This window comes from Taudactylus pleione, unplaced genomic scaffold (genome assembly GCF_031769625.1).
Source record: "Taudactylus pleione unplaced genomic scaffold, aTauple2 ptg000820l, whole genome shotgun sequence".
NCBI lineage: Eukaryota > Metazoa > Chordata > Amphibia > Anura > Myobatrachidae > Taudactylus > Taudactylus pleione.
The window spans coordinates 2,670,782-2,958,005 of record NW_028285222.1 but is presented as its reverse complement, the minus strand read 5'-3'; the positions used below and the strand labels follow the sequence as shown (position 1 = coordinate 2,958,005).

Sequence of the window (287,224 nt, the reverse complement as noted above, 5' to 3'; positions counted from 1 at the left end):
TAAATTGACAGAAGCTGATTGGTCCTTTATCTCTCTCCAAGCTTTGACAGATCTCCCCCATAGCCTGTAAAACATATTTGCCAACTCTCCCTGAATGTCAGGGAGACTCCCTGATATAGTAGAAATCTCCCTGACTCCCTGGAGAGTCTAGTAATCTCCCTGATTGCACCATACCCCCCATTATGTAGCTTTTATATACTTGGGGAAAAATAAATATGATATGTATTATATATACATTAAAATGGGATCATCAGTGCCATTTCCCTGTATTGGTTATAAGGCTGATGTATCAGTGTGTTGGTAGAGTAGATCTTACTGACCAACAACTGCTGCCTTGGGACTCATTTACAGTTGAATGTAAGTCGGGTTTATTATACGTCTCTCAGGCACAGTACATGTCCATTTTAATGCCGCGCTCATAGGTGCTACTTTCACAATCTCCCTGAATTGCTTTTTCAAAAGTAGGCAAGTATGCTGTAAACTAGGCGTTAGAAGCTGACTGTATCTCTCTCCACTGTTTGATACATCTCCCCCCAGTATATAGCACACTACCTCACTATACACAGGGGTGCCAAGAGGGAGGAGGAGAGGGTTCCCTTGGAACCCTCCCTGGCAATGACGGAATGCCCATGCGAAGTAGCCCCGTCAGCACTCCGGGCACATTGCAGGGACAGGCTCCTTTCAGAGTCCCTGTCTCTGCGGGTGCTGGATGATACATTCTGCATATGTCCCAACTTTTAGGTCCTGTCAAAAGGGGGCATGGCTTTGGTGAAAGGGGAGGAGCCTCGTGGAAAGGGGGCAGAGCCTCTCTGCTTCCCCTGTTTATGTCTCTATGGGGACTTGCCCAGCACTCTCTGAGATGCTGGGCAGCCCCCAGGCTCTCCGTATACCGGTGAACAGATGCCGTGCGCATGCGCATGGCATCTGTTCTCCACCTGCACACCCACTGCTCTGCATAGCAGAGCAATGGGTTGTGCTCCCCCCAACTTCCCCCCCAACTTTTAATCAGTTCCCTCTTTAAAGAGATTGGGGATTATTTTGACTGTGAGTGTGAAAATATGAGTCACCCATCAATAAACACCCATAAATTCCATATAGTTGATATCAGAAAATGAACATAATTAAAACATAGGCCCTCATTCAGAGCCACTCGCAAACAGCAGTACGCTCGTTGCGTTCCGATGTTGACTAACCACGCATGCGTCGGTGTTACACTGCGCATGTGCGTACGGCAGATTGCGAGCTTTTTATCTGTCGTTCCTAAAATAGCGTACAGGAAGTGACATGTCAAATGTGATTGACAGAACAGGGCGTTTTTGGGTGTTGACGGGGGTGGAGATGGAAAAACGCAGGCGTGGCGAGGCGTTTTTGGGGCGTACATACATTAGCAGATGCGAGCGTAAAATGTGTTCGGACCGTCACATACGTCACTGGAACATCCTCTTTCCCTTCAAAATGCTCGCACAGTTTAGGGTCTGGATTACGCGACCACATTGGCGATGGCCTTCTCCTCCGTCCCGGGACTCCACGATGTTGCAGCGATTAATCGTTGGTGGTCACAAAAGCAATTAGTGTTGTATTGAAAACCGGCTTGGTATGTGTTTGGAAAGCAGTTTATTGGGATAGCACAAAACCGTACGCAGGTGGAAATCATACCTGCTAATGTCAGGATTACACAATCAATTGGCGTACATTTTTGGGGGGTTTTTTTGGCCTCAATTTGTTGTTTATGGCCTATTGTGACAATAATGTCATCATGTTTTAATTAGCTCCCCCTTTTTTTTTTAATGTGCAATTTGCATCGTTATGTGTTTTTTTAAACGTTCCTTCAAGAGGCCTTTTTTTTAGACAAATGAAATGGTTTTTGGTGTCTTTTTTTGCCTTTAGGGCCAGGATTAAATGTAACCCATTTGTCCAATAATGTCACAATACAATGTCAGATTTTTTTCATAAATTTATTGTTTAAACACAAACCAATTGGCATAATATTTTTTTTTAGTTTTTCTGCCAAAGATACTTTTTATCAAAAAAAAAAAATCAATAACTGATAACATAAACGTCCAAAAATAACTTAAAAACATTTCACAAGAAAGGAGAGGGAAGTTTTGACCAGAAAGGAATATGAGCCAAGCACAGAAGGAGTGTGGGAAAAGTCGCCATTGCTGTCATCGTTTTTTCGCCCGTTTGGATGGGGGAGGGTGGGCGCCAGACCGGGTCCGGGATGCCATCGGGCTGGCCTGTCCAGAGGCAGATGTTGTGGCCTCTGGACTAGGCACAGGGCTAGGCACATTTGGAGGATTGGCTGATGTTGTGCCAGAGGTGGAGGATCCTGATGTTCCGGCAGGAAGGGAGGTCGGCTCCACCATGTGCTGGCGAACGAGCTGCTCCAGGGCATCGGCGATGCGGATGTTGGCCCTGGTATTTTCCGCCAGGGCCTGACCAATGGTCACGTTGGCCGCAGCATTTTGCTCCAGGGCCTCAGCCACCCGTAGCAGACTGGCGTCCATCCTCTGCAGAATCTCCGTATAGAAATCCGATTTGAAATTGAGTTCTGTGAGGAGGCCCACTGCCTGCGAGGGGGCACGCCCTGGACTGGCTTCTGCAGGGTCCTCAGCCGGATGTACTGGTTCCTCCCCTGCAGAGCCAGCAGAAATTCTGCGGCCAAGGCTTCCCTCTGGAGCAGACTCATCCGCCTGTGTCTCTGTTGGAAAAATGAGAAAAGAGTCACATTAGAATCTACATATGGGCACAATAGCATTTCAGAGTTGGTGACATCACAATACTTACCTGGGCCAACATGAGGAGCCGCAAAGTCTGGCATGTCCGTATCCATGTTGGACACGCCAAACACCTCCACAGGCTGCACACACCCCTGTGCCAGCTCTTCTAAATCCGTCAACTCCAATGACACAGGGGTGGGACCCCCACCTGTCCCCCTTGCATGCCTAGCCCTGTCCGCGAGTTTTTGCTTTAGGCGATATTTGAAGTCGCCCCATCTGTGGGGAAAAATGGAAGCCATTATCCTTTGGTTTAAAATGGGGTTTGTTTTTAGGGGGGGCAAGGGTTTACTTACCGCCGTTTGACATCCCGGGCTAGACGGACATAATCACCCACCGTATTGACAGCAATGGCTACCTCTTCCCACATTCTCCACTTCTGGCTTAGACTCATATTCCTGTCTGCCTGTGGCAGGATGTCCACACACTTCTGGATCAAAACCTCCATCTCCTTTCTTGTGAAATGTGGCTGCCTTTTTTTTTTGGCCGCTTTGGCCGGAATACTGGACCCAGCAGCCTCTTCCATGTCATCCTCCTCACCTATTTGTGTAAATTTACAGAATTCACAAAATCACAACTTGCCTCATCTTATGGTTCAAATTAATCGTTGATAGAAAATGCATGAAAGACTTACCGCCTGACTCTTGGGCATTTTTTCCCTGGTCTGTCGCCATGTCTGCGGTCCAAACAAGAAATACACCAGAATTTGAATGTGTTTTCGTGACGTATTTATACATGCGTCCTTATTTTGCGGCCGCATCATTGATTGTGCGGCCCTATGATCCCTCCTTAATTTGTGCGGGAAACGAAACACTATTTATGGCTTGGTGTGTCTCAAGTCGAGGTGGCGTTTTTGGATTGTTGGAGGTTATCTTGGCTGGAGTGTATTGATTGTGTAGAAAGGAGTTGGAGGTTGGAGAATCGTTTGTTGGTTAGATTTGCGTTTTTTTTTCCGTTATCTTTGTTGGTTTATATTTTTGGGACCTCGTTTGTTGATTTGGTAAGTTTTGTGAAGTCTAACTTTTGTTCAATTGTTGTTTCATTGTGTTTCGTATATTTTGTAATTTTTGGATACCTAATTTATTCTATTTTAGATTTTGTTTATTTTCGACCCCAAAGACCTTTTGATTTTGCATCTTAGATATTTGCTCTTGGTAAGTCCATTTTTTATCTTGTATTAGCGAACTAATTAGCGCATTTTTAGTAGTTACTCTTGTGACTTGTATTAGCGAACTAATTAGCGCATTTTTAGTAGTTACTCTTGTGACTTGTATTAGCGAACTAATTAGCGCATTTTTAGTAGTTACTCTTGTGACTTGTATTAGCGAACTAATTAGCGCATTTTTAGTAGTTACTCTTGTGACTTGTATTAGCGAACTAATTAGCGCATTTTTAGTAGTTACTCTTGTGACTTGTATTAGCGAACTAATTAGCACATTTTAAACAGCTTGATAATCATTCTAACTTTTTGATGGTTTAGCTTTCGCTTTTTGAGCCAACATTTCGACCCGTTTTGATGTACTGTGTTAAATGTCGCTTTGCGGTTTTGCTAAATGGGTGTTTGGCATATTTGAACTTTGGTCTAGCACAAAATGTATCCACAAAAATGCACAGAGTGAAATGTGTCAAGTAATTTTGTTGTTTATTTTCAGTTTGGACGTATCATGACAATACCCCGGCATGTAAGCAGCAATGGATGCTATCATCAAGCTAAGTTGTTTTAATATAGTTTTGGGGTGGGTCAAAAGCCTTACTTTAAAATTTTGGAATTTCAGGTTGATCTGGGGAGGATTGTTCTGGCCATGCTCCCGGAAGCCGACCAACCTCAATCTCATCCCAGGCGTAGGCATCGTAGGCATGCAAGGCCCCAGATATTTCGAACACGTGTCACCCTTTTTGGAATGCCCGATGATGAGGTTTTAAGACGCTACCGTCTACCTCCCAAAATCATCATAGACACTCTCTCATTAATAGAAAGTGATCTTGAGCGGCAAATTGACAGTCCAACAGCAATACCACCACTGACGCAATTTATGGCGGTGTTACATTTCTGTGCCTCAGGATCGTTTCAAACAACGGTGGGAATAGTGGCGGGCATCTCCCAATCCTCCTTTTCCCGGATCCTGAGGGCAGTGATGGAGGCACTTTTCAAGCACCTCCATCATTTTATTCAAATGCCTTTGGATATGGGTGCCCTTAGTGTGGCCAAGGCCAATTTTTACCAAATAGCTGGCTTCCCACACATCATCGGGGTTGTGGATGGTACTCACATACCACTTCAGCCTCCAGCACGGCTGGAGGCAATATTTAGAAACAGGAAACACTATCACTCCCTGAATGTAATGGTGGTATGTGATGCCTCCCTCCAGATCCTGTCCCTGAATGCTAAGTTACCAGGAAGTGCACATGACTCCTTCGTCATCCGGCAATCAGGGATATGGCAGAAATTAACCAACCTACAAGCTGGTGATGCGTGGCTTCTGGGTAAGTGGAGACCTTTAGTACATAACAATGTTAAACTTGATACACAGTGTTCCTGATGTTGTCTCTTATTTTTCACAGGAGACAGTGGATACCCTTGCATGTCCTGGCTGCTCACTCCTTATTTGGCTCCCACACCAGGCCCACAAAGTGAGTATAATTCCGCACTTACAGCCACCAGGCAAGTGGTGGAGCGCTGTATCAGCCTTTTAAAAGGCCGATTCAGATGCCTCCACCGCTCTGGTGGCGAGCTCATGTATTTGCCGGATATGGTGTCAAAAATTGTGGTCCTGTGTGGGATATTTCACAACATCGCCATAAGGAGTGGTGTCCCAATGCAGCCAGAGGATGCCTTACCTGAGGATGGCCCCCCCGAGGTTGGTCGGAGGTCAGTATGTGGGGGGGCCATACGCGATGATGTGGTGGCCAGATTTTTTAGGTAAGTTTGACCCAAACTACAGTGTTTATACCTAATGTGTTTGTGTTTGTTTGCGAACATCTAATTTATTTTTATTTTTTCACCATCTTCTGTTTGTTCACATAATCTTTGCCACTCCAACGCTCACTACTTCCTGCTACCCTTACCAAACTTGGATCTGGTGATTTTGTCCATATATTCTGGAACCCATATCGCAACGCCATGTTTGTGGAATCATGTTGGCATGGTCCTTCGTCAACCAGTTCTTGATTGTTTTTTTAAATTAAATATTTTATTTGTATGTGTTGTATTTGAGATTATCACTGTTTTTTGGTTTTGGGACTGACCACTTTGATTTCTCATTTAAGTTGTGAATAAATGTTTGGAGAGTGAAATGGTCTTCCTTTTTTTGGACGTTAACAGCAAGTGGAACCAGGTTAACACACCTTACAATTGACTAAGGGGTAATCCAGTACTGACACCAGTTGATGTAAACTGAAATATGTTTGCAGGTTCCCAACCCACACCAAAAGGAAGCCTGTCCAAACCTTTGGATTTTGAAGATTGGCCTAAGCAGCTTGCACACCAACTAGGAACCTGTAAAATGGCGAAATATCTAATTGACACTACACCCAAAAAGGGAAATGACATTGTTACTGTTATGTGTTTCTTGTGGCTGTTTAACATACAAATACAAAATACAATCTAACTTTTAAAAAATGGAAATCCGTGCAGGAACAGTCTACTTATGTCAGGGAAAACTATTTGTGTTTTAGAAAAAAAGAATGAGCCAGAACGTATATTAGAACTACAAAATTTATTTACAAAACGAATAAAAAAAAAAAAAACTACTGGCGAAGGATGCCAGACAGCCGGTCAAGGGCCACAAGAAGGCCAATTACATGTTGCCGCATCTGGCCAACACAATCCTCCACCTCTTGACGACGCCTCTGTTCCTCTGTGGGTGAGAAAAGTGTGTGGATTAATAAAACAATAGGGAATCCACATTAAAAAAACAAAAACACAACGAAATCACTCCTAAACCGAAAAAAAAAAAACCAAAACAAAAAGGGGGTGCTGGCAAAAATACAAGGCCTATGTACAAATTCACACAGGTGTGATATGTGTATGTTGAAATCAGCAGGAAGAGGTAAAGGCAAACTGCTAAATCAACAAAAGTAAACCAAACAAGCACGAATAAAGGCACGACACATGATTACATACAAACAGTTTGTGGTTAAAAAAAATGAGAAAGAAAAACATACCGGGAGCCAAAACGGGAGCTCCGGAAGTCCCTCCATGTTCCTCCTCGGAGGAGCCTTCATTCCCCAAAGAACGGGGAGGGGTAATGATGGACTCCGGGGAGGGGGTAATTGGAAGAGGGGTGGGTGGAGGAGAGGGGGAAGTGGGACGGAGGGGAAGGAGGCCCGACAGTTCCGGGAGAGGGTCTGGGAAGGCTGGGGAGGAGTGGGGTATAGGGGAAATATTTGGGGTGGAGTGTTGGCTGGGGGTTGGGGATAGTGGCCGGGAACGCCGTCTGGCCGGACGGTGATGGCGTAGTCTTGGCTGTCCTCCTAAAATATGTCAAACAAATTGAGGTTAGTTTCTGGGCAAATCCGGGGCCCAAATTAAAAAAAAAAAACCAGCAACAAAAAACATGCAAAAAGGAGTAGAATGAAAAAAACAGAAATAGAGGGAAAACAAGCACACGCTGATATGAGGACAAATAATTAATAGGACAGACAGGAAAACATGCACACGCAGATATGAGGACAAATAATTAATAGGACAGACAGGAAAACATGCACACGCAGATATGAGGACAAATAATTAATAGGACAGACAGGAAAACATGCACACGCAGATATGAGGACAAATAATTAATAGGACAGACAGGAAAACATGCACACGCAGATATGAGGACAAATAATTAATAGGACAGACAGGAAAACATGCACACGCAGATATGAGGACAAATAATTAATAGGACAGACAGGAAAACATGCACACGCAGATCTGAGGACAAATAATTAATAGGACAGACAGGAAAACATGCACACGCAGATATGAGGACAAATAATTAATAGGACAGACAGGAAAACATGCACACGCAGTTTGCCCCACAAACACAAACATGAAAACCACAATACATAACACTTACTTTCAACGATCTGCATGCGAAAGCATGCCAGCAAGCGGGGCGTTCGCTGTTGCAGGTCTGACCACCTGCGCTCAAGCTGCCCGATGTTGCGGCGTGAACCCATCGACCGCAGGCGGGACCGTGCCTCCGCATACGCGGAGCGCTTCTGCCGGTTGGTGATGGGTGGAGGCTGGCTGGTGATCCGCCTATCCATCACCTCCGTAAGCACCAGCAGCTCGCGCCTGGTGAATGCGGAGGCTCTCATGATGGCAATGGAGTTTTTCATACAAAACATTTTTGATAAAGTGTGGCCAAAATTTCTGATTGGCTAATGTATTTTGGAAATTAACAGGAGCAATTTTATTGGTTAGTGTATGAGTCATGTGTTCAACAGGGCCAGAAATCTCTGGAGAGTTATGATAGGCTTGATGCAGTGACATGCGTTTGCAAATTTAAATAAAGAAATGAACCCCGGAAAATATGCGGGGATCCACAGCAATAGAACAATTGTTTAATTGTGGTTCACATGTTTTTTGAACAATAAAAGCGAATGTTCCATCCGTACGTATTCTGCGGGTAAACACAAACACGGACAAGAGTAAAGTTTCTTGCATTGTGTTGAAAAAAAAAAAAAAATTGAGCTAATTGATACATTGATTGGCATGATACGATTGAGGGAGGTAGGCTGAATAAAGGAGCAGGTAATCGACATCTGACAAGGCCACTTCCGGTTTCACTTGTGCGTGCGTTCCCTTCAAGCCATTTCGGGGATGTACGCTCACTATTTCGCACGCTCGTTAGTTAGAGGAGGGGTCGCCTGAGTTTAGGGAGGAATTTTAGATGCGAACGAAAATACGAGCGAGCCATTGAATTTAAATATTTTTGTACGTACGCCTAACGTACGTGCGCCCGCTTGCGAGTGGGTCTGAATGAGGGCCATAATTTTTAATCAAATCCTTCTTTAAAAGAAATTGGGAATAATTATGACTCTGATTATGAAAATGTGATAGTCACCCATCAATAAGCACACAGAAATATCCTATCCATCAATAAGCACACATACATATCATATCCATCACTAAGCACACATACAGATCATATCCATCAATAAGCATACATACATATCACATCCATCAATAAGTACACGTACATATCATATCCATCAATAACCACACATATATATCATATCCATCAATAAGCACACATACATATCATATCCATCACTAAGCACACATACATATCATATCCATCACTAAGCACACATACAGATCACATCCATCAATAAGCACACATACATATCACATCCATCAATAAGTACACGTACATATCATATCCATCAACAACCACACATATATATCATATCCATCAATAAGCACACATACATATCATATCCATCAATAAGCACACATACATATCACATCCATCAATAAGTACACGTACATATCATATCCATCAATAACCACACATATATATCATATCCATCAATAAGCACACATACATATCATATCCATCAATAAGCACACATACATATCACATCCATCAATAAGTACACGTACATATCATATCCATCAATAACCACACATACATATCATATCCATCAATAAGCACACATATACATACATATCCATCAATAAGCACACATCAATATCATATCCATCAAAAAGCACACATACATATCATATCCATCACTAAGCACACATACATATCATATCCATCACTAAGCACACATACAGATCACATCCATCAATAAGCACACATACATATCATATCCATCACTAAGCACACATACATATCATATCCATCACTAAGCACACATACAGATCACATCCATCAATAAGCACACATACATATCACATCCATCAATAAGTACACGTACATATCATATCCATCAACAACCACACATATATATCATATCCATCAATAAGCACACATACATATCACATCCATCAATAAGTACACGTACATATCATATCCATCAATAACCACACATATATATCATATCCATCAATAAGCACACATACATATCATATCCATCAATAAGCACACATACATATCACATCCATCAATAAGTACACGTACATATCATATCCATCAATAACCACACATACATATCATATCCATCAATAAGCACACATATACATACATATCCATCAATAAGCACACATCAATATCATATCCATCAAAAAGCACACATACATATCATACCCATCACTAAGCGCACATACATATCATATCCATCAATAAGCAGACATCAATATTATTCATATCCATCAATAAGCACACATCAATATCATATCCATCACTAAGCACACATACATATCATACCCATCACTAAGCGCACATACATATCATATCCATCACTAAGCACACATACATATCATACCCATCACTAAGCACACATACATATCATATCCATCAATAAGCAGACATACATATCATATCCATTAATAAACACACATACATATCCATCAATAAGCACACATACATAGCCTATCCATCAATAAGCACACATACATATCATATCCATCACTAAGCACACATACATAGCCTATCCATCAATAAGCACACATAGTTATCACATCCATCAATAAGCACACATACATAGCCTATCCATCAATAAGCACACATAGTTATCACATCCATCAATAAGCACACATAGATATCACATCCATCAATAAGCACACATAGATATCACTTCCATCAATAAGCACACATAGATATCACATCCATCAATTAGCACAGATACATATCATATCCATCAATAAGCACACATAGATATCACACCCATCAATAAGCACACATAGATATCATACCCATCAATAAGCACACATAGATATCACATCCATCAATAAGCACACATACATATCATATCCATCAATAAGCACACATAAATATCATATCATCAATAAGCACATATACATATCATATCCATCAATAAGCACACATACATATCACATCCATCAATAAGTACACATAGATATCACATCCATCAATAACCACACATACATATCACATCCATCAGTAAGCACACATACATAGCCTATCCATCAATAAGCACACATAAATATCATATCATCAATAAGCACATATACATATCATATCCATCAATAAGCACACATAAATATCATATGCATCAATAAGCACACATAAATATCATATCATCAATAAGCACATATACATATATCATATCCATCAATAAGCACATATACATATCATATCCATCAATAAGCACACATAAATATCATATCCATCAATAAGCACATATAAATATATTAGACATTCTGCGGGCAGCACAGACGGTGTAATGGTTAGCATTACTGCCTCACAGCACTGAGGTCGTGGGTTCGATTCCCACTACAGCCCTACCTGTGTGGAGTTTGTATATTCTCCCTGTGCTTGCGTGGGTTTCCTCCCCCACTCCAAAAATATACTGGTAGGCTAATTGGCTCCAAACAAAAAAATGAACCCTAGTGTGTATGTGTGTGAGTATCAGTCCCAGATTAAGGTCCACATGGGCCTGGAGCTGAAATTTATGAAGGGCCTATTGTGTTCCACCACAGGGGGTGTAACCAGCCCTGCATAGGTGTTACTAGTTATGTGGATACATGACCAGTGCTGTGGATTTGTGGCCTGCACAGGGGATGTGGCTAGCACCATGGAGGGCATAGCTAGATAGCTAGCACCTACCTTTAACTACCTCAATCTCCCTCCCTTCTTCGCTTATATGACACAAGCACTGCTTGTTATTTTATTGACCATTGCATAAAAAAAAAAAGACAAACTATGGTTGTTCTCCTCCGCCTTATCTGCATGTTAATTCATGTGGGCTCATTCCGTTCTCATTCACTCATGTGCTTCATCCACTCGCCTGAATATCCATTTATGTTCCCCACCCGATCATATATATGTCCAATCATGTGTTCTCAGCCCTACTCATCTGTATGTAAATTCATGTACCAGTCTTCCTGCTGCTATCCCCAATGTATTAATGCTCTCCCTGTTGCAGAGAATGCACTGACACTTATGGGGGCATTGAGTTTTGGGGTTCCCCTACCTGAATATCATATAGTGGAGAAGGCAGTAGATCAGATGTGTGCTGCGTTAGCTGAGCTTTAAGCCAGTTACTTGTTCCCCTACTACCTTTCCCTCCTTCCAAGGGTCTTGCAAGAACAGCCCAAGCAGCACCTACTGATGAAACAGCTGCCGGTCATTGTCTGACCAGTGTGATTCTGTGGCAGGCAGCTTAGTGTGCAGACAGTGCAGCACAGGAATGCACACAATGAACACCGATACTGCCACTGGCCCCTGATACAGACCCTTAACTATACATTTTTATGCCCTGGACCAAAAAGAACACTAGAGACATATACACTGTCAGTGCAGGCTCAGGTGTAATTGTTGCTGCCTATACAACACTTCCTCACCCCTCACCAAATACACCAACCAAAATACCTCAAGCCCATCCATCAATGCTGTATACAGTACTCCCTTCCCATTACTACTCTCAGATACCATTACTCAAATACTGAAATAGCTATCACTATCACTTCCCAAAGCTACACCGCCTACAATTAAATAACCATCCCTCACTCACAAAGACCTATAGCGGTCCTCAACTCCAGTCCTCATGTACCACGAACAGGTCATGTTTTATGGATTTCATTAATCATGCACAGGTGAGGTAATCTATTTTTCTGTGTATTGATCCAGCGCCAGATTGTGTGTGTGTCCTTCAGTAACTATCCCACTTTCTTCTGCATACGGAAATCCTCAAAACATGACCTGTTGGGAAAACTTGAGGGTCGAGGTTGAGAATTGCTCTAAACCATTGAAATTATCCACACCAGTGCTCTCCACTGAAATAACCCTTACTCGCTATCATGCTGACCCCATAACTGACACATAAATACCATTTACAAAGTCTGACAGAAAAAACACCAAAAGGTAATTGTACAACATTTTTATTTCTTAAATTGCAGTTTCCTATCTCTAATGCTGGCCATACACGCTACAATTATCGGGACGATCCGCCCGATATCGGCGGATCGGCGCGATAATTGTAGCGTGTGGGGGGCCGACCGAGGGTTAAATATTGCTCGGTCGGGCATGCTGGATTGTCCAGCATGCCCGTCCGATGCGATATTTAGCGGGTAAACTGTCGGCCGCATCGGGCAGTGTATGCCCAGTGCAGCCGACAGACAGACATTTCCTGTGTTCCTTCCTACGGAAGGAACAGGGAAATGTCTCCGGCCCCGGGGGCGGAGCGCGGATGTCGGGCTATACACTGAGATTTCTCTCACAGTGTATGCCGGCGACTTCTGCGGCTGGCAGGCTGCCAGATAAAATGTCTGTCGGACTGACAGGCATTTTATCTGGTAGTGTATGCCCAGCATTATGACCCATTGATTGACTGTATTATTCAAAAGATTCTCCTCATCCTAAGGCTGTTGCTGTATTCCAACACTGGCTGGGGGGAATGAGGTAGACCATTCTATAAAGAGGTTCACAAACAAAAAATGGTGCAAATATATATACACTCACCCACACACAGACACATACATATAATATATATTGCAATAGTAATGTTAGTATAAGGGCTATCTATCCAATTATACTGTATTAACATTAAAACATTTTATAGAGAAGCTAAATATGGTCAAGTTATAATAATTGTCAATTATATCTATTCTGGCTACAACCCCAAATCCCCTTCTCTACAAGTTGTTTTTGATGTTAATATATTTAGATATTCTTTATACTAACATTACTACTGCAATTATAATAGATATTATATTTAGAGTATTCTTTCCATCTTACTGTTTTTTTCCCCTTTGTCGTCTTATGGCCCTAATTATATTTGTATGCACCCCTCTATTGTATGTTCTGTATTATTCTCACCACCCCAATACTGTATTTGTTGCACTAAGGGCCTGATTCAGAGCCACTCGTAAGCGGCCGCTCGTTCGTTCCGAGCGATGTTTGCCCAACTGCGGATGCGTACGGATCATAATACGCATGTGTGAACCAGTCAGTGCGGCCGAAAATCGTTTGTTCGCTAAATAGCGACTGCCTGCTAATTTGAGTGACAGAATGAGGCGTATGTGGGTGGTAACAGGGGAAGGTGCTTGAAAACGGGGAGTGGAGATCCGAATGCAGGTGTGCTTAAAGGTCAAAACGGGCGTTTTATGGGTGTGCATAATTAATACAGCAGCGTCATTGACCACGTCACTGGGTTATTTTATAGTCAGAACTACTCGCAAGATTGCGGTAGGAAAAACCAACCATAAGAATAGCGAGCAGTTCATACGCTGGTCGATGTACTCGATTAATCTAATAAATAGTGGACATGACGTAGGATGCGAGCGGCCAGGGGGCATAGTTTCCAAAAAAACGACCGCAAGTTTTGTTCGCTCGTTCAGACATAGAGGCGTGAACAGACCGCAAAGAGCGAACGGTTCATTTGAATAGCCACCCCTTTTTTCAGAACAAACGAGCGCAAATAGCGTCCGGCTCTGAATCAGGCCCTAAGTCCTCCACCCGCCTATATCCCATCTGTATGTTCTCTATTGTGCCCCTCCTCACTGCATAACCATTATTGTACTTCTCCCTCCTTCACTGTATATAGATTATTGTGCCAGAGCCATCTTCTCTATATACCCTACATTGTCCCCCTTCCTCTCCTAGTCTGTATATATATTATTGTGTTCCCCTCTCTACCTAGTCTGTATATATTATTGTGCCCCCCTCCCTTTCTAGCATGATATACATTATTGTGTCCCCCCTCTCCTCCTAGTATGTATATGCATTATTGTGTCCCCCCTCTCCTCCTAGTCTGTATATACATTATTGTGTCCCCCCTCTCCTCCTAGTATGTATATACATTATTGTGTCCCCCCTCTCCTCCTAGTATGTATATATATTATTGTGTCCCCCCTCTCCTCCTAGTCTGTACATACATTATTGTGTCCCCCCTCCTCCTAGTATGTATATACATTATTGTGTCCCCCCTCTCCTCCTAGTATGTATATACATTATTGTGTCCCCCCTCTCCTCCTAGTATGTATATACATTATTGTGTCCCCCCTCTCCTCCTAGTATGTATATACAATATTGTGTCCCCCCTCTCCTCCTAGCATGTATATACATTATTGTGTCCCCCCTCTCCTCCTAGTCTGTACATACATTATTGTGTCCCCCCTCCTCCTAGTATGTATATACATTATTGTGTCCCCCCTCTCCTCCTAGTATGTATATACATTATTGTGTCCCCCCTCTCCTCCTAGTATGTATATACATTATTGTGTCCCCCCTCTCCTCCTAGCATGTATATACATTAATGTGTCCCCCCTCTCCTTCTAGCATGTATATACATTATTGTGTCCCCCCTCTCCTCCTAGTCTGTATATACATTATTGTGACCCCCTCTCCTTCTAGCATGTATATACATTATTGTGTCCCCCCTCTAGTCCTAGTCTGTATATACATTATTGTGTCCCCCCTCTCCTGCTAGTATGTATATATTATTGTGCCCCCCTCCCTTTCTAGCATGTACATACATTATTGTGTCCCCCCTCTCCTCCTAGTATGTACATACATTATTGTGTCCCCCCTCCTCCTAGTCTGTATATACATTATTGTGTCCCCCCTCCTCCTAGTCTGTATATACATTATTGTGTCCCCCCCTCCTCCTAGTCTGTATATACATTATTGTGTCCCCCCTCTCCTTCTAGCATGTATATACATTATTGTGTCCCCCCTCTCCTCCTAGTCTATATATACATTATTGTGTCCCCCCTCTCCTCCTAGTATGTATATATTATTGTGCCCCCCTCCCTTTCTAGCATGTACATACATTATTGTGTCCCCCCTCTCCTCCTAGTCTGTATATACATTATTGTGTCCCCCCTCTCCTCCTAGTATGTATATACATTATTGTGTCCCCCCTCTCCTCCTTGTCTGTATATACATTATTGTGTCCCCCCTCTCCACCTAGTCTGTATATACATTATTGTGTCCCCCCTCTCCACCTAGTCTGTATATACATTATTGTGTCCCCCCTGTCCTCCTAGTCTGTATATACATTACTGTGTCCCCCCTCTCCTCCTAGTCTGTACATACATTATTGTGTCCCCCCTCTCCTCCTAGTATGTATATACATTATTGTGTCCCCCCCTTCTCCTAGTATGTATATACATTATTGTGTCCCCCACCTCCTCCTAGTATGTATATACATTATTGTGTCCCCCCTGTCCTCCTAGTCTGTATATACATTACTGTGTCCCCCCTCTCCTCCTAGTCTGTATATACATTATTGTGTCCCCCCCTCCTCCTAGTCTGTATATACATTATTGTGTCCCCCCTCTCCTCCTAGTATGTATATACATTATTGTGTCCCCCCCTCCTCCTAGTCTGTATATACATTATTGTGTCCCCCCCCTCCTCCTAGTCTGTATATACATTATTGTGTCCCCCCTCTCCTCCTAGTATGTATATACATTATTGTGTCCCCCCCCTCCTCCTAGTCTGTATATACATTATTGTGTCCCCCCCCTCCTCCTAGTCTGTATATACATTATTGTGCCCCCCTCCTAGTTACATAATTGTGCAATCCCTCCTATTCTATGTATGCATTATTATGTCCCCCTCCCCTCCTAGTCTATAAATACACATTATTGTGCGTCCCCCATACCCCCTGTAAATTTTGTAGTCTGCTCCCATCCCCAGTAGTAAACGTAACCGCTCTGCTCTTGCTCCTCTCGGCAGCTCAGCTCCTCCTCCAGCCTCACCCTCTGCAGCTGCTGGCGCCAGATCCCTCTCATGCCTCCAAACACTGACTGATAGGTAGCAGTGACTAGCCACTAGATCCCCCTGGCAGGCATACTTGCAAAGTCGCGATGTCATGACATCACATCCACGACTTTGCTGCTGTTAGGTGCCACGTTCGTGAATAATAATGAGCGGCAGTGCACTGCCTCAGAGGGGTTCTAAAGGTGCTGTCTTCCGGCAGACAGGATTCAGGAACAGCTGCCGCCGGGCCGCAGGGCTATAGTGTGTGGCGGGGTCTTAGGGCCTGATTCAGAGCCGAACGCTCTGACCAGAGCGCTCGCTCTGAATCAGTGCCCTCCTCCATGAAAATGGAGTGGCCTCCTGGCCACTCGCATAGCTGTGGGTGACCACCCACAGCATATGCGAGCGTCCATGATGATGGTCGCAATGGTCTTGACCATCGCGACCATCGGGCTTGCGACGGAGACCCTGCGGTAGTGTCTCGCTTGGGAATGCCTCCGTCTGGCAGGTACGCCCCCGGTACGCCCACCAAAGAGGGCGTGCTGTCAATCAACATCGACAGCATGCCCCCTTTGGTGCAAGACCCGAAGCGATGGAGAGCCCATCGCTTGCCGGGTCTCGCGCATGCGCACGACGGAGCTCCCTCCGTCGTGCGCATGCGCAGTGGGGGAACATCGACCCGCTTGTGAGCGTCCTGCGCTCGCGAGCGGGTCTGAATGACCCCCTTAGGTCCCAGGTGACTGTCTCGCGGCGGCACAGCCGTAATGTCCCTGGAAGTGTGTCCACAAGACAGGCAGCAGACACCTTCCCCCCTGGTCTCAAATGGCAAATGGTCATAGCACTGTTCGCTGGTTATGATGACAGGATTTTTATTTCCTGTTACTGTTCCCAGTGCTTCATGCTGTTGTGGGCCTATTTTCATGGGGGGCCTGGAGCTGCAGCTCCACCCGCCCCATTGTTAATCCGGCCCTGGTGAGCATGTGGTAGGGAATATAGATTGTAAGCTCCACTGGGTCAGGGACTGATGTGAATGGCCTAATATTCTCTGTAAAAGCGCTGCGGAATATGTGCGCGCTATATAAATAACTGGTAATAAATAATAATAAATAATTGTGTATGAAATAATTACCTTGTGGTGATCATATTTAATCATTTTCAATGTTTCCCCTAATGGGTAAAATAGGCAGGTTTAGCAGTTAGTACATTCACTACCTTTATTCATTAATTCATTTATTAAGTAGTAGCTCTATATGCAACCAACTTACACATAAATTAGAATTTAAACACCATAATGCTTCAAAAAATGATTTTGATAAATGTTGCAGATATAGTATATACATACAAGACAGATATATTCTCGATATACTTTTGTTATATGAGAGATAGTTTGTTTTATGTCTGTCTTTCTCTCAACCATAAATGCCAGCAATTCAGTATCATGTATTAGAAACAAATGATAGAAAATAATTAATAAATAAATGACACATCTAGTCATGTATACAATGTTGCAGCCCCTGTCTCCTGTGATTATTATTTATACTTTGTGGAAAAACAATTGGGGGAAAATACATGAACACTGCTATTCATAAATGAGCTGGCAGCAAGAGCCAAGATGTTCAAAAAGGACAGATAAATGGTTAGGGACGGTATGAAGGTCCGGTTCCCTCTGCTTTCCCAGGTATTCAAATTGAACGGGCCTGGGATGAGAGAGGAACACACAGCAGCACCGTTGGAAACAAAAGGCAGTCGTGGGGGACAGTGTGCCCGTGTAATACCTGACTTGAAGAGAATCCGTCTCAGAGGAGCCTGCTGCCTGCCGCAAACACTCTCCCCCTGCAGCGGGGAAGTGTCAGAGAGACAGTACGTACGTTTCACCACAGTCGGGCTTGCTCACCTGTCAGCCTGTTTTTTTCAGTGTACACTACAGTATATGCCTGCATGCAGCTTTGTAATTGCAATCCTTGCTGAATCAGGCCCTATATCACCACACTCCCTAGAGAAAGGACTTGACTGATCCTGAAGCATTCAGGGGCTGAAAATAAATAGACCCCTTAATCTCCACAGCAGAGATGTTACTGTCATGTGATTACCTTAATCCAATGGCTGCTGGCGCTTTTTCTCACTACTTATGCTGGGTCAGATCTCCATTTGACCCTGATTAAAAACACTTATAATTGGACATTGGGAGCACTATTATGTTGTAACTACAGTACTTTGAATAAAAAGCCTGTTCCTACAGTATATTATCTACATTATCAGTGAGTGCTGACCCCTCCTATTCCTGCCAGAGTGGGTGAGTGTGATATTCATTTGTTGCCTGGCTCTTGCACTACTGTATAAACATTTGGAACATCTTAACATGTAGGCCCGTATTCCATTTTAGGTGAAAAGCTGGAATCCGCGGGAAAAGTTTCGCCGATGATGTCATTTCACCAGGCGGAAAAGTATCGCCGTATTCAATTTGAAAGACTTTCTGCCTAGGCGGAGAGTCAATGCAATGTAATAGACGGACACGTTTCGCCTGTGAATAGCAGGCGGAAAAAAGTGCAGAATTGGGGTTTTGGGGTGCAATGTTGCAGGAACCCCCGTGCAGCCTTCAGGGAGTCCCCCAAAGGTAAACTGCGTCAAAATGTAAAAAAAACCACTTAAGAACACCCCAAAAAATCACTTTGAATTTCGGGGTGAAAAAAAAAAAGTTGGGGGACAAAGTTAAAAACTAGCGAACTAGACTCTGGGGGGGACCCCAAGTATGCCCCAGGTGTTTTTCTCATTGCAGGTGTTTGCGGCAGGTGGATTTTTCATGATTTTTTCAACTTAACTTTAGCAACTTTAAAATATGCTGACCCCCAATTTCAAGTACCCCAAATTGCTGGGATAAGTTATTTTCTGCAATAAATACTCCTGAATACTATTCTGCATCACTTATAGAAAAACGCTATTTAGCAGCTATTGAGCCCGTTTAAAAATAGCAAATTCCTTCAGCAAGTCAAATTGCGGGGTAACCATAGCTAACCCCCATGTCAGAGCATCTTTTGGGGGGTGCCAGGCTGATTTCCCCAAATCTGACATGACTTTCCACTTGTTTAAGTTTCGCCGGGTCCCCTTTTTCGCGCACTTTCAAGTTGAATACGGGGGATCCGCGGGCACGTGCGCGATACTTTTCCGCCTGCAAAACAGGCGAAAAGTCCGGGAGGTGGAAAAGTATTGCGGGTCTGCTCAAATTGAATATGGCTCTTAGCTGGAATTGTGAGTTGCCTTCTGCATGTCTCTCTCTCTCTCTCTCTATGTAAATATATATATATATATATATATATATATATACAGTATGCATCAGCTACAGAAAAAGTAAGAAAAACCTGTCGGACAGGATTCTCTCTTCTTTTTCAGGCTCTGAGATCAATGTGCCAAGTCAAGACAATCCAGCCAGTTCGCAGAGACAAATATGGTGCCGTCCGATATCTGCGGGGACAACTAGAAATAGCTCAGTGTGTACGGTGCGCTCACTGAACAGATAATCCCTCAGAGGATTGGAACATATATCTGATCTGCAGTGATGACTATCCATGCTTGTCTACTCTCCCACAAAGGCTGAGAGGATCCCAAAAGTTAGGTGGTACTCCCAGCCACCTGGAAAAGTGGGCAAGTTACCCAGAGACGGATGCCACCCGCCTCCATACAGGGTGAAGTAGGTGATCCGGGTAGCAGGTGGCATAGGCAAATGCAGGGGGGTTTCCGGTTGCCTGGAAACCCCCCTACTCCAGCCCACACCATGACCACAAGTGCTGCATGTTCTTCTTAGTATCGCAAATGAAATAAATTAGCACCACCCATGGATCTTTTAACATGAATCAGTCAGTAATAAATACACCTATGCACCAACTAGGAAATCTGGAAAACATGCACTGTTAGGGGTGCAATGCTATAGACCATCAATACGGCTGATTATTAATACCAATAATACACTATCCAGTGCATAAGGAGACCAATATGTACGTAAAAGTCCAGGGCGGTGCTAGGTTCTTCTGCTGCTCTCACAGACTCCCAGACTTGCTGCAATGCTCTGGAATGGTGCCCACATATAAAATAAAAACATTCTACCCTACTGCCGCATCCAATGGCTTACTGTGATTGCTGGTCCTGTATATGCTGGAATTATGGCACAAAATATACTTTGTATGATGCATATTAAAGCTGGTTAATTCCTGATTATGCCTTCTCCATGGATTGACCACACCAAATGCTAAAATCAAACATTTGGAAAACCCCGTCTAGAAATCCTGCATTTGCCAGTGCGTGGTGCAGTTCGTGCAGAATCGCATCATGTAGCAACGCCTCGCCCCCCCTCCCCGCGCTGTGTAATGGCAGTCATTTCTGCATTGTATAGCATGGGCATGGCCACAATGACAGGTGACGGCAATCATAAGAGGGAAGACCAGGAACGGAGCATTTTGTCCCTCCTGGATTGGGTCATGTTGGAAGGTATGGATCTGTCTTACAAGGGATCCTAATTGGCAACAACATAGATATAGTACTATGCTCCAAGCCGCATCCAGATCTGCCACCAGCAGGGCCCCGCGCATCTTTCCAAGCGCAAGACCTCCTTAAATACCTGGCAGGATGTCCAACAGCAATATTCCAGACCTTCGATAAGTTTTCATAAAACCTGAGCAGGATGAGGACAGCCCTGTAGAGAACCCTACATTTGATATCACAAATATTTCCTGCACAGCAGTAACACCAATCCTACAACTTTATCCCATATGTTCCCTCCTGTCAAGCTTAAGGAATTTAGCTACTGGCTGCCTACAGTATAAGGTTTCCCAGTGTTGTGTTAAACCCTAAAGCCACCAGAGGGAGCTAAAGGACTATCATAAACTCTCCAATGTAATAGTTTGTCCGTTCAATAGTACTCGCATTTCTTTAGAGTTACAAAAATTTGCCATTTTAAAATTTGCATCCAGATGTTTTCCCATTTAAAACAATCAACTCGCCCAATGTAATAGGGTGTGAGCTTCAAACTCGCAATAAAAAGTTTACTAAAACACACCAAATAATAGACCAGCTTCAGGATAGCGAGTATATCCCGAGCAGGTCACAGTAACACAGAAACATGCACATATCCATGAGATACTGTACATGTTTCTGTGTGTACTTATGAAAAAGTTTTTTTTGTTTTTTTTTAAATGACCAGCACCAGACTCTTTCTAGCGGAGGGGATAATGCCACAGCCAGGGAAAACCTTTCACCGGTTTCCCGGCCCGAAGCATTACCCCTGACCGCTAATCAGCCCAGTCAGCCCAGCCCAGTCATTGAAGTCTATGGTGAGAACCGCTACATTGTATCCAATGATGTAACCGCAAAGGTTCACCTCAAGTAACCTTGGGGTTACATCATTGGATACAATGTCACGGTTCCCACCATAGACTTCAATGGAGAAGTCTCACCATTGAAGTCTATGGAGGAGACAGGCTGACCGCACACAGCCAATCAGTGAGCAGCTCCAACGGGGACGCCCGCTGATTGGCTGGTGCCTCCTGCAATGACGGGGCACATGTGGGCCCCAGTCATTCGCGTGGAGGAAAGGTATGTGTACACACATACCTTTCCTCCTGTCCGGCATGGTTTCGGGAATTTTAGGTTTGTTTTTTTAACCCCCTGGATGCCTACATGGAACGAAAAGGAGAGGTGAGTATGGATTTTATAGGTACCCCTATGGATTCCTACTGGACAAGGGGACATGATGTCATCAAGGATACTAGGTGAGTATGTGTGACAGTGAGTGTGCGTGTTCATGTACAGTATGTTATAATAAACTTTTACTGACATGGTGTGTGTGTTGTGTTTTTTAAAGTATTTTATTTTGTGTGTGAAACTACAGGTACCAGCGGGACCGTAATGCCCCGCATGTTTGTACTTGTGGTTCTCCAAGTACCAGCATGTCGGGGAGGCTTGCTGGGATGTGTAGTACCACAGCTAAAGACACTACACTACACTACACTTTTACACTATCAACCCAGCACCCATCACCCAGGCTATCAGTCTAGTCCTCGGGTGCACTTGAGAGGGGGATTCCTTCATTGGGGGGGTCCACACCTCCCCAGGGATCCCCAGCCTGGGCTAACTAGCTGTCATGGGTAATGCTTTGGCCGGGGAAACCGGTGAAAGGAATAGCACAAAGCAGAGAAAAGCCCTGTTTATCGCAAAACAGGACTTTTTTCTGCTCCATGAATAGACCCCCTGATCTCTAAAATATCGGGACCTACAGGCTGGTGCAACATGACTGGGCTGAAGTGGCTCGACCCTAAGCTCCTATGATTTGGGCAACACGGGGGCTTACTGATTAGCACTGAGGTCCTGGTTTGGATTACAACCAAGTCCCTCTCTGTGTTTACTTGCTCTCACTGTGGGCCTGATTCAGACCCGCTCGCGGGTCGATGTTGGCCCAGTGCGCATGCGCATGACGGAGCCGGCTCCGTCGTGCGCATGCGTGAGACCCGGATAGCAACGGGCAAACTGTCGCTCCAGGTCTCGTACCAAAGGGGGCGTGCTGTCAATGTTGAGTGACAGCACGCCCACTTTGGTGGGCGTGCCGGGGGCGAGGCTGCCCAGATGGAGGCGTTCCCATGGGAAGGCCTACCGTCTGGGGCCGGCCCCACTGACATCACAACTGATGTCAGCGGGAGTGCTTTCGGCTCTGTTTAAGCCGAAAGCACTCTAGGGCTTGAGGCAATGAGACCCTACCACAAGGGTCTCGTCGCAAGCCTGATGGTCGCGGTGGTCTTGACCATCGCGACCATCTTCCTGGCCGCTCGCTATAGCTGTGAGTAGTCAAGTCTCCTCCCACAATCCAAGAACATACACATAGGCTAATTGTCTTCTGACAAAAAAATAACCCTAGTATATATGTGTGTAGAGTAGATATAGTAGGCAGGCCCATAGAGAGCTGGGCAGGGCCCCTGTACTTTTCTAGGCATGGCCTAATCGCGGGACTAATGTCTGTGCAGGGTCAGACTGGCACACAGTGGCACAGGGGAAATTCCTGGTGGGCCCCAGTCCCTGAATGCTACAGTTACACAGTAGAGCAGGAACACGAATGAACATGGAAACTGCACCAAGATTCTCCCTCCTGCCAATCAAAATTAATGGTGGATTTAACAGATCTAATGTTTCCTTATGTGAAAGTAGCAATTAAGAAATAGGGGACGATGTACTAAGCTCTGGAAAGTGGTAAATTAGAGAGTGATAAATGACCAGACACTCAGCTCCTGTCATGTCACAGGCTGAGTTTGAAAAATGACACTTAGGAGCTGATTGGTTGGTAGTTTATCACTGTTCAATTTATCACTTTCCAGAGCTTAGTACATCTGCCCCATAGCAGTTACAATGGCATGGTGCGTCGGTGGTGGAGTGTCACTGTTACAGCATGCATGGGTGTTGAAAACGGGCGTCCCAGGGTTTGCACATTCAGGCACACGCTAGTACACAAGGGCAACTACTGTAGCACCCGCGATTCTGGCAACAAGCACTAGAGCATCTTCCTCTGAATCAGGCCCCGAGAGTAGGGATGAGCAATCGGCGGCCCCATATTGATCTTTTAGATGTGTATATAAAACAGAACATAACCATGAAAATAACATTGATCCAAATAATATTGATCTTCTCAAGGAACAATATTTTTGCACATGCTCAGTTTGGGAACATGTAAGACGATAGGTAGCTTATTTGCTATTGATATATCCTATATCTCAAGGATCCAAAAATCACAATCTATCAGGCATGAAGATTGATCTTTCTCATGCCAATGAGTAATGTGCTGCTGCTGGTTGTGTTACCTAATGCCACCTCAGTTACATCCAGGATGACGGCCTGTTCCCTGCAACCTACCTGGCTGAGTGCGAGTGAGGAGATAACAGCATACTGGGTCCTGGTGTCTCCCCTCTGACCCAGACTGAACTCAGACTGAACTGTGGGACTGGGACCATCAGAATGTCTACAGTAAGGAAACAAGACAGATATTTCTGTATATTGGGATGTTTGGTTAAACTTAGTAGTGGTGGATTAAATAGAGAGGAAATGTGGTTGGAGTGCAGTATAGTACCAGACACTCAGGGGTGTATTAAGAGAGGAGTGGGCCCTTGTGCAGTTTCCATCCGGGGACCCCTCCTCTCTCTCTGGTGGCCGAGTGCACTGAGGATCTGATTCAGACCCGGTCGCTAGGATGCGTTCGCACGCAGCCGTCAGCAGCCAAAGTATGCAAATTCCGCGAACACTAGCAAGACGTTAGCACGCCCACTATGTCTTGTCGTGCGATCGCGGTATGTATTTAGACACCCACCAGCCTGACACAAGACGCCCACTTTCCCTTAGTAACATACGTCACCTCCAGGAAGTGTATGAAACAATCGGTAACATCGGCTGACATCGGACCCATACGCAGCACTTGTGGCTGACCATACCCTACCGCAAGCACTGCGAGTGCCGCTGTGTTTAATTCAGCCATGTGACGTGTACGCTGACGATGCGTCTTAATTATGGACGCCTCTGAAATGGCGTTCCAACACACAGACACGCCTGCGTTCACACCACCACACCCCCGTTACCATTGACCACCCACAAATGGCTCGTCCTGTCACTCATGCTTGTGGAGCGTCTGTGTACTGGCTGCAAACACTTCCCGATTGCAGTGACTGGTTCGCGCACGCGCTCTACGTCTTGTACGCATGCGCAGATTGCAAACATTGGCAGGCTCCGTGCAAATGCAGCCTTGCGACTGGATCTGAATCAGGCCCTGCGTGTGCGGTGCCACAGCAGTGGACTCTACAGGTCACGGGAAAATGGCGTGGCAGACATTTTCCTGGCGTTTTCCCTACTGTGCATGTGCAGTGGCCGCGGCGGTCATTTTCCAAAAGATTACAGCACTGATAACGCCGAGGGACTCTGGAGAGGTATTAAAATTATATAGGTGCAGGGTGTGTTGTGTGGACACCTCTGGACCCAGGCACCCTGCACCCATTATAAATAAGCCCCTGCAGACACTTGTCTGGGACTTGGACAGGCCTCTACTGCTGGCACACACGGGGGAACTTTAGTGGACTTATGCACAGACTAAAAGGAGCCAGACAGCACCTATATCTTTTTTATTTTCATGCATTCTCTGCGACGCATACCTGCGTAAATATCGGTAACATCGACACACATCGGTGGCCATCTTACCCTTGCGGCAGGTCTGACCTCCCGTAGCCTTGGGAGCTCATCTGACGCGCAGTGGCGAATTTATGCACGCCCATGTAACAGCGTTTAAACGGACAGGCACGCCTGCGCTTTTCTGACCACCCCCCGTTATCACCCCCAAACGCTGACCTGTCAGTCACTTTGTGATGGGATCCACTGTGCATCCATAATCATAATGCAATTACTGTTCACGCGCAGGGCGGCTTATATGTATGCGCGATGGCAAATAATCGCTTGATCTGTGTGAAAATTGCATTAGTGGCTATCTCTGATTATGGCCCTTGAGACAGCCACAATCAGCTTTGGAAAGCTGTATCTCCTGACACAGGTGATAAGTATCAAAGGGGGTCATTCAGACCCACTCGCGAGCGGCAGTACGCTCGCAAGTGGGTCTATGTTCCCCACTGCGCATGCGCACGACGGAGGGAGCTCCGTCGTGTGCATGCGCGAGACCCGGCGAGCGAAGGACTTTCCATCGCTCCGGGTCTCGCACCAAAGGGGGCATGCTGTCGATGTTGATCGACAGCACGCCCCCTTTGGTGGGCGTGCCGGTGGGCGTGCCTGCCAGACGGAGGCGTTCCCATGGGAACGCCTACCGTCTGAAGCCGGCCCCACTGACATCACTAGTGATGTCAGTGGGAGTGATTTTGGCTCTGATAGAGCCAAAATCACTCCTGGGCTTGTGGTTGAGAAACCCGACCACAGGGTTTCACTCGCAAGTCCGATGGTCGCGATGGTCAAGACCATCGCGACCATCTTGTTGGACGCTCGTATATGCTGTGGGTGGTGACCCACAGCTATACGAGCGTCCAGGAGGATGCTCCATTTTAATGGAGAAGGGCCCTGATTCAGAGCGAGTGCTCTGGTCAGAGCGTCCGGCTCTGAATCAGGGCCAAAGTTCATTTACCTCCTATGAGTGCACGATGGACACTATGATCAGCTAAAAAGGTACTCTATTAGTACTAGGGGTTTAAATATCCCAGAAAAATGCTCCATACTTTTTCACTGTCTGTACACTCCAAAGTACCATTGGTGGCTGCCATTCCCCTAGGACAGGGAAGGTGCATTTTTATATTTGTAAATCTTTATTCCCCAAACCAGGCTCACAATATGTGTTGCGCCATCTTAGCAGTCATTTAAAGTTTGTGCTACATATTTCAGCAAGCCTTAATTGGCAATATGGCTTTCAGGTGTTAGGTGTTGCCAGCTTCCAGTGTTCTTTGAAAATGTCTGTTATTTGAACTCTGGACCTGATTTAGAGCCGGACGCTATTTGCGAACGGTCGTTCAGAAAAAGGGGCCGGCTATTTAAATTGAGCGCTCGCTCTTTGCGGTCTGTTGACGCCTCTATGTCTGAGCGGGCGAACAAAACATGTGCTCGCTATTTTGTAAAGACGCTCCCTGGCTGTTCGCATCCTACGTCATCTCCGCTATTTATTAGATTAATCGGGAACATCGAAAGACGTCTGAACTGCTCGCAGTGCTTGTGGTAGGCTTTATTTCCCGCAATCATGCGAGCAGTTCAGGCTAAAAGACAACCAAGTGACGTGATCGATGACGCTCCCTTACTAATTATGCACTCCCATTAAACGCCCGTTTTGACCGTTTGGCACGCCTGCGTTCGGATCTCCGCTGCCCGTTTTCAAGCACCTTCCCCTGTTACCACCCATAAACGGTACATTCTGTCACTCAAATTAGCAGGCCCTCGCTGTTTTGCGAGCGCACGATTTCCGACCGCAATGACTGGTTGGCGCATGCGCATTACGACTCATACGCATGCGCAGATGTGCGAACATCGCTCAGAGCGAACGAGTGGCCACTTACGAGCGGCTCTGAATCAGGCCCTCTGCCCTTTAAGACCTCACCTAGCATCCAATGCTATGTGATTGTTCTGTGAACCGGCCCACTGTTGTGTACTGAACACTGGACCTGTCTCTGGCTCACGCTCTGTCTCATACCTGATTACTGCTATTGCCTTTCTGTGCATCAGACCATTTTGCCTGTCATTGTAACTTGTTTTACTTATTTCTTGTCTACTAATGTCTGCTAGTTGTGTAATGACCATGGACTGTTTCACAAGAAATAATTTATAATCTGATACTGGAAAACACATTAGCAATACTTCATGATATCTATACTGCTACGGCTGCACACAATATATTAACATATTAGCACTATTGTCATTACCATTGATGTCCGATGTGACACTAAACTAGTCCTCTAATATCATAAACTGGAAAAGTGAAACAGATCAAAAACATTATATGTATATATATATATATATATATATATTATATATATATATATATATATATACTAAGGATGAAGACAACGTACCAGCAATATGCCCCATCACCTCTGAGAGTCGACTCTGTATGTGTAAGTTTCTTAACTCCAGTCCCTGCCCCCATAAGGTAGAGTCTCATTGATTAAGCTTCCATAGCAGAGGCAAAACGTGTCACTTTTTTTATTATAGTTATGTTATTATTATTTACAATATTATTTGTTCTACTAGAATATTAAATAATGTTTTATATACTCATATAGCATGTCCTGATACAAGTTTCTGCCATACAGTATGTACATTTTTGCATGTTTATAGTAGCACAATTCTTTTATTAGTTATAATACAGGGATGGACCTTGCACTCAGTGCTAGGTAATTGTCTATTGTCTTTCTTAGGTATGGTAGCTGCCCATCACTGTTCTCTGGAAAGTCGCCTTATGTATTGATTTGGCTTTGGATTCTCAGTTACTCTATCTGGCTACTCTGTATACTGACTGCTTGCATTGTGTACCAGACAATTGCTATTTTCAGACCACGCTTCTTCATGACCTTTGGCTATGACTTGCCCACATTGTGTATAAGACCATTGGAACTGCCTTTGACTATGCTTTTGCCTGACCATCTATTACTGGCATTATTGCCTACACATGCACCAGGACTATTATCTGTTCTATATTATTCCCTGCTACTTACCTGGACAATCTGTATCCACATTAAAACATCCTTGCATCTCTGCATATAGGTTGTTTGTGTTGCTTCCTTACCTCTGCCATATCTGCTCTAAGATTCTGTGATTGGGGTCTTCTTCTGAATCATCTCTACCCTGTTAATGTGACAGAGATGTTGCTAAACTTTTCATATATAGTACACCTCCCTATATATATATATACATATATATATATCCAGTTACTTCCCTGTGACTGTGCAATACAATCGGAATCAGGCCCCCGTGTCCATATCACCCCGGACTGGCAACAGAAATGCAGGTCTTGTTCCTCAGTGATATTTCAGGAATGGCAATTATCCAGCCACTGGATAATTAGTTAGCCGTAAATGTAAATAGAATGAGTATCATATAACACTCACATTGTAGTCAAAAGGAATTAGTCCAAAGCAATAACGTATACCAACAGTGTAGAGTCCACAAATTCAATCCAATGTTAAATAATCCCCATTCGTAGAATACCTTTACAATAAGGAAAACATAGTAATCCTTACTGTTATAGTCTTCATTCTAGCACCCTGCACCTGTCACAACCCGTGCAGTTCCTCTATCCTGCCTGCGGTGTCGCTCTCTGCTCTGGTGCGTCTAGCACACTCAGCTGTTGCAACTAACTGCCGAGATTTAGAAATTTGTGTGCTAGAAGCACCAAGACAAAGAGTGACACCCCTGTCAGGAAAGAGGAACTGCACAAGTTTTAACAGGTGCAAGGTGCTAGAATGAACATTACTGTTAAGGTGTGTGCAATCCCTATTGCATGCCTTTCTTTTCTGTGTTCAGTCCCTCTGTGTGGTGATTACCTGTTCCAAGCTTTTGGGTGTGGTGGTCACTATCGGATCTGGGAGATGTCCAGTAGTCCCTCACCTGTACTGGTCCCGTTCTCAGTGTTATCCTCGTGTCCAATATGTCTCGCTGTGATTGCAACAGAATAAGGCTTGTGGGCTCCATATATGGTGCCATCACGGAGGCTAAAAGCACCAGGTGTAGTCTTTAGGACCCAACACTGCTGTTGTGTTCTGCATTTGACCCACGCGTTTCTCTAGCCAAGAGCAAGCTTCATCAGGGAAATGTATTGCAAGTAGTGGTAGACTTCTGGATGCTCCTATATTTATGCAGATGTGGTTAATAGTCAATTATTAAATTACCGGCTCCTGGGCCTGATTCAGAGGTGCACGCAATCGCCGCTGTGTCTTTTTGAGGAGCCGCGATGGGCGATAAACTGCAATTGCTACTTTCTACCCTCCCCTGGTGCAGTAGCATGCACCTGAATGTGCAAGCATTGAAACGGACACTTTCAGTATAGCTGCCCGGTGTAACACCACCGGTGACGCAGGACACCAACACGTGCTCCATCGACACTTGCACCTGTTATATGCAGTTTCTTCGTCCAGTGATTACCTTTGGGCACTAGTCTGTGCCCAGGGTCCACTGCAGCCATTTCCCCGGTGATTTCTCTACTGCGCATGTGCAAAACGCCTGGAAAATGGCCACCGCTGCTACCAAAAATACGCACCCATTATAGATACGCCCCTGCACACAGGGCCATGCATGCGCCGTGGGGGTTTCAGAATATTTCACGCATGTTCAGTGGCAAATAATCGTTCAACTGTGTGAACATTGGCGTTCCATTCACTGGCGTGTGTAAAACTCTTTCTGTCTTCTTAGTGTAAGCGGGAAAAGTTTCCTGATTGTAGGGACGTAATCTTTTGTTCTTTTGACTTTTCATTGACATTTAAAGTTTTTGATTTAAGCTTTCTTAATTCTCACTTGTGTACGGAGTAACCCTTTAGAGGCTAGAACAGTTAATTAGACTTACGCAAATACTGTGTTTAACTAAAATAAACGTTCTGTATGTATCTGTTACTCTATCGGTATGTGACCTACCTACTGTATGCCAATGTTTCTAAATAGTGCAAAGTGCAAACCCAGCAATAGTGTAGTCTGAGCAGGTTGATTCTAAACTAGAATGGTCAAAATCATGGGGGGAAATCCAATTAGCCACGAGTGGTGCGAATCGGGCACATGTTGCCTTTGAAATGGTGTTCAAACGCCGGCAACGACGCTACATCTCGCACCCCGATTTCAGGCTGAACTCGCTCAATGGGACTGTGCACAGTTTTCAGCGAGTTCAGGCTGCCGCCAAGTGCGGCCGTTGTCGCGATGACTTGCACCCACGAGTTCTTCGCTTATAATTGGATTGACCCCATAGTTGGCCTTGTAATCCCGATTTATGATGTGCACGATGATGATAGAGAAGGCGCTGTGAGTTATTGCATATTCTCTGTACCGTCTGCGTAATATGGGGGCACTACATAAATAAACGATAGTAACAACGATAATTTACTGATATTTTGAAGAATCTACTGACCAGTACGTGACCATCGGAATACGGGTGTGATAAACTAAGCATCGCATCCGCGATACGGTACATCCCGCCACTTACTGTACCGGCGTTAATTACAATCTCAAAGGACAGCTCTTCAGATACGCGTTAGCTAGATGTTAGAGGGACTTTCGGGTTTATTACCCAGAAGTCCCTCTGCACATGTGAAGAATGGCGGGCGCCACGGCGGCGGACACTGGGAGGGATCTTAGAAGAAACTCAATAAGAAGCCCACAGGCTTCTATTGAGTAATGCCATCTAAAGATGGCGTTCACCAGGTCCAAGCTCAGGAATATATCGCATTCTGGAGCCTGGTAGATATGGAAATGCGGCCAAAACTCCGCAAACGTCATTTTCCAAGTTTTGGTCGCATTTTCATGCTTAGTACATCCCGCCCTATGGACCTGATTCAGATCCGCTCGCAAGATGTGATCGCTCGCTGGCAAAAAAGGGCCGGATATTTAAATGAAGCGCTCGCACTGCGTTGCGTAAGGACGCCCACTATGTTTTAGCGAGCTACGGCAAAGTGCGCTCGCAAATGTTTGAAGATGCCCCCTTGCCACTCGCAACACACGTCATCTCCGGGAAATGAAGGATTAATCGAGACCATCGTGAGCCAGCCCTTGGGGTTGCCTTAGCCTACCTCAAGCACAGCGATCAGCGCTGGCTGAAATACATGCAGGTGACGTGTACAGTGACGCTACTTTGCTAATTATGCACGCCCTTTAAACGTGGTTTTGGCGTCCAGACACGCCTGCGTTCGCACATCCACTCCCGTTTACAAGCACCTTCCCCTGTTACTACCCACAAACAGCGCAATCTGTCACTCAAAATAGCGACCGGATAGTGGCTTACGAGCTACCAAAATCAGATCGCAACGAATGGCTTGCACACGCGTACTGTGAATTATAGGCATGTGCAGATGGAAGAAAATCACTCAGAGCGAGCGATCGTGCCTTAGTGAGCGGGTCTGAATCAGGTCCTATGTGTGATAATTTACAGCTCACATTTATATGTCGCAATGTGAGTCAGATCTGCAATGTGTTGCACTGTGCACTATGTTAGTGCCAAAAAACAACTAAGCTGTGTCAGTCCCAAAAGCTTGCAATTAAATCAGTAATCCGATAAGGGCATTGCAGGTTTTTGTTGTTTGTTTTTGTTTAAACATTTTTTCTATTGAAGCAGAGTTACAATAAATACATAAGTCGCACAGTTAGTGAGTTTATCATACATGAGGCATTCCGGTTATTATCTGACCCTGTGCAGCACTTTGCTGCTATCACGTCCACTGAGAACCTGGTCTGGGAACACGTAGCAGCTGGTTTCATGTTGTGACTCACGTCCCCCTCTTGTATGTACTATACTTGCAGCACTCAGCAGTTTGATCGTGTTGCCTGCTGGCACCGGGTGATGTGAGTGTGAACTGATCACTGATATTATCCGGCCGTTCAATGGATTTCCAGCCCCAGAGATGAGCTCACACTGCTGCTAGAAAGTTCAGATCTTTTTATAGCTTCATCTGGAGATGTATATCAGGTTTAACTTCTAGCTGAAGTACTTCTCTAATATATTATTTATCATGTGTCCCATTTACCATTAACTACGCTGCATAATTCCTGCAAGGTGCACAAACTACGGCATTGTGGGTAGATTACCTCAGGGAGCTCGTTCTTATTTTGCATCTTTGCAGTTCAATGGTCGATGATATAATATTCTGCCCGTGCCTGGCTGTGGTATGGGCAATGATGCATGTTGGTATTGCACCTCCTCTTGCCCATGTTACAGTAAATTAGCAAGGGGTCCATGTTCATTGAGCATCACGGGTTGGGACGACAATGGCAGAACCGGCCTTGGTGCCCTCCCTACAGCCCTGCTTCCCTCACAGATTGTGCTATTACTTCCCCAGCAGCTCGCACAGTCTACCTTGAGTGCCCCTATGCTCTTCACAAGTGGCATCACTCTTCCCAGCGGGTCGGGTCCCCTCACATCCACTTTTCTGCTAAACGGACAATATACAGATACCTCAAGTCATCCCCCCAGTTTGTCTCGCTGTACATCCAATCTTCTTCACATTGCGCTGTACAGACACCAGCTCGCACTTACACATACCTTACAGCCTCTCTTGGAACTTCTATAAGGCTTTTCTTCCAAATCAAAGTTCTTCTTACACCAGTAGTTCCCAAACCATGCGACACAGCATTCGGAGAGAAGCTGTCAGTTTTTTTTTTTCCAGGTCTGGCCAAAACATTGATCGCGATCTACCGGTAGCTCGCCGAGCTCCTGCCTGTAGATCTCGATCAACTTTCCTACAGAAACTGGAACGTTGGCTCTGAAGTGATCAGCGGATAAAGAAGCCTCTGATCGCTCCAGCGTTCCCAGTGATGAAGTGCGCTGGGGCGCGAGTGATGTTATGTGCAGAGCCGGCTCCAGTGGTCTGAGCACCCTGTGCCGGCCCGGTAGGCTGCGCCATGCTAACTCGCGCGGCTAAGCCGCACACGACCGAACTTGGGGGCGTGGCCTCATTACCATAGGCCACGCCCCCTACATGACGTTATTTTGCATGGCACGCCTCCAAGTAATGTCAGGCTGGGGGTAAATCCCAGCCCTCCATCGCTGGCTGGGCTTCCCCCAGCCCTCTCTCGTCTGTGAATGGATGCCGCACGCATGCGCGCGGCATCCATTCACACTCCGGGGTCCGGCACCGTGGTGGGGGTCCCCAACCTCCTGATCACTACCCGCGGGCCACTTCGGCCCACGGGTGGAACAGCGGGACAATACTGTCCCTCTGAAATCGGGATGTTGGGGAGGGATGCGCCTTCAATGGGTGGCGCCCCTGTTCGACCGCACTGGTTCGAACACCCCTAGAGCCGGCCCTGGTTATGTGCAATGCATCACTGGGAACTTGTGAGGATCCTGTGCGCCTGCTGGATTCAGCTTGATCCAGTCAGTGCAGCGGCAGCGGGAGTGACAGCAGGAGGAGCGGTCCGCAGCGCGAACTTCAGTCAGGTAAGTTCTGCACAGGGGTGTGGGGGCTACTAGTGGGGGCACTGCCTAAGAGGCACTGCATAATGGGCACAGCTACAGGGGACTTTACATAAGAGGCACTACTACAAGGGGTACTGCATAATGGGCACAACTATAGGGGACTTTACATAAGGGATACTACTATAGTGGGCATTGCATAACGGGCAGTACTACAGTGGGCACTACTACAGGGGACTTTACATAAGGAGCATTACTACAGGGGACATTGCATAATGGGCACTACATAAAGGGCAGTACTAAAGGTAATTCATTTGGCTGAAGGAGACCCTAAGGGTGCCTTGAACTGAAAAAGTTTGGGAACCACTGTCTACACATTTTCTGGCCACACTGCATAGGGGGAGATGTATTAAATATTGAAGAGAGATAAAGTAGCCACTATCAGCTTCTGTTATGATTCAGATTTGGGAATAGAGTAAGAAAGAGCAGGTAACTGTCCATCTTGGCATAATGAGCACTCTAAGGTATACGCATAATAAACATACAAAAAATAAAATATATCAACATAAGGATGATAATGTTTATAGTCTTTTAAGACTTTTTGGGGAGTGGGGTTGAAGTGTGCATCTTGGTAAAGCCATGCTGCACTGCAGGTGGGGCACATATTAAATGTGCAGAGAGATTTAGATATGGGAGGAGTGGGTCCAAACTGACATCTGAATTGCAGTGTAAAAATAAAGCTGTGCAGTATTTGTGGGTTACATGCAAAAGCCCAGGAACAGACAGATCACAGGTGCACAACTCCAAATTACTGATTATATATAAATACATTATGCAATAACATTTTGCAATGAATAGAGGTTTTTAGCATAATCATGGCCAAGGTTATGGGCCTACCCACCATACCCAGGTAACCTCTGTAGGGTAGGTCCCTAACATACTAGGGTTCAAATCCAGAGCACAGGGCCCCCTAAATCGGCACAGCCGAGCCGCCCCAGGGCATCGCCATAATGAGATAAGTGAAATGTGAAGAAAGGTAAGAGCAGCTATTGCTGCATGAAAAGGTGAAAATACAAATTTAATAAAAACAAACAGTAAAGTGTTAAAATAGTGTAAAAAAGAAAAAATGTGTTATAATGCGATGCACCGATTTAGGGGTGTCGTGCAAGCCATCATGCGCAGATCATTGCTTGCAGCCATCACTGAGTTCTATTATTCTATTCATTTATCATTTACAGCTAACTTAAGCGCCGGGATTTGCAGTTTTATACTGCTTATATTTTTCTTTTCTTGTGATACTGGTAGGTTAATTGGTCCTTGCCAAAAATAACCCTAGTCTGCATGTGCGCCCATGTGGTAGGGAATATAGATCGTAAGCTCCACTGAGCAGGGACTGATGTATATGATAAATATTCTCTGCGCAGCGTTGCATAACTTTTTGGCTCTATATATAAATGACAATAATAATCAGAGGGGACTCTGTAGCTACTGCCCGTCACTTAGCTGTTTAGTGCGGAACTATGGGGTCTATGTACTAAGCCTTGCAGAGAGATAAAGGGATGGAATGTAGCAACGGGAGGAATGCAGTCAGACCCCCAAAATGGGTTTGACCAGATTTCTCATATGCCCCAGAATGCATGGGCCTATGGGCTTCTATTTGGAGAGTGCCGTGAGAGGTATCCAATCGGATCCCTCCCAGCAACCCTTGTGGTGCATGTGTCATTATGGGCATGTGCAGAATGATACCAGAGGGGCTTCTGGTTCATAGACCTGCAAGTCCCTCATTCGCAAAGGACAGCTCTAACCGGGAGAGCTGTCCTTTGTGATTAAATTCATGCATAGAGAAGTAACTAATGCCGACGTGCATGCAAAGGGTGGCGGGATCCATCGCATCCTGAATGCAATGCGCCATGCATCCCTCCTCAAATGGACTGAGATAAAGGGGCAGATGTATTATTAAGCTCTGGAGAGTGATAAACCACCAGCCAATTAGCTCCTGTCATATTTCAAACACTGCCTGTGACATGGCAGCTGAGTGGCTGGTAATTTTCCAATTTATCACTTTCCAGAGCGTAATACTTCTGCCCTAAAGTACCTACCAATCAGCTCCTAACTGTCACTTTACAGACTGTGTTTGAAAAATGACAGGAGCTGATTGTTGGTAATTTATCTCCAACCACTTTATCTCTCTCCGAGGCTTAGTACATAGACCCCTATATCATTCTGTAGTCAGATTAGTTTGGTGACCCCAAAATTCATTATTCAGCACTTAACAGTCAGTTATTAGGATTTTATGTTACATGTAAAAATGAAACAATTCTAATAAACAATCCACGTGCCGGGCCTTTGGGTAGTTACATTCATAATGATGATCACATTCATACAAAGAGATCAGTGACAGGGGCGCCCTCCTTTCTTAAGACGATGGTGAGAATCATGTGATTAGATTGGAGTACGGTCACTACTCACCACACGTGGACTGCCACGGAGACTACACAGATGTGGGGAGAGCTTGTGGTGGGGGAATGGACTTGCACACCTGGCAGCAGAGTCCAGCCATTCCCAGTGGGACTGTGCTCTGAAAAACGTAACTTCTAGACTTCAGCATATGTGACAGAACGTTTAAGGGACTCAGGAACCGCACTGTATGCACTATGAATTCAGCAGCATCACCACGGCAACCCCATCCCAGAACATGTGCCAATGGGCATCTGCTCTCTGCAAATGATGAGTCAGACTGACCCAGTGTTGGGGGCACCCCCGATAGTCAAGCCCTGGGTAGGTTAGATACATGGTAAAGACTAGAAACATGAGTGGGTTAAGGCTGACCAGGCTGATAACTGCAGAGATTATGGCCGCATTCGAGCACCAATTATCGGTCTGACGGCCATGAAGAATTTTCCAGCATATCCGACAGATGTGACCATTTGTGCTCGGATATCAGCAGCATTGTAAAGTGAATGTGCTCTACAGACAGACCCACCGATAGTGCACATACAAATAAATCTGACAGAGGATAAACTGACAGTGTACAGCAAGGATACGGCATGGTCGGTCTGTCTGATGGTCAGTTTTATCTGACAATGTGTGGCCACTTTTATATACTAGTTACTTTAGATACACAAGAGATTTCAGAAACATTGGGCAGGTTAGGTACATGAGTAGGTTAGATACATTGGGCAGGTTAGATACATGGGGCAGGAGAGTCACATACGGCAGGACATATACATGGGTTTTATTCTAATTAGAACACATGTATACAACGAATGGGAGATGTTATCAGTTCAAAGATCTCTACCCTAGAAAAATTATATTTGATCACTGGACTACATATCCCAAATACAGTTATATTTTATAATACAATGGTCCAGGAAAACATTTAAATCCTCACTTTTGTGGGAGTGACACAACCTCACATCACAGCAGACTCCAAACTTACACCCTGTACGGCAGCAAAGAAATGCTAAGTCCACCAGTCATTAAAAGCAAGTGCCTGGTTTTACTACTGAGAGTGGTTGAGTACAGGATATGCCCCCCCATAAGGTGGATGAAACAGATACTATAAGTGCATTACTGGAAATTAAGAGGGCCTTTACGACAGGTCTAGATGGAGCCCCACGGGGTAGTAGGCAAGATACTTATTTGGGGATAGATAGATAGATATTATTCTGTAGACACAGATAAGGCTCCTGTGTGAGCTGGGAATCTCTCATTTCCATCACTTCAGACTCTTCATGCTCCAGAACATCGCTCGCTTGTTGTGTTATATCTCCTCTCTTGGAGATCCTGATACAGCTGAAAGCACAGGCAGCAATGTAACAAGAACACTTAAATTACACTCAAGTGCTTTTACTGTGTTATACTAATTATTTAAATTTAAAATTCCTCTCAGGCATTGTAGGAATACAGCCTTACAAATCAATGACCATAATAATAAGTGCAATATACAATGCTGTATGATAAAGGTTAAATGAAGGTAAAATGTGATTACCAGCGTTAAGTGAAGCAGCTGCACGGGAACGAATGACAGAACAGCAGCAATGAGGAGACACATGAATGAGCTCTGCTGCTCCAGAACCTACAGAGAATAAAAAGACACAACATCTAAAACCATCTTATCTGCCCTAAATCCTCTCTGCATCCCAAAAACCTGTCTAGGAGGGAAAATAAACCAACAAGCATTCAGCAAACGGACATGGGTTCCCCAAGGCCACGGTTTATTGTGTATAATTAGTTGCAGAATTATAGAACATGCCACGTCCTACACGGCTGTGCTATTTTGCAGGGGGCTTCCTAGCAAGAGATTCCCAAGACATCAGTCACATTTCTATATTTGTCTGGTCTGTGATCCTGTGAGGTCTCTGCAGAGTAATGAGGAGATGTGTAATAAACATTAAAAAAGAACAAAACGCAGTTGAATAATCTTTATACTGAAAAATCATCTAAATATATAAAAGATGATATGAGCAGCCTGTTCACCCATAGAAATAGCTGATCCTCTTCATCCCCTGAGAGAAGTGACCATTACTGCATAGAATATTCCACAGGAACCTCTAGGGTACATTAAACATGTCTGATTAGGATAATTTACTCCAGGGTCAGGTTGGTTCCTCTTCAAATAATGTGAACTTTGGCTTTACCCTAATCGATGCGTTTCGTTTTCGAATGGTGCTCTTGGGAGAAAAGGAAATTGTGCCCAGGTTACTCCTGTCCTCCTCCAGCTGCCTGGCTGTACACTTTGGAGTGGGCACACTGACTGTATTCCCAAACTTGGAGTAGTCCACTGAGTACCTACCATCTTCTTCTGCTATGACGGGGACAAACCTTTGCCCCCAGAGGATCTCATCTGCCAAGTATGAAGTCCTGGCTTGAGTGGTAATACCTGTGGTCTCCACTACACCTTCCAAGATGACAATGATCTCCAGATCTTCGTGGTGGGTGAGGTCAGCAGCAGAAATGTCATAGAGTGGACTGTCCTTATTGATGGTGTGACATATGATAAGTGGGGAGACCAGGAATATCCCATTAGTGCTTATAGGATTCTCCATTTGGATGTCTATTTGGTTGAGTGGTAGAACTTCTCCTTCCTGGCTGTTGGACTTCCTCACCACCTGCATGCGGATGGTGGCACTGATGATCATGCTCTTCCTCAAGTCTCCAACCCTGAACATGAAGCAGAGTTTGCCATTCCTGAGGGCGATCACAGCATATTTACTAAAGATCAGGGTCTCTGCCCTACGGTGGGCCTGTGCGGTCTTCATGAAGATACAGCCCAGCATGATGGCATTAATGACCAGCCCCACAATGTTCTGAATTATGAGAATCAGTATTGCAGAGGGACACTCCTCTGTGATCATTCTCCCACCAAACCCAATGGTCACTTGGACCTCAATGGAGAATAGAAAGGCTGCTGTGAAGGACTGGACACTGGTCACACATGGCACAAAGCCCTCTTCATTGTAGTCCAGGTCCCCATGGGCAAAGGCAATCAGCCACCAGATCATGCCAAAGAGGAGCCATGTGCAGAGGAAGGACATGGTGAAGATGAGGAGGGTATAATGCCACTTGAGGTCCACCACAGTGGTGAAGACGTCCAGCAGGAAGCGCCCCTGCTCTCTGATGTTCTTGTGAGCCACATTGCAGGTCCCATTCTTGGCAACGAACCTGGCTCTCCTCTCCTTGGCTTTGTACCTGGGCTCATTGAGGTCCTCTGCCAGGCGTGTGGTGAGCACATACTCCTCGGGAATGAGGCCCTTCCTGGACAGCATGGCCCTCCGCAGGGCAGATGGGGGAAACGCTGGAGTGAAGTTCTGGGGCTCGGGCTCTGTCCGTCCGGCTGCCTACTCCGGTCCTTGCAAGGAGCTCCATCTGTCCACGCCAATCAGCAGGCACAGGGAGGTGGGGTGAGGGGCTCACGCAGCCCGGTGTTCAGCAGCACTGAAGGGTGGGCCATAGAGTCCTCTCTGACACCGGGGTGCTGCAGCCCAGCCAGACACCCCCTGACTGTGCAGGAGATCACCTCCGGTCCGGTGCAGACAAAGCTCAGGAGGAACGCAGCGCAGCAGCAGCTACTGGGTATCTGTTTGCTGCCAATGTATTACCAGGTGCGGCCGCTAGATGGAGCAGCGCCTGCAGCAAGGACAAGTTATATGCAGCTGTTGTATTACCATGGGCGGCCGCCGCAGCAGCAACTACTCGGTATCTCCAGCCGGTTTATTACCAAGTGTGGCCGCAAGAGGGAGCCGGAACCATAGGAATCATACAGTAAGCATGAAATGCTTTCTGTGCAAGACAAAGAACCAGCAGCAGACGAGGACCCCTATATAACTGACATTTATTCATTATACTGTATTTATACAGATGTGTCCTCACTTGTCTTTGCTGCAGTTGTGCCAAACAGCCGTCTGGGCGCAGCTGGTCCTGTGAGACTTTGCTTGTGCCAGTCATTTTTTTTGCGTCTTTTTTCGCCAAAACTGCATCTGTGTCACAATGGGGCCCATTTATCAAAGTGTATTTGAGGTAAAATTCCTGAAAACACCCATTTTCTGGGGGTTTACCTTAAATACTAAGTATCCCCCGTATGTATTAAGAAGGGACCACAGCAGGTATCTCCGATACCGGCTGTGATCTCTCCATTGCCGCTGACAGCCGCCTCCCCCATAGGTTTCTATGGGGGATGCGATGCTGCCAAATTTACCACTATCCGGAATGCGATGCATTCCAGATATTGGCCCCCGCAGCTAACGCCATCTGAAGATGGCATTAGCCGATGTAGTCTATGGGCTACACCGCGCACTATTAGCTGGCGGAGGGATCTGCCAGAACCCTCCCTGGCTATGGCGGATGTGCATGTGCAGTCCGCGAGACATGCACCATCCCCTGTACTGGCCGGCAGCTTTTCGGAGACATCGCAGGGACGGGCGTTACTGACATGCCCTGATCGCATTGCAAAAGCGATCCTTGATAAATGGGCCCCAATGTAACGTGACTAGGACGCATCAGGAGACTGTGCTGATTCATTTCATATATGACACTTGTATATCTTTGTGCGACTGGGTCAATCAGCATGTGACGTGCTATGATGCAACGGCCGCAGATATATTCCACGCCAAGTTCCGATTACAGGGGTCTATGTACTAAGCCTTGGGCCGGGATGTACTAACCTTGTGGTGTACATCCCGCCAGTCACCACGAAAATACTAATCGCATATGCACTAATATCATATTTGTAGACATTGGAGGAGAAGGGTTTCCCCTTAGAGGTGCCTAACCCTAAAACTCCCGGGGTGGTGCCTAAGTCCCCCCACGGGGGTGCCTAAACCTAACCCTCCCGCCAGAACCCTAAACCTAATCCTCCCAGGGGGGTGTCTAACCCTAACCTCCCCCCAGTGGCGTCTAACCCTAATCCCCGCTTCCCCTAGCTTAACCCTCCCTGGTGGTTGCCGAACCCTAACCCTCCCCGGGGGAGTGCCTAACCCTAAGTCCCCCCGGGGGTGCCTAAACCTAACCCTACCCCCCCGTGGCTAACAACTAAGTGTCCACGCTTACCTTCGTTCGGGAAGCCGTCCAGTCGGGATTCCGTCAACGGGCTAAAGATAGGCGTCTGGATGTAGACGTCTGTCTTTAGTCCCGTGTCGGGATTTAGATGGCGGGATTCCGACGGGCGGCTTCTCTTCCGTCAGTATATTGACTGTACCCCGATTATACAGAGAATCATGACAGAACAGAGAATCCCAATGAACATCCTAAACCTGGGGGAGTACAAATCATCACCCCATAAATCCAGTATACAATGTATCAATGCATTAGGCCAGAGGTTCCCAAACTCCGCCATTGCAGTCCAGGTTTTAAGGATAGCCATGCTTGAGTCCAGATGGTGAAATTAAATTGGCTATGATACTAATTTAGTCACCTGTGCTCAAGAATGGAAATCCTTAAAATGAGGTCTGTAATAATGGCGGAGTTTGGGAACTCAGACACCTCTATCTGTATGAGATAACTGCTGCACCTGCACGGGGGTCACTAATTTAACCCCCGAGTACCAGGAACATTCTGCCGTAATGAGATTTCCCACTCACATGACACCAAGGGTTAATAACTGCTGCACCTGCCCAGGATTACAGCTATAGCCCCACAAGTGCCCGGAACATTCTCTGGTAATGAACACTTCTAAAGGGATTACTGATTCATGAATTATGTATTTTGTTATTTCCCAGTCACATGACACCATGTTAACTCCCCCCTCCCTCCCCCATGCTGATGGGATAAATTATTAAATGGGTTCTCTTATTGCATTATGCTGTAGATCTAAAACATCCGCTGCACAAATAATGGGGGGTGGAGTATTTGCAGACCAAGAGCATAATTATATAATTATATTCTAATTACATAATTATATTATATTATATTTATTTCTTCTTTTTTACTGAAAAAACAATCTTGTTTCTCTGATGTGTCATTATAACACAGACGCAGCGTTATAACATGAATTTGGAGTTACGATACAGATGTGACATTATAGGGTCCGTTTTCTGGGGATACCTGCAAATATTTAGTATCCCCTGAATGTATTATGGAGGGATCGCAGTAGATATCTCTAATATTTGCTGTCATCCTTCTGTTTCCACCATCAGCCGCAGCCCCCGTAGGTTTCTATGGGGGATGCGATGCTGTCGTTCTGGGATGCAAAGCCTATACATTGCAAAACTAGCCGGGAGAGGGTTCCAGATGGTGCCGTCCCCAGTAATAGCCGTAGCGCAATGTGTGGTCTGTGGACTTTGCATGGGCAGGATCCTGGCACAGGAGTGAAGATTCCGCATCTTTTGGAGCCCCTGTCCCAGCAAGTGATTTTTCATACATTCCGGCGCTATGATCACATCCTGCAATGTGATCATGTGAGCTAATATCGCGCCCCGATCGCATTGCAAATGTGATTATTAATAAATGGACCCCCAAATCACAAATGTGGCGCTATAACATTATAAAGCAAATGTGGCGTTATAACACGGATGTGGTGTTATAATCCAGGTATGGGGTTATAACACAGAAGTGGTCTTATAATACAGATGTCACATTATATCACTGATTTGACGTAATAATACAGATGTGACATAACAAGGATGTGGCGTTATAACACAAATGTGTGGGTTGGGTAATGGATCTCGACAGTCAAAATGCAGATGATCAGAATACCGACAGAAGCATACTGGCAGTCAAAATACAGATGGATTTTGGTAAGTATTACCCAAATCTTAACCCTAAACCACCACTCCTGCAGCCTAACCCTAATCGTCCCCCCCAGAGCCTAACCCTAACCCACCCCTACCGCTGCCTAACCCTAACCCACCGCTCCTGCAGCTTAACATCGTCCCGTCGTCTAAACCCTAACCCTCCCCTCCCGCAGCCTAACCCTAACCCTCCTGTCCTGCAGCCTAACCCTAACCCTCCTGTCCTGCAGCCTAAAGGTGCATATCCACTACATGAATGTAGAACAACAGTACGATTACAACATCGTAATCGTTCTATCGTTCATCATCCTGTGCAGTGGATATTTTACCCACACTGAACGATATGTCATTCAGTGCAGACACCCTCCCTCATCCCTGAACATGCTCAACCTGTCGATATTGGCAGGTTGGCCTGCATGTTCAGACGATGACAGATGCCGGCAAGGACTAGCGGGAGCGTGCATCACTGGTCGTTGCCGGCATATTCACTGCACGATTAATGAACGATAACGATGTCGTAATCGTTCATTCACTCATTTTTCTCGTGTAGTGGGTACGCGCCTTAAGAGCCTAACCCTAACTCTCCCCTCCTGCAGCCTAACCCTCCCCTCCCGCAGCCTAACCCTAACTCTCCCCTCCTACCGCCTAACCCTAACCCTCCCCTCCCGCAGCCGAACCCTAACTCTCCCCTCCTACAGCCTAACCCTAACTCTCCCCTCCCGCAGCCTAACCCTAACTCTCCCCTCCTGCTACCTAACCCTCCCCTCCCACAGCCTAATCCTAACTCTCCCCTCCTGCAGCCTAACCCTAACTCTCCCCTCCTGCAGCCTAACCCTAACCCTCCCCTCCCGCAGCCTAACCCTAACTCTCCACTCCAACAGCCTAACCCTCCCCTCCCGCAGCCTAACCCTAACTCTCCCCTCCTACAGCCTAACCCTAACCCTCCCCTCCCACAGCCTAATCCTAACTCTCCCCTCCCGCAGCCTAACCTTAACTCTCCCCTCCTGCAGCCTAACCCTAACCCTCCCCTCCCACAGCCTAATCCTAACTCTCCTCTCCTGCAGCCTAACCCTAACTCTCCCCTCCTGCAGCCTAACCCTAACTCTCCCCTCCCACAGCCTAACTCTCCCCTCCCACAGCCTAACCCTAACTATTCCCTCCCGCAGCCAAAGCCTAACCCTCCCCTCCCACAGCCTAACCCTAACCCTCCCCTCCCGCAGCATAACCCTAACTCTCCCCTCCTACAGCCTAACCCTAACCCACCCCTCCCACAGCCTAATCCTAACTCTCCCCTCCCGCAGCCTAACCTTAACTCTCCCCTCCTGCAGCCTAACCCTAACCCTCCCCTCCCTCAGCCTAATCCTAACTCTCCCCTCCTGCAGCCTAACCCTAACTCTCCCCTCCTGCAGCCTAACCCTAACTCTCCCCTCCCACAGCCTAACTCTCCACTCCCACAGCCTAACCCTAACTATTCCCTCCCGCAGCCTAAGCCTAACCCTCCCCTCCCACAGCCTAACCCTAACCCTCCCGCAGCCTAAGCCTAAACCTCCCCTCCGACAGCCTAACCCTAACTCTCCCCTCCTACAGCCTAACCCTCCCCTCCCACAACCTAACTCTCCCCTCCCACAGCCTAATCCTAACTCTCCCCTCCCACAGCCTCATCCTAACCCACCCCCCCACAGCCTAATCCTATACCTCCCCTCCCACAGCCTATCCCTAACCCTCCCCTCCCACAGCCTAATCCTAACTCTCCCCTCCCACAGCCTAATCCTAACTATCCCCTCCCACAGCCAATCCCTAACCCTCCCCTCCCACAGCCTAACCCTAACTCTCCCCTCCCACGGCCTAACCCTAACCCTCCCCTCCCACAGCCTAATCCTAACCCTCCCCTCCCAAAGCCTAACCCTAACTCTCCCCTCCCACAGCCTAACTCTAATTCTCCCTTCTTGCAGCCTAACCCTAATCGTCCCATCCCGCAGCCTAATCAAAACTCTCCCCTCCCACAGCCTGACCCTAACTCTCCCCTCCCACAGCCTTACCCTAACCCTCCCCTCCCACAGCCTAACTCTAACGCTCCCCTCCTGCAGCCTAACCCTAGCTCTCCCCTCCCTCATGCAGCCTAACCCTAACCCTCCCCTCCCGAAGCCTTACCCTAACCCTCCCATCCCACAGCCTAACCCTAAATCTCCCCTCCCATAGCCTAACCCTAACCCTCCCCTCCCACAGCCTAACCCTAACCCTCCCCTCCCACAACCTAACTCTAACCCTCCCTTCCTGTAGCCTAACTCTAATTCTCCCCTCTTGCAGCCTAACCCTACTCGTCCCATCCCACAGCCTAACCCTAACTCTCCCCTCCCACTGCCTAACCCTAACTCTCCCCACCTGCAGCCTAACCCTAACCCTCCCCTCCCGCAGCCTAACCCTAACTCTCCCCTCCTACAGCCTAACCTTAACCCTCCCCTCCCGCAGCCTAACCCTAACTCTCCACTCCTACAGCCTAACCCTAACCCTCCCCTCCCACAGCCTAACCATAATTCTCCCCTCCTGCTACCTTACCCTCCCCTCCCACAGCCTAATCCTAACTCTCCCCTCCTGCAGCCTAACCTTAACTCTCCACTCCTGCAGCCTAACCCTAACCCTCCCCTCCCACAGCCTAATCCTAACTCTCCCCTCCTGCAGCCTAACCCTAACTCTCCCCTCCTGCAGCCTAACCCTAACTCTCCCCTCCCACAGCCTAACTCTCCCCTCCCACAGCCTAACCCTAACCCTCCCCTCCCGCAGCCTAATCCTAACCCACCCCCCCACAGCCTAATCCTATATCTCCCCTCCCACAGCCTATCCCTAACCTTCCCCTCCCACAGCCTAATCCTAACTCTCCTCTCCCACAGCCTAACCCTAACCCTCCCCTCCCACAGCCTAATCCTTACCCTCCCCTCCCACAGCCTAACCCTAACTCTCCCCTCCCACAGCCTAACTCTAATTCTCCCTTCTTGCAGCCTAACCCTAATCGTCCCATCCCGCAGCCTAATCCTAACTCTCCCCTCCCACAGCCTGACCCTAACTCTCCCCTCCCACAGCCTAACCCTAACCCTCCCCTCCCACAGCCTAACTCTAACGCTCCCCTCCCGCAGCCTAACGCTAGCTCTCCCCTCCCTCCTGCAGCCTAACCCTCCCCTCCCGAAGCCTTACCCTAACCCTCCCCTCCCACAGCCTAACCCAAACTCTCCCCTCCCATAGCCTAACCCTAACCCTCCCCTCCCACAGCCTAACCCTAACCCTCCCCTCCCACAACCTAACTCTAACCCTCCCATCCTGTAGCCTAACTCTAATTCTCCCCTCTTGCAGCCTAACCCTACTCGTCCCATCCCACAGCCTAACCCAAACTCTCCCCTCCCACTGCCTAACCCTCTCCCCTCCTGCAGCCTAACCCTAACCCTCCCCTCCCGCAGCCTAACCCTAACTCTCCCCTCATACAGCCTAACCCTAACCCTCCCCTCCCGCAGCCTAACCCTAACTCTCCCCTCATACAGCCTAACCCTAACCCTCCCCTCCCACAGCCTAACCCTAACTCTCACCTCCTACAGCCTAACCCTAACCCTCCCCTCCCGCAGCCTAACTCTAACTCTCCCCTCCTACAGCCTAACCCTAACCCTCCCCTCCCACAGCCTAATCCTAACTCTCCCCTCCTGCAGCCTAACCCTAACTCTCCCCTCCTGCAGCCTAACCCTCCCCTCCCACAGCCCAACCCTAACCCTCCCCTCCCACAGCCTAATCCTAACCCTCCCCTCCCACAGCCTAACTCTAATTCTTCCTTCTTGCAGCCTAACCCTAATCGTCCCATCCCGCAGCCTAACCCTAGCTCTCCCCTCCCTCCTGCAGCCTAACCCTCACCCTCCCCTCCCGAAGCCTTACCCTAACCCTCCCCTCCCACAGCCTAACCCTAACTCTCCCCTCCCATAGCCTAACCCAAACCCTCCCCTCCCACAGCCTAACCCTCCCCTCCCACAACCTAACTCTAACCCTCCCATCCTGTAGCCTAACTCTAATTCTCCCCTCTTGCAGCCTAACCCTACTCGTCCCATCCCACAGCCTAACCCTAACTCTCCCCTCCCACTGCCTAACCCTAACTCTCCCCTCCCACAGCCTAATCCTAACTCTCCCCTCCCGCAGCCTAACCATAACTCGCCCCTCCCGCAGCATAACCCTCCCCTCCTGCAGCCTAACCATAACTCTCCCCTCCCACAGCCTAACCCTAACTCTCCCCTCCCACAGCCTAACCCTAACCCTCCCCTCCCACAGCCTAACTCTAACCATCCCATCCTGTAGCCTAACCCTAATTCTCCCCTCTTGCAGCCTAACCCTAATCGTCCCATCCCGCAGCCTAACCCTAAGCCTCCCCTCCCACAGCCTAACTCTAACCCTTCCATACTGCAGCCTAACCCTAACCTTCCCCTCCCACAGCCTAACCCTAACCTCCCCTCTCGCAGCCTAACCCTAACCATCCCCTCCCACAGCCTAACCCTAACCGTCCCCTCCCACAGCCTAACCCTAATCCTCCCCTCTCGCAGCCTAACCCTAACCATCCCCTCCCACAGCCTAACCCTAACCGTCCCCTCCCACAGCCTAACCCTAATCCTCCCCTCCCGCAGCCTAACCTAACCCTCCCTTCCAACAGCCTAACCCTAATCCTCCCATCCCGCAGCCTAACCCTAACTCTCCCCTTCCGCAGCCTAACCCTAACCCTCCCTTCCCACAGCCTAACCCTAACCCTCCCATCCCGCAGCCTAACCCTAACTCTCCCCTTCCGCAGCCTAACCCTAACCCTCCCTTCCCACAGCCTAACCCTAACCCTCCCCTCCCGCAGCCTAACTCTAATTCTCCCTTCTTGCAGCCTAACCCTAATCATCCCATCCCGCAGCCTAATCCTAACTCTCCCCTCCCACAGCCTGACCCTAACTCTCCCCTCCCACAGCCTAACCCTAACCCTCCCCTCCCACAGCCTAACTCTAACGCTCCCCTCCCGCAGCCTAACCCTAGCTCTCCCCTCCCTCCTGCAGCCTAACCCTAACCCTCCCCTCCCGAAGCCTTATCCTAACCCTCCCCTCCCACAGCCTAACCCTAACTCTCCCCTCCCACAGCCTAACCCTAACCCTCCCCTCCCACAGCCTAACCCTAACCCTCCCCTCCCACAACCTAACTCTAACCCTCCCATCCTGTAGCCTAACTCTAATTCTCCCCTCTTGCAGCCTAACCCTACTCGTCCCATCCCACAGCCTAACCCTAACTCTCCCCTCCCACTGCCTAACCCTCTCCCCTCCTGCAGCCTAACCCTAACCCTCCCCTCCCGCAGCCTAACCCTAACTCTCCCCTCATACAGCCTAACCCTAACCCTCCCCTCCCACAGCCTAACCCTAACTCTCCCCTCATACAGCCTAACCCTAACCCTCCCCTCCCGCAGCCTAACCCTAACTCTCCCCTTCCGCAGCCTAACCCTAACCCTCCCTTCCCACAGCCTAACCCTAACCCTCCCATCCCGCAGCCTAACCCTAACTCTCCCCTTCCGCAGCCTAACCCTAACCCTCCCTTCCCACAGCCTAACCCTCCCCTCCCGCAGCCTAACCCTAACCCTCCCCTCCCACAGCCTAATCCTAACTCTCCTCTCCCACAGCCTAACCCTAACCCTCCCCTCCCACAGCCTAACTCTAATTCTCCCTTCTTGCAGCCTAACCCTAATCGTCCCATCCCGCAGCCTAATCCTAACTCTCCCCTCCCACAGCCTGACCCTAACTCTCCCCTCCCACAGCCTAACCCTAACCCTCCCCTCCCACAGGCTAACTCTAACGCTCCCCTCCCGCAGCCTAACCCTAGCTCTCCCCTCCCTCCTGCAGCCTAACCCTAACCCTCCCCTCCCGAAGCCTTACCCTATCCCTCCCCTCCCACAGCCTAACCCTAACTCTCCCCTCCCATAGCCTAACCCTCCCCTCCCACAGCCTAACCCTAACCCTCCCCTCCCACAACCTAACTCTAACCCTCCCATCCTGTAGCCTAACTCTAATTCTCCCCTCTTGCAGCCTAACCCTACTCGTCCCATCCCACAGCCTAACCCTAACTCTCCCCTCCCACTGCCTAACCCTCTCCCCTCCTGCAGCCTAACCCTAACCCTCCCCTCCCGCAGCCTAACCCTAACTCTCCCCTCATACAGCCTATCCCTAACCCTCCCCTCCCACAGCCTAACCCTAACTCTCCCCTCATACAGCCTAACCCTAACCCTCCCCTCCCGCAGCCTAACCCTAACCCTCCCCTCCCACAGCCTAATCCTAACTCTCCCCTCCTGCAGCCTAACCCTAACTCTCCCCTCCTGCAGCCTAACCCTCCCCTCCCACAGCCTAACCCTAACCCTCCCCTCCCACAGCCTAATCCTAACCCTCCCTTCCCACAGCCTATCTCTAATTCTCCCTTCTTGCAGCCTAACCCTAATCGTCCCATCCCGCAGCCTAATCCTAACTCTCCCCTCCCACAGTCTAACTCTAACGCTCCCCTCCTGCAGCCTAACCCTAGCTCTCCCCTCCCTCCTGCAGCCTAACCCTAACCCTCCCCTCCCGAAGCCTTACCCTAACCCTCCCCTCCCACAGCCTAACCCTAACTCTCCCCTCCCATAGCCTAACCCTAACCCTCCCCTCCCACAGCCTAACCCTAACCCTCCCCTCCCACAACCTAACTCTAACCCTCCCATCCTGTAGCCTAACTCTAATTCTCCCCTCTTGCAGCCTAACCCTACTCGTCCCATCCCACAGCCTAACCCTAACTCTCCCCTCCCACTGCCTAACCCTCTCCCCTCCTGCAGCCTAACCCTAACCCTCCCCTCCCACAGCCTAACCCTAACTCTCCCCTCATACAGCCTAACCCTAACCCTCCCCTCCCACAGCCTAACCCTAACTCTCCCCTCATACAGCCTAACCCTAACCCTCCCCTCCCGCAGCCTAACCCTAACTCTCCCCTCCTACAGCCTAACCCTAACCCTCCCCTCCCGCAGCCTAATACTAACTCTCCCCTCCTGCAGCCTAACCCTAACTCTCCCCTCCTGCAGCCTAACCCTCCCCTCCCACAGCCTAACCCTAACCCTCCCCTCCCACAGCCTAATCCTAACCCTCCCCTCTCACAGCCTAACTCTAATTCTCCCTTCTTGCAGCCTAACCCTAATCGTCCCATCCCGCAGCCTAATCCTAACTCTCCCCTCCCACAGCCTAACTCTAACGCTCCCCTCCCGCAGCCTAACCCTAGCTCTCCCCTCCCTCCTGCAGCCTAACCCTAACCCTCCCCTCCCGAAGCCTTACCCTAACCCTCCCCTCCCACAGCCTAACCCTAACTCTCCCCTCCCATAGCCTAACCCTAACCCTCCCCTCCCACAGCCTAACCCTCCCCTCCCACAACCTAACTCTAACCCTCCCATCCTGTAGCCTAACTCTAATTCTCCCCTCTTGCAGCCTAACCCTACTCGTCCCATCCCACAGCCTAACCCTAACTCTCCCCTCCCACTGCCTAACCCTAACTCTCCCCTCCCACAGCCTAATCCTAACTCTCCCCTCCCGCAGCCTAACCCTCCCCTCCTGCAGCCTAACCCTAATTCTCCCCTCTTGCAGCCTAACCCTAATCGTCCCATCCCGCAGCCTAACCCTAAGCCTCCCCTCCCACAGCCTAACCCTAACCTCCCCTCTCGCAGCCTAACCCTAACCATCCCTCCCACAGCCTAACCCTAACCCTCCCTTCCCACAGCCTAACCCTAACCTCCCCTCCCGCAGCCTAACCCTAATCCTCCCCTCCCGCAGCCTAACCTAACCCTCCCTTCCAACAGCCTAACCCTAACTCTCCCCTTCCGCAGCCTAACCCTAATCGTCCCCTCCCGCAGCCTAACCCTCCCCTCCCACAGCCTAACCCTCCCATCCTGCAGACTAATCCACTGCTCCTGCAGCCTACACCTAATTGTTCCCTACTGCAGCAAAACCTTAACTCACCACTCCTGCAGCCTAACCCTAATCCTCCCTAAACCTAACCTTAACGCTACTTACCATCGGAATCTGGGCCTGATTCAGACCCGCTCAAAGTGGCCGCTCGTTCGCTCTGAGCGATGTTCGCTTAACTGCGCATGCGTATGGTTCGCAATGCACGTGCGCCAACCAGTCATTGCGGTCGGAAATCGCGCGCTCGTAAAACAACGAGGGGCTGCTAATATGAGTGACAGAATGTACCGTTTGTGGGTGGTAACGGGGGAAGGTGCTTGAAAACGGGGGAGTGGAGATCCGAACGCAGGCGTGCCTAACGGTCAAAATGGCGTTTAATGGGAGTGCATAATTAGTAAAGCAGTGTCATCGACCACGTCACTTGGTTGTCTTTTAGCCTGAACTGCTTACAGTGATTGCGGGAAGTAAATCCTACCACAAGCACTGCGAGCAGTTCTGACGCCTTTCGATGTTCCCGATTAATCTAATAAATAACGGAGATGACGTGTGATGCGAACGGCAAACGGGCGTCTTTACAAAATAGCAAACGCATTTATCGGACGCTCGCTCAGACATAGAGGCGTCCACACACCGCAAAGCGCTCAATTTAAATATCTGGCCCCTTTTTAAGAACGAGCGTCTGCAAATAGCGTCCGGGGTTGAATCAGGCCCTCTGTCGGGATTCTGACGGTTGGAATCCTAACTGCATCCCAAATGTGTTGGGTGCTACTGTGTTGGCAATTAATTGCTTTTGAAATAAACAAATTATTAATTTTCTACATTCCCTCTGTTATTTGTAAAATAATACAGATCACACAGTGTACAAACATTGCTGAATCTTCCCTTATACCTGTACACCATTGTTTGTGCACTATTGTGTCACTCTTGTTTTTGCCTTTTGAAATTGACATTAATAAGGAGAAATGTTCTAATTCTTGTTTGTTTAAGAAGAGATGTTTGTGACACCCACGGGCGAGGTCTTATGTATTATCATCAGAGTGCTGACACCGGTCTCCTGTGATTTGGGTTATTTGAGGTATTTCAGCCTATTCCCGTCTCCCCAGGGAAGTAATCGTTACATCTTTATATCGGTGAGATCAGGGGTCAGGTTTACGTGGTATTTAGAGATGCGCTGCGGTCAGCGCAGTTAGTGGACATCTCCCTGGATGAGGCTGATTGTAGGAGACACCAATTCCAATAGGTCAAACTGTCCATCTGCGTCATCTCTGTTACTGGACAATTATTCCAGGATCCCTGCATGGAGTATTGTAAGTAAAAGCTCACAGATTGTCTGTCTGTCTGTCTGTCTTGCTTGAGAAAGGGTTGGGTATGGAATGCCAGCGGTCAAAATCCCGCTACCGGCATCCCGACAGGGTTAGGATATCAACACCTGTCGATAGGTATCCTAATCCTCCCCCTCTCCTTACCCCTAACCGTCCCTTCCCAGTGCCTAAACCTAACCTCCCCCGCCTACTGCCTAAACCTAACCTCCCCCTCCCCGCACCCTAAACCTAACCCTTGCCCTTTTTACCTAACCCTAACCCACTACTTACTTTTAGGATGCCGTCGTTCGTGATTCGCACCAGTATTCTAAGCGCCGGCATCTCCTTTTCCAGGATCTTGACCGGATCCCCTTGAGAAAGTATTGCTGATATCTGAAACGTTGTTTGTACTTCACCAATAATCTTAGAGGACTGACGGCCTGTTCTCATGTTGGGCAGGATGCATCCCGACACTCATCGCATGCATAACAGCGTTTACCAACACCGTATGCTTAAAGAGAATCATACAGGACAGCTCTCCCAGTAAGATCTGTCCTTTGTGGTAGAAGGATTTCCGGGTTTAGGACAGGGGAGTCCTTCTGCGCATGTGTCAAATTATGCACGCGCCATAAGCTTCCATTGGGTAACGCCATCTAAAGATGGCATTTCATACCGCAAGAAAGCTTCGGAATGTATCGCATTTCGGAGCTTGGTGCTTATTCGGTAAGCAGCCAAACCATTGCTACATCGCCCATTGTCATTATTGATGGAAAGTATATAATGATGGTCATTTATATAATTTGTATCGTTCCCTTATACCTATTCTTGGAAACAGTAGGTGGATACAGAACTTATTGGGCCTGATTGTGCGATTGTTAGATTTCAGTTATAAATGATCACTGAATACGGATTATTAGACAGTCTCATTCATAACACTGCAGTTGACCAACATCTAAGGTATTTTCAGATTAAGAAACTGATTGCTTTAAAATTTGTCTAAAAATAACAAACCTAAAACTCACCATGTACAACACATTTCTTTTTATCAACTCCCTCCTTTGTATTTTCTCTAAGGATATAACATCCCTAACTCTCCCTGCATCTCCCCTCTCTGGGCACACTGCCGCCCTATTGGTCACTCACCTCCTCTAAAAACTAATGAGATTTCTTTTCATCAAAAATTGACTATTACAGCCTCATTGTGTCACTATAAAAAATTTTTACACACCTACAACTATATGTACTTCTCCATCCTTCTGCTTTTATTATCTGGTGACATATCACCAAATCCAGGCCCCACACACGGACAGCGGATATACCAAGGAATAAATATCCTGCAAACCTCACGTCTCCCATCACCCTCCAAATCAATAAATGTGCCTTATAGAATTCACACTTGATCACAACTTATTATTTTACATCTGAACATCTCTTTACAATAACTACTTTCACCAATTTCTACATTTACCTGAGACTGCTGGTTTATACGTTAACCAAACTCTCTAAATAGCCCTGGATGAAGTGGCTTCAGCCACCCGTCAGACTTCACGTAAACTGATATAACAGCCATGGCTTTCCATAGACACCTACAAATACTGTCACATACACTGATATAACAGCCATGGCTTTCCACAGACACCTACATATACTGTCACATACACTGATATAACAGCCATGGCTTTCCACAGACACCTACAAATACTGTCACATACACTGATATAACAGCCATGGCTTTCCACAGACACCTACAAATACTGTCACATACACTGATATAACAGCCATGGCTTTCCACAGACACCTACATATACTGTCACATACACTGATATAACAGCCATGGCTTTCCACAGACACCTACATATACTGCCTCTTAAAGTAGAATGTCAGTGGCATAAATCTTAATTCAAATGACTTCCACACATACTGTAAAATAGGAATCCACCCATCTGTCATCCTAACCCTCTGTCCCATGCTCACTTTCTACCCCATCCGTGTCACCCCTGTCTGTTTGCCCATCCCCTCTAGAATGTAAGCTCTCACGAGCAGGGCCCTCTTTCCTCTTGTGCTTATCCTTTCTTTACTTATATTATCTGCTCTATACTCAAAAGCACCTAACCCGTGACTTTTGCCATCCTTCTACTGTTGCAGCAATGTTTATATACCATGTACTTGTATTGCATTGTCTTAAACTGTATGACACTGTTTTCTTGTTCTGCTCAACTGTCTATGTACTATGTCTATGTACTATGTTTGTGCACTATGTTTATGTACTATGTAAGGTGCTGCGGAACCCTTGTGGCGCCATATAAATAAAGGATAATAATAATAATAATAATAATTATCAGCAGCCGCGGTTTTTATCCATGAGCCACGTGTCGGATGGTAATGGAGTCTCCTCTTCCAGGGAAGTAACAATATGTGAAGTAACATGAGGACGGGCACAGACCTGACAGGCCGAGACTTTGCCCCAACACGAGTCTTGTCTAGTAAGGTCTGTGACCCATAAACCCAAAATAAACCCAGAACGTGAAATGCTGTCATACAAAGAGACATCAGCTGTCACGGAACTCACCCCGGCTTCTAAAATATACAGGGAAAGACCTTGTTCTGTGTGTTGGGTTCTCAGTATCGGTCTCTATTCTGTATATATGGAGAATGACACAGTATCACGATATTTCAAGATAGATGGCCATCATCTACAATTACTATCAGTATGATGTCAAACATTAAAAGTAAACCAGGAAGGTAAACCAGGAGTACAAGGCAGAGATGGGTGTCATATATTCTTTACAGAAGTGGAGGCGTTGCCAATATGAACCAATCAGATTTAGGCTATCGTTTATTGTTATATGCTAGAAGGTGAAAGCTAGAATTTGATTGGCTGCTATGAGAAACACTTCCACTCTTCTAAACTTTAACCTATATAATTTACCCCTTAGTGGCCTCTTTATTAGCATAAACAGGCTCCTTACACACTAACACTAACTCCCATATGTTTTAAGTAACAGCCCTATTCATCATTAGTGCCGGACGTGGTCGCTGGATATTCGGAGATTGATCGGGGGAACTGACGCTATCTTCTGATGCTGTTAGTTCCTGGAACCCTGCTTCTTCCTCTTGCAGAGTTCCGGAGTGCAAAGAGGGATCCATCCAAATGCCTCCGGCCCTCCCTGTGCGCACGTGAACCCACTTCACGCATGCGGACTGACAGTGCCGGTCTGTATAAAATTTCATTGCTACTTATTAGCAGGGCCGGATTAAGGTCTGTGGGGGCCCCGGGGCAACAAACATGTGGGGGCCCTTATTAAATGTGGACAAACTGGGGGCATGCACAATGGGGACCTTATGCAGAGGCCACAGTAGTGGTGCCCCTTATGCAGTGCCCCCAGTAATGTCAGTGCTCACAGTAGTAGTGTCCCATATGCCGAGCCCAGAGAAGTAGTGCCCCCAGGAGTGGTGCCCCTTATGCAGTGCCTATTCAATACCCCCATTAGTAGTGCCACCTGTAGTCATGTCCCCAGTAGATATGCCCCTTATTGTAGTGCCCCGAATAGTAATGCCCCCTCTATAAATGCCCCCAGTAGTAGAGCCCCGAATAGTAATGTCCCCTTTATAAATACCCCCAGTAGTAGAGCCCCGAATAGTAATGCGCCCCCAGTAGTAATTCCCCCTGTGGTAGTGACACCAATAGTAATGCCCCTATAGTAGAGCCCCCTGTATTAGTGCCCCCAATAGTAATGCTCCTTCTGTAATAGTGCCCCCTGTAGTAGTGCCCCAGTAGTAATGCACCGCACCCAAGTAGAGCCCCCAATAGTAATGCCCCCCCTGAGTATTGCCCCCAGCAGTAATGTCCCCCTGAGTATTGCCCCCAGTAGTAATGCCCCCCAAGCATTTCCCCCAGTAGTAATGCCTCCCGAGCATTGCCCCCTGTATTAATTTCCCCAGAGCTTTGTCCCCAGTAATAATGTCCCCCGCATATTGCCCCCAGTAATAAAGCTGCCTGCACACACAAACCCCCCCCCCCCCCGCCCGCTGCTGCCGTCCGGTCCGCTCGGCTGCTCCTCTGCACTATGGGAGAGACGTCATGATGTCTCTCCCATGGTGCACACTGCGTGAGCCGGAAGTCGGGGCTCTCGAGTGAGCTCCGACTCCGGCTGCTGCTGAGGGGAGAGAGCTGGGTGCACGCTGGTTACCAGCGGGCGCCCGGTAAATTGACCGCCCCTGTCGCCCCCCCGTTAATCCGGCCCTGCTTATTAGTGGCGTAAGCGACAGTGTTAAGGCTCGTAGGACAGCGGCTTTTCAGAGCAGCTGTTCTACACCCGGGGCAATACTGAATTGTTTCGGTACTTTGATATCTGAAACCCCAAGGTCTTTATCATTAATAGGCCCCTAAGGTACATATCCACTACACGATTGAAGAATGATTGAATGATAACATCATCATTATCGTTTAATCGTTCATCATACTGTGCAGTGGAGATTGTGCCCACACTGAACGACATGTCGGTATGCTGTGTGTAATGGTCAATGTGTGTCCTGCTCTGTATGCTGGGTGTAATTCTCTGTGCGTGTCCTATTCTGTATGCTTGGTGTAATTCTCAATGTGTGTCCTGTTCTGTATGCTGGTGTATTTATCAGTGTGTTCCTGTTCTGTATGCTGTGTGTAATGCTCAGTGTGTGCCCTGTTCTGTATGCTGGGTGTAATTCTCAGTGTGTCCTGTTCTGTATGCTGGGTGTAATGCTCAGTGTGTGCCCTGTTCTGTATGCTGGGTGTAATTGTCAGTGTGTCCTGTTCTGTATGCTGGGTGTAATGCTCAGTGTGTGCCCTGTTCTGTATGCTGGGTGTAATGCTCAATGTGTGTCCTATTCTGTATGCTGGGTGTAATTCTCAGTGTGTGTCCTGTTCTGTATGCTGGGTGTAATTCTCAGTGTGTGTTCTGTATGCTTGGTGTAATTCTCAATGTGTGTCCTGTTCTGTATGCTGGGTGTAATTCTCAGTGTGTGTCCTGATCTGTGTGCTGGGTGTAATTCTCAGTATGTGTTCTGTACTATATGCTGGATGTAATTCTTAGTGTGTGTTCCTGTACTGTATGCTGGGTGTAATGCTCAATGTGTGTCCTGCTCTGTATGCTGGGTGTAATTCTCAGTGCATGTCCTGTTCTGTATGCTGGGTGTATTTATCGGTGTGTGTCCTGTATGCTGGGTGTAATTCTCAGTTTGTGTTCTGTATGCTTGCTGTAATTCTCAATGTGTGTCCTGTTCTGTATGCTGGGTGTATTTATCGGTGTGTGTCCTGTATGCTGGGTGTAATTCTCAGTTTGTGTTCTGTATGCTTGCTGTAATTCTCAATGTGTGTCCTGTTCTGTATGCTGGGTGTAATTATCAGTGTGTGTCCTGTTCTGTATGCTGGGTATAATTCTCAATGTGTGTTCCTGTTCTGTATGCTGGGTGTAATGCTCAGTGTGTGTCCTGTTCTGTATGCTGGGTGTAATTCTCAGTATGTGTTCTGTACTATATGCTGGGTGTAATTCTTAGTGTGTGTTCCTGTACTGTATGCTGGGTGTAATGCTCAATGTGTGTCCTGCTCTGTATGCTGGGTGTAATTCTCAGTGCGTGTCCTGTTCTGTATGCTTGGTGTAATTCTCAATGTGTGTCCTGTTCTGTATGCTGGGTGTATTTATCAGTGTGTGTCCTGTTCTGTATGCTGGGTGTAATTCTCAGTTTGTGTTCTGTATGCTTGGTGTAATGCTCAGTGTGTGTCCTGTTCTGTATGCTGGGTGTAATTATCACTGTGTGTCCTGTTCTGTATGCTGGGTGTAATTCTCAGTGTGTGTTCCTGTTCTGTATGCTGGGTGTAATGCTCAATGTGTGTCCTGTTCTGTATGCTGGGTGTAATTCTCAGTGAGTGTCCTGTTCTGTATGCTGGGTTTAATTCTCAGTGTGTGTTCTGTATGCTTGGTGTAATTCTCAATGTGTGTCCTGTTCTGTATGCTCGGTGTAATTCTCAGTGTGTCCTGTTCTGTATGCTGGGTGTAATTCTCAGTATGTTCCTGTACTGTATGCTGGGTGTAATTCTTAGTGTGTGTTCCTGTACTGTATGCTTGGTGTAATGCTCAATGTGTGTCCTGTTCTGTATGCTGGGTGTCATTCTCAGTGCGTGTCCTTTTCTGTATGCTTGGTGTAATTCTCAATGTGTGTCCTGTTCTGTATGCTCGGTGTAATTCTCAGTGTGTGTCCTGTTCTATGTGCTGGGTTAAATTCTCAGTATGTGTCATGTACAGTATGTTGGGTGTAATTCTCAGTGTGTGTCCTGTTCTGTATGCTGGGTGTAATTCTCAGTATGTGTTCTGTACTGTATGCTGGGTGTAATTCTTAGTGTGTGTTCCTGTACTGTATGCTGGGTGTAATGCTCAATGTGTGTCCTGTTCTGTATGCTGGGTGTCATTCTCAGTGCGTGTCCTTTTCTGTATGCTTGGTGTAATTCTCAATGTGTGTCCTGTTCTGTATGCTGGGTGTAATTATCAATGTGTGTCCTGTTCTGTATGCTGGATGTAATTCTCAGGTCCTTTTCTGTATGCTTGGTGTAATTCTCAATGTGTGTCCTGTTCTATATGCTGGGTGTAATTATCAATGTGTCCTGTTCTGTATGCTGGGTGTAATTCTCAGTGAGTGTCCTGTATGTTGGGTGTAATTCTCAGTGTGTGTTCTATTTTGAATGCTGGTGTAATTCTCAGTATGTGTCCTGTACTGTATACTGGGTGTAATTCTCAGTGTGTGTCCTGTTCCTGGGTGTAATTCTCAGTGTGTGTCCTGTCCTGTATCCTGGGTGTAATTCTCAGTGCGTATCCTGTTCTGTATCCTGGGTGTAATTCTCAGTGTGTGTCCTGTCCTGTATCCTGGGTGTAATTCTCAGTGTGTGTCCTGTTCTGTATCCTGGGTGTAATTCTCAGTGTGTGTCCTGTTCTGTATGCTGGATGTAATTCTCAGTGTGTGTTCTGTATGCTTGGTGTAATTCTCAATGTGTGTCCTGTTCTGTATGCTCGGTGTAATTCTCAGTGTGTGTCCTGTTCTGTATGCTGGATGTAATTCTCAGTGTGTGTTCTGTATGCTTGGTGTAATTCTCAATGTGTGTCCTGTTCTGTATGCTCGGTGTAATTCTCAATGTGTGTCCTGTTCTGTATGCTGGGTGTAATTATCAATGTGTGATGCTGGATGTAATTCTCAGTTTGTGTTCTGTATGCTTGGTGTAATTCTCAATGTGTGTCCTGTTCTGTATGCTGGGTGTAATTATCAGTGTGTCCTGTTCTGTATGCTGGGTGTAATTCTCAGTGTGTGTCCTGTATGTTGGGTGTAATTCTCAGTGTGTGTTCTATTTTGAATGCTGGTGTAATTCTCAGTATGTGTCCTGTACTGTATACTGGGTGTAATTCTCAGTATGTGTCCTGTTCTGTATCCTCGGTGTAATTCTCAGTGTGTGTCCTGTTCCTGGGTGTAATTCTCAGTGTGTGTCCTGTCCTGTATCCTGGGTGTAATTCTCAGTGTGTGTCCTGTTCTGTATCCTGGGTGTAATTCTCAGTGTGTGTCCTGTCCTGTATCCTGGGTGTAATTCTCAGTGTGTCCTGTTCTGAATCCTGGGTGTAATTCTCAGTGTGTGTCCTGTTCCTGGGTGTAATTATCAGTGTGTGTCCTGTATGTTGGGTGTAATTATCAGTGTGTGTTCTATTTTGTATGCTGGGTATAATTCTCAGTATGTGTCCTGTTCTGTATCCTGGGTGTAATTCTTAGTGTGTGTCCTGTCCTGTAACCTGGGTGTAATTCTCAGTGTGTGTCCTGTTTGTGGGTGTAATTCTAAGTGTGTGTCCTGTTCTGTATGCTGGGTGTAATTCTCAGTGTGTGTTATGTTCTGTATCCTGGGTGTAATTCTCAGTGTGTGTCCTGTTCTGTATCCTGGGTGTAATTCTTAGTGTGTGTCCTGTCCTGTAACTTGGGTGTAATTCTCAGTGTGTGTCCTGTTCTTGGGTGTAATTCTCAGTGTGTGTCCTGTCCTGTAACTTGGGTGTAATTCTCAGTGTGTGTCCTGTTCTTGGGTGTAATTCTCAGTGTGTGTCCTGTTCTGTATGCTGGGTGTAATTATCAGTGTGTGTTATGTTCTGTATCCTGGGTGTAATTCTCAGTGTGTGTCCTGTTCTGTATCCTGGGTGTAATTCTTAGTGTGTGTCCTGTCCTGTAACTTGGGTGTAATTCTCAGTGTGTGTCCTGTTCTTGGGTGTAATTCTCAGTGTGTGTCCTGTCCTGTAACTTGGGTGTAATTCTCAGTTTGTGTCCTGTTCTTGGGTGTAATTCTCAGTGTGTGTCCTGTTCTGTATGCTGGGTGTAATTATCAGTGTGTGTTATGTTCTGTATCCTGGGTGTAATTCTCAGTGTGTATCCTGTTCTGTATCCTGGGTGTAATTCTTAGTATTACACTCGTATTACATGACAGAATAACCCTAAATATTACATACATGTTCAGTACATATATAACGGTGCAGGTTTTCCCTAAATATTATATATTCAGTGTCATCTCATAGTCATTACATCCCCCCCAGATATAAACACTTGCAGCTGTTATATGACATTGAGGAGTCTGGCTTTGTACATACATGTACCATGTAACATGACTGTCCAGAATTGTTCCAAGCATGCATGATCCAGTTAATACTAGAAGTGTCTATGTCACGTGCAATGCATACACTGCTATACTGTTATATTTACCATCTGTTTAATCCAGAGGGACAGACCGGTGTTGTATCGCATATCAGTGGAGGAATGTAACGGGTCCTAGGATTGCACACAAGTATCCTGCACTCAGCTACAAATAGATTAGTCACTAATTATACTGAGAATCCCTTAAACTGCATAAGACACACAAATACACACTGCGCTTCCCATCACATAAAATGCCCCTACCGTTAATATAACATTAAAATATTCTGTAAATTCAATCTCATATCATGGTACAACATGGAACTACTTAGTTCTGGAGCCCCTTTTTGAGATTTCTTAGATTACCCTCTATATACTATTTATATTATTTATTGATATATTTTACAGGGATGTGTAGGCTCGGATTAGTTTAGATTTTCCCGCCAAATTCAGATTTTTCCTGCCAAAAATCGGGTCTCAGACAGAGGCAAATGTAATCTTTCATGGACAAACATCATCTTTCATGGTCTTTTGTCCAGGAATGATGTTTGTCCATGAAAGATGATGTTTTGCCTCTCTCTGGGACCATACATGCCTACCCTCACGGTTTTCGCGGGAGGCTCCCCGCACCCCCGGAAGGGTAGGCATTTCTCCCGCATTCTGCCCACTTCCTAGTGAAGTGGGCAGAATTAGGAGAATTTCCGCAGCGATCTCGGGTGTCAGTGCAGGGGGCGTGGCTTAATGACGTGATTCTACATGATTTGCCTCATTTGACTCCGCCCCCTATTTAAATTTAAGCCTTTCGTGGGCATTTTACCGTGGGGGCAGGGCTTAATGATGCCAATCAACAGGTCCCGCCTCCCGTCGCCATCCACCTGCTTCTCCTCCCATGGCTTGTCCCGGGGAAGAGACAACCAAGGTAGGCAACTATGTTTGAGACCCGATTTTTGACGGGAAAAATCAGAATTTAGCGGGAAAATACGAACTAATCCGAACCTGCACATCCCTAATATTTTATAATGTAATTCACTTATATTTGAATGTTTCACTTTCTACTGAGTGGATATTTGTATAACAACTTTTTTTTTTTATATTGTTGTTTTTTGATTGTCATGTTGATGTACTTCGATAAGTGTACTATGTACCGTGTGATAAATACCTGTCAACAAAAATGTTTTGAAAAAAAAATATATATATATTATGTAGAGCTAAGTAATGTAAGGAGGCTGCTGAGAATTATTCCACAGGAAAATTAGTTAAAATAATATTATGTTTTCTGCCCTGAGGCTTCTCCTCTTTACTATCTGCTGTTAGTGGGGGGTGACTGGTCAGTGACTCTATCATTTCATAGACAGTGGTAGCAGCAGTCTCCTGCAGATTGTAAATCACACTAACCAGAATGTACATTGTATCACAATAACTACAACATATGAGAACATGTTTCTAATAAAACATAATGTATATTCTCAAAATGGTGTCGCACAGCTTGCTATGTATGTACAGTACAAGCAGACTCCGCCTCCAAATATAGGTACAACAGCATAAAATGAGGTGTGTGCCATCAATAAATAGTGTTCGGCACATTGGTCCACACTTTTTGCTTTGGAGAGACTGTCCCAAAAAGACTTTGCAATAATGTGGGTGATGGGTGGGCAGATCTGTACATAATTTGGGCTCATTTGGCCATGGTTTGTGCTTACCATGGGAGAGGTTTATTTGTGTTCCGATTTTACTTTTTTAAATGATGGGCTATATGCCTTACCTGTTCTCATCTGTCTGGAGTCCGGACATTCAGTTGTCACCTTTTATGGAGTTGGGCCTATGAGATGTCACTATTGAGGAAATTCACCTATATGTTGTCATATTTTGTAAGGCATTAGAAGCCTGTCGATTATCAATTCCTGCCAACTGTGAAGAGTTGGGCCTATCTCTTGCCACCTGTGAAGAGCTGGGCCTATATCAGTTGCCATGTCAAAGAAGTTGGGTAAATCTGTGAAGAGTTGGGCGATTGTCACATATGAGAAGTTGGGTCTACAAGTTGTCATATGTGAAGCATTGGATCTATCAGTTTTCAACTCTCAGGTGCTGGGCCTATCAGTTGTCACTTATCATTTCTACCAGTTGTCATTTGTGAGTTGAGCCCATCAGTTGAGTCTGTGAGGAGTTTGTCCTGTGTGTTGTCATTTGTGAGGAGTTGGGTGTTCCAGATGTTACATCTAAGGAGTTAGGTCTATTTGTTACCACTTGTGAGGAGTAGGGTCTATCAGCTGTCTCTGTGAGTTAGGCATATACATTTTTACATTTAAGGAGTCCTATGATGTCTTCTCTTGGAAGTTGGGCCTATCAGTTGTCACTTTTGAAAAGTTGGGCCTATCAGTTGTCACATGTGAGAAGTTGGGCTTACCATTTGTCACATATTAGAAGTTGGGCCTATGATGTCTCTTCTCGGATGTTGGGCCTATCAGTAGTCACTTTTGAGGAATTGAGCCTATTACCTGTCACGTTTAAGGGATTGGACCTATCTGCTGTCGCCTGATAGGCGGGAAGCCTATCTCTTGCTGTGTCCCGGTATAGGGTCACTGCCATTCTCGATATTCTTAGAAGCTGCTCTAGTTGTGACCGGGAACTTCTCCCACCCTCTCTCTGGTGACAGGAGTCATATTTACACAGAAAATAATCAGGCCTTATATCAGTGATAGTCAAGGATGTTAGTTGGCCAATCCCACCACATGAATGGGATTGGATAAATAATGATATAGCAGTCACAGGCAGATATAGTAAGATACGTTCTGCACCTTCTCACTCACCAGTTATGTACTTTTGTTATGTCAGCTGTCCAGCAATGCGGGTCTTGAGGCATAGTGCAAATAAACAATTATACGGATGGTAAAACACCGCCCTAGGCATGTACAGGGGATACACATACTGCACTGTATGCCACGTCACGTGTTCTAGTTTGTATCATCTGAAATTATATTTTCTTTTATATTAATATTAGTGGAATCCTAAAGTTGCATTTGGTACATAGGAAAGAGAAATATATTTATAGACTGACTTATGGATATCCCATGAGCATCTTGGATTACTGTGTAAAGAGACTGAAACCCAGAATATGGTTTATATTAGGGTCATAAGATAGATGGGGGTTGGCATGCGCTGATTAAGGTGTCTGCCGCTGTGCAAGATAATAATTCAAAATATGTAACCATGAGAGATCTGTTCCAACAATCCCACCAAATCCCTGTATGTTAATGCAGAACCCCCGGCCCCTCGCTGGGAGACCAGGTTATTCATATTAAATGAACATTCCTTACCCACAATGCACTTTGACTATGTGTTAGTACTGTAGGTTTCTGAAGCCCCCACCCAACCCTCACAGTGTCTGAACTTGTCACAGCTCCAGAAATGTTAACGTGTTTGGTGGACGGTTCCTGGTGTGTGAAAAGGAGGCAGAAGTATATTAATGTAGGTTTTATACGTGTTTTGTGGCCCTTCTCAGTCCCAGTGCCTAGCCAAGAAGGGCCACGAGCAGGATTTACCCCTTTGTGAGATCTGACTCAGATACATTAATCGCACATAATCAGACACCATCTGTGTATAAATGAAAAATCAGGAAAAAACTCTTTATTATGAAACAATTAAGATTCTTTTTTTATTTACACGTTATTTACACAATTAAAAAACTAGATGATTGGTGAATTGCACTTCTGGCAGGTTTACGTGTCTCACTATTTATCGGCTTGCACGTAAGAGGCGAACATGCTGTCATCTCGCTCCAGGAGAACCTCTGGTTTGTCGTATTCCATAATGGCTCCTCTCTTCATCACAATGACCATGTCTGCGTTCAGGATGGTGTGTACCCGGTGCTAGGGGGCACAGAGAGAGAGGCATGACACTGCTAGCTACACATACCACAGGATGAGATCTACTAACCAATACTAAGGGGGTACAGAGGGAGCGGCATTATAGTGCCAGCCACATACAATATACCATACGGTGATATCTACCAACCAATACTAAGGGGGTACAGAAAGATAGAGGCATGAGATAATGACAGTCACATACAATGCGATGGTATGAGCTGGGGATGGGATGTACCCAGTGCTAGGGGAACAAAGACAGGAGATAGCGCCAGTCACACATACAATGGGATGATATGAGCTGGGGATGGGATGTACCCAGTGCTAGGGGAACAAAGACAGGAGATAGCGCCAGTCACACATACAATGGGATGGTATGAGCTGGGGATGGGATGTACCCAGTGCTAGGGGAACAAAGACAGGAGATAGCGCCAGTCACACATACAATGGGATGGTATGAGCTGGGGATGGGATGTACCCAGTGCTAGGGGAACAAACACAAAGGTACGAGATAGGGTGAGTCACATATACACAATGTGTGACTGGCAATACAAAGCGCTATTATAGTTGCTACAATATGTAATAATCACTACTAGTAATTGCATCAGAGTTCCCTGTCTCTCACATTTCAGAAGTAATAAAAACATGGTGCAGAGAGCAAGGTGTTGCTGTAACCATAGCAACCACTGATCAGGCTAACAAAGGCAAATCTCTGATTGGTTGCTATGGGTTACAGTGTAATAATTACTCCAGTGACTCCACCGCAGGCTGCATGAGCATGAAATGATAGCATGGAGATTGCTTTGCACCTCAGTACTAACACAGACGTGATACTAACCTCTGTGCGCTGTAGCAATCTCTGACGTGTTTCCACAAACACACAAGTTTTGCACAGTGATAACCAGCATATAGGTCCATGGTCAGAAAGGAACCCCGTGATCCTATTTTAAACTATGAGAGCTAATAAATCAGTCTGAATGCGTGTTACCACACATGACACTAGCGAGAGAAATCCAGCGATTCGGAAACGGAGGAGAGGATGGTATTACAGATATATTATATAGGTGGTATGTCGTTACTAGATGTATGTATCAGGCCCGACTTTCACTCAGTGAACGCCCTGGGGCCACAGGCAGGAGCATTGCAGTGCGGGGTCTGTACATGACTGCGGAGAGCCGAGAAACATCTCCCAGACTGAGCAACGTCGTCACGTGGGCGTCTGACCCACTTTTCCCGATCACAGGAAAAACACTGCTTATATTTGTTATGCAGAGAACAGACGGATATTTCACTAATCTTTGTGCAGGGAATTTACATAGAACACACAGAAGGAGTAAATTTAACCCTGCGCCACCATGGTACGTTTACTACACTGCATCCAATATGTCTTACCAGCTCCGCACTAGGGCACTGTAAGGAGCAAACATGAATTGTGCTATAAATACATATACCGATCGGCTTATTATGCAATAAAGGCACCTAGGTCTGGGGGACTGTAGGAGGGATAGTAGATTGGAACTGGGCACTAGGCTAACCCATCTAGGAGGGCCAGGAAGGTGAATCCTGGCCTTTAAGACCACTGGCCACGTCTCACACTCGATTCCCAGCTAAAAATACAATTCTTTTTCTTATAAATCCATTGTAAGCAATAGGATGTTAAAGGGATAGCTCCTTCTTAGGCCCAAATTAGATAACCTGGTTCATTAAACACTTAACTGACAAATATTTTATAGAAAAAATAAAAATGCAGTCAGAAATGGTTGATTTTTAAATTATTTAATTAAGTCAAGCACCCCTGGAGCACCCTTGTAGCTACTGATTCCCACCTTAGCAGTTTCCTGACACTGTGCATGCCAGGCCAAAATGCTGGATAATTAGATTAAAAGGGGGTTTCTGAATCCTCAATCTCAGAACAAAGAAAAAAAATGTGTGTGTATATAATATATATATATATTAGGGATGTGCAGGCTCGGATAGGTTCGAGTTTGCACGTGGAGTTCGGATTTTTCCCTCCAAAAAAACGGAACTCAGAACGAGGCAAAACGTCATCTTACATGGACGAACATCATCATTCCTGGACTTTTGTCCAGGAATGATGATGTTCGTCCATGTAAGATGACGTTTTGCCTCGTTCTGAGTTCCGTTTTTTTGGAGGGAAAAATCCGAACTCCACGTGCAAACTCGAACCTATCCGAGCCTGCACATCCCTATTATATATATATATATATATATATATATATATATATATATATATACATACACACACACAGTACCTTTATTTATATATACATACTGTAAATAGAGCGCTCTGGCAAGAAAAAATAACATTGAAAATATAAAATAAAAAGTTCCTTTATGTGTAATAATGCCAGGGCTAGTGATGTACTGGAAGGACACCCTTGTTCAAGAATTCACAATCACTCACTCTAGAAAACATCAAGGCTTTCAAAGAGTTAACTCACCATTGTGATTGTCAGCTCTGTGCAGCAGTGTGTAGAGGGGGAGGGCTCAGAAACCTGAGAGCAGAGAGAGGGTTCCTTCCCTGCCTCAGTGATAGCTAAGGTAACAGAGGGACTCGTTTTCCGACATCCAGTGCAGAGGAAGGTTCGGGCCGTCGGCGTGTGCGCAGGGGGGGGGGTTTCTAGGTACTCAGAAACCCCCCCCTGCATGCGCTCCAGTATGCCAAATGCACGATGGGGAGACTTCAAAAGGCGGCTGCTGTCTCCATTCCCCTCCTCCCATTATGCCACTGCCCCTGTCACATGCAGCCCTGTCCTCACTAACACATCACTCATCTCCTGATATACTCTGTGCTTCTGGGGACCCTGCTCCTTCCACTATATAACTATCAGTCTGTGACATCCTGCTGCCTCCATTCCCCTCCTCACATCATGTCACTGCCCCTGTCACATGCAGCCCTGTCCTCACTAACACATCACTCATCTCCTGATATACTCTGTGCTTCTGGGGACCCTGCTCCTTCCACTATATAACTATCAGTCTGTGACATCCTGCTGCCTCCATTCCCCTCCTCACATCATGTCACTGCCCCTGTCACATGCAGCCCTGTCCTCACTAACACATCACTCATCTCCTGATATACTCTGTGCTTCTGGGGACCCTGCTCCTTCCACTATATAACTATCAGTCTGTGACATCCTGCTGCCTCCATTCCCCTCCTCTCATTATGCCACTGCCCCTGTCACATGCAGCACTGTCCTCACTAACACATCACTCATCTCCTGATATACTCTGTGCTGCTGGGGACCCTGCTCCTCCCACTATATAACTCTCAGTCTGTGACTTCCTGCTACCTCCATTCCCCTCCTCCCATCATGCCACTGCCCCTGTCACATGCAGCCCTGTCCTCACTAACACATCACTCATCTCCTGATATACTCTGTGCTGCTGGGGACCCTGCTCCTTCCTCTATATAACTCTCAGTCTGTGGATTCCTGCTGCCTCCAGTCCCCTCCTCACATCATGTCACTGCCCCTGTCACACGCAGCCCTGTCCTCACTGACACATCACTCATCTCCTGATATACTCTGTGCCGCTGGGGACTCTGCTCCTTTCACTATATAACTCTCAGTCTGTGGCTTCCTGTTGCTTCCATTCCCCTCCTCCCATCATGTCACTGCCCCTGTCACATGGAGCCCTGTCCTCACTAACACATCACTCATCTCCTGATATACTCTGTGCTGCTGAGAGATCCTGCTCCTTCCACTATATAAGTCTGCACAAACTCAGCACATCCATGAAATACACAGTGAGTATACTGTTGATCTAATTAGCTAATAAACTGTGGACATCCCAGACAGGCATAATATAAAAACGGGATATAAGAGGGAACCCTTATCCTTGTCAAATGGACATTAACCATAGAAAGAGTTGCATCATGAATCTGCTGTATATTATTTACTATTGTGTGCTAGGAAACAGTGACCCATACATTTACTGCATTATGAGGGTTTCCTGCCAATCTCCCTGGCAGCAACAGCATGTTATGCGGTGACCGGGGTACACCCTACTGCTACATACCGCTATAGTGACCACGGTGCGCTCATCAAACGCCGTCATCACCACCTTCTGTAAGATGTTCTCCTGCAAGATGAGACAATGTGGATTAAAGCGGGGACACATCAGTCAGATCGGGGTGAGCCCCCGCGGCACCGTAATAAAAATAAGTGTGTCCAGGGTAGCTTCCGGTTGGGTGGTCGACATTAAAAAGGTCGACACTGCATAGGTCAAAGCCAATTGGTAGACAGGGACAAAATGTCAACAGATACAAAAGGCTGGGACACAAATAAAGTTTGACATAGGTATTAGTCGGCCGGTACCAAAAGTCGACAGTTACAAATGGTCGGCATGGGATTGGTCGACACCAGACACTTTTTTTTTTAGGGTTAGGCAATTACCGGAGGGTTAGGCACTAGGAGGGATGGTTAGGGTTAGGCACTCACCCTGATGGTTAAGGTTCGGCACTTACCCCGACGGTTAGGGTTAAGCACTTACTCCGACGGTTAGGGTTAGGCACTAGGAGGGTCGTTTAGGGTTAGGCACCAAGGGGTGGGTTAGGTTCAGGGTGAACATTAGGGTTAGATAACAAACAAAAAAAAGTTGTCATCCACTTTTGTATTGATCATTCCCATTTCGATCTTTTGTATCTGTCGACCTACATTCATGTTGACATTCTGTGGGTCGACCGTTTGTACCCGTCAACCTATTGGTGTCGACTTTTTTAGTGCCGATCTATTATTCCCATCCGCTCCAGGGTTCAATAGGATATGTAGCCACGATCCATTAGAGGGGCGCAGCCCACCCACCAGTCCAATCAGTTTTAGGTCATCTCAATGGCGCCATCACGGCATAAATAGAATAATAAAATGTCAAATCTTTCAGCTCAACAGTAATTTATTATAAAACGTGAAGCATAAAACACTAAAGACATGAAATTATTTCAGCTATTTTGGTGCATTTTATAAACAGTATTTTATCCACAGTTATTGCATCGATTATATTATTACGTATATTGCCGGGTTCCTCTGTGTCCTGCATCTATTATATTATTACGTATATTGCCGGGTTCCTCTGTGTCCTGCATCTATCATATTATTGCGTATATTGCCGGGTTCCTCTGTGTCCTGCACCTATTATATTATTACGTATATTGCCGGGTTCCTCTGTGTCCTGCATCTATTATCTTATTACGTATATTGCCGGGCTCCTCTGTGTCCTGCATCTATTATATTATTACGTATATTGCCGGATTCCTCTGTGTCCTGCATCTATTATATTATTACGTATATTGCTGGGTTCCTCTGTGTCCTGCATCTATTATATTATTACGTATATTGCCGGGTTCCTCTGTGTCCTGCATCTATCATATTATTACGTATATTGCCGGGTTCCTCTGTGTCCTGCACCTATTATATTATTACGTATATTGCTGGGTTCCTCTGTGTCCTGCATCTATTATCTTATTACGTATATTGCCGGGCTCCTCTGTGTCCTGCATCTATTATATTATTACGTATATTGCCGGATTCCTCTGTGTCCTGCATCTATTATATTATTACGTATATTGCCGGGTTCCTCTGTGTCCTGCATCTATTATATTATTACGTATATTGCCAGGTTCCTCTGTGTCCTGCATCTATTATATTATTACGTATATTGCCGGGTTCCTCTGTGTCCTGCATCTATTATATTATTACATATATTGCCGGGTTCCTCTGTGTCCTGCATCTATTATATTATTACGTATATTGCCGGGTTCCTCTGTGTCCTGCATCTATTATATTATTACGTATATTGCCGGATTCCTCTGTGTCCTGCATCTATTATATTATTACGTATATTGCCGGGTTCCTCTGTGTCCTGCATCTATTATATTATTACGTATATTGCCGGGTTCCTCTGTGTCCTGCATCTATTATATTATTACGTATATTGCCGGGTTCCACTGTGTCCTGCATCTATTATATTATTACGTATATTGCCGGATTCCTCTGTGTCCTGCATCTATTATATTATTACGTATATTGCCGGGTTCCTCTGTGCCCTGCATCTATTATCTTATTAAGTATATTGCCGGGTTCCTCTGTGTCCTGCATCTATTATCTTATTAAGTATATTGCCGGGTTCCTCTGTGTCCTGCATCTATTATTACGTATATTGCCGGGTTCCTCTGTGTCCTGCATCTATTATATTATTACGTATATTGCTGGGTTCCTCTGTGTCCTGCATCTATTATATTATTACGTATATTGCCGGGCTCCTCTGTGTCCTGCATCTATTATATTATTACGTATATTGCCGGGTTCCTCTGTGATCTGCATCTATTATATTATTACGTATATTGCCGGGTTCCTCTGTGTCCTGCATCTATTATAGTATTACGTATATTGCCGGGTTCCTCTGTGTCCTGCATCTATTATAGTATTACGTATATTGCCGGGTTCCTCTTTGTCCTGCATCTATTATAGTATTACGTATATTGCCGGGTTCCTCTGTGTCCTGCATCTATTATATTATTACGTATATTGCTGGGTTCCTCTGTGTCCTGCATCTATTATATTATTACGTATATTGCCGGGTTCCTCTGTGTCCTGCATATATTATATTATTACGTATATATTGACAACTTCCTCTGTGTCCTGCATCTATTATATTATTATGTATATTGCCGGGTTCCTCTGTGATCTGCATCTATTATATTATTACGTATATTGCCGGGTTCCTCTGTGCCCTGCATCTATTATAGTATTACGTATATTGCCGGGTTCCTCTGTGTCCTGCATCTATTATATTATTACGTATATTGCCGGGTTCCTCTGTGTCCTGCATCTATCATATTATTGCGTATATTGCCGGGTTCCTCTGTGTCCTGCACCTATTATATTATTACGTATATTGCCGGGTTCCTCTGTGTCCTGCATCTATTATCTTATTACGTATATTGCCGGGCTCCTCTGTGTCCTGCATCTATTATATTATTACGTATATTGCCGGATTCCTCTGTGTCCTGCATCTATTATATTATTACGTATATTGCTGGGTTCCTCTGTGTCCTGCATCTATTATATTATTACGTATATTGCCGGGTTCCTCTGTGTCCTGCATCTATCATATTATTACGTATATTGCCGGGTTCCTCTGTGTCCTGCACCTATTATATTATTACGTATATTGCTGGGTTCCTCTGTGTCCTGCATCTATTATCTTATTACGTATATTGCCGGGCTCCTCTGTGTCCTGCATCTATTATATTATTACGTATATTGCCGGATTCCTCTGTGTCCTGCATCTATTATATTATTACGTATATTGCCGAGTTCCTCTGTGTCCTGCATCTATTATATTATTACGTATATTGCCGGGTTCCTCTGTGTCCTGCATCTATTATATTATTACGTATATTGCCGGGTTCCTCTGTGTCCTGCATCTATTATATTATTACATATATTGCCGGGTTCCTCTGTGTCCTGCATCTATTATATTATTACGTATATTGCCGGGCTCCTCTGTGTCCTGCATCTATTATATTATTACGTATATTGCCGGATTCCTCTGTGTCCTGCATCTATTATATTATTACGTATATTGCCGGGTTCCTCTGTGTCCTGCATCTATTATATTATTACGTATATTGCCGGGTTCCTCTGTGTCCTGCATCTATTATATTATTACGTATATTGCCGGGTTCCACTGTGTCCTGCATCTATTATATTATTACGTATATTGCCGGATTCCTCTGTGTCCTGCATCTATTATATTATTACGTATATTGCCGGGTTCCTCTGTGCCCTGCATCTATTATCTTATTAAGTATATTGCCGGGTTCCTCTGTGTCCTGCATCTATTATCTTATTAAGTATATTGCCGGGTTCCTCTGTGTCCTGCATCTATTATTACGTATATTGCCGGGTTCCTCTGTGTCCTGCATCTATTATATTATTACGTATATTGCTGGGTTCCTCTGTGTCCTGCATCTATTATATTATTACGTATATTGCCGGGCTCCTCTGTGTCCTGCATCTATTATATTATTACGTATATTGCCGGGTTCCTCTGTGATCTGCATCTATTATATTATTACGTATATTGCCGGGTTTCTCTGTGTCCTGCATCTATTATAGTATTACGTATATTGCCGGGTTCCTCTGTGTCCTGCATCTATTATAGTATTACGTATATTGCCGGGTTCCTCTGTGTCCTGCATCTATTATATTATTACGTATATTGCTGGGTTCCTCTGTGTCCTGCATCTATTATATTATTACGTATATTGCCGGGTTCCTCTGTGTCCTGCATATATTATATTATTACGTATATATTGACAACTTCCTCTGTGTCCTGCATCTATTATATTATTATGTATATTGCCGGGTTCCTCTGTGATCTGCATCTATTATATTATTACGTATATTGCCGGGTTCCTCTGTGCCCTGCATCTATTATAGTATTACGTATATTGCCGGGTTCCTCTGTGTCCTGCATCTATTATATTATTACGTATATTGCCAGGTTCCTCTGTGTCCTGCATCTATTATATTGTTACGTATATTGCCGGGTTCCTCTGGGTCCTGCATCTATAATATTATTACGTATATTGCCGGGTTCCTCTGTGTCCTGCATCTATTATATTATTACGTATATTGCCGGGCTCCTCTGTGTCCTGCATCTATTATATTATTACGTATATTGCCGGGTTCCTCTGTGTCCTGCATCTATTATATTATTACGTATATTGCCAGGTTCCTCTGTGTCCTGCATCTATTATAGTATTACGTATATTGCCGGGTTCCTCTGTGTCCTGCATCTATTATATTATTACGTATATTGCCGGGTTCCTCTGTGTCCTGCATCTATTATATTGTTACGTATATTGCCGGGTTCCTCTGTGTCCTGCATCTATTATATTGTTACGTATATTGCCGGGTTCCTCTGGGTCCTGCATCTATTATCTTATTACGTGTATTGCCGGGCTCCTCTGTGATCTGCATCTATTATATTATTACGTATATTGCCGGGTTCGTCTGCGTCGTGCATCTATTATATTATTACGTATATTGCCGGGTTCGTCTGCGTTGTGCACCCAGTACAGCGGCTGGTTCTGTTTTATAACTAATGATTCCAATGTTACATGGTGCCTTTACAGATTAGTATTGGATACATGACTGGAACAAACTGGAATGATGTTGGCACTCTGATATGCTGTAGAGTAGGGGTCACTCTGCGTCTCCCCCCCGAATGATCAGACTTACCGTCGCCATATCTATAGACGCTGTGGCTTCATCCATGATTAAAATGCTGCTCTTCCGCACGAAGGCCCGCGCCAAGCAGAAGAGCTGTCTCTGGCCCACGCTGAAGTTCTCCCCACCTTCTGTGACCGCTGCATCTGCGGGAAGGAGGACAGACTCCAAGTGTCAACTCGCTGCCCCTTCATATAGTTCCCAACATTAACAGTCGTTCTAGTCATTGTACCCCTGAGTGTCTGTTGCCCTTATTCCTGTAGTTCCAACTTAAATTGGCGAATCAATGTAATACAAATCCTGACGCCTGTAATTAAACCGTAATCTTGTCGCCTCAGTATCATTGTGGCAGATGTCATCGTTTAATGCTGCTTCCACGTGACGCTGGTTTATATGTTCCAACGAACCGGGAAAGTGGTAAAAATGACTTTGCTAATCCAATTTTAGGAAAGATTATATGTAACTAGTAAAATTAGGTATTTCCTTCATATTGATCCTGAACTTATTTCTAAAATCACTTTGAATAATCCCCCGCCCCTGTGATAGACAGTTTGTGCAGAAAAAGGGGAGGGGAATTTGGGCTGATGGAATAATAGTCCCTGAAAGGAAGGACGGGTAAGAGGTATGATTGGGGTGATCAGTTCAGAAGGAAAAGGCATCATCACATAGATGTATATGTGTCATGTGACAGGTGGACCAGCGGGAGGACCCGTGTTACTGAATACACCATAATCCATGGCTCTCTCACCCAGGCCCCCCGGTAACGCCTTCACCACGTGTTTCAGCTGAGCAATTTCCAGCGCCTCCCACAGCACACAGTCCGTACACTTATCCTCAGGGTCCAAATTGAATCTGAGAACAAAAATCATATTATTTATTAAATGTCAGTGCAGAAAAGTCAGAGATATAGTGGTCTGGTCCAATCTGTAACTCTAATACCCCACTTTAAGCAGTGGGTCCATTGCCAATGTAACTAGCGATGTAATCATGAGAAAAATCCAGAAAGTATTGGAGAGTTCAGAGGATACAGGAAGGGAGAGGGAGAAACTGAGAGGGGCCTGTGAGCAGGAGCTGGCAGGGGACTGTGAGGGGGAGCTGGCAGGGGACTGTGAGGAGGAGCTGGGAGGGGCCTGTGAGGAGGAGCTGGGAGAGGCCTGTGAGGAGGAGCTGAGAGGGGCCTGTGAGGGGGAGCTGAGAGGGGCCTGTGAGGGGGAGCTGGGAGGGGACTCTGAGGAGGAGCTGGGAGGGGCCTGTGAGGGGGAGCTGGGAGGGGCCTGTGAGGAGGAGCTGGGAGGGGGCTGTGAGGAGGAGCTGGGAGGGGACTGTGAGGAGGAGCTGGGAGGGGACTGTGAGGAGGAGCTGGGAGGGGACTGTGAGGAGGAGCTGGGAGGGGCCTGTGAGGAGGAGCTGAGAGGGGCCTGTGAAGAGGAGCTGAGAGGGGCCTGTGAAGAGGAGCTGAGAGGGGCCTGTGAGAGGAGCTGAGAGGGGCCTGTGAGGGGGAGCTGGGAGGGGCCTGTGAGGGGGAGCTGGGAGGGGACTCTGAGGAGGAGCTGAGAGGGGCCCGTGAAGAGGAGCTGAGAGGGGCCCGTGAAGAGGAGCTGAGAGGGGCCCGTGAAGAGGAGCTGAGAGGGGCCCGTGAAGAGGAGCTGAGAGGGGCCCGTGAAAAGGAGCTGAGAGGGGACTGTGAGGAGGAGCTGAGAGGGGACTGTGAGGAGGAGCTGAGAGGGGCCTGTGAGGGGGAGCTGGGAGGGGACTCTGAGGAGGAGCTGGGAGGGGCCTGTGAGGGGGAGCTGGGAGGGGCCTGTGAGGGGGAGCTGGGAGGGGGCTGTGAGGAGGAGCTGGGAGGGGACTGTGAGGAGTAGCTGGGAGGGGACTGTGAGGAGGAGCTTGGGAGGGGCCTGTGAGGGGGAACTGGGAGGGGCCTGTGAAGAGGAGCTGAGAGGGGCCTGTGAAGAGGAGCTAGGAGGGGCCTGTGAGGGGGAGCTGGGAGGGGCCTGTGAGGGGGAGCTGGGAGGGGACTCTGAGGAGGAGCTGGGAGGGGACTGTGAGGAGGAGCTGAGAGGGGACTGTGAGGAGGAGCTGAGAGGGACCTGTGAGGAGGAGCTGGGAGGGGACTGTGAGGAGGAGCTGAGAGGGGACTGTGAGGGGGAGCTGAGAGGGGCCTGTGAGGGGGAGCTGGGAGGGGACTCTGAGGAGGAGCTGGGAGGGGCCTGTGAGGGGGAGCTGGGAGGGGCCTGTGAGGAGGAGCTGGGAGGGGGCTGTGAGGAGGAGCTGGGAGGGGGCTGTGAGGAGGAGCTGAGAGGGGACTGTGAGGAGGAGCTTGGGAGGGGCCTGTGAGGGGGAACTGGGAGGGGCCTGTGAAGAGGAGCTGAGAGGGGCCTGTGAAGAGGAGCTAGGAGGGGCCTGTGAGGGGGAGCTGGGCGGGGCCTGTGAGGGGGAGCTGGGAGGGGACTCTGAGGAGGAGCTGGGAGGGGACTGTGAGGAGGAGCTGAGAGGGGACTGTGAGGAGGAGCTGAGAGGGACCTGTGAGGAGGAGCTGGGAGGGGACTGTGAGGAGGAGCTGAGAGGGGACTGTGAGGAGGAGCTGGGAGGGACCTGTGAGGAGGAGCTGGGAGGGACCTGTGAGGAGGAGCTGGGAGGGACCTCTGAGGAGGAGCTGGGAGGGGCCTGTGAGGGGGAGCTGGGAGGGGACTCTGAGGAGGAGCTGGGAGGGGACTGTGAGGAGGAGCTGGGAGGGGCCTGTGAAGAGGAGCTGAGAGGGGCCTGTGAGGAGGAGCTGAGAGGGGCCTGTGAGGAAGAGCTGAGAGGGGCCTGTGAGGAAGAGCTGAGAGGGGCCTGTGAGGAGCTGAGAGGGGCCTGTGAGGAGGAGCTGAGAGGGGCCTGTGAGGAGGAGCTGAGAGGGGCCTGTGAGGAGGAGGTGAGCTGCAGACAATATGATGGAAAAGCAGGTGTGCTGCAGAGACAGATAGAGCAGCACACCTGGGGGCCTGATTCAGAAGTGCAGGCTGAGGCACCCACAACTGTATATATATTACCAATGCCAGGACCGCAACTATGGGGGAAGCTGGAGGTGCACGTGCACTGGGTGCGCCGCTGCACCCGCCGCCAGTGTCCTCCAGCTCAGCACCACAGGGGGGCTCCAAGCCGGACTCACGCTGAGATTTTATTACCAGTGGGTGCCCAGCTCCTTCCCTGCAGTGCCGTGGTAGTCGGAAGCTGGAGCTCTCTCCTGAACTCCAGCTTCCGGCTCTCCCCACGGGCAATATGGGAGAGACGTCATGACGTCTCCCCCATAGTTCCGAGGAGCAGCCGGGCGGAACAGACTGCGGCGGAGCGGGGTTTAAGGTAAGTCATGTTTTTGTTTTTTCTGTAAGCGGCACTACAGGGGTATTACTATGGGGACATTACCATATGGACACTACTACATGGGCATTAACATATGGGCAATACTACATGGGCATTACAAATTAATGTCTTGCCCCGGTTAAAAAAATCCTAGTTTCGGCCCTGCCAATGCAGCAGCCGATGAAATTCATACAGAGATGCCCACCGGCTGCAGAGCTAATCCGCCACTGTACACATTAAGACGCACCATCGGTCACACCATCAAAGATTGCACCAGCCATATGGAGGCGCAGAATCTCCATCAGAACATGGCCGCCGGTGTCAGTGCAACTGCGACAAAAGACGCGTCTGGCTGGCCACCCCTTGTTACCACCCAGGAAATCTCCCACTTAAACTACCTCTCCTGTGTTCAGATTTGTTCTGCAGCTCCCCAGTGGTAATCATCTGAACTGCACGCGCAGACTGAAAACATCAGCCGCTCGCGTGGGGCATCGACACTGCGAGCATCTCTGAATCAGGAGTGAGAGTGATAAAGCAGCGCAGCCAGACACAGAGTTACACCTAAGGAGTGAGGGGGAGTAACACATGTTACAGTGTATGGGACATTCCTGCCAAAGCAAGCTAATCAGAATCTGTGTAATTCATACAGTATACCGATTAATGAGATATTATAGCTATCCTACACTAATACCAATGTACACAGTGCACATTCACAGCAGTGATAGAAAGAGCTGGATGGACACGGCATAAAGATTGCTCAACAGTAATTGCAGCAGCAGAGAAACCAGTTAGAGGGCCCCATACATCTAACAACAGACTGCCCGATCCTCCGATAGAAAACGCCAATCCGCTGGTTGGAAATGTCGACCATCGATGTTAGTCGATCTGTCGGAGGATCGGTTACATTTTACATGTTAAAAGTTACAGATTTGCGAATCACGATCATGTTTTCATCGTATTCGGCAAATCAGTGAAATGCAACATGTTGGATTTCACCGATCACCCAACCCCAGTGTCTGGGGATCACAGAATTGTGACAAACAGTGGCTGGTGTATTTACAGGATTGTTTGTGTGGAGACTGCTCAGTATTTGTGATGTGATGTTACTGAGTGTGTAAGGTATGCTGCCCATATTGCTGACTACACATCCTGTGAGAACATGAACCTGTGCAATTCATATGTGCCCCTGATTATTAGTGTAACCCTAGTTCTTCTTCACAGTGCCATGATGTGCAGATGCTCCTGCCTAGATGAATCCCACCTATACAGGGTCAGAAGGTGCTTTGAATTTTGAGCCTCGTAATTGTTCCACTTTGGTATATAACCTTTGAGGGATATAGTGGTCTAGTCCAGTCTGTGGCTACTGCGAGTTATGGCAGTTTGGTCCAGTCGGTGACTACTGTCGGATATGGTGGTCTCGTCCAGTCTGTGACTACTGTGGTATATGGAGGTTTGGTATATAGAGTTCTGTTTCAGACTATAAATACTGCAAGATATGGCGGACTGGTTCAGTCTAACTATTGTGGGATATAGTGGTCTGATCAAGTATGTAACTACAGTGGGATATGATGGTCTGGCCCATAACTATAATTGTTACCGGGTGTGGTGGTCAAGACCAGTCGTCTCCAACCTGTAGCTTGCGGTCTTAAATTTTGTAGCTCACCTAGTTGCAGTACTGCCGAGTCAACAAGGAGGAAGTGAACTCTGACGTGTGCTCCCCCGTGGCATCGGCGCCATGGGTGAAGCCACAAGGAAGCACATCAGGTGATTGCCGCAGCCTCTACAGCAATCACATGACGTGATTCCCCGTGGATCCACCCACGGCGTCTACGATACGGCGGAGCGCGTGACTCCCACCCAGCCCTGCCGGAAAATCGCACAGCAGCCCTGCCTATATCTTTTGCTCCTCTACTGCACGCACCTCCTTGGGGCCGGTAATTAACAGTGAAATGTGCCTGTGCTTACATTTTATTTACAAACTACAGTACAACAATATCCCTGTAATAATTAAATGCATTTTTATTTTCTATGAAACATTTTTTAAATTTTTTTAATTTTCATTAAATGACCTTCAATTGTTCGGTTATTAGCCAGATTTTTTTCCTACATTTTTAGTAGCTCTTCAGGTTTCATTATTCTAAAGTAGCTCACACCTCAATTAACGTCGGAGACCACTGGTCTAGACTATTCTGTAACTATTATAGGATATGGCAGTCTGTACAGCCTAACTATTGCGGGATGTGACGGTTTGGTCCAGTCTGTAACTATTACAGGATATGGCAGTCTGACTCATTCTGTAGATATTACGCCTTATATATGGGTTATTTCACATATTGGCCGCTAGGAAACCTCTCTATACAAACACGCTGAGACAATGCGACACTGCAAGCAATCACACGGATGACATAATCACACGGATTTTATGGTTAATGATTATTGACCATTGTGGAGAGAAATTGATAATAATTTAAACTTTGACCTTTTTGGTGTTGGATAAATCTAACGACACGAAACTGCATGTATCTGAGGAGAATGATGAGTAAGCGTATACATTATATACTGAGCACTGAGAATAGGCACAGATACACGTGTAAAAGATTCAGGAGCCTATCGGGATGGAAAGCTGTGATTTTGGGGGGAATATTTTTCCTATGTGTAGTAGAGATGAGCGGTTCGGATTCTGTGGAATCCGAAAAGCTCCGAACATTGGGGATCCGAGTCCACCCGAACGCTGTTCGGGTGTTCCCTGCCTGACTCGGATCCCCGTTCGAGGCCGAACCGCAGCTCCCTGACGTCGGATTCTCGCGAGAGAATCCGACGTCAGGGCTCCTCTAGTGTAGGGCAGAGCGCTGTGATAGCGGTCTGCCCTACACAGATCAAACACACAGCCGCCAGCGGCAGCTGTGTGTTTGTAATAGCAGCCAATGAGAGTCACACAGACTCTCATTGGCTGGTGTACGGAGGGACCCGGTTGGAGCTCACTCATGAGCTCCGTTTTCCGGCTCCCTCCTCAGCGAGTGTCAGCAGAGCAGAGCGGACGGCGGCAGGAGCGGGGATTCAGGTAAGTTTTCTTTTTTTTTATGTGTGTGTGTTAGGGGGCATTACTGGGGGGCATACTACTACTGGTGGCCTGCTAAGTGGGGGGCATATTACTACTGGGGGCCTGCTAAGGGGGGGCATATTACTACTGGGGGCCTGCCAAGGAGGGGCCTATTACTACTGGGGGCCTATTACTACTGGGGGCCTGCTAAGGGGGGGCCTATTACTACTGGGGGCCTGCTAAGGGTGGGCCTATTACTACTGGGGGCCTGCTAGTGGGGGGCATATTACTACTGGGGGCCTGCTAAGGGGGGGGGCATATTACTACTGGGGGCCTGCTAATGGGGGCACTACTACTACTGGGGGCCTGCTAAGAAGGGACATACTACTACTGGGGGCCTGCTAATGGGGGCACTACTACTACTGGGGGCCTGCTAATGGGGGCACTACTACTGGGGGCCTGCTAATGGGGGCAGTACTACTGGGGGGCATACTACTGGGGGGCATACTGCTACTGGGGGCACTGCATAGGGGGCCCTACTACTAAGGGGACTGCATAGGTGGCACCACTACTGGGGGCATTGTGTAAGGGACACCACTGCTGCGGGCATTGTATAAGTGGCACTACTACTGTGGGCAGTGTATAAGGGGCATTACTACTGTGGGCTTTATGTATAAGGGTCACTACTGTGGGCATTGTGTAAAAGGGTCACTAATGTGGGCATTGTGTAAAAGGGTCATTACTGTGTGTCATAACATAAATAAGAGACACTACTGTATGGTGTAATGTGAATCAGGGGCACTATGGGCCTGATTCAGAGCCGTTCGCTATTTGCGGTCGTTCGTTCAAAAACAAGGGGTGGCTATTTAAATGATCCGTTCGCAAATTGCAGTCTGTTCCCACCTCTAAGTCTGAACGAGCGAGCAAAACATACGCTCGTTTATTTGATAAAAACGCCCCCTGGCCGCACGCACCATACGTCATGTCCGCTATTTATTAGATTAATCGAGTACATCGTACAGCGTATGAACTGCTCGCTATTCTTGTGGTTGGTGTTTTCAACCGCTATTTTGCGAGCAGTTCTGAGTTAAAAAAACCAAGTGACGTGGTCAATGACGCTGCTGTATTAATTATGCATTTCCTTAAAACGCCCGTTTTGACCTTTAAGCACGCCTGCGTTCGGATCTCCACTCCCCGTTTTCAAGCACCTTCCCCTGTTACCACCCACATACGCCTCATTCTGTCACTCAAAATAGCAGGCCCTCGCTATATTGCGTACCAACGATTTTCGGCCGCACTGACTGGTTCTCGCATGCGTACTAAAAACCGTACGCATGCGCAGATGTGTGAACATCGCTCGGAACGAGCGTACTGCCGCTAGCGAGTGGCTCTGAATGAGGGCCCATGTGCGGTGTAATGTGAATAAGATTGTGCACTGTGACTCCTTGGGCCGTAGCCCACTTTGTAAACAAGTACTGTGATTCTGCTGGTCGTACCCCACTGGGTGGGTGCACTACTTTTCATTTCTGCCACTGCTGTGTGGCAATATGTCATAGATGTGCTTTATACTGTGGTGCCTGTGTCGTTGTGCCGCTGCTTTGTCGCTTAGTAACCAGTCAGCTCACTGCAACCTTTGGCCAATAATGTTGAAAACAATATTATAAGCTGTGAGGTGGTCTAAATTGACTATAAATGACTGGAAATTAATGTTATTGAGGTTAATGATACTCTAAGAAGAAAAAACGGACCAATTTATGTGATTTTAGCTTTTTTTGTCGATTTTTATAAAAAAAAATCCAAATCCAAAGCCAGTCACCGCAGTTTGGCAAATCCAAATCCGGACGACGAATTAGAACCAAATCCAAATCCGGCAAAAATGGTCCGGTGCACATCCCTAATGTGTAGTGCACTTCCTGTCTGTACTGCCCCTGAAGTTATACTTGCTCGGAGTGGGAGCAGGGGACAATAGAGAGCACTCCCCTTGCCTCTAGTGCTGCCCCCTAGTGGGAACATTTACATATGAGTGTGACAGTAACTGTTAAGATTTTATTTATAATGGTCAGATCTGTAATTCCAAAGCAGTCATTTCATTTCTCTGGCAAATCAATCACTGTTACTGAGCTGTAAATTTAGCTGCATGTCGCAATTAGCATCTTGCCAAGTTTAAGTTCTATATTCTATATTATGTCTTTGTTTCTTCATTTACCTTATGCTGCCGCTGAACAATATGGGATCCTGCAGAATGATTGATAGTCGTGATCTCAGCGTCTGCAGCGGCAGTTTAGCGATATCTATTCCATCAATTATAATCCGACCTGGGATTAACAGACGTAAATGTTGTGAAGGTGGAAAGCGCCCGCACCTATGTGCCCCAATACATAGACACTGGATACACCTCTCTGGGGAGCAGGCGCATAATATATCTGGATCTTTGGGGATGGGGCGCAGAATACATCTGGATCTCAAGGGAGGGGACACAGAATAGATCATGCACTCTGGGTGCTGCAGAATAGTTCAACCTCCCCTTTCTGGGGAGGGGGAGCAAAATAGATCTGGATTTCTGGGGAGGGGCTGTAGAAAAGATCTGGCTCCCTGGGGAGGGGGTGCAGAATAGATCTGGTTTTCTGGGAAGGGGGATATTGGGCACAGAATAGATCTGGTTCTGGGGGAGGGTGCGCAGAATAGATCTTGCTCTCTGGGGAGGGGGTGCAGAATTGAACTGACTCTCTGGGGGGGAGGGGCACAGAATAGATCAGTCTGGGGAGGGGACGCAGAACAGATCTTGCTCACTGGGGGGGAGCAGAATAAATCTACGCCACCTCCCCCCTAGCGAGACAGATTTATTCTGCCCCCCCTTCCACACAGAGACAGAGGGGGTGCAGTATAGATCTGGCTTTCTGGGGGGGGCACAGAATAGATCTGGCTTTCTGTGGGGGGATGGGCACAGAATAGATCTGGCTCTCTGGGGTGGAGGGGCGCAGAATGGATCTGTCTCTCTAGGGAGGGAGGGGGGCAGAATGGATCTGGCTCTCTGGGGGGGGGGAGTGGGTGCAGAATAGATCTGGATTTCTGAGGAGGGGGTGTAGAAAAGATCTGGCTCCCTGGGGAGTGGGTGCAGAATAGATCTGGCTTTCTGGGGAAAGGGATATTGGGCACTGGTATAGATCTGGTTCTGGGGGAGGGTGCGCAGAATAGATCTGGCTCTCTGTGGGGGAGGGTGCGCAGAATGGATCTGGCTCTCTGGGGGGAGGGTGCGCAGAATGGATCTGGCTCTCTGGAGGGGAGGGGCACAGAATGGATCTGGCTCTCTGGAGGGGAGGGGCACAGAATGGATCTGGCTCTCTGGGGGGCAGGGGGTGCAAAATAGATCGCGCTCTCTGGGGGGGAGGGGCGCAGAATGGATCTGGCTCTCTGGGGGGGAGGGGCACAGAATGGATCTGGCTCTCTGGGGGTAGGGGCACAGAATGGATCTGGCTCTCTGGGAGGTGGGAGGGGCACAGAATGGATCTGGCTCTCTGGGGGGTGGTAGGGGCGCAGAATGGATCTGGCTCTCTGGGGGGGAGGGGTGCAGAATGGATCTGGCTCTCTGGGGGGTGGGAGGGGCGCAGAATGGATCTGGCTCTCTGGGGGGTGGGAGGGGCGCAGAATGGATCTGGCTCTCTGGGGGGCAGGGGGTGCAGAATGGATCTGGCTCTCTGGGGGAGGAGGGGCTCAGAATGGATCTGGCTCTCTGGGGGGTGGGAGGGGCGCAGAATAGATCTGGCTCTCTTGGGGGGAGGGGCGCAGAAAGGATCTGGCTCTCTAGGGGGGAGGGGGTGCAGAATGGATCTGGCTCTCTGGGGGGGAGGGGCGCAGAATGGATCTGGCTCTCTGGGGGGTGGGAGGGGCGCAGAATGGATCTGGCTCTCTGGGGGGCAGGGGGTGCAGAATGGATCTGGCTCTCTGGGGGAGGAGGGGCTCAGAATGCGCTAGCTCTCTGGGGTGTGGGAGGGGCGCAGAATAGATCTGGCTCTCTGCGGGGGAGGGGCGCAGAATGGATCTGGCTCTCTGGGGGGAGGGTGCGCAAAATGGATCTGGCTCTCTGGGGGGAGGGTGTGAAGAATGGATCTGGCTCTCTGGGGGGGAGGGGCACAGAATGGATCTGGCTCTCTGGGGGGAGGGGCACAGAATGGATCTGGCTCTCTGGGGGGGAGGGGCGCAGAATGGATCTGGCTCTCTGGGGGGGAGGGGCGCATAATGGATCTGGCTCTCTGGGGGGGAGGGGTGCAGAATAGATCTGGCTCTCTGTGGGGGAGGGTGCGCAGAATGGATCTGGCTCTCTGGGGGGAGGGTGCGCAGAATGGATCTGGCTCTCTGGAGGGGAGGGGCACAAAATGGATCTGGCTCTCTGGAGGGGAGGGGCACAGAATGGATCTGGCTCTCTGGGGGGCAGGGGGTGCAAAATAGCTCGGGCTCTCTGGGGGGGAGGGGCGCAGAATGGATCTGGCTCTCTGGGGGGGAGGGGCACAGAATGGATCTGGCTCTCTGGGGGTAGGGGCACAGAATGGATCTGGCTCTCTGGGGGGTGGGAGGGGCACAGAATGGATCTGGCTCTCTGGGGGGTGGGAGGGGCGCAGAATGGATCTGGCTCTCTGGGGGGGAGGGGTGCAGAATGGATCTGGCTCTCTGGGGGGTGGGAGGGGCGCAGAATGGATCTGGCTCTCTGGGGGGTGGGAGGGGCGCAGAATGGATCTGGCTCTCTGGGGGGCAGGGGGTGCAGAATGGATCTGGCTCTCTGGGGGAGGAGGGGCTCAGAATGGATCTGGCTCTCTGGGGGGTGGGAGGGGCGCAGAATAGATCTGGCTCTCTTGGGGGGAGGGGCGCAGAAAGGATCTGGCTCTCTAGGGGGGAGGGGGTGCAGAATGGATCTGGCTCTCTGGGGGGGAGGGGCGCAGAATGGATCTGGCTCTCTGGGGGGTGGGAGGGGCGCAGAATGGATCTGGCTCTCTGGGGTCAGGGGTTGCAGAATGGATCTGGCTCTCTGGGGGAGGAGGGGCTCAGAATGGATCTGGCTCTCTGGGGTGAGGGAGGGGCGCAGAATAGATCTGGCTCTCTGCGGGGGAGGGGCGCAGAATGGATCTGGCTCTCTGGGGGGAGGGTGCGCAAAATGGATCTGGCTCTCTGGGGGGAGGGTGTGAAGAATGGATCTGGCTCTCTGGGGGGGAGGGGCACAGAATGGATCTGGCTCTCTGGGGGGAGGGGCACAGAATGGATCTGGCTCTCTGGGGGGGAGGGGCGCAGAATGGATCTGGCTCTCTGGGGGGGAGGGGCGCAGAATGGATCGCGCTCTCTGGGGGGGAGGGGTGCAGAATGGATCTGGCTCTCTGGGGGGCAGGGGGTGCAGAATGGATCTGGCTCTCGGGGAGGAGGGGCTCAGAATGGATCTGGCTCTCTGGGGTGTGGGAGGGGCGCAGAATAGATCTGGCTCTCTGCGGGGGAGGGGCGTGAATAGATCTGGCTCTCTGCGGGGGAGGGGCGCAGAATGGATCTGGCTCTCTGGGGGGAGGGTGCGCAAAATGGATCTGGCTCTCTGGGGGGAGGGTGTGAAGAATGGATCTGGCTCTCTGGGGGGGAGGGGCACAGAATGGATCTGGCTCTCTGGGGGGAGGGGCACAGAATGGATCTGGCTCTCTGGGGGGGAGGGGCACAGAATGGATCTGGCTCTCTGGGGGGGAGGGGCGCAGAATGGATCTGGCTCTCTGGGGGGGAGGGGTGCAGAATAGATCTGGCTCTCTGGGGGGGAGGGTGCGCAAAATGGATCTGGCTCTCTGGGGGGAGGGGGGCTCAGGATAGATCTGGCTCTCTGGGGGGAGGGGCTCAGAATGGATCTGGCTCTCTGGGGGGGAGGGGCGCAGAATGGATCTGGCTCTCTGGGGGGGAGGGGGTGCAGAATGGATCTGGCTCTCTGAGTTGGGGCACTTGAATACGGAGCTGTGCTAGTGGAGTAATCTATAATTACCTGCTTTATAAATGCCGATCTCTTACCTTGGAAAGTGTCCACCATCCGGAAAAACGCCAGCGAGAAGGAGGATTTGCCGCTGCCAGTTCTCCCACAAATCCCGATCTGTTGTGAAAGAGCACAGGGACTGAGGACACTTTAGTGACTCTGGATATGTGCACTGCGCTGTATGGGTTATGTGGGTGCTATTCTGTGTGTGCAAGATGTGTGCAACGTGTTGCACGTGTGAGAGGCGCACCGTAGTCAGAGAGAGAACACATACATTATACGCCTGATTGCAGACCTGCACTCGTGTTGCAAGTAACAATCCTTACAGAGGGGAAAGGGGAGGAGAGTTTTCATGCAGGCAGCGCTCAGTAAGAGCGAGTTCAAGGCCGGCGCTTCCACTAGGGAAGCTTAGGCACTTACCTAGGGGCGCCGACCACTAGAGGGCGCTTCTCAGTCCGCCCGGTTGCAGTAGGGCCCACCGGCCCAGTGATCGGGCCCGCTGAGATTCTGCTCTCCCCCCCGGCGCCAGCCGGAAAACAGAACTCACTCCTGAGCTCTGGTTACCGGGTCCCGCAGTGCACTATGTGAGTGACGTCATGACGTCACTCCCATAGTTCCGAGGAGCGGATGCTGGGGACGGACAGCAGCAGGCACTGGAGCGGGGTTTAAGGTAAGTATGGGCTTTTTTTTGTGTGTATGTGTGTGCGCGGGGGAGGGGGGGCTCTACAACTGAGGGCACTACAGGGGCCCTTACTACTGGGGCACTGCAGGGAGCATTACTACTGGGGGCACTACTACAGGGGGCGATACTTTTAGGGGCATTACTACTGGGGGCACTGCATAAGGGGCACCATTACAGTAGGCATTTAGTGATTTAGGGGAACTACTACTGTGGGCATTGTGTAAGACCTAAGTTAGGGAGGGGGGGCCTTAAAAATGTTACTATGGGGTGAAAAAAGTTCTAGTTACAGCCCTGACACTGAGCGCATATATATATATATATATATATATATACACATATATGTGTCTATTTATATACAAACTTCTGCATGTGCTGCCCCCCTGTACTCATTTTACCCCTCAGGTGAAAATGACTTTGCATTATGTACAGTATATGCATCATGTATTCTACCATCCATTATGTACAGTATATGCACCATGTATACTACCATCCATTATGTACAGTATATGCATCATGTATTCCACCATCCATTATGTACAGTATATGCACCATGTATACTACCATCCATTATGTACAGTATATGCATCATGTATTCTACCATCCATTATGTACAGTATATGCATCATGTATTCCACCATCCATTATGTACAGTATATGCACCATGTATACTACCAACCATTATGTACAGTATATGCATCATGTATTCCACCATCCATTATGTACAGTATATGCACCATGTATACTACCAACCATTATGTACAGTATATGCATCATGTATTCCACCATCCATTATGTACAGTATATGCATCATGTATTCTACCATCCATTATGTACAGTATATGTATCATGTATTCCACCATCCATTATGTACAGTATATGCACCATGTATACTACCATCCATTATGTACAGTATATGCATCATGTATACTACCATCCATTATGTACAGTATATGCATCATGTATTCCACCATCCATTATGTACAGTATATACATCATGTATACTACCATCCATAATGTACAGTATATGCATCATGTATACTACCATCCATAATGTACAGTATATGCATCATGTATACTACCATCCATTATGTACAGTATATGCATCATGTATTCCACCATCCATTATGTACAGTATATGCATCATGTATTCTACCATCCATAATGTACAGTATATGCATCATGTATACTACCATCCATTATGTACAGTATATGCACCATGTATACTACCATCCATTATGTACAGTATATGCATCATGTATACTACCATCCATTATGTACAGTATATGCATCATGTATTCCACCATCCATTATGTACAGTATATGCATCATGTATACTACCATCCATAATGTACAGCATATGCATCATGTATACCACCATCCATAATGTACAGTATATGCATCATGTATACTACCATCCATTATGTACAGTATATGCATCATGTATTCCACCATCCATAATGTACAGTATATGCATCATGTATTCTACCATCCATAATGTACAGTATATGCATCATGTATTCCACCATCCATAATGTACAGTATATGCATCATGTATTCTACCATCCATAATGTACAGTATATGCATCATGTATACTACCATCCATTATGTACAGTATATGCACCATGTATACTACCATCCATTATGTACAGTATATGCATCATATATTCTACCATCCATTATGTACAGTATATGCACCATGTATACTACCATCCATTATGTACAGTATATGCATCATGTATACTACCATCCATAATGTACAGTATATGCATCATGTATACTACCATCCATTATGTACAGTATATGCATCATGTATTCCACCATCCATTATGTACAGTATATGCATCATGTATTCTACCATCCATAATGTACAGTATATGCATCATGTATACTACCATCCATTATGTACAGTATATGTACCATGTATACTACCATCCATTATGTACAGTATATGCACCATGTATTCTACAATCCATTATGTACAGTATATGCACCATGTATACTACCATCCGTTATGTACAGTATATGCACCATGTATACTACCATCCATTATGTACAGTATATGCATCATGTATACTACCACCCATTATGTACAGTATATGCATCATGTATACTACCACCCATTATGTACAGTATATGTATCATGTATTGCAGCATCCATTATATACATCATGTATTCTACCATCCATTATGTACAGTATATGCACCATGTATACTACCATCCATTATGTACAGTATATGCATCATGTATACTACCATCCATTATGTACAGTATATGCATCATGTATTCCACCATCCATTATGTACAGTATATGCATCATGTATTCCACCATCCATTATGTACAGTATATGCACCATGTATACTACCATCCATTATGTACAGTATATGCATCATGTATACTACCATCCATTATGTACAGTATATGCATCATGTATACTACCACCCATTATGTACAGTATATGTATCATGTATTGCAGCATCCATTATGTACAGTATATGCACCATGTATACTACCATCCATTATGTACAGTATATGCATCATGTATTCCACCATCCATTATGTACAGTATATGCATCATGTATTCCACCATCCATTATGTACAGTATATCCATCATGTATTCTACCATTCATTATGTACAGTATATGTATCATGTATACTACCATCCATTATGTACAGTATATGCATCATGTATACTACCATCCATTATGTCCAGTATATGCATCATGTATTCTACCATCCATTATGTACAGTATATTTATCATGTATACTACCATCCATTATGTACAGTATATGCACCATGTATACTACCATCCATTATGTACAGTATATGCATCATGTATACTACCATCCATTATGTACAGTATATGCATCATGTATTCTACCATCCATTATGTACAGTATATGCATCATGTATACTACCATCCATAATGTACAGTATATGCATCATGTATACTACCATCCATAATGTACAGTATATGCATCATGTATACTACCATCCATAATGTACAGTATATGCATCATGTATACTACCATCCATTATGTACAGTATATGCATCATGTATTCTACCATCCATTATGTACAGTATATGCATCATGTATTCTACCATCCATAATGTACAGTATATGCATCATGTATCTACCATCCATTATGTACAGTATATGCACCATGTATACTACCATCCATTATGTACAGTATATGCATCATGTATACTACCATCCATTATGTACAGTATATGCATCATGTATTCCACCATCCATTATGTACAGTATATGCACCATGTATACTACCATCCATTATGTACAGTATATGCATCATGTATACTACCATCCATTATGTACAGTATATGCATCATGTATACTACCACCCATTATGTACAGTATATGCATCATGTATTCTACCATCCATTATGTACAGTATATGCATCATGTATTGCAGCATCCATTATGTACAGTATATGTATCATGTATTCTACCATCCATTATGTACAGTATATGCACCATGTATACTACCACCCATTATGTACAGTATATGCATCATGTATTCTACCATCCATTATGGACAGTATATGCACCATGTATTGCAGCATCCATTATGTACAGTATATGCATCATGTATTGCACCATCCATTATGTACAGTATATGCATCATGTATTCCACCATCCATTATGTACAGTATATGCATCATGTATACTACCATCCATTATGTACAGTATATGCATCATGTATTCTACCATCCATTACAGTATATGCATCATGTATTCCACCATCCATTATGTACAGTATATGTATCATGTATTCTACCATCCATTATGTACAGTATATGCATCATGTATTCTACAATCCATTATGTACAGTATATGCATCATGTATTCTACCATCCATTATGTACAGTATATGCATCATGTATTCCACCATCCATTATGTACAGTATATGCATCATGTATACTACCATCCATTATGTACAGTATATGCATCATGTATTCTACCATCCATTATGTACAGTATATGCATCATGTATACTACCACCCATTATGTACAGTATATGTATCATGTATTCTACCATCCATTATGTACAGTAAATGTATCATGTATTCTACCATCCATTATGTACAGTATATGCATCATGTATACTACCACCCATTATGTACAGTATATGTATCATGTATTCTACCATCCATTATGTACAGTATATGTATCATGTATACTACCATCCATTATGTACAGTATATGCACCATGTATACTACCATCCATTATGTACAGTATATGCATCATGTATACTACCATCCATTATGTACAGTATATGCATCATGTATTCTACCATCCATTATGTACAGTATATGCATCATGTATACTACCATCCATAATGTACAGTATATGCATCATGTATACTACCATCCATAATGTACAGTATATGCATCATGTATACTACCATCCATAATGTACAGTATATGCATCATGTATACTACCATCCATTATGTACAGTATATGCATCATGTATTCCACCATCCATTATGTACAGTATATCCATCATGTATTCTACCATCCATAATGTACAGTATATGCATCATGTATCTACCATCCATTATGTACAGTATATGCACCATGTATACTACCATCCATTATGTACAGTATATGCATCATGTATACTACCATCCATTATGTACAGTATATGCATCATGTATTCCACCATCCATTATGTACAGTATATGCACCATGTATACTACCATCCATTATGTACAGTATATGCATCATGTATACTACCATCCATTATGTACAGTATATGCATCATGTATACTACCATCCATTATGTACAGTATATGCATCATGTATACTACCACCCATTATGTACAGTATATGCATCATGTATACTACCATCCATTATGTACAGTATATGTATCATGTATTGCAGCATCCATTATGTACAGTATATACATCATGTATTCTACCATCCATTATGTACAGTATATGCACCATGTATACTACCATCCATTATGTACAGTATATGCATCATGTATACTACCATCCATTATGTACAGTATATGCATCATGTATTCCACCATCCATTATGTACAGTATATGCATCATGTATTCCACCATCCATTATGTACAGTATATGCACTATGTATACTACCATCCATTATGTACAGTATATGCATCATGTATACTACCATCCATTATGTACAGTATATGCATCATGTATACTACCACCCATTATGTACAGTATATGCATCATGTATACTACCACCCATTATGTACAGTATATGTATCATGTATTGCAGCATCCATTATGTACAGTATATGCACCATGTATTCTACCATCCATTATGGACAGTATATGGATTATGTATACTACCACCCATTATGTACAGTATATGTATCATGTATTGCAGCATCCATTATGTACAGTATATGCATCATGTATTCTACCATCCATTATGTACAGTATATGCATCATGTATTCTACCATCCATTATGTACAGTATATGCACCATGTATACTACCATCCATTATGTACAGTATATGCATCATGTATTCTACCATCCATTATGTACAGTATATGCATCATGTATTCTACCATCCATTATGTACAGTATATGCATCATGTATTCCACCATCCATTATGTACAGTATATGCACCATGTATACTACCATCCATTATGTACAGTATATGTATCATGTATACTACCATCCATTATGTACAGTATATGCACCATGTATACTACCATCCATTATGTACAGTATATGCATCATGTATTGCACCATCCATTATGTACAGTATATGCATCATGTATACTACCATCCATAATGTACAGTATATGCATCATGTATACTACCATCCATTATGTACAGTATATGCATCATGTATTCCACCATCCATTATGTACAGTATATGCATCATTTATTCTACCATCCATTATGTACAGTATATGCATCATGTATTCTACCATCCATTATGTACAGTATATGCATCATGTATACTACCATCCATTATGTACAGTATATGCATCATGTATTGCACCATCCATTATGTACAGTATATGCATCATGTATTGCACCATCCATTATGTACAGTATATGCATCATGTATACTACCATCCATTATGTACAGTATATGCACCATGTATACTACCATCCATTATGTACAGTACATGCATCATGTATTGCACCATCCATTATGTACAGTATATGCATCATGTATTCCACCATCCATTATGTACAGTATATGCATCATGTATACTACCATCCATTATGTACAGTATATGCATCATGTATTCTACCATCCATTATGTACAGTATATGCACCATGTATACTACCATCCATTATGTACAGTATATACATCATGTATTCTACCATCCATTATGTATACAGTATATGCATCATGTATACTACCATCCATTATGTACAGTATATACATCATGTATTGCACCATCCATTATGTACAGTATATGCATCATGTATACTACCATCCATTATGTACAGTATATGCACCATGTATACTACCATCCATTATGTACAGTACATGCATCATGTATTGCACCATCCATTATGTACAGTATATGCATCATGTATTCCACCATCCATTATGTACAGTATATGCATCATGTATTCTACCATCCATTATGTACAGTATATGCACCATGTATACTACCATCCATTATGTACAGTATATGCACCATGTATACTACCATCCATTATGTACAGTATATACATCATGTATTCTACCATCCATTATGTACAGTATATGCATCATGTATACTACCATCCATTATGTACAGTATATGCACCATGTATTGCACCATCCATTATGTACAGTATATGCATCATGTATTCCACCATCCATTATGTACAGTATATGCATCATGTATTGCACCATCCATTATGTACAGTATATGCATCATGTATTCTACCATCCATTATGTACACTATATGCATCATGTATTCCACCATCCATTATGTACAGTATATGCATCATGTATTCCACCATCCATTATGTACAGTATATGCATCATGTATTGCACCATCCATTATGTACAGTATATGCATCATGTATTCCACCATCCATTATGTACAGTATATGCATCATGTATTCTACCATCCATTATGTACAGTATATGCATCATGTATACTACCATCCATTATGTACAGTATATGCATCATGTATACTACCACCCATTATGTACAGTATATGCATCATGTATTCCACCATCCATTATGTACAGTATATGCATCATGTATACTACCATCCATTATGTACAGTATATGCATCATGTATACTACCACCCATTATGTACAGTATATGCATCATGTATACTACCATCCATTATGTACAGTATATGCATCATGTATACTACCACCCATTATGTACAGTATATGCATCATGTATTCTACCATCCATTATGTACAGTACATGCACCATGTATACTACCATCCATTATGTACAGTATATGCATCATGTATTCTACCATCCATTATGTACAGTATATGCATCATGTATACTACCATCCATTATGTACAGTATATGCATCATGTATACTACCATCCATTATGTACAGTATATGCATCATGTATACTACCATCCATTATGTACAGTATATGCATCATGTATACTTCCATCCATTATGTACAGTATATGCATCATGTATTGCACCATCCATTATGTACAGTATATGCATCATGTATACTACCATCCATTATGTACAGTATATGCATCATGTATACTACCATCCATTATGTACAGTATATGCACCATGTATACTACCATCCATTATGTACAGTATATGCATCATGTATTCTACCATCCATTATGTACAGTATATGCATCATGTATACTACCATCCATTATGTACAGTATATGCATCATGTATACTACCATCCATTATGTACAGTATATGCATCATGTATACTACCACCCATTATGTACAGTATATGCATCATGTATACTACCATCCATTATGTACAGTATATGCATCATGTATACTACCATCCATTATGTCCAGTATATGCATCATGTATTGCAGCATCCATTATGTACAGTATATGCATCATGTATTCTACCATCCATTATGTACAGTATATGCACCATGTATTCCACCATCCATTATGTACAGTATATGCATCATGTATTCTACCATCCATTATGTACAGTATATGCATCATGTATACTACCATCCATTATGTACAGTATATGCATCATGTATTCTACCATCCATTATGTACAGTATATGCAGCATGTATTCCACCATCCATTATGTACAGTATATGTATCATGTATTCTACCATCCATTATGTACAGTATATGCATCATGTATACTACCATCCATTATGTTTAGTATATGTATCATGTATTCTACCATCCATTATGTACAGTATATGCACCATGTATTGCAGCATCCATTATGTACAGTATATGCATCATGTATTCTACCATCCATTATGTACAGTATATGCACCATGTATTCCACCATCCATTATGTACAGTATATGCATCATGTATTCCACCATCCATTATGTACAGTATATGCATCATGTATTCTACCATCCATTATGTACAGTATATGCATCATGTATACTACCATCCATTATGTACAGTATATGCACCATGTATTCCACCATCCATTATGTACAGTATATGCACCATGTATTCCACCATCCATTATGTACAGTATATGCATCATGTATTCTACCATCCATTATGTACAGTATATGCATCATGTATACTACCATCCATTATGTACAGTATATGCATCATGTATTGCACCATCCATTATGTACAGTATATGCATCATGTATTCTACCATCCATTATGTACAGTATATGCATCATGTATACTACCATCCATTATGTACAGTATATGCATCATGTATACTACCATCCATTATGTACAGTATATGCATCATGTATTGCACCATCCATTATGTACAGTATATGCACCATGTATACTACCATCCATTATGTACAGTATATGCACCATGTATTCCACCATCCATTATGTACAGTATATGCATCATGTATACTACCATCCATTATGTACAGTATATGCATCATGTATACTACCATCCATTATGTACAGTATATGCATCATGTATACTACCATCCATTATGTACAGTATATGCATCATGTATACTACCATCCATTATGTACAGTATATGCATCATGTATACTACCATCCATTATGTACAGTATATGTATCATGTATACTACCATCCATTATGTTCAGTATATGTATCATGTATTCTACCATCCATTATGTACAGTATATGCATCATGTATTCCACCATCCATTATGTACAGTATATGCATCATGTATACTACCATCCATTATGTACAGTATATGTATCATGTATACTACCATCCATTATGTACAGTATATGCATCATGTATTCTACCATCCATTATGTACAGTATATGCATCATGTATTCCACCATCCATTATGTACAGTATATGCATCATGTATTCCACCATCCATTATGTACAGTATATGTATCATGTATTCTACCATCCATTATGTACAGTATATGTATCATGTATTCTACCATCCATTATGTACAGTATATGCATCATGTATTCTACCATCCATTATGTACAGTATATGCATCATGTATTGCAGCATCCATTATGTACAGTATATGTATCATGTATTCTACCATCCATTATGTACAGTATATGCACCATGTATACTACCACCCATTATGTACAGTATATGCATCATGTATTCTACCATCCATTATGGACAGTATATGCACCATGTATTGCAGCATCCATTATGTACAGTATATGCATCATGTATTGCACCATCCATTATGTACAGTATATGCATCATGTATTCCACCATCCATTATGTACAGTATATGCATCATGTATACTACCATCCATTATGTACAGTATATGCATCATGTATTCTACCATCCATTACAGTATATGCATCATGTATTCCACCATCCATTATGTACAGTATATGTATCATGTATTCTACCATCCATTATGTACAGTATATGCATCATGTATTCTACCATCCATTATGTACAGTATATGCATCATGTATTCTACCATCCATTATGTACAGTATATGCATCATGTATTCCACCATCCATTATGTACAGTATATGCATCATGTATACTACCATCCATTATGTACAGTATATGCATCATGTATTCTACCATCCATTATGTACAGTATATGCATCATGTATACTACCACCCATTATGTACAGTATATGTATCATGTATTCTACCATCCATTATGTACAGTAAATGTATCATGTATTCTACCATCCATTATGTACAGTATATGCATCATGTATACTACCACCCATTATGTACAGTATATGTATCATGTATTCTACCATCCATTATGTACAGTATATGTATCATGTATTCTACCATCCATTATGTACAGTAAATGTATCATGTATTCCACCATCCATTATGTACAGTATATGCATCATGTATACTACCATCCATTATGTACAGTATATGTATCATGTATTCTACCATCCATTATGTACAGTATATGCATCATGTATACTACCATCCATTATGTACAGTATATGCATCATGTATACTACCATCCATTATGTACAGTATATGCATCATGTATTCTACCATCCATTATGTACAGTATATGCATCATGTATACTACCACCCATTATGTACAGTATATGTATCATGTATTCTACCATCCATTATGTACAGTAAATGTATCATGTATTCTACCATCCATTATGTACAGTATATGCATCATGTATACTACCATCCATTATGTACAGTATATTTATCATGTATTCTACCATCCATTATGTACAGTATATGCATCATGTATACTACCATCCATTATGTACAGTATATGCACCATGTATACTCCCATCCATTATGTACAGTATATGCATCATGTATTCTACCATCCATTATGTACAGTATATGTATCATGTATTCTACCATCCATTATGTACAGTATATGCATCATGTATACTACCATCCATTATGTACAGTATATGCATCATGTATTCTACCATCCATTATGTACAGTATATGCATCATGTATACTACCATCCATTATGTACAGTATATGCATCATGTATACTACCATCCATTATGTACAGTATATGCATCATGTATACTACCATCCATTATGTACAGTATATGCATCATGTATTCTACCATCCATTATGTACAGTATATGCATCATGTATACTACCATCCATTATGTACAGTATATGCATCATGTATTCCACCATCCATTATGTACAGTATATGCATCATTTATTCTACCATCCATTATGTTCAGTATATGTATCATGTATTCTACCATCCATTATGTACAGTATATGCATCATGTATACTACCATCCATTATGTACAGTATATGTATCATGTATACTACCATCCATTATGTACAGTATATGCATCATTTATTCTACCATCCATTATGTTCAGTATATGTATCATGTATTCCACCATCCATCATGTACAGTATATGCATCATGTATACTACCATCCATTATGTACAGTATATGCATCATGTATTCCACCATCCATCATGTACAGTATATGCATCATGTATTGCACCATCCATTATGTACAGTATATGCATCATGTATTGCACCATCCATTATGTACAGTATATGCATCATGTATTGCACCATCCATTATGTACAGTATATGCATCATGTATACTACCATCCATTATGTACAGTATATGTATCATGTATACTACCATCCATTATGTACAGTATATGCATCATTTATTCTACCATCCATTATGCTCAGTATATGCATCATGTATTCTACCATCCATTATGTACAGTATATGCATCATGTATTCCACCATCCATTATGTACAGTATATGCATCATGTATTCCACCATCCATCATGTACAGTATATGCATCATGTATTGCACCATCCATTATGTACAGTATATGCATCATGTATACTACCATCCATTATGTACAGTATATGCATCATGTATTCCACCATCCATCATGTACAGTATATGCATCATGTATTGCACCATCCATTATGTACAGTATATGCATCATGTATACTACCATCCATTATGTACAGTATATGTATCATGTATACTACCATCCATTATGTACAGTATATGCATCATGTTTTCCACCATCCATTATGTACAGTATATGCATCATGTATACTACCATCCATTATGTACAGTATATGCATCATGTATACTACCATCCATTATGTTCAGTATATGTATCATGTATTCTACCATCCATTATGTACAGTATATGCACCAATTATTCCACCATCCATTATGTACAGTATATGCACCATGTATACTACCATCCATTATGTACAGTATATGTATCATGTATTCTACCATCCATTATGTACAGTATATGCATCATGTATACTACCATCCATTATGTACAGTATATGCATCATGTATTCTACCATCCATTATGTACAGTATATGCATCATGTATTCTACCATCCATTATGTACAGTATATGCATCATGTATTCTACCATCTATTATGTTTGTCTGTTATGTCATCTACTTCCATTATATAACCATTATGTATAATCTATATGGTGAATTCCTCTCAGTGCTGTGTCCACCACTTCAAATTCTTCAGTGATGTTAAAAATTACACAATAGTGCAATAGGTTCAATAATAAAATATAATAGTTCTAGGGCCAAATGTAATAGGGTGTCAGTTTTAGTAACAGTACAAACTCGCACTTTCTCGCACTTTTAGATAGTGCGAGTTTGTACTGAAACTCGCAAATTCAATAGCCTGCGAACTTTTCAGCTCGAGGCTACTGCATTTGCGAGTGCAGGCGAGTTTTGGACTATGTAAACTGACACCTTTTAATTAGGGATGTGCAGGCTCGGATAGGTTTGAGTTTGCACGTGGAGTTCGGATTTTTCCCTCCAAAAAAACGGAACTCAGAACGAGGCAAAACGTCATCTTACATGGACGAACATCATCATTCCTGGACAAAAGACCAGGAATGATGATGTTCGTCCATGTAAGATGACGTTTTGCCTCGTTCTGAGTTCCGTTTTTTTGGAGGGAAAAATCCGAACTCCACGTGCAAACTCGAACCTATCCGAGCCTGCACATCCCTACTTTTAATGCAAGTAGCATTAAAAGGTGCGAGTTTTAGAGAAGCCATCACAGATCAGTGAGATCCGTGATGGCTTCTGTGTGTGTTAAAAAAAAACGTGCACCCCCTCCCCAAAAGCATAACCAGCCCCGGGCTTTATAAAGCCTATTCTGGTTCTAAAAATACAGGGGCCAAAATGCGTAGGGGGCCCCTGTATATTAAGAACCAGCACAGGGCTTTGTTGAGCTGGTCCTGGTTCTGGAAAATCAGGGGACAAAACGAGTAGGGGTCCCCTGAAAATTCCTGAACCAGCACCGAACTCTTTCTAGCAGGGGGATAATGCCACAGCCAGGGAAAACCTTTCACCGGTTTCCCTGGCCAAAGCATTATCCCTGACTGCTAGTCAGTCCAGGCCGGGGAGTTGGGTACCCCCCCCAATAAAGGGGTACCCCTCTCCAGGGCACCCCAGGCCTAGAGTGATAGCACGGGGCTATCCCCGGCACCCTAGGGCGGTGGGTGCCGGGTTGATAGTGTAAAGTGAAAGTGTAAAATTAAATTTACCATATTGTCTTTATTTGTAGAACCACAAGTACCAGCAAGCCTCCCCTGCATGCTGGTATTTGGAGAACCACAAATACCAGCATGCGGGGCATTACGGGCCCGCTGGCACTTGTAGTTCCTCAACTAAAGAAATACGTAAATAAACAAACTTACACCGTGAAAGTATAATTTTAATAAAACATACATGCACACTCACACTCACACATACTCACCTAGTATCTGAAGTAATCCATAGGGGTGTACCTGAAAAAAAAATCCATACTCACCTCTCCTATGCGTAGATCACGTCCTCTTCTCCAAGTAGGCAATCCAGGGGTTAAAATAAAAAAACGAAAAAAACCCGATCCATGCAAAGGTATGTGTGTACACATACCTTTGCTCCGCGTAAATGACCGGGGCACACGTGTGCCCTGTCAGTGCAGGGGCCGCCAGCCAATCAGGGAGCATCTCCGTCGGAGCAGCTCCCTGATTAGCTGAATGCGGCCAGCCTCTGTCTCCCTTAGACGTCTATGGTGAGAAATCCCCATAGCCATCTAATGGTGAGAGCCGCTACATAGTAACCGCAAGATTAATTGATGTTAATCTTGTGGTTACATCAATGATACAATGTCGCGAGGGATCCCCGGCCTGGACTGACTAGCAGTCAGGGATAATGCTTTGGCCGGGGAAACCGGTGAAAGGTTTTCCCTGGCTGTGGCATTATTTCCCTGCTAGAAAGAGTTCGGTGCTGGTTCAGGAATTTTCAGGGGACCCCTACTCGTTTTGTCCCCTGATTTTCCAGAACCAGCTCAACAAAGCCCTGTGCTGGTTCTTAATATACAGGGGCTCCCTACGCATTTTGGCCCCTGTATTTTTAGAACCAAAACAGGCTTTATAAAGCCCGGGGCTGGTTATGCTTTTGGGGAGGCGGTGCACGTAATTTTTTTTTTTTTATAACATTTAACATAAGTACACACAGAAACATGTACATATCTCATGGATATGTGCATGTTTCTGTGTTAATCTAACCTGCTCAGGATGTACTCGCTAGCCTGAAGCAGGTCTATTATTTGGGGACTTTTGGTAATCTTTTTTTTGCGAGTCTGAAACAGACACTCTATGACATTGGGCGAGTTGATTGTTTTCAATGTGAAAACATCTGGATGTGAGTTTGAGAATGGAGAGTTTTAGTAACTCTGAAAAATGCGAGTTTTAGTGAACAGACACCCTATTACATTGGAGAGTTGTGAAAAATTGCGAGTTTAGCACCAAACTCACAATTTACCAAAACAGACTACCTATTACATTTGGCCCCTAGTGTTCATTCTGCACCCAGCACCTGTCACAACCCGTGCAGTTCCTCTTTCCTGCCTGTGGTGTCGCTCTCTGCTCTGGTGAGTGTCATTAAGATGGGAAACTTTGGGGAAAAAAAGTTTGAGCGCTAGCCTTTCCAATTCATCTCCGCTATTATTCTTTCTATTAATATTTCCCACAGCTGATGACAGTCTGGGGCCTCTTCTGTCCATTATATATATAATTGCTACAGCTGTACTTGGAATTATTTGGGAGGATTAATACCACACAGGGCAGAAGTGTTAATACCATACATTGCAGATGTACCGATACCTTTTGTGCAGGAGTAATATGAGCGTTGACGTGTTTGAGAACCGGCTTCAGGGAGCTGTCGTAGCGGACACTTAGGTTCTGGATTTGGATATCGCCGCTCTCCGGCCAGTTTTGCGGGATCTGAGGTGGCGCTGCAAATGGAGAACACACATAAATTATTCATGACATGCTAATTACCCCTCATTATGCAGCGAGCAGAAGACCCTCCTCACTCACATAGCAGCCCCTTGTAATTTTCTGGTTCTGTCTTCAGAAGGCTGTTAATCCTCTTGACGGCACCAAGCTGAATCTCCATATCGGAGAGGTTGCGCACCATCCAGTTCAGGTAGTTAGAGACCTACGGAAGATGTCGGTTATTTCATTGGTCAGTCAGCCTATGAATATATGAGACACCTAAATCCAATCAGAACGGGTCACTGAGACTGGTAACGAAGACAGAAGAGCCTGAGATTAGTTATTACCAGTTATCCTTCGCTCACATCTCTCCTGAAACAATCACCCAGAAGTGTATTTACCATCAGAGCATAAGTGAGTCCCAGCCCGACCAGTCCAGACGTGAGGTTGTATTGGAAATAGTTGATGATGGAGGCGACGGCCGCTACCAGGACAACACAGGCGCCGATATATTCCTGGAACAGAAAGACGTGTTCCTGTTATTCCCGGTCACACGTATTGAGAGCAGCTCATATGTGGTCACGCGTTGTGCATGTGTGTGTGTATATATAATGAGAGAGAGGAGACAATCTGTGACCACAGAAATGTAGGACACAGTCATCTTACCATAGACTGTGTGCTGTGTCACACTGTCAGCATCTCTGTCATTAAAGAAAGGAGGAGACTGCATTATATGGGGCACCTGTGCGCGCAAGCACAATATGGAGCACAACAAAAAGAAAAATGGAAGCGGGGTAAAGAGACATATAGGCAAATAGTATTGGGACCAGAGTTACTACAATGCTGCCAGTCTGTATGGGACAGTCACCCGTAAAGGTAAGGTGAACAATGGAGGAGAAAGTCGGCGCAGTGTAGTAAACTGTTCATCTGGTGGCAAACAAATGAAGGATGATTCAAAACCACAAGTAATGGAGGTTATCAGAAGGAGATGCAGGTGTGGATCCAAAGGTAATACAGATGTGTCCATATACATCTTACTTCCTTGTGCGTTAAACAGCCCTTCTAGTCGCGCCATGCCGTGGTGTGACTCTGTAGCACCGAGTGTCTTTTCGTGCAACTTTTTACCTTCAAATGCATCTTATTCACGGAGTGATGTGAATAAATAGTACAAGCAGCATCTGCTGATTACAATGATATGCGGCATGCTTATATTCAGTGTGTGACTGCGGCTGTATCTGCATGCGACATGCTACGTTACAGTGTCAGCGGCTGTAAGACGGTAACGTAGTATTTTGTATGTTACTGCAAAAAAGACGTATTTGAAGGTAAAAAGTTGCACAAAAGGACGCTCGGCGCTACCGAGTTGCACGGGGCTCACGTGTTATGTGAAACACGACTTGTAGCGCACGGAGGATAGATGTATGTGGACACATCTGTATCCGTTGTGGTGAATTATATAAAAGGAGAGTTCCATACATTCCCAAGGTGTACCCCAATAACTGAAACAGTCTAACAGGTTTCTCTAATAAAATCAGCTTCTACAGAGATACCAAACAAATCACCCTCCACGTGTTTGGCACCCAGCATCTGCCACACTCCGGTGAACAACGCGATGCCCAATCCTTGACATGGCTGCAGTGAAAAGGCCACTAACGTGGATATTTCCACCGTGCCACCTCACACCATTTAGGACAGAACTTTTCCTTGTGTCAGACTTGGTAATGCCAATTATTTGGAGAGATTCCGCTCTTCATTTATCAGTGACAATTGCACTATATTATACTTATGGTTTAATTTTTATACATATGACCATATTCTCTAGGTAATCTGTGTGTATTCTTTACGTGCTCTTATAACACACTCATACAGGTTTTTTTAATGAGGTATCAATAAATGTTAATATTTTTACTATAGAATCTTCTGTAGTCAGTATATATCATTGTTCAATAGTGTTTGGGTTACTGCCACCAGCTTCGCCAGTTTACTACACTGCGCCGTCATTCTCCGTCAATGTGATACAACCACACTCACCATCCGCACTTCCAGCCAGCGATTGGCCGCTGTGAGGAACAGAGACGCAATGTTGTTGGAGTCTGTGAGCGCCAGAAGCTTCTGTCGGAATCTGGCCTCATAACTGGGGAGAAAAGTCACCATTTACTATTCATGTGGAGAAACCAAGAGACAATGGGGCTGATTCGCTATTATGATCGCAGCTGCAATTACGCGCATAGTCTCACTGTGAAAATATGCTAATGATTGCAATCGTAATGCCCTCGCAGCCTAACATAAGGACGCCCACTTCCCCTTAAACACACATCCGTAAAACTTTGGAAGTCTTCGAAACCATCGGTAACATCGAGTACCATCGCAGCCTCACACACACTTGCACAAGGTCTGACCTTATTCAGGAATAGCTAACCTCATCGCACGCAATGAAAGCCCAAGCTGTGTAGGGCATGGCAGTGGATAACGATGTTCAAACACACTGGCACGCCTGCGTTTCGCCAACCACCCCCTGTCACCATCCCCCAAATGCTCACTTCCTGTCAATCACTCTGCGATGGGTCTGCATAGTCACTACGATCGCAGTCCAAACGCAGTGAAGTCTTCGCGCACGCGCACTGTCATGCATATGCATGTGCAGAACCCAACAAACGGCCGATTGCGTGCGTAATCGCAGTTGCGATAGATAATGAATCAGGCCCAATGACCACAGCACATAAAGACCCTCCAGGCGTACAAACATGTATAGAACATGTAACACAGAACACAAGTCCAGTAGATGTAACACAGAAGAAATAAACAGAAGACCTAGACACACAAACAAGCATAGAACATGTAACATAGATTATTTATACAGAGCATGTAACACAGGGCCTGATTCAGAGCCGCTCGTAAGCGGCCGCTCGTTCGTTCCGAGCGATGTTTGCCCAACTGCGCATGCGTACGGATCGCATTACGCATGCGCGAACCAGTCAGTGCGGCCGAAAATCGTTTGTTCGCTAAATAGCGAATGCCTGCTATTTTGAGTGACAGGAGGAGGCGTATGTGGGTGGTAACAGGGGAAGGTGCTTGAAAAGTGGGGAGTGGAGATCCGAACGCAGGCGTGCTTAAAGGTCAAATCGGGGGTTTTATGGGTGTGCATAATTAATACAGCAGCGTCATTGACCACGTCACTGGGTTATTTTATAGTCAGAACTGCTCGCAAGATTGTGGCAGGAAAAACCAACCACAAGAATAGCGAGCAGTTCATACGCTGGTCGATGTACTCGATTAATCTGATAAATAGCGGACATGACGTAGGATGCGAGTGGCCAGGGGGCGTAGTTATCCAAAAAACGACCGCAAGATTTGTTCGCTCGTTCAGACATGGAGGAGTGAACAGACCGCAAAGAGCGAACGGTTCATTTGAATAGCCACCCCCTTTTCCTGAACGACCGTCCGCAAAAAGCGTCCGGCTCTGAATCAGGCCCACAGTACATACAAAGAGAAGAAGTAACAAATGTATGAACATGTATAGAACAGAGGGCCTGATTCAGAGCCGGACGCTCTTTGAGAGCGCTGGCTCTGAATCAGGGCGTCCCTTTTTTTTGTGTAAAGACAGCCTCCTGGCCGCTAGCATAGCTGTGGGTGACCACCCACAGCTTATGCGAGCGGCCAGGTGATGGTCAAGACCATTGCGATCATCGGGCTTGCGACGAGACCCTTGTGGTAGGGTCTCGTGGCCGCAAGCCCCAGTGGACTTCCTGCTCTAATAGAGCAGGAAGTCCACCTACTGACATCACGAGTGATGTCAGTTGGGCCGCCCACAAACGGCAGGCATTCCCTCGGGAACGCCTCCGTTTGTGTAGCCACCCCCCCGCCCCGCCTACTAAACGGGGCGAGCTGTCATTCAACATCAACAGCCGCCCCTTTTGTAGCGAGTCCCGGAGCGAGAGAATTTCTCTCTCGCTCCGGCTCTTGCGCATGCGCACGCCGGAGCAGGCTCCGGCATGCGCAGTGCGGGACCATCGACCCGTTTGCAGGCACTGTGCGCTCGCGAGCAGGTCTGAATCAAGACCAGAGAAAATATGTACAGAACATACAAGAGGATCTTGGTGTACAGTATAGAAAATGTAACAGCATACATGTTCAGAACATGTGATATAGAACATACACTCAGAGGATGAAGGTGTATAATCGCTGGCAGACTATGTATTACGGCACACATGAACAATAAGGGGTGATGCTGAGTTAGCTGCATTTAATGTAAAAACCGCAGGTGTGACGTAATTCCGTGTGTATGCCGAGTCGGACGAATCACAACACTCAGCTCCACATACAGCACTACATGTACCAGGCTTAGGCCAGTAGGTGTCCGGGACAGTGGATGTACGGTGTACGGACCTGTATTTGACACCATAAAAAACCATGAATGCAACACTGAACACAAACATACTATGAGGGAGATTTAGGAAGTATCAGAGAGAGATAAAGTGGAGAGAGATAAAGTACCAACCAATCAGCTCCTAACTATCATTTTACTAGCACAGCCTGTAACATGACAGAAGCTGATTGGGTGGTACTTTATCTCTCTCCAAGATTTGATAAATCTCCCCCAATGTACAGTGACACCACTCCCCCAATGTACAGTGACACTGGAGACATGTACAGGGGATCCAGGTGTACTGTATGTACACAGACAGAATATGTACACTACAGTACAGTATATGTACATTTGAACTCTGAACATGTAATGCTACACATGTATATGACACGAGAACACAGCATGTGTAAATCATGCCAGAACAATGCATGTAACGGTGAAAACACAGGGACAATACCTGAATGCTCGTATGGTGGTCAGTCCCTCCACGGTCTCTGAGAAGTGTGACAGCAGGGGGAGCTGTGTACTGTCCTCCAGCTGCTGCAGATCTCTGGGGTAACATAGAATTATATATCAGTACTGCACATGAATAAAGATTTAGCTCTCCTATCACAAAATTTAGATTGTAAGCTCTCTGGGACTAGTATATAAATCTGTCAGTAATGACAAAATACAGTTCAGTAAAAATGTGACATGCAATAGCTAGCAGGCTGAAACAGACGTGCGGTATGTGCAGATTACATGTAGTGTAGGAGGATCAGGTGTGTAGATGGATAGTAGGACCTGAACATACTTTGACAGGATCCATCTACAGAGAAGAGATACATTCTGCCCTCTCTGTATGGACCGGTGCATAGGTGGATGGTAACTGTTCTTTCTATATGGTCCGTATGTAGGTGGATAGTATCTGCCCTCTCTATTTGGACCTGTACAGTATGTAGGTGTATAGTATCTGCCCTCTCTATTTGGACATGTACAGTACGTGGGTGTATAGCATCTGTTCTCTCTATATGGACATGTACAGTATGTAGGTGGATAGTATCTGCCCTCTCTATTTGGACCTGTACAGTATGTAGGTGTATAGTATCTGCCCTCTCTGTATGGACTGGTGCATAGGTGGATAGCATCTGTTCTCTCTATATGGACATGTACAGTACGTAGGTGGATAGCATCTGTCCTGTCTATATGGACCTATACAGTATGTAGGTGGATAGCATCTGTTCTCTCTATATGGACATGTACAGTACAAAAGTGGATAGTATCTGTTCTCTCTATATGGACCTGTACAGTACGTAGGTGGATAGTATCTGTTCTCTCTATATGGACCTGTACAGTATGTAGGTGGATAGTATCTGCCCTCTCTGTTTGGACTGGTGCATAGGTGGATAGCATCTGTCCTGTCTATATGGACCTGTACAGTATGTAGGTGGATAGTATCTGTTCTCTCTATATGGACATGTACAGTATGTAGGTGGATAGTATCTGTTCTCTCTGTATGGACCTGTACAGTACGTAGGTGGATAGCATCTGTTCTCTCTATATGGACCTGTACAGTATGTAGGTGGTTAGTATCTGTTATCTCTATATGGACCTGTACAGTATGTAGGTGGTTAGTATCTGTTATCTCTATATGGACCTGTACAGTATGTAGGTGGTTAGTATCTGTTCTCTCTATATGGACCTGTACAGTATGTAGGTGGATAGTATCTGTTCTCTCTATATGGACCTGTACAGTACGTAGGTGGTTAGTATCTGTTCTCTCTATATGGACCTGTACAGTACGTAGGTGGATAGTATCTGTTCTCTCTATATGGACATGTACAGTATGTAGGTGGTTAGTATCTGTTCTCTCTATATGGACCTGTACAGTACGTAGGTGGATAGCATCTGTCCTCTCTATATGGACCTGTACAGTATGTAGGTGGATAGTATCTGTTCTCTCTGTATGGACATGTACAGTATGTAGGTGGTTAGTATCTGTTCTCTCTATATGGACCTGTACAGTATGTAGGTGGTTAGTATCTGTTCTCTCTATATGGACATGTACAGTACAAAAGTGGATAGTATCTGTTCTCTCTATATGGACCTGTACAGTACGTAGGTGGATAGTATCTGTTCTCTCTATATGGACCTGTACAGTATGTAGGTGGATAGTATCTGCCCTCTCTGTTTGGACTGGTGCATAGGTGGATAGCATCTGTCCTGTCTATATGGACCTGTACAGTATGTAGGTGGATAGTATCTGTTCTCTCTATATGGACATGTACAGTATGTAGGTGGATAGTATCTGTTCTCTCTGTATGGACCTGTACAGTACGTAGGTGGATAGCATCTGTTCTCTCTATATGGACCTGTACAGTATGTAGGTGGTTAGTATCTGTTATCTCTATATGGACCTGTACAGTATGTAGGTGGTTAGTATCTGTTATCTCTATATGGACCTGTACAGTATGTAGGTGGTTAGTATCTGTTCTGTCTATATGGACCTGTACAGTATGTAGGTGGATAGTATCTGTTCTCTCTATATGGACATGTACAGTATGTAGGTGGTTAGTATCTGTTCTCTCTATATGGACCTGTACAGTACGTAGGTGGATAGCATCTGTTCTCTCTATATGGACCTGTACAGTATGTAGGTGGATAGTATCTGTTCTCTCTGTATGGACATGTACAGTATGTAGGTGGTTAGTATCTGTTCTCTCTATATGGACCTGTACAGTATGTAGGTGGATAGTATCTGTTCTCTCTATATGGACATGTACAGTACGTAGGTGGATAGTATCTGTTCTCTCTATATGGACATGTACAGTATGTAGGTGGTTAGTATCTGTTCTCTCTATATGGACCTGTACAGTACGTAGGTGGATAGCATCTGTTCTCTCTATATGGACATGTACAGTATGTAGGTGGATAGTATCTGTTCTCTCTATATGGACCTGTACAGTATGTAGGTGGATAGTATCTGTTCTCTCTGTATGGACATGTACAGTATGTAGGTGGTTAGTATCTGTTCTCTCTATATGGACCTGTACAGTATGTAGGTGGATAGTATCTGTTCTCTCTATATGGACATGTACAGTACGTAGGTGGATAGTATCTGTTCTCTCTATATGGACCTGTACAGTATGTAGGTGGATAGTATTTGTTCTCTCTATATGGACCTGTACAGTACGTAGGTGGATAGTATCTGTTCTCTCTATATGGACCTGTACAGTATGTAGGTGGCTAGGATCTGCCCTCTTTATATGGACCTGTACAGTACGTAGGTGGCTAACATCTGTTCTCTCTATATGGATGTAGGTGGATAGCATCTGTCCTTTCTACTTCAGGGTCCATAGGGGGTCCACAGGGTTGACCTTGGGGTATAGGTTGGGAACCAAATCCGGGCACCACGCAGTTAAAGCTTTTAGCTCCCAGGATGCACTGGGTCCACTCTCCCTATAACCCCACCCCCAAGCCAGAGGCACCTCAGTTTAAGTTGTGCCCGGCCGGAGTCGGGTCACCGTTTAGTGCAGTGGGGAGCTGATTAGCAGCCCCTAAGCTTTATTTTTTCTAAGTACAGAGTTTTGTTTTTGTTTTTTTTACTTTGGACTTTCAGAGCGGCAGCGTCGGACTGTCCATAGGACGTCTAAGCTGCCGCTCCGTCACCCCGCCGGTGCTGAGACGCCAGTACAGATCTGGGGATCTCAGCGGGACCCCAGAGTCTGTACTAGCCGGACTCTGCGGGCGCCCAGGACTGCTGCCGGATCCACGGGGAGCAGGTAAGGTCGCGGATCACCGCTTGCGGTGATCCGCGCATTTAATATGCAGTCCTGTGCCTCCGGTCTCCGGGGACAGACCGGAGGCGCCGGCAGTGGCGGCGGGCCCCCCCCATACCCCGTGTGTCCACTATACCACCAGGGACTTACTGATCGGCGCTGGGAGCCGGCGTCCCGGGAGGTTAATAGCCGGCCAGGGGAGGAAGCTTTCCCTGTTACAGCGGCTCCTCCCCTCAGCTCAGCGTGCCTTTCAGTATGTATAGTCTGGCGTCGCTGAGCTGCTTCCTCCGCGGGCCACGCTTCTTCTGAGGTCTCCAGCAGCCATTTTCTTGTGGTGCAGCAGCAGAGCTCCGGAGATGGCAGTGAGTCCAGTCCCCCTGCGTACCTCACCATCAGGTCAGTGTACACAGCGCTGTAGCCTTCCCAGACACTGAATCTGGGTAAGTTGAATGCAGTGTAACAGTGCAGTATATTATATGACATGTTTATGTATATATGTATATATCTGCATGGTATGTGACTTATGCTAGTGCTGACTGTCTGTATTTAATTCTCTCACCTGTCAGTGTATATCTATCCATTTCTTTATCTGCCCTAATACAGCTGTACTTGGGGTGGTTCTGAGACCTCACATTTATATACTTGCTAATATTTGTGAGGTTTGTCACATACTGTTGCGTGCTGCACGTTGCCATATTTTAGATGGAACTGTGTGTTGCATACGCTGAAAATGGGTCCCTGCAGCTAATTTTTGGCATCAGTCAGGACCAGTATAGCGCTGCTTAATATTTCCGCCAAGAGGGTTGGTCAGATATCTCTGACCAGGAGATAGAGCATTATACTACACCCATTTATCCTATCCTGCAAGCCATGTGCTGCAGGTGTTAGTGCGGAGGATTTGACTCATAAAGGGTTCTGTATGTGGCGTCATCTGGTGCCGGCCCCTTTCACGACCCCCTTGGGCGGTTTGTTTTCTCGGGATCCTCTCAATTGCGGATTGCCGGGTGGGCCCCATTGTTGTACCTCACTTGGGGTTACTCCACCATACTGCCCTTTTCATCTCAGGGTATCTCACAGTTTCTTGCACTCTTCCCCTGTGACACAGACTATCGCTCCCTGCAGGGGTTTTTCGCAGTATATGAATTCCCCCTGGTGCCACAATAGTCTGTCATGCCCCTTGCAGGGATTACCACAACAGCCACCCTGGGTGGTGTCGTTTTCCACGAAACGTAAATTGGCGTGGTTGACGCCCTGTGGTTACTTCCCAGTTGGCTCTGCATGTACTGGATACTGTTTTGGGCTCTTTCCCTCTTACGGGTGGAAGCCTATTTCAGGTATTATTATCCCTGCTTTAGGGCTGGTAGCAGGTCCATTCTGGTTAGAGTGAATGTTGACCTGCACCTGTATCATACACCCTCAGTCTTACATGCCTTCGGGTTCCCTGTTGCTGACTAGCGGGTGGATCGCATAGCGGGACTCTGGCTGTTGCCAGATAGGAGGTGTTACAACAGTGTTTGGCCTCCTGTCCCAAATTCCCTGAGGGTCATCACGAGCCCCTCCTGGGGTGGATGGGCGTGTTACTCGTCTGATTACAGACGTTACTACGCCTCCCATTCCTGCGTGGTCCGTAGGTGGTAACTCTGCCTGAAATCGGTATACTTGCTTTCAGGGGTTGTTACCCATCCTACCATGGCTATAGCATGGTTGGTTAATACTATTGCATATTGGGCTGATGCATTTGTAAAAGTTTTCCCCTCCGACACGTCGGGGGTTCAAATGTATTTGGTCGCTCTCGTAATATATGCAGTTGTCATAGGTGGAAATGCCTATATTGGATACCAGTCTCCTAACTTTCAGAGTTCCGGCTGCGACTGTATCCTCCGTAATACCCTATGGCTGCGCTCTGGGAATGCAGAGGTGCAGATACCATCTTTAGGGTTGATCTTGGTTGGTCCTGACCTTGACAAGATTGTAGTAACATTGGCGGTATTACTAACGACAAGTTTACCGCTTTCAGCTATGCCCTCTACAAGGCCTCAGACTAAGTCTGTAAAGTCTTTTTGTCCTCTGGGTCAGCCTAAAGGTCTGTTTCTTCGTAGACTGTCGGCATCTACAAGGGCTGACATATCCAGTACCGAGCAGGCCTGGACTGCCAGCCGATCCTGCTTCTGAACCTACGGATATCTCTTCAGCCTGACGGGACAGGCCTACAACTGGGAGATACCGATTTTCTCAGTTCGCCCGGTGCTAGTGTCAAGTTGCCGTTGCTACGTGGGTAGGAGGGTACGCCCTCTCTTTGCTCAGGCGGCCTCTTTACAAGGGCCTTACAGATCCAGAAAGCTATGCAGTTGTTGCGGTAAGCGGAGCTAATTAGGCCATCCCCACTATCTCAGTGAGGGACTGGTTGTTCTGCTTTCTTTCTGGTGCGGTGGCTGAATGGTCCTCTTTGGCCTATTCTCTGTCTCAATTCCCTGAACCAGTTCCTAAAGCTACCTTGGCTCAGGAGGAAATCCCTATGCTCCATCATACGATGTTTGGAACCTGGGGACTTTATGGTATCATATACAGGACGCGTGTCTACGGGTACTTACAGAGACCTTTCCTCAGCATGGGCTGAGGTTTGCTGTATCACAGCAACACTTACAATTTTTCGGGCTCTGCCTGTTGGGACTGTCCTCAGCCCCACAGGGGTTTACCAGTGTTTTGGATTTTCTGACAGTTCTCCTGTTCAGTATATCCCAATGCTCCTGTACCTGGACGGCCTCCTGCTCTTAGCGGGATCACCGGGGTACTTTACAGCCAGGTCAGGATGACTGTGGCTTCAGGGTGCAGACGTTTAATCAACGGGGAAAAAGTCCTCCCTGCATCCCTCTCTGGGTATTCTTCATCTAGGATCCCTGCTGGATTCTCAGAATCTGAGAATTCTTCTGGCATAAGACGGAATCTCCACTCTTCCATTAGGAGTACGTGGTTGTCTGCGCAGTCAACATATGTCTTTACACTCTGGGATGCATGGTGGAATGGGCTCAGTTCCATTCCAGACCTTTCCATAATTGGCTCATCTCCAGATGGAACGAGTTTTTTCTGTCGGATCACTGTTCAAACGATGATGTTCTCTCCGGAGGCAAGTCGGTCCCTGTCCGGGTGGCTATGGCCATCTCGTCCAGGGTATTCTTTGCTATGGACAGTGTCTGGTTCGCATCCTTTTCAGTGCAGTTGGACGTCTGTCGATTCCACCCTGTCAATTAACTTACTCTGGCATAACTCTTGTTTCCCGGTGAACCTGAAAAGGTTCAGTCCGACAGGGTCAGGACAGTGGATTCCTTTTTAGCAACACTGTTCGTTGGGTGGCAATGACAGGTATGTCACATATTCGGACATAGTCCGAGGGTCTCCTCCCGACCATCTCGGCAGCCTTCATTTCAGGAGCTCTCCATTGGGAAGCTGGAGTCCTCAGCCGTCACGACGTGCATCCCGGGGACTAGTCTCTTCCCCAAGAGAGGTTTCATCTCCTGGTGAGCAGGGGGGGCCCCCCTGAGGTGACCCTCAGGGCCTTCTGACTTTATCATAGGGTGTTACAGTCCAGCTCTGGGCATTCTGAAGCAACCTTCAGCGACTCTTTGTCGATGAAGTGGTCCTTTCACTTTGTGTACCTCTGTTCTCCGGTCTCCCTTCTTCCTCGAGGTCTTTGGAAGTGTTTCCATGGAGACGGAGATGCTTTCCTGCTGGTGGCTCCTGATTGCCCCAGATGTCAGGGGTACTTGGATTTTCGGAGTCTCTCCATCGATACTCCATTCCTGATGCTTTGCTGCCCGGACCTGTTGTCTCAGGGTCCTTGGTTTTGCCTTGGACCTGGGTCGTTTGTCTTTGACTGTGTCCCTACAGTGGTCTTACGGCTTCCCTGGCTTTGTCATCGTTGGAATGATTAGAGCACATGGATCAGCTTTTGCTGGGACCTACCACAAACTGTGGCAACCATAAATCTTATGGTATTGTACCTGTCAATACAATCCTCCGGTGTCCAGGATTTCCAGATATTCTGGCATTCCTTCTGGCTGGCTTGGGTTTCACACTTGGCCTGGTCTTCCTGACAGTGCGGATCTCTACACTGTCAGTATGGTTAAGATATGGAATTGCTCCACTCTGGTATCCAGTTCATCCTTTGGAGTGTTTTCTGGATTATGCTTCCATTTGTCCTCCCTAGGGACTCCTTGGGAGTTAGTAGTGGTTCTTCATTCCCTCCGGGGACAGTCAATGGAACCGCTGGTTGTGATAGCCATTACATGGTCTATTGCTTAGGCTCTCTCTTTCTCTCAGGGTGTTTATATCAACCAGGAGAGTGTCTGAATTGGGAGCGTTCTCATGTGGCTCCCTCTTCTGGAGGGCATCATGTCAGGGTGTGAGTTGCTCTCGCCCTGTGTTTCTTCTTAGTGGTTTTCAGGTTCCATATTATTCTGGAACTTATGGTACGGCCATTCTGTCCCCAGTCCTCTCGGCTGGTGTGGCCTCATTGACTGTGGTCCGGCCTCTTTGGATTTATGTGATCCGTTCAGGTTCCTTACGGAAATCGGACTCCTTATTGGTGGTCTGAGATTTCTGGTTTTCACAGGAAAGGATGGCCGGCCTATAACCAAATGTTGGTGGATGGCCTCGTAGGTCTTCCTCAGGGGCCTACCCATGGGTAGGCCTTTCTGTTGTTGATGCTTGTTTTTTCTCGGGCCATGTAACCCTCGTGGGCGGCTCGCTGTGGCGCCTCGGCTGTTTTGCCTTACTAGGTGGCCACGTGGTCTTCTGTCCACACCTTTTTAAGGATCTAGGCATTGGTTTCCTTTGCCTCTCAGGATGCTTCCTTTTTGGCGACGGATTCTCCTCTCAGCACAGGAGCGTCCCCACCCTTGGTTGAACTGCTTTGGGACATCCCCAAGGTCAACCCTGTGGACCCCCTATGGACCCTGAAGTAGAAAACAAGAGATATGGTAAGAACTTACCTTTGTTATCTCTGTTTCTACGAAGTCCATAGGGTCCACAGGGCGCCCGCCCTGACGCACCTGGCTTCATATGGGCTGTGTGGCTGGTCACCGGTTTTCCGTCTCCCATTTCTGTGAGTATGGTTATTGAGTGTTCCAGTTTTCTCTCTCTTTTTCTCTCCTCCTCCGGCCTTTGGCTACTTACAAACTGAGGTGCCTCTGGCTTGGGGGTGGGGTTATAGGGAGAGTGGACCCAGTGCATCCTGGGAGCTAAAAGCTTTAACTGCGTGGTGCCCGGATTTGGTTCCCAACCTATACCCCAAGGTCAACCCTGTGGACCCTATGGACTTCGTAGAAACAGAGATAACAAAAGTTCTTACCATATCTCTTGTTTTCTGTATGAACCGCTACGTGGGTGGAATGTATATGTCCTCTCTATATGGGTCAGCACACAGGTGCATATTATCTGTTCTCTCTATAAGGACCAGAATGTTGGTGGACAGTATCTGTCCTTTCTGTATGAACCGCTACGTGGGTGGAATGTATATGTCTTCTCTATATGGGTCAGTCAGTACACAGGTGCATATTATCTGTTTTCTCTATAGAGACCAGTATGTGGGTGGACAGTATCTGGCCTCTCCATATGGACCGGTTTTGCATGTTGAAGCAATGGCAGAATGGTCCCCCTCCATCCCTGGTGCACAGGGAGTGCCCCTTACACAGAACTCTCTCCCACGCAAAGGTTTCCACTTGAACAAATGTTCCCTTTCACCGAAAGCCACCAATGCACCACAGAAAGTACTCCTTTGTAGCAGAGTCCTCAGTCCCCCATCCGAATGGCTGGATGACATCTGGAGTCATGGAACCTCATCTTGCATTTGCAAACATGCCCAAATATGAATTGTTTCAGTAGGAACATTACCGGGCATTGGGGTTGATCCAGGCGATATTACAGCATGTATTGTGTGGCAAGTCCACTCAGCAGCCAGAAACAGAGGGAGGGGGATTTATTAGGAGATGTCCCCATCAGAGGAGAGTGTGGAGCTGTCAAGGTCACCCTTGTGCTATTTAAGGAGAGTCCTTACACTCAGTGACCTTCATCTCCAGGGCGGGTGATCCAGTGGCTGCTGCTGTAATACACTTATGTTAACCCGTCCAGTTCTGAACTACGACTGGCAGCCAATGCAGCAGTAAAGCGATATACATCTCCAAGGACACTGCGGCTGCACAAGATATATTGTCTCTTTTATAACCCAAGGTGAACGTTACTGCATCAGCTCTATTACCAGTTATAACTTCCTTCTTGCTACATGTTACTGATTATACCTCACGGCTCGCTACATGTTACTGGTTACACCTCACAGCTCGCTACATGTTACTAGTTATACCTCCACATTTGCTTCATATAACTAATTATAACTCCCTGCATGTTACTAACTATGGACCATATTCAATTAGCCTGCGAAAACGGATGACATCATTTTCGCCTTTTTCACTTATCCCCATATTCAATTTGAAAGACTTTTCGCAGGTGCAAAAAGTCTTTGTTAAAAAATGGGGATTAGTTTTCACCACTGTTTAGGTGGAGAAAAAAAGTGCAGAATTGGGGTTTTGGGGTGCAGAATAATAAAAAATAGCCTGCAGCCTTTGGAATGTCTCATTAAAGTAATCTGTGTAAAAAAAAACTTTAATTTTGGGGGCAAAAAAATATATATATATTGGGGGACAAACTTCTAAACTAGCGAAATTTATCCAGGAGGGGATCCCAAGTATGCGGCAGGTGTTTCTAGAATGCGGGTGGTTGCGGCAAGAGGATTTTTGAAGAATTTTAAAAAATCATTTAGGGACTTAAAAATATGCGTGCACCCATTGTCATGTACCCCAAATTTGATGGGACTAGTTATTTAAAAAAAAAAAAAAGATAAGTACTATTCTTCACCACTTCTTCAAAGGTGCATTTTTGCACCTGCCGCAGCTATTTAAAAACCCCAAATACCTTCAGGAGCCAATATCGGGGATACCCATAGTGATTCCCCATGTCAGACCATCTTTTGGGGGGTGACAGGCTGATTTCCCCTAAACTGACAGAACTTTACGATACTTACCTTTCTGCCAGATACTTACCTTTCTGCCAGGTCCGGTTTTTGCCGGAGCCTAAATGAATACGGGGATAAGCGGGCACGCACCCAAAACTTTATCCCTGCAAAAAACACATACACAATCTTTTGTTCCCAGGATAGAGCGAGGGCTGGTTTGAGTGCGCACTGATGATGATGGCTATGAAACCAAATGTACGGATACTGGCGGTCCAGCTGCAGGGATGCGTATGATATATGTCAATATATGTCACAATCGTACACGCAGACATTTGACACTTGTAACCGATGGAATTTAAGTCACACTTACCGACTTTTCAGGGCACCTTTCCCGGAGCAGCCGGAGCGGACCTGCTGCTCTCATATTTGGGGGGCAGGGTCAGACTATAGTCCCCATTATGCCCTGCCCCCTATACAGGAAGACCCCGCGATTTGCGGGTCCGTGAGGAGGGGTAAGGGCAAAATTATGCGATTTGGGTAATTAAGCCCTGCCCCCTCCCTACGGACCCGCAAATTTCTCGGAAAATCTCCCCATCCTGCAGAGTTCACAAGGAAGTGGGCGGGATGCGGTAGATTTGCCTACTCTTTTGGGGGGGTTACCCGAAAATTCGGGCGCCTCCCGCTACTCCCGGGAAAGTAGGCGGTTATGATTTAAATTCTTTGGATACAAAAGGTTAATTAAACTCCAGACAGTTGTGATTACGCTCTTTCCATGAGGCCAAGCTGTTACACCTGGAAGTCTAGTTTATACCCTGTGTGGTGGGCGTTGCAAGGATAATATGATCTCTCTAAAATGGTCCATGTGTTAGTACTGTACTTTAATATCAATAGGGGGCAGTATTGCCTAATCTATTACTATTAGTAAGGGAATTAATCATTGGATTCTAGATCTTTCTGTAGGTCCAACAATGTACAACATTGTGTAAAAGGTTTATTGTTCTCTGTGCATGAGAATGTGTGAATAGCAACATTTAGCGCATCTAATGTTACAGTTGTATAAATCTCCCTGCTACTGCAAACAAACGGCACAGTGTTGGATTATACAAATCTATGGTGAGAACATGGGCCAAAGGACACATTCCCTCACTGGTACAATTAATTTCTGTTAATACGCTTCTGAATGCTGACACATACATAAATAGCAAATACAAGTATGGCTCCTGGGCAGCCATTTTGTTCCCCGATGACAACACATAACTTCTGGACCTGTCACTTGTCCTGCTTTCTTGTTCCTCTACTTGTGCCTCCTGCCCTACTGTACCTTGAACTTACGGACATGTTACCGCTCCCTGGCACCAAATTAAAACCTGCTATGGGTAGAAATTGCTGCTCCGTGCACAAATTTGTGCCAGAGAATCAGGTCTACTGCCTAGCACCACCTTCTGCCTGTGCCGCTGACTTTGGACGACGAATCTCCGGATCACATTTTATATACCTTGCAACCTGTCCATTAACTTACACCCAGCCAAGTCAGGATAAGAGGGCAATTAGAGGGCTGCAACCTGTGTCAGCAAAGCCCATACTAGAGGTGCCTGGTCATGACCCAGGGGTTCATTAATGCTCCACTCCTCAAAACTGTCGTTAACCCCTAACTGGCTAATAGAATCCACATAAACCCTGTTGACAATATATGCCTCTAATTCCATGCGCGCACTGTGAGGGCAATGACTGCAGATTTTAAGTCCATTCCATCCCAGTGCATCGTATAATGTTACACAATGTGTTGTGTAATGTCACATAATGTACTCTGTAATGAAACAATACCAGAACTTACTAAGAAGATTACCTGGATGCCACTCTGAAATACTTCTGAATAAAGTAACAGGTGATCACCAGAGGGACCAATGAGATGACAAAGATCGGGGTCACGTATGAGATTACTGCCAGCGCTGATACACACAGCAAAGTTGAACGGCTCAAACACTCCAGAGTAGCAGGAATGTGCTGGGAAAAGAAAACAATGGTGATGTTATTACATGCTTTCATCATACGTGTTACATATCAATGTGATTTTTATATAAAGACGCATCTTACGTGTTTCGTCACTTGGGCTTCATCAGACTGATGCTAGTAATAAGTAGTACTTCTATGCTGGTATAGTTTATACCGCACTGCTGATTATTGTGGAAAACTCATTATTCACCTTGCGTGATTTACATATGTACATATCTTTATTGTGGTATGTATATTTCATTTATTTAAAGTTGCAAAATAACTGATTTACTTTATAAATGCACTAAGTAGTGCCTCCTCTGGATTTATTCTTGACAACCCTTTCCTCCAGCATACCCTCCATTCTATCGGGCTTTGTGATTCGGTTCTCTCCTGGTTCACCTCCTACTTGTCAAACTGCTCCTTTTTCCGTATTTACACCCACCTTCCTCCACTTCCCATTCTCGCCATGGCCCATCAAGTATGTACCCTTGGCCCTCTTCTATCTTCCCTCTACACCTCTTCCTCAGTGAGCCAATCAGTTCCTTTGGCCTCCGATACCACCTCTGTACCATGGAGAACTACATTGACCACTCTTTCCCTGATCTCTTCCTTGTCTCCGGCCTGTCTCTTTGTCATTTCCTCCCAGGTGTCACTATACTTCATGAACTCAATATTTCCAAAACTGAGGTCATTGTCTTTCTTCCAGCCGGGGACCCCTCTGCTCACGCCCCCTTTCACTCTCTGTTGAGAACATCTCCCTCTCCTCTGTTCCCTAAGTCAGATGTCTAGGTGTCATCCTTGCCCGCCCTTTCCTTCTCCCCCCACACTTCTCCCTCTCCCAAAGCTGTTTCCACCTCTATGATATTTTCAGGATCAGGCCCTTTCTCACCCTGGAAGCTACTAAAACTCTCATCATCTCCCGCCTAGATTACTGTAATCTGCTCCTCAGTGGACTTGCAAACTCCTGTCTCCAGCTCTCCAATTCATTTTTTAACTCTGCTGCCCGTCTCATTTTCCTCTTTCATCGCTTTACCTCTGCTGCCCACTCTACCAGTCCCATCGCTGCCTCTCCTGTCCCATTCAAAGTAAAATTAAAACTTCTCTATCCTCTTCAAAGCTTTCAATCACCCTTTTCTCATCAGCCTCCTTTGCTCACAAACGCCATCCCTCTCTCTTAGTTCTGCCAATGACAGCCACCGCCCCCTACTCCCTGATCACCACTTTCCATTCTCGTATTCAGGATTTTTCCTGAGCTGCTCACAACCTCTGGAAAGCCATATATTGGATTTTCATCCATCTTACATATGTGCCTTCAAAACTCTTTTTTTTTTTTCTTTTTAATTGTAGCTTATACCCGTCCTTCTAACGCTCCAGTCTCTGCCCACCCCTACTCTACACTATTCTCCCAATTGTGTCCACCCGTATCCCCTCCAGATTGTAAGCTGTCCCTGATTACTGGCATCCACAACTCACCTGATCTATCGTGTTAAAATCAGCAGAAAACCTGTTCAGAATACTCCCTAGTGGCGTCGTTTCGAAAAACCTGGAAGAAGAAATTAAGGAAAAAGTTCCAATTACTTAAATTTGGCAAAAAAATAATAATTCTACACTTGAAACCTCCACCCCAAAACATTATATTGATTTCACCAGTATATACAGAGCAGGGGCTAAATGTAATGGCCTCCGAGTTTCTGACGCTGCTGTCTCCCCGTTTTTTTTAAAGTGGCAATCATAAAAGCTAAAACATCTTGGTTTAGCCTTTATAATGATTGCCACTTTAAAAAAAACAAACAAAAAACAGGGAGACTCGCATAAATCCCCGCAGCGTCAGAAACTCGGAGGCCATTACATTTAGATCCAGGACTGTGATATAGTGCGATGATATCAGAACATATGGTGCTCTAACACTGGATCATGAGGCTATGGGCGGAGCGCACAGAGGGCCCGATTCAGACCTGCTCGCTAGATGCGTACGCTCGCTCCCAGCATATGCAAATTCGGCTAAGTGACGGCAAGGCAGGCGATCGCACGGCAAGGCATAAGCACGCCCACTATGTCTTGGCGTGCGATCACCCTGTGTATGCAGATGCCCACCAGCCTGTCTTAAGATGCCCACTAGCACACGTCATCTCTAGGAAGTGCATGCAACCATCGGTACATCGATTACCATCGATTACCATCGGAAGCGAACGCAGCGCTTGAGATTGACTATACCCTATCGCAAGCACTGTGAGCACTTCAGTGTATAATTCAACCAGGTGACGTGTACTATGACGCTGGCTGTTAATTATGGACGCCTCTGAGACGGCGTTAAGATGCTCAGGCACGCCTGCGTTCGCACCTCCACCCCCCCCCCCCCCCCCCGTTTCTAGTGGCCTGCCCCTGTTGCCACCCACAAACGGCCTCTCCTGTAACTCATTTAGCTGGGCTGTCTATGCTGGGCGAGTGTATGCTCCTGATCGCTCGGACTAGTTCGCGCACGTGCACTGCGATTGCATACGCATGCGTACATTGCAAAACATCGCCAGCTACGAGCGAACGCTTGGTAGCGAAAGGGTTTGAATCGGGCCCAGAACTCGCAGCTATTATACAGCTGGGTGTGATATTACCACAGTAATAAGTATCTCCTGTCACACTGGTGTAATATTTCAGGACAAGGATGTTATTTACATTACACACACTGCTGTAATTATTGTATAGCTGTGATATTTATCCAGTGACGCACATTGTCGTGTTTCTCTGTGGCTGCATCTGTTTAATGAGTGTTATCACTTGACAGTATTACACGTGACAGCTATACCTGTTCCAGGCCTGGAGATAGACTAAAACCTGCAGCATCCCTTTAATTAACCTGATTGAATCCTGGATCATTAAGTCTATTAAACCAAAACTGGAGTAACCTTGAATGTTACCACTGCTGTAAATCCTATTCTGCATAAAATTACATCTTTTTAAAGTCATTTTAAGATCAAGTTCGTTCACGTGTATGTTAATGAGTCACAGTCGTTGTGGTTTAGATTACCGCCAAAAACAATATAATTTTTATAAATGTTACGGTCCATAATTGAGATTTTATTTAACGCCAATAGTGTTATTTGTAAGTAATTATTATAGAATAACCACATGAGCGCCACACCCCAGTGTCTCGCCCATCACCAACATCCGTCAGTAATAGGAGTAATTAGGCAGATACCTCATTGGCGCCAGGATGATCGCATTCAGCAAGCTGTTGTGCAGTTTCTTGGCGACTCGCAGTCCCGTCCATTCCACAGCTATGGAGGTGGCGAGACACATGATGATTGCCAGGCAGGATAGGATGCTGAACACCATGGAGTACGGAGAGTGGTCAAAATGGCAGCTCTGAGGGGAAATGGCGGGAGTTATATTCTCTTTTTGAAGCAGGAGAGAATTGTTGCATGTGTGGTATGAGTATATAATACACAAGAGGCGCTAAAATAAGTGTAAACTCCAGTAAATAAAATCTGTATAAACAGTGAGCTCTGATGTCATTGCTTATAATCTAAGAGTCCTAGGGGGTATATTTACTAAAGTGCGGGGGTTTCAGAAGAGATGTTGCCCACAGAAACCAATCAATTTCTGCTTAACATTTATCTAGCACCTTATAGAAGATAATAGCTAGAATCTGATTGGTTGCTATGGGCAATATCTCCACTTCTAAAAATCTGCACTTTAGTAAATATACCCCCATGTGCCCTGTTTCTGAGTCGTATGATGCAGCTCCCGTCTGTATGTCTTTTGCCGTTATTGCTTCTGCGACTTTTGCTCAACTGCACAAGACATTGCCTCTGACTCTATATGTTATCGGTTTACGGTGTCTTAGCAAATAATGGGCCTGATTCAGACCCGTTCGCTAGATGCGTACGCTCGCTCCCAGCATATGCAAATTCGGCTAAGTGACGGCAAGGCAGGCGATCGCAAGGCATAAGCACACCCACTATGTCTTGGTGTGCGATCACCCTATGTATGCAGACGCCCACCAGCCTGTCTTTAAACGCCCACTAGCGCACGTCATCTCCAGAAAGTGTATGCAACCATCGGTACATCGGGTTAAATTTGAAGTGAACGCAGCGATTGAGGTTGACTATACCCTACCACAAGCACTGCGAGCACTTCAGTGTATGATTTAACCAGGTGACGTGTACTATGACGCTGGCTGTTAATTATGCACGCCTCTGAGACGGCGTTAAGATGCTCAGGCACGCCTGTGTTCGCACCTCCACTCCCCCATTTCTAGTGGCCTGCCCCTGTTACCACCCACAAACGCCTTGACCTGTCACTCATTCAACTGGGATGTCTCTGCTGGGCGAGCGAATGCTTCCCGATCGCTCGGCGTAGTTTGCGCACTGCGATGCATACGAATGCACACATTGCAAAACATTGCTCGCTCCGAGCGATCGCTTGCTAGCGAACGGGTCTGAATCAGGCCCAACATTCCTACCGATTATTTCTCCGATTAATGTGACCTGTACACAATCACTCAGCTAAGAGGCTAATACGGCCCCAGAATTCCTTGGTACCTTCTAATATACATATCAGTCACAGCAGTGACTATATTATCCCATATATCAACGTACTCGCAATTCTGTTCATTGTATAATGACTCAATTGCAGATCACAATCCCCCATATCTTATAATTACAGCGAATGATCCCGGCCCGAACATTACCTGACCCCCGCACCCGGCCGATGATGTATTGGAAATAGTGTCCGATGTCCACTTTGCCAGCCAGAAATCGATGGCCACCATCAGCAGGTGTTTGAGGAGCTGGGACAGGACAAGGACGGGGAGGAGGAGGAAGCCTGTAGAACTCAGGTATTTGCCGCACGCTCTCCACGGCATCTTCGCCCTCTGGTGCAAGACGGAGGAGAGGTTGTCATCATCATCATCGCTCTCCGATATCTCTTCTGTGGAGGTGACAGATAAACAACAGGGGCGAGTGATACGCAACAATGTCCGTAACAAATTCGGTAACAGAGTACTGCCCACTCCTTCTCCACGTTCCCTACCCGTCCCCACAGCTATGTGCCACGCCTCAACTGCCCGCTGATAACCACAGCTCACGCCCTCTCTTGTAGCATGTTCCTTGCATGTTCTCTCCACGTGTCTGTTATATACCTTACCTATCCCGTCTTATGTACGGTACTGTGCTTCATTCCATGCAATGTCGCATTAATGGTCCAGTCCGTCTAGCCCTGTGCTCATTTACCTTCATCATCTTCATCATCTGCCAATAACGTCTCTCGGGAGAACACGGGTCTCTTTCTGTTCTTCCTCTCCACCGGGGTCTTCCTCTCTATGATCTCCTGGAGGTACAAAGTTCTCAGATATCACTGGGGTGACATATGATACAAGATGAGACTGAAATAATAGAGGGGATGAGCAGCTTCTCACTTATTACTTGGCTTTTATAGTGTATGTACAGTAGCTTGTGTACATTATGCAACAAGTATAACATCTACGAGCCCCCGGCCCTCAGTAGACATTTAACCACCTAACTGACTTTTTTTTTTTTTTTTTTTTAACAAAAACTACTCAGAAATTGTTGTTTTTTGTTTTAAATTTTTCAAAGTTTGAAATGTATAGTTATAAATATATTATTATCAAATTAAAAAACATACAGAGAGGGTGTTTTGAACCCCCCCCCCAACTGATGTGTCCATAGACCCCTATTAAAAAATCACCTCCCACCCCGCCATCAGAAAATGCCCCCCACCACATCAAAAAAGATCCCCAGCATTATCACCCCTACCCCCCTAGTGGCAATAGATCCCTGTAGCAGAGCGACCACCCTCATCCCCCTCGTGACAATGGGCCCCCACTGCTTAGTGCCCCTCCCCCTCCTCAATATGTCACAGTGCATCAATTGTATTTATTTATTTTTTTAAATATCAAATGTCAGCTAAGTAGGCAGATACAGATGTGTGCTGCTACATCTTTGCCGGTCGCGCTACAAACGTGCGTGCGCATCGTGTCACGTGATTACCCGCAGCAGCAGTATACGCTACGCTACCGGCATCCACTGTAGCTATGCCCTTGTCGCCTGATACAACCATAGCTTTTACACATTTGAATAGATAGAAAGTGGTGTTTGGTTCTATGAATAAATAGTAATAATGACATTGTCGCACCTTCTCCAGCTCCTGGTCCTGGCGATTCATCAGCGTCTTCCAGTGTTCATAAAGCTCCGGGTCAGAATTCTGGATGTCTTTCAGGGTCCCTTCCCTCTGGATAGTCCCGTCCTTCATTGCAATAATCTGCAAGAGGCCAGATATATACAGAGTATTTTTGTGTCACATTAAAACATTAGATGGATTTGGATACAATACACTGGTCAGAAATGTCATGGCTTATTGGATGTTACAGTAAATCATCAGTCTAGGATCAGTGACCCAGTGAGTGTGGGGGACATGGGTTGTTATTACACTAGATTATCTGTCTGGGCTCAGTGGTGCCCCCTTACCCAGTCAGCGTGAGGGAGGTACTGCAGCTTGTGAGTGACAAGAACGGTTGTTCTCTTGTTGTCTCTCAGCATCTTCAGGATCCCTTCTTGCATGAGGTGGTCACTCAAGTGAATGTCTAGAGCGGAGAATGGGTCGTCCTGGTGGCCGGAGGCAAGACAGCATGTGTTACAGGGGACCACTCAACCGGGGGACTCAAATTATTCAAATGGCCTAAACCAGAAGAATTATCTATTACAGATTTGCCTGATGCAGCTGAATTATCTATTACAGATCTATCTAAACCAGAAGATTATCTAGTACTAAAATGATTGTGGCTATCAAATTATCTATAGCTGAAAGTATCCAAGCCAGCTGAGTCTTCTATACCGAGGAGAATATTCTATTAGTTTGTGAAAATTAGTTTAGCCGGAAAATTATCTAATTCGAAATTCATTTAACACAACAGAATTATATGTTACAGAATTATCTAGAGCAGCAGAATGTTCTAATACAAAATGACCTAAGCCACAAAGAAATACCTATTACTGAGATGAGTTTATCCAGCACATGATCTATTACAGAATTATCTAAGGCTGCAGAATGACCAATTACTGAATTATCGCCAGCAGCAATTTATGTAATACTGAGAGCGTCCAACCCAGCTGAATTCTCTATCACATAATTATCTAGAGCAGCTGATTTATTATCGTTTTCAAAGCCAACGTGTATTTAATACAGAGCTCTGTAAACCACAGATATTTATGTTACTGAATTATATTAACCAGAAATTTATACACTAGATTACAGATTTACAACTATTATCGATTACTGGAAATATCCAAAGTAGCTGAATGATCCATCACAAAATGATCTAAAAGCAGCAAAATGATGTTATTACAAAGCAGTGGGATGACCTGTTAATGGAAATTGGCCAAATGCTCCCTTACTGGGAAGCAGCGGAATGTTCCATTACTGGGAAGCAGCGAGCGGGAATGCTCTGTAACTGTGGAGCAGCGGAATGCTCTATAAATGGGAAGCAGCGTAATGCTCTGTAAATGGAAAGCAGCGGATTGCTCTGTAAATGGGAAGCAGCAGAATGCTCAGTTACAGGGAAGCAGCGAAATGCTCTGTTACTGGGAAGCAGCGAAATGCTCCGTCACTGGGAAGCAGCAAAAAGCTCAGTTACAGGGAAGCAGCGGAATGCTCCGTTACAGGGAAGCAGCGGAATGCTCCGTTACTGGGAAGCAAAGGAATGCTCCGTTACTGGGAAGCAGCGGAATGCTCCGTAACTGGGAAGCAGCGGAATGCTCCGGAACTGGGAAGCAGCGGAATGCTCTGTAAATGGGAAGCAGCGGATTGCTCCATAAATGGGAAGCAGCGGAATGCTCCGTTACTGGGAAGCAGCGGAATGCTCCGTTACTGGGAAGCAGCGGAATGCTCCGTTACTGGGAAGCAGCGGAATGCTCCGTTGCTGGGAAGCAGCGGAATGCTCCGTTACTGGGAAGCAGCGGAATGCTCCGTTGCTGGGAAGCAGTGGAATGCTCCGTAACTGGGAAGCAGCGGAATGCTCCGTAACTGGGAAGCAGCGGAATGCTCCGTAAATGGGAAGCAGCGGATTGCTCCGTTACTGGGAAGCAGCGGAATGCTCCGTTATTGGGAAGCAGCAGAATGCTCCGTTACTGGGAAGCAGCGGAATGCTCCATTACTGGGAAGCAGGGGAATGCTCCATTACTGGGAAGCAGCGGAATGCTCCGTTACTGGGAAGCAGTGGAATGCTCTGTAACTGTGGAGCAGCGGAATGCTCTATAAATGGAAAGCAGCGGATTGCTCTGTAAATGGGAAGCAGCAGAATGCTCCGTTACAGGGAAGCAGCGGAATGCTCAGTTACAGGGAAGCAGCGGAATGCTCCGTTACAGGGAAGCAGCAGAATGCTCCGTTACTGGGAAGCAGCGGAATGCTCCGTAACTGGGAAGCAGCGGAATGCTCCGTAAATGGGAAGCAGCGGATTGCTCCGTAAATGGGAAGCAGCGGAATGCTCCGTTACTGGGAAGCAGCGGAATGCTCCGTTACTGGGAAGCAGCGGAATGCTCCGTTACTGGGAAGCAGCGGAATGCTCCGTTACTGGGAAGCAGCGGAATGCTCTGTAACTGTGGAGCAGCGGAATGTTCTATAAATGGAAAGCAGCGGATTGCTCTGTAAATGGGAAGCAGCAGAATGCTCAGTTACAGGGAAGCAGCGGAATGCTCCGTTACTGGGAAGCAGCGGAATGCTCCGTTACTGGGAAGCAGCGGAATGCTCCGTTACTGGGAAGCAGCGGAATGCTCCGTTACTGGGAAGCAGCGGAATTGCTCCGTTACTGGGAAGAAGCGGAATGCTCCGTTACTGGGAAGCAGCGGAATGCTCCGTTACTGGGAAGCAGCGGAATGCTCTGTAACTGTGGAGCAGCGGAATGCTCTATAAATGGAAAGCAGCGGCTTGCTCTGTAAATGGGAAGCAGCAGAATGCTCAGTTACAGGGAAGCAACGGAATGCTCCGTTACTGGGAAGCAGCGGAATGCTCCGTTACAGGGAAGCAGCGGAATGCTCCGTTACAGGGAAGCAGCGGAATGCTCCGTTACTGGGAAGCAGCGGAATGCTCCGTTACTGGGAAGCAGCGGAATGCTCCGTTACTGGGAAGCAGCGGAATGCTCCGTTGCTGGGAAGCAGCGGAATGCTCCGTTGCTGGGAAGCAGCGGAATGCTCCGTTGCTGGGAAGCAGCGGAATGCTCAGTTGCTGGGAAGCAGTGGAATGCTCCGTAGCTGGGAAGCAGCGGAATGCTCCGTTACTGGGAAGCAGCGGAATGCTCCGTAAATGGGAAGCAGCGGATTGCTCCGTAAATGGGAAGCAGCGGAATGCTCCGTTACTGGGAAGCAGCGGAATGCTCCGTTACTGGGAAGCAGCGGAATGCTCCGTTACTGGGAAGAAGCGGAATGCTCCGTAACTGGGAAGAAGCGGAATGCTCCGTTACTGGGAAGCAGCGGAATGCTCTATAAATGGAAATCAGTGGATTGCTCTGTAAATGGGAAGCAGCAGAATGCTCAGTTACAGGGAAGCAGCGGAATGCTCAGTTACAGGGAATCAGCGGAATGCTCCGTTACTGGGAAGCAGCGGAATGCTCCGTTACTGGGAAGCAGCGGAAAGCTCCATTACTGGGAAGCAGCGGAATGCTCCGTTACTGGGAAGCAGCGGAATGCTCCGTTGCTGGGAAGCAGCAGAATGCTCCGTTACTGGGAAGCAGCGGAATGCTCTATAAATGGAAAGCAGCCGATTGCTCTGTAAATGGGAAGCAGTAGAATGCTCAGTTACAGGGAAGCAGCGGAATGCTCCGTTACTGGGAAGCAGCGGAATGCTCCGTAAATGGGAAGCAGCGGAATGCTCCGTAACTGGGAAGCAGCGGAATGCTCCGTAAATGGGAAGCAGCGGATTGCTCCCTAAATGGGAAGCAGCGGAATGCTCCGTTACTGGGAAGCAGCGGAATGCTCCGTTACTGGGAAGCAGCGGAATGCTCCGTTACTGGGAAGCAGCGGAATGCTCTGTAACTGTGGAGCAGCGGAATGCTCTATAAATGGAAAGCAGTGGATTGCTCTGTAAATGGGAAGCAGCAGAATGCTCAGTTACAGGGAAGCAGCGGAATGCTCCGTTACAGGGAAGCAGCGGAATGCTCCGTTACTGGGAAGCAGCGGAATGCTCCGTTACTGGGAAGCAGCGGAATGCTCCGTTGCTGGGAAGCAGCGGAATGCTCCGTTGCTGGGAAGCAGCGGAATGCTCCGTAGCTGGGAAGCAGCGGAATGCTCCGCTACTGGGAAGCAGCGGAATGCTTCCCTTACTGGGAAGCAGCGGAATGATCCGTTACTGGGAAGCAGCGGAATGCTCCGTAACTGGGAAGCAGCGGAATGCTCCGTTGCTGGGAAGCAGCGGAATGCTCCGTAACTGGGAAGCAGCGGAATGCTCCGTTGCTGGGAAGCAGCGGAATGCTCCGTTGCTGGGAAGCAGCGGAATGCTCCGTAGCTGGGAAGCAGCGGAATGCTCCGCTACTGGGAAGCAGCGGAATGCTTCCCTTACTGGGAAGCAGCGGAATGATCCGTTACTGGGAAGCAGCGGAATGCTCCGTAACTGGGAAGCAGCGGAATGCCCCGTAACTGGGAAGCAGCGGAATGCCCCGTAACTGGGAAGCAGCGGAATGCCCCGTAACTGTGAAGCAGCGGAATGCCCCGTAACTGGGAAGCAACGGAATGCTCCGTAACTGGGAAGCAGCGGAATGCTCCGTAACTGGGAAGCAGCGGAATGCTCCGTTACTGGGAAGCAGCGGAATGCTCCGTTACTGGGAAGCAGCGGAATGCTCCGTTACTGGGAAGCAGCGGAATGATCCGTAACTGGGAAGCAGCGGAATGATCCGTTACTGGGAAGCAGCGGAATGCTCCGTAGCTGGGAAGCAGCGGAATGCTCCGTTGCTGGGAAGCAGCGGAATGCTCCGTTGCTGGGAAGCAGCGGAATGCTCCGTAACTGGGAAGCAGCGGAATGCTCCGTAAATGGGAAGCAGCGGATTGCTCTGTAAATGGGAAGCAGCGGAATGCTCCGTTACTGGGAAGCAGCGGAATGCTCCGTTACTGGGAAGCAGCAGAATGCTCCGTAAATGGGAAGCAGCGGATTGCTCTGTAAATGGAAAGCAGCGGAATGCTCCGTTAATGGGAAGCAGCGGAATGCTCAGTTACTTAGTAGCAGAGTAATGATCCATTACTGGGAAGAGGCAGAACGATCCGTTACTGGGCAAATGGGGATCCATTACTGGGAAGCAGTGAAATGATCCATTACTGGAAGCAGGGGAATGATCTGTTACTGGGAAGCAGGGGAAAGATCCGTTACTGGGAAGCAGGGGAATGATCCGTTACTGGGAAGCAGGGGAATGATCCGTTACTGGGCAAATGGGGAATGATCCATTACTGGAAGCAGGGGAATGATCTGTTACTGGGAAGCAGGGGAAAGATCCGTTACTGGGAAGCAGGGGAATGATCCGTTACTGGGAAGCAGGGGAATGATCCATTACTGGGAAGCAGGGGAATGATCCGTTACTGGGAAGCAGCGGAGTGATCCGTTACTGGGAAGCAGAGGAATGATCCGTTACTGGGAAGCAGGGGAATGATCCGTTACTGGGAAGCAGGGGAATGATCCGTTACTGGGCAAATGGGGAATGATCTGTTACTGGAAGCAGGGGAATGATCCATTACTGGGAAGCAGGGGAATGATCCGTTACTGGGAAGCAGAGGAATGATCCGTTACTGGGAAGCAGAGGAATGATCCGTTACTGGGAAGCTGGGGAATGATCCGTTACTGGGAAGCAGGGGAATGATCCGTTACTGGGCAAATGGGGAATGATCTGTTACTGGGAAGCAGCAGAGTGATCCATTACTGGGAAGCAGTGAAGTGATCCATTACTGGAAGCAGGGGAATGATCCGTTACTGGGAAGCAGGGGAATGATCCGTTACTGGGAAGCAGCGGAGTGATCCGTTACTGGGAAGCAGGGGAATGATCCGTTACTGGGAAGCAGGGGAATGATCCGTTACTGGGAAGCAGGGGAATGATCTGTTACTGGGAAGCAGGGGAAAGATCCGTTACTGGGAAGCAGGGGAATGATCCGTTACTGGGAAGCAGGGGAATGATCTGTTACTGGGAAGCAGGGGAATGATCCGTTACTGGGAAGCAGGGGAATGATCCGTTACTGGGAAGCAGGGGAATGATCCGTTACTGGGAAGCAGAGGAATGATCCGTTACTGGGAAGCAGGGGAATGATCCGTTACTGGGAAGCAGGGGAATGATCCGTTACTGGGCAAATGGGGAATGATCTGTTACTGGGAAGCAGCAGAGTGATCCATTACTGGGAAGCAGTGAAGTGATCCATTACTGGAAGCAGGGGAATGATCCGTTACTGGGAAGCAGGGGAATGATCCGTTACTGGGAAGCAGGGGAATGATCTGTTACTGGGAAGCAGGGGAATGATCCGTTACTGGGAAGAAGCAGAATGATCCGTTACTGGGAAGAAGCAGAATGATATGATACAAGGAAACAGTACAATAATCCCATAGTGAGAAGCAACGGAATGATCTGTTAAAGGGAAACATCGGAATAATCCCCCCTCCGGTGGTGCCTAACCCTAACCCCCCCTCTCCCCGTAGCCTAACCCTCTCCCCCGCGGCTAAGGCCTAAGAAGCCCCGTTTACCTTCGTTCGGGATGCCGGCTGTCAGTATTTCGGCGTGGGGCTAAAGATAGGCATCGGGATTTCGACGCCTATCGTCTAATGAAATCGTGGATAATGAATGGAGCCAACTTCATGATCATTTAGTTGGTCAGATAATTGGTCAGTTGGCTAGTTGGATGAAAGGATGCTCAGTGAGCGGCCATCTTAAGGACCTGTACCTCCGACCAATAGGAGCCTTATATGTAGTAAAGTACTGGCAATATAGCAATCATTTTCTAAACACAATTGCACTGACATAATCCAGATAAAGTTAAGTATTAGTTATGCTGGGCATACACTGCCAGAATGCCTGTCAGACCTTTAATCTGGCAGCCTGACACCCTGCAGACATCACGGGCATACACGGTGATATATCTCACAGAGTATTGGCTCCGATATCCTTCCCTGTGAAAAAAACGGGGAAATGTCTTTTTCGGTCGGGCATACACTGCCCGATGTGGCCGTCATTTAGCTTTCAGAATTTCGCATCGGACGGGCATGCTAGACGATCCGGCATGCCCAACCGGTCGGTAATTTAGCATTGGTCGGCCGCACACACGGTACAATTATACGGGCGATCCGCTGATATCTGGTGGATCGGCCCAATTATTGTATAGTGTATGCCCAGCATTAGCCTTGGGGTGAGACCATGTTCATCCTGCAGGACATATCTGGTGAATACTTGGAGCATTAGAGGGGCCTATCCCACATGTCTGTACTGTATACCTCTGTCTGATAATCACAGTACAGAGTGGAGGTGTCCAGGTTTACGTGTCCTCACTACTAGTCCATGAGGTGACAGTTCTGAGATTGGTTTCTTGCACCAGGATTATTAAACAATAAATAAGCAGGTAAGTAATTAAAAGAGGAAGAAGTTATGGGAGAGAGGTCCGAGCGCTGCCTGTTACGTCCTGATTAATAGTTTTATAATCCATTTTAGCTCGGACTCCCAATTCATTCTGTCAGAAAGTCAATTACCGCAGATCAATGGTAATAAGACGCGATGGAGCAGAGAATGCGTGATCGTGAGATTCGAACACAGCGAGAGGAGACACTCCTGATATATTGTGACAGGTATAGTAATTATTACTGCGGATTCATTGTGTGGGAAAGATCATCACATGGAAATCTGCCGACTGCCCTATAAATGTATCCGAGACATCACACTTTCACCAAAACCGTCCATATTCCCTATTCACGGACCCAGCGGATTTCATATCTATAAAATATATATAAAACAGCTTTACTTCCTATTGCAAGCAACGCAATCAGCAACTAGAGCAGGCGTATTCGACATAGAGTGCTCCAGCTGCTGTGGAACTACACATCCCAGCATGCCCTGCCACAGTTCTAGCATGCCCTAATAGCAAAACTGTGGCAGGGCATGCTGGGAGGTGTAGTTCCACAGCAGCTGGAGGTCCACATGTTGAATACCACTGAGGCGAGGGGATTCCAGAACAGCACCTCCCACCCCGTTCTTCCCCTCTCTGCACCTGTTGCTGTTCCACTGATTACGATTCATTAAGGGTGAACAATTATCATCTTCTTGACTTTCAAATGCCAATCAAAATTTTAAATGTTCAAACATGGAGCATCCACTGAGTTCCTTCTTGTTAAGCACAGTTGATCTTAATTGAGTACCAACCAGTAAAACGACGCTTGTATGCTGGTACAAAGCTCTTGCCACGCTGATACGCTGGCGCTGACCTCCTGACAGGTTAATGCCCTGAAAACAATCAAAACTCTGGGTCATAAGAAAGACACTGATTTATAATAACCACAAATATGACGTCATCTGCTGCCCCCCAACCAGCCAATATTCTAGCACAAGTTTAAACAATCTGTGGATCTTTGGTTGTCATATAACCACAAATTCCAGCATATCCTGCCATTTGTTGGCTGGCGGGGGTGCTGTACCTTGAAGTTTCACAACAGCTAGGGGGCTTAAGTTATACAAGGGGTCTATTAGAGAACATATGGGGATATCAATAGCTTCAGTCAGGGGTATTTCCTGTCCCAATAAGACATGACCCGTCTACTGCCCCCACTGGCTACACAAGAGCACAACATACCCTCTCTCCAATCTGAGTCTGATCACCATGCGGCAGAATGTCGATATCTGGTTGCAGGGAACAGGCGTCGATTATGGTTTTGTATCTGTACACAGAAAATGACATTTACATAGGGCAGTACACTCTGATATTCCAATATATCTCTCAGATAGATAGCGCAAGTTTCCTTTTTATGGTGCACAAAGCTTCCTCAGGCGGGCACATTCACTTACACACTCATATACACACATACACAAACAGATACACAATGTATTGTGTGCGTGGGGCGTGTGTCGTTGCACATTTTCGGGGAAACAGAGGACAGTGAGAGGAGATGTGAGAGAGGAAATGGAGGCCAGGGAGAGGTAATGTGAGAGAGGAAACTGAGGACAGTGAGGAGGTAATGTGAGAGAGGAAATGGAGGCCAGGGAGAGGTAATGTGAGAGAGGAAACTGAGGACAGTGAGATGTAATGTGAGAGAGGAAATGGAGGCCAGGGAGAGGTAATGTGAGAGAGGAAACGGAGGCCAGGGAGAGGTAATGTAAGAGAGGAAACTGAGGACAGTGAGAGGTAATGTGAGAGAGGAAAATGAGGACAGTGAGAGGTAATGTGAGAGAGAAAATGGAGGCCAGGGAGAGGTAATGTGAGAGAGGAAACGGAGGACAGTGAGATGTAATGTGAGAGAGGAAACTGAGGACAGTGAGATGTAATGTGAGAGAGGAAATGGAGGCCAGGGGGAGGTAATGTGAGAGAGGAAACTGAGGACAGTGAGGAGGTAATGTGAGAGAGGAAATGGAGGCCAGTGAGAGGCAATGTGAGAGAGGAAACTGAGGACAGTGAGTGGTAATGTGAGAGAGGAAATGGAGGCCAGGGAGAGGTAATGTAAGAGAGGAAACTGAGGACAGTGAGAGGTAATGTGAGAGAGAAAACTGAGGACAGTGAGAGGTAATGTGAGAGAGGAAATGGAGGCCAGGGAGAGGTAATGTGAGAGAGGAAACGGAGGACAGTGAGATGTAATGTGAGAGAGGAAACTGAGGACAGTGAGATGTAATGTGAGAGAGGAAATGGAGGCCAGGGAGAGGTAATGTGAGAGAGGAAACTGAGGACAGTGAGGAGGTAATGTGAGAGAGGAAACGGAGGACAGTGAGAGGTAATGTGAGAGAGGAAACGGAGGCCAGGCAGAGGTAATGTGAGAGAGGAAACAGAGGCCAGTGAGGGGTAATGTGAGAGAGGAAATGGAGGCCAGTGAGGGGTAATGTGGGAAGGGAAATGGAGGACAGTGAGGGGTAATGTGAGAGAGGAAACGGAGGACAGTGAGAGGTAATGTGAGAGGAAACGGAGGACAGTGAGGGGTAATGTGAGAGGAAACGGAGGACAGTGAGGGGTAATGTGAGAGGAAACGGAGGACAGTGAGGGGTAATGTGAGAGAGGAAACTGGGGACAGTGAGTGGTAATGTGAGAGAGGAAACTGAGGACAGTGAGATGTAATGTGAGAGAGGAAATGGAGGCCAGGGAGAGGTAATGTGAGAGAGGAAACTGAGGACAGTGAGGAGGTAATGTGAGAGAGGAAACGGAGGCCAGGGAGAGGTAATGTGAGAGAGGAAACAGAGGCCAGTGAGGGGTAATGTGAGAGAGGAAACAGGACAGTGAGAGGTAATGTGAGAGAGGAAATGGAGGACAGTGAGGAGGTAATGTGAGAGAGGAAACGGAGGCCAGGGAGAGGTAATGTGAGAGAGGAAACAGAGGCCAGTGAGGGGTAATGTGAGAGAGGAAACTGAGGCCAGTGAGGGGTAATGTGAGAGAGGAAACGGAGGACAGTGAGGGGTAATGTGAGAGAGGAAACGGAGGACAGTGAGGGGTAATGTGAGAGGAAACGGAGGACAGTGAGGGGTAATGTGAGAGGAAACGGAGGACAGTGAGGGGTAATGTGAGAGGAAACGGAGGACAGTGAGGGGTAACGTGAGAGAGGAAATGGAGGCCAGTGAGGGGTAATGAGGGGGAAACGGAGGCCATTGAGAGGTAATGTGAGAGAGGAAACGGAGGACAGTGAGGGGTAATGTGAGAGAGGAAATAGAGGACAGAGAGAGGTAATGAGAGAGGGGAAACGGAGGACAGTGAGGGGTAATGTGAGAGAGGAAATAGAGGACAGAGAGAGGTAATGAGAGAGGGGAAACGGAGGACAGTGAGGGGTAATGTGAGAGAGGAAATGGAGGACAGTGAGAGGTACAGGACCCATTCTGCAAGTGTGCAGAATGGGTCCTGCTAACTTACTCGCAGACTGGCAGTGATTGCGGGCGGGAAGAGGGCGGCGTGTTGTGCCGTTGTGGGGGGAGGGAACAAGTCAGGATCTCCGTCGAGTCACGGAGATTTCCTGGCCTCTTCCTCTAAACTGTGGGCAGCCTGCTGCGGGACCCCATGGGTCACCGCAACCGACCGATGTTACTCAGATTATCCGATGCTGCGTTGGACAACGCAGGTCGGATAAGTAATGCACAGGAGGCGTGATGCTGCTGCTTTACCATATTCTGCAAAGATCGCTGCCTGCGTGCAGCTTTGCAATTACGATATTTGCAGAATCAGGCCCTCTTGTCTTCGCTTATCCCCAAACCCCAGTTACCCTCTTGCTGTGATCCCAGTTTCCACCATCCAGTGTGTGTATAGCAGCTGATGCAGAACTGCTGCTCCACCGCTACAAATAGGTTAAGGGTGAGGAGAGAAAACCTAGCAATGCCATGGACATTATACGTATAAACTACTATAAGTAATATGTGTATAAAAAGGGAGTTCTGATGTCATCACTTATAAATAGGGAGTTCTGATGTCATCACTTATAAATAGGGAGTACTGATGTCATCACTTATAAATAGGGAGTTCTGATGTCATCACTTATAAATAGGGCGTTCTGATGTCATCACTTATAAATAGGGAGTTCTGATGTTAACACCTCAGTGTTCATTAGGAAAACTTGTATAAGGAATCGTGTAAAACCTTTATGGTAGCAACCTGCCTACAGCCTTTTGCTTTACTATGGTGACAGCATTCTGTGGTGACTTCTAATATCCATATAATGTACAGTAGGGATTGGATCATCCTATATATAGCAAGCCTTACTCTACTATTCTGTGGGAAGGTGCTATTTATCAGAGTTTTGGGATTTACGTACTTCTGCTTAATGAAGGGGCTCTCAAATGTGATGTTCTCTTCCACCGTCGCATTCAGGAGCCATGGTTTCTGGGAGGCATACGCCACAGCGCCCCTCCGCCTGGAAAACACAGAGGTGGTTACACCCCGAACACTACCAGAACATCACATAGAGATGATCAGAAGTATGTAATATCTGTTGTGCCAAGCAGAAGAAGACATGTGGTAGAATGTAAGCTCTTGTGACTAGGCAACATTGCAATTGTAGAGTGAAACAGAATCTGCTGGCCCTAAATAAGTAAAATAAATAACTGACATAAATATTTTGTTGGCGTTTAATGTAATGTGTATTATGAATGTGTGTGTATGTGAATGGTAAAGCAGCCTGTGTGTGGCGCATCTGACATAACCCGGGGCCTGGGGTACGTTCATGGAGTACTGTACGGATACTTGGCTCATGTACAATAATTATCCTTCATTCATGAGCCACTTAGTGTAAGGATTACTCCCGGACACAGATACAGAAACTGCTTTTAATCTGTCTATCATTGGATACATTATCTGCGCCCAGACCCCCGATTATAACAGCCGCGGCCATCTAACCTGTACGGCCAAACACGCAGAGTCTGGCCGAGATCTGTCAGCTCCTATTTCCTGTATAATTGTATTAATGCCCCCCCCCCCCCCGGCCACTCAATCTAATAACACAGAACAATTACATTCCCACATGTCACCACTTACAGGTTACAGGACAGATGGGCATTTAATAAACGGTCTGAGCTGACGAGACAAAACATGGCTATGTGACAATACAAAGAAATGGAATCTCGCCAATTAAATTAGAGTGATATAAATTATATCCAGGGGCGTCTGGTACAAGCTATCATCACTACTGCACTGCCCAAACCATTTGTCCCAGTAATTTGTGTCTAATCAAGGCTTTAATGTAATCCATATGGGTATTATTTTACATATATGCATACAGAAATATACATACATCAGTTACAGCCCTCTAATGACACGCTCCCCCAATTACTGTCAATGATATATGAGTGAAATTAGTGGTGGATTGTTTCAGTCTTGGGACGAGATATATAGGATTTGGTCTGCAGAGCTATGTACATTTTGTATTGTTCCATTGTGTATTCTGTTTAGTATGTTACACCTTTGTGTTTCAATGCATGTTTTTTATATATAAAACATTAAATGTTTTAAATGGATATGGCTTGCACAGTTGGTGTAGTGGTTAGTATTACTGCCTCACAGCCCTGAGGTTGTGTTAAATTACTGACATAGGGGTCTATGTACTGAGCTTTGGAGAGCCAATCAGCTGCTAACTGCCATGTCACAGGCTGTGTTTGATAAATGACGGTTAGGAGCTGGTTGGCTGGTGCCTTATCTCCATTCACGTTATCTCCTTCCAAGGCTTAATAAATAGACCCCAAAGTACCAACCAATCAGCACCAAACTATCACTTTACAGGCTGTTTTTGAAAAGTGACTTTTAGGAGCTGGTTAGTTGGTACTTTTTCTACATCCACTTTATCTCTCTTCATGGCTTAGTACATAGGGCCTGATTTATTACACAACGCTATTACGATCGGAGCTGCAATTACGCATGCATGCACAATGACAACCGGTCTGACCTTACTTGGAATTTGCTAACCTCATTGCACGCAGTGAGAGCTCAGGCGGCGTATGCCATCGCAGTGGCTACTTTATGCACACCCCTGTAATGGCGTTCAAACGCACTGACACGCCTGAGTTTCGCCGACCACCCCCCAAACGGTCACTTCCTGTCAATCACTCTGCGATGGAGTGGAGCCTTTGTGCACGCGCACTGCGATGCATATGCATGCGCTGTATGCAACAATCGTCCATCTGCGTGCGTAATCGCAGTTACGCTCCGTAATGAATCAGGCCCATATACCCCTATAACACTGGGGGCCGTATTCAATTAGATGCGAAAATTTCGAATCTGCCCAAAAGTATCACGGATGACGTCTTTTCCCCAGGCGGAAACTTTTCGCCGTACTCAATTGCAAAGTCATAGAAAGAACATAGAATTTGACGGCAGATAAGAACCACTTGGCCCATCTAGTCTGCCCCATTTTTAAACATATTGTTACCTCAACCCTTATTGATCCTTACTTCTTCTGAAGGATATCTTTATGTCTATCCCATGCATGTTTAAATTGCTCTACTGTCTTAGCCTCTGCCACCCCTGATGGGAGGCTCTTCCACTTGTCCACTACCCTTTCTGTGAAGTCATTTTTCCTCATATTTCCCCTAAACCTACCACCCTCCAGTGTCAGAACATGTCCTCTTGTTCTAATACTTCTCTTTCTTTGAAGAATGTCTCCTTCCTTTACTTTGTTAAAACACTTTATATATTTAAACGTTTCTATCATGTCCCCCCTTTCCCTTCTCTGCTACAAACTACATAATAAGATCTTTTAGTCTTTCCTGGTACGTGTTGTGGTGTAGACCTTGCACCATTTTAGTTGCCCTTCTTTGTACAGTCTCTAATGTATTAATATCCTTCTGGAGATATGGCCTCCAGAACTGAACACCGTATTCTAGATGAGGATTCTAGATGGGGACGTACCAATGACCTATACAGTGTTATCATCACTTCTTTCTTTCTGCTACTGATTCCTCTCCCTATGCAACCAAGCATCTGACTTGCCTTCCTCATTACCTTGTTACAATGTTTGCTTGCCTTTAAGTCACCTGAAATAGTGACTCCTAGATCCCTTTCCTCTTCAGTAGTTTCCAGCATAGTGCCATTAATACTATATTTAGCCTTTGGATTTTTGAGACCCAAGTGCAAAAATCCAAAGGCTAAATATAGTATTAAAGTCTTTTCGCGTACGTGGAAAGACAATGCAATGTAATAGGCGAAAAAGTTTCACCTATGAATACCAGGCGGAAAAAAGTGCAGAATTGCGGTTTAGGGGTGCAAAGGTGCGGAAACCACTCTGTACCATTTGGACAGCCCCCCAAAGGATATCTGCGTAAAAAAATTGCCAAAAAAAAGGAACACCCCAAAAAAACAGTTTGAAAAGGGGGCAAAAAAGTATAAAGTGGGGGCACAAACGCAAAAACTAGCGAAATTGACTTTTGGGGGTTCTGATAGTATGGGGGAGGTGTTTTTTTTATTGCAGGTGTTTGCTGAAGGTGCGTTTTTTGCAGCACTTAAAACTTAATTTTAGCAAATTTTTAACCATGTTTGCATCCATTTTCAAGTACCCCAAATTTGACAGGAAAAAAGTGCTTAATGCTATTCTTCACCACTTGTGCAAAGACGCAATTTAGGAGCAATTGATAGCAGTTAAGTACCCCAAATAGCTTCAGTAGGGCTAATCGCGGACATCTACTTTGATCCCCAATGCTAGGGCATCTTTTGGGGGGGTGTCAGGCTGATTTCCCCAATTCTACCAACACTTTTCGCCTGTTAGTATTTCTCAGGGACGCATTTTCGCATCCTTTGGAATTGAATACGCGAATAGCGGGGACGCGAATGATAAGTTTCCGTGGCTAAAATACGCGAAGTAGGCGAAAAGTGCGGCATGCGAAAAAGTATCGAGGGTGCGAAACTAATTGTATACGGCCCTGGGTTGGAGTGTGTATGCTCTTCCCATGTTCGTGTTGGTTTCCTCCCACACTCCAAAACCGTACTGGTAGATTAATTGGCTTCTGGAAAATTAATAACCCCAGTGTGCATGTAGTAGGGCATATAGAGTGTAAGCTCCACTGAGGCAGGGACTTATGTCAGTTATAGAGTGATAGAGTCTCTGTAAAGTGCTGTATTATATTATATAGGTATGTGCTATATAAATAACTAGGATATGAAATAAATCAATCACCTGATCTCCACGTCTGCGGCCGACTCCCTCTCCGGGCTGCACAGAAGTAACCAGACAGTTAGATATTACACAAACATAGTCTACAGTATTTATATTCTATTGGGTCAGTAACATTTACAGTCAGTAATGTTGAAATAGACTCAGGTTCAGCAAAGTAACCATTCTTAAATGCTCACTGCGCCCAATTCTGAGGTGCACGGTCTGCGTCTTTGTGCTAATGCTGCGACCGATTCCGAGCCTGCGGAAACGACCGCTGATAGTAGTGGTAATTCGTCGCAAGTGCGTTTTTAGACCCAGCATCGGTCACACCATCGATGCTTGCACCAGCCCTAAGGAGGGTGCAATTTCTCCAACTAAACTTGATGCCCAGTGTCAGCGCTGTGTCTTTAGATGCAGCTGCTGCCCGCTACATGCCCACCTCTGGCTAGCCATCCCCGTTACCTGCCAGGTTACCTCCACCCCCCCTGATACCTCCCTGGCTATCCATCCCACTGTGCAGACAAAAAACATCGGACTCTTGCATCCTAAATCACTACTGCGTCCATCTCTGTATCAGGCCCATTGTGTCCACCCAGAAGAGGCCAAATAAAAATAAATATACAGAAGATTGTTTAGTGGAAATGATGTATTAAGTAATGCTGGCCAGGATGTACATTACATACAGAGTAGTATGATGATCTATATGTTAATGTTGGGAGATATACTTACTAGCTATACTAGTTATAAGCCAATGACTGTATAGATATACACGTGTCCTTACGGTATCCAGTCGGGAAACCGGCTGCCTTAGTACCGACAGCCGGCTTACCGGCTGCGTTATCCCGGCGTGGGATGAATGACCAGCGTCTATATCTAGACGCCTGTCATTTACTCGACAACGGGAGACCGGCGTCCGGCATCCCGATCGGACAGCCTCGCAGGGGGGAGGGTTAGGTTTAGGGCACCCGGGGGGACTTAGGGTTAGGCACCCCCCCCCCGGGAGGGTTAAGGCTAGGCTAGGGAGGGTTAGGCACCACCGGGGGGAGGTCAGGGTTAGGCACCCCCCCGAGGGACTTAGGTTTAGGCAGCGGGGAAGGGGGGGGGTTAGGCACTTAGAGGGGGGATTAGCGTTAGGCACTTGGGGGGGAGGTTAGGGTTAGGCACCCCTAAGGAGGGTTAGGATTAGGGGGTTAGGTTAGTTTATACTTACCTTAGGGATGATCGAGATTTCCAGCGCTGTTGGGCTTCCGCTGCCAGGCTCTGCTGATCTGTCTGGCTGCCGCTGCCGGGAATCGAACTGCCGGCCATGCGGCAGCCGGGATATCATACCGATTCCGTCCTTACTCATCTTTGCTGCAGTCGCGTCAAATAGCCCATCTCGGCGCGGTAGGTCCTGTGAGACTCTGCAAGCGACGGGCGTCTTTTCGCCAAAAATGCGTCCAAGTCACAATTCAGGAGACTGTGCTGAGTAATGTGATATGCGACACTTGTATATCTGTGTGTGACTGAGTCTCTGAATCAGCAGCCAAAGTGCTACGAAGCAGCGGCCGCAGCTTTTTCCACGTCAAGTTCCGTCTCACACAGATATACAGGTGTCGCTTATCAAATTAATCAGCAGAATCGCCTGGTGCGTCCTAGTAACAGCGCATTGCGACTAGCAGAGTTGCACTGGACCTGGCGGGACACACTAACACCAGACATATCGCACTGCGAGGCGTATTGAGGATAGATGTAGGAGGACACGTCTGTATTAACTAGAGAGACGCCAGATTTTGCGATAAGGTTTTACAAGTGTACAGTACTTTGGCACTGCCCTCACTACTGTACTAAACTTCACACAGCACTTTCAATTGCACAACATTTGCACAAACATTTGCGTAAAAATAGCATAATATTAGCGAAAAAGTTGCATAATATTAGTGAAAAAGAAGCATTATATTAGTGGAAAAGTAGCATAATATTAGTGAAAAAAAATAGCATAATATTAGTGAAAAAGTAGCATATTAGTGAAAAAGTAGCATAATAATAGTGGAAAAGTAGCATAATATTAGTGAAAAAATAGCATGATATTAGTGAAAAAATAGCATGATATTAGTGGAAAAGTAGCATAATATTAGTGAAAAAAATAGCATAATATTAGTGAAAAAGTAGCATATTAGTGAAAAAGTAGCATAATAATAGTGGAAAAGTAGCATATTGGTGAAAAAATAGCAAGATATTAGTGGAAAAGTAGCATGATATTAGTGGAAAAGTAGCATAATATTAATGAAAAAAATAGCATAATATTAGTGAAAAAGTAGCATAATAATAGTGAAAAAGTAGCATATTAGTGGAAAATAGCATATTAGTGAAAAGTAGCATATTAGTGAAAAAGTAGCATATTAGTGAAAAAGTAGCATATTACTGAAAAAATAGCATATTAGTGAAAAAGTTGCAAAGAGCAGGAATACATATTGCTGTCTATGCAGAAGACTGACATTGCAGCTACACATGGAAAATCATCTCATACATATAATACAGTGATCTATGACATCCATGACAACAACAATGTACAGTATGACAAGATTTTCCACGTGTAGCTGCATTGTCAGTCATCTGTATAGACAGAAATGTTGATTACTACTTTTTCACTAATATTTGGGTGAATCTTGCACAAGTGAATGTGCTATTTTCTTGCATATTTTATATAGCCAAACAAGCATGTTTTGAGAGAACTCGCGCACATTATGAACAACCTATAAACATGGCGCACCACTGCATCCAATCCTGTGGCACGAGACAGAGGTGCCTCTTGTGCGAATTTAGCAAAGATTACTAAGGACACATTTGTAGAGTCAGCAAATATCCTATTCACAATAACGAAGCAGATATTCTGGGCGGTACTCAATTGTTTTATCGCACTCGATTTCCTGTCTAAAGTGATGGGATATCGCGGGGCGATATTCAATGGATTCAGAATATCGCGCCATTCGCGCCCAAAGAGGCCGGGTTTAGCCGCGTAAAACGGCTAAACCCAACCAAAATGCTGGGAGCGATCACGAAAAATGGTGTTAGGTCACTTTTCGCGCATTACAGCTCGCCACCCCCGGGAAGTGCGAGCTGAAATGCCGGTGCCGGCAGCTGTTCGCGCCCGACAGGAGCAACGATTGAATAGCTCCGTCGGGCGCGAAGGGGGGACAGCTGCCGGCAAAAACAATTGAATTCCGCCCCCTCTGTGTCCAAGACAATTATTTAATTTTGTCTCCCGTTTGTTATTCAAATAGAACAAAATCATTAACAAAACATTTTCAGGATAGCGCAGCATGAGCGCGTCCGGCCTGTCATTACTTCTGTCTTCTTTTGTTTTTGTACTTTGCTGTAGAAAAACTAATTACGACACCATAATTTGTGATAATGTAACCACCGATCTCTCAGGTTCCTGGGTATAAAGAGACATAAACTGACCTGTTGTCTTCCCCTACGTCACTGTCAGGGTCACAGCTGGAAAATAAAGCACATATCATTTAACATTGTAAATGGGAGTAATCTGCTCCTGAATAAACATATTATAGGCTGATTTGTGCACGGAACATTACCTTTATAACCGCACTTAGAGCACTTTGTCTGTTTAGTTACCCGGCCTTTGTATCCATGATATCGGGCTTCATTATTCACTATCAGAGCACTCGTTAGACTTTACAGGCCGATTCCTATATCCGTCTAGACATGATAAGCGGCCTAATTGTTTCTGTGCATTCCCAGAAGAACATTATGTTCTATGAAGAAGCGCAACAGCCGAGTTAGTGAATTGCCCTAATTGCCATCACACAACCTTCTGTGTGGAGAGTAGATGGATATTTACCATTGTGTGTCCAGTGTTCCGTCAGGAGATCAATCAGACTAATTATAGACCTACTGTATTTGTGAGTGGTTATAGCGTGACAGCGGCAAATATCCTGAGATCTACTGAAAGCGGACACTGCGTCAGATGCTGGGGGTGAATACGCCCTAATATGGCTACTGTCCCCTCCCCAACATACAGTCAGGTGCATAAATATTGGGACATTGATAGAATTTTCATATTTTGGCCTCTATTCACCACCACAATGGCTTTGAAATGAAACAAACAAGACGTGCTTTAACTGCAGACTTTCAGATTTAATTTGAGGGTAATTACATCCAAATCAGGTGAACGGTGTAGGAATTACAACGGTTTCTATATGTGCCTCCCATTTTTTAAGGGGCCAAAAGTAATGGGACTATCAACTCAAAAGCTATTTCATGGACAGGTGTGGGCTATTTCCTCGTTATTTCATTATCAATTAAGCAGGTAAAAGGTCTGGAGTTGATTCTAGGTGTGACATTTGCATTTGGAATCAGTTGCTGTCGACTCTCAATATGAGATCCAAAGAGCTGTCACTATCAGTGAAGCAAGCCATCATTAGGCTGAAAAATCAAAACAAACCCATCAGAGAGATAGCAAAAACATTAGGTGTGGCCAAATCAACTGTTTGGAACATTCTTAAAAAGAAAGAACGCACCGGAGAGCTCAGCAACACCAAAAGACCCGGAAGACCACGGAAAACAACTGTGGTGGATGACAGAAGAATTATTTCCCTGGTGAAGAAAAACCCCTTCACAACAGTTGGCCAAATCAAGAACACTCTCCAGGAGGTAGGTGCATATGTGTCAAAGTCAACAATCAAGAGAAGACTTCACAAGAGTGAATATAGAGGGTTCACCACAAGATGTAATCCATTGATGAGCCTCAAAAACAATAAGACCAGATTAGAGTTTGCCAAACAACATCTAAAAAAGCCATTACAGTTCTGGAACAACATCCTATGGACAGATGAGACAAAGATCAACTTGTACCAGAGTGATGGGAAGAGAAGAGTATGGAGAAGGAAAGGAACTGCTCATGATCCAAAATATACCACCTCATTAGTGAAGCATGGTGGTGGTAGTGTCATGGCGTGGGCATGTATGGCTGCCAATGGAACTGGTTCCCTTGTATTCATTGATGATGTGACTGCTGACAAAAGCAGCAGAATGAATTCTGAAGTGTTTCGGGCAATATTATATGCTCATATTCAGTCAAATGCTTCAGAACTCATTGGACGGCGCTTCACAGTGCTGATGGACAATGACCCGAAGCATACTGCAAAAGCAACAAAAGAGTTTTTTTAGGTTAAAAAGTGGAATGTTATGCAATGGCCAAGTCAATCCCCTGACCTGAATCCGATTGAGCATGCATTTCACTTGATGAAGACAAACCTGAAGGGAAAATGCACCAAGAACAAGCAGGAACTGAAGACATTTGCAGTAGAGGCCTGGCAGAGCATCACCAGGGATGAAACCCAGCGTCTGGTGATGTTTATGCGTTCCAGACTTCAGGCTGTAGTTGCCTGCAAAGGATTTGCAACAAAGTATTAAAAAGTGAAAGTTAGATTTAGGATTCTTTAGTTTGTCCCATTACTTTTGGTCCCTTAAAAAGTGGGAGGCACATATAGAAACCGTTGTAATTCCTACACCGTTCACCTGATTTGGATGTAATTACCCTCAAATTAAATCTGAAAGTCTGCAGTTAAAGCACATTTTGTTTGTTTCATTTCAAAGCCATTGTGGTGGTGAATAGAGGCCAAAATATGAAAATTCTGTCAATGTCCCAATATTTATGCACCTGACTGTACATAATGCCCTATCTCCCAATAACTCCTTCCTCTATTATTTTATTGGGGGGTGGAGGAAAGTTTTAATTAAAGTATACTAATATCTACACGCCAAATTCAGTTATTTTGTAGCCAACATTTACTGAACTATTCATGTTTTGCCTGGGGTATTCGGAACGCAGCTGTACCGCATGCATCCTCTATAGGACTTTACCACATGCAGGCAGCGACAATACCTACGTTGTCCTAACATGTCAGAGGCATACAGGGGTAAATTTACTAAGATGGGAGTTCTATTAAGAAGTGATGTTGCCCATAGCAACCAATCAGACTCCTGGTTTTCTAGAAGGTGCTAGATAAATGAGAAGTAGAATCTGATTGGTTGCTATGGGCAACATCACTTCTTAAATACAACTCCCATCTTAGTAAATTTACCCCTCAGTGTTCCCGGGGCTTCTCAGACACAGAACTCCATTCCAGCACATACTACGTACCTGTTCCAGCACACATCACCAGAAATCTTATACATTTCACCAAGGGTGGCCAACAAGAGGGAGGACTTCCCACAGCCCACCTGTCCCACAATCATTGTCAGCTGACCTGCGGGGGCAATGGAACACACCTGTCACAGGTAAACTATAGTTCTATCTGGGAATAACAATACATTGTATAGGGTGGAAAGAGTGGGACTGAAGCAGCTGCTGCAGAACCTCTTGTGGATTCTGCTGGCAATCACCCTAAACAGCATCAACAAGCCAATCCACCACCACCATATGCACCGACTCAGGGCCTGGTTCAATACCGTACGCAACTGCATATGCAATAGCGATTACGCACGCAGTTCAACTGCGACAGTATGCTAAGACATAGCGATCGCTGTTCCCTCACTGCACTACACAAGGACGCCTACTTTACTTACCGCACATCCGTAATGTTTAGCAAGACTGCGGAACCATCGGTAACATCAAGTACCATCGCAGCCTCACACACATTTGCACAAGCCCTGACCTTACTCAGGAATTGCTAACAACCACGCACGCTATGAGACCTAAGACTGCGTAGGCCATCGCCGTGGATAATTTATGCATGCCCCTGCAACGGCGTTGAAACGCACTGGCACACCTGCGTTTCCCCGACCACTCCCCCCGTCACCTCCCACAAACGGTACTTCCTGTCAATCACTCTGCGATGGGTCTGCGTAGTCACTGCGATCACAGTCCCGATCACAATGGCTAGTTCGCGCACTGCGATGCATACGCATGTGCAGAACGCAACAATCGGCCGATTGCGTGCGTAATCGCAGTTGCGTACAGTAGTGAATCAGGCTCAGTTCTCAAGCCAAGGTCTAAATATAATAAGGTGCGATCTTTAGCCGCTGTGAGGATTTATGCGAGTCTCCCCGTATTTTTAAAGCGGCAATCATTTTATAGGCTAAACCAAACTGGAAGCAAGAATGTGGATGACAAATTAGATATACGGAATATTGGGGACATTTCAATTAGATAGATACAGGGATGGACTGGGGCTGTACATCAGCCCTGGCAATCTGCCCTGTGCATGCGCGCGAAGTGAGGTGTGGCTAAGCTTGGAGAGGGTCGTGCCGCGAGTCACGGACGCCTGGCCTCATGGCACGCCCCCCTCTCTTCTCGGCCCACTGCCATCATATCTTCCCTCGTTGGGGGAGGGCCCTAGTCCGGCAATAGGTAGATAGATAGATAGAACCCCCAGCGGATGTATGGAAGTAGCAAAAATAAAATCAAACAATAAAATCACCTTGAGGGATCCTAATGTTGATGTTTGACAAGGCCAAAGAGCCATCAGGAGTCCACGTAAAACACCCATTTGTAATCTAGACAATCAATGCAGAGCGTATTAAATGGAGATGAGATTTGTTAATAAATAATAATAATAATCATCATGATATATATATATATATATATATATATATATATATATATATATATATACATACATACATATATATATATATAGAGGTTTTCTCCCAATAGGACTCAAAGTGATTTACATTTGGATTTGAAAAAACTCACTACACAAAATAAACTTTAGTATTAATAGACTACAAATAAGGTAGTTTCTTCCTTTATTTTAAACTACAGATTTGTCCTTTCACATCTTTTCTGCAGCCATGCTATAAAGCCGAGCTCAGTGCGCCAGGCCCGTTTTTTTTTACAAAAATGCACCTAAGTCGCAATATAATGTGACTAGGACGCATCAGCAGATGGTGCTGATTAATTTGATATGTGACACTTGTATATCTGTGCGTGACTGAGGGCCTCATTCAGATCCGCTCGCAAGCGGGTTGATGTTGAGGCCCTGCGCACACGCAGCGGCCGCAATGCGCGTGCGCAAGCCCCGGAGCGAGAGAAAAATTCTCTCGCTGCGGGGCTCACTACAAAATGGGTGGCTGTCGATGGTGATCGACAGCTCGCCCCGTTTTGTAGGCGGGGTGGGGGGGTGGCTGGCCAAACGGAGTCGTTCCCGAAGGAGTGCCTGCCATTTGGGGGCAGCCCCACAGACATCACTCGTGATGTCAGTGGTGAGCTTCTGGCTCTATTAGAGCCGAAAGCTCACTGGGGCTTGCGGCAGACGAGACCCTACCACAAGGGTCTCGTAGCTAAGCCCCGATGGTCGCAATGGTCTTGACCATCGCGACCATCAACTTGGCCGCTCGCTAAAGCTGTGGGTGGTGACCCACAACTTAGTGAACGGCCAGGAGGCCGGCTCTTTACAGAGAAGCGGTCGCCCTCATTCAGAGCGAGCGCTCGCATTTTGCGAACGGCTCAGAATGAGGTCCTGAGTCTGAATCTGTATATGAAGTGCTACAATGTAGCAGCCGCCGATTTTTTCATTCCAAGTTCCGCTGTTCTTCATATACAGACTCAGGTACAAACAGACATACAAGTGTCATTAATCAGCGCAGTCTGCTGGTGCGTCCTAGTCACGTCACATTGCGACTTAGACATTTTCGGCAAAAAGACACCCAACACTAGCAGAAAAGCACGGGGACCTGGCGGCTCACTCACGCCAGGCAAGTTGCGCTGTGTGGCGTATTGAGGCTAGATGTAAATCTGTACTGAAATGTTTCAATAAACAGGCACACTATATTATTATTACCAATCTCTTATAAATCATCTATATAATTGCTAAACCATCAATCTGTCAGTATAGAAACATCCTGTGACTATCTATGAGTATAGATTCATCTGCTGACAATTAGTAGGTATAGAATTATACTGTCATTATTTAGAATTATAGGTCATAAAAAAGTGGGTGGTGACTGCTCGCTGAAGCTCCAATCAGCTGCTTTTTTGCGTGACCCAGGTCGTATAACCCAGGTCGCTCTGTTTACACTACACCTTTACCCGGGTCCTTCACGGGTTTCACCCTGGTAGCTATCCAGGTCAGATTCCCGGGTCACTCGACCCGGATTATTTTTCAATTATCCTTTTACAGCGAACTGTGACCCGTGTAGACCCAAGTTATTGTGGCAGTTGAAAAGGGCAAGTATAGTATTCTCCGGTGACTATCTGCCTGTATAGCATTCTCCAGTGACTATAGAATACTCCTGTCCTGTCAATGTCTATGAATGTAGAAGTATCTGAGTATAGAAGAATCATGTTACTCTATGTAAGTATAGTATTATCCCCTATCTGTGAGTATAGAAAGGTCCTGTGACTATCAGTAATTTGGGAAATAACATAAAAAGGGTGGAGGGTTTGGTGGGGGTTAGCTAGTGACACCAGCGAGGGTCCCTGAAATCACCTTTATAGAACAATCATTCCCTTCTGTGTTGTTATCCGATCTTCTCTGTTGGCAGGTGAAGGTGTTCCAGTCCTCTCTGATCGGCCTCTTACGATTTACCACTTTGAGGGGCTGTGCGGAGCGGGGGAGACAGAGTGAGGGTAGACATACAGGGAGCATGCAGAGGTGGCAGGTAGTCATGTATGTAACACTGTACATACCACAGCCTGATATTTGCTCTGCGTTCCAGCCTTATGGGACAGTAAACACCTATCAGGCTCGTCCCAAATTTCTTCACTTGAGAAAAACTCGCTGAGTTTCTGGACACTGGCAGAGAAGGGGAAAAACAGCAACTTTATTAGTCGTTTGTTATACCAGATTCAGAAATGTCTCACACAGTAACAGGGCCACAATCGCTGATCATACAGAGGTATGAAACGCATTTAGAGATAATTTTAGGAGTATTAAATAAACAGGGAAAATACACTGTCCAGTCTTAAGGTGCATACACACACAACGATTTTTTTGAACGATTATCGATAACGATATCGCTCAATCGTTGAAAAAATCGTTCACTTTCTGATTTAAAACGATGAACGATTATCGTCCATGCGCTTTCATGTTTGTAGTTTTTAGTTCAGTCAGACTGACCAACTCAACGATTTTCAGTAAGGGAATATGCAAAAATCGTTTGTAGTTCAAAAAAATCGTTCATTACATTTAGTAAATGAACGATTTTAGTAAACGATTTTCGTTCATTTTTCCCTTGAAAAAATGAAAGAAAATCATTTACTAAAGTCATTCATTTAGTAAATCGTTGTGTGTGTATGCAGCTTTAGGGGTAAATTTACTAAGATGGGAGTTCTATTTAAGAAGTGAAGTTGCCCATAGCAACCAATGAAATTCTACTTCTCATTTATCTTGCACCTTCTAGAAGATAATACCTGGAATCTGATTGGTTGCTATGGGCAACATCACTTCTTAATAGAACTCCCGTCTTAGTAAATTTACCCCTTAATCTGCTTTGTTTACCAGAGTAATGGAGTATTTTCTCCACAATAAGAGATTTAGGGGCCCATTTATCATTGAATATTTGAGGTAAAATCCCTGAAAACACCCATTTTCGGGGGTTTACCTCAAATATTAAGTTTCCCCCGGATGTATCAAAGAGGAACTGCAGCAGGTGATCCCTCCATTCCCGCAGGCAGCCACGTTCCCCATAGATTTCTATGGGGGATGCGATGCTGCCAAATTTACCAATATGCGGAATACGATGCATTCCCCATATTGGCTACCGCCATCCGAACATGGCGTCAGCCGCTGTAGCCTATGGGCTACCAACGCATAATTAGCGATGGAGGGTTCCCCCGGAACCCTCCCCTGGCAATGGTCGCCAGTCACCGGGACTGCGCATGCACAGCATCCCCGGCACTGGCCGGCAGCTCTCCAGAGACATCGCAGGGACAGGAGCCCGAGATTTTGCATGTCCCGGATGATACATCCGCCCGTTATGATTGCATTTTGCAAAGCGATCACGGGCGGTACGGACATGCCCTGATCACATTACAAATGCGATCATTAGTAAATGGGGGCCATTGGGCCTGATTCTGAGCTGTAATTGCAAAAGTGAATGCAGCGGCATCTATTGGGCCTGATTCAGTGCTGTCTGCTAATGCAACCGCATTTGCGCATTTTTCCGTTTAGTAATTGCTAAAATATGATAATGTCTCAGTTGGAGCAATTTGTATTGAGACGCTCATTGTAGCCCTCACAGCGACCCACAACTGCGTACACAAACTATATATAAAGCTATAAGGCTGGTGCCAGTGTTATTGGTGTGACCGATGCTGGTGTATAAGGACGCTCCAATCAGTATTACAGGCTGTACGGGCGCTAAAAGTGGGCGTCTCAGTCCTTGTACATTCAGACGTACGGATGTACACAAGGGAAGGAGTGCGTAGCGACATTTGCATAAATTCACAGATGGGTGACCACCAATACACGCTGCCTGCGTCTCATAATCAGGCTCTGTAAGGGCGACCCCCTGAATTTTCCGACCATACATTACACGTGTACCTTAAATACCTACAATTCTTTTATACGTTAGTATATGGCTCCACTTACCTGACGCTGCTATATACAGTCAGGTGCATAAATATTGGGACATTGACAGAATTTTCATATTTTGGCCTCTATTCACCACCACAATGGCTTTGAAATGAAACAAACAAGATGTGATTTACCTGCAGACTTTCAGATTTAATTTGAGGGCAATTACATCCAAATCAGGTGAACGGTGTAGGAATTACAACGGTTTCTATATGTGCCTCCCACTTTTTAAGGGTCCAAAAGTAATGGGACAAACTAAACAATCCTAAATCTAATCCTAAACGCATAGACATCACCAGACGCTGGGTTTCATCCCTGGTGATGCTCTGCCAGGCCTCTACTGCAAATGTCTTCAGTTCCTGCTTGTTCTTGGGGCATTTTCCTTTCATGCTCAATCGGATTCAGGTCAGGGGATTGACTTGGCCATTGCACAACATTCCACCTTTTACCCTTAAAAAACTCTTTGGTTGCGTTTGCAGTATGCTTCGGGTCATTGTCCATCTGCACTGTGAAGCGCCGTCCAATGGGTTCTGAAGCATTTGACTGGAAATGAGCATATAATATTGCCCGAAACACTTCAGAATTCATTCTGCTGCTTTTGTCAGCAGTCACATCACCAATAAATACAAGGGAACCGGTTCCATTGGCAGCCATACATGCCCACGCCATGACACTACCACCACCATGCTTCACTGATGAGGTGGTATGTTTTGGATCATGAGCAGTTCCTTTCCTTCTCCATACTCTTCTCTTCCCATCACTCTGGTACAAGTTGATCTTTGTCTCATCTGTCCATAGGATGTTGTTCCAGAACTGTAATGGCTTTTTTAGATGTTGTTTGGCAAACTCTAATCTGGTCTTCCTGTTTTTGTGGCTCACCAATGGTTTACATCTTGTGGTGAACCCTCTATATTCCCTCTTGTGAAGTCTTCTCTTAATTGTTGACTCTGACACATATACACCTACCTCCTGGAGAGTGTTCTTGATTTGGCCAACTGTTGTGAAGGGGTTTTTCTTCACCAGGGAAATAATTCTTCTGTCATCCACCAGAGTTGTTTTCCGTGGTCTTCCGGGTCTTTTGGTGTTGCTGAGCTCTCCGGTGCGTTCTTTCTTTTTAAGAATGTTCCAAACAGTTGATTTGGCCACACCTAATGTTTTTGCTATCTCTCTGATGGGTTTGTTTTGATTTTTCAGCCTACTGATGGCTTGCTTCACTGATAGTGACAGCTCTTTGGATCTCATATTGAGAGTCGACAGCAACTGATTCCAAATGCAAATGTCACACCTAGAATCAACTCCAGACCTTTTACCTGCTTAATTGATAATGAAATAACGAGGGAATAGCCCACACCTGTACATGAAATAGCTTTTGAGTTGATAGTCCCATTACTTTTGGCCCCTTAAAAAGTGGGAGGCACATATAGAAACCGTTGTAATTCGTACATCGTTCACCTGATTTGGATGTAATTACCCTCAAATTAAATCTGAAAGTCTGCAGTTAAAGAACATCTTGTTTGTTTCATTTCAAAGCCATTGTGGTGGTGAATAGAGGCCAAAATATGAAAATTCTGTCAATGTCCCAATATTTATGCACCTGACTGTATCTGCGCTGCTATATTCCCATGTAGAAGACTAGTTCTGATTTAGAAACCAGAACATCGCGGTCACACAGATGTGACAGAATTCTACAAACACCACAGAGTGATCATTTCATTTATCTGGGTCTCAGGGCTGCACGCAATCAAAGTTAATAGAACTAAATTACTATCCATTAGCTACAGCAGCTCAATCATCGGGGGAGCCATTAGGTGTAAATGAAGAGGCTGGAAGTTCATCAACCATAAATGCGTAATAAACAGCCACTAAACCCATCATGCAAAAGGCTAATAATACCAGTCACAAATGCCTGTAAAAGCTCCATATTAAGACAGGTAAGCTATGTTATTTACCTTTGTTGTGCTGCTGAGTTAAGCAACTATTCTCTGTTATCAGTCATTTCATAATTTGTACCTCCAATATCCTGTCACAGCCCTACAATGCTAACATGTATATTTGAGAGCGGTTTTATGTGTTTCACATAAAGGGCCTGGTTGTGAAGTGCACACGTGCCTGAAGTACCGTGGCTGTGTTTTCTGTGGTGCCAAAAATATGCAAATGCTATTTTCAGCCTTTCCCCTTGTGTGCTACCATGTGCTGGAATGGGCAAAAGCCCTGAGAGGCCCACTTCACGGCCCGTGTAGGCTGCAACAACGCCGGCGGTTCGGAACAATCCATCATCGGTGCACCAACAATTGCACCATCCACACTTGCACAGGCCCTACAGCAGGTGTGGTATCTCCATAAATACATGGCCTCTATGCCTGCATTTGTGCATCTGGGAAACTGGCAGCTTTCACTGACTCGCTTACGACACTCCCATATCACGCAGAAGTGACGGAACGTCCGTGGTTTTCCCTCTCCAGTGTTGATACCAGCGGCCCCGTACACAACAATGCCTTTAAGCGTACAAAAGGGTAACATATGTTCAGGATATTTTGCACTTGTGCAGTAGCAAATAATGATCAACCACGTGAACAGCGGCAGTGCGTGCGTTTAGCGTCCACCTATGAATCAGGCCTAAAGTATTTCAGAAGCAGGGAAATACTAAGGGGTAAATTTACTAAAGCGAGAGTTTTTAGAAGTGGGTTTTAAAATAGATGTTGCCCATAGCAACCAATCAGATTCTAATTAACATTTAACTAGCACCTTCTAGAACAAGGGTTCCCAACCACGGTCCTCAATGCACACTAACAGTCCAGGTTTTAGGGATAGCCATACTTGAGCACAAGTGACTTAATTAGTACCTCAGTTATTTTGATTTAACCATCCGTGCACAATCATGGAGATCACTAAAACCAGGACAGTTAGCGTGCCTTGAGGACCGAGGTTAGGAATCACTGTTCTAGAAGATAAAAGCTAGAATCTGATTGGTTCCTATGGGCAACATCTCTTTTAAAAAGTACTTCTAAAAACTCTCACTTTAGTAAATGTACCCCTAAAAGTCACTGTCACGGTCCATTAATTCAGTATCTGGGATATAACTACCCCAATAACAGTTATACAGGAGCATTGCTATAGATATGTGTTTAATGTCACAGATAAATAAAATTGACTTTATTCCCTAAAAGTCACCGATCTGATAATAGTAGGTGATATTAGGATGATTCTTTTCTACTGAAAGTCATTGACTTAATCTGAAAATGATCTAGCAGCAGAATCCCCTGCAGGTCATAATAACCTACTAAAGGCAGCAATAAATGTGTCTCGCTAAATAAATGTCAACATCAAATTTTAGTTTTTTAAAACACAGTGGAAGTAATTCTTCCTTTCACTTGACATTTGGAGATGGGTATAACAAAGGGATGAATAGTCACTAATTGTGAACCTCGGCCTCAGAGTGCCTCACAGTGCCTCCTCCAGTACAACAGACAAGGGGCCTGATTCAGCAAAGATCAAACTTACAAAGCTGCATGCAGGCTATAGATATATGATGTATGCACGCAGACAGCTTTGCAATTACGATCCTTGCAATAATGCAAATACAGCAGAGGTGTATGACAGGTGTATGACACCCCCTGCAGTATTTGCGATCCCAGCACTGCAACAGAGGCCGCAGGCTGGGATCACCATCGCGGCCATTGACCACCGAAGGTGGACGGCGCCGAGCGGCCGGACAGCTGAGTAAGCCTCAGCTTACTCATGCTGGCCGGCTTGTGAGCCTAGCAGACTGCGTTCGTCTAAGCAGTCCCTGGGCTGGCCACTCCCGGAAAACAGGGCGGACACGCCCCATTTCCGGGAACGCCGGCCGCCCCCCGCACCGCGCCTTAAATGCCTCTGACTGTCAATCAGGCAGAGGCATTCAAGGGCTTGCGTGCATCTTAGCAGGACCCATTCTGCACACTCGCAGAATGGGTCCCACGCATACGCAGATTCCCGATAATCGTGAATCTGCGTTCAGAATCAGGCCCAAGGATCGGTGCTCTTTGGTAACGATGATGTGGTGTGTAGTACATTGCAGCTTACCTGACCAGTGCCTTCACCGTGGATCTGACCACGCTGGACAGCAGGAATAACGGTGTCACGAGGATGTGGAAAAGCGAGAGTGAAGCGAAGGCCACGTCAGGAGAGAAGTCGCTGCGTCTGAGAAGGTGAACGTGGACTACAAATGTCTTTATGAATGAAAAGAGAAAGAAGGGAATAACTGTCAGTCATTGGTGTCTGATCAGGGGTCTCTGATGTCTGTGGCCATTATACTTACTATAAGCACAGCTGCAATGGGGATAGCTGCATTCATAAATACTGTGCGGGAACATGGAAAGAGGATATTACACGGTATCATCATACACAGAACATTCAATAAACAAGTGATAAATGAATAACAAACACATCTTATTGTATGTTAAATGTATTCTGTGTTCGGGGGGGGGGATGTAACATGGAACTTGAAATGAACTTGCAAAATGCAATTGTTCATTGGTGATCTATTAATAGTTAGTAAAGATTCATAGAAACTGCCACTTCCTTATTGGGGAAAATACCAATAAGAACATTTAAACCTCAAAAGCAACTCCGACTCTCTCTCTGAGTGCGACCAAATATGCACTCGCAGAAGAAAAAATATCATCCGCCCTCGGCAGTGTGCGCGAATCAGAATCGTGCCTAAAGTGTGGACTGCCAGATCGTCTGCTGTGCTGAGGTGTAATGATAGCGTATCTACCGTATACAAAAATGATTCCACAGCGCCCTCTGGGGACGTGCATCTGCTACTGCTACTAATTACAGCTATACATTTTTAACTAAACCATGTTATTAACAATAGAACAGGGACACTCTGTAACGAATAATGTAAATGTACTGATAAAGCAATAATGTGGAAAATTACTATATGCCGCGTAGCTGTCTTTTGTCTCCTGAGCTAGTATCTCATAGGCCCCACACATTCCTGAAACCGCACAGACCCTGCAGCCAACTCCTATGCTTGTGGTTTTTTCCTAGGAAACGATCTGTTCTTTATAGGGGATATTAATCCCATTAATGCATTTATAAATGTCTCTGTGCAGTGAGTTTTCTATTTAATGATTATTTTTTTCTAGCGCACTAAATTCATCATATGTCCCTGTAACGTTTCCTGACAACAATTACCAAGTCATACATGAGACACACGTGACCAGGCTAGAATGCCATTTCGTTGTGCTTTATAATTGGGAACAAAACAGTCATAAAACAAGACTGGGTAATAAGAGACAGAGGTACGAGGGCCCTGCTCGCCAGCTTGTCATACATGTCATCCTTATTAGACATTTAAGTAGGATATATTGCAGTTACACATGTCATGACCTAGGGGTAGATTTACTATCCGTTGGCTTTGTACAATGGATTTAAAGCAGCAACTAGCCTGGATTAGCATACATTTCTGTTGCAGCTTTAAATCCATCGGTTAAGGCCTGGCTTTGACAAAGTGACAAATATTAAATCTAGCCCCTAGGGCACAGGTTCTCAAACTCTGTCCTCAGGACCCAAAACAGTGCATGTTTTCCAGGTCTCCTCACAAGTGAAATAATTAGCTGTGGCTCTTTTTTAAAATGTGTCAGTAAATAATGAATACACCTGTGCAGAGGGTTGCGAGAATGGGAAGCAATTGGAAAGCCGACTGCCTAAATACCGGCAGCCGGCTTCCCGACTGTCATATCCCGGCAAGGGAGAAATGCCGGCCGTCTAGATGTAGACGCCCGGCATTTCCCCGACGCCGGGAGACCGGCGCCAGGCATCCCGATCGTAGTGATGCCGGGCGCTGTGAGTGGAAAGCCGCGGGGGGGAGGGTTAGGTTTAGGGCTCCCGGGGGGGACTTATGGTTAGGCACCCCCCGGGAGGGTTAGGCTAGGGGGAGGGAGGGTTAAGGTTAGGCACCCCCGGGGGGGACTTAGGGTTAGGCACCCCCCGGGGGACTTAGGTTTAGGCAGCGGGGAAGGGGGTGGTTAGGGTTAGGCACTTAGAGGGGGGATTAGGGTTAGGCACTTGGGGGGGAAGTTAGGGTTAGGCACCCCTAAGGAGGGTTAAGGTTAGGTTATTAGATACCTACCTATCCACGATCGAGATTTCCAGCGCTGTCGGGTTTCCGCTGCTTCTAACTCTGCTCTTGTCGGGCTGCCGCTGACGGGAATCGAATTTCATACCCATTCCCCGAGAAGGGGGGGGGGTACAATTTACCCGGGCCCCAGCTTGCTATAGGGGCCTGGTGCCCCCCCTCCCTCTTATCTCACAGTAGCCGCAGCAGTCTCCTATGCCTGTGGGGGGAGGAGTGATCACACTGATCACTATAACCCCTGGCTTTGCGCCGGACTGAGGGACTCCCCGGCGCACTGTGGCGCTGCATGTATTTTTTACATGTTTTTTTTTTTTAAGCCTAAGGAGGTGTGGCCACGCCTCCGCCGGTTAGGTCACGCCCCTTCCCCCCTCATCCCGACGCGGCTCTTGACGCCCCTGCCTGTGCACCTGCTGGGTGACCTGGAAAATGTGAACTGTGTGGGGTCCTGAGGGCCGAGGTTGAGAACGTTGGAGGTATATTTTCTAAAGTGCGGGTTTATAGAAGTGGAAATCAGATTTTACTTATCATTTATCTAGTACCTTTTAGAAGATAATAGCTAGAATCTGATTGGTTGCTATGGGCGACATCTCCACTTCTATAAACCCGCACTTTAGTAAATATACCTGCTAGTCTCCATCACATTATATTACATTCATCAGTATAACATACTACAAAACACAATGGGGGAGATGTATCAGGCCTTTGAGAGAGAGCGAAAATGGAGACTTTACCCAAAGCAATTAATCAGGTTCTAACTGTCATCAAGGAATACATACGGCCGGCGGTTCTAATCCAGTCAGCGGCATCCCGGCAGAGGAGGAAATCCCAATCGTCAAAGGTAAGTATTTACTAACCTAATTCTACCTCCTAACCCTAACCCTCCCTTAGGGGTGCCTAACCCTAACCTCCCCCCAAGTGCCTAACCCTAATCCCACCTCTAAGTGCCTAAACCTAACCCTCCCCTTCCCGCTGCCTAAACCTAACCTCCCGGGGAGGTGCCTAACCCTAAGTCCCCCCTGGGAGACCCTAGCTTAAACCCCCCCCCCACGGCTGTCCGCGCCCTGCTTACCTTCGATCGGTAAGCCGGGTGTCAGGCTCCGGTGTAGGTAAAATGACAGTCGTCGGGATATCGACGCTTGTCATTTAACCCCTGCCGGGATTAGACAGTCCATCGGCTTCCCGTCATTTAATTAACACAGTCTGTGAAATGACAGAAGCTGATTGGCTGTTTTGGGTATCTTCTCCACTTTCTCTCTCTCTCCAAGGCTAATTCATCTCCCAGATATAGTATACAGCATAATTATACGGTATGTCATTACAGATATGTTATACAGCATAATTATACGGTACGTCATTACAGATATATTATACAGCATAATTATACGGTATGTCATTACAGATATATTATACAGCATAATTAATTTTACGGTATGTCACTACAGATATATTATACAGCATAATTATACGATATGTCATTACAGATATATTATACAGCATAATTATACGGTATGTCATTACAGATATATTATACAGCATAATTAATTATACGGTATGTCATTACAGATATATTATACAGCATAATTATACGGTATGTCATTACAGATATATTATACAGCATAATTATACGCATTACAGATATATAGCATAATTATACGCATTACAGATATATTATACAGCATAATTATACGGTATGTCACTACAGATATATTATACAGCATAATTATACGGTATGTCATTACAGATATATTATACAGCATAATTAATTATACGGTATGTCATTACAGATATATTCTACAGCATAATTATACGGTATGTCACTACAGATATATTATACAGCATAATTATACGGTATGTCATTACAGATATATTATACAGCATAATTATACGGTATGTCATTACAGATATATTATACAGCATAATTATACGGTATGTCATTACAGATATATTATACAGCATAATTATATGGTATGTCATTACAGATATATTATACAGCATACTTAATTATACGGTATGTCATTACAGATATGTTATACAGTATACTTATACGGTATGTCATTACAGATATATTATACAGCATAATTATACGGTATTTCATTACAGATATATTATACAGCATAATTATACGGTATATCACTACAGATATATTATACAGCATAATTATACGGTATGTCATTACAGATATATTATACAGCATAATTATACAGTATGTCATTACAGATAAAGTATACGGTATGTCATTGACTGATTAGATTTAATGGTGGTTCATGTCTCCATGTGGTCGCTATATAATGAGATCTTGCTACTTACGGATGTGCTAATGTCATTTTTTTTTCCCTTTTGTTTAGTGATATTCAGAGAACATTAACGTGTTATCTGCACTTCCTTTGTGTCACGCATGCCGCGGTTCAGGCCCCAGCGCACACGCACAGCCCCCCATATCAGTGTGTGGCCCAGAGAGGCTGTGGGAGTCTATTTACTAAGCCTTGGATGGAGATAAAAGTTAAACGGCAATAAAGTACCAGCCAATCATTTCCTAACTGCCATGTCACAGGCTGTGTTTGAAAAAAATTATAGTTAGGAGCTGATTGGCTAGTACTTTATCGCCGTTCCCTTTATCATCCATCCGAGGCTTAGTAAATAGACCCCTGACTTCATTGAGATCAGTGTATCTCTGAATGGTGGACATTATTTGCTTTATAAGCATCTGGCAGTGTTTTCCTGCAATCACCTTTATACCACACACACAACGGTCCTGTGGAAAACAAACACTGGGGATGATAGCAGAGGACGTTATAGATGGAGAACAATAGAATAATGGAATACGGCCGGTCCCGCTGCTCACGGCTCATTTTCCAGCACAATGTGTGTAATGTGATCATTTCACAATAAGGATCTTCCCTATAGTCTCTTATCTCTCGGAGCCACACGCACATTTATATCAATAGATTGTTCTCCAGCATCACAAACCATTTATTGTATTCCACAATTGTATCCTCATACTCCAGTAACATTACTAATATTGGGGAGTAAGGAGCATTTTCTGGGCAGTATGTTGAATAATTTAATTGATGTACTGTACATGGAAAAACCTACAATTATCCCCCTTTATAAAGAGCTGACACATTACACACAACTAAATAAGGGTCTGTATTTCCTGTGAACCTTGGAATCAGGATGGGTGGGGGGGGGAAATTAGTCATTCACATTAGTCCCTGCACCAGAGAAGCTTACACTCTATATTCCCCGTCACATGAACACTTGGGTTAATTTTTTGTCAGCAGCCAATTACCCTACTTGTATGTTTTTTTGGGGTGTGGGAGGAAACCGGTGTACCTGGAGGAAAAAACCCACGCAAACATGGGAGGACATATAAACTCCACACAGATAGAGCCATGGCTGGGAATGTAACTCTGGATCTCAGGGCTGTGAGGCAATAACCACTACACCATCCGTGCTGCCCATGCATGCAGGGACAGAAGGGATCTACAGGGTCTGAGGTAACTATAGACAGGCGGAAGGAGGTGCGAGGTGTATTACAGTGAGTATGATATGTGAGTTCGGTAGGGAGTGAAGATATTGTGGGGGGAGGTGTAAATCATGGGTGTCCATGATAAGGGGGTGCTGATATGTGAGTTTAGCGGGGGATAATGATATACAGGAAGGATGGGTGTGAGGTGTAAATAATGGTGAAGTGTAAGTGATAAGGGGCTGTAAAACATACTTGATATTGATGTGTATAACGCGAATGCCTTTAGGCTGGTCATCTCCTTCTGCCGCGTCTCCTCCACGCTGCTGTGGAATATGTGCTCCCAGGAATAGAGTTTCAGCAGTTTTATCCCTCGGAGCATCTCATTCGTCTTCTTCAGACGCTCATTGGAATATTCCTGCGATGGGAAAACATCTGGCTATTATTATTATTATCCTTTATAATAATTTCCCAGCTCAGATGTGTTATTCTGTACGACTACATTTATATCATGTCATTTTATAGTAATATTCTGTATATTATAGGTAAATTCTGTACAGTTGCATATGTAATATTCTGCATTATTATCATTATATTCTGCATTATTATAGTTATATTCTGTACAATTACATATGTAATATTCTGCATTATTATCATTATATTCTGCATTATTATAGTTATATTCTGTACAATTACATATGTAATATTCTGCATTATTATCGTTATATTCTGCATTATTATAGTTATATTCTGTACAATTACATATGTAATATTCTGCATTATTATCGTTATATTCTGCATTATTATAGTTATATTCTGTACAATTACATATGTAATATTCTGCATTATTATAGTTATATTCTGTACAATTACATATGTAATATTCTGCATTATTATCATTATATTCGGCATTATTATAGTTATATTCTGTACAATTACATATGTAATATTCTGCATTATTATCATTATATTCGGCATTATTATAGTTATATTCTGTACAATTACATATGTAATATTCTGCATTATTATCATTATATTCTGCATTATTATAGTTATATTCTGTACAATTACATATGTAATATTCTGTATTATTATCATTATATTCTGTATATTACAGTTATATTCTGTACACTTATAGCTATAGTCAGAGTCTGTATGTACTATTTTCAGATATAGAAGAATTTGCCCGAAACATACCAGTGTGCTCCGCTGGGCTTGTGAGAGCTTTGTGGCTACAAAATACTGTATGGGGGCCAGTACAATGATGACTGCGGCTCCAATAAAGGCACTTATCCCCAGAATATAGTACAGGAGAATGACCCCCACAATTATCTGTAAGAAGAAGAGATAAATAACATTTCCCAGAACTCTTTGCTTCTGGTCAGGTGTAACTACAGAGTACCCCAACTAAGGATCACTATATACAGAGGCATCTGTAAACAATATAGGCTTGGAGGTTATTATATTGCAAACACCACCATGATGCAGAGCTGCTGGTCCGTGGTAACTTTCCACAATAGGTATATTTTACTTCACGAGTCCGCTAGAAAAGATACATATTTTCCAAATTTCACGGATTAGACATAATAGTGGTCATGAAATGATAAGATAAGTATACCCTCAGTGCCCTCTTTATTAGCTATACCCGTAGACATGGTAAAGAGGTTCAGTTGTTTTTCAGACCAAACACTAGAATTGTGAAGTGGCTCCGGCGTGCACATGCGCAGTGGCCTAACGTCGACCCGCTCGCGAGCGCAAGCGGGTCTGAATCAGGCCCATAGACCCCTGTATTTCTTAAAAGAGGTCACTATTTTCTATCTGTTTCTGGAACTAAATTATAAAAATTAAAAATGACACAAAAAAGTCGCCTGTTCTGCGCACCCCTTAGTACGACCATAAGACAAGCGCTGGTTCTTATATAGAATCGGATCAGGCACTGAACGCGGGTGAGATGAACTTCTGGCATTGCACCCACAGGCAGTAAATAATGAGAATTGATTTTGATATTTATAAATGAGAAGAAGGGGTGGGCCTAGCGTATTTTCAGGGTCATACATCCCGGCTGTCCCGATTTCAGCGTGACATTCCAGATTAATGGGAATCCAAAGGGCATAACTTACATAGAGGTTAGCTACAACCAAATTGGGTATTTTTAGGGGCAAATCAGAGGTGGGGGTTAAGGCGGATTGTAAGACGGGTGTATTTTGTCCCGATTTTACATGTATCAATGTTGGGCGGTATGCAGGAGTGTTCCCTACTTTTTTCCCTTGCCCATGTCCTTCGAGTAATGTCAGCAGATAGTAGTGTTACTGGATAGCATTATTACTAGGGAGTAATGTCAGGTGATAGTAGTGTTACTGGATAGCATTATTACTAGGGAGTAATGTCAGCAGATAGTAGTGTTACTGGATAGCATTATTACTAGGGAGTAATGTCAGCAGATAGTAGTGTTACTGGATAGCATTATTACTAGGGAGTAATGTCAGCAGATAGTAGTGTTAGTGAATAGCATTATTACTAGGGAGTAATGTCAGCAGATAGTAGTGTTACTGGATAGCATTATTACTAGGGAGTAATGTCAGGTGATAGTAGTGTTACTGGATAGCATTATTACTAGGGAGTAATGTCAGCAGATAGTAGTGTTACTGGATAGCATTATTACTAGGGAGTAATGTCAGCAGATAGTAGTGTTACTGGATAGCATTATTACTAGGAAGTAATGTCAGCAGATAGTAGTGTTACTGGATAGCATTATTACTAGGGAGTAATGTCAGGTGATAGTAGTGTTACTGGACAGCATTATTACTAGGGAGTAATGTCAGCAGATAGTAGTGTTACTGGATAGCATTATTACTAGGGAGTAATGTCAGGTGATAGTAGTGCTACTGGATAGCATTGTTACAAGGGAGTAATATCACGAGATAATATTGTCACTGGATAGCATTGTTACTAGAAAGTAAGGCCAACAGATGATATTGTTACTAGATAGCATTGTTACTAGAAAGTAAGGCTAATAGATGAAATTGTTACTGGATAGCTTGTTACTAGTGAGTAAAGCCAATAGATACAGTAGTATTGTAACTGGACAGCATTACTAGGAAATAATGTCTGTAGATAGTATTGTTACTTGATAGCATTATTTCTAGGGAGTAATGTCAGTAGATAGTATTGTTATTGGATATTATTGTTACTAAGGGAGTATTGTCAGTAGATAGTAATGTTAGAAGATAGCATTGTTACTAGGGAGTAATGTCAGTAGATAGTAGATACCAACACCCCATCAGTAGATAGGAGGTGTGGGGCTATTGATAAGTATGTACTTGTCTGGTCAGACTGGAGCCACTTTCTACAATGGCTAAATCTGTGACATTCGCCATACAGGAGAGTAATGAATAACATAACATGAGCAGGTGCAGGATGGGGCTCACAGGTTTATACTGGGCGCTATGACTATGACTCACATATCCGTGTCTCAGACAGGTGGAAGCTTCTGTAATATGGAGACGATACAAGAAATAAGTCTCTGGAGTAAATCCCATATAACCAGCACTGATCCGGGGCTCATGGTCTGGATGTTGCTGCAGTTGTGATTAATTGGTGCCTAAAAGACACAAAGACCTGCAAAGACTCGGCTATGGCAGATAATGAAGGTGTTACATTGGCTGTAATTTACTGACACCTTCTGCAATTGACTCTGCCAATCCTGCGGGCCTGGAAAGAGCATCGGTGTCAGGAGGTGTGAGAGGTCCCCCTCCCCCCAAACAAAGTAATAATACACTGATACCATGTTTCATTAAGTGCTGCGCTATAAATGTCACAATTATACATGGTATCATCAGGACTTATTATCAATAACTCTCTCTTAATTTATAGTATTTCCGGTGTAATGTAATAGACTATCTGACATCCCCCATCACGGCTAATTTAATGTGGCGCTCAGTAAAATGATTAAATGCCTGGAGGCTAATGTTTGTCAATAACGTGACGCTATGCGGGGACGACAAACCTTCTCCTCTATGCTCTGAATAATCTATATTCTGTGTCATGATCTAGATGTATAGTATGAATAACCAGACGCCTGTAACATTATGCTCAGTGTGAGAGGCCAAGCTAGAATTACAGGGAGTCCGCAGGCCGGCACGCCAGGAACACGAGGGTTTACAATTACCAGACGGCAGCACAACACACACCACATCTGCCAGGCAGTAATGTGAGGAGCTCCGCCATTATAGTATATCATAGATGAGACATATAAATTATAACCAGATTACAAACACTATGGTACATAAGCTGGAATTCAGAAATGAATAATTTTTGTCCTGCCCTGTATATTTAATATCAGTTTAGGATTTCAGATACTTTATCCTTGTCTGAGCCTCACTCAGTTCAAGGATGTCAGGAATTAGGTTCCATGATACATTTACTTTTATCAATTCTATTTAATACCGACAAATAGGTTTCTGACCTGCAGAGCTTGCAATCTATAGTGCCGGCAAATAAATGAGCTTGCCGCAGGTGGTGGTGACAGGATATCATTATTTAGTTCCATGTCTGGAGCATGTCTCAAACTCTTTACTCTCTGCTAACAATCCATGTGCTTCTAGGTCCCTAAGAGAATACTCTTTTATTCTACACATCCTATTACCAGATATAATCAGGTGTCTCTGGCATATCACCACCATTGTGTCAAGGCCATGTTTTCAGGATTTCCTCCAATAAGAAAATTATTGTAATAATGAAAATGTCTCATTACTCTTCCACCTAGTTACATATCTCCAGTGTGATAATTAACACTCAGAACAGATCCTCGCACCTGCACGGGCATCGCCCAGAGGTTCGGGCACAGGAAGAAGAACCACATCAGCTGGTTTGTGTCTATTGCTACCAAGTTGCAGATCTGGCCAGACGTCATTTCCCCCATAGACATGTTTGACGTCGACAGATTCATAATCTTTTTGTAGATCTTGGTCTGGAGAAAGAAACATAAAAGAGTAGAGATGTCACATACAGTACTTTATCCATAACATAATGCAGGGGGTTAGTCCAGTCTCTGGCTGCTGGGCTCTGTATCCCAGTAATCCTGCATTATTAATTATCACTGATATATTACAGTGAGCTCTCCCATCCCCCCATCAGCTGGGATAACACAGAACTGACCACAAGGACAATCTGTGTTATAATGGAGAGAATCTTGATGACTGATGCTCCCCAGGAAGTATTATTACATAAGGTGCATACACACAACGATTTTTTGAACGATTTAACTATAACGACGTCGTTATCGTTCAATCGTTGAAAAAATTGTTCAGTTTCTAAGTTATAACGATCAGGGCCGGCTCTAGGGGTGTTCGACCTGAGCGGTCGCACAGGGGCGCCACCCATAGAGGGCGTACACCTCCCCAACATCACTTACTGTCCCGCTGTTCCACTCGTGGGCCGAAGTGGCCCGCGGGTGGTTAAATCGGGAGGTTGGGAACCCCCCCACTGCCGCAGCTGTGCGGCGGTGCTGGACCTCGGAGACTCTGCGCTCGGCATCCATTCAGTGACGGGAGAGGACTGGGGGAAGCCCAGCTACTGAGGCTCCCCCCAGCCTGACATTATTTGGAGGCGGACACGCCTCCTAATAACGTCATGCAGGGGGTGTGGCCTATGGTAATTTTCGGTAGCGCGCGCTGTAGGGGGCCGGCACAGGGTGTTCCGACCCCTGGAGTCGGCCCTGATAACGATGAACGATTATCGTTCATGTGCGTTCCCGTTTGTAGTTCATTCTGACTGACCAACTGAACGATTTTCATGAAGGGAAGTTACAAAAATTGTTTGTAGTTCAAAAAATCGTTCATTACACTTTAAAAAATATCACAGATAATCGTTCAAAATATCATTCAGAAAATTGTTGGTAACAAAATCGTTGTGTGCGTATACAGCTATAGAAGATAAACATGACAGTTACGTGTAACATGTATACATACTGTGTGTGTATATATATATATATATATATATTTTATAATATATAACAATTGTTTTTAAAAAGCAGCAGGTGTGCCACACCAGCAATCTCAGAATTTGTGGCACTACATGGCCAAGCAAGCCCCGGGTGTCACTGGTTATTTGTCCATGCTGTAATGTGTGACACTACTAGTAGCAGCATATCCATAGCTGCCACTGGCCACTAAAGAACATGTGGTTCCACAGTATTTGTAATAGGAAATCAACAAAGGTGCAGTGAAAGGGTTAAAGCCCTTGTTGTTTGCTTATCCAGCTCCGTCCAGCCGAAGAGGAGTATCAGGCTCTTCATTTTGGGGGAAAACTTATTTTACTACTTGGGGCAGTCTTCAATTTGGAGGGCGAAAACTCAGTTTCAACTAAACTTTTTTGCCGATGACTTCACTTTTGCCGATTTCATTTATCCCCGTATTCAATTTGTCCGACTTTTGTTTGCACCTTGTAATCAGCGGAAAAGTTTCACCTATGAATACCCGGCGGAAAAAAGTGCAGAAACTGGGTTTTGGGGTGCAAAATTGTAGCAAAACCCCTAAACCCTTTTTACACCCCCGTAGCGCTAATTAAGTCAAAAAACGCTAAAAAAACCCACTAAGGACACCCCAAAAAAACACTGAAATTATGGGTGAAAAAAAAAAAATCAAAGTGGGGGTACAAATTCAAAAACTAGCAAAATAGCTTTTGGGGATGTTCGGTAGTATGGGGGAGGTGTATATTTGCTTGCAGGTGCTTGTTGAAGGTGCGTTTTTGGCGCTATTTAATGCTTTACTTTAGCAACTTTAAAATATGCTTGCACCCATTTTCATGTACCCCAAATTTGATGGGAATACTTATTTCCCCCCCAAAAAATTGCAAAATACTATTCTTCACCACTGTCACCAAAGACGCTAAATAGCAGCTATTGAGACCATTCAAAGACCCCAAATACCTTCAGCAGGGCTAATTGGGGGTACCCATAGTGAAACCCCATGTCAAAGCATCTTCTGGAAGGTCTCAAGCTTATTTCCCCAAAACTAACAGAACTTTTTGCCTATTTCGATTTCGCCGGGTCCTGTTTTCACACATTTGCAACTGAATACGGGGATACGCTGGGACGCGCACGATACTTTTCCGCTGGCAAAACCTCGGATGACGGCGAAAAGTCCGGCCTCAGACTTTTCGCTCCAAATTGAATACGGACCTCGGTGTATTATCACAATAAACCTGCAAGTTATCCCTCTTGATTTGTAGAAGGGTATTGGGGTCAACTAATATAATGCCCCAGCCCTAATTCCCTTTAACAACGCTACTTGCCATAGAGATAAAAGGTTCCCTGTCCCGTGTAGGGCTGGGGAGTAACAGATGGGAGGAATCTGTATCCTGCAGTTTGTTCCATGACCATCACTCAGAGCAGAAGTCCCAGTTGACAGTTCAAGTACCGAGATCAGAGATTCATGTCAGGAAGATAATCTAGTACTTTACCACTGAGCCAGACGCAGAATTCAAAGCACGTTATTCTAAACGATTGTGAGCTATTTTTACCTCTTGTGTTGTGGATGTGAGCCAGCAAATATCACTAGTCAGTGCCCTGCTATAGATAATGACTGTGCTACTGTCTACCACTACTCAGTGGCCTGCGCTATATATATATATATATTGTGACAAGAAATCACATATACTAGATAAAGGTCCAACACTCTTTATTGCCAGCACAGGCAGGTTATAGCTTCATACACCAGACTTGCAGTTTAGGTTATTAGGCAGTTCTCCAAACAGCATATAGTATGTTACAGCAGTACAGATTCAGGGCCTGATTCAGAGCCGCTTGTAAGCGGCCGCTCGTTCGCTCCGAGCGATGTTCACACATCTGCGCAGGCGTATGGATCGTAATGCGCATGCGCCAACCAGTCAGTGCGGTCGGAAAACGTGTGTTCGCAAAATTGCGAGTGCCTGCTAATTTGAGTGACAGGATGAGGTGTTTGTGGGTGGTAACAGGGGAAGGTGCTTGAAAACGGGGAGTGGTGATCCGAACGCAGGCGTGCCAAACGGTCAAAACGGGCGTTTTAAGGGTGTGCATAATTAGCAAAGCAGCGTCATCGACCACGTCACTTGGTTGTTTCTTAGCCTGAACTGTTCGCATGATTGCGGTAGGAAAATCCAACCACAAGCACTGCGAGCAGTTCAGACGCCTTTCGATGTACTCGATTAATCAAATAAATAGCGGAGATGACGTAGGATGCGAGCGGCCAGGGGGCGTCTTTACAAAATAGCGAGCGCATGTTTCGTTTGCTCGCTCAGACATAGAGGCGTCAACAGACCGCAAAGAGCGAGCGCTCAATTTAAATAGCCGGCCCCTTTTTCTGAGCGAGCGAGCGCAAATAGCGTCTGGCTCTGAAACAGGCCCTCAGCTCATAGTTGCACAGGTACATGTCTGAAATATCAGCATTGCAGTACTGGATAATATCACAGGAACAGTGGCCCTGACATCCCACACCCCCTTCTGTATGCTAGTCACCGACAGAAAACCCTTTCTGTGCTCTGAACACATTCTTAAAGGCTGATTACAGGTGCAGTGTAATTACTTAGTTGACAACTGATTGAGGCAACACCTGGACTGGACCCTTCAGTCCTACTGCTTTTGCTCTGCCAAACCTGAGATATTTGGACATTCCACATTCACTTCATATGGAATTATGCTGACCCCGCCACACTATATGTATATACAATATATAATATTTACAAAGTTATAGGCAATAGTGGCCACACCAGATATTGATTTGATTTAGATTTATCTTCGGTTCATTCACTTTGCATTTTGTTCATTGATAAAAATAAATTAGTAACACTTCTATTTTTCCACCAAAACTCTCTGCTCCTCTGTCCATTGGTCACTGTTCATACCCCATCTTGTGTCCATAACCCCTTACTCCTCTGTCCTAGCTCCCTATGTCTCTGTCCCCTGGTCACTGTCCATACCCCCAGCTCATTGCTCCTCTGTCCTCTGCTTTCTGTCTATTTCTCCTTCACCTGCTCCCTATGTCTCTGTCCCCTGGTCACTGTCCATACCCCCAGCTCATTGCTCCTCTGTCCCCTGCCTTCTGTCTATTCCTCCTTAACCTGCTCCCTATGTCTCTGTCCCCAGGTCACTGTCCATACCCCCCCCCACCCATTGCTCCTCTGTCCTCTGCTTTCTGTCTATTCCTCCTTCACTTGCTCCCTATATCTCTGTCCCCTGGTCACTGTCCATACCCCCCAGCTCATTGCTCCTCTGTCCTCTGCTTTCTGTCTATTCCTCCTTCACTTGCTCCCTATATCTCTGTCCCCTGGTCACTGTCCATATCCCCAGCTCATTGCTCCTCTGTCCCCTGCCTTCTGTCTATTCCTCCTTCACCTGCTCCCTATGTCTCTGTCCCCTGGTCACTGTCCATATCCCCAGCTCATTGCTCCTCTGTCCCCTGCCTTCTGTCTATTCCTCCTTCACCTGCTCCCTATGTCTCTGTCCCCAGGTCACTGTCCATACCCCCAGCTCATTGCTCCTCTGTCCCCTGCCTTCTGTCTATTCCTCCTTCACCTGCTCCCTACATCTCTGTCCCCTGGTCACTGTCCTTATCCCCCAGCTCATTGCTCTTCTGTCCTCTGCCTTCTGTCTATTCCTCCTTCACCTGCTCCCTATGTCTCTGTCCCCTGGTCACTGTCCATACCCCCAGCTCATTGCTCCTCTGTCCCCTGCTTTCTGTCTATTCCTCCTTCACCTGCTCCCTATGTCTCTGTCCCCTGGTCACTGTCCATACCCCCCCCCCCCCAGCTCATTGCTCCTCTGTCCTCTGCTTTCTGTCTATTCCTCCTTCACCTGCTCCCTATGTCTCTGTCCCCTGGTCACTGTCCATACCCCCCCCAGCTTATTGCTCCTCTGTCCTCTGCCTTCTGTCTATTTCTCCTTCACCTGCTCCCTATGTCTCTGTCCCCTGGTCACTGTCCATATCCCCCAGCTCATTGCTCCTCTGTCCCCTGCCTTCTGTCTATTCCTCCTTCACCTGCTCCCTATGTCTCTGACCCCTGGTCACTGTCCATACCCCCCCAGCTAATTGCTCCTCTGTCCTCTGCCTTCTGTCTATTCCTCCTTCACCTGCTCCCTATGTCTCTGTCCCCTGGTCACTGTCCATACCCCCCCCAGCTCATTGCTCCTCTGTCCTCTGCCTTCTGTCTATTCCTCCTTCACCTGCTCCCTATGTCTCTGTCCCCTGGTCACTGTCCATATCCCCAGCTCATTGCTCCTCTGTCCCCTGCCTTCTGTCTATTCCTCCTTCACCTGCTCCCTATGTCTCTGTCCCCTGGTCACTGTCCTTATCCCCCAGCTCATTGCTCTTCTGTCCTCTGCCTTCTGTCTATTCCTCCTTCACCTGCTCCCTATGTCTCTGTCCCCTGGTCACTGTCCATACCCCCCCCCCAGCTCATTGCTCCTCTGTCCTCTGCTTTCTGTCTATTCCTCCTTCACTTGCTCCCTATGTCTCTGTCCCCTGGTCACTGTCCATACCCCCAGCTCATTGCTCCTCTGTCCCCTGCCTTCTGTCTATTCCTCCTTCACCTGCTCCCTATGTCTCTGTCCCCTGGTCACTGTCCATACCCCCAGCTCATTGCTCCTCTGTCCCCCGATTTCTGTCTATTCCTCCTTCACCTGCTCCCTATGTCTCTGTCCCCTGGTCACTGTCCATACCCCCCCCCCAGCTCATTGCTCCTGTGTCCTCTGCTTTCTGTCTATTCCTCCTTCACCTGCTCCCTATGTCTCTGTCCCCTGGTCACTGTCCATACCCCCCCCAGCTCATTGCTCCTCTGTCTGCCTTCTGTCTATTCCTCCTTCACCTGCTCCCTATGTCTCTGTCCCCTGGTCACTGTCCATACCCCCCCCAGCTCATTGCTCCTCTGTCCTCTGCCTTCTGTCTAATCCTCCTTCACCTGCTCCCTATGTCTCTGTCCCCTGGTCACTGTCCATATCCCCAGCTCATTGCTCCTCTGTCCCCTGCCTTCTGTCTATTCCTCCTTCACCTGCTCCCTATGTCTCTGTCCCCTGGTCACTGTCCTTATCCCCCAGCTCATTGCTCTTCTGTCCTCTGCCTTCTGTCTATTCCTCCTTCACTTGCTCCCTATGTCTCTGTCCCCTGGTCACTGTCCATACCCCCAGCTCATTGCTCCTCTGTCCCCTGCCTTCTGTCTATTCCTCCTTCACCTGCTCCCTATGTCTCTGTCCCCTGGTCACTGTCCATACCCCCAGCTCATTGCTCCTCTGTCCCCTGCTTTCTGTCTATTCCTCCTTCACCTGCTCCCTATGTCTCTGTCCCCTGGTCACTGTCCATACCCCCCCCCCCAGCTCATTGCTCCTCTGTCCTCTGCTTTCTGTCTATTCCTCCTTCACCTGCTCCCTATGTCTCTGTCCCCTGGTCACTGTCCATACCCCCCCCCAGCTCATTGCTCCTCTGTCTGCCTTCTGTCTATTCCTCCTTCACCTGCTCCCTATGTCTCTGTCCCCTGGTCACTGTCCATATCCCCCAGCTCATTGCTCCTCTGTCCTCTGCCTTCTGTCTATTCCTCCTTCACCTGCTCCCTATGTCTCTGTCCCCTGGTCACTGTCCATACCCCCCCAGCTCATTGCTCCTCTGTCCCCTGCCTTCTGTCTATTATTCCGTCACCTGCTTCCTATGTCTCTGTCCCCTGGTCACTGTCCATATCCCCAGCTCATTGCTCCTCTGTCCCCTGCCTTCTGTCTATTATTCCGTCACCTGCTCCCTATGTCTCAGTCCCCAGGTCACTGTCCATATCCCCAGCTCATTGCTCCTCTGTCCTCTGCTTTCTGTCTATTCCGCCTTCACCTGCTCCCTATGTCTCTGACCCCTGGTCATTGTCCATATCCTCAGCTCATTGCTCCTCTGTCCTCTGCCTTCTGTCTATTCCTCCTTCACCTGCTCCCTATGTCTCTGTCCCCTGGTCACTGTCCATATCCCCAGCTCATTGCTCCTCTGTCCTCTGCTTTCTGTCTATTCCTCCTTCACCTGCTCCCTATATCTCTGTCCCCTGGTCACTGTCCATATCCCCAGCTCATTGCTCCTCTGTCCCCTGCCTTCTGTCTATTCCTCATTCACCTGCTCCCTATGTCTCTGTCCCCTGGTCACTGTCCATATCCCCCAGCTCATTGCTCCTCTGTCCTCTGCCTTCTGTCTATTCCTCCTTCACCTGCTCCCTATGTCTCTGTAACCTGGTCACTGTCCATATCCCCAGCTCATTGCTCCTCTGTCCCATGCCTTCTGTCTATTCCTCCTTCACCTGCTCCCTATGTCTCTGTCCCCTGGTCACTGTCCATACCCCCCCAGCTCATTGCTCCTCTGTCCCCTGCCTTCTGTCTATTATTCCGTCACCTGCTCCCTATGTCTCTGTCCCCTGGTCACTGTCCATATCCCCAGCTCATTGCTCCTCTGTCCCCTGCTTTCTGTCTATTATTCCGTCACCTGCTCACTATGTCTCTGTCCCCAGGTCACTGTCCATATCCCCAGCTCATTGCTCCTCTGTCCTCTGCCTTCTGTCTATTCCTCCTTCACTTGCTCCCTATGTCTCTGTCCCCTGGTCACTGTCCATACCCCCAGCTCATTGCTCCTCTGTCCTCTGCATTCTGTCCATGTCCCCACATCTCTATTTCTCCTTCACCTGATCCCTACATCTCTGTCCATGATGTCCTGCTGCCAGGTGCAGCCGCGTTTCCTGTACTCCATAACTGGTTACAATGAATACTATATGTACCACTGCAGAACTCAAGACAGTAATGGCGGACTGAGCTTGTGTCACCTGTATTGCTCCTCGCAGATTAATTCCAGTTTCGATGGCGACATAATAAGAAGCTTGGAGAAATGATCGTTGCAGCAGGAGAGCGAAGAAGAGGAGAACAGCGAGGACATAGGCGTTGGCCAGGAACTCTTGTGATGAAATGAACGGAACACCAAAAAATACAGCCTGCAATGCATTAAACGGAGGGAAAGAAGTTACAGGGTTGACAAGAACAAGTATTTACTTCCCACATTGACACCATTACTGATCTGTACCCCACCTCTTCATTAGGCTCCCCGAGACCCCTCTAATTATCAGAGAGTTCCACAAATGCCCCTGTCCTGTATCCAGACTACGTAGATTGGTTTTGACAAGGAGCAAAACAAAAGGAAAAAAAACTCTTTTTGGGGGCACTCTTTGTATAATGAATTTTTAAGACATAATCATTTATTAGGTATACATTAAAAAGTTGGTATATCTCTCAGAAAGACAAGAAGATGCTCTGACAGGCCCTAAGTATTAAAAATAAATATATATACGGTCAGTATAATAAAGTATATATAGAGCTCAATTCTCCAATTTATTCTGTATCTGGGTGAGAATATATAAAAAAAATATATATATACATATAAAAAATATATATTTAAAAAAAATATGGCACTCATGCATAGATTACAGGTGCTATATTATCTTTTAGGCACATATATCACAATAAGTCGTAAAATACGTAGTCTATCATCACAGGTAACCAGGTTCTAAAAAATATATAATAAGAAGTTGTGTACTTGGTTAGTAATAGGAATAAATACCAGTATCATAGAAAAACCTGAACATAATTGCCCAATAATTTCAACAACTTTTGACAGGTTTCCAGGTTTAAGGAGGTTTTTTCCACATGGAAAGTATCAGCTTGAAAGTTAAAGAATTTGTCGCTCTGACAGGTTTTCAGGTATTACCAGGTTTTTTTTGCCAGTATAACAAGTATTATAAGAGAACCTGAACGTAACTGCTTCACATCAAAGAAAACTCTAAAGCTGCATACACACGTAAAGATTTTCTGTCCAACCATCCAACTAGTTGATTGGTTGGAATGAAAATCTGGTAAGGTATGAAAGCAAATGACAATCGTCAATTTGCTCCCAAACACCAGAAAATGGCCGAAAACTGTTGTTTGAACAAATTGTTTAGATCAAACATTTAACAAACTTGTCTGAACGACCATTTTCATCTGTTTCTGGCATTTAGGAGCAAATTGCTGATCATCAGTTGCTCCCATACGTTACCAGATTTTCATTCCAACCAATCAAATAGTTGATGGTTGGACAGAAAATCTTTACGTGTGTACCCAGCCTAACAGATTATCAGGTTTTTAACAGATCTTTTCAACATGACAATCATTTCAAACCTAGTATCCTTGTCAAATAGTTTGATATCCTTACAAGCATATAATAACAATAAGATAAATATCACTTATGATCTGTATATCTAAGGTTTGAATATCAGGTTTTCAGGTTTTAACAGATTTTTTACAGCAGTGTCAGGTTAACAGGTATCCACAGGTTTTTTCCTTTTAGTTACCACAGTAGCAATAAAATAACTCAAGATAAATATACCTCTTTTCCACCAAAAACCAGGGTCCGACCTGGGTTTTTGGACATGGTTCCAACCCAGGTCAGACCCCATTTACACTGCACCTTCGATCTGGGTTACTCCCAGGTCAGCCCTGTTCACACTGAACTCAAGTCTGCCTTGCTAAACCTGTGAGATCATAAAAAGTGGGAGGTGAATGCTCTACAACCACCAATCAGCGCATTTTAGGCATGACCCAGGTCGGATAACTCGGGTTGCACCGTTTACACTGTACCATTACCCGAGTCCAATCTGGGTCCAACCCTGGTAGCTACCTGGGTTGGATTGGTGGGTCACATGACCTGGGTTATTTTTCCGGGAACCTTTTACTCTGAGCTGCGACCCGGGTAGACCCAGCAATAACCCAGGTTTTTGCCCTGGTGTAAAAGGGGTATTAGTTAGCTAGAGGTAATTGTGAAGGTGTGTAAAAGTGATCAAGCCCCACACCGGGCGAAACGTACGTCATATCGGTATTTCCGGATGCTCGTGGTGCGCACATGATCTCCGGCATCAGGCACTCCATCACAGGAACCAATAGGAAGTTAGTCCAGGATCACCCAGCTCTATTCAGGTACATTTCTTTTTTCAGCGCTCTCTCATTGGGATCGGCACCCCTGACCTCCTTGCAATATCTTATGACAACAGGGTGGCAGGGGAAGTAGAACACGACAGCAGAAGCGTCTCTTATCTTTACATTCCATCTGCCCTACCTACTACTCTCTCACCTCTTGTTCACTGAAATGTTTTCACACAAGAAGGAAGTAGAGGTAATGGGACTACTAGGTTCAGATATCCTTTAACACACCTTCACAATTTCTTCTAGCTAACTAATTATCTTGAGTTAATTTATATATTTTATTGCTACTGTAGTAACTAAAAGGAAAAAAAACTGTGGATACATGTTAACCTGACACTGCTGTAAAAAAAATCTGTTAAAACCTGACATTCAAACCTTAGATATACAGATCATAAGTGATATTTATCTTATTCCTATTATATGCTTGTAATGATATCAAACTATTTGACAAGGATACTAGGTTTGAAATGATTGTCATGTTGAAAAGATCTGTTAAAACCTGATAATCTTTTTAGAGTTTTCTTTAATGTGAAGCAGTTACGTTCAGGTTCTCATATGATACTTGTTATGCTGGCAAAAAAACCTGGTAATACCTGAAAACCTGTCAGAGCGAAAAATTCTTTAACGTTCAAGCTTATACTTTCTTTTTTAAATCTCTTTATTTATTAAAAGGTGGATAACAGGTAAATACAAAAAGAAAGAAAAAAATAAAATACAGCCATAAAAAAAGAAACAGAGCAATTATAGCAGCAAAACTACCATATTTTCCTGCTTTTGGTATTGAAAAAATGAAACATAAAAAAAACAACAATAGCATCTAAAAGATATAATTAAGAGTATAAAATAAGAGAAAACTGGTATAACTTCGGGGGGCTGGGACACCAGTTGAACAAAACAAATGGCAAAAAATAAATAAATACAGAAAATAAATAAAAGAGGTTCCAAGAATTCAAAAATGAAGGTCAAACTAGACCTGGAAGGGTCCTATTAAAGTAAGAATACCAGGGATTCCATACTTCATGAAATTTTGGTATTTTGTCATGGAGAAGAGCAGTGATATATTCCATGGAAGCAGTGTACCAGATTCTATTGAGTAATGCAGGCATGGGGGGGGGTGAATATATTTTTTTCCAATTAATTGCAATCAGAATTTTAGCAGCGTTAAATACATGACCACATAGTCTGTTGTAGGGTTTAGAAGTGTCAGGAAATGGTTTACATAGCAAGACATGTAATGGATCTTTAATAGGTGCAGAATTGAAGATATTGCCTAGAAGCGATAAAACTTCATCCCAGTACGTTGAAATCAGTGGACAGTCCCACCATATGTGGAAGTAGGAGCCTTTATGTCCACAATGACGCCAACAAGGATCTGATGTCAATGGGTAGATGGAATGAAGTTTTTCAGGAACCATATACCATCTGGTATAAAGTTTGTAAACCGTTTCTTTAAGGTTGGTGTTAATAGATGTCTTAGAGACCAACTGACGAATATCTGACCTCTCCTCATCATCTAGATTCCTACCCAGGTCAGTCTCCCATGCTAGTTCAAATGGTTCCTTGAATTCAGTGGGAGACCCAGATAATAGAGAACATAAAATGGAAATAGCTCCTTTACGAGCAGGGTTGTAAGTACAGAGTCGCTCAAAGGAGCTGAGTTCCCTGAAGGATCGTGATTTACTGAGGGAATTGATAAAACTAATTATCTGTCAATATGAAAAATAGTAATTCGGTTGCAAGCCATATTTTTCGCACAGTTCCTCAAGAGTGTGAGGGGCAAAATCCCCAACAGCATGTAAAACTCTAATGATACCCACTGCTACCCAGGGTCGCGAGTAGGGACCTATACAACCCAAAGGAAACTGAGGGTGTCTCTAAAGGGGTGTCAAGGGGGATGGGTACGAGGCTAATCAAGCTTATACTTTCTATGTGGAAAAAACCTGCTTAAGCCTGGAAACCTGTCAAAAGTTGTTGAAATTATTGGGCACTTATGTTCAGGTTTTTCTATGATACTGGTATTTATTCCTATTACTAACCAAGTACACAACTTCTTAGTCTATCATCACAAAAATATATATAATATGTATTTACGACTTATTGTGATATATGTGCCTAAAAGATAATATAGCACCTGTAATCTATGCATGAGTGCCATATTTTTTTATATATATTTTTTTGGAATTTTTTTGATATATTCTCACCCAGATACAGAATAAATTGGAGAATTGAGCTCTTCATATACTGACCGTTTATTTCTTTTTAATACTTAGGGCCTCTCAGAGCATCTTCTTATCTTTCTGAGAGATATACCAACTTTTTAATGTATACCTAATAAATGATTATGTCTTAAATATTCATTATACAAAGAGTGCCCCAAAAAGAGTTTTTTTCCTTGGTTTTGACAAGGAGCAAAACAAAATATAAGCCCTGGGGAGCAGCACCAACATACAATATTTATTGGATATTGACCTTATACATGTTTCTATTCATCTTATATTTTGGTTTGGTGCAGGATCACCACCTTTTTTTGTTACACTGTATCCAGACTACATCAGATAACCGGACTCCCTGCTTTATTCCAGGTATATCTGCTTCTGCAGCAATCACAGCTGCAGTATTGGAATATATATATATAGATGACGCTGCTCAGTAATACACCAGATTACTGATTTTCCCACTTATCTCTAATAGAATCCCCCAACCCCCCCCCCCCCACACAATCCCTCCCCCCCCACACACACACACACACACACACACACACACAGAGACATATGGAAGCTCAGCACAGTGTTATCTCCCAATGACTATACATACAGTATGCAGATGGCTAACCTGTATAGGAACAGATAGTCAGATCAGTGACACTTCACCAATTCCAGGTCACCCTGAGGTTAATGTAAGGAGCTGGTTAACAACAGCGGCATGCAGGTGGTAACAGGAAACCTACAGTAGTTACACATTGACCACCGGCATCTTCTGCCAGATCTCACTGTCACTGCACTATGATCACAGAGACAGCAGCCCCCGCTAATAATGGTCTTACTCATCCACACCCAGCAGCAAAAGAAGGGGGGGGGGGGCATGATCTGTAACATCTGTATTAGGACCAGAAACTTAGATTATAGAAGAAGTAGACCGGCTTCACCCTGACCAACAGACTAAAGACTCTTCTAATACCAAGCAACAGATGAATGCTGAACTAACTATACATAAGGCACTAAGGGGTCTATTCACTAAGCCTTGGAGAGAGATATAGTACCAACCAATCAGCTCCTAACTGTCATGTTACAGGCTGTGTTTTAAAAAAAAAAGACAGTTAGGAGCTGATTGGTTGGTACTTCGGGGGAGATATACTAAGCTTTGGAGAGTGATACAGTAGACTGAGATAAAGTACCAACCAAACAGCTCCTCAATGCCACTTTACAATTTAAAAAAATTAACTGTCACTTTACAGGCTGTGTTTGAAAAATGACAGTTAATAGCTGTTTGGCTGGTACTTTATTTCCATCCAGTTTATCTGAAAGGCTTAGTACATCTACCCCCTTATCTCTCTGCACGTTATCTCTCTCCAAGGCTTAGTGAAAGACCCCTTTAAGAGCTTTAACAGGATATATTATTCTCCTTTATGGGTGAGACAAGAAGCGCGATCCGACACGTTTTACTCATTGTATAGATTATCGGTGTCTTATCTGCTGTAATTCCACATAAAGTAACTGTCATCACTTCTATAATAAGGTTATAGATCACACCGACATTGTCCCCTGGAACTAATCTCTCTGCCAGTGACAAGGTCTGTAATCCCCAGGTGTCTCTCTGATAAATAGCGCACGGCGATCACAGAATTCTCAGTATTACATGCTGACAGGGCTTAATTCTTATCTGGAGGCCACGCTCTGCGCTACGCTACACTGATGCCGCCTGCTCCTCTATACTGAACACAAAGGGGCCAATTCATCAATGTCCCATTGCTTAGAGATAACAGTATATGAAATTACACTTAACCGACTCATTCACAGACTTGAGTCTATCACTGTATCGCTCTGCCACCTCAGCAGTGCATGTTTTCCACATCTGCTTATAGAGTCCAAGGCAAGAGGATATATATGTGTCGGTCACTGATGAATGCACCTGTGCTAACAGTAGTGAAATCCAGAAAACATGCACTGCTGAAGGTGCTGCGGGCAGGGCCTATATATCCTAAGCAGTAACATGTTAAACAGATTTACAATCTTATTTGCAGAACGTGCGCTATGCAGAGTCCCAGGAAGCACAGCTTCTGTGCATTGTGCTGTTCAATATTCCAAGATTGGTTACACAAATGTATGGATCCTACTAACATGTGGCCACGAGCTCTAAGCTGCAAGCTAAGGTCTTTCCCTACCTGTTACTATTCAGCGATTGTGTATCAGCCCTTTTCTAAGTTCTGACGTATTATATCACACATATAAAATAGGTTTAATACATACAGAAGTCATAAAGAATAGCCCCATGTAATATTAATATACCTTCACATCAAACCTACGTACACTACTATATTATTATTATTATGCAATAATAGTATCATGACTTCTCCAGACCATGTAATATGACTGCACCTCAAGCACATGTAATAATAGTATGGCTGCATCCCTAACCCAAATAATAATAATATGACTTTCCTTCAAAATCATGTAATAATAATAATAATAATAATATGGTTTCATCTGCAGCCAGTGTCATAACAATAGTTCTGCACCACCAGCAAACGTACTAATAATAATACTAGTACTGCACCTTCAACACATGTAATAATAACAATAGTATTACACCTTAGGCACATGTAATAATGATAATATGACTTCACCTCCAGCCCACATAATAATAGTAATAGGACTTCGGTTTAAGACCATATAATAATAATAGTAATAATAATAATCCCATGTAATAATAACAGTACTGCATCATCATCCTATGTATAACAGTAATAGGGCTTCACTTCAAGCCCGTTCAATAATAATTTAACATCACCTAGAGCCGTGTAAAAAATAATAGCTCTTATAATATTGCTATGCATCCTGTACGAGTATTGGATGGCTTCTACATATATGGATGCAGGTGACCTTAATAATATTCTGTAATCTGGTTCTCTGAATAACGCAAACACTATGTTTTGGAACTCATGTAACACCGTATCTATTATATTGGGGAAACAAACGGCTTGTCGACAATCAGACAATCAAGCATTTTGGGGACAACGGAAGGCAGGCGCCGGGAAGTCGGCAAGTATACTTACAGCATTTTATGCACGCCGACAGCAGCTGTAAACGTAATGGTAATTCATCATGATTACAGTTGTACTGCCGACGGGCTTACAATACTGTAAGTAGCACTTGCCGACATCTCGGCACCTGCCTTCCAGTGTCCCCAAAATGCTTGTCGACATTCTGATTTCTGATAACCAAACTACATCCCACATAAATACTTGAACAGAACTCCTGCAGGTTACAGCACTTATCACCTATGATCTACTCCCGAGGTCAGATAATCAGTACTAAGCTCAGTAAGTATATGACCGGTCCGCCATCTCCCCCCAAAATACCGATTTCTGGAGCCTCCAATAAATCTGTCACTTTTCTGTGGTTTGTGATTGTTTTGCTGAAACCACGGGTGTATAATGCAACCAGCTCATGGCTGAAGGAGATAGGTAGCTCTCCATGTATCCCATCCCAGTAGTATACTTTATAACCGGTATAAATAAGGAATTGTACCCGTGGGTGGACCGTCTCATTCTTCTTGCCAAGATAGCGGACAATCCCAGACACACAGAGCGGACCAGCAAATCCCAGGATGTCGGCCAGAATCCGGAAGACACTGCTGAGGATGAGGGGTCTCCCGAACGCGTGTCCCAGAGCGCACCAGATAGACTTTGATCCACTAGGACACGGGGAAGACTTTCTCTGTGCGGGGAGAGAAGTCTCATTAGTATCACTGCATGGAGCAGATCATCAGAACTCTCATACTTTACATTATTGCTGTCTAAAGGGGGGGCAGATAGATGATTAAAGGGCGGGATGAGGAAAATGGAAGAACAGAGGTCGGATGTGTCCCTCGCAATCAGTGCGTCAAACGTGGAAACATTTTGAGGTATATAAAATCCTCTAAAAGAAAAGTCTGGAGGAAAAAGCCGGCCATCCGGTCACCCCAAGATCTCGGTACATGAGACTCATAATTGTATTTAAGGTAACACAACATTATAATGCAATCCAACACACAGGACCTGATTCACCAAGGATCGCAATTGCAAAGCTGCACGCAGGCGATCCCTGCAATAATGCAAATGCAGCAGGAGGTGTGTGCCATTCGCTGCTGCATTTGAGATCCCAGCACTGCGACGGAGGTTGTAAGCTGGGATCACCATCGGTGGTCGATAGTCGCGATGGTGGACAGCGCCGGGCAGCCGGATAGCTATTTCACACCCACCGGTTTTCACCGGCCAGCAAAAAAACAGGACAAAAGTCGGCCGTTTTTTTTCAGGCAATCAGTGCCTTTCACACGCAGCGGCTTTAAGCCGTTTTTAATGTTCTGTTTTTTTTTCTTCATGTAATAGGCATGCGCAGCACCAGTACAAGCCGGCCGGTGTGTGTGAAAGGAAACATTGTATCATATACTTGGGTGACATGCAGGGACGGCACGGACACGGCACGGCAGCCGTCATTGTCAGTGGATTTTCCCAAATATAAAGAGAAACCGCGCTAATATACAAAAGTAAATAGATAAATATTTAATGATAATGGTCAGACCATGTATATAAAAGGACATGAATAACAATAGGCACATATAACATAAAATAAATCAATCATGGATGAAGAAACGATAAAATTGTCCCAGGACTTTGACGAAACGCGTTGCTGCCTTGCTGCCCTCTGTCCTACCTGGTTCCTGTTGCCATCGGCCACAAACGCTATCACCGCTACACCTGTGCACCTGCCGCCTGCTCCGTGTGTTGGACATTCCCACAAGTCACGGCCGCGCTCTCTCTCTGAACGACCCATCAGTTTCCATGCTTGATTAAACTTTACACCCGGCAAAAAAAAACTGCCGTTTTTTTGCCGGCCGGTGAAAACCGGCAAGTGTGAAATAGCCCTGAGCCTCAGCTTACTTAAGCTGGCCGCCTTGCGAGCGCAAAAGACTGTGTCTGTCCACGCAGTCTCTGGGCTGGCCACTCCCAGAGAACGGGGAAGAAACGCCACGTTTCAGGGAACGCCGCCTGCTCCCGCACCGCCCCTTGAATGCCTCTGCCTGTCAATCAGGCAGAGGCATTCAAGGGCTAGTGTGTGTGTAAGCAGGTCCCATTCTGCACGCTCGCAGAATGGGTCCTACGCATGTGCAGATTCCCGATAATCGGGAATCTGCGTTCAGCAATGCACTTGCGTGCTGCTCTGCTGAATTAGCCCCACAATACGTATATAAAAGAAAAAACCCACTCTCCATGAACATGGACAGGACTGACCTAGAACACTGGATATAAATGCAGGTCCTCCGGGGCAGATAACACTAGTTATAATTAGTATATTACTAATGCGCCGGTGTCTAATTCTCATCTGAATGACTGATCCTCTAATTAACACATTGGGGCCCAAACAGAATAGAAGAAAAGTTGGTTCTATTTAGTCCATCCATGACAGATGTGTCCTCATACCCCTAGCCTCAATACGCCATGCGACGCAAGACTGGCGCTGGTGAATCGCCAGGTCCTGTGCAACTCTACTTACGCCAAGCAGTTATTTCACCTGAAAGTGCAGAATAAAGTTTACTCCTGGCACAAAAGAGATGCTCGTCAGACTCGCCCGGGACCTGGCTCACCGAGAAGGGCTGTGTGACGTGACTGCAGCAACAGTGTAATAGGACACTTCTGTATAATGACACTGAAGTGGGAGGAAGTCTTATTAAAGGTCTTGTAGGGCCAAAATGTTGACCGCTATATTATGTATCATGGGATATAGAGGATAATGAGCAATCGGGTGAATTGTGATATACCATGTTCACTAGCCGTGTGCTCTTCCATACAGTATTCTACAGGGATTTACGTTATTACTATATGCAGTACAAAGAGCTGCTAGATTTCATGGCTTATTCTCATTACATTTCTGTTATATAACTGTAAGGTGATAACACTGACCAAGTACATGACAAGAAAGTCCTCCTGCGCACTGCGCCTATTTAGAGACATTGGGGCTGATTCAAAGTTTGTCGCACAAGGGGCATAAATGATGCAAAAAAAACAGTACATGTAAAAAATAGACTACGTGTAAAAATAAAGCGTATTTCCACCAATACACAGAGCTTGAGATATGTTCTAATGGGTAACGGTAGTATACATGTCTGATGTAAGCCGGGCACACGTCAGAGACACATCTCACTTGCGCCCATGTTGCAAAACATTAATTTTTAACTGCAGGAAACACATTGGCTATTAGACATCAATTAAACTACACAGCAGAAACAACTGCTCGTCCTGTATACACAAAAAACAGCGTAATCTGCGCCTGGGTGTCAGTGACCTAGAAAACAGCAGCAACCGAGTGTTTCGCTTGTCTGAACTCACAATGACACGAACACCCAAAGTTGGCCAAAATCTTCCCCCCTTCTAACTATAAACAAACATTAAAATTTGTTCTTCAATCATCATGTGAATGTAACCTCACACATTGCAGCATATTATTACTGAGGATGGAGAAGAATACGCTGGATATAGGATTTGCTTTTCCCAGGAAGGGAACTTCCCGTCTGATGAGATTTTAGATCCCCATTTCCCGACTATGGGCTTCATTTACAAATGAGTTTTATCATTTACAATGAGTGATAAAACTCGCTGTGTATGATAAATGATGCTCCAGCCAATCAGCTCCCAACTGTCATTTTTAAAACAGATGGCAGTTGGCAGCTGATTGGCTGGAGCACCATTATCATACGCACCGAGTTTTATCACTCATTGTAAATGATAAAACTCGTTGATAAATGAGGCCCTATGTGTGTTTGTTACACAGACTGGGACCTGATTATGATTTTATAGTTGATAAAGTTTATGGAGCGATCCTCCCCATGTATAGGAGGCACCCATGGGAGCTGTATTCTCTTGTATAAGGAGGTGCCCATGGGAGCTGTATTCCCGTGTATAGGAGCCGCCCATGGGAGCTGTATTCCCCTGTACAGGAGGCGCCCATGGGAGCTGTATTCCCCTGTATAGGAGGCGCCCATGGGAGCTGTATTCCCCTGTATAGGAGGCGCCCATAGGAGCTTTTTTCCCCTGTATAGGAGGCGCCCATGGGAGCTGTATTCCTCTGTACAGGAGGCGCCCATGGGAGCTGTATTCCCCTGTATAGGAGGCGCCCATGGGAGCTGTATTCCCCTGTATAGGAGGTGCCCATGGGAGCTGTATTCCCCTGTATCGGAGGCGCCCATGGGAGCTGTATTCCACTGTATAGGAGGCGCCCCTGGGAGCTGTATTCCCCTGTATAGGAGGTGCCCATGGGAGCTGTATTCCCCTGTATAGGAGGCGCCCATGGGAGCTGTATTCCTCTGTATAGGAGGCGCCCATGGGAGCTGTATTCCCCTGTATAGGAGACGACCCTGGGAGCTGTATTCCCCTGTATAGGAGGTGCCCATGGGAGCTGTATTCTCTTGTATAGGAGGTGCCCATGGGAGCTGTATTCCCGTGTATAGGAGCCGCCCATGGGAGCTGTATACCCCTGTACAGGAGGTGCCCATTAGGAGCTGTATTCCCCTGTATAGGAGGCGCCCATGGGAGCTGTATTCCCCTGTATAGGAGGCGCCCATAGGAGCTTTTTTCCCCTGTATAGGAGGCGCCCATGGAAGCTGTATTCCTCTGTACAGGAGGCGCCCATGGGAGCTGTATTCCCCTGTATAGGAGGTGCCCATGGGAGCTGTATTCCCTTGTATAGGAGGCGCCCATGGGAGCTGTATTCCCCTGTATCGGAGGCGCCCATGGGAGCTGTATTCCCCTGTATAGGAGGCACCCCTGGGAGCTGTATTCCCCTGTATAGGAGGTGCCCATGGGAGCTGTATTTCCCTGTATAGGAAGCGCCCATGGGAGCTGTATTCCCCTGTATAGGAGGTGCCCATGGGAGCTGTATTCCCATGTATAGGAGGCACCCATGGGAGCTGTATTCCCCTGTATAGGAGGTGCCCATGGGAGCTGTATTCCCCTGTATAGGAGGTGCCCATGGGAGCTGTATTCCCGTGTATAGGAGCCGCCCATGGGAGCTGTATACCCCTGTACAGGAGGTGCCCATGGGAGCTGTATTCCCCTGTATAGGAGGCGCCCATGGGATCTGTATTCCCCTGTATAGGAGGCGCCCATAGGAGCTTTTTTCCCCTGTATAGGAGGCGCCCATGGAAGCTGTATTCCTCTGTACAGGAGGCGCCCATGGGAGCTGTATTCCCCTGTATAGGAGGTGCCCATGGGAGCTGTATTCCCTTGTATAGGAGGCGCCCATGGGAGCTGTATTCCCCTGTATCGGAGGCGCCCATGGGAGCTGTATTCCCCTGTATAGGAGGCACCCCTGGGAGCTGTATTCCCCTGTATAGGATGTGCCCATGGGAGCTGTATTTCCCTGTATAGGAAGCGCCCATGGGAGCTGTATTCCCCTGTATAGGAGGTGCCCATGGGAGCTGTATTCCCATGTATAGGAGGCACCCATGGGAGCTGTATTCCCCTGTATAGGAGGTACCCATGGGAGCTGTATTCCCCTGTATAGGAGGCGCCCATGGGAGCTGTATTCCCCTGTATAGGAGGTGCCCATGGGAGCTGTATTCATGTTCTCCAGTTCCTGGTGACGGTTTCTCTATTTGTATATAATACACCATGGGCTCCATTTTAGCACGAGACATTACATCCTTAGCAATCACTAATGGGGTTATGTCCTCTGTTCTGCATTTAGCAAACAGCTTATCTATAGATGACATAAGTGGTATGCTCCTTATTACTGGCAATGGGGAAAAGGCAAAAGCCTTCCCAGCTACAGCAAAGTATATCAGGTTTTGCTGAATCGCCACTGAGTGGAAGCGAGATGCGCATTACTCGTAAGCACGTCGCTGGCAGCGGTAGGTTGCTGGTAACACAGTGGGGGACTCCGAGAAGGACACTGCGGGACCTGGAGGTGTAAGTAAAGTTACATGTGCAGCATATTCATACCACTGTAATACTAGTGTACCTCAGGTACACATTACAACGAGGTAATGAACCTGCAATGGGGCCACAGCCGACCAGACAATACCACATGTGAACGCGGGAGCTGCACATGGAGACGACTGGCCGGGCTGTGCATCTTTCTAAACAAATATAGAAATTTACATTACTCCTAGGGGTAAATTCACTAAAGTGAGAGTTTTTAGAAGTGAGTTTTAAAAGTGATGTTGCCCATAGCAACAAAATGTTATTGCATTTATATATTATCAATAATTTGGAGTTGTGCACCTGAGATTTGTCTGTTTCTGTGCCTGCAATTAGTCTCATCAGCTGGCATCTCCCAATATATATATATATATATATATATATATATATATATATATATATATTTAGGGTGTGCAGTCCAGGAATCTTTCCCAATTACTCCTAGTCTGTCTTGCATATCTGTCATATGTAACTTTGTTTCCTTCCTCAATGTCTTTCCGTTTTGGGTAACATGCAATAAAAATGTACAGATTAGTCTCAATATCAATAGCCCAAGTGTAACAAAAAAAGACAAATGTTTAAATGAATCCATGCATCGTTCATGTGGCATTTTAGCATGCATTGAACATGTAACATTTTAGCGCATGGTGACTATCTTGATGTGCATTGGTGATGTGACGCCTTCCAGACAGATAAAGGGCTCTATTTATTAACATTATTTTTTACTAAAATAAAGTAAAAAAGGGTGTTTTCACACCCGTTTCACATTATTTTAGTATCACCTATAGGTATTACAGGGCAATTGGAGTAGAATTCGTAAAATTCTACTCCAACCCCTAGTATCACTTATTTTTAGTAATCAGATCGCATTTCCCATAATTGTAATGGGAAATGTGATCCGACCAAAGTTACTAAAAATAAATTGCAAAAAAATACCGGGGAAAGCCCTGTGATAATAACGCCATCTGGAGGTGGCGTTATCCAGGGTCTCCCCCGATTACCGGGCTCCTACTCTGTTCTAAAAGGCAGAGCAGAGCCCAGAGCCGGCCCCAGTGATCAGCTGTGTGGTCTAAACAGACCGCAAGCTGATACACTGCAAAAAAAAAAAATAGTAAAAAAAAAAATTCACTTACTTGATCCAGGGATTGGTGGTCGGGGCTCCGGTGATGACTCCCCTCCGGTCAGCTGGTCTCCCATGCTGCACTGCGGCCCGGTCATCAGGTGATCAGGTCCCAGTGCAGTATGGGATATCAGCTGACCGGAGACATGGAAGACATCACCGGAGCACCGATGACTGCAGGTAAGCGCTATCAAGGGAGGGGGGTTGCGGGGAAGGGGGGGGCTGCGATCGCGGGGCTTAATGTCGAGGTAGGGCTTGGCACCTGGGGGGGGGGTAGCAGCGGCGGCCGGTCGGCGCATGCGCGGGGCACTAGTCACAGTATTTTTTTGCAAAAATATCGTGACTACAGTGCAGAGGGGATTCGCAGGGACAGAGCTTTCTCGCAAGCTCTGTCCCTGCAAGGGATTTGTAGTAAATCCCTGTGATATTGCCGATAATATCACACTACAATCTGTATTACAAATGCGGATTGTAGTAAATCGAGCCCAAGGTGTTGGTTTCCCAAGCCAACCAATCAGCTTCTGCCTGTTATCTCATGGATTGTGCTTGATAAATGACAGATAGAAGCTGATTCTCCACTTTATCTCTCTCTAAGGCTTGATATATACTCACATTAAGAATTAAATGGTCATCTGACACCTTAACATGCATTGGTCATGTGACACCTCAGCACACATTGGTCATGTGATATCTTAGCATGCAGTGGCCAAGTAACCTTAATGTGCATTGGTCGTGTGCCACTTAAGCATCAAATGTAATGTTCATGTGATACTTTAGCATACATTGGCCATGTGACGCTTCAGCACACATTGGTCATGTGACACCTTAGCATACAGTGGTCATGTGACAGCTACATCTGTATTGTGAGTCATGGAATCGGTCGCTGATGCATAGTATGATAATAGTAAGTAGCACTGACATATTTAGAGTATTCGCACATTCACTAATTGCTGACCTTTTGTGCTTCAAAGGCCTCGTTAAGGCGAATGTAATTAGTCACTGCCCTCATTGCTATGGGCAACTTTCCTATTGCTTTCAGGTCAATGGGCTTCTTGTGCGCCGTCTTAATGAAGGTATTCATCCACCAGTACGTTCCTTTGGATAGTAGATTGACGAACGGCTGCAGGAACCGGACCCCCAAATCCTGCAGATCCTCTGGGGGTTTCACTTCTCTGGCGCATTTGTAGAAAACGTATCTCTAAGAAAGAGACATCACAATAACAAACCCGAAACACAAGAACAGAATAATAACATACAGAACAGACTGGGCAACCCGATTAGAGGAATGCCTTACATTACATGTTCCATAATTATATATGTGACTGGATATATCTATTGTCTATAATACACAAGTGATAATAATACAGCTATAATCTCTGATGCAGTTAATATCTGTACAACTGGTAACTTATGACGTCATCACCACAATATGCTTTATACAGAATAATGCACCTTTTCCTGTAAATATATATTACTTACTCGCACCCTGATGACATTCATTTCTACCGCCAGTAACATGCCGTAGAAAATGGCTAAGAGTCCGGTGAGACAGAATCGCAGTTGCAGAAACCAGACGCCGTTGTCGCAAAACTTTACAAACTTGATTGTTTTGGTGACGAAAGCTAAAATCCAATAAACTAGAAGGGCTGCAAGAGAGAGAGGGAGAGAGATGAGGGTGGGAGAGGGGGGGATGGAGAGATGGGAGAGGAGAGATAGAAATAAAGAAATGGAGGGGGGGATAGATGGGGTGGGGGGAGATTGAGGTAAGGTGAGAGCGAGATAGAGGGAGAGAAAAAACATGGGGAGAAGGAGGGGTAAGAGGGAGGACAGGTGGAGATATGGAGAAGAGAGAGAGATTGGAGAGGAGGAGGCGCAAAGAGGGATGGGAGAGAGATGGATGGGGGAGAGAGGAGGTGGACAGATGGGGTAGAGAGAAAGAGAAAGACAGGACGGAGACATCAAGAGTAGAAGGAGGGCAGCAAGAGGCAGGAGAGATGGAATGGGGCAAAGATAGAAGAGAGAAAAGATAGGTGGAGGGATAGAACGTTGGAAGAGGACCAGAGAGAGAGAGACAGGTAGGGGTGATTGAGAGGGGGAGGAGGAGAGAGAAAGAGTGGGGGAGAGAGCATTGGAGAGGGAGAGAGTGAGAGATGGAAGGGAGAGAGAAATATATGGAAAGATGGGGAGAGGGATGGAGGAGTGAGAGAGAGAGATGGAAGGGGCAGAGAGAGAGAGAGAGAGAGAGAGAGAGAGAGATGGCGGGTGGAGAGATGGAGGGTGAGAGAGATGGAGGGTGGAGAGATGGAGGGTGAGAGAGATGGAGGGTGAGAGAGATGGAGGGTGGAGGGTGAGAGAGATGGAGGGTGGAGAGATGGAGGGTGGAGAGATGGAGGGTGGGGAGATGGAGGGTGAGAGAGATGGAGGGTGGAGAGATGGAGGGTGGAGAGATGGAGGGTGAGAGAGATGGAGGGTGAGAGAGATGGAGGGTGAGAGAGATGGAGAGTGAGAGAGATGGAGGGTGGAGAGATGGAGGGTGGAGAGATGGAGGGTGGAGAGATGGAGGGTGAGAGAGATGGAGGGTGGAGAGATGGAGGTTGGAGAGATGGAGGGTGGAGAGATGGAGGGTGGAGAGATGGAGGGTGGAGGAGGGTGAGAGAGATGGAGGGTGGAGAGATGGAGGGTGGAGAGATGAAGGGTGAGAGAGATGGAGGGTGGAGAGATGGAGGGTGGAGAGATGGAGGGTGAGAGAGATGGAGGGTGAGAGAGATGGAGGGTGAGAGAGATGGAGAGTGAGAGAGATGGAGGGTGGAGAGATGGAGGGTGGAGAGATGGAGGGTGGAGAGATGGAGGGTGAGAGAGATGGAGGGTGGAGAGATGGAGGTTGGAGAGATGGAGGGTGGAGAGATGGAGGGTGGAGAGATAGAGGTTGGAGAGATGGAGGGTGGAGAGATGGAGGGTGGAGAGATGGAGGGTGAGAGAGATGGAGGGTGGAGAGATGGAGGGTGAGAGAGATGGAGGGTGGAGAGATGGAGGGTGAGAGAGAGAAATAGACACAAGGGAGATTAGTTAGAGGGAAAAGAGAAAGGGAGCAAAAGAAGGAGAGAGAATGGGAGAGTTAGAGATGAGTAAAGAAGGTAGTATGAGAGATGGGGAGAGAGTGGAAGAGAGATATAAGAGGAGGGACGAAATGGGGAGAGCAAAAGGGAGGAATAGGGGTGATGCACAGATAGGGGAGCGAGAGAGAGAGAGAGAGAGACACAATGCATTCAGTAACACAGCGATGAACATATTAAACACGCAATATAAAGGGGTCTATGTACTAAGCCTTAGGGGAGAGATAAAGTGGACGGAGATAAAGTACCAACAAATCAGCTCCTAACTGTCATTTTTCCTGCCTGTAAATTGATGGTTAGGAGCTGATTGGATGGTACTTTATCTCTCTCCAAGGCTTAGTACATAGACTCCAAAGACGCTTACAAATGTTTAACAGTCCTTCATTCATTACAGCATGCAGGCTCACTAAAGGGTATATTTACTAAAGTGCAGGTTTTTAGAAGTGGAGATGTTGCCCATAGCAACCAATCAGGTTCTACTTAACGATTATCTAGCACCTTCTAGAAGACATCTCCACTTCTAAAAACCCACACTTTAGTAAATATACCCCATAGTGTATAGGAGCTAACAGCAGATAGAGAATTTCAGTGAGGGAATCGTGTCACACAGGGACATTATTATATATGTAACGTATTATATTATATATATTATATGTATAATGTTCTAAAACAATTTTAAACCAATAACAACCAGATGTCAGAGCCCCTCGCGCTGCCTTTATGGAGACTGAGCGGATCGCGGTCTTATCACATGCAGACAATCTGTATTATTCTCATGAATGAACCACGTGAAGCGTTTTATGAAATGGGTTTTATAGAACAACAGCAGCAGCAACTCAGCCCGGCGGAAAGGCCGATGACCTGGCGGTGATGAGAACTGGTAATTTATTAATTTAGCTGTGCCATTAGGAGACTAATTACCCGATCGAAGCAGCAACTGGCTTTCTGGAAATACCGTGTCAGCTGCCCTTTATCTGAGCCATTTACAGATGTCTAACGCCGGGTAATGATGTGAGAAGATGTGAGGCATACATGGATATTCTGATTATTTATTGATAGTAGTATCCCAGCAATGTCACATATGCAGCTGGTATGTAGTCACTGAACAGATGTCAGATTATTCCTCTCTGCACATGACAGGGGTACTTACAGTATCTGGGGGCCCAGTAATAGGCTTTCCTCCCCCACATAGCAGTGTATACACACACGTCTGTATATTGTTATTCCTGTGGTGTCACCATGTCTACATTACACAGTATACATTAACAAGTCAGGAGAATCAACCACACCTGGGATCACAATACAATAGAGGTCCCTGTTCCCAATAGCTTACCATCAAATTAGGTTGATGAAAATGAGAAGGACAATGACATAAACATGATGTAAATTTCATGTATGATAAGTGTGGTCATCTTTGGGCTTTGCAACAGTAAAGCGTCAAATATAGGGTTTGAGTTTGATAACAGATGGTGACAGAGTTTGATGTAGGGAAGATGGAGTTCCAGAGGAAAAGGTTTAAGGTGTGAGAGAGAGAGAATATGGAGTTCCAGGTGTAGGGGGCGAGCGGAGAGAAAGGTCTAAGGTGTGAGAGAGGATGTAGTTCTAGGTGTAGGGAGCCGTCAGCGAGAAAGGCTTATAGGAGGAGATGTATCAAGCCTTGGAGAGAGAGTGGAGAAGTTCCCTAAAGCAGACAATCAGCTTCTAACTGACTAGGGGCCTCATTTATCAACAAATAAAACTCACTGTGAGGGGTATTCAATATAAAAAGTAAACTTCGCTGTCGAAGTTTATGCTGCATATCGGAGCTTTTACTGGGATAAAGTATCGTGCGCGCCCCCGCTTATCCCCGTATTCAATATGAAAGCTACGAAAACGGGAGACTGCTATGTTGGATCCGCGAAAAAAAATGAAATTTTCCTGGAATAAATTGTAGAACCCCGCTAAAGCTGTAAAAACATGGGGGATCACTATGGGTACCCCGTTTTAGCCTGCAAATGAAAGTCGGGGTTTTAAATAGCGGCTGCAGGTGTTTTTTTCCCGACATTGAAGAAGTGTTGCAGAAGAGCACTTAGGTTATTTTTTTCATTTATTTAAGTGGTCCCATCAAATTTGGGGTACATGAAAATGGGTACTAGCATATTTTTATGTCCCTAAAGTAATTTTTTTAAATTCTGCTACTATGCACCTGCCGCTAATAGCCTATTCTAGAATACACCTGCCGCTAACAGCCTATTCTAGAATACACCTGCCGCTAATAATCTATTCTAGAATACACCTGCCGCTAATAATCTATTCTAGAATACACCTGCCGCTAATAATCTATTCTAGAATACACCTGCCGCTAATAATCTATTCTAGAATACACCTGCCGCTAATAATCTATTCTAGAATACACCTGCCGCATACTTGCAGAATAGCCCTGAACCTATTTCCCTAGTTTTAAACAATTTTTTACCATATTTTTTTTCACCCCAATTTTTAAATAAAATTTTTGGGGTGACCCTATTTTTCTTTAAAACTTTTTTGACACAGTTATTTTTAAAATGTAATTCCCAGGGGTGTAGGCTATTTTTTTTAAGCCTGCACCCCTAAACCCCAATTCTGCACTTTTTTTCGCCACCTATTCAGTGGTGAAAAGTTATCCCCGTTTTTTTTCAAAGACTTTTCGAACCTGCAAAGTCTTTGAAATTGCGATAATGACGTCATCAGTGCGAAAACATCGCAAAAACAGAGTTTTCGCTCCATATTGAATACTCCTGTGTGTATGATAAATGGTGCCCCAGCCAATCAGCCCCCAACAGATGACAGTTGGGAGCTAATTGGCTGGAGCATCATTATCATATGCAACAAGTTTTATCACTCGTGAATGATAAAACTCGTTGATAAATGAGCAAAATATACAGTATGCGTTAGATAAATGATTGTTAAACGCTGATGGGTTGTTTTGGGCAACATCTTCACTTTATCTCTCTCCTAGGGGAAAGTGCAGGTTTTTAGAAGTAGAGATGTTGCCCATAGCAACCAATCAGATTCTACTTATCATTTATATAACACCTTCTAGATGATAATAGCTAGAATCTGATTGGTTAGTATGGGCAACATCTCCACTTCTAAAAACTTACACTTTAGTAAATATATTCTTTAGTGAGACTGTATGCTGTAATACAGAGAAGGCAGAGATGAGGGGGTATATTTATATACCCCCTAGGCTTGATACATCCCCCCTATGTGGGTAAGTGGATGGAGCTCCAGATTTAGGTAGCAGTCAGAGAGAAAAGTTTAACATGTAGGAAAGAGGATAGAGCTCCAAGAGTAGGGAGCAGTCATAAAGAAATATTTAAGGAGTAATAGTGAAGATGGAGGTTCCAGTGGTAGGGAACAGTAAGAGAGAAGGTGTGAGCATGAATGGAGTCCCAAAGTACAGATACAATAGGTTGATTAAGGCGCATAACTTTGTAGGTAATGGGGGAAGTTATTGGAAGAGATTATAACAGGCGTAACTAATGTTTTTAGGTTGTGGGATTTTGAAGTAGGAAGGGGAAGTTGGCCAATCTGCCAACTATGAAATAGACTGTAAAGGACGAGGTTATACAGACCCCCTTTCCACATAATAGCACAGGATTTTGCAGTCAACTGGTTGTAAAAGAGGTGTGGCTTACCAGAAATGTGTGTGGTCTAGATGCGCCCTCGGCAGCTAGTTGCATGCAAGTAGGCTGTAATTACACCCATAATACATGCATGGAACAACATTTACTCGTATGCTGAGTTATACACACATGTATGCAAGCGTGTCACTTGGTTTCATACCCGTCATCGTTATCAATGCGTGCTCACACCAGCCTTCTCCTTAGTGAAAGAGATCCGTCTGAAATCAGTTGGTTCTGCGTGCGCATAACTCAGCATAGTCCGCAAAAGTGTACACATTCTCGATACACTGTCACTAAGCATAGATTACATGTCTTACCTCTATCACTCTGTCACTACCCAGTCTTGTTTTATTGCTGCTTGCTCCCATTGTGGGATGCCAGCGGCCAGAATATCGGCACCAGAATCCCGACAGCTGACATCCAGACGTTATGTGTTATGGGGAGGGTTAGGGGTTAGGGACTAGAAGGGAGCATTTTTAATATTTAATTTTTATTTATTTTATTTAGTTTTTATATTTTTATCTTATTGGTTTTATTGTTTTTTATCTCAATGCATAACAGTCTCCATAAAGAATATTAGGAGTATAATATCCCAGGCCAATATATAGGCCCTTATTAAGGAGCACATGCTTCCCGCTGTTTTCCTTGGACATCCTGTTTTAATCATTCAATTAATCAATAAAGTTTTTCCTATTTAAACCTGTCCTGGAATCATCCAACTATCCTTGAGAAAGCACCCCAGAGGTGTGAAACGCGTTGGTAAAAAAAAAGGGGAGGAACATCACTGTGATCAGTGTACAAGCGGCAATACCGAAGTCCACACCGCGAAGTCTCGGTGGCGTCTGACCTCATCACCGAGCTTCATCTTTGCCGTGACCACCAACAAATGCCAGGCTGAATAGAAGCTTTAAAGGAGAGAATACAGCCACCGCACCGCAGGCCTGAAGGTAGGGTCAGATAGGGCATTAATTAGGACCACAGAGTAGGACTTTATCGGACCATCCATCCCCGCTTCCACCACTTGTTCGCTAAAGAGCTTTAAACATTAATTGGTTATCTGTTATGCACACATGTTTTTGAGATGTGTTTACTTACTTATTTTATTCTCCACCTTTTATTTTAGCATTTTTATTTTTCCTTCAACATTATTTTATCTTCCTGAATTTCATTGTTTTTATTTTAAATTTTTTACCATAGATCTTACCTTCATTCTAATTTTGTTTATTCACAGAAATTGACTAGAAGGAGGGTTAGGGTTAGGCTGAGGAGGGGGTGTTAGGTTTAGACTGTGGGGGAAGGATTAGGGTTAGGCTGAGGGAGGGGAGGGTCAGGCTGCGGGAATGGTAGGTTAGAGTTAGGATACTTACCTAATCCAGTCAGGATTCTGAGTGCCAGCATCCCAACAACCGGGATTCCATACCCAACCGCCAGCGCAACGTAATATGTTGGCGCTATATAAGTAACTGTTATGAGTACCTGTCAACCAGGTATGACCCTTCAGCCATAAACCAAGTTGCATACGGCTGATATGCCGCTAGATCCACGTGCTCGGCTACGACCCACGCTCAGTGTGCAAGCACGTGAGAAACATCTGCAAAACATGCATGCAGCTCTGCATCAGCCCCTCCATGTAAAGCAGGGGTGGGGAACCTTTTTTCTGCTGAGGGCCATTTTGATATATATAACATTATTCAAAAGCCCGGTACAGGCCACGCCCCCTCCATGTGACGTCACACAGGGCGGGGCCACAATCACCGGTGATTACAGCAATGCCCGGAGCATCCTCAGGAACTGTAAGGGCAGCGGGGTGACCATCTGAAGCGTTCTAAGGACACTCCAGGCGGCACTCCTGCATAGAATCTGGCTGCAGGGTGACATTCTAGGCACCCTGCTAGCCAGATGAGACAAACAGAAAAAAGCTCCAAGGGCCAGACCAAAAGATTCTGCGGGCCTTATACGGCCCTCGGGCCTGAGGTTCCCCATCCCTGATGCACAGGAACCATCATAGAACAACCTGTAATGTTCATGTATGATGTGAGCATGAAAAAGCCTCCTAGTAAGGAGAAACGCGTTGAAGGATACAGAAGGAGCTTGTTATCAAGTACTCTACTAACCTGGGAATTTACTTGTTCTGTGTTGCACACTGGGCGCATACCTCAGAGGATGCAAAGTCGTCGCCCATTTGGAACTGTTCAGTTGCTGCCTTCCACCTGTGCTTTACTCACCGTGAACGGTAATATTGGAAACGGCGTATCCCTGTGGCTGGGAGTGAGGACGGAGATGGTCCGCGCTAGCTACTGCTCTTCTGCCCCACATGCCACTGTGAGCAAGCTCTGCCATGGACATCACCTTTAACACTCGCCACAGACGCTGGCATATTGCTGGAGCTCACCGGGTCTCGCAACACAGAAGCTACATACTGGGGGTGATTCAAATGTTTTTTAGGTCGTGATAATTAATGAGCACCCAGTTTGCTATTCAATTGTTCTGGACGCTCATTAATTGTCGCACTCTTCGCCGCCTATGAGATGAGGTTTAGCCGTGTAAAACGGCTAATCCCGTCTATGGTTAGGGCGCGCTAACTGCAGTTAGCGCGCCCTAACCAGGGGGTTTCTCACACATTTCTGCTCGCACCCTCCTGAGTGCGTGCAGAAATGCCGGCGCCGACGGCTATCACGCCTTGACAGAGCAACAATTGAATTGCTCTGTCGGGCGTCTAAAAAAATAAAAGCCGCCGGCAAAACATTTGAATCGCCCCCACTGAGTCTACAGTACAGGCAGCCCGACACATTGCTGGAGCACACCGGGTCTGATATTAAAACAGCTATAAGGATATACTATACTAATATAGTAACTCATATTCTCAACACCAGCTATAAGGAGGTACCTCTTATTATATATATTTTCTTTCTTTCCAGGACCGTGAGTATACGGAATCTAATTGACATACAGCATATATGCATTTTAAGTCTACTTCACTGGAACTTTAATATCAAATGTGCACCAGCACTATTGCAACACTGTATTGTGGTTACTTATGAGCTAACTTGTTATTTTACCAAATGCAAGTATTATAATGTGGACACATTAGTGTCAACTGCATAGAATTTTGTGCTATTAAGGATATTCCTTGAGTCTTATAGGAGACCGTTTTATTTTTAGTAGCTTTACATGTACAGGTCTAATCCCTATTTTTAGATTGTATTTTATTCACTGTGACATTGCAATTGAAATAGGATATTATATAATTATATTGTTCTGTGTCTATCAAGTGTCACTTTATACATCTTTGTTGTGTAATTTTTATTTGTGAGAAGCTTGGCGAAGCCTCTCGTATAGGTGTGCAGCAATTTTTGAAACTCCCTCCATTCACACCACTGTGAGTATGAGACTGTTTCTCTGACACGTGTGATCTCATACATGCAGAGTTGTTTCGCCCCTGAGAGACGAATAGGTAATGCAGACATTCCATTAGGGCATCAGATAAATGACCTCACTCAGGTTTCCTGAGAATGAACCTGTAATGTTAGCGGGGACGCTGAAGAGGAAATGAGATTGAAGTCACACTATTAAAAATTCATGGAATATTTCTCATCTAAACCACAGTTGTGATTAAATGATAGAATGTGTTTCCGATTTAATAGGATTGTTTAAACGAATACTCTGCGTACAGGAGAGGTGCTCCAATTGGAATCCTCAGGCGGTTATTCTATAGGATGAAATTCTCTACAGCTCCGTTAGGCTACAAAGACAGATGGGTTTATTTTTGGCATTTAATGAGGCTCCCTAATGCGTTTAAAGAGCATCTCCATTTGCTTAGTTGGATTCTTAAAGAACAAACATCACTCATCCTACGTGGCAAGTGCATGCATGGAAAGTGTCAGTCTTTTAAACATGTTCTATAGGTCTCCTTTAGCTACTGGATAAACCTAATTTATCGTGTGAGTGATACCGGGGACCAGTTGCAGATCAGGGTGTTAATAGGGTAGGGGGTATTCCAGTCTGTTATATTAAGATGTTTCTCATACATCAGCCGCACAACAACACAAAACTGTTGTAAAGCACAACATTGCTCCCAATCCAGCCCTATACACACATTGCTACAAATACAACTAACAATACATACTGTAATAAATACATACAGTGCAAGGCTGCATACAGAATCACAGTACATCCACACCAGTGTTCTGCAGTGTCATGAAGTGTGTGTGTACAGTGGGTCTGATTCAGACCCGCTCGCTAAGCTGCGAACCCTCGCTATGGGCGATTGTCGCCCGTCTGCGCATGCGAATACATCGCAATGTGCGTGCGCGAGCCAGTCTGTGCGATTGGGAAGTGATCGCTCGAAGCCCGCAGATGGAGCACTACTTTGAGTGACAGATAGTGCCGTTTGTAGGTGGTAACAGGGGAAGGTCCTTGAAAACGTGTCTGAGCGCCAAAACGCCGTTCTTTTGGCGTGCATAATTAACATGGAAGCGTCATAGTACACGTCACCTGGTTGTATTTCAGCCTGCAGTGATCGCAGTGCTTGCGGCGGGGTAGGGTCTGCCTCAAGGGCTGCGAGCAGCTCCGATGGCTCTCGGTGTTACTGATTAATCATACACTTCCTGAGATGACGTGTGCTTTGAATGAAAAGTGGGCGTCATTACACCGGCGTGCGATCACTCTGCCGTCGCTGTCTAAGACATAGAGGGCGTCCTTAAACTTGGCTGTGCGATTGCGGAATTTGCATACCCGGCCCCTGACGGCTGTGAAAGTGCGCTGCGTTGCGTCCGGGTCTGAATGAGCTCCAGTATACACAATGCGTGGTTGCGATTGTATTTTGGGGTCTACAGGTCTCACAATGCTGAATGAGAAATGAATTTGTAGGATTAGTAGTAGAAGTTCAAGGTTACGAGTGCAGGAAACACATTAGCGCCAGTCAGGCTTATAGATTTTCTCTCTGCTCTGAATTATTTATAAGCTGCACAGTGTCTGGGATCCTGCCAGTCACACACGCTTGTCCCACGCTGTCCAGCTCAGAATATGCCGCTACATGTAAGAAACAGTCACGCTGGTATATTACACACGCTTGTCCCACGTCGTCCAGCTCAGAATATGCTGCTACATGTAAGAAACAGTCACGCTGGTATATTACACACGTCTGTCCCTTCATGTCAAGCTGAGAATATTCTGCTATATATAAAAAACAATCACACTGGTATATATATTCCGCCATGTCCAGCTCAGAATATTGTGTATTAAGAGGTTTAGCAGTGTGTGGTAAGTGGTGTGGAACTGTGTAGTAATTTGTCTGGCAGTGTGTGGTAAGAGGTGTGTCAGTGTGCAGTACGTGTAAGTGGTATGGCAGTATACAGTAGGTGGTATGGTAGTATCCAGTAAGTGGTGTGGCAGTATCCAGCAAGTGGTATGGCAGTATCCAGCAAGTGGTATAGCAATGTGCGGTAAGAGGTGTGGCAGTGTGCAGTATGTGTAACTGGTATGGCAGTATGCAGTAAGAGGTGTGGCAGTGTGCGGTAAGAGGTGTGGCAGTGTACAGTACGCGTAACTGGTACGGCAGTATGCAGTAAGAGGTGTGGCAGTATGCAGTAAGAGGTGTTGCACTGTGTGGTAAGAGGTGTGACAGTGAGCAGTATGTGTAACTGGTATGGCAGTATGCAGTAAGAGGTGTGGCAGTGTGAGGTAAGAGGTGTTGCACTGTGTGGTAAGAGGTGTGGTAGTGTGTGGTAAGGGGTGTGGCAGTGTGCGGTAAGAGGTGAGGCAGTGTGCAGTAAAAGGTGTGGCAGTGTGCAGTAAGAGGTGTTGCACTGTGTGGTAAGAGGTGAGGCACTGTGTGGTAAGGGGTGTGGCAGTGTGCGGTAAGAGGTGAGGCAGTGTGTGGTAAGGGGTGTGGCAGCGTGCGGTAAGAGGTGAGGCAGTGAGCGGTAAGAGGTGAGGCAGTGTGCAGTAAGAGGTGTGGCAGTGTGTGGTAAGGGGTGTGGCAGTGTGCGGTAAGAGGTGTGGCAGTGTGTGGTAAGGGGTGTGGCAGTGTGCAGTAAGAGGTGAGGCAGTGTGCAGTAAAAGGTGTGGCAGTGTGCAGTAAGAGGTGTTGCACTGTGTGGTAAGAGGTGAGGCACTGTGTGGTAAGGGGTGTGGCAGTGTGCGGTAAGAGGTGAGGCAGTGTGTGGTAAGGCGCGTGGCAGTGTGCGGTAAGAGGTGAGGCAGTGAGCGGTAAGAGGTGAGGCAGTGTGCAGTAAGAGGTGTGGCCGTGTGTGGTAAGGGGTGTCGCAGTGTGAGGTAAGAGGTGAGGCCGTGTGTGGTAATAGGTGAGGCAGTGTGCAGTAAAAGGTGTGGCAGTGTGCAGTAAGAGGTGTTACACTGAGTGGTAAGAGGTGAGGCAGTGTGTGGTAAGAGGTGTGGCAGTGTGAGGTAAGAGGTGTGGCAGTGTGCAGTAAAAGGTGAGGCAGTGTGCGGTAAGATATATGGCAGTGTGCGGTAAGATGTGTGGCAGTCTGTGGTAAGAGGTGTGGCAGTGTGCGGTAAGTGGTGTGGCAGTGTGTGGTAAGAGGTGTGACAGTGAGCAGTATGTGTAACTGGTATGGCAGTATGCAGTAAGAGGTGTGGCAGTGTGAGGTAAGAGGTGTTGCACTGTGTGGTAAGAGGTGTGGTAGTGTGTGGTAAGGGGTGTGGCAGTGTGCGGTAAGAGGTGAGGCAGTGTGCAGTAAAAGGTGTGGCAGTGTGCAGTAAGAGGTGTTGCACTGTGTGGTAAGAGGTGAGGCACTGTGTGGTAAGGGGTGTGGCAGTGTGCGGTAAGAGGTGAGGCAGTGTGTGGTAAGGGGTGTGGCAGCGTGCGGTAAGAGGTGAGGCAGTGAGCGGTAAGAGGTGAGGCAGTGTGCAGTAAGAGGTGTGACAGTGTGTGGTAAGGGGTGTGGCAGTGTGCGGTAAGAGGTGTGGCAGTGTGTGGTAAGGGGTGTGGCAGTGTGCAGTAAGAGGTGAGGCAGTGAGCAGTAAAAGGTGTGGCAGTGTGCAGTAAGAGGTGTTGCACTGTGTGGTAAGAGGTGAGGCACTGTGTGGTAAGGGGTGTGGCAGTGTGCGGTAAGAGGTGAGGCAGTGTGTGGTAAGGCGCGTGGCAGTGTGCGGTAAGAGGTGAGGCAGTGAGCGGTAAGAGGTGAGGCAGTGTGCAGTAAGAGGTGTGGCCGTGTGTGGTAAGGGGTGTCGCAGTGTGAGGTAAGAGGTGAGGCCGTGTGTGGTAATAGGTGAGGCAGTGTGCAGTAAAAGGTGTGGCAGTGTGCAGTAAGAGGTGTTACACTGAGTGGTAAGAGGTGAGGCAGTGTGTGGTAAGAGGTGTGACAGTGTGAGGTAAGAGGTGTGGCAGTGTGCAGTAAAAGGTGAGGCAGTGTGCGGTAAGATATATGGCAGTGTGCGGTAAGATGTGTGGCAGTCTGTGGTAAGAGGTGTGGCAGTGTGCGGTAAGTGGTGTGGCAGTGTGTGGTAAGACGTATTGCAGTGTGCAGTAAGATGTGTGGCAGGATGCAGTAAGAGGTGTAGCAGTGTGCGATAAGTGGTGTGGCAGTGTGTGGTAAGAGGTGTGGCAGTGTGCGGTAAGAGGTGTGGCAGTGTGCGGTAAGAGGTGTAACAATGTGCAGTAAGTGGTATGGCAGTGTGTGGAAAGAGGTGTGGCAGTGTGCGGTAAGTGGTGTGGCAGTGTGCGGTAAGAGGTGTGGCAGTGTACAGTACGCGTAACTGGTACGGCAGTATGCAGTAAGAGGTGTGGCAGTATGCAGTAAGAGGTGTTGCACTGTGTGGTAAGAGTTGTGACAGTGAGCAGTATGTGTAACTGGTATGGCAGTATGCAGTAAGAGGTGTGGCAGTGTGAGGTAAGAGGTGTTGCACTGTGTGGTAAGAGGTGTGGTAGTGTGTGGTAAGGGGTGTGGCAGTGTGCGGTAAGAGGTGAGGCAGTGTGCAGTAAAAGGTGTGGCAGTGTGCAGTAAGAGGTGTTGCACTGTGTGGTAAGAGGTGAGGCACTGTGTGGTAAGGGGTGTGGCAGTGTGCGGTAAGAGGTGAGGCAGTGTGTGGTAAGGGGTGTGGCAGCGTGCGGTAAGAGGTGAGGCAGTGAGCGGTAAGAGGTGAGGCAGTGTGCAGTAAGAGGTGTGGCAGTGTGTGGTAAGGGGTGTGGCAGTGTGCGGTAAGAGGTGTGGCAGTGTGTGGTAAGGGGTGTGGCAGTGTGCAGTAAGAGGTGAGGCAGTGTGCAGTAAAAGGTGTGGCAGTGTGCAGTAAGAGGTGTTGCACTGTGTGGTAAGAGGTGAGGCACTGTGTGGTAAGGGGTGTGGCAGTGTGCGGTAAGAGGTGAGGCAGTGTGTGGTAAGGCGCGTGGCAGTGTGCGGTAAGAGGTGAGGCAGTGAGCGGTAAGAGGTGAGGCAGTGTGCAGTAAGAGGTGTGGCCGTGTGTGGTAAGGGGTGTCGCAGTGTGAGGTAAGAGGTGTGGCAGTGTGCAGTAAAAGGTGAGGCAGTGTGCGGTAAGATATATGGCAGTGTGCGGTAAGATGTGTGGCAGTCTGTGGTAAAAGGTGTGGCAGTGTGCGGTAAGTGGTGTGGCAGTGTGTGGTAAGACGTATTGCAGTGTGCAGTAAGATGTGTGGCAGGATGCAGTAAGAGGTGTAGCAGTGTGCGATAAGTGGTGTGGCAGTGTGTGGTAAGAGGTGTGGCAGTGTGCGGTAAGAGGTGTGGCAGTGTGCGGTAAGAGGTGTAACAATGTGCAGTAAGTGGTATGGCAGTGTGTGGAAAGAGGTGTGGCAGTGTGCGGTAAGTGGTGTGGCAGTGTGCGGTAAGAGGTGTGGCAGTGTACAGTACGCGTAACTGGTACGGCAGTATGCAGTAAGAGGTGTGGCAGTATGCAGTAAGAGGTGTTGCACTGTGTGGTAAGAGTTGTGACAGTGAGCAGTATGTGTAACTGGTATGGCAGTATGCAGTAAGAGGTGTGGCAGTGTGAGGTAAGAGGTGTTGCACTGTGTGGTAAGAGGTGTGGTAGTGTGTGGTAAGGGGTGTGGCAGTGTGCGGTAAGAGGTGAGGCAGTGTGCAGTAAAAGGTGTGGCAGTGTGCAGTAAGAGGTGTTGCACTGTGTGGTAAGAGGTGAGGCACTGTGTGGTAAGGGGTGTGGCAGTGTGCGGTAAGAGGTGAGGCAGTGTGTGGTAAGGGGTGTGGCAGCGTGCGGTAAGAGGTGAGGCAGTGAGCGGTAAGAGGTGAGGCAGTGTGCAGTAAGAGGTGTGGCAGTGTGTGGTAAGGGGTGTGGCAGTGTGCGGTAAGAGGTGTGGCAGTGTGTGGTAAGGGGTGTGGCAGTGTGCAGTAAGAGGTGAGGCAGTGTGCAGTAAAAGGTGTGGCAGTGTGCAGTAAGAGGTGTTGCACTGTGTGGTAAGAGGTGAGGCACTGTGTGGTAAGGGGTGTGGCAGTGTGCGGTAAGAGGTGAGGCAGTGTGTGGTAAGGCGCGTGGCAGTGTGCGGTAAGAGGTGAGGCAGTGAGCGGTAAGAGGTGAGGCAGTGTGCAGTAAGAGGTGTGGCCGTGTGTGGTAAGGGGTGTCGCAGTGTGAGGTAAGAGGTGAGGCCGTGTGTGGTAATAGGTGAGGCAGTGTGCAGTAAAAGGTGTGGCAGTGTGCAGTAAGAGGTGTTACACTGAGTGGTAAGAGGTGAGGCAGTGTGTGGTAAGAGGTGTGGCAGTGTGAGGTAAGAGGTGTGGCAGTGTGCAGTAAAAGGTGAGGCAGTGTGCGGTAAGATATATGGCAGTGTGCGGTAAGATGTGTGGCAGTCTGTGGTAAGAGGTGTGGCAGTGTGCGGTAAGTGGTGTGGCAGTGTGTGGTAAGACGTATTGCAGTGTGCAGTAAGATGTGTGGCAGGATGCAGTAAGAGGTGTAGCAGTGTGCGATAAGTGGTGTGGCAGTGTGTGGTAAGAGGTGTGGCAGTGTGCGGTAAGAGGTGTGGCAGTGTGCGGTAAGAGGTGTAACAATGTGCAGTAAGTGGTATGGCAGTGTGTGGAAAGAGGTGTGGCAGTGTGCGGTAAGTGGTGTGGCAGTGTGCGGTAAGAGGTGTGGCAGTGTGTGGTAAGAGGTGTGGCAGTGTGCGGTAAGTGGTGTGACAGTGTGCAATAAGAGGTGTAGCAGTGTATGGTAACAGGTGTATCAGTGTATGGTAAGAGGTGTAGCAGTGTGCGGTAATTGGTGTAGTAGTGTGTGGTAATTGGTGTAGCAGTGTGTGGTAAGAGGTGAGGCAGTGTGTGGTAAGGGGTGTGGCAGCGTGTGGTAAGAGGTGAGGCAGTGAGCGGTAAGAGGTGAGGCAGTGTGGAGTAAGAGGTGTGGCAGTGTGTGGTAAGGGGTGTGGCAGTGTGCGGTAAGAGGTGTGGCAGTGTGTGGTAAGGGGTGTGGCAGTGTGCAGTAAGAGGTGAGGCAGTGTGCAGTAAAAGGTGTGGCAGTGTGCAGTAAGAGGTGTTGCACTGTGTGGTAAGAGGTGAGGCACTGTGTGGTAAGGGGTGTGGCAGTGTGCGGTAAGAGGTGAGGCAGTGTGTGGTAAGGCGCGTGGCAGTGTGCAGTAAGAGGTGAGGCAGTGAGCGGTAAGAGGTGAGGCAGTGTGCAGTAAGAGGTGTGGCCGTGTGTGGTAAGGGGTGTCGCAGTGTGAGGTAAGAGGTGAGGCACTGTGTGGTAAGGGGTGTGGCAGTGTGCGGTAAGAGGTGAGGCAGTGTGTGGTAAGGCGCGTGGCAGTGTGCAGTAAGAGGTGAGGCCGTGTGTGGTAAGAGGTGAGGCAGTGTGCAGTAAAAGGTGTGGAAGTGTGCAGTAAGAGGTGTTACACTGAGTGGTAAGAGGTGAGGCAGTGTGTGGTAAGAGCTGTGGCAGTGTGAGGTAAGAGGTGTGGCAGTGTGCAGTAAAAGGTGAGGCAGTGTGCGGTAAGATGTATGGCAGTGTGCGGTAAGATGTGTGGCAGTCTGTGGTAAGAGGTGTGGCAGTGTGCGGTAAGTGGTGTGGCAGTGTGTGGTAAGACGTATTGCAGTGTGCAGTAAGAGGTGTGGCCGTGTGTGGTAAGGGGTGTCGCAGTGTGAGGTAAGAGGTGAGGCACTGTGTGGTAAGGGGTGTGGCAGTGTGCGGTAAGAGGTGAGGCAGTGTGTGGTAAGGCGCGTGGCAGTGTGCAGTAAGAGGTGAGGCCGTGTGTGGTAAGAGGTGAGGCAGTGTGCAGTAAAAGGTGTGGAAGTGTGCAGTAAGAGGTGTTACACTGAGTGGTAAGAGGTGTGGCAGTGTGCGGTAAGAGGTGTGGCAGTGTGCGGTAAGAGGTGTAACAATGTGCAGTAATTGGTATGGCAGTGTGTGGAAAGAGGTGTGGCAGTGTGCGGTAAGTGGTGTGGCAGTGTGCGGTAAGAGGTGTGGCAGTGTGTGGTAAGAGGTGTGGCAGTGTGCGGTAAGTGGTGTGACAGTGTATGGTAACAGGTGTATCAGTGTATGGTAAGAGGTGTAGCAGTGTGCGGTAATTGGTGTAGTAGTGTGTGGTAATTGGTGTAGCAGTGTGTGGTAAGAGGTGTGGCAAAGTGTGGTAAGAGTTGTAGCAGTGTGCAGTAATTGGTGTAGTAGTGTATGGTAAAAGGTGTGGCAGTGCGCGGTAATTGGTGTAGTAGTGTGTGGTAAGAGGTGTAGTAGTGTGTGGTAATTGGTGTATTAGTGTGTGGTAAGAGGTGTGGAAATGTGTGGTAAGAGTTGTAGCAGTGTGCAGTAATTGGTGTAGTAGTGTATGGTAAAAGGTGTGGCAGTGTGCGGTAATTGGTGTAGTAGTGTGTGGTAAGAGGTGTAGTAGTGTGTGGTAATTGGTGTATTAGTGTGTGGTAAGAGGTGTGGCAATGTGTGGTAAGAGGTGTAGAAGTGTACAGTAATTGGTGTAGCCATGTATGGTAAGAGGTGTATCAGTGTATGGTAAGAGGTGTAGCAGTGTGCGGTAATTGGTGTAGCAGTGTGTGGTAAGAGGTGTGGTAAGAGGTGTATTAGTGTGCAGTAATTGGTGTAGTAGTGTATGGTAAAAGGTGTAGCAGTGTGCGGTAAGTGGTGTAGTAGTGTGTGGTAAGAGGTGTAGCAGTGTATGGTAAGAGGTATATCAGTGTATGGTAAGAGGTGTAGCAGTGTGCGGTAATTGGTGTAGCAGTGTGTGGTAATTGGTGTAGCAGTTTCTTGGTAAGAGGTGTGGCAATGTGTGGTAAGAGGTGTAGTAGTGTGCAGTAAAAAGTGTAGTAGTGTTTGGTAAAAGGTGTAGTAGTGTGCGGTAAGTGGTGTAGTAGTGTGAGGTAATTGGTGTTATAGTGTGTGGTAAGAGGTGTGGCAATGTGTGGTAAGAGGTGTAGCAGTGTATGGTAAGAGGTGTGGCAGTGTACAGAAATTGGTGTAGCAGTTTGTGGTAAGAGGTGTAGCAGTGTGTGTTAATTGGTGTATTAGTGTGTGGTAAGAGGTGTGGCAATGTGTGGTAAGAGGTGTAGAAGTGTGCAGTAATTGGTGTAGCCGTGTATGGTAAGAGGTGTAGCAGTGTGCGGTAATTGGTGTAGCAGTGTGTGGTAAGAGGTGTAGCAGTGTGCGGTAATTGGTGTATGAGTGTGTGGTAAGAGGTGTAGTGGTGTGCAGTAATTGGTGTAGTAGTGTATGGTAAAAGGTGTAGTAGTGTGCGGTAAGTGGTGTAGTAGTGTGTGATAAGAGGTGTAGGAGTGTGCGGTAATTGGTGTAATAGTGTGTGGTAAGAGGTGTGGCAATGTGTGGTAAGAGGTGTAGCAGTGTATGGTAAGAGGTGTGGTAGTGTGCGGTAATTGGTGTAGTAGTGTATGGTAAAAGGTGTAGCAGTGTGTGATAATTGCTGTATTAGTGTGTGGTAAGAGGTGTAGCAGTGTGTGTTAAGAGGTGTAGAAGTGTGCAGTAATTGGTGTAGCAGTGTGCGGTAAGTGGTGTTTTAGTGTGCAGTAAGTGGTGTATTAGTGTGTGGTAATTAGTGTAGTATTGTATGGTAAAAGGTGTAGCTGTGTGTGATAATTGGTATATTAGTGTGTGGTAAGAGGTGTAGCAGTGTGTGGTAAGAGGTGTAAAAGTGTGCAGTAATTGGTGTAGTAGTGTGCGGTAAGTGGTGTATTAGTGTGCGGTAAGTGGTGTATTAGTGTGCGGTAAGTGGTGTACTAGTGTGTGGTAAAAGGTGTAGCTGTGTGTGGTAAGAGGTGTAGAAGTGTTTGGTAATTGGTGTCGTAGTGTGTGGTAAGAGGTGTAGCAGTGTGTGATAATTGGTGTATTAGTGTGTGGTAAGAGGTGTAGTAGTGTGTGGTAATTGGTGTCGCAGTGTGTGGTAAGAGGTGTGGCAGTGTGTGGTAAGAGGTGTGGCAATGTGTGGTAAGAGGTGTGGCAATGTGTGGTAAGCGGTGTGGCAATGTGCGGAAAGTGGTGTAGCAGTGTGCGGTAATTGGTGTAGCAGTGTATGGTGAAAGGTGTAGCAGTGTGCGGTAAGTGGTGTATTAGTGTGTGGTAAGATGTGTAGTAGTGTGTGGTAATTGGTGTAGCTGTGTGTGGTAAGAGGTGTAGAAGTGTGCGGTAATTGGTGTATTAGTGTGTGGTAAGAGGTGTAGTAGTGTGTGGTAATTGGTTTCGCAGTGTGTGGTAAGAAGTGTGGCAGTGTGTGGTAAGAGGTGTGGCAATGTGTGGTAAGAGGTGTGGCAATGTGCGGTAAGTGGTGTAGCAGTGTGCGGTAATTGGTGTAGCAGTGTATGGTGAAAGGTGTAGCAGTGTGCGGTAAGTGGTGTATTAGTGTGTGGTAGGACGCGTGTCAGTGTAGGGGAAATGATACAACAGAGAGTTTTGAAATAGTAAACATTTCTGAGTAAATCCTATTACCTGGGGCATGTAGAGTATTTCTCTAGAATTGAGCTTGTTACTGGGCTATACAGTGAGCAGAGCTGTAATGGCCCCTGCAGACGGCTGTTTCCAGTTAATGATTTCATTACTAGATCAGACTCACAGATGTACAAAGAAATGGCCATTAAAAAAATACTTTATTTCTATATTATTAATGGACGCTTTGTCTGCGCTGCCACAAGCTGGTCACCATGACCCATTTATCTAGATTTTTATTCCCTCCGTGCACTTATTACACCAACATCTAGCTATATATCTGACCCAGTGATAATGATAGTATACAGTATAAGTCTATAATGATTGGGAAAGGGGGAGGTTAAATTAATATATATTTACAAACGAAGACAAGGGGTTAAAAAGAATGTATATAAAACCCAGTATACGTGTCTATGGAAGCATAGCACAGAGGGCCTGAAACATTACGGAAACGCTATTGCGATCGGCTGCAATTACGCACGCAGGTCTTCTGCAAAAATATGCCAATGAATGCTATCGCAATGCCGTCGCACTGCCAGCATAGAGACACCCACTACCACTATCTCACATCCATAATACCTTGCGGTCATGCGGAAACATCGGGAACATCGATTAACATCGGCCCCTCATGCACAATTACAGCAGGTCTGACCTTACTCTGAAATTGCTAACCTCGTCGCACGCAGTGAGTACTCAAGCTGCGTATGCTGTCGCAGTGGCTAATTTATGCAAGCAATGGCGTTCAAACAGACAGGCCACTCCCCTGTCACCACCCCCAAACGCTGACATGACATCACTCACTCTGTGATGGCTTTGCATCTGCGTGAGTGATCACAGGGTCTAATTCAGACCCGCTCGCGAGCGCTGAGCGCTCGCAAGCGGGTCGATGGTGCCCTAGTGCGCATGCGCACGACGGAGGGAGCTCCGTCGTGCGCATGCGCGAGACCCGAATAGCGACGGCCAAGCCGTCGCTATGGGTCTCGCACCAAAGGGGGCGTGCTGTCGATGGTAATTGACAGCACGCCCCCTTTGGTGGGCGTGCCGGGGGCGTTGCTGCCCAGACGGAGGCGTTCCCATGGGAACGCCTACCGTCTGGGTCCGGCCCCACTGACATCACTAGTGATGTCAGTGGGAGTGCTTTTGGCTCTGATAGAGCCAAAGGCACTACTGGGCTTGCGGCAGCGAGACCCTACCGCAGGGTCTCGTCGCAAGCCCGATGGTTGCGATGGTCTTGACCATCGCGACCATCTTTTTGGCCGCTCACATAAGCTGTGGGTGGTCACCCACAGCTATGCGAGCGGCCAGGTGGCCGCTCCAATAAGAGGTAGGAGGGCCCTGATTCAGAGCGAGCGCTCTTGTCAGAGCATCCGGCTCTGAATCAGGCCCACAGTGCGATCCAAATACTAACTCACGTGCAATCAGCCGTCTGCGTACGCTGTCGCAATAGCGATCCATGTTGAATCAGGCCCATAGACCATTAGACCTCAACAAAAATCTGAGCCTTAAACCTGACAGAGTGCCAGATTTTCAAAGTGCAAAGATTTCGCCGATTTAGCACTGAGGTTTAAAGCGGAAATTTTTTTCCAATGGAAAACTGAGTTGGTTTTGCATTGTAAAACATTGCCGCTTTAATGCTTACAGCTAAACCGCTGAATTCTCTTCACTTTGCAAATTTCACACTCTATTATATTTGGGCCTGAACCTTGAAGAGATCTTGTAGCCTGTTTGTTTTCCTATGTGGTTTTAAGGAGTAGATGCAGGTGAGTTGTATAATCTTTATTACTTGCACATGCAAGGAACGCAGTTGCTTATATGCACGCAATCGGAAGATTGTTGCATTCTGCGCATGCATCGCAGTTCGGGTGGCCGGGCAGAGTGATTGACAGGAAGTGCCAGTGCGTTGGGACGGCGTTGCATAGGCGTGCATAAATTATCCACTGCGATACCATACGCAGCCTGAGGCCTCATAGCGTGCGCTGAAGTTAGCAATTCCTGAGTGAGGTCTGACCTGCCTCAACTGTGCGTGTGGGTCCAATGTTACTCGATGTTACCAATTGTTTCGCTATGTTGCCCGAGTATACGGATGTAAGGGGAAGTGGGCGTCCTTATGTTAGGCTGCAATCGCATGCAAACATATCACCGCTGATATTAGCAACTGCGTTGCGTGCGCATAAGCAGAATAGTGATCCGCAGTGAATCAGGCCCTCAGTGTGAGTGGGCTGATTTTATAAGGTAATAATGGACAGTAGAAAGCCGGCTGCCACAGAAACATTGTGAGCGATGTATAAAGGATAGAGGCCCAGATTCAGAGCCGGACGCTCTGACAGAGCGCTCGCTCTGAATCAGGGCCGTCCCTCCTACTTTTTGGAGCGGCCCCTGGCCACTTGCATAGCTGTGGGTGACCAAGCCCTGGAGTACTTTTGGCTCTATCAGAGCCAAAAGCACTCCCACTGACATCACTAGTGATGTCAGTGGGGCCCGGCCCCAGACGGTAGGCGTTCCCATGGGAACGCCTCCGTCTGGGCAGCCACGCCCCCGGCACGCCCACCAAAGGGGGCGTGCTGTCAATCACCATCGACAGCACGCCCCCTTTGGTGCCAGACCCGTGACGACGGCCTGGCCGTCGTTATTCGGGTCTCGCGCATGCGCACGACGGAGCCGCCTCCGTCGTGCGCATGCGCACTTGGGCAATATCGACCCGCTTGCGAGCGCTCAGGCCCAGAGGGAATATATCTGATCTCACCAGCTGTAATACTGGGAAATCTACAAAGTATCAGTATCTGTGTAAAATTGCTTATAAATTTCTTTAGTGTGTTTGTTGCCCAGAGTTTATAAGGGAACAATCCCAGACAATATAACAGAGGTGCTCATCTCATAGATGGTTGGAGAATATATGCTGTATACGTGTATCAGGACAATGCGGCCAGCAGGGGCACACAGGAGGTAGTACGGTATCTGTGTAAATAGCTTCCCACCTATAAATTGAATGATTTGACTTATACATACTTTCCTACAGCTTCAACAAAACACAATACTTTGTCTATCTGTCCTGTATGTGTCTGTGCTTTCCAGCCATGTCTTTTTATCAGTAAGCAGAAATGTCACTATTATCCTGGGGTATGACCACTCTAATGGTGCATACACACGGTCAGATCATCGATTTCGTTGATCGATTCCATCAACGATTTGAACGATTTCATCAACGATGAACGACTGACTGATTTCTGACAGTATTAAAATTAATGATATCGTCCAAATATGTCTGCAAACACAGTCAATGTCAGATATCGTTATCTGACATGCGGGAACGTGCACCGTTGGTCGATGCATGCCCTACATGTGAACGATATGAACGATTAAACTATTTTTACAATCGTTATCATTCATATCTTTAAGAAAATCTGACCGTGTGTATGCAGCAGACTGTATAAGATGCTACTGAGAGCAGCTTCGTGATGGATCTATGCTTGCCATCTCATCCCTTTAATAAGGGACACAAGAATTACACAGGTTCTGTGGCTGGCTGTCCCCAAGTAAAGGCATCTACCTGATGATATAAAGATGAGGCTTAAGAGCACAGAAGGACGCCAGCAAGGTAAAACTATGCATCTAATTAAAGCTGCAATAGGTAATGTACAAGCCAGTAATCTGAAACCCTTTAATCTTGGCGGTTATGTATGTAATCTGCTGTGTTGGATGGTGGATCATGACACAATCTGGAATTGTGGACTACTACAGTATATTAAAAAACCTGTGTATATGCAATGTCATTCTAGAGGGATCAGTGATCCCTATGTGACTCTCAATTCTATCTGAATTCTGGTCACTAAACAGTGAATCACTAAGGGGTCACACAGCCCAACCACACGTATTGCAGAAACAAGCTGCATTTGGTGTGGTAAGAGGGTTCTGAAATGGTAAAATACTATATATATCAGTGTAATGGCGCACGGGGATAACGTATGAATGACGCCTTTGGACAAAATCTGTTTCTCACATTATAAATGCAACTGGCTATTACTAAGAATGAGAAATTCTATAAATTATGGTGTCGATATTATATATGAATATACTTTATTCCCCTGTTTACCAAAGACACAGATCTGTAATGAAACTTTACAGGAAATAATCATCATATGTGACCTTGGTGAGTGATGGCTGATCTGAGGGCCTGATTCAGTGGAGCTCGCAAAATCGAGCGCTCGCTCTGAATCAGGGCGGGTGCTGGTTTTTTTAGGAGCGGGCTCCTGGCCGCTCGCATAGATGTGGGTGACCACCCACAGCTATAGCGAGCGGCCATGATGATGGTCGCGATGGTCAAGACCATCAGGCAAATAGAGCCGGAAGCTCTTCCACTGACATCGCTGGTGATGTCAGTGGGGCCGCCCACAAACGGCAGGCGTTCGCATTGAAACGCCTCCGTTTGTGAAGCCACCCCCCACAACGCCTACAAAATGGGGCGAGCTGTCAATCAACATCAACAGCCGCCCCTTTTGTAGTGAGTCCCGGAGCGAGTGCTTTTTGCGCTCGTTCCGGGGCACACGCAGTGCACACGCCGTGCGTGCGCACAGGGCCGCCATCGACCCGCTTCCGAGCGAGTCTGAATCGGGCCCTCTGTTTTCAAATATACGTCACTATCCATAGTTCTCGTGCTATGTATCACACTACTATCAGCAATATACCCATGGTACATAAACAGACAAGGAGGCTTTCCTCAGCCAGTCACTCACCAATTAACAGCTTTGGAAAGTTGGATGTCTCGATGTTATGATAGTAGACGATGGATGTGATCCCAGCTAGAAATGCCATTACCGCCGGCATGTACAGGTGCAGGTGGCGGGACGTGGAAAATCTGAAAAATAAACCACACCTAAGTGTTGGCGACAAAGGAATCCAGACACGGCCTAACACCTCGCAATCCGACACTAAACGCCATTCCCATCTCCGCTCAGATACAGAACAGCAGCTGTAGGAGTGACTCAGTCCCTATGCACAGGTTCATTGGATCCTTATGACAGGTGCCGCGTGGGTTGTTTGGGCCTCATTCAGAGGCGGTCGTTAGATGCAAGCGGTCGCTCTGAGGGCTTCATTCAGAGGTGGTCGTTAGATGCAAGCGGTCGCTCTGAATTAGGGCGGCTGCTTGCATCCTGAACGGCTGCCTCCTTGTCGATCGTTAAGCTGTGGGTTACCACCCACAGCTCTAACGACCGACATGGGTGATGGTCAAGACCATCGCGACCATCGGGGCAGGAAGCTTCCTGCTCTGTTTGAGCAGGAAGTTCCCCACTGACATCAACAATGATGTCAGTGCGGCCACCCCCAAACGGCAAGCGTTCCGACTGGAACGCCTCTGTTTGGCCGGGCACACCCCGGCCCGCCCAGCAAACGGGGCGAGCTGTCACTCAACATCGACAGCGCGCCCTGTCTGCTACAAGACCCCTAACGACGGAGCGTCCGTCGTTACCCGGGTCTCCCGCATGCGCACGACGGAGCCGACTCCGTCGTGCGCATGCGCTCTGGGGCAACATCGAGTCGGTTGTGAGCGCTTAGCGCTCACGACCGACTCTGAATGAGCTTCTTTATCCCTAACATATACGACCATTCTGTGTAACTGTCCCGAGAGCAAACATATCCAGCTACATGAGGTTTAACATATTATATAAAGTTTTGTGTATTTGAATGAATCGCTATTGTTCGCTGCGGACGGTATCTGGAATAAGGGTTTAAGGTGGAAGATTTATGTCCTGTACACGTGTCTGTCTGGGACTCAGCTGTCTGTTGGTCATACAGGTTGGAAAGTCGGCTGATGACTACAATCTGCCACCACGCGCCGCCAATATGAACTCCTTAGGATAGGGCGGGATATACCTGTGTAAACGCACCTTCATATGTTACCCAAAAATATTCAGGCAATGCCTGATAACAATCCTATGGAAATCAACTTGTTTGTTCCCTATCTCCTCTCCCCTACCTATTAATGTCTTACTACTAATTTCTGTTCATTTTTCTGTACAGCAGGGGTATTCAACATGCAGACCGCCAGCTGCTGCTGAACTGCACATCCCAGCATGCCCTATCTCAGTTTTGCTATTCGAGCATGCTAAATCTATGGCAGGACATGCTGGGATTTGTAGTTCCACAACAGCTGGAGAGCCGCATTTTGAATACCCATGCTGTAGAGTAATGTTCAATTTCTCAGGCAACAACCTGCTGCCAGTGAAGAAACAATAAGATCCATCCAACATAACTGTGAATCAGTACTCTACAAATCACAGTGTAGCCCAGTAGTAATTCCATATGAATTATATTATACTTGGGTACTATTCGTTCTATCTCACAGGACTCAAATATTATAAGGGTTTCAGCAGCCGTATCTGTCCAATGAGAATCTGGCTGCTTAGTATGTGATATGTGGCACTTAATCCACTGACCTATAGATTGTAAGCTTACATACAGCGCAGTCTTACCACTTTATCTGTTACCAAATTTGGTACACTGGGACTATTCTTGGGCTTCTCATATCAAATGTTGGCAATAATAAGGGCAGACCTCTGCATGGATGGTATACAGCAAGAGTATTCAACGTGCAAACCCTCCAGCTGTCTGGAACTACACATCCCAGAATGCCCTGCCACAAGTTTGCTATAAGAGCATGCTAAAATGGTGGCAAGGCATGCTGAGATGTGTAGTTCCACAGCAGCTAGAGAGCTGCATGTTGAATACCCCCGGTATGCAGAGATCCCTGTGTATACAAAGGGTTGAGGTGATGTGATCTGTTGCTTATGTGAATATTTGCACATATTACAATTTAAAATCCATATATGCCTATATACCTGTTAATCTGTAGAATAATGGATGGACTGAGCACTATAACATAACTTATCCTGTATCCTGCAGGACACTGTAATATGAAGGGAAGCTGAATCCCCTCCCCCTACAAAAATGGAAAGAAATAACTTCTCGTTTAATTTTCCTTAGATGGTGCAGTGCCCCTTGTTAATATCTTTGTAAATGCACAAATGTGTTACAATGCTAACTTTTTTAAGTGTGTTTGTGGTAGAGATGAGCGGGTTCGGATTTACTCGGTTCTTATCGCCACATTACCGCAAGTTCGGATTAGTTCTGATTTATTTTATTGGCTATCCAAAACACGTGATAACCGATAGCCAATAAAATGCCGTTTTGAGAACCGAGTAAATCCGAGTAAATCCGAACCCGCTTATCTTTAGTTTGTGTATGTATGTAGGATACTTATATGAACAAACTCTGCTGAAGTCACAACACACCTCTGAGGAAGTCGCTGTAGACAAAACGCGTAGGTAGAATGTGCATGATTGACTACCCCTAGTAGTTACTCAAGCTCTCATCCTGTAGTAGGGCGATACAGTAAGTGGACACCGCCTTGCCCTAGTGTGGTCATACAGCATGGTTAAATAGTGCTAATAAAGATCCTGTTCTCTTCCTGTAAGATCCATGTGCCTATAAAGTTATAATCCAGTGTTTCTGTAACTCTTGGCTCAAGATACCCTAACAGTCCAGGTTTTAAGGATATCCATGCTTGAGCACAGGTGACTTAGGGCCTGAATCAGTACGGATCGCAACTGCGATTGCAATAGCGATTACGCACGCAGTCTCACTGTGATGATATGCTAATCCTCTGAGAACGCTATGCCGTCGCAGAACAACATAAGGTCGCCCACTTTACCTTACACACATCTGTAATACTTAGCAAGACTGCAAAACTATCGGTAACATCGAGTACCATTGCAGCCTCACGCACACTTGCCCAAGCTCTGACCTTACTCAGGAATTGCTAACCTCGTCGCACGCTATGAGTACACAAGCTGCGTTTGGCATCGCAGTGGTTAATTTATGCATGCCCCTGCAACGACGATCAAACGCATTTGGCACGCCTGCGTTTCGCCACCCACCTCCCGGTCACCACCTCCAAACGGTACTTCCTGTCAATCACTCTGCGATGGGTCTGCGTAGCCACTGCGATCACAGTCCTGATCGCATTGGAGTGTTTGCGCACTGCGATGCGTACGCATGCGTAGAATGCAACAATCGGCCGACTGCGTGCGTGATCGCAGTTGCGATCCTTGCTGAATCAGGCCCTTAATTAGTAAGTCTTTTTGATTTAAACATCTGTGTTCAAGTTTGAATATCCTTTAAACCAAGGACTGTTAACAGGAGCGAGTGGGACACATTGAGCTAATCTGTTGCCTTGCTGCGCTGATTAAACCCTTTGCCTGCTGCGCTGCCGTCCTGATCCACGGTATGTGGTCAAGAGATGCTAGCCACGTTCACCCACAGAGAAGTGCACAACACGTAGACATAAAGAGGTTCCCGGCTATTCTCCTACAACTGGTGCACAGTCGGTGAGTGTCTGGTGGTGCAGTACGGCCAACAGGACTGGTCAGTAATGGCAGGGTACTGACTGTTAGTGGAACCTGAGGACTCTGCAGAACCCCTCCCCCACCAGGGTGGCAGCGTAAGGTCACCCTATCACAGGAGCAACTGATATAAAGCAAGGTACAGATTTCTATGGGAACTAACATGTTGCCAATAACTGTGCAATAGCGATTCAGCGTAAGACACGTGTCCGTGGCACTGTGAGGTTCTGTGTGCAGGCATCTCTGTAATATAAAGGGTTAAAGTCACACAGTATAGCCAACTATGCAGGATGGGGTGAGGAGATGGTGTAGTTTACCCCCTAAATCCTACAATGCATCACCACTTGTACAACAAAAAGTGATACTGGATCTACATGACTGCCCAGTAAGTGGGTTGTGGACTAAGCTATGAGGGGCCACAAGACGAGGACCATAGCAGTCCAAATGCCCAAAAGTGTGTATTTAGGGGGTAACTCTGGACTATTACTACTGGCCAATAAAAGGGGCGACGGGTCAGTATCCTAATTTATACTTTCATAGTAAATAATGAGGCAGCTGCTCTTCCCACCGCACAATGGGACAATGGACCCCGACCTTGACATGAAGCTGATGTTTGTATCACAGCTGGGAAACTGTAAGATGTCACCGCCCGTGTCCGCACGGAGAACGCAATTGGCAGCGTGCATGGAATATTCTGACACGATGGGCGGTTCATGTGCGGTCAGAGATTGGAATGTTCCGGATGATAAACATGAGGCACACGTTACTCCCGGTAAAAATAGCCCCAGCTATCTGGGAATGACTCACCCATCGGACACAATGCCCTCTGCGATCTCACACACCAGGACAAAGAGGAGGATGAACGTCAGGATCCAGCGCAGGTTGTGCCCCGGGAAGTGCAGCCAGGTGCTGTGATGAATGTGGACCTTGGAGCTCTGGCTGCCCCAACCTGCAAAAGAGATGGCACAGGGTCAGACCTGAGACCTGGGCAGTAACAGAAATGTCTCCAGAATGTTGGAGAACAATGCTTCTTACTGCCACAACCTATACTAGAGACACCATAGCGGTGTTAATTTTGTCGCCAAAAATTTAGACTAAAAGTAATCGTCGACATTTTTTTTTTTTTGAGGACTGAATTGTAACGATAACGAAAATATAAACATTTTGAATAACAAAAATTACGGCAAAATCTGTGTTCAAATTTGAAATAAGCAACCAAGACTAAAAATAAATGTAAAAATCCTTGTCAAAATTAACACTGGTACTAACAAACTATTTACTAAGACTCTGCGTTAATGCCACTCCTGCTTCGCCTGCTACCGCTGCGAAGCAGGAGCTGGCTAACGCAGCAGCTACTAAAAATAGACCAGCCGAGGAGGGGGAATGTTAAGTCACCCCCTCGGTGGTAACAGCTGAGACTCCCTTCCCCTACAGCCCTGTGTTACTCACCTTCTCCGGCCGGCGGTTTGCGTCGGCGGCAGCAGTTACTTTTTTTTTTCTTCAACAAACTTTATTTAAAAACGGCCAACCTGACACAGCTCAAGTTCTGCTTCTCCAGTGAGGAGCAGCAGATACCGGCAGCTACAGGAGGCGGTGTCAGCGCTAGAGAAGTCGGCAGACGGTAAGTGCCCTCTCCCCTGAGCGCTGCCATAGGTGTTTATGGCAGCGCTAAGTGCCCCAGGTGCAGTGTGATATTGTAGCACTTAGCGCTGGCAGGCTGCAGGCAGAGAAAATCCCTTTAGTACATACTGAGAAGCGGCATGTACAGGGATTTTCTCTGCCTTTAGCGTTTTTCCCCCTTTTCTCCTCTTGGTAACTAGACCCCTTAAGGTTTTTATAACACATTCTCAGCCTAGATTAGTAAACACATACTGTAGTTAAAGGTATGCTGACTTCAAGTACTCAAGGGAATTTTAAAGAAATGTTCTTCAGTACAACCCATTACAGTATCATTAAACTGTTTACAAAAATTATGACTAAAACATTGACTAAAATTACACTAAAATAAAACTAAGGTCCACTGACTAAGGGCCTGATTCAGAGGCGCTCGCTATTTGCGGTCGTTCGTTTTCCAAAAAGGGGTGGCTATTTAAATGAACCGTTCGCTCTTTGCGGTCTGTTCACGCCTCTAAGTCTGAACGAGCGAGCAAAACTTGCACTCGAAATTTTGATAAAAACGCCCCCTGGCCGTTCGCACCATACGTCATGTCCGCTATTTATTAGATTAATCGAGTACATCGAACAGCGTATGAACTGCTCGCTATTCTTGTGGCTGGTTTTCCCTACCACAGTTTTGCGAGCAGTTCTGACTATAAATCAACCAAGTGACGTGGTCAATGACGCTGCTGTTGTAATTATGTACACCCATAAAACGCCCGCTTTGACCTTTAAGCACGCCTGCGTTCGGATCTCCCCCCCCGTTTTCAAGCACCTTCCCGTTACCACCCACATACGCCTCGTTCTGTCACTCAAAATAGCAGGCCTTCGCTATATTGCGAACAAACGATTTTCGGCCGCACTGACTGGTTCGCGCATGCGTACTAAAAACCGTACGCATGCGTACTAAAAACCTTACGAGCGGCTCTGAATCAGGCCCTAAATCTTGACTAAAACAAAGCAAAGAAGAGAGACTAAAATGTGACTTTAAACCAATTACAAATTTAAATAAGTGACTACGATTAAAACTACATTTAAAATCCTTGTAAAAATTAACACTGCACCATAGGGTCAGACCTGAGACCTGGGCAATAACAGAAATGTCTCCAGAATGTTGCAGAAAGAGGCTTCTAACTGCCCCAACCTATACTAGAGGTACCAGAGGGTCAGACCTGAACAAGGCTTCTTACTAGGGATGTGCGGGCTCGGATTAGTTCGGATTTCCCGGGCCAAATTCTGATTTATTTTTTTTCCGCCACAAATCGGATCTCAGAAAGAGGCAAAACGTCATCTTTCATGGACAAACATCATCTTTCATGGACTTTTGTCCAGGAATGATGATGTTTGTCCATGAAAGATGACTTTTTCGGGAAAAATCCAAAAATGACTTTGTTTGCCGGGAAAAAAATCCAAACTTGGTAGGAAAAATCCGAACTAATCCGAGCCCGCACATCCCTACTTCTTACTGCCACAGCCTACCATATATACACCGGAGAGTCAGGCCTGCCTGATGGGTAAGCTGTATTTTGATCTCTTAGTATTCGGCACAGGCTGTATACAGATGAGATCTTAAAATGATTTTTATCTCTGTGAGGACATTAATCTCGCTAACGCTCTGTGTCCTAGATTAATTGTAGTCACATAAATATTTTATTCCATGAAAATGGAATATTATTATCTCTGCGGTTCTTCTCTGAGGTAAATTTGTGCTTTAATTATCTCTTCCCTGGCACTAATAATTTACCTGTCCTGTTTATGAGTAAAATAATATGTATGTAAATCCGGATCCCCATCTATTCCCCAGCCCCAATATGCTGCTTATGACCATCGTGACCATCGGGTTTGTGACGAGACCCTTGCGGCAAGCATGAAGTCCATCTACTGACATCACGAGTGATGTCAGTAGGGCCGCCCACAAACGTTTGCCCAGCCACCCCCCCCCCGCCCCACCTTCCAAATGGGGCGAGCTGTTGATCAGTATTGACAGCCACCCCTTTTTGATGCAAATGCCGGAGCGAGTGCTTTTTGCGCTCGCTCCGGGGCTCGCGCACGCCGCGCGTGCGTACTGCCTAAGAATCGACCCGCTTGCGAGCGGGTCTGAATCAGGCCCTATATCCCTTGACTGTTAGCGCCATAAACCATATCTTTAAGTTATTTGTGCATTGTTTAAAATTGCCCTTGGCAGAAAAAAGGTTCCCCACCCCTGTACTACAATATTTATATATACCTGAGGTAACGTGTAATAAGGAATGTGACTACCCAGTGTCTCATCCAATGTGAGTGCTGGGGGGTGACCCAGGGTCAGGGAATATACTCTTCTCTCTCCTGTCAAATTTTCCTTCAGACAAGACCATAATATTTCACAAAGTATGTTTCCAACAATCACCAAGCATTGCACCATGGCCCACTGAAAAGAGCTGCAGTAATACGGAGCACTGGAACCAATGACATTGCACATACAGGATTAGAGCTGCACTGGGAGAGATGTATCAAACTTGGAGAGAGATAAAGTGGATGGAGATAAAGTACCAACAAATCAGCACCTAACTGTCATTTTTCAAACACAGGGGTCTATTCATGTAGCAGTAACGTGTCCTGTTTATCTGAAAACTGGGCACTTGTTTGCTTTGTGCTATTCATAGAGCAAGGCACCAATGGAGAAGCTGATCATTTCTCCAGCGGGACACCTGCTCCTGTTTTACATTTGTATGGTGAGTGCGACTCATAAAGGAACCGTTCCTCTGCTAGCACCGCGTTCGCCATCTCAGGGTGGTGTAAGCAGTGCTATTACGGGAGAAGAGCAGCGAAGTAGGGATGGCCATTGACCATCGATGATTCATAATCATCAATGGTTTATGGCCGATCTCAACCAGATGGTTTCTCTCCATCGATGGAAAAGCATAACCGAATAGATTTTTCTTTTTACATGGTGCCGGGACATGGAGCATAGCCCCGCCCCCAGCACTTGTGAAGCCACGCCCCCCTCCCCCAGTTCTAATTTGCCCACGAGCCAGTCAGTCATAGAACAGGGATAACCATTCGATTGGTGGAACCATCGATGGCCATCCATTGCCTAGTTGGTTACCATCGATGGCCACTTGCTATTATACCAAACCGATGGCCATCCCTACTGCGAAGATAGCTACCTCCCTGTTCACTCCACCCCTTTCACTACCAGCAGCCAATCAGAGGAGCCCAAGGTATATGCATATCCTGGGTCACCTCCTGCTGACTGCCACCACTCACCCAGTGTCCCCCCCTCCCCCGTTCCTACCCCTACTGCTGCTGTAGTAAGGTGGCCACCATCCTAACTGCCCGCTGCCCTCGCAACCCCTCCCCTGTTCCTTCCCGTGCCACCGCCGTAATGGCCCAGCATAAGCACAGGTCCAGCATCCACACAAACGCTGGTGCATGTACAGAAAAATAAAGAAAAGTAAACTCCGAAGACACAGAGAAGAAGAAGAGAAGACCGGACTGCCGAACCTGGATATACCACTTCACTTTGGTAAACAGGTAAGTGTGCATGAATTGCTACTTATCAAAACTATAGATCGCACTGCACCTCTTCATGAATAGACCCCACAGGCTGTAAAATGACAGTTAGGAGCTGATTGGTTGGTACTTTATCTCCACTCTATCTCTCTCCAAGCTTTGCTACATCTCCCCCAGTATCAGGGATACAGAATATGTAAATGAGGCTACAGTTAATACTAGATGAGTGAAAGGAAAATGACCTAGGTACCTACTATTATTTCCCTCATTGTTTTCATCCAGCAGAATTAAGTTATAAATAATGAGAATCTCTCACTATCCCATCCAGCATTATTTCATTATGCCACAGCTTTACATGACATGATTATATAGGAGCAGGGACTGAGCTCTAGTTAGTATGCTGTAATGCTAAACAGTGCAAATTACATCCCGGAATTTCTAAATAAAGAGTTTCCATGGTAACCAGAGACTAGGATACACCCCCACCTGTCATTATAACAGCCCTCCATAATGTGGGAGTTCTTCAACGTTTCTTGTATTTAACCCAAGAAAATTATTATCCTGAGGCTGCATCTGCCCCCAGGGGCATTATCACAGCTGGCAGGTGGCCCTTGGGACAAATCATCACTGAGATGTTACCCACCGTTTACTACAAAGCTGACTTTCTGCTCATCGAAAGACTTTTATTAAACAAACAATTGATATATATATAAATCTATCAAAGACACTGACAAATAAATCTACCTAACATAACCAAATAAGTAGTGTATTATACTTAACTATAACTGTCCAGCTCTGTCTGCTCCATCTTTTAGAGAAGGCATATATCCCGATGCCACTTTCCTGCCTGAATCCCTAAGGGGCATTTTAGAAGCAGAATTTGTCTGGCTGGTTTGCAGTCTCCTAGGTAACAGATCTGTATAAGCAGCAGTCTGGTGATATTATACATGGAGCACCCGAGGAGGCCATAGAGTACTATCTAGGAAATGATGGGCCTCATTCAGACCCACTCGCAAGCGGCTGTCCGCTCGCAAGTGGGTCGATGGTGTGCACTGCGCATGCGCACGACGGAGGGTGCTCCGTCGTGCGCATGCGCCAGACGCGACGAGCGAAGGACTTTCCTTCGCTCGTTGTGTCTGATCAAAGGGGGCGTGCTGTCGATGTTGATTGACAGCACGCCCCCTTTGGTGGGCGTGCCTGCCACACGGAGGCGTTCCCAAGGGAACGCGTACCGTCAGAAGCCGGCCCCACTGACATCATTAGTGATGTCAGTGGGAGCCGAAAGCACACCAGGGCTTGCGGCAACGAGACCCTCGTCGCAAGCCCGATGGTCTTGACCACAAGGGTCTCGTCGCAAGCCCGATGGTCTTGACCATCGCGACCATCTTTTTGGCCGCTCGCTATAGCTGTGGGTGGTCCCCAACAGCTATGCGAGCGGACAGGAGGCCGCTAAACAAAAACAGAGGGACGGCCCTGATTCAGAGCGAGCGCTCTGTCAGAGCGTCGGGCTCTGAATCAGGGCCTGAGCATGGTTCGTAGCCGAGCACGTGGATCTAGCAGCGTATCTCTGATAGAGCCAAAATCACTCCAGGGCTTGTGGTCGAAAAACCCGACCACAGGCTTCTGGTCGCACTGGCGATGGTCGCGATGGTCCCACAGCTATACGAGCGTCCAGGAGGACGCTCCATTTTTATGGAGGACGGCCCTCATTCAGAGCGAGCGCTCTGCTCAGAGCGTCCGGCTCTGAATGAGGGCCTATGTGCGGAAAAATGTGCTAGATTGAAGAACAATTAGAATTAAACTAAAAATGTAAATACTTATACAAAAAGTTTGTAGATACTATGGGCTCTATTTATAAACACTTTTTACTAAAATAAAGTGAAAAAGGGTGTTTTCACACCCTTTTCACAATATTTTAGTTTCACATAAGTTTACTAAATGGCAATTGGAGTATAATTCGCTAAATTCTACTCCAACCCCTAAGTATCACTTATTTTTAGTAAGCAGATCGCATTTCCCATAATTGTATTGGGAAATGTGATCTGGCCAAAGTTACTAAAAATAAAATGTGAAAAAATACCAGGGGAAGACCTGTGATAATAACGCCACCTGGGTTTCCCCTGGTTCCCTGACTCCTGCTCTACTTAAACATGCAGAGCAGAGCCGGGAGCCGGACCCAGTGATCAGCTGTGTGGTCTAAAAGGATTACTGCAAAAAAAAAACTTACTAAAGCCAGAGACCGTTCTCCGGCTCCTGCACAGTGACCCTGGTCAGCTGCTACATAGAACAGCTGACCGGGGTCACAGTGCAGGAGATGGGAGACCAGCTGACCGGAGCCCCAGAGGACATATCCGGAACACCGATCACCACAGGTAAGTGAAAGTGCGGGAGGGGAGCGCACGGTAAGCTAGTTGGCGCATGCGCAGCACCTTCTCACTGTATTTTTTTTTTTTCAAAAAAATACAGTGATAAGACTGCGGAGGGGATTTGCAGGGACCAGTGGCGCCCCTCCCCGCGGTGTCACCCGGTGCGGGGATGGACGATACGCTAAAAAGGAGGCGTGACCATGCAAAAGAAGGGGGCGTGACCATGCGGCTCGAACCCCAATTCCTATTACTTAGGACTCGAGGGAAGGGGGTGCGGCAGGTCCCTGTGTGGAGTGCCAGCCGTCTCCCTCATGGACAGGAGCCGATTGCTGCACTTAATGCTACAATGCAGCACTTAGCTCCTGTCAATGAGGGGGAGTCTGCACCTTGGTGTGACACCTCGACGGGTGACACCTGGGTGCGGACCGTACCCCCCGCACTCTCCCTGTGACGCCACTGGCAGGGACACTGCTTTATCACAAGCTCTGTCCCTGAAAGGGATTTTGATAAATCCCAGGAATATTTCCTAAATTCGCAATGCGAATTTAGCGCGAAAAATCACACTACAACCGCATTTCAAATGCGGATTGTAGTAAACAGGGCCCAATATGCTGATCAGCCTTATCCTGGCAATAATTGTATAGTTCATGTTGTTCCCTGGATATGTGGGAAACTAGATACGTCCTGCACAGGTTATATCCTGCGTCTCATCCTGGACATGAGATTACTTATATAGCTGTGCAGTCACATATGCCCATAGAAGGATCCTTACCTCTCAGGAATAGTCTTATAGGAACATCTTCTACATGATACGGAATCTAGTGAATGGTTAGATAAACACTTATCTGATTCCTCCCCATTCTCTACAAATTCTTATGTCTGACATTTTACCGAGTGGGATTCACCCTGTAATTATAACAAGAAGACAGTAATTTCCTTGGTAAATATAGACAACCTTGATATAAACTGGATATTACGGAGATTATAGATCATGTTCTGGGCTCGGAGACCTGGCATTCTCGATTTTTGCCCATACTTGCCTACGTTTGAAAAAGCATTTCAGGGAGATTGTGAGAGCATCACCTATGAGCGTGGCGATAAAGTGGGCGTGTCATGTTACATCTGAGGGGGCGTGTCATAAACCTGACTTACATCCAAATGTACAATACCGTGCAAAAGTTTTAAGCAGCTGTGGACAAAATGTTGCAAAGTAAGAATGCTTTAAAACATAGAAGTGTTTAATAGTTCATTTTTAGCAATTTAACAAAATGCAAAGTGAATGAACAGAAGAGGAATCTAAATCAAATCAATATTTGGTGTGACCACCCTTTGCCTTCAAAACAGCATCAATTCTTCTAGGTACACTTGCGCACAGTTATTGAAGAAACTCGGCAGGGAGGTTGGTCCAAACATCTTGGAGGACTAACCACAGATCTTCTGTGGATGTAGACTTTCTCAAATCCTTCTGTCTCGTCATGTAATCCCAGACAGACTCGATGATGTTGGTCTACATTGTCTAGATAGACAATGTTTGGGTAGACAATGGATGATAGACAGGCAATTGGTCGACAGGCACTGAAGGTCAACAGGGTCTAAAGGCCGACACACTAAAGGTTGACTAGTAACAAGGTCATTAGGTTGACAGTCATATGGTCTACATGCAAATGATCGACGCATGTTTTTTTTTTTTAGGGTCAGGGTTAGGGTTAGGCACTTACTGGAGGGTTAGGGTTAGGCACTTACCCTGACGGTTAGGGTTAGGCACTTACCCCGATGGTTAGGTTAGGCACATACTCTGACGGTTAGGGTTAGGCACCAGAAGGGAGAGTTAGGGTTAGGCACTTACCCCGACGGTTAGGGTTAAGGCACCAGGAGGGAGGGTTAGGCACTTACCCCGACGGTTAGGGTTAGGCACCAAGGGGAGGGTTAGGAATGGATTAGGATTAGGGTAAAGATTAGGGCTAAAAAAAAACCTCAAAAAACATGTATCGACCATTTGCACGTCGACGATATGACTGTTGACCTTATGATCATGTCGACCATCAGTACCTGTCGACCTTGTTACTAGTCGACCTTTAGTGTGTCGACCTTCAGACCCTGTCGACCTATTACCTGACTATCTTCCATTGTCTACTTAAACATTGTCTATCTAGACAATGTAGAGCTAATGATCCACACCCGTGGGGGCCATATCATCACTTTCAGGACTCCCTGTTCTTCTTTACAGTGAAGATAGTTCTTCATGACACTGGCTGTCTGTACATTCACTTTGCATTTTGTTAACTGATGATAATAAACTACTGACACTGCTATTTTTGAACGCATTCTTACTTTGCAGCATTTTTTCCACAACTGCCTAAAACGTTTGCACAGTACTGTACATGAGCCCCAGAGCACTTATGGAGCATACACACGGTCAGATTATTCTTTTGAATGATTTGAACGATTTTGCTAATGATTTACTCAACGATTTGAACGATATCTGAAGAAAAAGAACGAAATCTGACAAATCTGACTGCAAACATGTCAGATGTCAGATATCGTTCTCTAACAAACGTGAACACGCATCGCTCATCGTCCATGCTTGTACACATAAACGATTTTTTCATCAGATTTGAACGATTGAACGATTTTTAAAATCGTTATCGTTCAAATCTGATGAAAAATCTGACCGTGTGTATGCACCATTAGTAAGATCTACTTGTTGATGAAAACATACCGATACTTTTCAGGGCTTGCTCATGTATTGTGTGTTACAAGGGGTTCCATATAAGTGACCAAAGGATCATTGTGCCTTCTAACCAATGCATGTGTATGGCACAGATGATCCTATTTGAATGTATATATATCTCTGATTTCTTAATTATTATAACAGCTACATAATGGGGGTAAGGTGCAATCAGGGAGAGTTGCAAAGTATGTTTCTGGCCCAGAATCAACTCAGGACCTGATTCATTACCAATCGCAACTGCGATTACGCACTCAATCGGCCGATTGTTGCATTCTGCGCATGCGTATATGCATCGCAGTGCGCGGACCAGCCGATGCGATCAGGACTGCAATCGCAGGGGCTACGCAGACCCATCGCAGAGTGATTGACAGGAAGTACCGTTTAGGGGTGTTGACGTGGAGGGGGGGGTCAGTGAAAGACAGGCGTGCCAGTGCGTTTGAATGTCGTTGCAGGGGAAGGCATAAGTTATCCACTGCGATGCCATACGCAATCTGAGATCCAACTGCGTGCGCTGAGGTTAGCGATTCCTGGGTAAGGTCAGAGCTTGTGCAAGAATGAGTGAGGCTGTGATGGTACTGTATTGTACCAATGGTTTCACAGTCTTGCTAAGTATTATGGATGTGTGTAAGTGGGCGTCCTTATAATGTAATACTATCTGATGCAGCGCATCTAACACACTACACCTTCGCCATGTAATAATGTAATATGTTACCTAGACTAACACACTATGCAATATTACTATTATCATACCTAGTGCACCCGGATATATTTATACACTACTATCTGATACAGCGCATCTCACATACTACACCTGCCCCATGTAATAATGTAATACCTTCCCCAGACTAACACACTATGCAATATTACTATTATCATACCTAGTGCACCCGGATATATTTATACACTACAGGTTGAGTCTCCCATATCCAAATATTCCGAAATACGGAATATTCCGAAATACGGAATAATTTTGGCATGACTGAGATAATAAAACCTTTGATTTTTGATGGTTCAATGTACACAAACTTTGTCTAAGGCACAAATTATTAAAAATATGGTATAAAATTACCTTCAGGCTGTGTGTATAGGGTGTAAATGAAACATAAATTTATTTCATGTATGTACACAAACTTTGCTTGAGCCACAAAATTATTGAAAATATTGTATAAAATGAGTTGCAGGCTGTGTGTATAAGGGGTATATAACACATAAATGCATTCTGTGTGTATTTTGGGGTCCCATTCCCAAGATATTTCATTATGATAAGCAAATATTCCATAATACGGAATATTCCGTTATCCAAAATTCCCCTGGTCCCAAGCATTTTGGATATGGGAGACTCAACCTGTACTATCTTATACAGCGCATCTCACATACTACAGCTGCCCCATGTAGCAATGTAATGTCTTCCCTAGACTAACACACTATGCAATATTACTATTATCATATCTAGTGCACCCGGATATATTTATACACTACTATCTGATGCAGCGTATCTCACATACTACAGCTGCCCCATGTAATAATGTAATGCCTTCCCTAGACTAACACACTATGCAATATTACTATTATCATACCTAGTGCACCCGGATATATTTATACACTACTATTTGATACCGCTCATCTCACATACTACACCTGCCCCATGTAATAATATAATGCCTTCCCTAGACTAACACACTATGCAATATTACTATTATCATACCTAGTGTACCGGATATATTTATACACTACTATCTGTGCAGCGTATCTCACATACTACAGCTGCCCCATGTAATAATGTAATGCCTTCCCTAGACTAACACACTATGCAATATTACTATTATCATACCTAGTGCACCCGGATATATTTATACACTACTATTTGATACCGCTCATCTCACATACTACACCTGCCCCATGTAATAATATAATGCTTTCCCTAGACTAACACACTATGCAATATTACTATTATCATACCTAGTGTACCGGATATATTTATACACTACTATCTGTGCAGCGTATCTCACATACTACAGCTGCCCCATGTAATAATGTAATGCCTTCCCTAGACTAACACACTATGCAATATTACTATTATCATACCTAGTGCACCCGGATATATTTATACACTACTATCTGATACAGCGCATCTCACATACTACACCTTCCCCATGTAATAATGTAATACCTTCCCCAGACTAACACACTATGCAATATTACTATTATCATACCTAGTGCACCCGGATATATTTATACACTACTATTTGATACCGCTCATCTCACATACTACACCTGCCCCATGTAATAATATAATGCCTTCCCTAGACTAACACACTATGCAATATTACTATTATCATACCTAGTGTACCCAGATATATTTATACACTACTATCTGATACAGCGCATCTCACATACTGCACCTGCCCCATGTAATAATGTAATGCCTTCCCTAGACTAACACACTAGGCTAAATTACTATTATCATACCTAGTGTACACTACTATCTGATACAGCGCATCTCACATACTACACCTGCCATGTAATAATGTAATGTCTTCCCTAGACTAACACACTATGCAATATTATTATTATTATCATACCTAGTGTACCCGGATATATTTACACAATATTATCTGATACAGCGCATCCCAAATACTACACCTGCCCCATGTCATAATGTAATGCCTTCCCCAGACTAACACACTTTGCAATATTACTAATATTCTATCTAGTGCACCCAGTGATATTTATAAACTACTAACTGATACAGCGCATCTCACATACACCTACCCCATGCAATATTACTATTATCATACCTAGTGCACCCGGATACATGTATACACTACTGATACAGCGCATCTCACATGTAATAGTGTAATACCTTCCCCAGACTAACACACTATGCAATATTACTATTATCATACCTAGTGCACCTGGATATACTTTACATAGATACACACACTACATAATAATGTACCTATCAGGCCACACATATACACCATAGTGTACCTGCCGGGGGGGCAGCAGTGGTATAACACTGCAGCATATATCTGTGTGTAGTTTGCATGTTCTGTGTGTGTTAGAGACTTTAGTCTGTAAGCTCCTCTGGGTCAGGGAGTGATGTGAATGATAAATATTCTCTGGAAAGTGCTTTGTTTAGTTGTAATAAATAAAGGTTATAAATGAAAGTGTATAACACAGATCTTTCGTTATCGCATATCGTGTGACTCTGCAGAGGTCCAGGCTTATTTGGTCTCTAAATCACAGTTACTCCTGTGATTTACAGAGCATCTAATGGAAATATAGAAGCAATAAATTGCAGGAAATTGGAAATGTCTGACCAGCGTCTGTTATAAGGTATAACGCAGACCTTGGGGTTACACTGCTCGCCTGGATTATATCAGAGTAACGTGACATTATTATACATCCAATCTGTAAGAGGGGCTGTGGGTTCTATGACGCAGACTGTAGGTCAGGATCAATGCATTGGGGGGGGGGGAGGTAATGTGCCCAGGGGAATACCTACCTGACCGGTGATAAGTACCACATAGTGCACATGAGCCTGTTCTGCCCCTATGGGAGGCACGATGTCTGCTCAGATAGCAAATTCTGTAACAAAATACTGTCTGCCCACCGAAACATGTGTAAATCTGTATCGGTAATACTAATGTAATAACTTAAGTGACGCACTACAAGTACCAAGGTGTAGCTATGTCTACGAATCTCCCTGATTGTCTTTTCATTTCATTTCATTGGTGTTGCTGTAATAAAGTTTAGTGCACTATGATGGTCACACTTTTAATTGTTCTGTGTATGTACATGTATGTTATAACTTCTATATATAGTCCTACTAAACGTCTGTCTTATTAAAACTCAGGGTTTGATTAAGCTTTGTGGGGGCCTAGGGCAACTAACTTGTGTGCAGCCCCTATCAATAAAATTGTGAAAATATGCTGGCGATGTTATTACAAAGTATAGGGGGAGATTTATCAAATCTTGGAAAGAGAGAAAGTGGAGACGTTAGAAACTGAATGATTTATCTCTCTCCAATTTATGTCTTCAAGATTTGATCATTCTCTCCCATAATGTGTGAATGCTCCCAGCACCACAACTGTGTTGAGAACACTGTAACGCTACATTATTATACAAAGAACTCCCCGTCCATATTATGTCTCAGTGACCCCACCAAGCCCCATCCAATTCTATCCCCCCCCCACACACACACTAGTCATGCAGCTGTGTGTAAGGGCCCTTGGGTGACTGCCCTGGTCGCCCTGTTGTTAGTGTGGCAGAATCGGTAAGATATACCGGCAGACGGGATGCCGGTGGTCAGAAGTCCGACTGCGGCATCCCGATGGTGAAGATCCCGAAAGGGGCCGTTAAGTAACCATACCCTCCCCCTCTCCCCCTAACCTCCCCCCGATGGTGCCTAACCCAAACCTCCCCCTGGTGGTGCCTAACCCTAACCCCCCCCCCCCAGTGGTGCCTAAACCTAACCCCCCCTTCCTGCAGCCTAAACCTCACCCTTCCCGGGCGGTGCCTAACACTAACCTTTCCCGGTGGTGCCTAACCCTAATTCCCCCCCACACACACTCCCTGCAGCCTAACCCTAACATTCCCTGGTTGGTGCCTAACCCTAACCCACCCCGGCAGGTCCCTAAACCTAACCCCCCCATCACAGACGTAACCCTAGGCCTAACCTCTCCTCCACTTTATCTGTCTCCAAGGCTTAATACATCTCCCCCTGTGTTTTTTGGTTACTCCTTCAGATTAGCATCCAACCTTTCATCAGCCCCAATCTAGAGAGACAGAGGTAAGATGGGGAATATCCAGGAGTCATTTTTCAAAAATGCTTTGTGAAACCTTATGGCCGCCCAATGGGCACGTAGAGATTGACCATGAAAGAGATTGCTCATTAAATCTCACGAAATGGAAATAAATATATATAGTTAGTATAAAAGAAATAGATAATTTTAACAATTTATAAAATAACATCTATTTAATAAGAAAACTAAACGCATCTTACACAGTTTCATGGCAGTTTTAACTATGGAAGGCCACGGTGACGTAAGCAACTGGAAGTGCATCACGGGACCAGTCGGGCAAGATGGCCGTAAATGCTGTGGAGAAGGCGTTTTGTGCGTTTGAAGTTAAACGGGTTCCGTTACAGTTGCGCAACAACCTTTTAGAATGCTATTTGGGAAACCACAGCTGACTGGACAATCCATCTACAATTGGCACAAGAAATTTGAAACAACTGGATGTTTGTGTAAAGGTAAAAGCCCCTGGCGACCGTGCGTTGCTGATGAACAAGAGGAGCGTGTCCGTGCCATTTATCAACGCTGTCCAAAGAAATCCACAACGAGGGTCTGGAGTAAAAACTTCAACAACTGACTGTTTGGAAAATCTTGCGGCAGCGCCTGTAAATGACTCCCTGAAAACTGCAGTTATTGGAGTTGATGGCAGATTTCCGCCACTAATTAGTAGCAGTGGTAGGTATTGCCACAGCCATCTCCGCACTGGACCAATAGTGAAATGATCTGGTATTTTAGTATCCAACGCCGCACCTTGCAGTGACTTGGATCCTAAATTATAGGTGAGCCCCAATAATAAATGACTGAGAGATACTGAGAGGCTCATTTATTAATAATCGCATTTGGAATGCGATCTGGGCGCAATATTAGTGCCCATGATCGCATCCTACAATGCGATCATGGGTGCTAATATCACGCCCAGATCACATTCCATAGTGTTGAGATATATGATAAAGAAACCGCAGGGACGGGGGCTCCAAATGCAGCCTACCCCTGCGATGTGCTCGAGTGAAGTGCGCACGTTAGCGGTCTCTTCACTGCTGTGCCGGAGGTCCTGTGCATGCGCGGTCTACTGACAGCACATGCGCGGCGGCCACTGCCATAATACATTCAGGGGATATTAAATATTTGTGGGCATACCCCAAAAACAGGTGTTTTCAGGGCATAATCCGCAAATATTTATTGATAATTGGGGCCCTCTACTTCCACTATAACAGAGAGGGAAAGGACAGTGCAACTACTTTAGGAAAATACCGGAATCGGTATGTAATGCCGGCGGATGAAATAACGACGCCGGAAGCCCAAACATTCTACATCCCGACTGGGACTGGTAAGTACCCTAACCCTCTCCCTAACCCTCCCTTAGTGGTGCCTAATCCTAACCTTCCGCTGGTGGTGCCTAACCCTAACCTCTCCCCAGTGGTGCCTAACCCTAACCTTCCCCCAGTGGTGCCTAACCCTAACCTCCCCCCTGTGGTGCCTAACCCTAACCTCCCCCCAGTGGTGCCTAACCCTAACCTCCCCCCTGTGGTGCCTAACCCTAACCTCCCCCCGGTGGTGCCTAGCCCTAACCTCCCCCCGGTGGTGCCTTACCCTAACCTAGCCTAACCCTAACCTCCCCCCAGTGGTGCCTAACCCTAACCTCCCCCCGGTGGTGCCTAACCCTAACCTCCCACCGGTGGTGCCTAACCCTAACCTAGCCTAACCCTAACCTCCCCCAGGTGGTGCCTAACCCTACCCTCCCCCCAGTGGTGCCTAACCCTAACCTCCCCCCAGTGGTGCCTAACCCTACCCTCCCCCCAGTGGTGCCTAACCCTAACCTCCCCCCGGTGGTGCCTAACCCTAACCTTCCCCCGATGGTGCCTAACCCTAACCTAGCCTAACCCTCCCAAGGGGTGGCTAACCCTAATCTCCCCCTGGGATCCCTAAACCTAACCCTTACCCCCTGCGCCTAACACCAAACATACCCCGCTTACCTTCATTTGGCATGGAGGCTGTCGGGATTTCGGCGTCAGGATTTAGACACCTATCTTTAATCCCAAATAAGGCTTTCCGCATCGGGATTCTGGCGGCCGGCATTCCAGACTCCGGTAACTTAACCATATCCCAAAATACCAACTACCCAGATTTATTAATCCTTCTTAATTGGTCCTGATAATTATAAATTGTTAACGTGAAAATAAGAAATGAAAGAATATTGGAATGTACTGTAGATCATATCCAGGAACAAGGTAATGTGATCCGGGACCCGGCCGCGCTACTGTACATGCATGATCAGCTGACTGCGTATGTGCGAGCGGACAGTACCGGAGCGAACTTTACCAGGAAGGAATCCTATGGATCCTTCTCCAGGAACGTTATGCAGTGAATAGCCCATAGACAACAATGGCTTTAGCTATCGCGGCTCATGCTTTGCATTCCCGAAGCTTGGTAAATTTGGCGTTTTAGCAGCCCCCCATAGATATCAGATAACAACTGATGCAGGTCTGGGCATTTTCAAGACGGCATAGTACGGTAACGCCACCTACCATTACCTTTACATACTACTATCCCATGACTTTTGGCGCTTCAGTGAACATTCCAGTGATGCTTAATATTTTCTATTTTTGGGGATATCCTGAAAATGTTATTTGATATACGGTATAAGCCCATTACTCATTGAGGAATTACACTTTATAATATTAATGTTATTGCTGGAGCAGTAGTTATTCTATTCTACGTTTAGTTTTTCTGTACACGGCTCAGACCACCATCAATTCCGTTCCATGACCTCCAGATATGCCCTCAATTCAGTAGGATAAAGCCCAAAAGCAGGCAGTGGTGCTGAGCTTCTAGACTCACAGAAGATGACGGGTAACAGTAAATTATAAATGACGCCTCTTTATTTAAGAGGAAGAGGGGTGATCATGGTCCAAGCTGGGCCACTGTCTGGTTTTGTGGTCTGCAGTATTTGTCATTCGTAGACAACTTCCATTGTCAGAGCTGGTACGTTTGGTGAGTAACATTCCTGCTGCAGAACCTCTTGGGGAAGTTTAAATAAACGTATTGGAGCTGAGTTGGATATATATGACTGTTTGCTTATTGTAAAATACAGAAGCAGGTTATGAGCTTGCCCACAGGGAAAAAAAGGGCACACATAGGGGTCTATTTACTAAGCAGTGTTAGGAGACCAGAGTGAAAAGTGATAAGGTGCCAGCCAATCAGCTCCCAACGGCCATCTCACAGGCTGTGTTTGAAAAATGACAGTTGGGAGCTGATTGGCTGGCACCTTATCACTTTTCACTCTGTCTTCTAACACTGCTTAGTAAATAGACCCCGTAGTCTGTATGCCGATCTGGCAGACACAAGAGGCGGGACGAGGAGGGTAGTGGCCTGCAGACAAGTACAGTAAGTACACAGCTGCAAACTGCAGTAAATTCGCACAAAATGGGATATGTATCAAGCCTTGGGACTAATTTTCCATTAAATATTTGTAGCCTATTTCCGGTAAACACCCATTTCGTTTTGGGGGATATTCACAATATTAAGTATCCCCTAGATCAGGCCTGGCCAACCTGTGGCTCTCCAGCTGTTGTGAAACTACAAGTCCCAGCATGCCTTGCCACAGTTTTGCTATTAGGGAATGCTAAAACTCTGGCAAGGCATGCTGGGACTTGTAGTTTCACAACAGCTGGAGAGCCACAGGTTGGCCAGGCCTGCCCTAGATGTTTAATGGAGGGAAAGCAGCTGGTATCTGCACTATCTGCTGCCATCCCTCCATTTCCAACAGCAGCCGTATCCCCCATAATTTTCTATGTGGGATGAGATCCTGTTGGATTTACCAAGCTCTGCAATACAAATTAACCAATCAGCTTCTGTCATTTCACAGACTGTGCGAGATAAATGACAGGTAGAAGCTGATTGGTTGCTTTGGGAACATCTCCACTTTATCTCTCTTCATGGGGCCCATTTACCAATAATCACATACTGCAATGCTATCTGCAGAGTAATAGTAGCAGCCAGGATGACATTGTACTATGCGATAATCACTCCTGAATGTATGAAATTATAGCACATGCAGGGACCCCGAAAGGAGCCCGTCCCTGCTATGTGCTCAGAATGAACTGACCGCATCAGACTCCTTCGCGTGCGCAGTCTACATACCACACATGTGCGTCGGTCATTGCCGGGGAGGGACCAGGAGGAACCCTCTTCCGGTAAGTTTTGCAACATGTAGTCTATAGGCTATAGTATCACAATGTCATCTTTAGATGGTGCCAGCTGCGGGGACGGAGCATTCCGAAGCTTGGTAAATCCGTCAGCATCGCAACCCATATAGCAACCTAGAACTGTTGTGGCGGAATCAGTATTATATCCGGACCTAAGCCTGGCGGATGTAATACCGACGCCGGAAGCTAGAAAGGACAAGATCCTGACAGGGTAAGTATTGGGGCTATCGCTAACACTCCCCCCCTAACCCTCCCTTAGGGGTGCCTAACCCCAACCTTCCATCTTAGTGCCTAACCCTAACCTCCCCCCAGGGGTGCCTAAACCTAACTATCCCTTCCCCGCACCCTAAAACTAACCCTCCCGGGGGGGTGCCTAACCCTAGCCTCCCCCCCTCAGGAGTGCCTAACCCTAACCCCCCCCTCCCCGCACCCTAAACCTAACCTTCCCGGGGGAGGTGCCTAACCCAAACCACCCCCCCGGGGGTGCCTAACCCTAATCCCCTCCCCTAGCCTAACCCTAACCCTCCCGCGGGGATGCCTAACCCTAAGTCCCCCCCAGGAGCCCCTAACCTAACCCCCCCCCCGCACGGCTTTCCGCTCCTGCCGCGCGGCTTACCTTCGTTCGGTATGCTGGGTGTCAGGATACCAGCGTAGGGCTAATGATAGGCGTCGGGATTTCAACGCCTATCAGTAGTACCTTGCTGTGATATGACAGTCGGGAAGCCGGGGGTCGGCATTTTGACCACCGGCTTCCTGACCGCATACCGTTGTGGCTGCTGGCAGAAATGGATGGAACGCAGCAGATTTCAGCGATATCTGCTGCAATCCCTACATAGTACATCTGTGGGACACTTAATATTTGCAGATATTCCCCGACACTGGTGTTTTCGGGGAATATGGCGCAAATATTTAATGATAAATAGGCCCCTTAGAGACACCACAGTTTTCTGCATAGTTTCATCATGTTCTCTGGACTTTTACTGATATTAAGATATTTCCAGCAAGACAGTTCTGTACAGGAGGAGCAGACCTTCCCCGGATGACAGGAATAACTTATTGTGCTGAATCGCCAGAACATCGCACTTTCTGTGATGTAACCAGGTGAGAGGTGGTTATTACTAATAACAGCGCCTGGCCTCCCCTCCTGCTCACACCATGTACTGAGCGGTAATGATGACATCACAGAACAATGCAGGACCTGCCTCTTTCACACAATACTATCTGTACAAGGTGGCCAGAAGGTCAGAGGGCCTCAGACAGAGACCCCCCCTCAGTGACTCTCCCATCAGACCCTCCGCACGCAAATGAAAGGACACAAGCTGCAACTTGCGGCACTCACCTCTCCAGGCACAGCACAAGCTACTGTACTACTTTCCTGTAACAAAATAGATTGCAAGCTCTTTGGTACATGAATGCTCTGAGTGTGACACGTATCAGTGGGAATTTTTAACTTGTACTGTATAGAAGATGAGGCTGTTGTGTTCTTAATCACACCTGGAATTTCAAACACGTGAGCAGAATAATGCTGTATGTACACTCTGTATACAATGAGCAGCGTATGCAGAGTGTTGCCCTATAGACCTCTAATAAACAATGTACATTATCCTCAGTGCATTACCCTATGTGCAGTGTGCAGTATACCTAGTATATTACCCTATGGATCATGTGTGCAGTATGCAGTATACCTAGTATATTACCCTATGGATCATGTGTGCAGTATGCAGTATACCTAGTATGTCACTCTATGGATCATGTGTGCAGTATGCAGTATACCTAGTATATCACTCTATGGATCATGTGTGCAGTATGCAGTATACCTAGTATATTACCCTATGGATCATGTGTGCAGTATGCAGTATACCTAGTATGTCACTCTATGGATCATGTGTGCAGTATGCAGTATACCTAGTATATTACCCTATGGATCATGTGTGCAGTATGCAGTATACCTAGTATATTACCCTATGGATCATGTGTGCAGTATGCAGTATACCTAGTATATTACCCTATGGATCATGTGTGCAGTATGCAGTATACCTAGTATATCACTCTATGGATCATGTGTACAGTATGCAGTATACCTAGTATATTACCCTATGAATCATGTGTGCAGTATGCAGTATACCTAATATATTACCCTATGGATCATGTGTGCAGTATGCAGTATACCTAGTATATTACCCTATGGATCATGTGTGCAGTATGCAGTATACCTAGTATATTACCCTATGGATCATGTGTGCAGTATGCAGTATACCTAGTATGTTACCCTATGGATCATGTGGGCATTATACAAGGTGCAGTAGTATAAATAGTGTAGTAGCCTATGGATCATGTGTGCAGTATGCAGAATACCTAGTATATTACCCTATGGATCATGTGTGCAGTATGCAGTATACCTACTATATCACCCTATGGATCATGTGTGCAGTATGCAGTATACCTACTATATCACCCTATGGATCATGTGTGCAGTATGCAGTATACCTAGTATATTACCCTATGGATCATGTGGGCATTATACAAGGTGCAGTAGTATATACAGTGTAGTAACCTATGGATCAGGACTCCTGTGTACTATATACCCAATGCATTGCTCTATGGATCCAGTGCATTATCCTATGAATTCAGTGTGCAGTGTACAATGTGTTTTATACCCAGTATCTTACCCTATGTATCATGTGGGCAGTATACAAAGCTGCAGCAGTATAATCAGTACAGTACTCTATGGATCCAGACAGGGCACAATGTGCAGTATAACCACTGCCAGTGTATGACCCTATGGATCCAGACAGGGCACAATGTGCAGTATAACCAGTGTATGACCCTATGGATCCACACAGGGCACAATGTGCAGTATAACCAGTGTATGACCCTATGGATCCAGACAGTGCACAATGTGCAGTATAACCAGTGTATGACCCTATGGATACACACAGGGCACAATGTGCAGTATAACCAGTGTATGACCCTATGGATCCAGACAGTGCACAATGTGCAGTATAACCAGTGTATGATCCTATGGATACACACAGGGCACAATGTGCAGTATAACCAGTGTATGACCCTATGGATCCAGACAGTGCACAATGTGCAGTATAACCACTGCCAGTGTATGACTCTATGGATCCAGACAGGGCACAATGTGCAATATAACCAGTGTATGACCCTCTTGATACACACAGGGCACAATGTGCAGTATAACCAGTGTATGACCCTATGGATCCAGACAGTGCACAATGTGCAGTATAACCAGTGTATGACCCTATGGATCCAGACAGGGCACAATGTGCAGTATAACCAGTGTATGACCCTATGGATACACACAGGGCACAATGTGCAGTATAACCAGTGTATGACCCTATGGATCCAGACAGTGCACAATGTGCAGTATAACCAGTGTATGACCCAATGAATCCAGTGCACAATGTGAATGCAGTATTACACCACCATGGATCAAGTATTTGCAGCTGGAGGTAGGTGACCGCAGGGTGGGGGGGATGGGGGGGTCTGGGACTCACCGATGAAGAGGATGGGGAAGGTGATGAAGAGCAGGAACACATGGGGAACCACGTTCAGGGCATCCACGAAGCAGCCGTTGTTCAGAACTCCATTGTCCACGTTGTAAGCGAAGGAATTGTTGTCGCTGCCGCAGAAAGCCAGCGACATGGTGCAGCCGGGCTCAGACTACCTGGGGTACAGCCTGGCACAGGCCGGGCGCCCCATTCCTGCTCAGGAGGCTCCACAAGGATCTGCTGTCTGCAGCATCACAGCTCCGGCCGGGGACACAGGGTAGGGGGCAGCAGAGGGGATGCAGCAAGGACCGCTCATCACACAGGGACAGTAGTGACAGCAGGTTCTATGAGAGTGCAGGTGTCAGTGTGGGTGCTGGGTGTGGGTTTCTCCCCTCCTGGGTGGGTGATTGTGGGGTCTCTCTACTTCTGGGTGGGTGCTGGGGTCACTTCACTCCTGCGTGGGTGCATGTGGGGTCTCTCCCCTCCTTAGTTGTGCTTGGGGGTCACTTCCCTCCTGGTTGGTTGCTGGGGGGGTCTCTCTCCCCTCTCAGGTGGATGCTGGAGGCTGTCAGATCTCTGCCCCCGGTGATTTCTGCTGCTGCTGCTGGTGGCTGCTCAGTTATATGGCCTCGTCCTCACTCAGCGCTGGCTGGGAGATGTGGGGGGCTCCCAGCTGTATCTGCCATCTGTCCTCGCAGCCAAATGCTGCTCAATATGTATCTATGTGATGTACTACAGCTACATTCTCACAGAGGATGTGCCAGATCCCCCTCCCACCAGGGTAATAATAACCCCTTCCCTGCTGCCCAGCACTGTGCTGCTGTGTGTACATATATAACGCATACTGTATATACAATATATATTATTGCTGTGTGTACAGATCATATTATGTTATCATGTGCAGAGTGTGAGCTCTGAGGGTGAGGGAGCCCCACTGGGACTACTGCAGCATGTAAATTATACATTCCTATAGGAATAATACATATAGGGTGTGGGTAGAGATATGAAGATGAGCACATAGTGACATCACCTTTAGTTTCCATCCACAATATGGATCTATTAACCATAGAGTTGCTGGTTCATCAGGCATAATTCCTCTAACCCCTCCCCCCCCTGACATAAACCTGACTCTCATTATCTGATTTCTGGTCACTGTGTTACAGATCAGGGGAATATTCTACTAGGAGAAAATAGAATTCTCTGGCTGCAGAGCTTACAATCTAACGGGTACATTGAAAAAAGATGCTAGGGAAATGATTAGTTCATTTACACCCAAGCGTAATTTAGTAGCGGCAATGATCATCTGGGATAAATGCAAAAATATCACACAACCATTGTGTTGTACTGTAAGTATTGGGGGCCAATATGTGCCAGGACGTCATTATCTAGAGAGGTCTACATGGTCTTCAAATTCACTTGCTATTAATCCAAATAACCTTTTAAGAGTTTATATAATGTAGTTATATAATGCAGCACCCCCTTTAACACTCTGCTTTTAGAGGCCATTGACCCTGTGGTTACCTTGGTTAATATCGCCTCCCTGAGAGGAAATCTCTTGTAGGGATCAGTGGATTTAATCACCTACTCTCCTGTCTGGCAGTACGTTTGGGCACATTCGGAGACTAAGGCCCAGATTTATCAACGTGTGATATTATTATCACTGGTTACTAACTCCGAGTCCTAACTGTCATGTGTTTGAAAAATGACAGTTAGGAGCTGATTGGTTGGAGCACCATTTAAGATACTGTAAGTAACGAGTGATAACTTTTATCAAGGAGTGATATCATGGGGCAGTTTCATTCCAGTTGACTGTGCTCCTCGAGACCTGTTCAAACCATTGGAGATAACCTAGATCTTGCTTGAGTTGAGCGAAGACAAAGTATTGGCCTACTGTCACTGGACTGGTTTGAAGTTTAGTGCTGGCCTGAGATAACTAGTTGAATATTTTAGATATAATGCCTGGCACTTCTCCTAGAGAAAAAGCATCTCCCAGCTGGTGGATGGTTACACCCCATACCCCAATAATAGGAAATATAAAGACATACAGAGTAGACCACTAGTAGTCATCCAAGGGAAGTGTATATTAATTTCTTTTTCTATTATTACTAGTCTGTTGCACATCATATGTCCCCTATTATTGGGATATTTATCCACTACCTCTGATTTCTGCACAGATTAGTGCACCGTACTAACTCGTCTACTTGGTATGTGTTTAGTGCTAGCCTGAGGTCTGAGAGATAGGGGCCTATTTATCAATAATAATCACATACTCAATGCGATCTGGGTGCGATAATAGCGCCCATGATCGCATTGCAGTATGCGATAATACCGCCCGAATGTACTAAATACCACATGCAGAGACAGGGGATCCAAAAGGAGCCTGTCCCTGCCATGTGCTCGGTGAAGTGGCCACATCAGCTGTCTCTTCCCCCCTCTAGCGGGACTCCTGCGCGTGCGCAGTCTGCTGGCCACACATGTGCGGTAGCCATTGCCGGGGAGGGAACCCTCTCCCAGTAATTTTTATGAAGTGTAGCCTATAAGCTAGAATGGCTAATGCCATCTTCAGATGGCGTTAGCTGCAGGGGCCACACTCCGGAATGCTACGTATTTCGGAGCTTGGTAAGTCTGACAGCACCACACCCCCCATAGAATCCTTAGGGGGTTGCGGCTGCTGTCAGAAATGGACGGACCGCAGCAGATATCTGGGATATCTCATGCGGTCCCTGCATAGTACATTCAGGGGATACTTAATATTTGCGGGTACCCCTCAAAAACATATGATGTGTAAATGTATTTATTCATAGAAGATGACCAGGTGCCCACTATAACCAGCCGCAGCTTGGTCACTACCTCATCTATATCGCTTATGCCTTCTATCATCACACCTGCCCGTGCGAGGACCTTAATCTAACCCAGGGGTAGCCAACCTCGGTCCTCAAGAGTTCATGTTTTCCAGGTCACCCAGCAGGTGCACAGGTGTAGTCGTTACTCACTGACACATTTGAAAAGATCCACAGGTGGACCAAATTATTTCACTTGTGATTCTGTGAGGAGACCTGGAAAACATGCACTGTTGGTAGCTCTCGAGGACCAGGGTTGGCTACCCCTGATCTAACCCATGTAATTATGGACCTCTGATCCAGTGATGCTTCCTGGTGATTCCCGCAAACACTGAGACGCACCATCGGCGCAGAATCCCTCCCACCATCAAAACCTGCACCAGCCCTATGACCTCCTGTGTTAGTGGTTGAGCGTCTGTACGCAACCAAATTCAGCGACGCACCTGCAACACTCCGATGATACACAGCATTAGTGTGTGTCACTTTAGCCACCCCTCTGTCACCTGTCAATCACCGCCAATGAACGCCCGTACGCTGCCTAAACAGTTCTTTGTATGTTCTTCCTACTCAGAATCAGGCCCACAGTGCTTGGTTTATGCTGAAGACATAATAAAAGGGGTTTGTCTACCCAGTAGGCAACGTTATAAAAATCTCAGTTGGACCGCTGTGGAAGGAGGTGTCTCTGTAAAAACATTTGGGGCCCCTTCAAAATGTAGCTATGGGGCCCACAAAGTCGTATGCCCCTGATTACAACCACGACCAGCGTACAGCTTCGAATCATCACCTGAGATCTCCGCATGGGATGTAATTTAAATGCCGGCGCCGAAATCCCGACACCAATCAGTATCCCGGCACCAGCATCCCGACCACCGGCATCCCGATGGTAGGCGCTGGGGTTAGGGGTTAGAGTCAGGCACTAGGGGGAGGGTAACTGTAGGTTTAGGCTGCGGGGCAGGGAAGTTAGGTTTAGGCTGCAGGGGGAGGGCAGGGTTTGGCTGCGGGAGGGGGAGGGTTACGTTTAGGCTGCAGGAGGGAGGGTTAGGTCTATGGGTAGGGTTAGGTTACTTACCAACAGGAGTTTGTATGTTAACCCCGTTGGGATGCCGGCGTCAAGATTCTGACCATCGGGATCTCGAGCGTCTGCATCCTGTACCGAACCCCTCTGCATTTCTGTTATCATGTAGGATGTAAGTCTCTTTTGCTGGTCCATTGCAGTGTGCTGGGGAATTAGCTTTTTCCTGCGTAAAGTAACCCCTCCCATAGTGCACCTTTGATGAGCCATTACATTGATTGAGCAACTACGATTCTGTCACTGTGTATGATATTTCTGGATTAGCCATTGACAATGTGGCTCCCTCTAGTGACCAGATACAGGGGGGAGATTTATGGCAACCACTGGTGTTGTCCACAGTAACCAATCAGTTTGAGTAAAATAACTGCTCTGACTGCTATTAGCAGAATAATTTTTTGCTTTTCGCCAACCAGATTTTAAGGGCTCGATCCAATTAGGTGCGAATTGCAAGTAGCGGGTTTGTTTCTTTAAACTCACACACTTTGCCGCGAAGCGCGCTCCTGAGTATTCTCCAATCCAATTAAAAATGCCTATTCGCACTACTCGCAGCGGAGGGATGCGAATTAACTGCCAAATGTGATTTGCGAGAAATGCATGAAAATGTGGGGAGACCATCCTGGAACCCCCAAAATGGATAATTTCGTTAGCAGGACTGTATAGAAGGCTGTTTGTGGCCATTAGGAAGTTACTGTAGGTTTTTAAATGGTGTCAAATGGCTGATTTGTGGGGGGGGGGGGTTTAAATGCAAGAAAATGATTAAAAAATTTTTTTTTTTTTCGTTTAATCTCAAACGAATTAATCGAAAAATGCTAAATAAAAGTAGGAAAAAGGGTGATTTTGGGGGTACTTTGAGGGCACTTTGAAAAATGGAAAAAAATGATAAATGTATTTTTCAACTAAAAAAACATTGTAATTAACTTTGGGGTGCCTAAACTAACAAAAAAAGTTGATTTTGGGGAAATTTGAGGACATTTTTTTTTTACCTCAAAAAATGACATTATTGGACTAAATAAGCTAATTAGAAACTTCCGAATGCCTAATTGATCATTAAGGGGGGTGTCCAAGGCGTTCAGCACAGTGTCCCCACATTTTAACCTTAAAATAAAGATTTTCCTTTCCTTCTCTCACCCTCAGGGAGGTGCGAGTGGAAAGTTGCGAATTCAGTCTGACTGATCAGTGCGAGTTGCTAATTGGATTGCAAAATGAATTCGCTAAGCGAATTTGAAGTGAAAATCGCAACTCTCACCTCACATCCCGTAATTCGCACCTGATAGAATTGACCCCTAAGTGCTTTTTCCTGTGATCTCTGGGCCTGACGTCCAGTTACTTAATATGCGATTACTTTCTTTCTGCGTACGTGATCGCAAAGCTAACACACGCACTGCAATGCACGCGCAGTATGCACCATCGGCCGATCTGAGTACGCAGTTGCAGTTGTGATCTGTGATGAATCAGGCCCTCTGGATGGAAATGAGAGGAGTAGTCACAGGAGAGAATGTTAGCACACGGCCGGTGACTGGAGTGAGGGGACTCTTCTATGTCCTGTGTCCAAAAAAGTACAGAATGTGCAGTATTGTGTAGGTGGACCTCAATGTACTACGTTATCCTTTGTGATGTCTTTTATTGTACCTGTTATAATGTAATTGTATTAATATTTCTAAATCCCAGTGAATAAGCACAGATGTATTATATCCAAGATACCCAGTAAGAACTATTTTACATTTGTTAAATAGCAAATAATAGGGACATTTGCAGGGACAACTTTTCTAGGAACATATCTTTCAAATGTCTGTCAAAAAAAGTTGGCAACTATTATATACATATAAATCTCACTATTACAATGAAATTATATAACTATGTTATATAATTATTTTATTAATGTCTGTCTGACAGTTGTGCATTACAGAGCCCTGGAGACTGGAGAGACACAGGTGGAGCATGAGACTGGAGAGACCAAATGTGGAACATGAGACTGGATAGACAAAGGTGGGGACATGAGGCTGGAGAGACACGGGGGGCATGAGGCTAAAGAGACAAAAAGAGCATGAGGCTGGAGAGACACAGGGGACATGAGACTAACGAGACAAAAGTAGCATGAGGATGGAGAGGCGGGGCATGAGGCTGGAGAGACACAGGGGACATGAGACTAACGAGACAAAAGGAGCATGAGGATGGAGAGACACAGGGCGGAGCATGAGGCTGGAGAGACACAGGGGACATGAGACTAACGAGACAAAAGGAGCATGAGGATGGAGAGACAGGGCGGGGCATGAGGCTGGAGAGACACAGGGGACATGAGACTAACGAGACAAAAGGAGCATGAGGATGGAGAGACACAGGGCGGGGCATGAGGCTGGAGAGAGATATGGGGGGTACGAGGCTGAAAAGGACATTGAGAGATAGGTTTGGTGATACACAGAGGGGATGAGGCTATAAGACGACCATAATAGCTAGTAACAGTGTGTATGACTAGTCAAAAACACTAGTTTACTATATAATAATAATAATATAAACTATTCCCGAGCAAAACTGAAGAACTCCGCACTGCGCCCAGAATCCTGGGGAGGAAAGATGCAAACGTGAACATTCTGCCTTTGTGTTCTGTGCAGACTGAGTCATTCCAACCTGCACCCAGCTGTTTCAGCCGTATTAGTTCTCATCAGTATGAGATATGCCGCCTTATAAAACTCCCCAAATATTCACTGCAGCACAGATCAATTTACACAGTGTGACACATTGTGATTTATTCTTTAATATGTTCTCATATAGTCTTCAGATCTGGTGACTTCTGTAACCCTAACAATAATGACGGAAAATAGATATAAATTCTATCTGCAGCTATTTACAATGGAGCAAAGAAAACAAAACAGAAACCAAGTAATTCCCTCTGTGTGTTTATAAACATTACTCTGATCTGGCTGATTATACATTCTTTGTAAAGTGCTCCATCATTTATTGGCACTATATAACTAAAGGGGATAACAAACAATATTATTTCTGTATCCATGATTGTGTCATTAGTTTTTATATTTCCAAGCCAGAATTGACAGGGCCGAAACTAGGATATCTGTCACCCGGTGCAAGGCAGCAATTTTGCGCCCCCTCCCTTCCCGTACCTGGATTTTGTCCTTGCTCCTCCATAAGGCAGTACACTAGTCAAACGTCCCTGGTGTAGTGACTTACATTATTCCACACACCATAATGCCCATTACACATTATGCCACGCACTGCAATGCCTATTACCAAAGTGCCACTTACATATTTGCCCGACACCATTTTATGCCCCACAGTAAGGCTTCTAATTGCTTTAAAATTACCTGCTCATTGTCAGGGGTTTTATGCTCATTACCAGGGGTTTCATGATCGTTGCCAGGGAGTTTCATGATCGTTGCCAGGGGGTTTCACAGGAGAAGACGCAGCTTTCAGCATCTTCTCCCGGCACTTGCGCTGGCCTTACAGATACTAGAGGTACAGTAGGACTTCTAGTGTGTCTCCTCGTTGGCGGCAAACATTTTTGGATGGCCGTTTTCAGCAGAGTCCATGCGGATGGCTAGTCCACATGGAATCTGCTGAAAATGGCCATCCAAAAATGGCTACCGCCAAGGAAGAGACAGACACTAGAGGTCCAGTAAGGACCTCTAGCATCTGTCTCCTCCTTGGCGGCGGCCAGTTTTTGGAATGTCCGTTTTCTGAATCTGCAGTCACCGTGAGTGAGCCCTTTTTCATCCCCTGCATTCCGGCACCCGGTGCATGTGCACCTCTAGCCCCCCCCTAGTTGCGGCCCTGGAATTGAACACAAGTAGTGATTATTTACAGGCGATTTGTACTTTGTATGTTCCACGTATTTCCCTGTCTGTTTGCATAATACTTTATGTAGAAGCGATGACACATAATAATCCCTCGTAGCGGAGTTTGTGGCTCTGAGATGATTAATCCAAATGCACATTTATTTATTGTGGCCGCATGTAATATTATAATGTTCCAGACTTTGCCTTAGATACAGTAAGTGGGAGACATGAAAGAATTTCTATAGAATGATACCGACGCCTGTCATAATCCTGACGCCGGAATCCAGGATGATGCGGGATCGAACGAGGTAATTCCGGCCGCTTGTCCTCTTAGCCGCGGGGGGAGGATTAGGTTAGGGGGCTTCCGGGGGGACAGGGTTAGGCACCCCCTGGGAGGGTTAGGCTAGGGGAAGGGGGGGTTAGGGTTAGGCACCCCTGGAAGGAGGTTAGGGTTAGGCACCCCTAAAGGAGGGTTGGGGGGGGAGAGGGGAGGGTTAGCGATACTTACCTCCGCTGTCGGTATTTCCTCCTTTTGACCTGATGGTGTCGGCTTTACAATCCCATTCCCTACTATAGGGGGCATTACTACTGGGGGCACGACTATAGTACGCACTACTATAGGGGGGCAATACCAATGGAGCATTACCACTGCAGGCACTGCATGGGGGGCACCACTACCGAGGCCATTGTGTCAGGGGCACCACTGATGTGGGCATTGTATTAGGGACACTACTACTGTGGGCATTGTATTAGGGACACTACTACTGTGGGCCTTGTGTATAAGGGGCACTAATTTGGGCATTGTGTAAAAGGGGCACCACTGTGTGTCATAACATGATTAAGGGACTACTGTGCGGCATAATATGAATTGGGGATAATGTATTATAAAGGGCATTACTGCGTGTGGCACAATGTATTATACAGGGTATTACTGCGTGTGGCATAATGTATTATACAGGGCATTACTGCGTGTGGCATAATGTGTTATACAGGGCATTACTGCGTGTGGCATATTGTGTTAAACAGGGCATTACTGCGTGTGGCATATTGTGTTATACAGGGCATTACTGCGTGTGGCATAATGTATTATACAGGGCATTACTGCGTGTGGCATAATGTGTTATACAGGGCATTACTGCATGTGGCATAATGTGTTATACAGGGTATTACTGCGTGTGGCATAATGTGTTATACAGGGCATTACTGCATGTGGCATAATGTGTTATAAAGGGCATTACTGTGTAAGACATACTGTAAGGCGCATTACTGCAATTATTCGCCATGAGGGGAGAGGTTGGGGGAAGCCCAGTGCCTCCATAAGTGCTGGGCACACCCCACAGTGTGATGAATTGGGGGTGTTCCACAAGGACACGTCCCCCTCTCTGGAAGTGCGCAGAGGAATGCTGTCTAAAAAAAGTTATTTCTTTTTCGGGGTGGGGTTTCAAGTGGGAACTTTCGCCCTGAGCTCCACAATATCTAGAACCGACCCTGGATATATATATATAGATTTCTAAAAATGAAGCAGACAAAGGGGGCGCCACATTCTGCATTTAAAGATAAAAAAATATGTTTTATTTAACATTCACATCTGACTGCAAAGTGCACTCGTACCGACACTGGGAGTTCATCCACCGCAGGTAATGCAGCATAAAACCAAAGACCTCTGGCAAACAGGGGACTACTCGATCCTGCTGTTTGCCAGAGGTCTTTAGTTTATGCTGTATTACCTGCGGTGGATGAACCCCCATTGTCGGTACGAGTGCACTTTGCAGTCAGATGTGAATTTTTTTTATCTTTTAAATGCACTATGTGGCGCCCCCTTTGTCTGCTTCATTTTTGGAAATGTACAGTATGTGCCTGGCTGGAACAGGTTATTTCTGGGGAAGACGCCGACCTTTAATGTGGTCTGAATGCCGGTAGATCAATAACATTGATTTCTGGTGAAATCTTCCATCTATATGAACTGACTTGACTTTGTATAAATGTATATGTGGATCTATTTTGATTAGAACACTAACAGACTATATTATATATAGGGTTAGGCTAGGGTAAGGGGGGGTTAGGGTTAGGCATCCCCAGGGGGAGGTTAGGGTTAGGCACCCCCCTGGGAGACTTAGGTTTAGGCACCTAGAGGGGGGTTAGGCACTTAGGGGGGAGGTTAGGGTTAGGCACCCCCCTGGGAGACTTAGGTTTAGGCACTTAGAGGGGGGCTAGGGTTAGGCACTTGGGGGGGAGGTTAGGGTTAAGCACCCCTAAGGGAGGGTTAGGGGCGGGGGGGGTTAGGTTAGTTTATACTTACCTTTAGCGCTGTCGGGATCTTCACCTCTGCCGGGCTTCCGCTGTCGGGATTGGAACCGCCGGCCATGCGGCAGGCGGTAAATCATACCGATCCCATTTATATATCACATGGACTGGTGTGAATGGCCAGATATTCTCTGCAAAGCGCTGCGGAATATGTGTGTGCTATATACATGACTGGTAACTGATAATAATAATGAGGATATTGCTGTTTATGTTATAGAACTTGTGATTCATCAACGTCTATGTAACTGCAGCAGGCACATCACATATAACGTGTGTTTATCCTCATACTTTTAGCCAAGAGTCTGAGAGGTTTATGTAAGTTATCTTAATTAGTTAGGACAGGGAGATCTGACTCAGTCTGTGATTAAAATTCAGAACATGTTTATTATAACTTGATATATTTAATATTTAAATGGTAACTGTACATGCACTTAGCAGTTTCTGGTGACAAGAGCTTACAATCTGACAGAATATATATATATATATATATATATATATATATACAAAAGACACTTAGAGGGCGCACCAAGCACATAAAAGTCTTTAGCTGAAGACAAGAGCTTAGACACTATATTGTAGCGATGGGAGGAAGATCCAATCAGGAATGTCAAATGCTGGACACTGATTAAACTGTTCCTTTCTTTGAGAAACCTTCTGCGTTTTTTTTCTCAATAATGGTTCTAAAAAAGACCCTCTCACCAAAGAACACCCAGAAAATTTGGCCAATAAGGCCTCACATTAGAAGCAATCCTCACATAGAAGCAATCCAAAAATGATTTATTTTTTCAGAAATTTTTATTAAAATTCACTAATTATATGACAAAATTTAAAAATATGACTTTGTTACTAAAAAACTGGTAACTGACAATAATAATGAGGATATTGCTGTTTATGTTATAGAACTTGTGATTCATCAACGTCTATGTAACTGCAGCAGCCACATCACATATAACGGCTGTTTATCCTCAAACTATTAGCCAAAAGTCTGAGAGGTTTATGTAAGTTATCTTAATTAGTCAGGACAGGGAGATCTGACTCAGTCTGTGATTAAAATTCAGAACATGTTTATTATAACATGATATATTTAATATTTATATGGTAACTGTACAATCACTTAGCAGTTTCTGGTGACAAGAGCTTACAATCTGACGGAATATATATATATATATATATATATATATATATACTGGCAATAAAGTAATTTTTTCCTGTTTACTGAGCCCGTGGAGTGTCGCCTGTTCCTGCTATATATGGACATTGGCTTAGCGCATTATTTTAAGGAAGGTACCCTGGCACTACACTTATGGAACTGAGAGTGCCCCTCTACATGTTGTGTGTATATATATATATATATATATATATACACACAAGTGCAACTGTCACTTAAAGACACTCCACTGGCTTCTTCACTCTATTTAAGGTATGTGTTTTTTTTTTACCTTTTTTACACCTTGACAATGGGACGTTTATATACAGTCAGGTCCATAAATATTGGGACATTGACAGAATTTTCAGATTTTGGCCTCTATTCACCACCACAATGGTTTTGAAATGAAACAAACAAGATGTGCTTTAACTGCAGACTTTCAGATTTAATTTGAGGGTAATTACATCCAAATCGGGTGAACGGTGTAGGAATTACAACAGTTTCAATATGTGCCTCCCACTTCTTAAGGGGCCAAAAGTAATGGGACTATCAACTCAAATGCTATTTCATTAACAGGTGTGGGCTATTCCCTCGTTATTTCATTATCAATTAAGCAGGTAAAAGGTCTGGAGTTGATTCTAGGTGTGACATTTGCATTTGGAATCAGTTGCTGTCGACTCTCAATATGAGATCCAAAGAGCTGTCACTATCAGTGAAGCAAGCCATCATTAGGCTGAAAAATCAAAACAAACCCATCAGAGAGATAGCAAAAACATTAGGTGTGGCCAAATCAACTGTTTGGAACATTCTTAAAAAGAAAGAATGCACCGGAGAGCTCAGCAGCACAAAAAGACCCGGAAAACCACGGAAAACAACTGTGGTGGATGATAAAATAATTATTTATCTGGTGAAGAAAAACCCCTTCACAACAGTTGGCCAAATCAAGAACACTCTCCAGGAGGTAGATGTATATGTGTCAAAGTCAACAATCAAGAGAAGACTTCACAAGAGTGAATATAGAGGGTTCACCACAAGATGCAAATCATTGGTGAGCCACAAAAACAGGAAGACCAGATTAGAGTTTGCCAAACAACATCTAAAAAAGCCATTACAGTTCTGGAACAACATCCTATGGACAGATGAGACAAAGATCAACTTGAACCAGAGTGATGGGAAGAGAAAGAAAGGAACTGCTCATGATCCAAAACATACCACCTCATCAGTAAAGCATGGTGGTGGTAGTGTCATGGCGTGGGCATATATGGCTTCCAATGGAACTGGTTCCCTTGTATTTATTGATGATGTGACTGTTGACAAAAGCAGCAGAATGAATTCTGAAGTGTTTCGGGCAATATTATATGCTCATATTCAGTCAAATGCTTCAGAACTCATTGGACGGTGCTTCACAGTGCAGATGGACAATGACCCGAAGCATACTGCAAAAGCAACCAAAGAGTTTTTTAAGGCTAAAAAGTGGAATGTTATGCAATGGCCAAGTCAATCCCCTGACCTGAATCCGATTGAGCATGCATTTCACTTGATGAAGACAAAACTGAAGGGAAAATGCCCCAAGAACAAGCAGGAACTGAAAACATTTGCAGTAGAGGCCTGGCAGAGCATCACCAGGGATGAAACCCAGCGTCTGGTGATGTCTATGCGTTCCAGACTTCAGGCTGTAATTCCCTGGAAAGGATTTGCAACAAAGTATTAAAAAGTGAAAGTTAGATTTAGGATTGTTTAGTTTGTCCCATTATTTTTGGCCCCTTAAAAAGTGGGAGGCACATATAGAAACCGTTGTAATTCCTACACCGTTCACCTGATTTGGATGTAATTACCCTCAAATTAAATCTGAAAGTCTGCAGTTAAATCACATCTTGTCTGTGTCATTTCAAAGCCATTGTGGTGGTGAATAGAGGCCAAAATATGAAAATTCTGTCAATGTCCCAATATTTATGGACCTGACTGTATGTAGTGTAATTGTTGTGTAGACAATAAGTTACTTTTCTCAATCTACAAACAAACCACCTGTTCTTTCCTTAGGATGTGATATCTCTGGATGTCTTCCAATTCTTCTTCAGGGCATCTCGCGCCATATGGCATATGGACAACCGGGAACCTAATGTGGAGAGATTCTACTTGTATTGACCGGTGAATGATGCGAGGCATTTATATCCTGGGTGCTGGAATTTTGTTTAAACACGAGTGGAGTGTTTTTGTTTCTGTATGATCACACTTTTTTTTTGCATGTGAACACAGTTATATATACTGTATATATCTAATATATAAAATTTGATATCAAAATTAATTACTGTTAATTTTTTATTTATTAAAAAAACACAATTTGTGCTGAACACTCATTGTGGGGCCTTGCACTCAGTACTGCTCTCTGCTGCCTCCAGTGGTGATATTTAAGAACTTTCTTATCTCTACTATTTATACTATTTCTGTCCTTCTGTCTGTCTATACAAATCCACAGTTTTACAAGCCAAGATCGTGACATTTTACATACGAGCGTATTAAAACAATTTGAGATCAAAATTAATTACTGTTAATTTTTCATTAATTAAAAAACACAATTTTGGCTGTATGCTCATTGTGGGGCCTCACGGCATATGGGTAGGGCCTCGGAGCAAGCGTTTTGTGTTGTCATGATCTTAATGTTTATTATCGAAGAGGGCTTTAGCAGGCTTTCCCAGCATTCTCAGGTGCCTGACTATACCAAATTACGCAACAACATTGACTTCTTTCTTCCAACTATGTCAAAATGATGACTTTGCAAGCCGTGACGTGGCCCAGCAGCCTCCCATGTATTTGCAAATGCATGCAACTAATATCTCTGAATTTCTATGACCATATAGTCTTCATATATTGTTGCAGGTATTATCCCCCTCCTTTTTCTACTTAGTATGACCCCTCCCTTTCATGCACCTGATTAGTACTGCTAGATTGATTGAGCAGCTGCCATTTTTGTTTGTTTGTTATGAGTTGCATGAAGGAGCCAGCATTAGTAGGGCATGCTGGTTCTAGTAGTGCTAGTTGGAGTTCCCAGGGGTGACTCCCAGGTAAGCTGGCTCTCAATTTGGATGCATTTATGTATGTGCCTTTATCATGAGGCCTTACATTTGACAAAATTATATATGTGCCTTTATCATGAGGCCTTATAATTGGTATATTTTACTTTGGGGTGAGCGTTTGGGCGTAGGGCCCCCGGGACTGGTCTGGCTGGGCCTCCTCAGGGCATCACCACTTAATAAACATAGTTGCTTTTCACATCACCTTTTATGTTTGTTTATTATTCATGTATTTTTTCAGATATATTTTAACCTCTCATTCCACACTTAATGATTACTCACACACAGCTATACTTTACACTGCACTGTCACTCTTTTTCCATTTTCGTGTGATGCCCTGGGGGGGTCCTGGGCTGGACATTTTTTGGGGTGCACTGCGCCCCAGACGTGAACCCCTTAGTGTTAGGGACTGCTGGTAACAGAGAAGCCGTGACGTGGCCCAGCAGCCTCCCATGTATTTGCAAATGCATGCAACTAATATCTCTGAATTTCTATGACCATATAGTCTTCATATATTGTTGCAGGTATTATTCAGTGTGCTGAGGTACAATAGGGGGTTTAATCCCCCTCCTTTTTCTACTGACTTTGCAAGGACCCCGCTGTACTGTGAGCTGCCAAAATATTACACATGGAATGCTTCTCCAAAAGTTTTTCTGCACAGAAAACAGGGAGTCTCTGTAGATGGGCATCCTGGTATCAGAGCAACAGAAGCTCTTGGCCGTGTTTACATTGTAAATCTGACACATTTTGAATGCTTCTATCTCCGAAGTTTGCTTTACACCACTACAGGTCCTACTTCCTTCGAAGACCTTAGGACTGTTGATGGGGAAGTTTGTCACACTTTTCGTGAGGTCTGCCTAAGGAGAGGTTTGTTGGAGGATGATGTGTAAACAAACATTCTTAAAATCCCGGGCAATACCAGGTAATCCAGCTAGTGTATATATACAGTCAGGTGCATAAATATTGGGACATTGACAGAATTTTCAGATTTTGGCCTCTATTCACCACCACAATGGCTTTGAAATGAAACAAACAATATGTGCTTTAACTGCAGACTTTCAGATTTAATTTGAGGGTAATTACATCCAAATCAGGTGAACGGTGTAGGAATTACAACGGTTTCTATATGTGCCTCCCACTTTTTAAGGGGCCAAAAGTAATGGGACTATCAACTCAAAAGCTATTTCATGGACAGGTGTGGATTATTCCCTCGTTATTTCATTATCAATTAAGCAGGTAAAAGGTCTGGAGTTGATTCTAGGTGTGACATTTGCATTTGGAATCAGTTGCTGTCGACTCTCAATATGAGATCCAAAGAGCTGTCACTATCAGTGAAGCAAGCCATCATTAGGCTGAAAAATCAAAACAAACCCATCAGAGAGATAGCAAAAACATTAGGTGTGGCCAAATCCACTGTTTGGAACATTCTTAAAAAGAAAGAACGCACCGGAGAGCTCAGCAACACCAAAAGACCCGGAAGACCACGGAAAACAACTGTGATGGTTGACAGAAGAATTACTTCTCTGGTGAAGAAAAACCCCTTCACAACAGTTGGCCAAATCAAGAACACTCTCCAGGAGGTAGGTGTATATGTGTCAAAGTCAACAATCAAGAGAAGACTTCACAAGAGTGAATATAGAGGGTTCACCACAAGATGTAAACCATTGGTGAGCCACAAAAACAGGAAGACCAGATTAGAGTTTGCCAAACAACATCTAAAAAAGTCATTACAGTTCTGGAACTACATCCTATGGACAGATGAGACAAAGATCAACTTGTACCAGAGTGATGGGAAGAGAAGAGTATGGAGAAGGAAAGGAACTGCTCATGATCCAAAACATACCACCTCATCAGTGAAGCATGGTGGTGGAAGTGTCATGGCGTGGGCATGTATGGCTGCCAATGGAACTGGTTCCCTTGTATTTATTGATGTTGTGACTGCTGACAAAAGCAACAGAATGAATTATGAAGTGTTTTGGGCAATATTATATGCTCATATTCAGTCAAATGCTTCAGAACTCATTGGATGGCACTTCACAGTGCAGATGGACAATGACCCGAAGCATACTGCAAAAGCAACCAAAGAGTTTTTTAAGGCTAAAAAGTGGAATGTTATGCAATGGCCAAGTCAATCCCCTGACCTGAATCCGATTGAGCATGCATTTCACTTGATGAAGACAAAACTGAAGGGAAAATGCCCCAAGAACAAGCAGAAACTGAAGACATTTGCAGTAGAGGCCTGGCAGAGCATCACCAGGGATGAAACCCAGCGTCTGGTGATGTCTATGCGTTCCAGACTTCAGGCTGTAATTGCCTGCAAAGGATTTGCAACAAAGTATTAAAAAGTGAAAGTTAGATTTAGGATGGTTTAGTTTGTCACATTACTTTTGGCCCCTTAAAAAGTGGGAGGCACATATAGAAACCGTTGTAATTCCTACACCATTCACCTGATTTGGATGTAATTACCCTCAAATTAAATCTGAAAGTCTGCACTTAAAGCACATCTTGTTTGTTTCATTTCAAAGCCATTGTGGTGGTGAATAGAGGCCAATATATGAAAATTCTGTCAATGTCCCCAATATTTATGCACCTGACTGTATATATATATATATATATATTATATAGTCTTTAATATATGTTTGTTTTTGTTCTCATTTGTTTTATTCTGAGATACACCGTGAGGTTGTTATATGAAGACACCACAGGAATCTGTTTCAAGACTTCACAGATTCTCTAAATTAGACTGGTGCACTGAAGGCGCTGCTCCTTCACTATATTTTGAAATAATTTTGTAATGATTTTCTGAAGAGATCATTCTTTGGAAGGATTTGCAGCCACCTTTACACTGGTTATTTTTAAATTTTTTATACACAATTTTCTCTATATTATTTCCACATTTGTATGAGCTGTGTGCGCCACTTACACCATTATATATATATATATATATATATACACATACACACACACAGTATGTATGCAAGTGCAACTGTCACTTAATGACACTCCACTGGCTTCTTCACTCTATTTAAGGTTTGTGGGTTTTTACCTTTTTTACACCTTGACAAAGGGACGTGTATGTCCCGAAACGTTGGTACAATGGGCCTGATTCAGAGCTGAACGCTCTGACCAGAGCGCTCGCTCTGAATCAGGGCCCTCCTACCTTTTTTTGGAGCGTCCTCATGGACGCTCGCATAGCTGTGGGTTACCACCCACAGCTTATGTGAGCGTCCATGATGATGGTCGCGATGGCTTGCGACGGAGACCCTGCGGTAGGGTCTTGCTGCCGCAAGCCCTGGAGTGATTTTGGCTCTATCAGAGCCAAAATCACTCCCACTGACATCACTAGTGATGTCAGTGGGGCCGGCTTCAGACGGTAGGCGTTCCCATGGGAACGCCTCCGTCTGGCAGGCACGCCCCCGGCACACCCACCAAAGGGGGCGTGCTGTCAATCAACATCGACAGCACGCCCCCTTTGGTGCGAGACCCGGAGCGATGGAAAGCCCGTCGCTCCCCGGGTCTCGCGCATGCGCACGACGGAGCTCCCTCCATCGTGCGCATGCGCAGTGGGGAACATCGACCTGCTTGCGAGCGTACTGCCGCTCGCGAGCGGGTCTGAATGACCCCCAATATACAGTATATGTATTTTGTGTGAATACATTATATTGGAGAGAAGAGTGCCGGTCCGACTACAAATTATATGTGTATATGTGCGAGTGTACTGTATGCGTGTATACAGTAGTGCTTGAAAGTTTGTGAACCCTTCAGAATTTTCTATATTTCTGTTGAAATTTAGCCTAAAACTACATCAGAAGTAGATAAAGAGAGCCAAATCAAACAGATGAGACAAAATAATTAGACGTACCACATATCTGTGAGTGTCAAAAGTATGAGAACCTTTAGGCTTAGCAGATATTTTGAAGGTGGGCGTGTTGGCGTCAGGGACTGTGACGGAAGATGCAGTTCCACTGACACCGGTGGCCATATACAGTCGGACATTCGGAGCAACCATAGGGTCACTCTAATGTCCACTATCTATATATATATATATATATATATATATATATATATATATATATATATATATATATATATATTTTTTTTTTTCAGAAGAGTCCTGCACTCACATCTAGTAGAGCATCTTCGGGGTGCTAGCCAAAGACCCACAGGTCCCATTTAAACATAGAAACATCTTCAAGAAGGGAAGCACTCGCCAATCCAAAAATTAAATGTCTTTTAATTCATGCTTGTAATTTGACATATTTATCAATAAAGCCACAGGTCCGGTCAACGTTTCAGTTCAAATATTGAACCTTTAACAAGACCCAAGTTACTGGCTCAGATACGTCAACTATAAAGAAAACCACAAAATCTGTGAATAAAAGAAAACATAAGGCAAAGTCTATCAGGCTCCATAATATGGACTACTAAAACACACCAGACAACATATAGACACCGTATAAATACAATATCATTAACAATTAATATCCCAGACATGGCACAATGTGTGATATAAGAAAACATACTGCTATAGACACCGCTAGCATATATCACTAATGATATCCCAAACATGACATAATAGATAGGTACTAAAAAATGGTCAGCATATAACCACACATATGTGGGAATTTAGCCACCACCCGACAATTAAAGCAAAACAGCTAGCTGATAAACCACCAGGTATATCATGAGCAAAAGAGGATAGCTGAAAGTATGGTAACAGAAACTAAATCACAACGTGACATCACATGCCTACAAGAAATAATGGCAATGGTATAGTTAAAAGAAAAAACTACAGGATATAACCAATGAGTAATGGGCATGTCCAAAGCCATAACTAGAAACGCAATAGGCATCTCCTCTCTTTCCCTACCCAACGTGCCACATTCAGGTATGGGGGAGGGGTTTAGGGGAGGCTGCAGGACACGGGCCCCACCGGCCATCTCCAACGTACCCAGGTAAAGAGCACACCCCCCCTTCTTGGCGCCCCTGTGGAACAGGCCCGATGGCCCTATGGGGTCATAAATTCATCTAGCTCTGAAAATACAACATTTTTGGAGCTTGACTGCGGGAGCATTCACCATCTTTAGATGGAGTTTGTTCCCTCACCCTGCACTATAGAAAGGTGTTCTGATTGCGAAGACTGGTCCCTCCACCACTGCTCGGAAGTTGCACATGTGTGAACCCAAGTTCATGTGTACACAGTAGCACTTCCAAATTCCGACTCAAGTTTCACCTATTTAAAGTAGTGGTGAGAAAATCAGCTGTCTCCTCCCCAGAGCAATTTGGGCCGCCATCAGGAGGGGACTGCCGGGTCTGGAGTCCCGGACCTGGACAGAGAGGGGTCCACGCAGGGATGGACTTACCAGCCATCAGGGGCAAGCTAGGTGCCACTAATGATTGGGGTCCTCCTGCTCCCTCTCAGGCTGCTCTGTGTGCCTGTGCCTGTAACACGAGATTTGACAGGCTGAGGCTGCACCAAGGGCTAACAGAAAAATGGCTGCCCCTATAGCAGGCTACAGATAGATGGCTGCTATAGACCGATGGGGGGCGGGGCTTATATCGGGAGAAAGAAGATAAGTAGGTGAGTAAGGTGAATTTTATTGTGTGTGGCATAAAGCTTACAGGCAGGCAGTGGCATAACTAGGGCAGGGCCACCGGGACACGTGACCTAGGCGCCGTGGGACAGGCGGCGCGGGGAGGCGCTGCCGGCCATAGTACTGGCCCATCCTAGTTAGCCAGTGTAGTGCCGACCGCAGTGAGTACAGTCAACACTACACATTTACACAGGATCGGCGCTGGGCTTCCCTGCGCCCAGCCACAGTGCCGCTCCTGTGCTGCACAACCGAGCTCCTTCGCACCCCCTGAGCACTTACCCAATAGCGACAGGCGGAGGGTGGGAGGCGGGCTCAGGCTGGTGTATTTACACACACGTCGCCACCAGCGTGGAGGCGATGTGTGTGTTTCGGCAGCCAATGAGAGTCAGACAAATTTTCATTGGCTGCTACTGCGCCCACTGCAAGAGCCAGGCTGGAGCTCACTCATGAGCTCTGTCTTCCAGCTCCTGCAGTTGGCAATGGGAGAGATGTCTCCCATAATGCAGGCGCGCCAGCCCGGGAAGACTGATGTGCGGACAGCGGCGGGAGCAGTAGCCGGAGCGTGGATTTTGGAGAGTGTATTTTTCTTCATTTATTTACTGTGAGTGTTTCATTTACGGGGATGACGACTACTACTGGGGGCACCACTGGGGGGGCTACTGCTGGGAGCACTGCATCGGGACCTCTACTAGGAGCACAACTGGTGGGACCTCTACTGGGGGCACAACTGTGTGGGGACCTCTACTGGGGGCACCACTGTGTGGGGACTACTACTGGGGCACCACTGGGGGAGACTTCTACTGGAGGGGGACCACTATTGAGGGCACTGCATCGGGGGACCACTACTGGGGGCACTGCATGGGGGATACTACTGGGGGCACAAGGGACACTGCACTCTGGGGACAACTACTGGGGGCACTGAATAGGGAGGAACACTACAGGGGGCACTGTATAAGGGGCCCTACTGGGGGCACTGCATAAGGGGGATCACTATAGCGGGCACTGTATAAGGGGCACCACTACTGGGGGCCTGCATAAGAGGGACTACTACTGGGGACATTGCATACTGGGAGTACTGTATAAGGGGCACTACTGGGAGCCTGCATAAGGGGGGGCACTACTGGGGGCCTGCATAAGGGGGGGCACTACTGGGGTTCTGCATAAGGGACCACTACTGGGGGCACTGCACAGGGGGGACTGTATAAGGGGCACTGCAGTAAGGTGCATATGGAATGGAAAGGAATGTTCAGAGTGACGAGAAAGCTCCACTTGTAAGTGACCTCACCCATTTTTCAGCGCGCACATAGGGGGGTGGGCTCCATTTTTAAATTTGACCTGGGCTCCAAATACCCTAGTTACACCACTGCAGGCAGGTAGGTGTGCGTGTGTGTGTGGGAGAGAGAATGGATGACTGGTGTGCGTGGGACAGAGGGGAATATGTGGGGGGTGACTTACACATATAGTGAAATGTGGGGGGATTGCTGAGAGAGATAGAGAAGGGAAAGTGAGGGGGATCTCTGAGAGAGGAGAATCTGGAGGGTATCGTTGAGAGTGAGAGAGGGGAATGTATGGGGGTGTCACTGAGAGAAATGTGTGTGGGGGGGTTTGCGGCTGCCTGGTACAAATGTTTTTTTTTCTTATTGCAGCAAGGCGCACATGACGTCATGACATCACATGCGCCGCACCACCGACAGAGGAACCAGCCGCAGTGTGAAGAGAAGCGGCCAGAAGACACAGGAGAAGGTGTCTGTGGGCTGGTTGGGCTGAATGCGGGGGCTGTCTAGGGAGACAGATGGGGTGCTGGCTGGGGAGACACTGTGGGGTTTGATTTGCAGAAACACAGGGGATGGGGGGGGGGCTGCCTATATTGTCAGTCCCAGGCCCCACAATTTCTGATGGCTGCCCTGCACAGAGGCAATAGACAAACTAAGAACTTGCATCTGCCATAGGGCCGATGGTGGCTTCTAAAGAACCACCAGCGATATTACAGCGTGCAGAGGCGCAGAATGTGGGCGTGTCAGTCTTGGCACACTCAGACGCAGGATACTGCACCAGGGGGAGGCAGATACTAGCATTCGCATATTATTCGCAGCGCCCACCTCTGAATGATGCCCCATAAGAATCACAGTAACACCCAATGCTCTGGTATTTCATGACCCGCCGGTACTCATGGCCAGATGTGTGTTGGGGGGGGTCAAACATCGCACAACTATAATGCAACAGACAACATAAATGGTATTATATAATGATCGCCTTTAGTAAATGTCCATTCATATTACATGCATATAGGAGAGCGGATACTGAGGGATGCATAGCTTATACGCCCTGACACCGGACTGCTAATAGCGTCTTCATTGAAATAAATGACACTTGATGTTTTCCAAGGCTTGCAGTAATCATCAGGGAGAATCTCATGTAAAACTCTGCGTTCTCTGTCTAATGATGGGGAGAGACGATAACGTCGGAGAGAACTTGAGTGATCAGTCTAAAATAAAAGTATTATAGTATCTGATAAAGCTGCCGTTGTATTGTGCCAAGTTTCTTGCTCTTTAAAGCCAAGAACACGGTTTATGTACAGAATGCCTCCAGGTGTACTTTAGTAATTGCATGGCTTACAATAAATCAGATCATTATCTGTATCAGTTCTCTATAGCAAACATCATCTTCTGTCTGACTTTTCATACTCTGATTTGTGCCAAGAATCTACTGTAGACGGCTCCATGGAAGGGGGAACCGTAGACTGTTTCTAACTTTCGTCAGACCACCCACGCGCAGATGAAAGCAGACTCTGGCCGCGCAAAACAAAGTTAAGAAGCTTTTTACCATCGGACCTCCTCCATCAATGGTGAAAACCTCAACCATTGCCTGAAAACCGTTGATGGATGCTAACAATCGATGATCAATGGGGCTCTACTTTTCGATTGTCATTTGTTTGAGTGGTGCACACTGCACTATACTGTTGTCTCCTCCTGAGTCTGATCTATAGTGGTTGCTGCTGGAGGCTCCGTAATGAACAGTGAGATAGAATGGAGATTCCTCAGCGCGGACTGACCAGGTGGGGTCATGCCAGTGCAGTGGAGTTACTAGTGCCCTATGTGTAGCCTAGAACAAAGTGAGGTGAAATATGAGTACCACCTTGACAAAAGGGCCTGTAAGCCCTGAAACGATGGTCTTTTCTTAAATTGTTTTTGTGCGGAGTCCCGGGCTTCCAAGTATATAGATACAGTCAGGTGCATAAATATTGGGACATTCACAGAATTTTCATATTTTGGCCTCTATTCACCACCACAATGGCTTTGAAATGAAACAAACAAGATGTGCTTTAACTGCAGACTTTCAGATTTAATTTGAGGGTAATTACATCCAAATCAGGTGAACGGTGTAGGAATTACAACTGTTTCTATATGTGCCTCCCACTTTTTAAGGGGCCAAAAGTAATGGGACTATCAACTCAAAAGCTATTTCATGGACAGGTGTGGGCTATTCCCTCGATATTTCATTATCAACTAAGCAGGTAAAAGGTCTGGAGTTGATTCTAGGTGTGACATTTGCATTTGGAATCAGTTGCTGTCGACTATCAATATGAGATCCAAAGAGCTGTCACTATCAGTGAAGCAAGCCATCATTAGGCTGAAAAATCAAAACAAACCCATCAGAGAGATAGTAAAAACATTAGGTGTGGCCAAATCAACTGTTTGGAACATTCTTAAAAAGAAAGAACGGACCGTAGAGCTCAGCAACACCAAAAGACCCGGAAGACCACGGAAAACAACTGTGGTGGATGACAGAAGAATTATTTCCCTGGTGAAGAAAAACCCCTTCACAACAGTTGGCCAAATCAAGAACACTCTCCAGGAGGTAGGTGTATATGTGTAAAAGTCAACAATCAAGAGAAGACTTCACAAGAGTGAATATAGAGGGTTCACCACAAGATGTAAACCATTGGTGAGTCACAAAAAGAGGAAGACCAGATTAGAGTTTGACAAACAACATCTAAAAAAGCCATTACAGTTCTGGAATAATATCCTATGGACAGATGAGATAAAGATCAACTTGTACCAGAGTGATGGGAAGAGAAGAGTATGGAGAAGGAAAGGAACTGCTCATGATCCAAAACATACCACCTCATCAGTGAAGCATGGTGGTGGTAGTGTCATGGCGTGGGCATGTATGGCTGGCAATGGAACTGGTTCCCTTGTATTTATTGATGATGTGACTGTTGACAAAAGCAGCAGAATGAATTCTGAAGTGTTTCGGGCAATATTATGTGCTCATATTCAGTCAAATGCTTCAGAAGTCATTGGACAGCGCTTCACAGTGCAGATGGACAATGACCCGAAGCAGAGACCATCGTTACCATCGGGGCTTACGACGAGATCCTAGGGTAGGGTCTTACTTGTCGTAAGCCCCGGAGAGCTTCTCTTCTGGCTGTCAGAGCCGGAAGCTCTCCACTGACATCACTAGTGATGTCAGTGGGGCCTCCCCCAAACGGTAGGGAACGCCTCCGTTTGGGCTGCCACCCCCCCGGCCCGCCTTCCAAACGGGGCGAGCTGTCAATCAACATCGACAGCTCGCCCCCTTTGGAAAGAGACCCGCTACGACCGGCGCTGTCGGTCGTAGCGGGTCTCACGCATGCGCACGAAGGAGCCGGCTCCCTCGTGCGCATGCGCACTTGACAAATATCGAGGCGGCCGTGCGGTCGTAGACCGTACGGCCGCCTCTGAATGAAGGCCTGAGTCTTGGAATGCAGCAAGTCACAGGAAAACTGTTGTGCTGTGTGAGTGACTGACTGCTGCTGCAGGACCCAGGGCTGCACTCTGATTGTCTCTTTGAGACAGTGAGAGCCAATCAGAGATAGCAATGTACCCTGTTACTTAGCAGCAGCCTGGAGAGGGGAGAGAGACGGGGACTGATCAGGGTCACATCTGAGGCAGAAAGTTAAAGACAGCTTCCAACGAACCAATGAAGATGTCCTAATGCCGACACAGTAGACAGGAAGGAGCAGTTGGGTCATGTCATGTTGGGGTGTAGTGTCCTATGTCTGTATAGAGTGTAATAGATGTGTATTATGATTATGTCTAGTGGTCGGGTCATGTTGGAGGTGTAGCGTCCTATGTCTGTATAGTGTGTAATAGAATTGTATTATGATCATGTGCAGTGGTCATGTCATGTTGGGGGTGTAGTGTCCTATGTCTTTATAGTGTGTAATAGATGTGTATTATGGTCATGTAGTGTGATCAGGTCATGTTGGGGGTGTAGTGTCTTATGTCTGTATACAGTGTAATAGATGTGTAGTATGATCATGTACAGTGGTCAGGTCATGTTGGGGGTGTAGTGTCCTATGTCTGTATAGAGTGTAATAGATGTGTATTATGATTATGTCTAGTGGTCGGGTCATGTTGGAGGTGTAGCGTCCTATGTCTGTATAGTGTGTAATAGAATTGTATTATGATCATGTACAGTGGTCAGGTCATGTTGGGGGTGTAGTGTCCTATGTCTTTATAGTGTGTAATAGATGTGTATTATGGTCATGTAGTGTGATCAGGTCATGTTGGGGGTGTAGTGTCTTATGTCTGTATACAGTGTAATAGATGTGTAGTATGATCATGTACAGTGGTCAGGTCATGTTGGGGGTGTAGTGTCCTATGTCTGTATAATGTGTAATAGAATTGTATTATGATCATGTACAGTGGTCAGGTCATGTTGGGGGTGTAGTGTCCTATGTCTGTACAGTGTGTGATATAATTGTATTATGATCATATACAGTGGTCAGTTCATGTTGGGGGTGTAGTGTCCATTGTCTGTATACAGTGTAATAGAATTATATTATGATCATGTACAGTGGTCAGGTCATGTTGGGGGTGTAGTGTCCTATGACTGTATAGAGTGTAATAGATGTGTATTATGATCATGTACAGTGGTCAGGTCATGTTGGAGGTATAGTGTCCTATGTCTGTATAGTGTGTAATAGATGTGTATTATGATCATGTACAGTGGTCAGGTCATGTTGGGGGCGTAGTGTCCTATGTCTGTATACAGTGTAATAGATGTGTATTATGATCATGTACAGTGGTCAGGTCATGTTGGGGGCGTAGTGTCCTATGTCTGTATAGTGTGTAATAGATGTGTATTATGATCATGTACAGTGGTCAGATCATGTTGGGGGTGTAGTGTCCTGTGTCTGTATAGAGTGTAATAGATGTATTATGATCATGTACAGTGGTCAGGTCATGTTGGGGGTGTAGTGTCCTATGTCTGTATACAGTGTAATAGATGTATTATGGTCATGTACAGTGGTCAGCTCATATTAGGGTGTAGTGTCCTATGTCTGTATGCAGTGTAATAGAATTATATTATGATCATGTACAGTGGTCAGGTCATGTTGGGGGTGTAGTGTCCTATGACTGTATAGAGTGTAATAGATGTGTATTATGATCATGTACAGTGGTCAGGTCATGTTGGAGGTATAGTGTCCTATGTCTGTATACAGTGTAATAGATGTGTATTATGGTCATGTACAGTGGTCAGGTTATGTTGGGGGTGTAGTGTCCTATGTCTGTGTAGTGTGTAATATAATTGTATTATGATCATGTACAGTGGTCAGGTCATGTTGGGGGTGTAGTGTCCTATGTCTGTATAGTGTGTAATAGATGTGTATTATGATCATGTACAGTGGTCAGGTTATGTTGGGGATGTAGTGTCCTATGTCTGTATACAGTGTAATAGATGTGTATTATGGTCATGTACAGTGGTCAGGTCATGTTGGGGATGTAGTGTCCTATGTCTGTATACAGTGTAATAGATGTGTATTATGATCATGTACAGTGGTCAGGTCATGTTGGGGGTGTAGTGTCCTATGTCTGTATACAGTGTAATAGATGTGTATTATGATCATGTACAGTGGTCAGGTCATGTTGGGGGTGTAGTGTCCTATGTCTGTATACAGTGTGATAGATGTGTATTATGGTCATGTACAGTGGTCAGGTCATGTTGGGGATGTAGTGTCCTATGTCTGTATACAGTGTAATAGATGTGTATTATGATCATGTACAGTGGTCAGGTCATGTTGGGGGTGTAGTGTCCTATGTCTGTATACAGTGTAATAGATGTGTATTATGATCATGTACAGTGGTCAGGTCATGTTGGGGGTGTAGTGTCCTATGTCTGTATACAGTGTAATAGATGTGTATTATGGTCATGTACAGTGGTCAGGTTATGTTGGGGGTGTAGTGTCCTATGTCTGTGTAGTGTGTAATATAATTGTATTATGATCATGTACAGTGGTCAGGTCATGTTGGGGGTGTAGTGTCCTATGTCTGTATACAGTGTGATAGATGTGTATTATGATCATGTACAGTGGTCAGGTTATGTTGGGGATGTAGTGTCCTATGTCTGTATACAGTGTAATAGATGTGTATTATGGTCATGTACAGTGGTCAGGTCATGTTGGGGATGTAGTATCCTATGTCTGTACACAGTGTAATAGATGTGTATTATGATCATGTACAGTGGTCATGTCATGTTGGGGGTGTAGTGTCCTATGTCTGTATACAGTGTAATATAATTGTATTATGGTCATGTACAGTGGTCAGGTTATGTTGGGGGTGTAGTGTCCTATGTCTGTATACAGTGTGATAGATGTGTATTATGATCATGTACAGTGGTCAGGTTATGTTGGGGATGTAGTGTCCTATGTCTGTATACAGTGTAATAGATGTGTATTATGGTCATGTACAGTGGTCAGGTCATGTTGGGGGTGTAGTGTCCTATGTCTGTATACAGTGTAATAGATGTGTATTATGATCATGTACAGTGGTCATGTCATGTTGGGGGTGTAGTGTCCTATGTCTGTATACAGTGTAATAGATGTGTATTATGGTCATGTACAGTGGTCAGGTTATGTTGGGGGTGTAGTGTCCTATGTCTGTGTAGTGTGTAATATAATTGTATTATGATCATGTACAGTGGTCAGGTCATGTTGGGGGTGTAGTGTCCTATGTCTGTATACAGTGTGATAGATGTGTATTATGATCATGTACAGTGGTCAGGTCATGTTGGGGGTGTAGTGTCCTATGTCTGTATAATGTGTAATAGAATTGTATTATGATCGTGTACAGTGGTCAGGTCATGTTGGGGGTGTAGTGTCCTATGTCTGTACAGTGTGTGATATAATTGTATTATGATCATATACAGTGGTCAGTTCATGTTGGGGGTGTAGTGTCCATTGTCTGTATACAGTGTAATAGAATTATATTATGATCATGTACAGTGGTCAGGTCATGTTGGGGGTGTAGTGTCCTATGTCTGTATAGTGTGTAATAGATGTGTATTATGATCATGTACAGTGGTCAGGTTATGTTGGGGATGTAGTGTCCTATGTCTGTATACAGTGTAATAGATGTGTATTATGGTCATGTACAGTGGTCAGGTCATGTTGGGGATGTAGTGTCCTATGTCTGTATACAGTGTAATAGATGTGTATTATGATCATGTACAGTGGTCAGGTCATGTTGGGGGTGTAGTGTCCTATGTCTGTATACAGTGTAATAGATGTGTATTATGATCATGTACAGTGGTCAGGTCATGTTGGGGGTGTAGTGTCCTATGTCTGTATACAGTGTGATAGATGTGTATTATGGTCATGTACAGTGGTCAGGTTATGTTGGGGATGTAGTGTCCTATGTCTGTATATAGTGTAATAGATGTGTATTATGATCATGTACAGTGGTCAGGTTATGTTGGGGATGTAGTGTCCTATGTCTGTATATAGTGTAATATAATTGTATTATGATCATGTACAGTGGTCAGGTCATGTTGGGGATGTAGTATCCTATGTCTGTACACAGTGTAATAGATGTGTATTAAGGTCATGTACAGTGGTCAGGTCATGTTGGGGGTGTAGTGTGCTATGTCTGTGTAGTGTGTAATAGAATATTGTATTAGGATTATGTCTAGTGGTCAGGTCATGTTGGGGGTGTCACCTGTACTGAAACATGGATAGCCTTAAAATTTGGACTGACAGGGTGCCTTTAGGATGAGTTTGGGAAACGCTGATATAGAGGATAATAGATTAGTTTTTTTTATGATGATGTTATGTTGGGGACTAGGAGTCCACATTAATTTTCCTGTATACAGATGCAGCGAGAGGGATTCATGAACTTTCACCCACTAAATGTTTATTATTGGAATGCTTCTTCTGATTATCTTATTTCTTTTGTTATCAATTTTGTACATTGAAATAATTATTTCTAATTATAAAAGTATATGAAATTTAAAAAAAAATAAAATAAAGTAGTATATAACATCTCTATATACCAATGTGGAAAGCCGCACTTCTAACCAATCTATAAATTGTTTAAAAAATTTGCAATTAAGTTAAAAATATTTATTTACATATTCATCAAACAAAATGTGTTAAATGTGACTCTGTCATGTCTACTCTGATTTTCATGTTGAAAATACATTAATCATCATTTTAAATTAATTGTAAGAGAGAAAAAAAACATTAAAACTCGTGTCACTTTGTAATCATTAGTTTCATATTTTTTTATCTCAATTCCCTTTATTTACGTGGGCAGGGGTTTAGTTGATATAAATTCTTTCATTAATGTGGGTAATTATTATCACCGGAATGTCCAGCTGACTGTGAGATGAGCGGGGAGAGGATGTGATTTCATCTGAGACAGATCCAATACGGAACAATCCCCACAATTCCCTGAAGGAATAACAGATTATTGAATGTCCTGAGAACGGGGCTTATGTGGCTGCACTGAGCTTAGTTAAACAAACGTCTCTGAGAGCGTGAGATGGTCCCACAGTGTTTTACTATCAGGGTAAAAGGATAACGGCGTCCTATCTATTCCGCTAGAATCGTCTAACAGAATAAACGAGTTTTTCCAACGTTTTTTTTCAGAGATTTGCCGTTCAAGCAACATAGAAAATTAAAGATAAATTAATCATAAGTCAAAAGACAATTGCCTTTTACACTAAATAATGTAGGGGTAGAGGCTGAATGCATAATATATAGGAACATACATATTAATTTAATATCTATACATAGTATAAAATATAGTCCCTGGTAGGCGCTGTCAGTTTGTTCGGGATAATCTCGGGAACCACTGGACGGATTTTGATGCGGTGTTCACTATTTTATAGAGCATTTGTCGGGGAAAGTTTAGGTTTATGAAACATTAACCTATGACAAAAGTGAGCTGAGCAGTGACGATTTTAGTAAAGCACGTCTATGACAAAACGTACGTACGAGCATTTTCTTTGCTTACGCTGCCTAAACCGTTAACAACGATGGGCTTTATTTTATACCATGTAGAGATTGACCCTTATTATCCAATTTATCCAGAAAAATTGATGTTAACTCTGTTTACTGATACAAAATGTCAGTTTTTCCGTGTTTTTTTTTTTTTTTCTTACCGTTATTTCATTTATGTGAAAAATGATTCTGTAATTTCAAACGAGTTCAATACCCGGTAAGAGTCTGCTTTGGTACGACAATAAATAAAGCACAGGGAAAGACACTTAACATGGCTGGAGATGACCTACAGTAAGTTTTTCTCATAGAAAACTTCACGTGGCCCCTTTGCGTGTCATGTCAAAACTAAATCTTTTCATGTTGACGTCAGGTGGAAAAACGACTAATGTTGTCTACAAGGCAATCTTATAAGACATCAGTTAAAATGGACTCGCGCCGTAAATTCAAAATTGCTCCTGTGCAAAGCGAAGCGAGTTGCTAGTATATTATTAAAAGGCAGTTTATACAAATCTAATGACTACATTACAGCATATTGATGTACCATGTCAGCGATGTATCATTTTCCAAATGCAGATTTTATTTTTAATTCTTCATTGCAAAGTAAATAAGTTTTTGTGGTCTTATTAGAAGAAATCAGGGCGGGCGCAGGTTTTTTTAGTTGCGGCATCTTGGCTGCTCGCATAGCTACCCGGGTCTTGCACATGACGGAGCCGGCTCCGTCGTGCGCATGCGCACTGGGCCACCATCGACCCGCTTGCGAGCGGGTCTGAATCAGGGCATCTTTTTATTTTATGGAGCGGCTGATGCGAGCGGCTATGATGATGGTCGCGATGGTCAAGACCATCAGACTTGCAACGAGACCCTTTTGGTAGGGTCTCGTGGCCGCAAGCCCCAGAGAGCTTTCGGCTCTAATAGAGCCGAGCGCTCTCCCACTGACATCACTTGTGATGTCAGTGGGGCCGCCCACAAACGTCAGGCGTTCGCTTGGGAACGCCTCCGTTTGTGAAGCCACCCCATGGCCACGCCTACCAAACGGGGCGAGCTGTCACTCACCATCGACAGCTCGCCCCCCTTTGGTGCGAGACCCGGAACGACGGAGCACCCGTCGCTAGCCGGGTCTTGGCATGCGCACGACGGAGCCGGCTCTGTCGTGCACATGCCCAGTGGGCAAACATCGACCCGGTTGCGAGCGCTCAGTGCTTGCGACCAGGTCTGAATCAGGCCCTATGTTTGTACGTGTTTGGTGTGATTTTAGTAATGTGTAAATGTTGCTCTTATTATCAAGGTTCAAAACCCTTCCCAAAAACACAGATGTTGTCAGCGCTTTTCATATACCTAGAATTCCAAGTTAATCTGAGTGTATTTGAAACCCAAAGGGAATTTTCAACTCCTTTGTCTCATTCATTTCTGTGACATGTCCAACTTGGAGATATGATGCCAGATGGTAATTACCCAAATTATGGGCCTAAAGGCGCATACACACTTAGGGCCTATTCAGACCCGCTCGCGAGCGCTGAGCGCTCGCAAGCAAGTCGATGTTGGCCAAGTGTGCCAACATCTGATAGAGCCAAAAGCACTCCAGGACTTGCGGCAACGAGACCCTACGGCAAGAGTCTCGTCGCAAGCCCGATGGTCTTGACCATAGCGACCATCATTTTGGCCGCTCGCTATAGCTGTGGGTGGTCACCCACAGCTATGCGAGCGACCAGGAGGCAACGAGACCCTACCGCAAGAGTCTCGTCGCAAGCCCGATAGTCGCGATGGTCTTGACCATCGCGACCATCATTTTGGCCACTCGCTATAGCTGTGGGTGGTCACCCACAGCTATGCGAGCGGCCAGGAGGCCGCTCTAAAAAAAACAGAAGGCCGGCCCTGATTCAGAGCGAGCGCTCTGTCAGAGCGTCTGGCTCTGAATCAGGGCCTTTAATTCGCTCCATGCGCGATATCGTTAAGTGTGTGCCGGGCTCAATGTCGTTAATGACACTGAGCCTATACAGCGAACAATATCGTTCAGTGACGTCATCGGCAGCATCCCTGAACATGCACAACCATATCGTCAGGTTGGCCTGCATGTTCAGGCGATGAAATATATCGTTAACGATCCGTGGGAGCGCGCATCGTTAACGATATGTTGAATACACACTTGATGATATCGTGAACGGTATTGTTCACAATATCGGCCAGTGTGTACGCGGCTTAACTCCCATCAAGGGTCCACATTGTGCTCACTTACATACCAAGGTCATGGCCATGTCTTGCTGGTTTATTATAACAATAAACAGAGTAATGTGAACAGGGTCAGACTGGTCCACAGTGGTACAGGGGAGATCCCCGATGTTCTTCAATGCTGAGGGCCCAGCCCTTCCTCTAAGGGGGGAGCAGGATCATGGATTGTTTTGTTTTTATGAAAATTACACCAAGATTAGCCCTCCTGTCAATCAAAGTGGGTGGTCCTGACACACCCCTGCCCCCTACTTTATAAAGGGGCATTGTTCTTTGCATGTCCTAATGGTTGGCCAAGTCCCTCTGTGGTGACTGGCCACACCCCTTAAACGTGGGCTGCTACCACTGCATTCTCTGGCGGGCCCTTAATGCGCCAGTCCGACGCGGAGTGTGCACGCCACTTCCTCAACTGGCGAGACGGACTGAGGGATCATACGGGAGTGAAGGAAAAGTTGGGTGCCAGCGAATGTGTCTGGGAAGAGGAGGCATATTGAGGATTTGTGTCAGTTTTGCCTTTGAAGTAGGTGATGAAGTCATTAGCAGTAAGGGGGGTGGGCAGCAGAGCTAATGGTCTCTGGCAAAGAGGTGATGACGGGTTGGTTGGGTGGATATTAGGAACTGTGACCGGTGAACAAGAGGGAAGTTTATTTGAAATCACACGTATATTAAAAAGGTAACAGCAGCAACATTTTAATATAAAAAAAGGCATCATTCATAATACATATATACTGTACAGATAGGCAGCAGTGCAGAATCCTATAAAAGAAATAATACAGTGGTCATTAACTTATTACTAAAATTATGTGATGTATTAGTAATTAACAGAGCCGGATTAAGGCTTGTGGGGGCCCCAGGGCAACTAAGTTGTGTGGGCCCCGTCCAAGCCACATGGCACCTACTGCTCCACCCCCCGCCGCTGATGACTCACCTCCTGACGTCCCTGCAGAGCTGCTCCTGAGTCTCGTCCTCAGTGTCACATGACACTGAGGAGAAGACTCTGCACTAAATGCAGCAGCACTGACTGTGTTGCTACTGTATGCAGTAGAACAGCAGCGGCTGAGAAGCCTCAACCTGGGAACAGGTGCCGCAGGTGTCCAGCGGGGTCCCTGGGACAACCGCCCATATCCTCCCTGCACCCCTAATCTGGCCCTGATAATTAATGTGATCAATCCTTTGACGTATAAGTATCCTCTCCTCCCAGAGCAATACTTTACTAATACAGAAGAAAGGTGCCTTTGTCAGGTGTAATATTTCTCCTGATATAGTACATTATGAGAAAATATGTATGATATCCCCTGGAAGTTTAGGTGCGGCTAGTATGGACCCTCCAGGTCAGGGGGAAACTGGTACACTACGTTGCCAAGCACCATAGCCAGATTTGTGGAGGTTGGCAACGAAGCCTGTCCTCCTGTGACCCTGTTTCAGCGCCAATGCTGGTTGTACGAACAATGGGCGAGATAAAGCCTTATGAGATTAGTCTTTTGTTCTTTGTTTAGCTCTAAGAAAAGTACAGATATAGTACCTATTACATGTTTTATTAAATGTGTGTTACTTTAGTTAAAAAGATACACCGGCCCTATGGATGTGTTGAGGGAAGCCGCTTTGACAGAAGAAGAAAAAAAATATAAAAAATGTATTTATTGTGACAAGAATCACATAGACCGGGTAAAATCCATCAGTAGCTTTAGTGCGTACCACAGGCAGGTATACAGGCTATGGCAGTTTCACAAGCAAGATATCACACAAAGGGGGTCATTCAGACCCGCTCGTGAGCGGCAGTACGCTCGCAAGCGGGTCGATGTCCCCCACTGCGCATGCGCGAGACCCGGAGAGTGACGGGCTCCCCATCGCTACGGTGGGCGTGCCTGCCAGACAGAGGCCTGCCAGCCAGCCCCACTGACATCACTAGTCACCGACGGCCCTTTCCTAAATAGAGCTATCAACCAGAAAGCGCACCAGAGGCAAGACAGAGACCGGAGCAGGCCGGAACAAGCCGCTATCCCCACATTCAAAACGGGAGCAAGTCGGAGTAAGCTGCCATCCCCGCACTCAAGACACAGTGCAAGTGTCCATACAGCACCGAGCACCGAAGCCTTTACTGGCATCGGAGGACAATCCAGGCAGAACTCCGCGTCTCAGGGTAAGATAGGGAAAGTTATTTGTGTTCTTTTGATACATCTTATTATACATCTTAATTTGATTGTTTTAAAGTGGATCTGCAGGCACTTCCCAACTCATTTAATCTCTACATTACATCATACAGTCACATATCATTTTTGTTTTGTCAAGCGCTTCTTATACTGTAATCACACAAAGTCGTCCAAACAGCAATATTATCTTCAGTGGACTCGCAGGTCTAGAACCCCTAACACTAGTCACCCCTAGGCCTGTAAGCTGGGCGACTATCTCACCGTCAGGCTCAGTTTCCCCAGTGTATCTGCAGCTCTTAAACCAGCCTCACACAGGTGTCTGTAATCAGCTGCCTTTCCAGACTCTTAGGGCAATTCAATTTGGAGCGAAAAGTCAATTTTTGCGATAATTTCGCACCGATGACGTCATTTTTGCTGGTTTTGGTTTTACACCGTATTCAATTTCAAAGACTTTTCGCAGGTTCGAAAAGTCTTTGAAAAAAAAAACGGGGATAACTTTTCACCACTGAATAGGTGGCGAAAAATAGTGCAGAATTGGGGTTTAGGGGTGCAGGCTTAAAAAAAAAGAAGCCTGCATCCCTGGGAATGTCATTTTAAAATAAACTGTGTCAAAAAAAGTAAAAAAAAAAAAAAATAGGGACAACCCAAAAAAATTATTTAAAATTTGGGGTGAAAAAAAAAAAAAGGGAAAAAAAGTGTTTAAAAATAGGGAAATAGGTTCAGGGCTATTCTGCAAATATGTGGCAGGTGTATTCTAGAATAGGCTATTAGCGGCAGGTGCATATTTGCAGAATTTTTAAATAAAGACTTTAGGGACTTAAAAATATGCTGGTACCCATTTTCATGTACCCCAAATTTGATGGGACCCCTTAAAAAAATGAAAAAAAAAAACCTAAGTGCTCTTCTGCATCACTTCTTCAATGTCGGGAAAAAAACACCTGCCGCGGCTATTTAAAACCCCGACTTTCATTTGCAGGCTAAAACGGGGGTACCCATAGTGATCCCCCATGTTTTTACAGCTTTAGGGGGGTCCCACAATTTATTCCAGGTAAATTTCATTTTTTTTTTCGGGTCCCGTTTTCGTAGCCTTTAAATTGAATACGGGGATAAAGCGGGCGCGTGCCTGATACTTTATCCCAGGAAAAAATCTCTGAAAGCACGGACTTTTCGCTCTCATATTGAATACCCCTCTCTGATTGAGGCAACACCTGAACTGGACATTACACATTCCTAATGCCTTTGCTCTGCCAAACCTGGGAGATCTGGATATTCAACATTTACTTCATGTGGAATTATGCTGACCGTGTCACAATATATATATTGTCAAGTATGTTACTTTTAAATCACTTTTATGCTATAACCATGACATGATAATCGAGCAGTATCTTTTAAAAAGAGTAATAAAATGAACTATTACAAATGCACAATTCCATTAATTAAGTTAATTTGTTAACGTGTTACTGCAGGTAGTACTGAATGAACCTGCAGGTGTTGAACAAGGTAAAGCTTGATCCAGTTTTAATTGCAGAAGGTAACAAGTCTTCTTCAGATTGGATTATAACACTAGGCCTACAACGCGTTTCACAAGTTACCTTCAACCAAAAGGAGCCCGTCCTGCGATGTGCGGGGAGTAAAGTGACCACATCAGTGGTCTCTTCATTCCTGTGCTAGGACTCCAGCATACCATGTACGTACCGCCATCACTGCCGGGGGAGGGTTCCTATGGAGCACACTCTCTTGACTAATTATGCCGTGTGTAGCCCATAGGCTACAGCGGGCTACCGACATCTTCAGCTGCGGGGGCCAAAGCATTCCGAAAGTTGGTAAATACAACAGCATCACATCCCCCATAGAAACCTATGGGGGTTGCAGCTGCCGGTGGGAATGGAGGAATCTCAGCAGGTATCAGAGACAGCTGCTGCGGTCCCTCGGTCATACTTTCAGGGGATACCAAATATTTGCAGTTACCTCCTGAAAATGGTTGTTTTCAGGGAATAAGCCACATTTATTGACAAATGGGCCTGCAAATGAGAGTTGTACGATATTCTAAGGATTTATAAATGGGAGCGGATATAAAGTGATGGCTCCAGGGTCAACGCAACGATGTGGGGGGGGGGGGGGGGTTGGTCTCTAGTTCTATAGTTTGGTGCTTTTTGATAATTTTTCGTCACTGAGAGCCTAATTAGGATGTTTTTGGGCTGCCGACAACCATAGATATTCTCGTACATTTCCCGACACCGGCCCAATGTTACGACCGTAGGGCGGTTCCAACAAACAATACACTATCTAGGCACATTGTCCCCCATCTCTCAAACTACTGGGGGGGGGGGGTGAGAAAGCAGGGAGAAATGGAATCTGAATGGGGCCATGTCCTGTCTGCGATCTAGGTAATAGACATATTCTTTTACGCAGACATAGAAAGTGTTTTTTACCAGCTATGGTGTAATTGTGGCTTAATCAGTCGCATCTTTCTCTGACAAGAAGATGAGCGGATACAGTTGGGGCTTTGCCAGTGGTCACAGATCGCCTGACCTGAATACTCCCAATATTAATGCAGAATGTAAAACCTTACAGACTAAGAGCCGTATTCAACTTGAGCCGAGCCACGATACTTTTTCTCGGCCCGGACTTTTCGCCTACTTCGCCTGTTTTGTAGGCGGAAAAGTATCGCGCGCGTGCCTGCTTTACCCCGTATTCAATTTGAAAGTACGTGAGAACGGAACCCGGCGAAACTTGAACAGGCGGAAAGTCCTGTCAGATTTGGGGAAGTCAGCGTGACACTCCCCAAAAGATGCTCTGACATGGGGGTTAGCTATGGTTACCCCCGATTTGGCTTGCTGAAGGTATTTGGTCTTTTTAAACGGGCTCAATAGCTGCTAAATAGCGCATTTCTATACGTGATGCAGAATAGTATTCAGGAGTATTTTTTCCAGAAAATAACTTATCCCAGCAAATTTGTGATACTTGAAAATGGGGGTCTGCATATTTAACAGATGCTAAAGTGAAGTTGAAAAAATCGTGAAAAATCCACCATCCGCAAGGACCTACAATCAAAAAAACACTTGGGGCATACTTGAGGACCTCCCCAGAGTCAAGTTCGCTAGTTTTTAACTTTTTACCCCCAACATTTTTTTTCGCCCCTTTTTCAAAGTCATTTTTTGGGGTGCCCTTAAGTGTTTTTGAATTTTTTTTTGACAGTTCACCTTTGGGGGACTGTCTGAAGGCTGCAGGGGGGTTCCCGCAACGTTGTACCCCAAAACCCCAATTCTGCACTTTTTTCCGCCTGCTATCCATAGGCGAAACTTTTTCGCCTAGTACATTGCATTGACTCTCCGTCTAGGCGGAAAGTCTTCCAATTTGAATACGGGGTAAAAGCAAAACAGGCGAAAATGACGTCATCGGCGAAAAAATATCGCTAATCCGGACTTTTCGCCTCAAATTGAATACGGACCATAGTAATTGTGTCATTAAGGGCTCTATTTGTTATCATTATTTTTACTAAAATAAAGTTAAAAAGGGTGCTTTCACACCCTTTTCACATTATTTTAGTTTCACCTAAAGTTACTAAAGGGCAATTGGAGTAGAATTCGTAAAATTCTACTCCAACCCCTAATTATCACCTATTTTTAGTAATCAGATCACATTTCCCATCATTGTAATGGGAAATGCGATCTGCCTGGTAGTTACTAATAATAATTAGTGAAAAAAATACCGGGGGAAGCCCTGTGATAATAACGCCACCTGGAGGTGGCGTTATCCAGGGTCTCCCCCGGTTACCGGGCTCCTACTCTGCTCTAAAAGGCAGAGCAGAGACCGGAGCCGGCCCCAGTGATCAGCTGTGTGGTCTAAACAGACCACACACTGATACACTGCAAAAAAAAAAAAAAACTAGTAAAAAAACAAAAACAAAAAACAACTTACCTGAGTTCAGGGACTGGACTTCGGGGCTCCTGTGATGTCGTCCCTCTGGTCAGCTGGTCTCCCATCCTGCACTGTGACCCAGTCATCAGGTGACCGGGTCCCACTGCAGGATGGGATGTCAGCTGACCGGAGCCGTGGAGGACATCACCGGAGCCCCGATCACTGCAGGTAAGTGTAATTAAGTGAGGGGGGGGGTCGCGATCGCAGGGCTTAGCAACAGTCAGTCGGCACATGCGCATGCACTTGTCACGGTATTTTTTTCGAAAATACCGTGATAAGTGTGCGGAGGGGATTCGCAGGGACAGAGCTTTATCGCAAACTCTGTCCCTGCAAGGGATTTTTAGTAAATCCCTGTGATATTGCCTGAATTCGCAATGCGAATTCAGTCAGTAATATCACACTACAATCTGCATTCAAAATGCAGATTGTAGTAAACAGAGCCCTATGTGAGCTATTACCGTCTAGCTATTGTAAATAATTCTATTCTGCCGGTGTGAAGGGAAAGCAGGTTAATTTAAACACACATTGGGACTCATGTAGAGTTGAACATGTCTGTTTTTGGCCCCCCGCCCCCAACATTGTGCTGATTGGTAGATATGTTGCTAATGATTGGCAGTACTAGCTATCTGGTTCTGATTGGCTGATTGTGGAGTTACCCCTCCAGCTGTTTGTACATACTATAATTCATTAGCATTGCAGATTTATTATATGAGGTTGTGGCCATTTGCATTAAGTACCGTATATACTCGAGTATAAGCCGAGTTTTTCAGCACATTTTTTGTGCTGAAAAAGCACCCCCTCGGCTTATACTCGAGTGAAGTGTGTAGCGCTGACCGGACGGAGTTCGGTTAGCGCTACACAGCACAAACACACAGCCGCCGGAGCTGGCAGCTGTGCGTTTGTTGTAATCAGCAGCCGATGAGAGTCTGTCAGACTCTCATCGGCTGCTGCTGCTCCCACTGCGTGAGCCTTCTTCCGGCTCCCGCAGTGGGTAATGGGAGAGACGTCATGAGTAATGACGTCTCTCCCATGCAAAGCGGCCGGAGGAGCTGTTAGCGGCGGGACCAGGAGCGGGGGTTTCAGGTAAGTGATTTATTTCTTATTTTTATTACGTCTCTCTCTACTGGGGGGGGGGGAGGGAGGGACTACTGGGGGCACTACCAGGGCGGAATTACTACAGGGGGCACTACCAGGGTGAATTACCACTGGGTGTGCTACCAGGAGGGGATTACCACTGGGGGAACAACCAGGGGGGGATTACTACTGGGGGCACTAAAAGGTGGGGATTACCACTGGGGCACTACCAGGGGGGGGGATTACTACTGGGGGCACTAAAAGGGGGGATTACTACTGGGGGCACTACCAGGGGGGATTACTACTGGGGGCACTAAAAGGGGGGAATTACTACTGGGGGCACTACCAGGGGGAATTACTACTGGGGGCACTACCAGGGGGAATTACTACTGGGGGCACTACCAGCTGCTGCATTTCCCACCCTAGGCTTATACTCGAGTCAATAAGTTTTCCCAGTTTTTTGTGGTAAAAGTAGGTACCTCGGCTTATATTCAGGTCGGCTTATACTCGAGTCTATACAGTAAGTTGTGTTTCCATTTGGCTTACTGCAGCAAAGTGCTTTCTCAGCGCATTTTTAAAGGGAAAAACAACAGATCTTTGTATTTTATTTGATTTATACGCAATTACATTTTATATGGTAAATGTTACTTTCAGGTTTATTAAAACTGCCAAGTCACTATTCTCTCATGTATAGGTCACATCATTACATTATATTGTGTACAAATAGGGAAACGTTACTTTCGCTTTCTCTGCTCCATCATGGGGATTAAATACACACACACATACATTTTACTTGTAGCTATTAGTACATAGGGCTATCTGAACACATGTATGTAAATGCTGTATTTCATTGCTTACCTCATTTCCTGGGTGGAAGAAGGAATGTGTAGTCTACGTGTCCCATATATGGTGCAGGGAGGAACGGGTTCCCAACCACAGTCCTCAAGGCACACTACCAGTCCAGGATAGCCATGCTTGAGCACAGGTGACTTAATTAGTACCTCAGTTATTTCGATTCAACCATCTGTGCTCAAGCATGGATATCACTAAAACCAGAACTGTTAGTGTGCCTTGAGGACAGAGGTTGGGAAAGTGTTAGATGGACCATACGTGATTTTTACGAATCACAGTATCATTTTATCTCTCTCTCCAAGGCTTGATACGTCTCTCCTTGTATAAAATAGAGGGGGTCATTCAGACCCACTCGCGAGCGGCAGTACGCTCGCAAGTGGGTCGATGTTCCCCACTGCGCATGCGCATGATGGAGGGAGCTCCGTTGTGCGCATGCGCGAGACCCGGGGAGCGACGGGCTTCCCATCGCTCCGGGTCTCGCACCAAAGGGGGCGTGCTGTCGATGTTGATTGACAGCACGCCCCCTTTGGTGGGCGTGCCTGCCAGACGGAGGCGTTCCCATGGGAACGCCTACCGTCTGAAGCCGGCCCCACTGACATCACTAGTGATGTCAGTGGGAGTGATTTTGGCTCTGATAGAGCCAAAATTACTCCAGGGCTTGTGGCAGGGAGACCTTACCGCAGGGTCTCCGTTGCAAGTCCGATGGTCGCGATGGTCAAGACCATCGTGACCATCTTTTTGGCCGCTCGCATATGCTGTGGGTGGTTACCCACAGCTATGCGAGCGGCCAGGAGGCCGCTCCATTTTCATGGAGGGCCCTGATTCAGAGCGAGCGCTCTGGTCAGAGCGTCCGGCTCTGAATCAGGCCCAGAGTACGTTGCTCTTTGCAGAGACCTTGTCCTAGAGCAGGGGTTCCCAGCTCCAGGCCTCAAGTAAACCACCCCCCCCCCCCCAATAGGTCATGTATTGTCGATTTTCATGCAGAGGTGAGTTAGTTTATGTTGCTGGTTCAGTTATTTTCTCACCTGTTACCACAGACAGATTTCCTGATGATGTGTGGGATGGATCAGGAGACATAAAACCAGCTGGATTTTGGGGGAGAACATTATTTTATATTGAGAAGCCCTGGGTTGCTCAGCGTGGAGTTTTCACAAATCCTGATCAGAGTCCCTCCAGAATGAGAATAACTCTGCAGCCTATACTGGGTGAATGCTGAAAGAATAGAATGAAGGACAGGCTTACGGTGAAGCAGCAGGAAGCCATCTTGTCAGTCATTTGCAGAGAGTCTCACATCCAAGGGATCGAATGTTCAACATTGAGGGCCCACCTAGTATGGTTGTAAATCAATAAATGAAACTTTGGAGCATTTGCATTCACTTTGTGTCTCCACAGTGCAGAGATGGGCAGTCTTACTCCTCTGTCTTCCTCTGCCACATATGAGGCATATTGAGCTGGGAAAATGGCTGTCATTCAGCCGCCATCATTCCTCTCTGGTCTGGGCACTAACCACCAGTGTCTGTTCCCACCCAGGAGAGAGAGGACTGTCCATGGCTGATAAATTAGATTCTGCATGGGCTTATACAGGGATATTGAGCGTTTGGCCTTTATGATGGCGGTCAGGATATTGGTACATTCTGGAGTTAGCATTGTATTTATTTATTTTATTGTAGACACTGAATCTATAGCTCTGTGTCCCTCTTAGTCGGGAGCTAAATTGCAATCTAAATATAGTCCTGTGCTGGTAGGTTGCATTGCACTATAAAGAATCCCCCTCCCCTCCCATATTTTGTAGCTATATATAATATAATGGAGAGGTGAATGTTCAGCCAGAAAAGGTCACCTTATACCAGGGATGGGGAACCTCAGGCCCGCGGAATCATTTGGTCTGGCCCTCTGAGCTTTTTTCTGCTAGCCTCATCTGGTTAGCAGGGTGCCTAGAATGTCACCCTGCAGCCAGAATCTATGCAGCAGCGCCATCTGGAGGGTCCTTAGGACACTTCAGACGGTCACAACGCTGCCCTTACAGCTCCCCGGAGCCCTGTAATCATCGGCGATTGTGGCCCCGCCCCCGTGTGACATCACACAGAGGGGACGTCACCTGCACCGGGCCCGTAAATAATGTTATATATATCAAAATGGCCCTTGGCAGAAAAAAGGTTCCCCACCCCTGCTTTATACTGTGCGATAATGTACAACTGAGGAGGGGTTACATAGGAGCTATTGGTGCTCAATGTTCAGCCCCTGGCAAGGCCTCTCCTAATCTCATTTTAAAGAAGACCCCCCACTCAAATGCCATTCCTGTCACATACTGTATCCCCTGCATCTAGCCCAAGAAGGTCCTTTTCCCACTTCTTACCTCACTTACCTTCAATGATTTATTTATTTTTTTCCTACCTCAGCAGCCATTTTAGCTGCTGCCAGCGAGGTAAAGGGCAGCTACTCTGTATTTCTGCCTCATGACTGAGATGTCTCTTACTGCAATCAATGTATAATGAATGTTAATGGAGTGAGGAACACAGAAGATAGTTATATGAATCACGGCCGCTGGGATTAGCAGTTAAATCCTGTTACGTTCGCCTTTCACCCCTTGTTATATTCCGGCCCCCCGGCGGAGAGACCCCCAGTGTTTATTATTTGGTCTCAGCTGAACATCTGCAGACATCTGTGTACTGTCCGGGGATCGCGTCCGACACTGGAGGTCATTATATTAATTGTGTGGGAAAATGAGCGGAGAGGACACTGTGTGCACCTGATTGTTATGTGAGTTTTCTCATGTATTAGGAGGCCAGGACGGGTGCAGGAATCATTCTATCAGCGGCCTGTCCTGTGCTGACCTCAAACACCCTGTGCTCCAGGACACCATTGTGCTCCCACTAGAGAATCCTCTATACCAGTGGTTCCCGCACTTTCTTGAATCGCTGCACTTGAGAGTAGTGGTGGTGATGGGGGAGATAGGGTTGTACTTGTTTGTCCACATATTTTATGACAGAAAAACCAGCACTGGTGGCGGCCAATCACAGTCATCATAAATAACTTGATTTGGGACTGGACCAAGAACCTATGGCACCCCTGCAAGTGCCCCGCAGGGGACGTAGTTTGCATCCCGGTGCAGTGAATGGCGGCGCTCACAAACCTGGCACCGGAATTCTGACAGGGGTCAGAATCTTGGCTCGATAATCCCAGTGGCTGCAATCCGAAGGTAAATTTTAAGCTACACAATGATTTTTTGAACGATTATCGTTAAACGATAATCGTTTGAAAAAAATCGTTCACTTTCTGAGTCAAACGATGAACGATTATCGTTCATGCTCGTTCACGTTTGTAGTTCAGTCAGACTTGTCAACTCAACGATTTTCATTAAGGGAATATGCAAAAATCGTTTGTAGTTCAAAAAAATCGTTCATTACACTTTAAAAAATCTGACAGAAAATCGTTCATAAAATCGTTGGTAACAAAATCGTTGTGTGTGTATGCAGCTTTATGGAGCGTACACACGGTCAGATTTGTCAGACTTGTCAGATGAACGACTGAACGATTGAACGATTTGAACAATTTGAACGATTTTACCAAAGTTTTGAACGATTTGAACGATTTGAACGATTGAACGATTTTTGACTGCATTAAAATGAATGGAATCGTCCAAGTCTGACTGCAAACCCATCAGATGTCAGATATCGTTATCTGACAAACGGGAACGCGCATCGTTGATCGTCCGTCGTTCAGGCATGTCAGATATGAACGATTTTCCTTCAGATATGAACGACTGAACGATTTTTAAATCGTTATCGTTCATATCTGAAGGAAAAATCTGATCGTGTGTATGCACCATTAGGGTTAGGCACTAGGGAGAGGGGGAAGGGCTGTGGTAGGGGAGGTATTAGGAGAAGGATTCAATTCCTTACCTGCAGGCGTAGGTATTTCAACCATCAAGATTCCGGTGCTGGCATTTTGTGCGCCAGGATTGCGTACCAGTTTGGGTGGCACTGACCTATACCAAGGATCAATCTCAGGGAGTACAGTTGCCACAATTAGATGCATCAGGTTTCTGATCTCTACGGGAATCAAAATCATAGCTCTGAAAATGTGGAGACTTAGGGGCCTTATTCTGGTTACCCCACTGACTAGGATGGGGGACAATTCCTTGGTTCACAGGCTACTTTGTGATACCCCCAGCCTGGAAGCTCCATTACAAGCAGTGATGTCATAAGCCAAAAATACATCCTCTAAATTCCAGCTACAGTTACTGTATGCATTTCATGGCACCAATAACAGATTGTATTCCTTACGGGCAGAAGTGACGGTGATCCGAGCGGACCAACATTTCAGGCACTCACAGGCGGAGATCTGAACTGAACTGGTCACTGAGATCGCCTGCTCCAGCTTCACACCAGGATCAATGAGATAATTATCGTATGAACAAATCCTAATTGTAAAAGTGAGATGAGTGTTTGTCCCAGAGGTGAGGCCGTACCCAGGAGGCTGCAGGAAAATCCCATCAACCTCCTCTCTGCTGGACTGTACAGAAATCCTCACGATAAACTAATGAGATGACTAAACATGTCAGTTACCGCAGCAGAGACTACAGAAGTTATATCACCCCCTAAAGGTTCGTGCTCAGAGTATGCGCTGACTCTATTATTTATACCATAATAACAAATCCCTGCTGAGGTCAGAGCAGCGAGAATACCTCAATTCATGTAATATAGTTTAATACAACCGACACACGCAAGGTTTGTGGGCTCTGATTTCACGTAAATTGCTTATTTATAGCAAAGTATTAAAAAAATGGAGCTCAGTCGTTAGGCTGAGTTGGGAGATTTTGTAGAATTATATTACAACTCTAATACATATAACTCAAGTTAATTTGGATTTCGGGTCTGATTCAGAGCTGCGCGGTATTGCAGCCGAGGCGGCTTCTTTTGCTGCAGCGTCAATATGCTAATGTCTT

General features: G+C 45.6%; 3 protein-coding genes and 1 pseudogene across 5 annotated transcripts; 1 reads left to right on the top strand and 3 right to left on the bottom strand.

Moving 5' to 3' along the window:
- Nucleotides 1-37,332: 37,332 nt before the first annotated feature.
- KCNJ11 (potassium inwardly rectifying channel subfamily J member 11) lies at nucleotides 37,333-40,307 on the bottom strand. Its single transcript, XM_088458267.1, has 2 exons — nucleotides 38,197-40,307; nucleotides 37,333-38,000 (listed from the first exon to the last, which is right to left on the bottom strand). The coding sequence occupies exon 1, from the start codon at nucleotides 39,971-39,973 to the stop codon at nucleotides 38,804-38,806; it is 1,170 nt and encodes a 389-aa protein (XP_088314393.1). The 5' UTR covers nucleotides 39,974-40,307; the 3' UTR covers nucleotides 37,333-38,000; nucleotides 38,197-38,803.
- Nucleotides 40,308-43,378: 3,071 nt separating this feature from the next.
- Nucleotides 43,379-55,759, top strand: LOC148474686 (uncharacterized). Its single transcript, XM_088458242.1, has 8 exons — nucleotides 43,379-43,446; nucleotides 44,233-44,847; nucleotides 45,530-45,840; nucleotides 45,921-46,149; nucleotides 47,636-47,880; nucleotides 49,568-49,805; nucleotides 50,259-50,539; nucleotides 55,713-55,759. The coding sequence occupies exons 1-8, from the start codon at nucleotides 43,379-43,381 to the stop codon at nucleotides 55,757-55,759; spliced, it is 2,034 nt and encodes a 677-aa protein (XP_088314368.1).
- A 9,243-nt stretch (nucleotides 55,760-65,002) lies between these two features.
- On the bottom strand, nucleotides 65,003-242,675 carry ABCC8 (ATP binding cassette subfamily C member 8). Of its 3 annotated transcripts, XM_088458254.1 has the most exons (39): nucleotides 241,980-242,675; nucleotides 220,017-220,158; nucleotides 215,544-215,665; nucleotides 191,679-191,845; nucleotides 191,155-191,397; nucleotides 183,654-183,842; nucleotides 175,722-175,886; nucleotides 167,725-167,880; nucleotides 164,109-164,243; nucleotides 163,167-163,329; nucleotides 157,619-157,659; nucleotides 157,384-157,529; nucleotides 151,434-151,539; nucleotides 151,234-151,344; nucleotides 149,224-149,299; nucleotides 147,945-148,050; nucleotides 145,244-145,279; nucleotides 141,821-141,856; nucleotides 137,975-138,073; nucleotides 134,833-134,917; nucleotides 134,406-134,486; nucleotides 126,508-126,645; nucleotides 126,176-126,301; nucleotides 125,254-125,350; nucleotides 124,713-124,951; nucleotides 123,219-123,385; nucleotides 121,499-121,568; nucleotides 119,877-120,034; nucleotides 107,727-107,819; nucleotides 104,935-105,037; nucleotides 103,305-103,418; nucleotides 103,006-103,126; nucleotides 102,790-102,920; nucleotides 86,900-86,978; nucleotides 83,082-83,190; nucleotides 75,239-75,342; nucleotides 74,503-74,636; nucleotides 69,275-69,337; nucleotides 65,003-65,239 (listed from the first exon to the last, which is right to left on the bottom strand). In XM_088458254.1, the coding sequence occupies exons 1-39, from the start codon at nucleotides 242,125-242,127 to the stop codon at nucleotides 65,102-65,104; spliced, it is 4,737 nt and encodes a 1,578-aa protein (XP_088314380.1). In that variant the 5' UTR covers nucleotides 242,128-242,675; the 3' UTR covers nucleotides 65,003-65,101. The 3 variants fall into 3 exon arrangements, with proteins under 3 accessions (XP_088314380.1, XP_088314381.1, XP_088314382.1); XM_088458255.1 differs by lacking the exon at nucleotides 151,234-151,344; XM_088458256.1 differs by lacking the exons at nucleotides 65,003-65,239; nucleotides 69,275-69,337; nucleotides 83,082-83,190 and having other exon boundaries at nucleotides 74,549-74,636.
- On the bottom strand, nucleotides 75,436-78,781 carry LOC148474685 (uncharacterized; annotated as a pseudogene).
- Nucleotides 242,676-287,224: the final 44,549 nt, after the last annotated feature.

Coding starts and splice junctions, on each gene's coding strand:
- KCNJ11 (XM_088458267.1), bottom strand. CDS start 39,973: ATGCTGTCCAGGAAGGGCCTCATTCCCGAGGAGTATGTGCTCACCACA.
- LOC148474686 (XM_088458242.1), top strand. CDS start 43,379: ATGCAGATGATCAGAATACCGACAGAAGCATACTGGCAGTCAAAATAC. Junction 47,881..49,567: donor CTGCAGCCTAACCCTAACCT/TCCCCTCCCACA, acceptor TGCCTAACCCTC/TCCCCTCCTGCAGCCTAACC. Junction 49,806..50,258: donor CCCTCCTGCAGCCTAACCCT/CCCCTCCCACAG, acceptor CCCACTGCCTAA/CCCTCTCCCCTCCTGCAGCC.
- ABCC8 (XM_088458254.1), bottom strand. CDS start 242,127: ATGTCGCTGGCTTTCTGCGGCAGCGACAACAATTCCTTCGCTTACAAC. Junction 125,351..126,175: donor AGGACCAGGAGCTGGAGAAG/GTGCGACAATGT, acceptor TTGTACCTCCAG/GAGATCATAGAGAGGAAGAC. Junction 121,569..123,218: donor ATCATCCTGGCGCCAATGAG/GTATCTGCCTAA, acceptor TTCTTCTTCCAG/GTTTTTCGAAACGACGCCAC.